We start from the raw sequence: 243,793 nt of genomic DNA on the forward strand, positions 1-243,793 counted from the left end.
ATGGTAAGATTCAGTCACCATCCCACCCTATTAGGAACAAATGCAAGAATGACTACAGTCAGAAAAAAATCTTTCCTGTACCCAGCCATACCAAAAAGCAGTGAGAGAGGCCAGGTCCCAGGGCAACAACCACCCTCCTCAAGTTATTTGTGGAGTACATACACAGTCAGAGCCTGAGCCAGGTTTGTTGGCCCAGGGCATCAGACAGTCAAACATGACATCTCCATCTAGGTCCACACAAGGCACAACACATGGAGTTGCTCAAGCTCAGCTCATAGGCAAGATCTCAGCTCAACACCCTCCCAGCAGCACTGGCCAGATCAACCCCAGATACTGAAATTCATACACAAAATGCTCAGGATGGCAAGGCTGAGCGTGATCCCTGCGAAGCCTATGTCTCAGTCACTAATACTCATCATTTTATTATGGGACAGGTTCTCCATTACTGATGTCCCATTCGCCATGTATATGCAGAGTTGGGCAAAACACTTCCCTCCTGGCTGCACACTGAGGTTTGCTCTTGCTTGCTCAGGTGTAAATAAGAGCAGAAGGGAAGAAGGACGGAGATCCAGCCCCTGGAGAAGAGGGAGGTAGGAGACCATCCCCCTTCACCACCTGGAAGTGAAATTCAGCTGCTTCCAGCAACATCAAGGGCTGTGTCTGCTAACAAGGTGGAGGTGAACTCATGGAGAGGCACTTCATTCAGAGCCAGACCAGAAGAAAGTCAAACAAGAAAAGGCAGCATGCTTGCCAGGCTTTCCTCCTGCACCCTGGCTAGTCAAGTGACTTACTATTCACTGAATATTTAACTAGTGCATCTAATATGAACTTTGCTTTATAAATGATAAATCAAGCAGCTTTTTTTTAAAGCTATACCTTGTTATAGTCTCTCCTCCAGCACTTTCATGGGCAGGAATAATTATTTAGTGCACACTGCATGTATAATGAATTTTCAGACATACTTGTTTGATCTATAGCCTTCGAAATAAAAATCCCATTAGTCTAACAAGCTCACTAATTATTTGCTGAGATCATTGAACCCATTCCAGTGAAGAAAGTTGCATAAAATTGAAAGTGAATGGAGAACAGTGCAATATGTTGTTTGACAAAGTACAACATTTTAAAATAGTGTTTCACATCATGTTGGAGTGGTAGGGGGAAGGGGGGGGGTAGAAAGAGCAGAGGGCTCGGGTCTGCTTCAGCTAGGACATAGCTCATTTACTGCTGTAGGGTGGAAGTTGAATTAAAATTAGGGAAGAAACATAGTTGACCAAATTTAGATATTAAACACTCAGATGTCTCCATCCAGCTTAGCCACTTAGAATCCTTTTGAAGGTTTCATGTTGGAAAAAAATATGCTCCTGCAGGACATGTATTGTCATCTGTTGCAGATATCTAAATCCAGGGAGGTGAATGGCACTACATAAAAAATTATTTCTCTGTCTCAGGACCAAAGGAAGCCGGTATAACTCCTGCGCACTGGAGACATACAAAGTTGGATGATGCAGAGCTCCCCTCTGTCTAACCTCACCTAGTCACCATGAGCTTCTAGGGGCTGTGGAGACAAACAGACCCCAAGAGCCACCCAGCCTAGCTGTCTTTAGATATCAACCTCCAAATTAGATCAGCTTCCCTCTAGGGTGACCATCTCTGTCCGGTGCCTCAGCCAAAAGTAAAAAAAAAAATTGCTTTAATGAGATGCCTCAACTTCAGATGGCCGGTAGTAGTGAGATGAATCCACCCATACACCAGAGGGATTTGTTAGCTGAGGGCAACAATGGCCCAAGTCCAAGGGAAAGATTCCCAGTGGAGTCTGCAGCTTGGAACAAGCTGGTACTGGGCATGGAGAAGATATGACCTCAGTTTGACAGCCTATGTCAAAGATGCTAGCATCAGTAAAACCCTCAACAAGTACTTTACTGTTAGCATTGCTGGGGGTTTAAATAAGGATTACATCCAAACCTTGCTCCCGCATACACTTCATAGCTCATGGATCAATACATTGAGGAAAGTATTAGAAAAGAGACCCAACACTGCTGCTTCTCCAATGGCAGAGATGGCTCCAGGGCTTTCATCAGACCTTTCTCTGCCACCCACGGTGGTTGAAAGGAGGAGGGAGCACCTGACTGTCTGTAAAGAATGAAAGTCAAAGCACAACTTAATTCTTGTTTGCTCTTGAAGGCTGTTGGGAGATGTTTTTTATGTGATTATAGAAGGGGCAGAGTTGTCTGCAGCAGCAGCAGCAGCAAAGGAAGGTAGCAATTAGCAAAAATGCCTTAACATAAATATGTACAACACTAGCATTTCTGATTTTCAAGCACCAAAAAAGGTGGTCTTTTACTGATGAAATATCCATGAAAAATACATATTAAACAGACCCTAAAAACAAAAATATTTTGTCCTATGGGATGGGATCAGCAGCAAAAGTGGACTTTCATAGACAGAAAGATGATGTGAAGTGATCTAACAGGATAACTGTAGCTCTAATGAGTTATGGTCTTGTGCATGAAGTGATGTATTTTGAGGGTTACTTGCACAGCTCCTTGCCGGTACCACAACAACCCCAGCACATACCTCCCAGATGCCAGTCCAGCCTTGAGGAGGAGCAGGGCTAGAAGGTACAGGTCCCTGCCCCAGCTCACCCAGCCTGCTTCCTTCTGCTTTTACCCCCAACACATCCCCTTACCCTCTGCTTTGTTGCCATCAAGTCTTCACCCTTGTTCATGTTTCTCACCCTGTCCCTCTGAGCAGGTCACAACTCTTTCCATTTTTCTTCTCCTTCAGCCTTGCCCTCTTTGCGAGCCTGAGAGAGACCATCTGCCTTCTTGCAGTCCTGACACACGGCACCCAACGGGAGCAGGTGTGATTGCAGGCTAGGTGTCCCCCAAGATCTGAGGTGGAACATGTTGAATTGCTCTGCCGGAAGAGACCACGCTCAAGTTCAGCCCGTGGAGGGGAAATGGGTGGGTGCAAAGCAAGATCAGCACAAATGGGCTCTTTGGAGACTGATGCAGTCCCTGCTCTCATTTTCCCAGTTAAGTGACCCTTCTGTTGGATTGATGCAGATGACCATGGTGCCAAGTGCTCAATCAGATAGGGTTATTTCAATTAAACCTCAAAAAACCCCAAACCCACATAGAGAAAAAAAAAAAAATTCTCCCCACAAGATCCACAATTGAATGTAGAACATGGGAGTATTAAAAACAACTGGGAACAAGAGAAAGGATATGAATGGGATAATTGAGCCATGAAAATGGAGTCTTAGCTTGTCACATTTAGTACTGTCTAGAGGACTCTGGAAATACTTTGCTCACTGAATCCCTTCATACATATCTAACAGTGCCTAAGCTTTAGAAACCTATCCAAACAAGGCCATGAGCCACTTCTGGTTAACTTCTAAGGTTTGTCAAGTACTCATCAGATACACAGCAGGATATTAATTAAGGGTTTGAACAGATGGGCATCTGCAGATCACATCTGATCAGGTTCAGAAACGAGTGCCCCTCACTCTTCCCAGGAGCTGCTAATTACCACCCATCAGCAGGAGATCACATGAAATGTGATCTGCACGGTGTGGGACGGCTCCCGGTGCAGATAACACAGGCGAGTAGGGCTTGCTGCATGGTTGTAGCAGGGTTGGAGCCCAGCTGCTCACCCAAGGAGGTACTTCCCAGCTGCAGCCAAGAAGTAGCAGCAGAAGGCACCAACCTCAGTCTGCCCAAACCCACCTGAGCAGCCTCTCTGTCTTTCTCAAGACCAACCAGCCATGTGTCAAGTGCTTTATCTGAGGGAGCAGTTAAGTTCGCTTTTCTACCCAGACTCCTGGGCTGTCTCTTACTGACCCCTTCAGCTGAAGGGTTCTTTCTGGGGTACATCCTGTCCAGCAGCATTACATCTCCCCACATCTCAGACACTTTGGGCCCAGCCTGATGCCATGTGACAAAACACCCCCTTGCATCAGCTTGGAAAGTCCTACAGGAATTCAGCTGTTTAAGTTGCCCAACACTTCCCAAAATGTGCGTGCTTGCACTTACCCATCTGCTTTTCTCCAGAGTGACACCTAGGTACCCACAGCAGAAGAACACCCACAGCAAAGCTGAGTTACACTCTCGCAGGGGAGCAGGCTCAGCTCTGTGGAAGTGAGCCCGGGGGCTGTCCCCTGCCCACTCTCTCCAGTTTGAGGAAGCGTCAGAGCCTGGCTCAGTGAGACATGACCCTGGCCAATACAGCTCAAAGACCTGCTGTCTAACAACTGTCCTGCCCTGCAGGAGACAACCCGGCAGGAGACTCCTTCCCTGGTGCTGGGGACACTGTCAACCAAGGAGAGGAAGCAGCTTTACCTGCTCACATGGCATGGTCCAAACATTGCTTGCTCTGGACCCAAATCAGCCCATGACTTTGCCCCTGTGGAAGCTGCAACTCACTTCTTCCTGTCCAAAATAGAAGCACTCTCTGACATTGCAGAGAAATGGTTTGCAGCCAACCCCATTTCACCAGAAATTGGCATTGGAAGACCCTCCGTGTGGGTATGGAGACCTCCCTACATCCAGGGCCTTCAGATCAAGGCTGACCAGTGTCCGGAAGGTCATGCAAACTTAAGTAGTCCAATGATACTGCATGGATAGTATTCTGGATTTTCATATTTTTTTCAATAAACCCTTTGGTTTGTGATAATATATCTGAAACTATGGCAGAACTTAGCAGCCTCATCTCAGCATTTAGGCCAAGCCCACCACAGAGTCGAAAGGGCTTGTGCTGTGCTCTCTGGGTTGTTTTTTTTTTTTTTTTTGTGGGGCCAATTCTGATCTTGGGTGGGCAATAGTAAATAAGGAGGTGTCCAACGGGAGTCACAGATCTGCATCACTGGCGAGGTGATGACAGGGCTCCCCTAAGAGCTCTCCTCAGAGACCAGAGTAAAGCCCAGGGCTTCGAGTAAATCTCCATGAAATTGAACCATCAAAAAGTGTTGAACCAAGGGCCTCCACATATTCATACACAGTCATGTGAAGGCAGTTCATGAAGCATGGCCCAGCAGTTGGAGCTGAGGGTCTGGTTGCCCTTCTTCAGTAGTTTGCCAGGTCACCTTTACAAAACCATATAGTCCATCCAGACACCAGTTGCCCTCTCAGCTGTGGAGAATATATGAAAAATACCCTTTATTCTGACAGTGGGCAGGGGACACTTCTACAAGCACTCACAGATTAAAGGACTCTGGAAGCAACAAGCATCTACTTCTGTCCACTACTGCTTTTCCACAGACACCATCTTGTTGAACACCAGCCCCAACACAGGTGTGGGCACATCTCTTGGGAACTTTTCTGCACCTCTCACAGCTCTCTGGTAGAAAGAGATCTGCAAATCTTCATCAGCAGGGACATACACACCAGTTGACCCACCACGCTTCATCTTCCTGAGCCACCCACCTCCCAGCCTGAATTTGAGGTACTTATTTCCAACATTTGCAGGAAACACAGCAGCTAATAATAGAGCAATGTAACTGTCTGCTTGTTAATTTGAGGTGACTAATAGGATCTTCATCAAAATATATCCCAGCAAATTCTAGTAATAGACTGAGACTGCAGGAACCTTGACCAGGATGAGCAGATGGTGAATTTCCTAGCCCAAAACTTTCAATATCACCTCTATGTCCCAAGAGGCCAAGTAACCCAATGAACATGCTCAGTGCAGGGAACATCTTGAAGATGCAGTTCCCAATGTTAGCCACAGAGACAACCTCAGGCTAAAATTCAGGACAGCTCCAAGCCACATTGTACAAGGCAGATGAGTGCTGCCCTCTACCAGCTTCATGGGAGGCTGCATTTTTTCATGTTTTCCGATAGACTAACAGCTCTTAGCAAAGAACAGCAACCCTGAGAACTCAATATCCCCCCAAAAAACAGCTCTGCAGAACAAGTTTGGTTTGTTACACAGATGGCAGCTATGTGCACATGTTCCCATTCTCAGACAGGTCCCAACCATCGTAAGCTTATCTTCTCCTGAGATGTTGGTAGCCTGACCTGAAGGAAAAGACTCCTTGGTTACACAGGTCTGGAGATGTCTCATCATCTTTTCTTTGTCCCATTGATTTAATAGGATTCAGGCTCGCAGCTGCCTCTGCAGCTCCTGGTCTGTACACTGACCACATTCCCCCCAGCTCAACAGCTACATCTCAGGAGCCAACTGAGACGTGATGAAACCCAGCGCTCAGGGAGCGCAAAGCCATGAGGCAACACGACCTTTGCAGCTCAGCAGATACTGACAGCTCTGCTCCCCTGTATGTTTGCATCCCTTGCCCAATACAAATGCTCAAGGGAAACTAATCAGGACAGATTAAGCCAACACACATACATGTTCACTTATGTCTGTCTGAGTTTGTCCGAGCAGACTCCCCAGTGGCAGCGTACAGAGAAGGACAGCAGGAAGGGATGTACCACAGTCGTGCCTGGCAGCTCCCCTGGTAGAGATGGTCCCAAGGAGGCTACAGCCCTTCACCAGACTGCAGTCAGCCTCTTCTTGCATTGGGTACCTCAAATCTGACCCAGCTCTGGTTTCACTAGCTCTCTTCATCCCTCCTAACACACCTCTGCTCTCTGTAGGCTTCAGGGAAGATCAGGGATGTGTCTAAACTTCAGCAAATCGTGGCTGCTAAATAAACCTTGAACACCACAGAGGCAGCCTGAACAGACCCCAAAGTCCAGCCACTCACACTCAGGTCTGCCTTGGCTCCAACTGGTGGCATGGTCCCTCCTTGGCACGCACCACCCTGATGCCCCTCAACCATCAATCCTACACAGAACATCAAGTTGCTGGTGTCAAAGATCTTTCCATGCCATTGCTAGAGGGAGGAAAAGCAGAAAAAAAACCAACCCCAAAACAAAAAAACCAAACCCCAAAACAAAACAAAAGCAACAAAAAAACCCCAAAATCCCACTCTCGTCATCCGGATTGGAAAAGGCAACCTGAGGAGGCCAAAGCAAGAGGTGAGCTCATGACTGAGGCTCAGGACATCCTTGTCCCCCATGATTGCTCTGGAGACCTGTTGAGTTTTGAAAAGGAGACTGAAAGAGGCTTAATTTTGTGCTTTCATTACCTCTACGGCACCAGCTTTTAATGGATCAGCTCTTGGGCTGGGTGAGGGCTCTGCACACCCAGAAGAGCAGCAGGTACCCTGGGTGCCAAGGCCAAAGACAAACAGAAAACAAGCAGAGGGTACCTCCCTCCAGCACCGCTCTACAGAGCTCCTTTCCCTTCCTGCACCCACCCATCCCACACAGGCGGGCAAGACAAACAATCCCTGCTGAAATACGTTTCTAAGTTCAAAAGGGCTCAAAGATTGATGTGTCCCCTGGACCAGACAGCTGGCAGGAGGGGAAAAAATTATTAAAAAAAATAATAAATATCAATCACTCCACAAATTATACTCCGATATGTCCTTCAGGCATGAAGGTCCCCTGCTTGCCACCGTATTCTCTTTCTTTAGGGCATGCACGGATTACAGCAGCTGAGTGTGCATTTAGGAGGACCCTGCCCATGACAGCCACAAAGCCCTGGCAGGGCATCGCCACAGGGTGCCCTGGCAGGGACGGGAGCTGGGGGCTCGCACACTCAGCATCACAGAGCAGGTCTCTGCAGCCCCTCCGACAGGGTCCGGCTCAGCAGCACCGCTCAGGAGCAAAGGTGGACCGAGAAGCACTAAAGAAATCGCTGCCCGTGCTGCCAGCCTCCTCCCTGCCTGCAGAGGATGCATTTCCTCTCAGCCTGTCAGTTACGGGTTTTTCCCTTCAGTTGTCATTCATTCTCTCCAGCTGAATCTTGACGCTCATGTCTGTATTTGATCACTCAGCTGAGTGTCATGTTAGATGCCGTGAATGAAAAATCAAAGCTTTTCTAGTGTTCCAGGGCTGTCTGCAAACACCTCACGTAGACCAGCCTGTAATTACAAGCGGGTGCCTGGCACAGCACACTCCAGCCTAGGTTACAAAACAAGCTCTGTTATTACCTCACCTTTTCACATACAGGTAACTTTCCCAGCTATTCGCTATGTAAAGGTGAAACTTTCTATATTTTCTGTCTGCCTGAACTTCTTGAGAGGGAAAAGGGTTTGAAGAACATTTTGTCATTTTTTGAGTGATGGGAGAGCAGTTGAAAGATGCTTTTCCCAGTGGTTTAACAAGAAAATAACCATGGACACACTTTTCAGAACTGGTATAAAGCAAAAAAGCAAAAGTTTGAAACTTTAAACTGGTTCAGTCACCAGGCTGTGGAACAACATAATGCTTGTAAATCAGACGAACAAATGAAAGGTCATTTCTGAGCAGGAGCAGCAGAGATCTGCTATATCTATCCTTTCAGTCAGCTGTGTGATGGTTTTCTTTGCTTCTTTTTGTAGAGAAGCCAAATGAAGTCCTCTTCCTCTCCCCCTCGCTCCACTGGCATCACTGGAAAGTCTTTCCATACCCCTGTTGCTGGGGCGTTTTGAAGAAGAGGCTGCTAGGAAGCAGTGAAGTCCCAAGCCTGTCAAGCACCAGACCTTCAATCAGAAAGTTGAAGGAAAAACAAACCCATCTGCCTTCCCTCTGTTACTCACTGGCCTGATTTAAAAGGTGATGGAGCTAAAAGGGAAGATACCGAAGGTCTGCCCCTATAGACTTTGCCACACTTGACCCTGCAGGCCTGACACCCTGGTCTTGGTGATTCGTTGCTCATAGTGTCCCACCAACACCGTGCCAAAGAGTGTGCTGGCACAGCTTTGTCAGGGGCAAAACCAACCTGAGGGAGCTGCAAAGTGGGAGCCTGGGAAAGGAAGGACTATAGCCTCAGACCCGTGTTATGCAAAACACTGCAAAAGCTGCTGTAAAGACCAATAATCCCCCTCTTCACTGTCCCCAGACTCCAATACATCAGATGCCTTTGAGGAATTGCACTCTCCAAAAGCACACGTGTCTATTTTCTGTAGCCATGACCTGGACAAAGGACACTACTCATCCCCAACCCGTCATTTCTGGCAAGAAGCAGGCCAAGGCAGCCCCGACATATCAGAGGAAGTTAAGAAGTTGGGGATCAGGTATCAGAGCAGGAGAATGTAGCTTCGCCCACCTCACCTGGGGACTCTCACCGCCTGTGGAGCTGCTCAGCATCTCTGCTTGGAGGGCACTTGAACTACACAGGGTGCGATTTGTGTTGGTACAGCCTCCAATATCAGCCAGAACTTTTTCATTGGTTTCAATAAAGCAGATTTACCCCTTAACCCATCACTAATATGTCTGTTTCTTGTAGCCAGATGAATAATGAACAAATATAAATCACAAAGAATTTATCTGATAATGGCAAGGAGAGAAAAAGATGAATAATTTATTTAATGGATATTATTCTTCCATCCATAGAGCCAGCCAAGTAATGAAAACATTTATTCACAAATCACTCTGTTGACAGTTGAAAACTTTGTACAATAAGTTATTCATAAATATGATTTGACTCTCAAACTATATAGCTGACCTTGGAGAGGGAGAAGAAGTGTTAGTGCTGCACCTACCTTGTGCCTACCATCTCTGGGTAGGAAAGATCATCTACCATCTTTGAACTACAGAAAACAGGACCTTTACTCACAAGACAGCCCCAGAATTGGACGGTCACGTACCACATGGCAACACTTGGAGGCCCAGCCTGAGCCTGTAGTCCCCAAAGGTCCTTGCTGAGAGCAGGCACCAGGCACTTTGTCAGTTGGCAGCACAGCTGAGGTTCTCCAGATCTGCGCTCCGGCAGAGAGACCTCCCAGGCACCACAGTTACTCTCCTGTCTGTGGAGATCACTGCTCCCTGATGCATCAGAGAGGCTTCCAGCAAATCCCAGTAAAAAAAATCAATAAAACGTGGCATGCTACTTTCTGATGAAGGCAAGCAGATGCTCTTCACACCAGCCCTGCTCTGTTCCAAAGAGTGAAGGAGCACCCACTCCTCCATAAATAAACCACTAGAAAGGCCTAAAACTAGCATATTTTTTTTTCCCTGTCAGAGGACATTCAGCTGCCTTTCCAAACTTTGTGCATGGTTTATTCCATTATCAGAACTACTGCCTCCACCCTGTCTTGCAACTTTCAGATTGATTAAATATGGACCCAAATGGGTCCATATCCCCTCTAAATAACATGAACAAAATTCAAGCAAGGTTATAGCTGCCACAGATGAAAATATGATATTTATGTCCCCCTGAATTCCAGTCACTATTTTATGAGCTCAACTCCTCTAAAGGGGGTCACAAATCTACATGAAGTCCCCAAGCGCAGGGTTGTGCTTTTGGATCCTCTAAGATATTTAAAATTGCATGAAGATGGACTGCTCCCTGTTGACCATCCATATACAGAGGAACAGAAACACACATTATTCCAACATGACTACAGGATAAATTGCCATCTGCTTTCAAGCAGAAGAGGAAGAATTTCTATGTCCAGACCTCTGGAGCTGGTGAACCAGAAAACTTGTCATGGTTCAATTAATCTCACAAAAAGTATCAAAATCACGATTGCTTCTCTGAAAGAGATGCAAACTATCCATTCCCCTTTGGTGAATGAAACTGGGCTGGTAATCATGTTAAACCAGGTTGCTTATGAGGTTTTAGTGCTTCTGGGGAACTACAATGAGAACAACTCTGGGCATATGGCATTTGCAAGGATCTCTCCTCCCAGCTGAGATCGCTATTGCAGAGGACATGGAAATGAGAATTAAAATAAAAGTTCATGGAGGCTGAACAGATGGCTGCCATTTCTTTGCAACAAAGACCCCGAAGTACACCTATGTTTTGGGAGTGAAAGGTGGAAGGGAGTAGAGCAGCCTGGGATGACTTAGGACATGGGGCTGGGCTGGACTTGACCTCACAGACCTTCACACCACTTCCCTGCAAAAGCTCAATAGTCACTAAAAGCAGAAGTGTCCACAGGTGAGAAACTGCTCTTCACCCTTGTCTCCACCTGCAGCAGGGCAGGATCTGAGCAGCAGGACCTCAGCCAAACCCAGCCACAGGCAACCAGACAAAAACCCTGGTGGCTTCTACTAACCAGCACCCAAAGGGAGGTAAGTCACACAGTGGGACTGTCCCCAACCCTGCTCAGAGCTAGGCACCAGAGAGCCACCCACTTCCACCCCAAAGAGCAGCTCCCTTGTCTCCCACCCTTGGCCAGGGCATCTCCCCTATTAAACGTTTCACCAGCTGACACTTTCCCATGAAAGTTTTCAGTGGCCCACAGCAACAGCCAAATATTATCAATGTTTCATGCAAAAAATAACAAACAGTTGGAAATTTATGACCTTGAACCTTACCTGGAAGCAGAGCCTGAGATGAAACACAAGTGAAGACCACACAAACACAGCTCTACAATTAAGCTTGGTTCATCAATACACAGGCTCGGCCACACAGGCACAACCAGACAGAACCTTACCAGAAGAGTCATCTTCCCCATTCGAAATGAAGCAGTCTCTTTTTTGGGGGCTTTTCCAGGGGCTCTAGTCTCACTTGTAAATGACTTTTTAAGTAAAACCCTTCCTGTGAACATGCCTGCCTGGAAAGCAGGGTCTCACTGAGTACCCAAGAACTTCAGAAATGTCGAAAAGCGCCACCATGACCACTCACCGCATGCATTTTCATTCCTTTTCCCTTAGTTACCAGGACCAGTATTTCCTATTAGCTACCATTAAACCTTCACAAGCATCTAGGAAGCCAGAGATTTAAGGAGAATTTGAACTACCTGAACCTGCTAGCAAGTTTTATTTAAAGAAACAGTGAAATTTCTATGCTTAAGTAAATTCCCCCAGATTCATTTTTTACTGTTTTTCCCCACTACTTCTAGGTATTTCCATATTGTTGTAACTGAAGTGAGCCCCCCCTTCATTCAATTTTAATCTGCGATCTGCAAAACCTCTTCAGCAGCCATGACTGCTCCCACACCCATTTTACTCAGAAAGACAGACGTCGTCTTGGCAGACACAGCTGATGCCAGCAGCAGGTGAGCTGAGGGCAAGATCTACCAGCACTGCCCTGTCCCAAGACCGAGGAGAACAGCATGCTCTGACATGGGGCTGACCAAAGAGATGGTTGTTGGTGGAATAAAGAAGTGGGGGCTGGCATTTTAGAAAGCATTTCTGGCCCAGAAGGTGGTCCTTGACTCATCCAGCATCGTTTCACCATGACAGTGGGATAAGATAAGATCAGTTAATGGAGCAGGCGGGCAGCAAGAGCTCCTGCGGTGAAGGCACTGGCCCAGCCTCACCCCCTGCGAGTGCAAAGAGCTAACACTGACCTTGCTGAGTCCCAGCTGGTCAAGTGGGAACGGCTGTACGTTCCCAGAAAAGAAGGCTCAGATAAATCCAGATGAGTCAAACATCTTCACATCCTCCACTGATTCTTGCTAAAGTGAAAAAAAGATAGTTGCCTTACTGTACCTGCAAAACTATTTCCACATTTTTGGGCTTTTTCTTTGCAGAGAGCAAAACCAGCAAGCAGGCATCAGATGAGATCAGCCTAAACCATCCTGGGGGCTTTGCCAGGATGAACAGGGTGGCCACCGATGTCCCCGTGCAGGTCACCCTGTGTCCAGCCACCTTCCTCCGCTGGGCTGCGAGCGGGCAGGCGGGTGGCTGAGGGCAGCCAGCTATCCTGTAGCTCCATCTCGTGTGCTGCACTTGTGTGCTGCACCGGTTTTATTCCTGTCTCCACATTTTGGGAAGCCCTGGCTCCTGGAGTCCTGGGATTCGTGGAGACTCGTCCTTTACAATTCTCAGAATTGGTATGTTTTCAGTTGTTGCCGCTGCAGACGACATCATAAAAACACATTTGAGGTGTGAATTTTCAGAGAGAAAGTAAAAGGACAGTGAGCCTCTATTTTTTTAAATCCTCTCGTTGTTTTTTCACTTGAAAGTACTTGGCACTGCCCGCACTGCAAAAGCTCGCGCTGCTCACTGGTGCTGCAACCTCCACCTCTGTAAGTGTAGAGCAGAGCCAGGCATCAGGGCATGGCTGCCTGAAACACAGCTCTGATTTTCAAAATGATTCAGAGTTTCCAGGTCTCAGCACCTGGCCAGTTGTTTTCAAAAACATCCACCATGCCGGAGGGGCTGAGGACTGTAAGAAAAACACGGTTTCTGCTTAAACAACCTCTTGCTGTGAGCTGTCAGCAAACAGGGAGCTGGCAACATGAGCACGACAGAGCTGTGAGCTCCTGGGTTTGCTTTAACCATCAGTACTGAAAGGGGAAAGGGAGAGGAGAGGAGAGGAGAGGAGAGGAGAGGAGAGGAGAGGAGAGGAGAGGAGAGGAGAGGAGAGGAGAGGAGAGGAGAGGAGAGGAGAGGAGCCGAGCCTTTTGGGGAAAAGAGCAACATCAATTTCCAAAGGAATGAAGGAAAAAGCAGGATGTGATCCTTCTCGCTGCTTTTTCCCAAAATGCACTCCACTTGGCGCAGAGAACAAGTATCTCTGTCCCCATTACTCCACACGAACCCGTCTCCAGAAGATCCTCTGCTGTCCATGCCCACCCCACCAGCCATGGACCCCAGCCTCTCCTCCTCCCGCAGCACTGCTCCTCGGGGAAGCTAAGTAAGGCTTTGTGCATGGTACGACATTTTTTAACCACACCCAATATTCAAGGAGTTTCAACAGCAAATATGTCTTTTTCTGTTCAGCCACTTCCCTCAGCCACAGCAGCGACAGCCTAATTGCTTCGCTGGGCTGACGAACAACTAGTTTATTTGTCACCTGCCTTAGTGCCGGTTCACAGCCTGGCAGTTCAGCGGCACGGGTGGGCTTGGGCTCCCCCTTGCACTGTGAGGGAGGGGAACTTTAAACGAAGGGAGATGTATAAATACTTAACTAAAGACATGAATGATTAACAGAAATAATTGTTTTTATTTGTCCACAGCAATTGCCAAGATGCATTATAGAAGGCTACAAATGATTTCCAGCTATTAACAGACGAGGCGTCGGCGTTAAATGAAGGTCACGGAGTGATTTATAGAACGTGCTACAACACATTTGATCAATCTTTTATTAAATACCTCTGCAGTACTTTTGACTGCTAACTCCTCATCAAACACGTGCTTCACGCAGCTTACAACCGCTCGGCTTTTCCAAGCTGTCTGCTCCGGTCTCTCAGCCCAGCCGCTGCGTGGAGAAAGGGAAATGGCTGTGCAGAAACAGGTTACACACTCCCGAGGCCGGTGCTCCAGAGCGTTAGAGCAGCCCCAAGGCCGCCCAGCTGGATGCAGCCCAGCGGCTGCCGATGCTGCCGCATCCCAGCAATCAGCTTCTCCCAGCCCGCGGGAGCTGCTGCCTGCTCTGCCGCCTGCCTGCTCTCCTGCCACGCCAGGACCGCGCACCAGGGATGCAGGCAGCATAAACACCACGGTTTGACTGATGAGGCAAAACCTGTGGCCAAAACGTGGGGTTTTGCCGTGGCTTACAGCAAGCAGTGGGACTTCCCGCGATGCACAGCTCCTGCGGGACAAATACCGGGGAAACTCCATGCTGCCGGGCTTGAGTGTTCAAAAACTCTCAAAAAGAAATCACAGAGCAAACGTGCTTCTTCCCTGGAATAAAGCAATTGTGATATTCCATGCTGGCTCCAGGGCCGGGTGCTGCCCCGTGGGGATGTGCTCCAGCTGGCCACAGCCCCCCCGTCCCAGGGGCGAAGGACTCGTGCATCTTTGTGGGGGCCCATGAGCTGCTGTTTTAATTTGGCCTTGAGTCCCATATGTCTTAGAAAAAAAAAAAAAAAAACCTCTTAAAACAACTTCCGTAAATACTTTTATTCCGAGGATGTTCTGACTTGAATGCATCTGATCCATGTCCCTGCTATAAATGACCCTTTTACAACGCAGACCGAGCAGCCAAAGGAAAGCAGAGTTGTTTTCTCCCTGCTATCACAATCAAGTTGTTTGGTATAAAATGTGGCTTAAAAGTGAATCCATAATGTTCCTGGCAATGCAAGGAAACTGCTATTACCAGGAGTAAAATGTAGGTAGTAACTCTGTGGGTTTTTCTCCACTGAAACTGTAATTAATGTGGATCCTGTGTACTAAGTGCAGGGAGAATTACGGTCTTCACAGCAGTTAAAATGCATCTCATTAGCACTGAAACTACTGTATCGTCAAAATGCATTATGTTCAGCGAGGAAAAATTGTGTAATTGAATTCCCACCAAAGCACAGTTCATCTGCATCAAATGGCATTGTGCTCATCGTGGAGCTCATTTCGGCTGCTGCTGGAAATGAGGATTAATTAGGGTACCTGCTCGTTATTTGAGGGAGCGCATAGACGCGCCGTGGTCAGGTGGGGGGCTGCAGCGAGAGGCTGCGTGCCCAAACCTCGGCCAGGCAGAGAGGGGCTGCAAAGGTTCGGCCACTCCTGCAGTCAGCTCGTCCTGTTAGCAAGATGCATTAGATGCTCAAACATTTTTTTTGTCAATGCAGCAAATGCTGGTGAAAAAAGGCCGACAATTCAAATGAAGGCACCCCTTTGCTGCATAAATACTTCAGTAATAATTAATAAATGATTTATGCAATCGCTTTTGAATTATTCTAGGCTGGATTGGTACGAGTGGCAGTGATCTCTATAAATCATTTCACGTACAGCATCTAACAAGCACGCTGCAAGAGGTGCAAACACACAAGCTAATAAATTCTCCGAAGCCATACATGCGGGGCTCTTCACCTCGTTCAAGAATAACTCATTGATCTGCAGCATTTTAATGGGTAAATTATTATATTTAAATAAATACACTGAAAACTTCCAAAGACAGTACAATGCTAGGGAGAGAGTGGGAGCAGACAGGAGACACGCAGACAGCAGCAGGGACGTTTCAGAGTCCGAACACTTCTGCTTGCACTCAATAGTCTTTCAGTCAGAAGAGCGAGGAGCTAACCTGCCTCTTTACTGCATCACCTCCTGGCCGTGAGTCCCGGCACTGGGGTGTGGATGGGTAGCAAGAGATGATTAAATGCATTTTATATCATTAGCATATATTTTCCCTTTTTTTTTTTCAGTCACGTGTACATACAATAATACACAGGTCTCCTGCATCTCACCAGCACAACAGCCAAGCTGCGAAAACCAGCCTGCAAACCAGAAAAACAGAGTTATTTTTGGGCAGAGGCGTTTCAGGGCAAAGTGGCACATGGGGAAGGAGCTCACCCCATCCACCACTGGGCTGCAGCAGTTCACTCCAGGGATGATCTTATTTCAGGTTCGCCCATGGCTCAGCACCCCAGACCCCGAGTCTCATGGTCCCCGCAGTGCAAGTGAGAGCAGATCAGTCCCTGAACACCTCCAACCCCCCAGCAGCCCCTTTGGACCTTGCTTTGGGCTGTAGGAGAGGCCGTGGGAGCAATCCATCAACTTCAGCCTTTGCCAAACCAGAGGCTGCTGAAGTATCATTTTAAGCTGCCACTTGGGTGAATTTTACGTACTGGAGGTGCGAGGGATGCTGCGCTCCGGCTCCCCGAACACGTCCCACCGCTCCTGGGCTCTTGTTTTGCTCACCAGTGCCTCGGTCCCCTCCAATGTGGCCAGGCACGTCCCGTTACTTCTATTCTTCAAATCCTATTATTCAGATCTAACAAGGAAATAATTTAAATTAAGGAAATTAAAAATTTATTTGCATTTGAATTTTAAGTAGGTGTTAATTTGAAGGCACTGAAAGCAGCCCTCCGGCGGCGTCAGGATCCGTTCGTGTCAGGAGGAGCAGGGGATGGGGGATGGAGGAGGGGAAGAGCCCGCTCCATCACCGGGGGACAGCCGTGCTTGTGCAGAGCAGGGACCCGGTCCCTGGGGAGCAGGGGCAGCGCTGGCAGAGGTGGTACGGTGCCAGCCCAGCTCCAGGCCCTCGGCCAGGCGGCAGCGATCCTCTCCAGCCTGAACGCAGCCCCCGAACCATCTGTCCAACCTCCCTGCCTAACGCTACAGGACTTATTTGCCTTTCAGCCCCCAGCAGACCTCTGCCAGACAAACTGCCGTAATGCAGCAATTGCCAAGAAGTTTTCCGATGATGCTGAGCAGGACACGACTGTTGATGTGACAGTGGCATGGGCTGGGTGAGACCCTTCCTGCTATGGCAGACGATTGCCTCACCCCCACCTGGCCATTGCCCTGATTTGAAATGGGATGCACTCAATAAATATTAAGGCTGCTCACAGCTCCCAGGTCTACCTGACAGCAGGAGATGGCTTTCACAAGGTGAGAAAAGGGTCTCCAAGATCCTGTTGACCTGCACAGCATCAGTGCGGTGAGCGCTTTCAACTCACCCGTCTCCTTCCAGCTCCTGTTCACACGCAGTTGGGGCACTAAGCAGGTACCACTCTCCTGGTGAAGCCCGATATGCAGCCAGTTATCAGGATTTCCCAGTGTGGAAGTGCCCACCAGCAACAGGCAAAGCAAAGCCCCAGCTAAGGAGGTCTCCTGCTAATTGCATTTTCTGGGAAAAGCAGCAAAAAAAAAGGTGTTGGAAAATCCTTCAGAAGAGCCCTGAAGCCATGAGGCTGCAAGGAGGGATGAGCACGTTCCTGAGCTGGCCTAGGTCCCCGTGGGCTGCGGTGGCCTCTCGGGTCCCCTGTGTGGGCAGCTCTGGAGGGCTGACGACAACCTGGAGATGCCAGGTCCTGGTTCCACTTCCACCTTCTGTTGCTGCTGGTCTCCAGCACCACAAGACTCTCCACCACCAGCTTCCTGGGGCTTCCACAGGTGCCATGAACCAGCAGGCAGCTCAGGTGAATGACGATGCCACAGGGAGATGGCTTTTGGCCAAAATGGAGGATGTGCTTCTTGTTTCATCTCTTACAGCAAAGGCAGCCCAGAGAACAGCGCGATGTAAGGCTCGGTTTAATGCACCTGGATAACGGTCCTATTGAAAACAGCAGCTAATTAGTTAAGTAATACCCAGTGTTATTAATTCTGCAGCTCTGCCATCATCAATGTATTTGTAATAATAGTGTTTCCTCTTTAATAACATTAATCATAATGGATTTACTGAGAAATTAAGGGGGAAGGGATATTATCTCCCTTGGGAGCACCATTTGACAGCAGCTCTACTTACTGTGCAGATTTTTATTGGTTTAATTCTTAATGTCTTGCTCATTAATCTGCTTTCTAACACCCCCTCGCAAACACTCCTCCATGAGTGGAAACCACAAGATGGTGAATGCAGCCCCCCCAGGCGCAGCCAGGCAAGGGGGGTCCAAGCAGAGCAGCCCCAGAGAACCCCACCGAGTCCTTACAGAGGGTCAGCACAGCCACCGGCATTTTCTCACGGTGTGCGAGGGCAGGAGTGCACGGTGCTGCCCTGCCTCGATGGGCGATGTCTGCTTCTGGGTAATGTCCGCTTCTGGGCAACATCCGCTTCTGGGCAACATCCACTTCTCCAGCCAATTTGCTCATTCCCAGCTGCATGCTCAAAAGCATTTCCAGGGGAGCAAGAAATATTCATCATCTCTTCCCAACATTTATACCACGCATGGAAAGGTTTTAGTGAAACCTGTTTTCCCATAGCCCCTTCTCCTCCCAGCAGGCTCCTGGCTCAGTACACCTGCACCAGACCAAGCTGCAGACCAACAGCAGCTTCTCGGAGCCGGGGAATCAAGTGAGACACCACCAGGGACCCGTGCTCAGCTCACGGATGCCCAGGCAGGGCACCGAGCTCGGCCACGCCGGCACAGGAGCACCCACGCATCCCCATGCACCACGTCGGTCATGGTCACGTCCCCATGGGAAACCTCAGCAGCTCAGTCCCACCACCCTCCCTAGTGTTCACCCGTGATCAGTGCATTAAGCTTTCACCAGAAGCTCCTTTCCGATAAAAATTAAAGCCTGATTTATCTGCTAAAAATCAGATGATCTGATAAAAATTAAAGCCTGATAAAAATTAAAGCCTGAAGTCTACAGCGATCCAGCTCAGGATTTTTACTAAAAGCGCAGCTTTCCTTGATTAGTTTATGGCTGTGCATAAAGATGATGAGATTTTTAATGCAGCCTGCATTAAACTCCTTCCATGACGTGCCCAGGAGAGCAGCGATGCCATGGCGGCTGTCCACCCGCCAGGAAGAAAACGTGCAGGAGGCAGGAAGCGCAGCACGGAACAGAAAGCCCCGCGATGCTGCAGCAGCCGGGTCAGCGCTCCTCCGGGCTGCCCTTCCGAACCGGCACAGCCGCCTCGGGGAGCGCTCGGTGCTGGTGTCCCCAGCACAGGCAGCTGGCTGTCCCCCGCGGTGGCCTCTGAGGGAACACGGGGGTTTCACAGCTGTAAGAACAGGGATTTGTTGTCCCTGTCCTTCGCTCCTTGCAAAGGACCCAGAGATGCCTGGTTCATTTTTTCACCCCAGGTTCTCAATACACAAACACTTTTTTTTTTCTTCTCCTTATTCTTTGCCACTTTAACATTTTTTCATTTTATTTTTGCCCCTTTAATTTGCAGCAGTGACTTTCTGACAGTGGAGGAAGCTGAAAAGTCATCCCCTGTGCCCTGGATGAACTCTGGGAGAGTCGCCGACTTCAGACGATGCCCGAGCTCCCTCCTGGGCTCTGCGCTTTCCAAAGCTGCGAGCCTGTTTTCCCTCTCTCTTCATGTTTGCCATGTTTTGCTTCTAATTTGTTAAGCATGAGTTGCAGCCTGTGTAATTACATTTGTCTTAATTAGTATGTATTACCGCACACCACCGCGCTGAAGAGACTTTTCTTCTGCGGCCAGCTCCTCGCCACGGCTGTAACCCCACGTTTCCGTAACCGTGAGCCCAGGCTGCTGAAATAACGCAGCCCATTGCCGTCGGGCTGCTGGCAGCGAGTTGATTAAATACAGAAGCGCTTTTTGCGCGCGTGCCCGTAAATAAGTTATAATGTTAGTGCAAAGCAGGTTGCCCTTATTACTGTTTTATCCTGGTTTTTTGGACCTCGTCAGGAGCGAGCAGCGATGCTTTTTTGGGGTGCGGGAGCAAGGGGGGGTGTCACAGGGAGGGACACCTGGAAAGGTGGGGTCTTGGGCAGGTTGAAGGGAGCCTTTACAGGTATTTAAGGTGAAGATTTCAACCGAGACCTTACAGTCAGAATGTAAAGCTGGAGATGAAGCCCCAATTGCAGGGTCAGCTCTTCTGCTGAGAAGCCACCATGGATTGTGGACTGGGGGGTGGAGAGCCAGGGGTGAAGTGTGGAGTAAGATAATTAAATGAGCAGAGATCAGGAAGATTAGTGGTAATACCCAGCATTTTGCCAAGCAACGCCGTGGGACTTGAAAAAGATTAAATTATATTACAAGTGTTTCAAGACATGTGCCGTGGATAAGCAATGAGAGAACCGATCCATCTTAATCAGGGGGACAGGACACGAGGCTGGAGGGGAAATACCGGGGCTGAGACAGCGCCTGCCCCTGCGTCCCGCTGAGGGGCCTGATCCACCCCACACTGCGGGTGAGCAGGGTGTAAAAGCGCTTGGATACAGAAAGGAAATGAATGCCGTGTCCAGGTCAAACCGCAGATGCCATTTGTCCCCAGCTCTTTTGGATGTCGAACAGGTTAATCTGGGTCCCGGGTTATGATGAATACCACGTGGAAGAGCGTGATTCTCCATCAGGACCGGGGGGTGGCAAGGATGCAGCACGTGGAGTGCAGACGGGGTGCGGGGAAGAGCGCAATTTGATTCAAACTGAGCTTATTTTCAGCCCCAGAGCTACTTACTGAGTTTTGAATTTCCAAGGCAGCTGGCTTTGGGGCTGAGCACTGGAGTTCTGCTGTTAAAAATGAACTGCCAGGCGCTGCCAACAAGTCACTGACTTTATGAAGTCATTAACCAGTCGATTGAAATCAGCTTTCTCTTCCACTGCCATCCTCCTGCCAGGCGCCCGTCCATCCATCACTCCCGGCTCTGCACATCCATCTCGGTGCCCCAGCACCGTTCCCTTGGGTCTGCGCTGCAGCAGGATTTGGGTAGGGTGAAGATGCTGTGGATGATGTAGGTGAGAAATTCAGTTGCCTGGCTGCATAAAAAGCACAATTTTTGATGGAGATGGGCCACTTTAGCACTCGTGACGCTGACCAATGTAAAGCACTGGCTGGGGTCTCGTGGGGTTCAGGTTGGAGCACTGCGGTCCCCCAAATCTACTGCCCAGGGGACAAAACCACAGCCAGGTCCCAAAGAGGGGACAGGTATGTTTGGGCGCAGGTCCTGCCCCGGTGCAGCCCCCGTGTAGCCACGCGGCTGCGAAGGCAGCTCCACGTGCGGCACGGTGGCCTTCGGTGGCAGTGGGACATGCTGGCCCAGAGCGACAGCAGCGTGGGACGGGAGAGCACACCCAGAGTAGGGAGGTGGCAAACACTCACCTGCACCGGGCAGAGAGCCCGCGGGTGACACCGCAGCAGCCACCCTGGGAAAGAAAGTCCCTGTTCTTGGAGCTTTGCTGAGGCACCCTGGGGACCAGCTGTGCCAGGGGACCCAGGGGACCCCAGCTTTGCCGGAGCACCCCGCAGTCCCCGGCTTCCCCACGACACGCAGCAGACTGCAGATTTCCAGTGAGCAGAGCTGGGGCCGGTCTTTCCCATTCAAGTGCTGGGATTGTACCTCCACGATTCAAGCACTGGCCCAGCTCTGCCCGTGGGGTGCAGCCTGTTGGGGTGCAGAGCGATCCCCAAAAAGGACTCCACCACTCATGGCACCCCCAGGGCCCCAGGGACAAGTAGCACAGTCTGAACGCTGTTTTGCTATGAGCTTCGCTGAGCCAGAGATCAGCTCAGCACGAACACCGAGCACGCATTGCCACCTCCATGGGCAAGAAGAAAGAGAAGACCTTCCCCCTGCCCTGGCCAAATCCTTTGGCTCAAGTTCAAGGCAACAGACTTGAGCCAGTTCATGCCCACGATGTCTCTCTGCTGACCAAGCCCCAGAGCTGCACCAAGGACCATCCCCAGCTCCTCACCAGCCACTGCAGGAGCGATGGGGACCCTGACAGGATGCGTCCAAGAGAAACTGCAGCGCTCGCTGGGTCTTTATCCCAATGTACCCATCACTCTCCCTGACCCAGAATTGGTTTTTGATGGATTGGTAAAACAAAAGCACCCCAAACCTTCAAAGCAATAACGCGAGCTGTGGCGCTGAGAAGGAGCTGATTTAGCACCTCCCGGCCTCGCTGAGAGATGGCTTGCGGGGGGAGAATAAACTGCAGGTGAGTGATGAAAGCGGTGGGTGCAGGAAGATTTGTCACGCTTTCCGATAGTGAACACTAGAAACTGTCCCGGCAGGAATATCAAAGCAAAACTCTCCCCGCTTGCCCACCTGAGCGATGCTTCCTCGTGTCGTGCTTCGCCACCGCGCTGCTCAGCCCCAGCCAGGCTCCAGCGCGGGGACACGGTCCCCAGCCCGGGTGTCCCTCCTGGCCTGGCGTGTGTGAGCTGCAGCTCGTCCCCGCGTGCCGGCTCTCCTGCGGTCACCTGCAGGCAGATCTTTGGTTCAGCACCATAACCGTGTCCTCGGAAATGTTACACAGGGAAGTTTTCCTTTTGGATGTGCCTGGAGGATTCGGTAGAAGGGTCAGAGCCCCTGGGCGCAGGGGGATGCCCCCACAGCCACCCGGTCCTGACGGCCTGGGGCTGGGCAGACACGTGGGAAGAAGCATCCCTGGTCCCCAAAACACGCTCCCAGCACACTGCGTGTGCACACACAGCCTCTTTGCTCTCCCATCCTTTTGCTCTTCCAATTTAACTTTGTGCTTGTGTCCCTTGACTCCTGTCCAGGGGATATAGATGGTACCGCTGCAAATTTGCACTGCAAATGAAATAAAGTTCTCCGGTACTGTACCAATAGGATTATATGAGATTTGTCAATATTTGCTCAGGATTGAGGTGAAACTGAACTGAGTGAGGCTAAGAAATTATGGCAGATATTGGATTGTGAAGTGCCGTTGATAGCCCACGGTGGCAGCTACTGAGGCATCACCAGCTGTTAAACTGAAAAAGCTCTTTTTTTTTCTTTTTCTCCCCCTTCTTTGTATTTTTACTTTAGGTAAATTGATCGTGAATTACACATTGTACAGCCACAGAGCCGACCAGTGCAGAAAACCAGAAACCTATAATATGCTCAGCAGGGTGAGCTAATCCGCACGCGTGCGTCATACTAACAAAGGGAAAAGCAACAGGCGGAACCGAGGGTGCCACAGGCTGCAGCTCGTGCACCCCATCCTGCACCCCGACAGCTGGGTGCGGGGCCCCGCGCAGCCCCAGGCAGCTCCCTGCTGCGCCCCGCCAGCCCCCCCCGGCACCGACCTCTGCATCTCAGTCCCACCCAGCTCCATAACCTGCCTCTCAAGCAGCACAGAAAGAGTCTGATGAGCCAGGAAAGCAGCAAGTGAGAACCACAGATTTAAAATTTAAACCCTAAATTTGCCCTGGTGGAGGAAAACTTACTGGAAACATCTGTCACAGCTGCTCCACACAGCTTTTAACCGCTGGTTTCAAGATGCTCCGGCTGACCCTGTGCAAGGGAGGAGAGCTGGCAGCCCCCCGCAGCGGGAGGAGGCTGAGCCGGCTCAGGTCCTTCCTGGGGAAGGACACCCCCGCACAGCGCGCTCGGGCTGACACCGGGACTGGGCTTCGCTGACGTTGTCCCCCGTGGTGCCAGCACCCGAGAGGACGGGGTTTAGGGACGCAGTGAGTGGGAATGGCAGAGCACAGCTGGAGGGAACCCACAAAATCCAGTTTCCATGAAAAAGGGGAAAACGGAGCCTCTGCGCAGAGGCTGGCTGGCATTTACAGCCCCCAGAGACCCCAGCCCCCCCGGCTGCGGCGGTGGCAGAGGGAGTCCCGGGGTCGAACCTGCGCTGAGCAGCTGGGCTGTAACGCCGAGAAGTTCCCAGAGACCCCAACCGCGCTGTCGGTCTCCCTGACGGTCCCTCTCTACTGCACTGCAGCAGCCACCCGCATCCCTCAGCCACCCCCATGCCCCCCCCCCCCAGCTGACACCGGCTCTTGCAGCTCACTCAAACGCCAGCGCTTTGAAATGCCAGGAAGCTCCTTTGCAGCTGACATTTCAGCAGCACCCGGCACGGCTGCTGCAGGGCGCCCCGAGGATGAGGCAAATGCTGCCTCGCCTCCAGGCGAAGGGGGGCTGTGAAGGCTGGGGGGCCCAGCGCACAGCTCCCCTGGGGCAGCTGGCATTGCACAAACCCCGATTTCCAGCGCTGCTCTCCTCCCGACCCGCCGGCCTGCTGCCCCCGGGGTCGCTTTTCTCTCCAGGTCCAGGTCCCGCTGTGGGCAGAGCATCCCTGAGCCCCCACGGCATAACCGGGTGAGCAGGGACATCCAGGCAGCCATGGGAGCCTCCTGCATGGGCAACCTGGCCAAGCAGCCGGTGGTGACGCCAAACACGGTCACAGGTTTGGTGTTACAAGGGGCCGAGTCTCTGGAGCTCTGAATGACATGGTCAGAGCTGTGGAACAGCGGGAGCAGCCCTTCGTGTTCATCAATGGACACTCAAAATCAGAGTGGCAGCCACACTGCTGCCTCCCACCTCGCCTCCAGCCCCCGCAGTGCTTGGGCACCCCCAGGATGCACCCCCGGGATGCACCCCCAGACCTCTCCCGCAACCTCGCCGGAGGCCTGGCTGCCCCATGGGGGCACCCATGGGTGCTCCTTCCCCCAGCCCTGCACGTGCCAGCACAGGGCACCAGGACAGCTGGGGTGAAGGAGAGCTGCTGCCACCCCCCCAGAGCTGGCCCCAACCCCCATCCTAGCTCTGCGGGATGTGGAGCTTCCCAAAAAGCCCCCCGTGATGTGGTGGCCCTGGGGCCACCTGGGGCCACCTGCCCCCCAGCAGCCTTGGCCCCACGGCCAAGGGCACTGATGAGCCCATCATCACACTCGGACTCAGCGCCCACCAGCCACCCGCTGGATATCACTTTTGCACAACATGATGACAGTTACCCAAAACATTTTTGTAAATAATTAGCAAAAAATTAATGCAAAAGTCAGATTTAATTATCATATCATACCCAGCGTAAATTAGAGAGCAGTGACAGATGGCTCTGCCCCCCCTCCCCACACCACACATCCTCTCACAAGCACCTCCTCGGTCCTTGGGACACGTGTCAGCATGTTCTGCTGGGAACACGTGTCCCACCGCAGAGCTTTAGCGCTTGCTCCCCGGCTCGTGCCTGCAGGCAGCAGGCTGTTAAGGCAAAGGTTGGGAAAAAAAAACGTCCTGGATGCTCCTGCTCTCCTCGCACGCAGGGTTATGGGTGTGAAACCCTGCTTCCACACACATCTGACCTGGGGCTGGCAGGTTCTGCGTCCTCCCCGTGCCCAGCAATGCCAGCAGGCCCCCATGAAAGTCATCACAAGTGTTTGTCGTGCAGCTCTGCAGTCAGCGAGGAGCAGAGCCGGGCAAGGACAAGGACAGACACGTGCTGTTGCTGTTCATGGGACTCTCAGACCTGGCAGAAGAGCTATTTGGGACAACAGACAGAAAAAAATGGTTACGTGTCTCACAAGGCTGCAGAAACCTCAGCCCAGCCGCGGCCATCAGCTCTGCAATCCCTCCTACCCCCCCATTGCACACAACAGCCCCAGGGCTGGGACACCTTGAAGATGCCCAGAGGGAACGGCTCCATCACTGCAACGGCTCCTCAGGGACATGCAGCAGAAACGCTCCCTCCATTTTTGGGGATGCTCAGCACAGCATTTACTGCTTCCAACACTCCACCGGAGCCAGCACAAGGTGATTTATCCCTCCCATGCCAAGCAAAGCCTTCCTGTTCCAGCGATGCCGCCAGGTCCAGCATCCCAACGCCGCCGAGAGCTCAGTCCCACCGTTCCAGACCCGTCACCTGGGGCATGCAGCTGCCAGAGTAAAAGTGTCACAGAAGTGTCCCATTACTGTTGGGGTTCACATTCACTGCTTAAAATTGTTCATTTGCATCTGTAATAGCTCCACTCACAGCACTTAAAGCAACATGCCGTCAAGAAAATTTCCCACTTTCTCACCTTCCAGCAGAGGCGAAGGAGAGAACGGTCTGGGAGCGTTAACTAACGGCAATGCCAGGGACACGAGAGGGACGCGCTGCCGCTCAGGATACCGACGTGGCACAAGACGTCCCTGTCTGAAGATGGTGGCTGTGCTTCCCGAGAGCCTGTCCCCACAGGCCTGCTGCTCTGCGCCTCAGTTTCCCCACCTATAAACCAGTTTAACCACTGGTGCTGACAAGCCCGATCCCCCCCGTGCCATCGAACATCAGCTGATGGCTTTCTTACCAGAAGCGTGAGAGCCACAACCCAGCCCCGAGCCCACGCGAGGTGAAAGCTGGGCAGATACGTAAGGCACGCTGCGGCACGGCACAGGCGGCTTCGTGCAGCCTCCGGCTCACGAGTGCAAGGAGGGATGGGAGAGGCTCCCTGCATCCCCAGATCGCAGCCGGATCCACCCCACTCGGAATGAACCTGCCCAGGATTTATTCCACGGACCACAGTTTGCACCACGGTCTCTTTATAGCCCTCCTACCTTCAGGGGGGCATAAATTGTACTGCCGTTGCCAGCATGGGAGGGAAAAGCCTTGGACTGCACCTTCCCTGCAATAAATAAGCACGTTTTACATTTTATCTCCACGTCAATGTTGGTAGGATAGAGCTGAGACCCGACCCTCCCCGGCAGGGGCGAGCAGAAGAGCCGGGAGAGGCTGTGCCAAACCCCGGAGCGCCCGGCATCACCCCGGCAGCCTGGGGAGGGACAGGAGAGCTGCTCCAGCGGGTTCGGACACAGAGCCCGAGCATGGCTCTGCGAAGGAGGGACTTCATTGCTCAGAGCTTCACAAGTGGCTCTCGTGCCTTGGAGGTGATGAAGCCAACGGGGGAAGGACAGGAGGAGGAATGTGGACACCCTTGGCCAAGTCCCCAAAAGCCACCAGCCCTGGCCAGGAGAAGCTCCAGAGGAGACCAGAGAGACTTCAGACCAGTGGCCATCAGCCAACAGCCCTGTTCAAACAGGAATGGGGTAGGTGGTGGTGACATCTCCCACCTGCAGCTGATCCTGCTTGTCCATTCAGCATGGCAGGGGCTGAGCACAGTGGTGGGGATCTGCCCCAAGCTTTGCTCCCAAATGGCCCAGGAAGAGGGTTCCGGACAGTTCGCCCCAGCTATTTTCATAGAATCATAGAATCTTTAAGGTTGGGAAAGGCCTCTAAGATCATCAAGTCCAACCGTCAACCCAACACCACCATGTCTACTTAACCATGTCCCAAAGTGCCACGTCTACGTGTTTTTTTGAATACCTCCAGGGCTGGTGACTCCACCACCTCTCTGGGCAGCCTGTTCCAATGCCGGCCACTCTTTTGGTGAAGAAATCCTCCTAATATCCAATCTAAACCTCCCCTGACACAACTTGAGACCATTTCCTCTTGTCCTTTCACTAGTTACTTGGGAGGAGAGACCAACACCCACCTGGCTACAACCTCCTTCCAGGTAGTTGTAGAGAGCGATGAGGTCTCCCCTGAACCTCCTCCAGGCTAAGCAGCAAGCAGTCTTCTGACTCCAGCCCTGAACGTCAGGGCCAGTAACACTCTTTCTCCATAACTGATACTGGAGGGGGTGTACCCATAATAATGAAGATGGGGTATTTCTCATTTATGACAAAACCAGCCTCCTTATTCTGATCTTTTTTGGAAGAACAAGGCAAACTTCTTCCCTGGAAGCCAAACAAGTGCGATCTTGGAAAATGCAGAGCAGGAGCCCAGGCAGGGCTCCCTGGGTTTGGGGACAGGGCTGTGCTTATAGCAGCCTTAGGAGCAGCAGCTTTCCTGGAGGGTGAAATAAAGGATGTAGAGAGCTGATCCGCTGAGCTGATCCGTGTTTCTGCAGGGAACGGCCGTGGGATGAGTGCCACTGCGGCGGCCGGAGCAGCATCGCTCTCTAGCTGCAGGCGTGGATCACCTCCTCCTCTGCTCAGCACTTCAGCTGGCTACAGGCTTTCCCCAGCTCTTGTTCTGTTAATAGAGACTAAAGAGTCCATCACATACTGCTGCTTCGTGAAACAACAGAGCAAGGCAAAGCAAGGACGCCGAAGCGTCAGTGGTGTCTGGGAAGGTGCTGGTTCTCCGGCTGGTGCCCAGGAGCTGTGGGGCAGGAGAACAGAGCCCAGCACCCAGGAGCTGCGGCTGGCCCTGCATGGAGGGGGTGGTGGTTGTGCTGCCAGAAAGTTACCGGTCCCGTAGAAGAAGGTGTTTGTGCTCCCTGAACCCAATGCTGCTGTCACACATTACCTCTGTCACCTCCGGAGGTGGCCAGAGCAGGAAAACACAAGTCGCTTTTCCAGCACACCTTGGTGGGAGAGACGGGGATCGGTGGTGCCGCAGAGGACACGGTGGTCCATGCAGAGCGAGGGACAGTCAGCGAGCTGTGGGTGCAGAGCTACTTGAAAAAGAGCTTTTGACTTTTTTTGCAGGATCTGATGCATCCCTGCGTGGCCAAGCTGCCACGTTACTGCCCAGCAGCTGAGCCACGAGAGCACACCACGCAACCATCCGGGCACTCTGAGATTTCTCTGGTTATTGTAATGATTTTCTAGTGTCTCAGTCCCTACTTTCAGCCTATTACACTCAGCTGCTGCTTTTTAGGGTCTTTTGTGCAAAAGCGCGTGCTTTTCTGTGCTCCGCACCACGTGCACGTAGTGGAACCCCACTACATTTTGCCACTTGTAATCAGATTTTCCCCTCCCCCTACCACATTCACAAGAGACCAAGCTCCCACCAGCCCCATGCACGTCCCACCCGCGTGAGCACGAGCGCTCCTCGCCAGCCCGGATGGCACCGGCAGCATTTGTCGGTGCCTGCTGGAAGGATGCTCTTGTCTCTACCGATGATACAGGCGCACAAACCCGTTTAGGACGCCCACAGCCTCGCGAAGCCAAAGACAACGTTCCTCCTGAGGGTTCGAAGAGTGGTGTGAGTGCTTCTCCTCTTGCCTCCCGAATGCTCTGCCTTGCCCTCAGGGCAACAGGCCAGCAAAGCCCAAGCCTTGGTCCTTGAGAGTAGTCAAAATGCTCAGCATCATCCAGGATTAGACCCACCCTGATTTGGGACACCCTGATCCCACAGCTGCTCCCCCAGAGGCAGCTCCCAGCCATCACCTCCACCTCTCACCGGTGGGACAGGGAGGTGCTGGGCAGTCGTGAGCTGCCTGCCCCGGCAAGAAGGTGCCCTCCTGCCTCCTCCTACCTCCTCCTGACTGCTCAGGAAACATCACCAGGGATGATCCAGGTCCCGGCATCTGTCTCCTTCCCCCTCCCGCGCTGGACCAGCTCTGGTTTAACACCTGCCGAACTGCAGAGAGATGGAAATCCATCACGGCATTGCCCTCTGCTGGTAATCCCTCCCGGATAAACCTCTCCCCAAAACACCCTGGGGAGCAACTCCTCTGCCTCTGGCTGCTCGGCTGGGCACCCACGGCATCCCCAGGGCCAAATCCCAGCGGCACCACTGGCTGTGGCTGGCGGGACTGGGCGAGGAAGATCTTCCTCCGAGGCTCGGCTGCAGGCTCCAGCAGGCGGCTGCACACCCAGGAGAGCAGCCGAGTGACTGGGCAAGGGGACTGGAGCCTTTCAGGGGCCAGCTTCACCCGTGGGGAAACGTGGAGCTGAAAATTAAAGTGGGGAAAAATGGGTTCCATTATCAGTTGACAGCCATCAACCCTGACACAGAATTAAACTATTGGTCTCTATTTTACAGAAGTTTAATGCGGTTCAGGCAAGACAGAAATTACTTTGTGGTTGCAGACCTCATTGGGACATGCTTTCCGGAGCAGGGGGGATGCCTGGCTGACGGGCCACCGCTGCTTTTGGGCCCGGGGTCACCCTGGCCGGGTGTCCTCAGCAGCATCACCAGCCCCGTCACCTCCTGCCCCCCGGGAGCAGGCAGCCGCTGGCAGAGCACCACGCAGCCGGGCCCCGCTGCTCAGGGCGAGCAGCTTCGTGCCCACATCACGACCCATCGCAGAGGGATGGAGCCCGCAGCAGCACCCTGTGTCCTGCTCCCAGGCAGCACCCAGCAAATGGGTTAGTGCCTCCCCAAATCTCAAGGGAAGAGCCAGGAAGGGTGGGCAGGAGCCCCTGCCGTGTCCACCAGCTGTGCCAGTGGCCCCGGGCAGGAAGGCGGAAAGCAGCAGCCGCACAGTGCGTGGCGGTCCCAGCACGTCTGTCCAGAAATGCAGTTTTGCCTCCAAGCGTTCAAGCAGGATATTGCACGGACGGCGTTAGCTGGTCTCATCCTCCTGCACGCCACAGTACAGCCGGCAAATTGTGTTTGCGTGGTCCCTGCAGCAGGCTGGATCGACATGGAGAAGGGGGATGTGCACACATACACGCGTGTGTGTGTGTGTGTGCACGTGTGTGTGCGAGAACAGCAGAGAACATGGAACAATCGAGGGCAGCAGGACAAGCTTTTTGGTTGTGCCTCTGTGCCCCACTGGTGCCCGGGACATTTGGGATCCTCAGACTGGGGTGCTGCCCACCCAGTACCCAAAAAGCCCTAGAAGGCTCAGTTCCACCTAACCCAAACCCATCTCCTCCCTTGTGCTCAAGGTGAGTCCCTGGGAGCGGCTGCCCCTGGCCAGGGAGGAGAGCTGCGAAGGTGGCTGATTTTAGAGAACTCACTGTGGATGGGGAAGATCCGTCCGAGCCGTTTGGCCCTGCGTGTCGTGTCCCTCCTCTCTGCTGGCCACGGTCTGGACCCCTCTGCAAAGCCTCCTCACATCATGTGCATGGAGCCCGTCACAGAGGATGATGGGGAACTCACCCTGTTAGCACAGCAGGTAACGAGAACAGGAGCACGAGTACAGGTAAATAGCTAAAGGGCAGGAGAAACCCAAGCACAGCAGAAGGGTGACATGCGCTGGGCAGAACGGCAGCCCGAGCTGGCCCAGACCCAGCTGGATCCGGCTAACCATGCCACCTTCACACGCATGGGACAGCCAACAAGGGATGCTCTTGGCCACAGCTCCGAGATGCCATGTAGGAAGATGTCACCGGGTTCCCATGGCGCAGACAAGACGAGGGGAAACCTCTGAAAATGCCCTAAAACATGGTCTCCAAATCCTGCCAGATGACCAGCTCAGGAGATGTCCAGCAGAGCTGAAACGCCTGGAGCAGGGGAGGGAGGGATGGTGACGGGCTGCTGAGAGCCACAAGATCTGGAAAGCATCACTTTGATTTAATGGACCTTGATGTTTGAAAATTAAGTCAAGAGAGCTCTTTTATTTGCCACAGGGCTGAGCATAAGCCGAACGCGAGCAGGATTTAGAGGGGGAAGAGCTTTCCAGATGAGCAGAGCGCAATTTTGTCATAAGAACCAAAATAATGATAAAAATAACTAGCAGGGGAAAAAGGGAACGTTGAGCGCAGCATACAAATGTTGAACTCCAGATCCTCTCAGCAGAGCCATAATAAAAGGGTTTAACCTATTATATCGATTAGCGGTATTACACCTCTTGAGTGAGAAGAAACTCATTCTTACAGGCAGGCTAATTTCATAAATACGCTGCATTCAGAGGCTTCAATAAGCTGATCGGTTTTAATGGAAGAGTTGAGATTTAAATATACGTCTGCAAAGGGATTAGAGGGAGTTGCAACTCAAGATGAAGTCACATTGCCATAGTAACCCAACAGGCTGTCACACGCTGGGGGTACCCGCGGAGGTGTGGAGAAGCCCACGGTGCTGCAGCATCCCCAGGGGAGGGACCCTGTGGCAGCGAAGGGGCTGTCCAGCCCACTCTGCTTTTTGGGTGCCCCATGCTGTTAAATACTCACCTGGCACCAGCGGTGTGCAGGATGACAGCGGTGGCCTCAGGACCCCCCACAGGGGTCGTGCCTGGGAATGGAGGAGCTGCAGCATCACAGGAGCACATCTGATGGGTTTCCATGATGGGGTTTAACAGGGGACACAGGCAGGGTAGGTCCAAGCTAGAGAAGAGGAGGAGGAGGAGAAGGAAGAAAGGAGAAGCACAAGCAGCTTAGCTCAGGCTACCAGCCCCAGAGCCAGGCTGGCCAGAGGACAGCGGTTCTTTAGTGCCAAAACACACAGTCACAGCCCCAACCTCCCCACAGCAAGGGAGGCAAGGGCTCCCAGATCTAGCAGAGACACAGCCCAGCGCACCCTGCAGCACCCACATCAGCTGCTACTGAGGGGCCCAGCCTGGTGGCACCCATCCATCCATCCGTCCGTCCATCCTGTGGCACCCACATCAGCTGTTCCCGAGGGGCCCAGCCTGGTGGCACCCATCTGTCCTGCAAGAAAGCCCAGCAGTGAGACACACACCAGGTCCAGAGCTTGAGGGTCAGTTCAGCGTTGGGAAAACCAGAGGCAGAAGCGACCACACAGTAACTCGCATCAGACAACGGGGAGGTAAAGAGCCGGGGAGCTGTAACGTGTTGCTGTGAGAGCGGGAAGCAGGGTTAATTCAGCAGTGGAACGAGGTCAGCTGTCCCCAGATCAGGACTGGGTCCCAGGGGGAGGCAGGAGCTGTAGGGGCACAGGTAAGATGCCAGGGGAAGGGGGAGAGTGACAGAGGTGGGTGGCAGCCAGCATTTCAGACAGGGAAAAGGAAATCCCCAGAGCAAGCATGGCAGCTGATTTATGCCATTAAGTGACAGCCACAAGCTTTCACTCCTAAATGAAATGCCATGCCCCGCACGCGTGGTAGAGTGCAGCAGCTCCTGAAGAAAGCTGGGAAAGCATTCCTGCTCCCTCCCATCGCAGCACCTACAACCATGGCCGAGATGGCACCTCGGCCCCTTTGAAAAAAGCCTCCTGCTTCCCACCACTTCCATGTCCACCTTCCCGAGGTGAGGACTCGGGTTCTCCCGGCCTGTAGGGAGCAGTCACATCTCCATCCGCCCCTGAAGCAACCACGCTAACAAACTGCCACCCCAGGGACTCGGGTTCAGCCTTGCCCACACTGTGAAAGCAAACTACAGCCACGTGCAGGCACTGGACTGCTGACCGCCGCTCGCTGCCTGCAGGCACAGCTGGGTTCTGGCACAATCCCAGGAACCAGCTCCCAAACCTTCTTTCCCCAGAGCGATAAGCCCCTCTCCACTGCTGCAGACCCCACTGGCACGGACGGTGGCCGTGCAGAGCAGGGACCTCCCCAGAGACAGCTTTGACAGTCAACATGCAGCAATTCATCCATGCTGGATGTGAAACGCTCAAATTGATTGTGGAGAGGACAAACAGCTCTTCCTTCTCTCAGCACTGGAGCCATTCTCCTCCCTGACACCAAGTACATTTAGCCCCAAGCAGTAAGAGCAGACGTACGAACACAGGAACAGTGGTGGCACGTCCGGCAGCAAAGCCTTTGGTCTGCAGGAGGTCAGCAACACAGCACTCGCTCCTGGGCAGCGCTTCCCTGCAGGCGAAGCAAAGACAAGGGTCTGATGACTTTTTCTGGAGAAGTCACACTTTCCCCTCAAACACTTCAAGCACCAAAAAGTAGATTATACATTCTAGTGAGCATCTTGCTCCCCGCTGCAGCCCAAGATGGTTCCTGGTGTGCTATGTACCCAGCTGCCCCCGCACTGATTTGCTCCTACGGCACCCGGACGTATGTGCAAGGCCAACCGCTCTCCAGCCAGCTCTCATCGCTCACGCCTGGCAAGTCCCACAAAGCACCTCCCCAGAGCCCATTACTAACATGCATTAATTAACAACCAAACTTACTAACGACTCATCAGTTAAGCAACTGGAGAGTGATTTACCACCAGCAGCCAATGAAGCCGCTCTGATTTCCTGCCTATTTAACATTACGCTGAAGGTTCCTGCAGTTAGATGTCTGCATCTTAAAACAGTCCCAGAAAGAAGGTCTGGTGCAGAGACGACCAGGAAAGGCACACAGAAAAGCCATTTATACATCTGGAAAGGTAAAGATCCAGCGACGCCGCAGATCGATTTCACATAAAGCAGTATTGGGCCGAGCTATGGATTTCCATTATTCCTGGGAGGGAACAGCGCCCGTACAACACAAGTGCTCTCCAGCCCTTCAGCACCCACCACGCAGCGACATCATTCCTGACTCCCCCAACCCAAACACACAGCATAAATCCAAAATGCTTCCCTGCTGCTCCTGGGGAAGGTGGTGCGCTTCCCCACGGTCAAAGTACAAATGCAATGTCCTGGTTTCCCCACCTGCACAGCAGTGATGACAGCCGTCCCCTCTGCCAAAGGCTGAAAGTGCTGTAAGGGGAAAGCAGTACTGAGGGCCATCAGCCCAGAATACATTCTCGCCCTGCTTTAAATGTGGCCGTCTCGTACACGCACACAACATCGATAATGCTTTTCATCTTCCCTATAGGAAAAAAACAAGGATTAACCATAGACTGAAAATACATGGATCCCAGTTTTCTGCTTGCTTCCTTTAACACAACAGTAGCTGCAAATTAAGCTCCCCGATGAGGGCAAGTTAATTGAGAAGAGTTTCCTAGCAGGACCTGACTCCCTTTCCTAGGACAGGGAAATCCCGGGCAGTGAGTGCACAGCTACAAAAAGCCTGCTGGCAGCTGATCGCTGCTTCCTTTTACACTGCATCTTGGTGTTCCTTACAGGTAAGTTCTGCCCACAGAAGGAGTCCGAGCAAGGCAGAGAAATGTTTTACTCTAAGCATTTCAGCTATTCACTGATATTACGCAATATATAAAGGAATTCAGTGATATTCAAAGCAGAAAGGTGATCGGTCCTCAGACATACTAATAAATTGAAGGATTAAGAAACCACCCCATCATTTATTAAAATAATCAAGAAAAATAGGTTGTAAGAAATAAGGTTGTCCTAGCCGTCTGGCCCAAAGTAAACAGGAATCATGACACACATTATTGCATTTCCTTCTTGCTGTGCAGACTAGCTTCTTCCTTTAGTCACAGCAATTGGCTAAATGAACAGGAAAGAAAACATAACACAGGAAACAGCTGGGTTGCCAGGTGGTGCCTCTGTCACTCAGTTTCTGATCTTCTACATCAGTAACCTTTGAACCATTAACAGTGCTGATGGGATTTCTTTTCCCTCTCCCAGCTACACCTGAACACTTCTATTAAGGCACTTCACTGCTCTTGAGGTGCTCGCCCCTAACTCCTATAATACTACTGCTTTGAAATGCATTTATTAGCACAGTGCACAACAGGTATCATTTCTATGACAAAAAATATAAAGCTGAGGCTCCCAGCTCTGTCCCTAAACCTGTTGCTTCTGCTATTAATTCAGCTTTGATTTCTCCTAAGTGTGGGGATTTTGACACGGTGGACTAGAATATTATTATAGTACGAAAACAGCTATAGCAGCCCTATGGCAATTTTCCTCAGCTAAGACTGTATTTTTTATACAGCTAAGCTATAGTCACACAACCACAGTTCAGCTAGCTTTAAAGAGCGTATGTCACTCGCGTAGAAAGAGGCCAAACCGCACATAAGTTATAGTCGGATGACTTAAACATCACAAAAAAATTGACAACAACAGCCACAGATGAAAATTAATCAAGATATTTAATACAGTGCAATCCATAGTAGTTTCTTAATTAAAATAATTGTGTGCATGTATCTGAATGGGTTATCAATTATCACAAAAAAGCAATAAACATTGTAGTGCTATGTAGAAAAATGTACAACTGAAATTTAAATCTTCCCTACTTCCAAGATAGCATTTGTCAATTGCAAATCATTCTCACCAATTAAAATGGGAATAGTGACTACATCGTTGCGGTGACAAACACAAGGCTGGCCACACATCAGTCGAGGGATATAAATATAACTTGCAAAGAACTAAAAACCTAAAGCATTCTTGCACCTAAACACAATAAGAAGCCGATGGTGGCTCACGACTTTTCCTGGTTTTAAATGCCTTACAAGACTTCTAGACACACTAAAACTGACTTAAAATTACAGAGTGTTTTTCAGCTTATTTCAATTCAATATGGCCCAAACTTTTGAAGATGAAGATCCAGCAGTGGCAGTAGCACAGTCCAAAAGCTGAATGTTTGATTTTGCAAATACCTTTTTACAGAAATTCAACCGCATAAACTGCAGGCAATTCCCCCTGCTCCCCTTTCTTTCCTTTGTGCAGACCATGCTATGCAAAAAACAGCAATGCAGTTCCCACTGCTTTGGGTTAAAATTAAAGATAAAGACATTTTGCTTATGCTTTCTCCTCAACACAACACATTTGCACCCAGAATAGGAAATCAAAGTCTTTTTCCAGCCAGTTACTGCTGTGATTACATGGTTCCTGCCCAAGCTTCCAGCTCTTTCATGTCATCATCCTCTTCTTCCTCTTTCTTCTTGGCTGCAAAATATTAAAAGAAAACAAATGAGTGGGAATCTTGACAGAACCCTGCCTTGATTCTTTGCAGGAGAGAAGCCTCTGGGCCGCTGACCTAACCAATAAATGAAGCACCAAATGCCAGCAGAGGAAAACAAATACACAAGACCTTTTTGAAGTAAAAGGTGCCTTCTGAAAGAGCCAGACTGGGCTGAACTTCCTGATATTACCACTTTAAGTGGAAAGAGACAACAGCTCACACAGGAAGAACAAATGCAAACATGCATGAAGGTTAAGACATGTACACCAGCGGTGAGTATCGTTTCCCATAATCACCAAGCCTCCACGCAGAAGACCCTGTGTTTTCAGCTTCTTGTCCGACATCTCCAGTATTACAGCCTCTCCTCTACAAAAAGAATACATTCCTTATTCCATCATTAAGTCCTCAAAGTGCCACAAATGAGGCTACTGCGTTTTCATCTAGCTAGGTACAGGATTTGGAGACCTGTAACTCCTGTGTCAGTTCAAGCTCTTCAAGTGCTCCTCCCCTCCTCTCCCCTCCAGCTCACTAGTAGCTGGTTGGAATGAACGTTAAGCAGCAGTCTACGTGCTGCCCTGCTGTCATCTGTGGTCCTTCCAGGGGAGCAAACGCTGCTGTTTATCATGACATGACAAGTCCCGTTTCTGGAGATGAAAACCATTAACTCAGCAAAAAAGCTTTAACCCAGAAACAGCTGCAATAATTTTGGAAAATAGCAAAAAAAGATGTCATTTCCTCAGATGGTGTTTTTGTGTCAAAAGGGGAAAAAAAAAAAAGTCAAATAATTCATACTCGAAATGGTTTGTGTCATTCCAAATGAAACATTTACATAAGAGAAAACTGAGTCGACTTTAAGCCAAACTCAAGACCTATCATTTGTACAAGTTTGGAATTTGTTTTCCTAAATTAAGCTCTTCCGGTCTCCGTTAAACAAAAACAGCTTTAGCCTGAATTTCTTCTGACATCAATTCAGCTGACAGGCAACAGCAAAAAATTTCTCATTCAGACTGATTAAGTCAAAATCCAGACAGCTCCTGAGAACTGGAAAAGCCAGAAAGCTCACACTCATTTTCCATTCAATGAATAAAAAGGAGGTAATAAGAGTCAACTCTACTGCAGCAGACACATCACTTATTTCCAAAAGACACATTAAGTATGTACCTGCATTGTTAGGTAAAGTAGTCCCTTTGAAAGTCCAACTCATGATTACCAGAAGTAAACTTTTAATCCCAGTGTATATTAAGTCAATTTTAAGTGAAAGACAATTTAGGTTAAAAAACCCAAACAACCCACAACCAAAACCCACACAAAATCCCCACCCACCACCACCCCAGCATACCAAGGTTTCGACCTTGGAGGCAGTTTTATTTAAGTAAAAAGTAGCATGCCATTTAAATACATCAATGGAATTCTAATTTCCATCCAAAACCAGCTTAGCATAAATCCTATAAAACACTAAGTTGTATACTCATAGTTTTTACTACAAAAAATATTCATAATTTTTATTATTATTTTAGGAATTAGTATGTCTACATAAGTCTTATGCTGTTTAGTTATTTAAATATGTGCACAATTACAATGCCTCTTACTCATGCCCAGTCACTTCTACCTGATACAATGCAAAAAGTATATTTGGGTTCAAGTCAGTGTGTTTTAATGTCCATACCCAAAGAACAAACCTCACTAAACCAGCTAGCAAATAAAAAGGTAATGCAGATGTTTATTTAAACTATTTCTCCCACTGTTGGATCTGAATCTAGATAAAGTCTCAGATATGAGATATTCTGATATCACTCGCTCCCCTCTCATCAACACTTGTCAGCAATTCTGCCTAGTAAAACAAAACACACAACTAATTACATCAAAAGAACTATAATGCACAAGGAGCAAACTTCATAGCATGCCACCTAAAGCAGAACCTTGTTGCTTGGCAGTGTCTGCTGCTCCCCAGGTCCTTTTAAGCCTGGAGAGGCAGCAAGATAATTATAGATACACTGACCCATTGGGACAATTTTCATTCTCTGGTTTTTTGGACTTTTTTTCCGCCTAAGTAAGCACATGAAATAGAGCTGCAAAGTCTACAACTTATTCATAATACATTAAGGCAGATTCAGCAAACTAGACCAGTACAGGTTCACATCCCGTTAATGCATGCCAGAGGTATTCCAACTCAACTATATTTCATGAGGTATCATTTCTAGTTCGTACAAGAGTGATCAGTTCAGATTTAACAGCAGCTTTGAAGCATCTGTGTAAATACGAACTCTTCTTGCCTGTTCTCCACGTAAAATCATCACACTAACTAGAATTTTCTAGATATGTATGTACTCTAAGACTGGAATGACCCTAAGTTTGGTGCTGTCCGGTGTGAGTACCTGCAAACCTCGGAGGCGGCAAGAGCTGTCCCCAAAGAGGGGAGTCTGAGGTGAGTTCCTCCCGAAAGCCAGAAAAGCGGGGATCAAATTAAAACACAAAGCAGCAGCAAGAAAGCACGGTTCAATGTGAGTATCTGAACCAGCCTGGGACTAATTCCAAGAGCTAATTTAGTCTCGATTCCCCCTTGTCAAGATTCATTCCCTGCTGGGCCAGCAGCAACTGGTAGAAGGCTTCCTTTCTCCACGTCCCCAGACTACCCTGAGTGTCATCCACGCTGTAGATAAACTGGTAGCACGAGAATAGCTAAAAGCTGTTCCTGTGATAATAGCTATTAATTTTCGTGGTTCTTATGAAAGGCAGGCTACCCCCACGGAAAAACGGTACTAGATGTAATTTGTGATTCATGAAGCAATATCAAGAAAATGTCTGCGTTGCCTGCAGCTAGATCTCTCAAATCTGAGGAGCTTGCAGTTAAAACAGCATACATTTTAACAACCCAAGATGTTTCTGGTAAAGGTCCATACATACCTGGCTTTGACGGTATTGATATTGAGGGCACATTTGGTAGTGGTACTGTCTCGGGACCACTTATTTCCAGCAAGTTTTTGTCTAGTTCTTCTTGTTCTAGTTCCTCTAGTTCTGCCATGAGTTCATCCTAGATTTTTAAAGGAGGAAAAAAAAAGTCGTATTTATTATTAAGTAGATTTAGCTGGTCATATTATTACAGAAAATAACTTAAACACGTAAGATCAGAGCAAACTGAGGAGATGCAGAGTCTGAATCTCCATGTGAATTCCTGTACATGGTCTCTTGGAAGGTGAGGAGGGTGGGGAAAGCAATGAAGAGAAGAAATCTAAGCCCAAACATTTTCAGATTAGCCATCCAGAGCACTCTCAGCATAAAGTCAGGGTTCCAACTGCTGTATGCACTGGTAGGAACAGCTAGTAACAAGTTCTAGGAGAGATTTTATATCCTAGTACTACACCTAGACACATGCAATATGCAGATCTTAAAAGAAAGATCTCGTATGAGTCACCATCCCTGAAGGTATTTAAAAGATGTGTAGACATGGCGCTTAGTGACGTGGTTTAGTTGTGGACTTGGTGGCATTACGTTAACGGTTGGACTTAATGATCTTAAGGGTCTTGTCCAACCTAAATGATTCTATGATATAAACAGAAGCAAATTTAACGCATACCTCATCAAATTCTTCCCCAAATCCTACTGGTTTCGAGATGGCTGTTGAAATCTCATCTGCCAGCTCTTGCTGTTCTGCAATGTCCTGCATTAATTCATCTACTTTATCAATATCCCTGTAAAGGAAAGGAAAGAACTCAATATAATCACTTTCCCAATCAGCGCTTAAGACTGCATTTATTAGGTTTTGTAGAAATGCCACACCACGGTGACATTTTACAAGGTCCTTTCCCAAAATACACTTTGCATGCAAGTCTGAATTTTATCCCCCCAGTCTCGACAAAATTATGCATCTATTTTTTTACTTTTCTCTAAAAGCTCAGCTCACAGCCATTATATAGACAGACTTCATAGAAGAGGCTTTGTTCTGCATTACTGGTATTAATAACAATTTGCTCTGTTCCCTGATCCAGCATTATTACATTACATCTACAATATTTTCTTTTGGAGCAAGTACAACATTCCCATAATGCAGTTTACCCTTAATTACTGCTACATACACAAACTCAATTGCACAGAAACAAGTTTAAGTCTCCTCTTGAGGCTTAAAATTGTTGCTGCTACTAGGTGGATCTGTAACTGGTGCACCCTCCCATTTGCTTTAGACTACACTGGTGCTAGCCTTCTGTTGGGCAAAGGCAGCAGCTTTATGCCGTATGAAACGGTGTCAAACAGAGAAAGCACTGATACTTGCACATTTTGTTCAATATGAAAGTACATCTAGTATTTTAGTTTAAGTTATAGCCCTTTAAAAGAAGACTTTGCTACTCAAGCTCTACCTTTAGTTATGAAACACCTGGCATTTAGCAGATCAAACAAGTGACAAACTAAAGGTCCTATGGAAAGATGCAGAAGGGAGTAACTTACATGTTGTCATGAGCAGCTTTCATAGCTTTAGCAGCATAACCCATATTCTTAAGCACTTCAGTGTTAGTGTTGGCATTCTCAAGGGCTTCCCTCTGAAATTCAATTGTTGATAACGTGCCATCTATCTGTGCAAGCTGCTTCTCGTACCTCTTCTTACGCTTCAGGGCCTGAAGGGCAGCTGACCAACAAAGAAAAGAGTAGGATTTGTGAGATTTATGTCCCAAACAGCCATTCACATTCTGTACCAAATGCCACTCAGTACAGAGCAACGTTTAACACCTATCGTTTGTCATCTACTTTTCTTCCTAAACCGAGTTGCCTAGCCCTTTTGTTTGCCTCCTCCAACAAAATTATTTAAAAGTGGCCAGATGCCTGCTGTCCATCCCTTGCCACATGAAGGAAGCAAGCAAGAAGCAACTCAAGGATTGGTAGTCCAGTCACTCGTAACACACCACAAACCAGAGACTATGCTACAACCAGCAGGCTTCAATATGCGAGGTGATTCCCTTAAAAACATCTTTGCTCACCATCACCCCCAACACATCAGGGCACAGTTGTTGGTGTAGCACCTGCTGGGAGGAGAAACTTGTTCAAATACAAAGACAAATGTTTCTTCAGCTTTGTACTTAATGTTGTGAAATACACATTTGTACGTAGAGAGAAATATCTATACATAAACTTTGTGCCTGTTTCATATTACTCCTACTACAAGGTACTGTCCACACAACAGCCTCTACTGATAGACATGAGAAGAGAGATGCCATTGCTTGAATTGGTTTGAGCAATTTGCTGTTCATAAGCACTTCTCCAATGCCTGCTCATTGCAAGGGGAGCCCAACTATGACAGCACCAACACAGAGGTCCACACCCACAGGGAGCGTGGGAGGACTGGTCCAACTCGCTGCACTGCCAGGCTTCTCCAGCTCCTTCTGCAAGGCTCTGCTCCACCCCACCCAGATAGGTATGCATTCAACGGGTGAACACAGTCAACAGCTAGCTCTTCCCAAGACACCCGGACACACAACGGACCGCTGCACCATGAGCACAAACTAAATTTATATAAAATCTTGCCTGTATGAAGCTAAAAGTTTGGTAGGAGCTGCAGTGGGGGCAAGACCTACCAAGCCTGAGCGCTGCCTGCTGATGAACAAACACCAAGTATCACATGGAGTAAGACACAAGTACAGCTTCCCTTCACGGTATTTCTACCTCCCCTCTTGATATGAACAGACTTTGCTGCGTGAGTGTCTTGGTCATGTTATACACCAATCTACTTCAAAAACTCAGCTCGGACACAAGCTGCTGTCCTAACAGCCTTGTTCTTGGTTTCTGAGCTCGGCCACATGCACGCTGCATTTCTTCAGTGCTCTAATCTCTGTGAAATTCATAGCAGGAAACAGTTAACATGATACAGGATCAGCTCTGCTAAAAATCAACGCGCTGGACCTCCCAACAGATCAGTCAGTGCACCAGGAACGGTGGCACATAAAGGCTTTAAATCTTTAAGATGTTATTTCAAACCTTTGTGTCCTTGTTTACGATTCCACAGAAGATTGGGGGGGGGGGGGATGATGTGGCAGACAAGGAGTAGGAAATCCCGTCAGGAGACAGCTTCCCTTATCTCCCCTACTAGAGAGATGACAACTTTGTGACATGATGAGTATATTCCTGCAACAAACGCAAAATAGCTCCTCTCATAAAAGTGGATTAAGCCTGCAGACACCCTGCATATTTTGTCAGATGCCATCTTGAGAAGCTTGACAGTCCTTCAAGGTAACATCCTGGCATCCAGAAACCCTACATATACCTTCAGTTCTACAATTGGTTAGGAATATGCTGTATTTGATTACTTTCAAATTACACTAATGTATTAGAGAATAAAAAAGTACTTTGTGAAGTTAGAGCTAAGCTTGTCGAACACACAAAGTAGCACAGGCTGATTTAGAAGTGATCAAAACCATGAAAGCACAGGTCACCTCGACTGTTCCAACACAAGCCAAAGACCCAAACCAAGCCCCTTCGCTGATTTTCACTCCAACAACCAGTGAATCTCCCCACTATTTTGGGGCCAGTCCAACATCCTTTTGCATCGACAGCAGCTTTTCGCTTGACAGGAATGGGAACAGGACCAGGTTTTCGTGTAACACAAAGGACAATGTTTGCTCTGCAGAATCAAGCACAACACAAATATCACCTGAAACATTCCAGCTTTATGCCAGATCATAAAGCGATGAGCAACATGACTGGTACATTTAGTCTGGTTAATTTTGTGCTAATGGTCTAATTAAGGGTATATGAAGTTACCTTACTTGGAAAGATAAAATAGTTAATAGACTGTGTTTATATATAACGACAGATGCTGAGAAAGTGTCAGACAGTGATAGGACATTCTTTATTGAGGATTTTGTGCATCACAGAGAATTACTGGCAAAACCAGAGATTTTATAACCATTATACAAACCCAAGGAAAGTACTACAATTTACGTACAGTTCTCCACTATAGCTTTCTCTGACAAAAACTATGGGTTAGCTACATTTCACGCTTGTGGATTTTTTAAAACAAGCTGCTCAAACGCCAAACATTGCAAGGATCATTGCAAGAGAGCTTGTGATGAGCAGCGTGTATCAGGACTGTTGGGTAACCCTACCCCTCCTGTTCCCACGCATGCCAGTTCAGAGCACCAGAACTGTGCTCCCCAGCCTTCACTGTTTTGTAAATCCCTTCCTTAATTTCTCACTTGTCTGTATGCATCAAGGCTCTTGCTTTTACACAGCACATAATCTTTTAGCTTGCAGACCTGAACAGGGATTCCCCCCCCGACACCTGGAAGATGCACACATCTCCCCCCCGGGTGCGGGCTGCAGCTCTGCCACCTGCCCAGTTGCTGCTGACCCTCCTCAAGCTCCTGCTGTCTCTCAGCCAAGCACCGACCACGCTCAGATCTGCTACAGTCAGAAACTTGGCACGCAGACCCCTGCCTAGAACAGAAATATAACCATGCTCATTTTAAAACTTGCCTTTAAAGTAAAAACTTAAAATGGATTTGTGGTATTTTCTAGAAATGTTTCCAAATTCTTCAGACCAAATGTGGCTAAGGAAGATGAAGATATATTTTCCCCTCTCCTTCATAAGGCCAATGCAAGGACAAAGCTTCCCGTGGCCACAGTGCCCACCTGTACCTACCTGAAGACCAACTAGTAGAAATGCCTGTTTCAGTAGCCTAAAAGGAGCACAGACCAATACACAGCCCCAGCAACAAACACAGGGCCGTGCATAAAGCTTCTGTGCCTGGACAGTTCAGCATAAATATTTAACACAGGCCAATTAACATCAAAGTGATAAATGAGTTTCTGCAATGAAGAAAATCTTAAACAAGAAACTGAAATTTCTTGCAGCTAGAAGCACTGAGGAATGTAACACAAGGTATTCAGTGCCTCAAATCAGATGATCGCAACTTCCTGCAATTTATTTTCATGTGTGTTTCCTTGCTTAAGTATCTTTTAATGTAAAGTACTTGCTTATAAGATTTTATTAAGCTGAAAAATAAGAAAATACCAAGTTAATTTAGGTCACTCGCATTCATTTCACCCTGCAAGTTTTGGCAATTCATTTCCCATATTCCTCCCCCCTACCTCAGGAAGAGGATTTGAACTCTACATTCAGGATTCTCCTTGTTGCAATTAGCAGCGGAGACCTTGCACAGTGCTCCTTTCACGGATGCTCCCAGGCATCCGGACACAAACGCAACTCGGAGCACGATGCTCTGTACCATGTTCCCGCCTGCCTGCCCTCTACAGAGGGCGGTGGAGGCTGCTAGGGTCTGGTGCAGACCTTTCTAACCAGTATCCATCTCTGCTACAAAAACAGATCATTTCTCTGCATCTAATTTTATAAAAAGGTTAATAAAAATGCATTTTATTTCAAGAGAAATATTAAAATCATGTTTGTCTGTTTAAGACCATTACGGTTAAGTTGCTGTTCCCAACTTAACTCCTCTATCAGGACCGATTTTCCAATTTTCAGATATTTCTGGAGGAGCACACCACGTCAATACCCACGGCTCAGAGCTTAGAAGGAACTTCTAGAGTAAGGGTCCATTTGGAGGCAAAAATGAGAGCCAACTCGCTCCAACCTCTGCACAGGGGCAGAGGGACTTACCCAACCGTGCACAGGCAAGGGGAAGAGCCTCAAACTCCTGCTTGAAATGCAGGACCAGCAACAGTTGTTGTTAGCACAAATAATGGGTCTGCAAATTTTCCATATGTTGCTATAATATTTTATAGTGCAGTGCTATCTGATGGACGTGTAGATCTGAGAGGGTGTTTCTACTTTATCTCCGCTCTATTTAGGTGTCGATTTCTGAGAAGTGATTAGCAGTTGTGCTGCTTTTTTCCTGCAAAAGAGTCTTTACTATCTGCATAAATGTCTACTGAAATCTTATGTACTGCCACAGTAATACATTTTTATTAAATTTTCATTGAAGTCAAAGCTATAAATACTTAATCTGAAGGGAATGACATTGTCTTTCTTTAAAAAAAAAAATCAGTTTCCAAAATTTGAAATAAATATGAAAAAGAGACAGTAGGCTAGAAATACATCCTCTAGCATTATGCACATGCAAGACATTTATGTGCATTTGAAGTCAACGTGTAACAGAACCCATCTCTGCTCTTCACAAAGACTGCTATCACATTAGGCAGCCATGGAAGAGGCAGTCCTCAGGACCCACACCCCTAATTATGACTTTACTGCTTCCAAGATAGTAATTACATAGGCAAGCAATGTCATTTAATACCCAGCTTTAATTGCTGTTGAACTGCTTCAGCAGGACCTGCAACCATATATTAAGTTTAAAGCATTTATTCTCTAACATAGCCAGACAGACTTCACTCACACCCCAGAACCTGTTGCTAGAGTGATCACCAGCACAGTTTTCTAGAAACGGCTAACACAGAAGTTTTCCAACAGTGTGATAATTTCCTTATCTTAGAGTAAAATGCTATATGAGATTACAAGATCACTGGACTAGACTCTCACAGCAGCTTCTGCAAAGTGCCTGATATTCCTAGAATCCCAGACTGGTTTGGGCTGAAAGGGACCTCACAGCCCACCCAGTCCCACCCCTGCCATGGGCAGGGACACCCTCCACCAGCCCAGGTTGCCCAAAGCCCCATCCAACCTGGCCTTGACACTTCCAAGCAGTGGCAGCGTTTTAGAGGCTCGAAACAAGTAAGAGCCGATGCTTGCTCTCACCATGTTGTGGCTGTGTATTTCTTACGGAAATAGCTGCCTTTACACATAATAAAGCACAGAAAGATCCTTACTACATTCTCTACGTGTTGCTAATTACTTAAGCACAGCTTTTAAGTCCGGTGCATTGCAGACAGTGAGTAGGGAGCAAGGCGCAGCTCTCGCAGGATCACTCGGCATGGTGTTACTCTTGCACAGAGCTGAAGGAAACCCTCTGTATAAAAACCTCCTCAGCTCCTAGGCACCAACTTGCAACGAAGGACACCAGAACAGGTACAGGAAAACAACAGGCGGTGTCCCTGACCAGCACTCACTGTCCCATGAGCAGCCTTCCCTCAGTGAGAAGTGACTTTCCACTGAAGTCGCTCAATAACACCAGAAGTTTCTCCTCCCAGAGCATCTTGCCTTTGGGTGGGGGTTCACTTACTCTTGAAATCTCTCTGTTACACATAAAAACTGTAGTACCAGTTCAAATCACTAGCTGGTTTAGTAGGGGATTTTTGTCCTGGGCTGCCACCCTCTCCCTTTTTTCTGCACCCCCCCTTTTTTTTTTAGCTCAAACGTCCTATAGGTTGCACATGAGGAAAAGACAGTAGTTGCTGAACCATTTTACAAGAACAAACTGACAGATTACCCTCCTGACCTGCTAAACAGCCACAGATCAGAAAAAGCGATGCAAGAAAACTGTTGGTATACTTAGAATTTACTATTAAAAAAAAAGTTTAACATTTAAGATACCCTTCACTTAATGAATCAATGCAGACCCAATGATAGGAAAAATATTTGATCATTACATGGGAAGTTAGCTTTCACAAGACAACAGCAAGAACCTGCCAATAAACACCTAGTATTTTAGACAACCTTTCCAACCTGTACCTTATCCTTAACAGGCACAGTGTGTGTTTTAACTTGTAAGTCCAACGTGCATGATGAATTACATGCACTTAAAATATCCTCTAAAAAAAGTAACAGCAGATAACAAAACTTAAGTTGTACTTTATTTGAATTTTAGTAAAGTTTTCAGCAGAATACATAAAATATGCACTAGGGAAAAAGCAGTTTTGTATATATGCTATTACAATTAAATTAAAGGTAATACATTTAAAACTAAGTGGGTTGCTCCCATCATCCATTAGGAGACAGTGAGCAGACTCAGAATGATCTTCTCCATATGACATTTTGATATATTCATTGTCTTTATTATCAGCTATGACTGCGATGTTGAAGCCAATTTTTATTCATAAAGATTTTACCACAGAACTCTGACCAGTAAAAATTGATAGAAATAGTTTATGACCTCTTTGCCGCTGGCAACGTAATATAAAATGACTCAGTGTTAATAAGCATCAGCTTCTAATCTCTGCAGTTCCTTTTTACACAGAAATTCTCACCAGAAAACATCAGCTTCCAGAAAGGAGGGCAAGTCCAGTAAAACAGCAGCCAAGTCAAAAGCTGTTAGATCTGGATTGTCTGCTTCAATTACTTGAAGGTAAAAACATGTATAAGAGTACATTTAAAGAAATTTTTACAGCGTTTTTAAGGACTCAAACTTTTTAATGCATGAAAAGCTATTCCTTCCTCTTTTTTTTTTTTTGGTGGTGGTGGTATGTGTGTTTGTTGTCGGCGGTTTTTTTATTTACTTACAGTTTTCAATTGATGAACTGCAAAATACTATTTTTAATTTCCTATTGATTTGAATTTCTGTGAGAGCCCCCTGCTAGAAACTCCAGCAGAAGTTTTATACTTACCATTCGACCACGGTGAATAACAAGAAGCCAAGGGTTTCATTATTATGCCTACCATGGCAGCACCCCACCCTCCAACACAACTGACAAGCCGAAATTCGTGTTATGGTTTTATATAAGAAAATTATTATTATTAACAGAGCTGTTGTAAGTCTTAACATTTTCCTTGCAATATTTACAGCAGTTTGTTAGTGAAATAAGAAAAACGTTCACTGCGATAAGAAGTTAGCAGGATAATGAAAATACAATTTTATTACGTAGTACCGTATTCAGAGTGGAAAAATTGACTATGAACATGTCAGTGATCTCATTAAAAATCAACAGCTCTCCTGCAAATAAGTACTGCTTATACAATTGTAGGACAAGTAGTGTTAATGGGTTATTTATGCATACAGCAATTCTACTGAATTAATGTTTTTAAATATCAGTAGTAGAAAAGTATAGATTAGTAGATAAAAACCAAGGAAGAACTCAAGACCTTTTTTCCTACATACTTGCAACTCCAAGTTTTGCTAGCAAAAACACGTCTCAACTTGAGAGGAGCAGGAGAACCAGTTACTTCAAAGAGCACTGGGAAAAACCAGGAACATAATTCAAGAGTTTCACTGAATTCCAAGCCACACTTATATCAAGGTCCACGCGTTTGTGCACCCAGGGAATTTGTCCCGACTGGGGGCTCATGACACACACGCTTCCTGCCTATCCAACTTCTGCCTCTGCAAAAATCGGCTAAAAACCACACTGATACCTAAATTAGAAAGGCTTCTCATCCAGAGGAAGACACATGGGTTAATAGCTCTGATTACTCGAACTGAGGGGAAAAAATAACTTAATCTCACATCTAATTCTTACATTCTCTCTGGCGAACGAGAAAAGCAATGGCAGCAGCAGAGATACCACTGCAGGAGGACATCAGCTGTATTAATATGGGATGAAAAAGTTCCACAGTAGCCTCAAAAATAATGTATACCACGTCAGCCACGCCAAAACAAATAGTGCAAGATAGCTGCAGAGGAGCTTCCCAGGAGGGGGTCTCATGGCCCCTCAAGCAGAAAGCCCAGACACTAGGGATGATTGAGATAATCAATTTAATAGTGGGTGACTGTCTTGCACATTCTATTGTGTATCCATCCATAAGTTGCTCAACAGAAAGAACAGTCATTATTATTTTTGCTGTTTCTGAAAATACCATGCCATCTTCCTGGCGCTTGCCTCAGCAGCAAATTTAATCACGAACAACATCCTCGACGTCCTTGAAATGGGACAAACAAGAGGCACCAGCAGGTGTAAGAAGTAATCGGCTGCCTTGCCTGCAGTAGAGTCCTAGAGCAGAGTAGCTTAATCTTAGGTAGCAACTGCTCATGTCTCATTCTATTGAGAATTAGCAAACTGCCTACAATATCTCAAAAAAAATTCCTAAGAAGCAAAAAGGTAATTTAAAGCAACTCACAAATAGCCTCCAATGCGACAAGCAGATAAAAAGGTACATATAAATCCCACCAGTCTTACCAAACTTCTTTCACACCACTGAATTTAGCCGTGAATAAATATCTTTCTGCAGGGATTTGCTAGCTCAAGAAACTGTTAACCAGCAGAAGAGCGTTCGTGAAGGTTCAAACCAAGCCCAGTGTAAAAGCATCCAAGGAATATCTTGCTACAACAGACCTGCAGCACACACCAAGGAAGGCTCATACCAGACAAGGTGAGCCTGACAAGATGCACACGCTGGTGTCTCTTAGAACCATAGAATGGTTTGGGTTGGAAGGGACCTCAAAGCCCATCTAGTTCTAATCTCCCTGCCATGGGCAGGGACACCCTCCACCAGCCCAGGTTGCCCAAAGCCCCATCCAACCTGGCCTTGAACACTGCCAGGGAGCCAGGGGCAGCCACAGCTTCTCTGGGCAACCTGTGCTGCTGTCTCACCACCCTCTTAATTCTCTATTCAGGCTCTTAGAGGTCGGATCTTTTCAGGGTGTTTTGAAAACCTTTCAGGGTATTTCCAAAACCACGTAACTACTCTAGATAAAACAGCTAGAGAGCACCCTTGTCCTGCAAGTTTCTGCCAGAGCAGTTTTGTTTTGCTGCTGTCTCCTGTTCTGGAAATACTTCCTACCCATCCTGTACTCTAGCAGGGCCTTGCCCACATCCTGCACATTAGTGATATTTCTCTACATGAAAAGAAACGTCAAGACTTTCAGAGACAGTAACATACAGGCCTCCTATAAGGGACTGAAGAGGAAGAAAGCAAGCATGGCTGCTAAGCGGATACATAAGCATATTCCTAACTGGTTGCCCATTAAATACCCAGCTACACTGAGCCAAGTTGATGGCACGGCACAAAATGTCAGAGGTCCGAAAAGTCACGTTTGACTTTAAGCATTGTGGTGTGACAGTGGTTGGGAGAGAGAGGTAGCCAAGCATGGTTAAAAATAAATTCACATCAACTCTAAGGCTCATACAGTGCAAAGCAGCATGATTTCCTTTCCCATGAGGATCACCTTCTGAGATCTAGGATGTCTAGAGGATATATGCAGGTCTAAAAGTCACTTTATGCTGAATGTCTGAAGTCATTATCACACATTTCCCCCCTGTGTCAGGGCCTTATGTCTCCAGCATGGCCACCAGAGAGCAGCTCCCAAGTGCTTGTGGCAGCCTCCTGTGCTTTTAGCAGGGAATCGTGAGCACAGTTCAGCCTTGGTCCTCTGCTTATCTTTCTGTATCTGTCTACTAAACTTCTAATAAAGTTCCCAAACCCTATCCTCAAAGGAAGGCAACTATTTCCAGCTCAGAGATGAAGCAATGGATTACAACTACTCCAATAAAGCATCCAAACCCAGACAAAGAATACAAGAAGGTTTCTGTCCTATCTGTATTTAAAACACAAGATTACAACTTCCTCTTAAACAAAGCAGTGCCAGAACATTTAGTCTACTGTGCAAGACTAAAAATATAAACACTCCTGGTCTAAAAAAAAAATAAAAAAAAAATCTATGAATACAAAGGCAAAAAACCCAAAAGATAAAGAAGCATCCTGTACAGCAGCAATCAGAGCTTTGATACATGCAATACCCAAACAATACACTAACCACCACCTTCACACTGCTCAGAGCTCTGATCAGCATCGACTTGACCTTTGCACCAGCAATTGTTGACGTTGTTCCACATCCCACAGCCAAGACCCACGGCAGATATACTTGAAGCATAACGTACTTCCTTGTCACGCTCCCTTATTACGAATTACTCACAAGCAGTCATTTTCATACAGACTGCAGAAAGGGTGTTTCCGAAGGTCAGAATCCATGATTACAGTGCTATTTATTACTGAAACAGCAAGTAACTCGCTCAGGCCGAAAGTTTCAGATGGAAACATACTGCACTTGCGATGTAGAACCAGCAAGCTGAGTAACCTCCTCCTGGCCGGCCTGCTTCAGGCAACAGTGGTGGACAGTCCAGAGAGTGAGCAAGCCTTCGGCCTTCAAAGTTGATTCCCCTGCCCCTTGAACATCAAGACAGTGATCCTCTGGTCAATAATCCTCTGTAAAATAAACTTCAGGTGAGTCTGGGGCAGTTTTGTCCAAAAAAAGGCAAAAAATGCCAACTACAGTGACGTTTGAAGCCCAAATAAGAAAATCAGGAAAGACAGATCCCAATTACAAAGTAGCAGCCAACGGTTTGTTCCACCCAGGAGCTAGAACAAGCCTAAGAAACGCCAGACCAGCCAAGATCATCTAGACATCAAACGGTTACATTAAATCTGATCCACCCTCTGGAAGCAAAGCAAATACCCTATTTCCCAATTTTCAGTGTTTCCCTTCTTGTGGTCCTGCATGTCACTGGATAATGGCAGGGGATTGCAAGGCATCTCCAAAACTCATTTACCCAAAATACATTTCTTCTTTCCAAATAAAACTTGATACTTTCTAAGGTTGCTGGGGTAAGTTATCCTGCCTTATCCTTTAAAACTGCCCAATAACTTTGCTGTTAAAAATCTGTGCCTTATTTCACATTAGAATTTTCTAAGTATATAAAAGGAGGTAATTATTCAGAATTCAACAAATGTTTAAACTTTTAGGGTGAGAAAAGTATGTTTCTTAAGGACTCTATGGGATTCTCACACCCCGCAAATGCTCTTTATGGGTTTTCTTCTTTATTTTGTGATTGCTGAAGATAGCTTTTTAAAGGAAATCCCAGTGAAAAACTATAATCTTCCTGTGAATCCCTGCCAGAAATGCATCAGGTAGAGGTTCAGCTCCACAAGAATAGAAGTAGCTCTCCTTAAGTATCTCAGAATGTTATTTTCTCACAGGGAAAAAACCCAAACACGCGAATTCCCTATGCTTAACAATATTTTTGTGATTAAGTCACAAAACTCAGAAGATCCTACCCTTAAGTGGCCCATTTCAAGGCCTTCTCTTCCTGGGGAAAGAAAGAATTGGCTGCCTGGGTAATCCATCATGCATCTTACAGCTTTGGGCAATTATTATTAGAATGTTGCCAAGTCTAAGAATTTAGTTGAGGCTGTCATAATATTTAGCATTTCTCTTAACATCTCATCTGGTGAAGTTATGCTATTTTGAGATGTGAAAATTTAAACTTTTTTCATGAAAGCTCAGATTCCAACGCTAACAACTAAGGGGAAAAAGTTGAAAACCCAAACCTTTAGCAGCCCAGAAGTTATAAAGCAAATAAAACAAGCCATATTCATTAAAAAAAAAGAAGTTTGTACTTCTCGAATCACCCCCTCAACACTTAACTGGCAACACAACACTGCAGTTAGTCTCGAGGCCAGAACCAAATTGCATTTTTTAATGGCAATCTCAGACTCCAAGGCAGTGATCAGGTCCAGGAGCCAGGTTTAGCAGTAAGCATTGTTACTGCTGCCCTCACATCACAAATTGATGGTGCTGCCAGGGAAGCACCTACCAGAAGAGGCTTTCTACCACTCTGTTTTCTCCCAGGACGTTGCACATGCTGAGCCCACCACAATGATACTGTCAAGACATTTTATTAAGGTACCTTCAGGGGAGATGTAACGACTGCGCACAGTTCCTAGTTAGCCCACTATGAAGTTTGCTTTATATCAACTTGGTTTATTTCACAACTAACAAAAATCACCTGCAAATTTCTGAAAATCATTGGTTGATGTTCCTGTCACCCTGGCATTTATGTTTCTTTTCAGTTCCACTATATCAGAACCACCTCTGTGCAGTCACCTGGAAGTAAACATGACATCCTTAAGCCTGAGTAAGCTTCTGCCAAGCCATGAAGAGCAATACAATCTGCGTATCTGGAACACTTAACACACCACCACAGTAGTGAAACAGCCAGCATGGCTGATCACAGCCTGATCAGAAAAAGGAACTCCAAAAAGACAGGTTTTACAGCGAAAGACATTGCAAGTCTTTGCATGCACAGAGTAACCTGCAACAGGTATCCAAATGAGCTCAAGATGCAGCTACATGGCCAAATTCACTAACAGGCACTATCAGGTTAACCTCAAGGGGTTTGTGCCAGCAGGATGGTGACCACGTTATCAAGTCTCTTGGTTTACCTTGTGCCTAAACTAACTCTTGATTCAACACGTCAGACCTGCTGGATGAGGGACTAGAGGACAGAGACCTGTTAATCTTGTATTCTGTTTTGAAGCAATTGCTGTCTGAAAAGTAGCTGCAGTGGAAGGTGGTACTATCTGGTTATTGCTCCAGGTATGATCCTGCAAGTGGGTTTAGCACAGTCCAGGATGGACCATCAGTTGTACCAACACACTTGCTGACTCGGCTCCCTTTATCTGGGGAAGGGTAAGGAGCCGGGGAAGCAGCTGACTGCAGAGGCATAGGTTGGTGCAGAAGCTCAGAAATGGGAAGGGAGCAGTCATGAAGGTCTGTACTGAGCTCAGCCCTCGCTTGCTGCACACAGGGATCACCATGCACGTCCCAGTGGGTGCAAGAGAGACGGCTATCCTGGTTATTTGGACAACCCCAAACTTCCATCGTTCGCTGCCAATCAGTTGAGAGTTGCAAGACAACAGCGGTCTGTATAATTACCTTATACTTGTATTAGCTCCTTTAAAAATGGTTACTGGCAAGGCTTCATTGAAACAATGAACCCAGAGGAAGCCATAGCAGACCTTTTCCAACTGGGCTTCCAACTGCAAGAAAATTACGGGCAGAACTATGAGTGCCTTTGCCCCAGCCAGGTACTGAGCTTCACAGAGGGGAAACCTCTGCTCTCCCGTGTTACCCACCAGCAGATCACTGTGGCCATTTCACTGCCCTCAGTACTGGCCACAAGGAAGGTCCACAGTGCCCCCACATTCCTCACCTGCAACCTGGCCCCATCCTTGGGAGCAGACTTGCCTGCATCTGCCAACATCTTCAGTAATTGTAACACTGCTTCTGCTCAAAGACTCAACCAGGATGATTACAAGCAGAACTAACCTCCTTATCAGCTACGTGCTGCGGCATCAGGTTGTCTGAGGGAAAGGCAAAGGTCTATCAACATCTGATGTGTAGCCTATTTAGGATTCTCCAACTGCATCCTTTTTGTTTCAGGCACTTTGTGCCGGGAGTTCATTTGCTGGATGCCTGGCTGCAAACTTCACAAAAGCACGTTAAAGCATGCAAGCTGCTCCAACTTTTAGTTTTGCAAAAATCATCCATTTTTAAATGGTCTGAGTAAACAGCAAGAATTTACTTCACACCCCACCACCTCCCACACACACACTCTTTCAGAGCCTTGCTCACTGCAGAAGGTCAGGCCACATCCTCCCCACTCATACCACATCCCATGCAAAGTCTCTTGAACAAGCAGCAAGTACTGCCCCAAAAACAACAAAGGGAATGTTAAAAACTTTGGGGTTGGTTTTGTTTTTTTTTTTTTCCAAAACAGATGGAGATTTCACAGGCAAGAGCAAAAAAGCTGCCAAAATCATCACAGTGGTCTTTTCCCAGCTAGACTCAGTGAGTACCAGCAGCCAGTGCAGCCCCAGCCTGCCACTGCTCCCAGCAGGTACAAGCACCCGGGAGCAATGCAGAGCACGGCGTGCAGGCAGGAGCCCCACTGTGTGCGGGCAGGAGAGGCTGGGCTACCGGAAAAGGAGACAGAGGGGCACATGGGCATGCACACCTGAGGTACACCTTTTGCAAGGGTGTCCACTCAGTCCAGTGGTATGGGCAACATGGTCTGCATGAGCACTACAAGAGTTTAGAGGTGGTGGTACCCTCCTAATGTAGGTCATTCATGAATGCCAAAGAGCAATGGCTAAACAGTTTGGGCAACAAAAAAAAAAAATCCTTTTCCTGGACAGCACTGGCTGCAGACTCCTCTTGATGTGACACTGTCCCTCCCTTCACCGTGTTTAATTTATGTCCTGCTCAGCAATGAAGCACGGCCATGTCCTTCACCATCACTTCAGGCCTGGAAGCACCAAGATTTGCCACGTAAGGAGTAGCGACCACTTTTAATTCCAGGCCCCAATGCAGCACTTTCTTACGCTGACCTGTCTGCTGAGCAGCACTGTAGATTGCACCATGGACCGTAGCTGAGCGCACAGCACCTGGCCATCCCCAGCATCCCAGGAGGTCCAGCTGGGATCCTGCTGCATGGACCAGATGATGTTCAAGTATGAGCACATGGTTCTTACCAGAATCCAGACAGAACGGGCTCCATGTTCTCTAATCAAAGGCAAAACTGAGTGTAAACCTTGGCAGCAGGGAATATTCCCACCTCCCACCATGCGCTTCAGCTGTGCTGCTCAAGGAGAAGAAAGTGTCTGGAGACGGCCACCGCACACGGCCAAAGGGCAAGAACAGACTGACAGAGAGGCCTGAAGGACACAAGCACGAAGACTCACAACATCCTGGTCCAGACAAACATTGCACAACTCAGCACAAATTCTGCTAGTGAGAAACAAGCTGGCAGTTTTCTAACAAGACTGAGAAAGCAGAAGAGGGTTAAACCAAATTAGTAATTTGCATCACCTGAAAATTACAGTTTTGAACTAGCACTAGGAGCCCTTTAAGCAGGATTCAGTAACTAGGGCTCAAGCTTAATGAGGTAATAGAATCCAAACGTCAAATACATTTGGGGAGAAAAAGTAATAAAACCAGTGTCAGTGTCTGCAAACATGCCAGGTTTTCCTTCTGCACGGCTTGACAGAGAACAGGCACAGAGAACAGATGTATTGCATCAGAGTTACCAAAATGCCTCTGGCAGAACCACAGTGCTTTTTGTTTTTTAAAAGGTGTTTGTGAATCCCCCCATCCCTCCCAAATTGCTCTATGCTACAGCAACCGGCCTCAAAAATCCTTTGTTAAATATAGGTAGGGTAGAATTGCAAACGAAAAGCATCCTTTTGGTTTTAAGCACCTATTTAAAAAGACTAATTACAATACTTTTTCCAAGTTAATGCTCAACTCATGCCAGCACTGCTATCAGTACCCTTGCACTGACACAGCGGTATACAGTTAAGCACCTGGAACTCAAAGATGCATTTTACATACACTATGACTTAAAACAGAAAAGGCAGACTGAAGTACTACAAGAAGGGCTGGATGGTGTTTGGTGTAGGACTCCTGCTTCCCCTACATCAGCATTTTATGATTAATGGAAACAAAACCAGGTTCACGTTATTTGGTTCTGGGAGCAGAGATCACTTCTCTTGCCAAATGTCAAGCAGAACCTTAAAAACACGTTTGCAAGCAATGCATTAATGTCCAAGACCTTACATACATGGCCACAGGTCATCCAAGTCTTTGCCCGTACCCAAGCCTGAGGTTGCAGCTTTCGCTTCCTTGAATTACAGATCATTGCAACATTTTTGAACCACTGAAACTTCTCAATAAAAATGTCCACGCCATCATGCAGCCATGCTTCCATTTTCTAATTAACAATCAGCTAGCCCCCTTGCTGGGAGAGCACACGTCACCCTCAGATTTTATCACCCTCAGATTTTATCACTAGTAATACCTCTAAGCTGTCCAAGCAGGGGACTGTTGCCAGGCGAGGCAGAATTGCCCTCCTCCTTCCAGTCGCATTCCTGACTCTGTCTCCTGCCAGCTCTAGCATTTGTGCGGGTAAGTGCAGAAAACAACTTTTTTTTTTTTTTCTTTTTTAAGAGTTAGGTTTTGGCTGGATCAGCAAACTAATCCAACTCATGCACTGCCCACACAAACGCTAACACCAGCACAAGAGGACAGGCAGGACAAGGCTCTGCGGCTTCTGGCAGCCACATTACGCGAGACCACAGGTGCCAGTTCCACAGCCACACCACCAGCAGTACGTCTCAGCCAGGTTACGGAGCTGCTGCTGAAAGGGGCAAGTCTGTCTCCTCTCCAGTGCCAGACACAATAACCCTCCAGCAACAGGCAAATCAGTTCAGCAGACTGATGTAACAGATTAAAAAAAAAAAAAAAGGTAAGTGGATGGTAAACAGTTAATTTTCCATCAGATCGGCCAGCTGATCTGACCTAGCTGTGGCAGCACTGTGATCTATTGTGAGCCAGAAGTGGGCATAAAATCACTAATTTTGGCTTCAGCCTACACCCAACTTTCTTGTTTGTTGGGTTTTTTTATGTGTGGGGTGGAGGCACAGGAGTGTTCTCTTTCCAGGAAAAGCCTGAATTATACAGCAGGAACCTAGCAGTGGTTTTACATCCATTTTGTATACTCAGTCACTGGTGCTGAAAAAATTATTTACCATGAAAGAGAAACTTTGACATCAGAGAAAAAAAACCCACTAGCTAACAGAAATTAGAGTTGATAGAAAAACCCATTAAATGTCAGACTCCTGCTAAAGCCTGAATATATTTACTGCATATTAGCTCGACGTTAGCTTTTCACCCATTCCAGTATATGTGGAGCTAGTGTTCATTAATGAAAGGGTAAAATCCAGTGGCAGGCAGGAACATAACTGCATTGATTCACCCTAGATCTAAACTCTAGAGTGGATGACTTACAAAAGCAGCACCCTAGCAGAGTGTCAGGTTTCTCTCCCTACTGTAATTTTCACACCGAGACATAACTTGAGCTTTGAGTTTCCATCGGAAACAGATTCTGGAGTCGTTATACCCAAGATCAAGGAATTAACCCGTTGCTTCTTTGTGCGTGCATGCTATTTCTCTGGCAGCTTGGCTTTGTGCAACCAGGTAACAGCCACAAGGAAAGGAATAAAACTGGAGCAGCAGTGATTAACATCAGCCTGAGCTATCCTGAAACCAAATACTGAGCACCAGAACTTCATAACCCTTGGCAAGATCTAGCAGTTTGGTTTGTTTCATGAAGTTTGTGTGCCTGATAAAATACCCCAGATTTGATGACACAACGCCATACTGACAAACTGGAGCGGAATAAAAGGACGCAGCAGCACAGTACTTCCATCAAGCTCACAGCTGCATTCTTCTTTTGTTAAAGCAAAATTTATTTTCAGGACAGATTTTAAATCCAGTAAGATACTAGCTGACTGGTGTTCAAACTACGCTGTACTACTGCAACTGCCATTAACTTCACTGAGAGGAGTAAGTCCACTACTCATGAGCAAAAGCAAAAGTGCTGAAGAGCTTCTGGAGGGGAAAAAAAAAAAAGAAAAAAATGAAAACAACAGAACACATGCTGTTTGCAAAAGAATAGGCTGAACATCTCCATAAGACAACACAAAACACAAGTATAACCCACTTTCTGGAATATTAACTTGCATCTTTTCAAGAAACCCTTCTAAAGATGATTGATCTTCTCCTCAGCAGTTTTTCATCCCATGGACAAAAAAATTACATGCATATTAAAGACACAACTGGTGGTCTCCCTCACACGCTGTAGAAGCGGCATAGGTGCCTTTGCACCAACCGAACACTTGAAGGCTGTTGCCCTCTCCCTCCCCCAGGCCCTATTTTGAAATTGTGGACTAATGAGAAGGAATTAGTAAAGTGAAAGAAAAAAAAATTCTACTTATAAAAATTACTCTAGTTCCTTCAGAAGGCATGGTGATCACAAAATTGCCACATCTGTGCAGCCAGAAAAGCACAGAAAGACCCTGAATAAAGGAACTTTTATTAAAAGTTGAAAGCCTCCCATGCTAAGAAACAACACAGACTGAGGATAGTTATACCAGATAGTTAACTTCAAAATTTCATGAAAAGTTGTCTGGTTATACAGCCTAGATATCCTAAATGCAGATTGTGACAAATATACATGTAAAATAAGTTCATAAATTAATAAAAACCTGCATGTGCTCAGGGCACGCACAAGAACCAAAAGGCCTATAAGTTTCTGCGCTTTCGTTAGACTCCAGAAGTGCTGCAGGAATTAGTCAATGAGCCTTTAGAAACCCCGCTCACTTGGCACCCGAACAATCACACAGTGTGCTGGAGAGCAGAGAACGTTTCCTTTTGTTACCCCAAGTGTGCCAGACGCCCATCTTTCCTCTGAGAAAACAAAAATATCATTCTGGGTTTTCCAAGGGTGGCTTTAAGCTTTCAGGTAAGCTCCCTGCCCCGCTGCTGCAGAGACGTATATTCTTCTGCCGCCTTTACCACAGCAGCTTCCATTAACGTCAGCACGACTGTCCAGCTGAGCTTTACACATATGCACCATCCACAGTACTCTTCTCTCTAAATAGCAGCGATATACAGAAATCCCCAGAGTAAAATGCTTAAGTCTAATGCTTAAGAACTAAGCTTAAGGATTCTTAAAGTTGTATTTTTTAAAAGTTGGTCCAACAGTTTAAAAGAAAAAAATCCCTAGTTAATTAGCTTTTGCTCGGTTTTACTTAAAACATCCAACTATATCAAAGTATTTCCATTAAAAAGACAGATTTTCACATATAAAACCAACATTCTTTTGTTTTCACTTAAATTATGGCTTTTAGTGACTTTGCATCAAAACTACCTAATTTTTAGATTATAAACCAGCCTGAAGTCAGAGGGGGAAAAATCCAAACAGCAGCATATAAAAAAAATGCAGTTTGTTTGAGCTCAGCTGATGGCTGACATCTTGCACCCAGAATAAAGGAGTCTGTCCTGAGGGGAACTTACGTCCCAGCAAGCTAGCAGATAACCAGCTGTCTTTCCTAGCAGCCCAGTAATAAAAGTTGGCCTCTTAGTTTCAGAAGTCCTCTGGAAGAAAGAGTGTTTGTTTTCCACCAGAAAACCATCCCTAGCCCTTCTCCTTTTCAAACTCCTTAATTACTCGCCAGGATCCCGTCCTTCCGCGAGACCTCGATTAGCCTGACCCAGAACTCCGCTACTGAATGGGCAGGTTTTTCTCCTTCCTCCACCTCTGAAGAAATTTAATCCCTCCGCTACCCAAAGCGCTCCAGAGCACACTGATGGGCTGCATGCAGGGAGAGAGATGGTGTTACAGAAGAGAAAGACAAATCCCTGAATGACCAGCAGCAGAAAGAGAAGTTTAGAAGTTAAATAGGAACAGCGTAAGACAGAGGATGCAGAAACTGCAGAAGGGGAAGGCTAGAAAGGAATGTATTTTAGTTCTCCTTTTAAGCTCATTACCAAACTAGGCCAAAAACTGCACAAGAAACTCAAGACTTCTTAAAACTGTTGCATAAGTTTGATTTAGAAACTAGCTTAGTAAGCCTGAAGTCAGGCTCTGCTGAGGTCCTTCAGAAGACACCAGAGGCAGCAAGTGAGGCCTCTGCCCCGCTGCCTACAAACCCAGCAAGCACGCGGGAGCTTGCTCCATTCGCACTATCACTCAAACATGGTGCAAAGCGAGAAGCCCTGATGTAGCACACTGTTCTGAAGTTTGAAAGAAGGCTTAAAATGCTGACTAAAGTAGTGCTTTGAAGGAGAAATTGTTATTGCTAATTACTGTAAATTAACCCTTGCTACTTGGCCAACAGTTGTGTATTAGCAGCTCTCGGTGCCACAGAGCTGCACCTCCTGCTTCAAACTCTACCATTCTGCTGTAACTCAGCACAAAATGGGCAACGTCAACGCAAAAATCTAAATATTCTTCCCTGAAAACGCTGCTTTTAATGACTGTTGTAAAACAAGCAAGAAGCTCATCAGAGCACCAAAATACGTAAGCTGACAACCCACTTCTTATCTTTAGGCTGACAGACCATTACTGCGTATCAAGCACTGCTTGCAAATACACGTCTAGACCTCCCCAAGAAGGCCGAGTTCCACCTGCTGAACACCAATTTCTAATACCTGTTTATAAGCCACCTATAACTTTAGCATATCCTGACAACAATAAAACTTTACTTAACTAAATCCTCAAATAAAGCTAGGTTTTGGTAGTGAGTTTTGTTTGTTAGAAGAAAAAACTACACCACAGTAAAGCAAGGCCTCGTTCCACGCTGGTGCACTGATTTTCCAGCAACACTCCAGCTTCTGCATTGGAATATTTTCCCAACCTCTCCCTAAAGCAATGCGCACACAGAACAGAAAGCGAACCTCGCACCCAAGAGCCGAGTAACAGCGTGACATCGCTATCACGCGGGAGTGACGCGGCACCCACGTTAGACAGCTCCACAAGATAAAGGCTGCCCTTCCCGGGTGGGGGACAGCCTGCTCCGGTATAAACCTCGCTGGGGAAAGGCAGCAGGCCCTGGAGAGGGGGCTGCCGCTATAAAATAAAGGCAGTAAGCTACAAAATACAGCTACACGTACATGTCTGTGCTATACACACAGCACAACCAGCACCTCAACGGGCCGCCCCGGCCCTCCCCGCTCCCGGGCAGCCGGGCCCGGCCGACCTGTTGCCGGGGAAAGGGGCGGCCCGGCCCAGCCTCTCCCGGCCCGGCCGCTCACCGCGCTTGTTCTTGGTGCCGTGCTTGCGGGCGGCCGCCAGCTCCTGCTCGATCTTCTTCTCCAGGAACTCCTGCTTCTTGCTGAGCATCTCCTCCGTGTCGCGGAGCCGCTGGATCGCCTCCTGTGGGGACGGGCCCTTCCCGGCGCCCTTCCCGCCGGTGCCCGTCCCGAACAGCTTCCCCAGGAGCCCCGACATGGCTGCGCCGGGCCGGGCCGGGCCGCCGAGGCCGCGGTGTGAGGCGAGGGCGGCGAGGACGGCCGTAGAGCACCGGTACCCGCTCTCCTCACTCCGTGCCCCCTTCACAGACAGACAGACAGACCGACCGACCGACCGACCGACCGGGCCGTCGCCGCCGCTCGCTCGCCGGACTCCCCACACCCCGCCCGCCTCAGCCCGCCGCCCCGCCTCGCCTCCGCCCGCCGCCCCCGCGCCGCATACGGCTCCCAGTGTGCCCCACGGCGCCGCGCCGGGCCGGCAGGTGGTGGCCGCTCGCGAGGGCTGCTGGGAGATGTAGTCGCGGCCGGAGCGAGGCGCGGGGCACGACGGGAAGGGCCGTCTCCCGAGAACCTGGAAGCGGCGTCATGGGGTGCGCTGACGTCAGGGGTTCGGTGACATCAGCGGGACGGTGGTTCGGGGAGAGGGAGGAGGCGGCGCCATGGCCGTGCCGTGCCGTCCCTCAGCGCCGCGGCTGGGCTCCCTCCGGCCCGAGCGGTGCGGAGGCGGTGGCTGGGGAGAACACGGGAGCCCCCCTGCGGGAAGGCGCCGCCCTGGGCCGCGGCCTGCTGGGCCTGGCCGGGCCGGGCCGGGCGGGGGAGGGAGGGGGGAGGAGCCGCCGCCTCTGCCTCTGCCTCCCCCACCGGCCTTCCCAGAGCTCCGCCCGGGACGGGCTCCCGGCCCACGGGGGCAGCGGGCCGCGTGTGCTGGGTGTTGCGGGGAAACGCGGAAGGAGCGCGAATAGGTGGGGAAGGCGGAGCTGAAGCGGCGGTTGAGGGCCGGGACGAGGCTCAGGCAGGTGGCAGGGCACGCAGGGCCAGAGGACGTGAACGTGGCAGCTTTGCCCTCTGGCCATCGCGCCGCCGGGGCCCGGAGCGGAGCCGGGAACGGGCCTCCTGTCCCCGCCGAGTCCCGGGAAGTGACCTCCTCCTCTCGTGCATCCCGCGCAGCAGTAACGTCACACTGCTGTCGGGTACGACCCGTAACGCACCGCTCCCACCCTGCCGCTTGCGTGCAGCCCGCTAAGGTCGAGGGAACGCGTGGCGACATTTCTTTTTTTAAACTTCCCTTTCTCAACTTGCCAACTTTGCAAAATCAAGTATTTCAATCTAGACTCATGGTTGTTTAATTGGTGGTGACTAATTGCGAGGTCCTTACTTCCTGGACACTTACTTGGATCACGCATTCTGATTTGTAGAGGCAGTACGGACATAATTCCGTGCTGTATGAGCACAGTGCCTACGTACAGAGCCCAAAGTCCAACAAAGAAATCGAGTCTTAAGCGTCTCAGCCTGGGACCAGCCTTTACTGGATACTTTTGACTTTTGTTTCTTTGTGCTTGGCCTCTGTCACCTGTACAAGTTACAAACATCCCCCTCTTGGCTCGCACTGGTGGTGTGAAAACAAGTTAGTTAATAACAGACTCCTCAACAATAGTAGTGTTTACTGCTGGAAATCATCCAAGAAAATTAATCATTTCTTTTGAGCAGGGTTGGACTAGTTAGTGCTCTGTAAAACCAGCCGGGACAGACACCAAATGGCAAAGAGGAAAAACGGCCCAAATGACTGATTATTGGGCAAGAGAGCCTTTTCACACCCGCAGCGAGTGGGAAGCAGCACCGCACTGGGAAACACAATTACACACGGCCTCCTCACGTACAAGGTGGGAGTTTAGTGACAAAGCTGTGTAATGGATCCTGCCTCATTCTACCTTATTAACATTGTAATGGCAGATAAGGAAGAAAGACCAAAAAAACAACCACAAGACAAATCCAGAGAGGCTTACAGAAACCACTCCCAGAGCAGAAAAGCCCCCCCCCCAGCTGATGACATCAGATGCTGGAAGAGTACAAGGGGAGGTAGAACTTCTCTTACTCTCACACAAGCATCCACTGTCAGAAGTGGAGCCTGAGCACCACGGACCTTTGTTCTGGTCCAGTATTGGCTCCAGTTCTCCCAGGGGATGGCTCTGGCCCTGGAATATTCCAGGGAACTTCCAAAAAATGCCAAGATGTTTCTGACAGTGGTTTTTGTAAAGAAAACGATTGTACCTAGGGCACAGGATGGAACCAGTCCTGTGGAAAGGTGCTCAGCGTAGCCAGTGGAAACCAGGTGCCAGCATCTCAGACTGGCTGGCCTGTGCGCAGGGCTGGTGGAAAGTGGGGGCCAGAAAGGAAGGGCCAGGCCTCCAGACGGTGCCTCCGAGCTGAAGGAGTGCTGCACCCACACATCTTCATCTCAAAATAGACCCGACTGCAGCGCCACAGCAAGTGCCAGAGACCACATAATGACACCGTACAGTGCGGGTACAGAGGGGAGGAACATAGGAAAAGTATATTTAGCAAACTATTTCCTGATACTCTTCCCCTCCTGTGAGGGCTAAGCATTTTAAACAAACGTGGGCAGATAAACTCTGCCCTTCAAAGCAGACAAGACATTTCACAGAAGCACAGAAACACGTTAGGAAGGGCCATCTGGAAGTCTCTGGCCCAGCCACCCCCTCCCAAGCACATCCACTCAGAGCAGGATGCTCTGTTGAATTTGGTACCGAGTTCTCATGGCCGCCCTGCAGCCTCCTTCCTCTGGCCACCTTCTTGGCAGAAATTTCTTTGTATTGAGTCAGAAGTTGCCACATTCCAACACGTCCCTGTTGCCTCTGGTCCCATCCCTGTGCCCCTCTGAAGAGTCAGGCTTCACCTTCTCCGCCCCTGCCTGTTCGGCAGCTGCAGGCAGCAGCAAGACCTCTCCTTGACCTCTCCTAAAGCCTTGAATACCCCCCATTCCCCCAGCACCCCCTTGTAAGCCCTGCGCTCCATTTCCTAACACCCACCAACAGCAGGAGGCACAGAAGCATCACAAAAAACGTGAAATGGGCAAGAAGTGTGTTAGGAAAGTGAGTGAGCAAAGCGAACTGGTGGCGGGACCCACCCTGACAGGAACCGTGTGACAGTCCTCCAGGGGTGACAGCGTAACCCATCACGACACTAGGTGCAGTCTGGGGGCGCATGCCACCAGGAGGAGATACCACGATGGGCTTGGCAACAGCACGATGTCTCTGTAAGCTGCTATTTTTAAGATTTGAGCAAAATTCACTGCAAGGAGGCAGGAAGAGCACTTTGAGGTCAAGTGATGGGCTGGAGCTTGGGCAGGCTGCAGGCAGGCATCGGCATCAGGCTGGTCAGACCAGTAATGCTGGTTCCAACCATTTCCCAGACAGCAAGGCAGAGTTTCGGCACCCAGGACTGACCGAACCTGCACTCTGCTCTGCACCACCCCTGGAAACAGGCTAGAAATGCAGAACTTTGCAACTACAGACAACACAGCAGCTCGTCACACAAATTTACCAGGTAAGGCTCAGCTCGGCTGGCCTACACAGGGAGCAGAAAGCAAGCACGGCGGAGCAGAGCACCCTCCTTTACCAGCAATGCATAATGGTGATTCTCAGTTCCTGGGGTCGGTGCTCCCGTGCTGGCTGTGGGACTCCTACTTGAGGAATCAGAGAAACCAAGCAGACAACAGAAATTGTCCCAGTCACACGGGACCTTCTAACACAGCAAATGCCCACCTGCCAGCGACCCTCTGAATCATAGAATCCCAGCCTGGTTTGGGTGGGAAGGGACCTCACAGCCCATCCAGTTCTAATCTCCCTGCCATGGGCAGGGACACCCTCCACCAGCCCAGGGTGCCCAAAGCCCCATCCAACCTGGCCTTGAACACTGCCAGGGAGCCAGGGGCAGCCACAGCTTCTCTGGGCAACCGGTGCCAGGGCCTCAGCACCCTCACAGGGAAGAATTTCTGCCTCACATCTAATCTAAATTTACCCTCTTTTAGTTTAAACCCATTACCCCTTGTCCTATTGAAACTACCAGCTGGCCCATAGGACTGAGCTAAGGGAACACGCGGGCTGGGAAGCGGCTGATGGAAGTGCATAGAAGTACCCTGCAGCAACTAGTCCTGAGCTGATCCTGGAAAACTGGCTCATAGACATACTAGAGGTTTCCTGTGTGACCCTGGAGAGGTCACTTCACCCAGGCCTTAGCTTCCCTTGCCGTACACAGAAGGTGTCACATTTAACCGTCACAAGGATTGACTCATTGATGTCTAAGGCACTTAGAGATCCTTGGATATGGAAAAAAAACATGAAAAGAACAAACACTGTGGAGGGAATACCAACCAGAGAGAAAAGCCAACACACGCGCATGCTCCCACCCACCGACTCCACAGAGCACACAAGGCCCATGGTGTTTATAACACATGTAGTACAGACAAGGTCATCTTTCTACTGGTAAAGACAGAGAGGAGAAAGATACCAGAGATAAGTCTATCAGGGTATTTCTGAACAGTGTTCCCAAAGGATCTCATGATGAACTTGCTTCCACTAGGAAGGATCAATTGTTTGCTCTCGGAAAGGCCACCCAAATACTGGGCAATACAGCTTTTAGGCCAGAAAAACCACAGATGGGACAGGCTGTGATTTGCAAAGCCACCTGATTTCAGCAGCTCTGTTTGTTGCAAGTTTGCATGCTCCTTCTTCTTACCCTGATTCAGGGATCTTAGTCCTTCTTGCCCTAGGCTGACCAGTGACACAGAGGGACAAGAAATAATGGAGCCATTCTCTTCAGTGCCTTGTAGCCGTCGGTGGCTTCCAAGCAGTCCTCTGCCCAAAGATGGGAAGAACAAGTGGAGATGAAAGCCATTCTCTCCCATATCCATCTACCTCCCCACAAGAGCTTTGGTCTTTTTCACTGGGATAAATTTCAGCACCAAGTCTGACAGCCCCCGCAGCAGCCCTCAGCCACACAGTGGCTCTACCATTATCACTCTGTCGTTTGGATGTAAACTGGGACAGCCAGCATGGTGCAGGGGCCGTCCGAGGCAGCCTGCAGTTCTGCCAGGGCCAAATTGGACGCAATGCTGTTGGGCTGCCCAGGAACGACAAGGTCTGAGTCAGCAGCTCCCGACCCACCAACCACGATGGACAGGACTGCATCCGACTCCTGGAACGGTTCTTTGTTAGGGCCGCCTTCGGGGGGGCTTTCCCCGGCAGCACCGTCCTTCAGCTCTGCCAGACCCAGCGGGTTGGGGAGGGAAAGGCCCGCCTTGCGCCCCCGCGCCACCCGCTTCTTCTGGGGCTTCCTGAGCTGCAGGTCTTTGTCCTTGGGTGAGCCCAGCCGGCACTTGTGGTCCTTCATGTACTTGTGGCGCGTGAAGCCTTTGCTGCAGGTGGGGCAGCGGTATTTGTAGTTGCCGGTGTGTGAGCGCTGATGCTCTATCATGTGAGCTCGTCGGCTGAAAGACTTGTTACAGTACTGGCACTTGTGGATCTTCATCCCTGCAGAGAGCATCGGAGGAGAGAGAGCTCAGTTAGAGACCCTGCATCCTAATGCAGATTGTCAGGAAAATCTGCACCGCATCGAGGGAGTGCATGACAGCTTCATCTCGTCTTCCAAGGAGATGGCCCCTGATAAAAGGGAGGAGACATTGTGCCAGGCAAATTTGTGGTCAGAAAAGGCTAAGTGGCTACACCTTGAATGTCTGTGTTTCTGAAGGGCTAAAACAATAATTCTTGCCTCAAATAAGAGGATTAAAATATCACCAGAAAAAAAAATGTCAAGAAATGGTGATGAAAATACAAAACGATCTTAAACTGTTTTGGTTTTTTTTTTTAGTGTATTTGTTAAGTAAAAGAATTTTCACTTTTTTTCCCTCCCAAGTATGGGAATGTACAGTCTGAAACAAACCACCCATTGCACTGTCAGCACAGTCCCATCTGATCACATTCTGCAGGGCTTTGGACATGTTTTACCCCAAGAGACAAAAGTCAGAATGTTCCCTAGGACATGGGAATAAATTATTTGTCTTTATTAGGAGTGGGAGCATCATTTTTGGGACACAAAAGGGAATCAAATCCCAAGAGATCTCCTTTTGAATGTGAGATGGTACTGGGGAGGAGCAGACAGAGCACTCTGGATATTTGTTTGATAGCAAACACAATGAGTAATCCAGCTCGGCTCCCGCGCCTTGCCAGCAGGCCCTGCTACAGATTTACATTGCCTTCGAAAACAGACCAATGCTTAGAGCTGTAAACACAAGCTCACTTAAACAGGCCTGCAGCAACAGAGAGAAAAAAATCTAAAGCTAATAAATGATATTAGGAATTTAGGTCTATATCTGGGAAACACTGTACCACATGCAGCGGAAAATTCTCCCACAAGAAACTACACAGTAGCTGTGTTAGCTGAGCAGTGGGTGGAGGCACACCGCAGGGGAAGCACCTGTAAGGAACATCTTGACCTTCTGGGGGGATAAAGCAGAAACACTTTCACAGTTTGCTCTCTCATTTCTTGGACTTACTCCTTCTGTAACATGCTTCTGCAGCACCACAGCGAATCCCAGCCACTTCATTCCCAACCACGGGCAGCATGGGCAGAGCTGCACTTACCCGAATGGGACAGTATATGAGCCTTCAGCTTGTCAGGTCTGTTGAACTCTTTATTGCAGCCCGTGTGGCTTCTGTAACAACAACAAATGCTGGTGAGCGGCACAAATCAACTGAGGATCGATGTATAAACAGCTCCTGGACCATAAAGAGATCCACGACCCTTCTCCTTAGCAGCACCCAGATGGGTGCCTCGGTGCAGCTTCAGGAGGAGCTCCACTGTTTCAGCCCGTCTGGAGAGGGGCAAGAAATAAACAGGCTGCTACAGGGGTGCGTGGCTTCTGCTAGACTACACGTGGTGTGTGTCTCGCTAGGAATGCTCCTAAAAGCAGCAGGTTCAAGGTCCCAGCTGGAGACAGAAATACTTCAGAAGGAGCTACAAGGTGGTTGGAACAGGGAGAAGCCAGTCAGCGCTAGCTCCCTCAGAAGGCCCATGCTGTGCCTTGGAGTTGGAAATGCACCTTATAAACTTGGGTTTCTCTGGCTCGTACATTAGCTCCTACGTTGCCAAGTGCTTTTTGAGACACGGCAGTTGGGGAAAGCCCACCGATTCAGGCAGCCCTGTGCTTTGTGGTCAAATACTACTTCTCTTCCCCAGTACTCCCCAGGTGCTACACTCCCAAACCTCCCATGAAGGCAGGCATTATTTTACAGGGCTTGATCAACTGAGATGAAATGTGACCCCACAGAAAGTCAATGACAAAGAACTGGGACTTCTGGGTTCCCGGTTCAACAGCACACAGCATTCCTGCCTCCCCAAGAAGCAGAGGATTGGTAGATGCCATGCATGTACCCTAGGGTACCCGCAGGAGACATTCCTTCCATCCCAAACCCCATCAAGACATGCCACCATGATGGAGACACACTACGTACGAGAAGGGACATTTATATTTCTTAAAAGGCTCATGGATCAGCATATGTCGTTTGAGTTTGTCTTTCCGATTGAAAGCTGCATCACACACTGAGCACTTAAAGGGCTTTTCACCTGGATAAAAAAAGAGACCAAGAGTCAGGGAGAGTCCAGTCACACAGGGCTGCTCTAGTCACACACAGAATTCACTCTGGCAGCAGCGCCACCCTCTGCTTCTCTATAAACTTCCCCAAGGTTCCCTACCCCACCTGATGGGTAAATGGGTGGATACAATCCACACTGTGCACTGCTCCTGCTCTCCAGGGCCAGCTTCCTTAGCTTCTGCAACCACAGGCAGTAGGGAACCCACTTCTGCGTCCTACTTCTAACTGGCGCGGTACTGGGCATGAGGCTGAACCAAAACCATGCATTTCCTAAACCCCATGTTACTACAAATGACTCGTGCAGTCAACTCTGGTACTCTGGTTATCAGGAAAATAGCCATGGCATTCCTGGGGGCAGCAAGGACTGTGATCATAGAATCATAGAATGGTTTGGGTTGGAAGGGACCTTAAAGATCACCTAGTTCCAACCCCCCTGCTGCGGGCAGGGACACCCTCCACTAGACCACATTGCCCAAAGCCTCATGATACGGAGATGGTGAGCACTGTGGTGCCGGGGGAGCCCGTACCTGAGTGGATGTGGGCGTGCAGCTTGAGGTAGTGTTCCCGCCGAAAGAACTTCTTGCAGATCTGGCATTTGAACTTGCTGCCCCCACCATGCGTGGGGATGTGGCGGCGCAGGTACCTCTCGCAGGGGAACACCTGTTAACACACAAAAACAAGGCTAAGAGCCAGCAGCACACAAGGGACATCACGGAGCCGGGGAGGGGGGAGGTGTGGCCTGTATAGAAAGCACAAGAAGCTCATGGTGACTGCTTTCTTGGAAAGGATGCACCGAGGAAACCTTTAGTTTGCATAAGGAAAATATGGATAGAGCTTTAAAAAAAAAAAAAAAAACCAAAAAACAAAACCCCCCCAAACTCTCTTATCCTTAAGAAACATATAAGCTGAAACCTTGCTGCTAGATTTTGTAACACCATACTGCTGAGGACCAGCACCCTAGATGGATGCCCCATCTCCCACCAGAACCAGCAGGATGGGCTGGGCAAGGACCCCCAGTAGTTACCACCTTCCCACAGTGTTCAGTTTGTGTTTCCCGATCATTTGTTACCAAGGGTTCCCATTCATGGTCTTTATAGAGCCAGGATGAAAGGTTCCTTTGGCTAACGGGGATACTGGCAATACCCAAGTGAATTCCTAATGAGGATGCTGCAAGCACACATCTGAGGGGAGCACAGGTACCTGTGCTCTCACAGCTCCAGAAAACTGTAATATTAGTAAGAATACCAACAGAAGTAAAAAATACTGCTGCAAATAATGGGCTTTGACACCCCTATGCTACATGCTGAAAGTCCGACCCAGGCTCAGAAGGGCATCTGTCACCCGGTGGGGGAAGTGGAGAGAAGACAGGTAAAGAAAGATGGGTTACTAACCATGGCAGGAGAGCGTTTCCCCTTCCTGAGCTACCTCAGTACAGAGTGGTCACTCCTTTGAGATTGTCCCTGCCCCCACTGCAGGATTTTCATTTCCTTTGCTATAAACAGAGGAGCAAGGGTCCAAATTTTAGTCTGGATTTCAAAAAATAATTTATTAGAATTCCAATCCCACAAAATTCTGCCCCTCAAACCTCCTCAGGGGCTGTGCTGAAGAGAGTTACTTCCAGCCAAAACCTACCCAGGCATCGTTCCAGTCCCAGTCACATCACTCAGGTTTCTCTTTGCCAAGGACACAGAGCACTCATCCAAAAGAGAGGAACGAGGGGGAACCCAGAGACTTCTGTTGTGACAGATGAGCTCCACAGGGCTTTTCATGCCCAACCTTCCAGCCATAGGTAGCCAGGCACGGCGGGTCAAAGGCACTGCTGCCGCTCTGAGACTTCCCAAAACGAGCCTCGCTCCTCCTCATACGCTTGATTTTAAGAAATAAGGACAGCAGCCCAGAGCAAGCAGTCCTGTGCTGTCATGGGAATAAGGGAGCTCCCCTGACAAATTCTGTTCAGCAAACGGGACCCGGAAGAAAAGCCAGCACTGCAGGGAGGGACATGCTTGGCGTGAGAGGTCAGAGAGCTGGAGGCCAGGGGTGCAATCGCCTCTGTCTCTCTGAAAAGCACCTCGTGAGCCTGCCAGTCCGTACTGAGGTAGGAAGGGAGAGGAAAGGGAGCCAAGGGCTCCCAGCCCCTCAGAGCCCTAGCTATGTGTCGAAGACCGGCTGAGGCAGCGGTCACCCACCCACCTTCTGGCAGTGAGGGCAGGGAAAGTTGTGCGTTGCTGTCTGCAGATGGTGCTCCAGGGCTTCCGGGGTGGAGTACTTATTTACACACTTCACACATCTGAATGCAGAGAGAAAGGACAGAGCCTGTGAACAAGGCTACCACCAGCAAACCCCGCAGCGCAGGCAGATCCCAGGCAGGACTGCCCAGCCCATTCACCAGCCACCTTCCAGGTTGATTTTTGGTAGGGTCAGTTTGGTACAGACAGTAACACCACCACCCAGGTGCTCTGAAAGCTCAGCAACCCACATAGCCAGATCACACTCACACTTAGCATCCTTCGTGAGAGGGAGATGCTGGAAAACTGGGTAGAGAAGCCTTTAAATTGCTAGTGCTCTTCCACACAGAGTCCTGTGAGAGCACCCAGACCTGAGCACATATTCCACATTGCTTCCTCATGGAGACATGCCCTAACGACTTCACCTTATTAAAACACATCCTTCCATCTTGATTGCACAAAGACAGCAGCTCCCAGCGAAGGAGCTGAGAGGGGGGTGACAGCATAAGAGCACTGTTACCCATGGCTGGGGCAGCGACAAGGCAACGCACTTCTATGTGGGGTCTCCGGTGTCTAACAAAGTTGCCACCTCTCCAAAACCACCTGGGCCCTCTCCACCTAACTCACCTGTTCTCACATATCCTGGCAGTATTTCTGCCAGAGACCTCTGCCAAAGCTGACTGATAACGGGCAATGGGGACATGCATCATCAACAGCGAACACAGAGGCACTCACAGCGTGTATTTGCTGTGAAAGCCTTTTTCCTTACATCAGACTAAAACCTCCTCAAGCACAAGCAGGGCTCTGATCTCAGAGATCCCCACTAGCAAGCTCTAGGATGAAGCTCTGCAGCGCAAGGGTAAGTAGAAATCATGGTCTATGTAAGAAGTAGATGTTTATTCCATGAAGCTCCTAGGTGAGTTCAGTATCTTCTGGGCTTCCTACTCTTCCTCTATGTCTCTACAGGCATTTCAAAAGCTTCAGAGAGCTCTTCATGGAACTCCTCACCCTTTCCCTCTACACTAGCAAAGAGGCTTTCTCAGGTAATAGACCCTTTCGCAGCAAAGGGATAGATCTTTTCTGAGCACAGCTGCTACCACCCGTGCTCCCTTTGCTGCAGGTGTTTAAGAATCACAGAAAACAGGCTGGGAAGGGGCTTCCCTGGGTCTCTGACCCAGCCTAGCACAGGTTCAGCTGCGCCCATCTTGCTCTTGATTGGTGATAAGAGGACTTGCAGTGATGGGATGTTCCCACATATCTGATCCCAGCCTTTCACTGTCTTTCCAAAAGGCTCCTTGCATTCAAAATGCGCTGCCCTAGCAGCCCGGTGGAGGGGCCCCCACCCAAAAGAACTGCAGCTGCTGAACACGCACCCCCTCTTCCCTCTAACGTCCCCACCGCTCTCAGCCAAACACGCTCTGCACCCACTCACTCCTACAAGCCTTGTGAGCACCGATTGCTACTGTACTTGTACACGGCCACGTCCTTCTTGGGGCTGTGCTGGGGCAGCAGGCTGTGGGAGTACTGGTGGACACCCAGCTCGTACAGGGAGGGGAAGTCCTTGCTGCAGAGGTGGCAGCGATAACTCAGCTCCTCCTGATGGCTCTTGATGTGCTCAAGGAAGGACTCCAGCTTCTGGAAGGTCTGAGCGCAGGTCTTCACCACGCATTTGTACACCTGGGAGAAGAAGGGAGAGCGACTGGAGTGGCACACCATGGAAACAACCAGGGAAAATCCTCTGCCAACAGGCAGCATGGCCTTCCTCTTTGGAAATCATTGCCATGGGTCATTTACAGAACGGGACCTCTGCCTCTTCACCCACTGTGCTGGAGAACAGCTGAGCTGATGTTATGAACAAAGCAGCACTGTGGTTCCCAGAGCATCCCACCACACCCACAGGCATATTAGCACTCAGTCAGGGCACAGCAGCGAAACCCTGCCCTGCACAGGACACAACGTGGTGGTAAAACCTCCCCTTCCTCTGCTGCCTCCCTCAGAGTAAAGGTCTTTAAAGAACAGTGCGGAGCAACTGCAAAATGCAGCTAACAGCTCCAGGTGAAGACAACAGCAGAACCTGCTGGGAGCCAAATGTTCTGCAAACACAGATTGTCAGGGCACTCCCCTAAGAAAGGAGGGTGGGAGAAAGAGGTGTTGGTGTGAGCACCTGAAACCACTGGACTGCGTGAGACCACAACACCCCAGCAGTGACCGTCCCACAACCTGAGAGCTGCCACCTACACCGAAAACTTTCAACTTTGCGTCTTTGCTGCTTCTCTAGTCACCCAAACCTGCTCGGCTGGTGGAGCAGGGAGCAAGGTGGAGGCAGCGGAGCTTTTCAAAGCCACCCAGACCCCACAACTGCAACCCAGACACGCAGAGAGCCGAGCTGCATGGGAAGCGCTGGCAGCTTTACAGAGCAAGAGACTCAGGACAGACCCTATATGAAGCCCATCCCAATCCCACCACCGACACAGGGCACCCTCTGTCTCTACCTGTTCATTCTTGTGCTGTGTCATGTGTGATTTGAGCTGGAAATAGGTGTTGAATTTGCTGGGACAGAACTGGCACTGGTAAGAGCTATCGATCAAGACAACCTGCTTGGCTTCCAGTTTGCCCGCCTCACTCTCGTCCAAGGGGCTCAGGTCTTGGGGTGGTGGTACAGGGTTTCTTGTGGGCTGAGCCAAACCTGGAGAAAGGGAGAAAGTCACAGGCTGCCATGAGACAGCTCTGAAAGCTGCTCTGCAAACACCATGCGGCTGAGACACACCAGGCCTGGCTCTGGGTCCAGGTTCTTCCTTCCTTTCAAAGACAGATTCTTTAGATCAGATGAATCTCACTCTCTAACAGGGTAGTTTTAAATTTGTCTACAGATTATTATGGGCTCTGACTACTCTGTCTTCCTCTCCTTAACCAATTCTTTTTTTCCAGGGACATAATTGTGCTCTGTGGAACAGTCAGCACAACAGGCCTCCACCAGCGAGCCAGAGCCACATTTACTCCCAGGAGACCAGAGGTAAGATCCAACCAGTAGCTCACAGTCCATGATGTCTGCAGAGGGCAGCTCCAGTGGGGCCTTGTCCTAGGCTTGACATTGTCACTGTGTTCCCTCCCCTCCTACTAGGACTGAAGCCACCAGCAGAAAGGGTTTGCCAGCAAGGAGCTCTCCTCTGCCTCAAGTATTTTCAGTTGGTCGCTGGGGTCAAACCCAGCCCAGGCATGACTTGCACATTGCAAACAAGCCAGAGCACTGGGCTATGCTAAACCACCGGCTTGTCTGGCCACTGGACCAGAGCTGTCACGTGTGGCTCATGCACTGCCAAAGCTGCACCTGCCAGGGCAGGAGAAGGGAGAAGACACCTCGCCCTGTCCGCACACACACATACTGGCACAGTTTGGAGCCACTGTCTCCACCAGCACCTGAATCCACTGCAGCTGGGGGTACCCAAGGATGCACCTGCCAGCTGGAGTCAAGCAAACGCGTCTCGTTTCTCTAGAGTGTGCTGCTAAACCCCACGGAAAGAATGCAAATAGCACACACAGCTCCTGCCTCCCCTCCCTCCCTGCGTGGAGTGTGGGGACGTGCAGACTCCTCGCATCACTGCTCTGCCCCCAGCACGTGCCATCCCCAGGGCAGCAAACCTGTGTTCTCCTCGTCCTCTGGCTGGTTGGGGTTCAAGGCCATGACCTGCACTGTGATGGAGTTGCGGGAGATGGTGCATCCCAGCCCTGGAGGCCACACTTTATGGGTTTGCATGTGCTTCTTCACATTGGACTTCTGGGCAAAGGCTCGGCCACACACGATGCACTGGAAGGGCTTCTCACCTGTGTGACTGAAGGCAGAAGGCACCGTATCAGCAGCCGGCAGGGAGGAGGCAGCCCCCAGGCATGGACCGTGGTGGGGTGGCTGCTGCGGGACTGCATGAAGTACTCTGCTTGGCAGATCAGCACCTGGACCAGCCAAACAAGGGCTTTGAGACCTGATTAACTGGAGTAAGTGGATTGTGAGAGGCTTGGGGAAAGAGGCCTGGTGCACAGACAAAATGCTTGCCATCTGGGGATGACAGGGGATCAAAGGAAGAAGCGGGAGAGGAAGAGAGCTCTGCAGCAACATCAGGGCATTCGCTGTTGGGGTCTCCACACAGACCATGGGGACCCCGTCTCTTTCTCAGGGGCACAACTCTTTTCTTCCCTGTCACTCCTCTCTCTCCTGCACACATGTGGCTTCTAGCTTGCAACCCCCTATCTCCCTGAATTTGCTCTCCCCTGTCCACAGCAGAATGGTCCTTCTACCCTGCCCTTCCGCTGCAGGAGAAAGAGCGGACTCTAACACATAGAGTATGTCATGTGAAGAGTCCAGGCTGGGAAGGGGAGCAAAAGCACCACTTGCTCATTCTCATCTGCCCTGAGTCTGGCAGACTCTGCTGGGGGAAACTCTGAAGATTTCAACTGCCTCCTGCCAGAGAAGAGCTCTCTTGTAAGAGCTCTCTATACAGACACTGAGCTTGGCTTACGGTTCGCTAACACCAGCAAACGTGAAAGCTGCAGCTTGCTAGGGAGGGAGAGTGGAGGAAAGGGCAGAGGCAAGCAGTGGAGATGCTGCTGCTCCAGTGATCAGGTGACAACAGGTTTGGCTTTCAAGGTCTCATGAGCGAGGAAAACAAGTCTCCAGTCCCAGCCCATAATCAGCAAGAAGATTACATCCGTGAGGCAGCCTTCACCTCAGCCACTGAGGAGGTGTCCTGGAGTGTGTGGGGGGGTGAAGGATCACCACCCAGTGCAGCACAGATTCTGGGACGTGACAAACGCAAGGTCTACTGGACTGCACAGTCTCCCTCAGTGGGCCTGTGCCCACCTCCACCCCAGCCACTTCGCTGTGTCTGGGCCACCAGCACCGTTACCTTCTGATGTGCTGCTGCAGGTCGAAGTTCTTGGTAAAGGCCTTTTCGCAGTACGTGCACTTCAGCTTGGGGGACTTGGGTTTGCCTGAAAGAGCACGAGCACACATAGGAATGAGACCGTGTGGCACAGCCCCATGCCACCTGCACCACAAGGCCCTCAGCCCAAGACATATCTCTTCAGGAGCAAGAAGAAAGGGCTTACGAAAGGATAAGATCTGCCTGGCCAGATCAAGGAGAGTTTATGAGCACAAGGATGTATTTAACATAGCCTGAGCTAACTCTAGAAGTACTGAGGAGACTAGTAGTGGAGGGGGTAGGGCATCCCCTTCAGGCATTAACTGCTCCAGGGACCCTTCCGGATGCCTACTTTAAAGGCATGTTGGGCACTGGGAAAAGACACGGGATTAACGAGAGGAAGGGCCCCAGTTCTGTCTCTCTCCTATGAACTCATCAAGGTCAGCCATCAGCCAGAGCACATGCATATTTCTCCCATCCAGATCAGTTAGTCACATCTTCTATCCACTATGATGGGGTATAAACCAATGGAAAACAGCAAAACCGTGGGCTGCTCTAGGAAAATCTGGACTGACAGCTGCAGCCTGCACGATCGTTCACACTTCTGCAAATAATGTTAAAGCCTAGCATCTGTATGGTTGTAACTCCAGAGGCCCAACCTTCCTGGGGAGGAAGGCCTCGTGGCTTTCCTCCACCTCACGCCAGGGACCTCCCTCATCACTCAGCTAGGCGTGCGTGCATCACACCAGCAACAGGCAGGCTTGGCCAGCGGAGGATCTGTCACTGCTCTGTCCTGTAACACAGCATGCTCTGTCCTGCCTCACCTGGAGACAGGCGTGTTTGTTCACAGGTGTGAAATGTGCGGCAGGGACAGGTCTGCTGAGCCCTGGGAAGAGTCTTCAGGGCCAGGCCACATCCAGCCCACTGGCCTTGTGGCTGGGCAGTCGTCCTTGGGTTAAACTGGATCAAGCTCTAACACCTTACTCTGCAGGATCTCCCCATTTCAGGTGTGATCCAATAAGCACGTAGCTGCAGAGGCTTAGCTCAAGCTCACCCATGCAGTATCACAATGACAGTCCTTCATGTGCGCTCAGAGGTGACAGACAAGAAGCACGTCCACGCTTTCACCTGCTCTTGATAGCTTCATGCAGAACATCATGTTCCTCCTCCAGAGCTGCACGCGCAGCCAGTGCCACCCCACTGTGCCTGGAGAGCCCATGCCTCGACAGAACGAGCATGGCAGCCTACAGGTTAGTGCAGGGCAAATGCTGTAAGGACACTTACCTTCCTGCAGCCCGCTCTCGTTTTTGCAGCGCCGACTTTTGGCAGCAGAGGTGGAATCAAAACCAACCACACCACCTCCTCCTGTGCTGGTCAGAGGTGTGGGAGTGCTGGTGCTCTTGGACTTGAACCCCTGCTTCCCAGGGCTGTACACAGGAGGAGAAGGGTACACGGGACTTTCCACACACTGGCTTGGTACCTGCAAGAGTGCAATTCATCAGTGGAAACAGGTTCGCTACACAGAATTAGACTGTGCCCCAACCTCCATCTCTAGCAACACTTGCCATACGAGGCTATTAGTCTCACTGAGTTTTCTGCCTCCTGCCAAACTGGATCAGATTTCTGGTTCAACAGTCCAACAGTGTCTCTCTAGCTAAAACTAACACCCTGCACAGTGTGAAACTCTCCTGCTGAACATCACAAAGTATCCAGCAGTTACTACAGCAGGAACAGGACAGCAAAGAAACACTCTGAGGGAGCCATCCAGTCCCTCATCTACATCTTATTGCCTAGAAGAGTTTCTTATCCCTCCAGAGGAGGTTACCAGAACGATCATCGCTGACCCTGTGGGTTCACACCAGCCCTAAAGGCAGGGATCTTCAGGCCCTGCTGCCTGCCCTGACAGGACTGCAGAAGGGAAGGAAAGCACGAGAAAACTGCAGGTGGCAAAGTACAGCTGTTTACGTCAGCACCAATATTAGAAAAGGATGCTTAGAGAAAAAGACAGAGGCATCAGTTGGGGGTGATACGGCTTGAGGGCGTTTCTGCTGCCCACCCTGATAACACAGAGCACCGCGCATCCAACATCCCCGTCTGTTTCTGACCACAGGCATTTCCAGATCAGATGCCAGCTACAAAGATAAGGCAGACAAACCTCTGACGCACCCAGTAGTTTCTGTTGCAAATGGCAATGCTAACGTGGAGGCTACTGACAGCTGATCCACCAGTAAATCCACCCCTGCCTTGTCAATCTCACTGATATTGAGACTGAATTCTCCCCTCCACTTATGCCTGCAGTGCGCAGGGTGCTGCTCTGCACCCCTCTGGGAGGTGTGCCCCTCACCTTAGCTCCCTCTCGCTCCCAACACCTGCAGGTATCTCTGAGGGATACCTTTGACCGCATCAGCCATTCAGGTCTCCTAAGCCTGTGCCAGCCAAGTCCTCGGTCCCTCTTAACTGTTTCTCTTGTTCTCAGAACCCCCATCATCTTGCTGACACCCTTCTGTTCAGTACGTTCTCCGAGAGGAAATAATCATCGTCAAATAACCTAACCCATCTTCCCAGACTCTAATTCCACATTTCTAGTCCAGGCAACTCCCGAGCAGCCTGGCTTGCTAGAAGAGGCCCAGGAGGGCAGAGCCCTGTGGACAGCCCCTGGCCTTACCTCCATGGGCGGGTAGGGCTGCATCCCCAGCGTCTGGATCTCCACCGTGCTGTTTGCTGCCATAGCAGTGGGCGCACTGTACACTTCAACCACCCCGCTGCCGCCAGCGCTGGGTGGCCCCGGAGCCCCCATGCTCGGAGGGGGAGGCGGCGGAGGCTGAGGAGGGGGTGGCGGCGGGGGAGGCGGAGGTGGGGGGGGCTGGGAGAGGTAGCCAGCCCCAGCGTGCATACTCAAGCTGCTCTAAAACCAGAACAGGGAGAGACAGACAGACAAGATGTTGAAAATGCAGCAGCAATGAGTTGGAGAGGCTGCTCCCTCACACACACTCCCAATCCCAATTCAAAACAGCACCTGCAGGAACAGCAACGATGTCTTGACACAATGCAGCACTGTCCAACTGCCAGGTTGGACCAGACTGTGCTGGCTTGCAGAGGGTTGGCAGGACCTGCCAGTAGACATTGTTGCCTCCTCTAAAATCCAAGTGCTCAAGCCCCACTGTTTGTTTTTTTTTTCCTTTTTGCTTTATTTTTAAAGCTTTTAATCCTTCTGGCTACAAAGAACATTTTCAGAGCATGGCCAGCCCCGGGGAGAGCCCAAAACAACCATCCCAGGAGGAGAGGGATCCATGGAGCAAACTGACAAGGGATCTGGAAGCCAACCGTTATACGGGGGCTCAACAAAAAGGTGGAGAGACCATGTTACAAAGATTTGGGTATCCAGCAACAAGGACACCAGGAGAGAGCAGGTCCTGGAGCTATCCTGTCATTTATCCATCACTCCTTCCCGAGCCTGGCTGTCACGTTGGGAAGGTGCCCAGGATTCAGCATCGAAGCACATCTCTAGAATCTGATCGATCGACAGGACCCTCCTGCTGCGCAAGCACGGCCCCATGCAGTGGGATGCCCTGGGCCCACACATGCCCCTTACCTGCGCTGGGGGCTGCACCGTTGGCATGGGCTGGTCCAAGGATGTAAAAGCAGACATGGCTGACATCAGCACCTCATCGCTAACTAAGATGTTCCCCTGCACCAGGGTCTGGATCAAAGGCGATGGGGGAACGGTGATGTACGTAGAAATTTGCTGGAAGAAAAAAAGATGCATTATTGACCAGCAACAGGACAAAACAACTAACAAAAAATGATTACTCTGCTTTTTACTGAACCTCAAATTCTGCTTTCACAGCCTCTGGTGAGCCACAGTAATTATCTACAGCTTCCTGCTGAGTCCATGGTAGTTTCTAGCCATAACAATAAAGCAGCTCCAGAAATGTTCTTCAGAAAAGGAGGTTAAAAAAAAAAAAAATCCACAGTGGCTCAGAAAAGTGGCCACTGGCTACAATTCAAATCAGGGGTTATTAAACAATATCTGCAGGACAAACTGGTTGCGGCCAAGTTCAGGCCTTTCCTGGGTGCTTCCCCCAGCTAGGAAAGGTGGAGAACTGAGGGAGACTGCTCTGGCTGCAGATGGTGAACGTCAGGCTCATCTCTTCAGAGTGGAGTGGGATTACAGGAGGGAAGGGAAGCTGTCCCATTTTCCAGGTGGAAACAACCCGTGTTTGCAGCCCTGGGCAGCACCATCCACTGGCACTACATTAACTTGAAAAAGCAGTTGGTTTGAAAGCACTTCAGAAACCACCATGGTTGCAGGCACAGTACATGCCATTCACAAGAGACTTGCTCCCGAGAAGTCTGTTGGGAAGGAGTTACTCTAGAGAGAATATTCCCTCAATGCTTGTCACATAACATTACGTGGGCTTACCTGCAGGAGGCTGAGAAGAGGGATGCAGGGATGAAGCTGCCAGACATTGCCCTCCTCTTCTGCCCACAAGCCAGACCATGGCCCAGGGGACAACAAGAGCCATTCCACCCTGAGCACCACACAGCGTGCACCCAGACATGTGGCCGGCGCGCGAGGCTGTGACACTGGGGCTCTTCAGTAGGGCTAAAGTCTGGCTGTAGCACAGATACGATAGGAAACCCCTCCGGTCCTGAAACAAGGGCTATCAGACACTCATGCTGGAGGACACATCACTGCAGGGGACCAGGCAGCTTTAACCATGAGGTCAAAAGCCAACAGGACCACAACTGAGCGTCCCAGCAGAGAGGTCAGTCACAAGGCACCACTGGATCTAAAAGCATCACCCCAGATGTCCCCCCACTCCCAAAACCATAGCGACAGAGCAGTAGAGCCTCTGCCCACAGCACGGTACCTGCCGGCTGGCACTCGGGGCCTGCTGCACTGATGTGATGGAGGGGGTGTACACACTGTTGGTGGCCAGTGAGACCGTGGAGAGGGAAGGGGCATTTCCCTGGCACTGCTCTCTCTTGTGGGTCATGAAGGCAGGCAGTGAGTTGAACTGCTTCTTACACTTCCCACAGAGGAACACGTCTTCATCATCTGCAATTAAGAGGACCAGATCACTGCTCCAGGCTTTCTTCTGCATTCCCCAGTGCTACACCTAACAACCACAGCCGTAGGAAAACAGACACCTTTTGGATCTTGGCACCTCAAGGCCATCATCATCAGGAGAGATCAGCTGAAAGGGCCAAACCGTCCCTCCTCCCCAATCCCAAGCTCTCCCTAAAGCCAACTGACGTGATAGAGCCCATCTCAACCCTGCTCCCGTATACGTAACCCATCATCTCCCTGGGAAAAACTGAATCCCGCTGTCTGTCTTCTCATCCCAAAGACACGAACAACCAACCCAGCCTTGCTCCTGGAGCACTTCAGTGCTTTTAGTCAAAACAGCTTCTTCCAAAGCACCCGTGTTGTGTCGGCTGAGGCAGATTTTATTCCGCAGGTTGCACAAATGAAAGATCAGGGCACAGAGTCAATGGCAGCTTGTGTTCAAAAGCCACCCCCCCACAAGACTGTTAGTCTTTGGTGCCTATGCTTGACGTTAGAAGCAGAAAGAAGACCCAGTAACCCAGTTACCGTGTCCTCAATGAAATTTGCAGTATTAGCAAACCACACAGGCATGCACCATTTTGCACTTGAGCCAGCCAGACTCACAAGGCTGCGCCTCCTGCCCAATTCACTGCCTGAAGCAGAACATTTTTGGGGATGCAGACTGTAACCCCTCCAGGGGGTAACTCTATCCACCCAGCAAGTCCTGGTCAAGTGCTATGAGTTTTCACGTGCACATGAACGACCAGTTCCCATATTCATTCACACAGATTAGATAATGACTGGAGTTGTTGCACATCCCCAGAGGATAAGGAATGGCTCATTAAATAAAAAATGTGAAGAGAAACAAACACTAGTGGCAGGGAAAGCAGCTGCTCCCTCCCTTCATGCCTTGATTGGGAACACACGGTCAAGTCTATTGTCATGACCATCTCCAAAAGCATCTCTGCCTGCTCAGGCACTTGTCTCCTCCTTCCTGCTCTGCCTAGTCCTGCTGAGGACTCACAACACCCGTAGCAGCACCCTACATGTACAGCTGCTCTGCTGTCTGTTCCAGTAGTCCTGAGTGCATGCTGTAGTAAGAGATCTGCAGCCCCCCTGCCCCTCTTCCCTGTCTCCTGGTGCTGCCGGGACTCACCCATCGACTGGATGGCGGCGGTGGAGTTGACATTCTGAGCAGATGGATCCGTCACACCTCCCTGACCATCCAGTAAGGACTGCACAGCCAGCACCGTCTGATTATCCATTCCTGAAAGGAGACACAAGCACGGATAGTAAACTGAGCCCAGCTTGAACATGGAGTACTCGGCCGCCGGGAGCTCGCTCACGAGTCGTGGAGGGAAGTGGCTCACTGGCTGCTGCTGTCTTCTCCTGCAGAGTCACTCTCCCCTCATCATCCCCCTCTACTCCACAGCATTAACTATCAGCTACAGCAACACTCCCACTTGTCTCCTTTGATAGAAGAAGAAAAGGGAAGAAGGGCAAGGAAAGCCAAAAGAGGGCTTGTTTTCAGGCATTTGCTGCAGAGAGGAAGGATGCTTACAAACAGAGGGTACGAAAGGAGCTAAAAAGTAGATACTTGGGATGTAATGGGCCAGACGAGGCAGCAGCCTGGGTGGATCTCCCTGGGGACCCAGCGTGATACAGCACAGACAAGCACTGAGCTCACCAAAGACAAAATCCTTGGTGTGCAGCAACTCTGTCTCAGCAGCAGGGTTAGAAATGCCTCCCTGTTGTCAAGACCAGCGTTCCTGGATCTGATCAGACACAGGGCTGTGAACTACAGGAGGATTTACATATAGCTTTAAGAAGGTAATATTAAGCATGGCTTCCTCAGAAAGATGCTTTGGGGGGGATCTGCTCAAACACCAGCCGCCACCCCGGTATTGGGGCACGTGGGAGAGCGGGGCCACGGCTCCCCCACTCCCAGGACTGTGCTCCTCCACGGGCTCCTCTCAAGCAAGAGCTGCCGGTCGCTCTCTCTCACTTCCATTTCCCTCAGGACTCCATGAAGGCACACACACACAGAGCGCCAGATTTGTTGTCAGGATCGGCTCACTTGCTTTGGCACAAATATTTTTCACTGCAGCTAAAATGTTCTAAAATATTCCAGATAAATGCAGGAGATGGGGACTGCCTGTCCAGGGAGACAACCTGGCCAGCAGCGCACGGCCGGCGGATCAAGCCCGACACACTCTTTCTTTTTAGAAATCAGATGTAAAGACACATAGAACAATCTGATTATGGAAAAAAATAGCAAAAAGGGATGATTTTTATGCACCACTCCTCCCTACCATTCCTTTATGACAAGGAACTCACAAATAAAACAAATGGCATGCCAGGGTTGTATGTTTTACCTTGTGGATTAAGGGAGAAAAAAAAGGTGAGGAGTTCCTAGGTTGCTTCTCACTTTTCTTCAAGATCTTTTCAAAACAAAACTGTAAAGCTCTGAACTCAGAATTATGTGCCACAGTAAAAAGAAAACCTATCGGTCTGATCATTTCCGAGCCGTGAGGCAAGGACAGTTCCTGACATGAGCTCGCTTGGCAAACAGCACCAGGAAGGACAGCGAAACGCCGTAACAGATCACAGCATAAAGGAACAGCGCAGCAGAAGCCACCACCTCATCTTCCCATTGCAAGTTCCTCTTGTCACTTTAAAATTTCCCCTGGACAACTGGGACGTTACCTTCCCTACAGGGAACACCCATATAATCCATGGCATTTTAAAGTCACTTTAAATACTCACTTCTCCTGCATCTCCAGTATGAAGCAAGTAACACTAAGACTCCGTGAACACCTTTTTCATTGTTCACCTTTCACCAAGAAGAAGTCGCAAACGCTGCACGTGCCCTTGGGGGAGAGGAGAGCACTGCTCTCCAGCTGCTGGGGAGCTGAGGGCACGAGCAGCTGCTGGAAAGCAGCAGATCACACCACTTCACACACTACCATAAAATTACCACCGTGCCTATGGGAACCCTTTCACATAAATCACACGGAGGCCCAGCAAAGCTGCAGGTCCAGTTCTGCAAGCCTTCGCTCGCACAGAGGGCTGCAACCAGCCCTGTAGGACAACCCTGCTGACAGAACGCTGCTGGAGCACTCCTGGGTGGATCTTCTCATACCGACTGAAGCCTTGATTTAAACTATACATCCTCTTCTACAAATAACCTCCTGGTCAACTGCAAAGGCAGCACTGCAGGCTCTTGTTGGCACATCCCAACCAGAGAGTGAAACGGAGCAGCCGTTCTTCAGCAGAATTAAGCTAGCAGGACACAAAAGAAAAAGGGGGATCAAAAATTCAGGTTTAGTATATTATGGGGATAATTAAGAACAGCTTGCATCAAAAATGCACTGGACGACCCACTGGACAATCAGGTTTCCTTCTGACACGCAGCCAGATCTTCCAAGTGAAAAAGCCAGATGATTGCCTCGATCCCACTAGCAGGAAGAAGCTTGAGGAGAGGCCAAGACCTGAAAACAGATGACAACAATGCAGCAGCATTGCAGGTGTTGCATTCAGCCTTCTTCTGGAGAAAAGTGGCCCAGGACAACAAAAATATGTTGCTCTTCATTCATTTGGCAATTCACGCAAACGCTCGCAGAGTCTCTGCAGTTTCACAAGGTAAATGCGCAACGTCACACTTGACGCAGAGGGAAATCACCAAGTTCAAGGTTTAGTAACCCATGAAGACAAGCAGGCAGAGTTACTTGGTTACTCGGATGCTGTTCACGGCCTTCCACAGACTCCAGGAGAAAGCTTTGGATCGATCCTACACTGATTACAGCCAGCACTAGCCTGCAGGATGTTTTTCACAGTCACGAAACCTTTAAAAAAAAAAAAAGAAAAAAAAAAGAAAAAAGAGCCATCTCTTCTCTCCCGGCAGCAGCAGGCTTTCCCCAGAACCAAGGCGATTTGGAGAAGCCAGGATAAAAGTACAGGACTACTGATTTGTGCTTTCTTTTTCCCTTTCAAATTTCCCTCAGTTTAGAGAGGGAACCAACTGTCTGTTTCACCCAGGTGCTACTTTTCCCTCACACCCTCAATTTCACGCATTGAGTCTTTTTTTCTGCCAAGACGAGCACCAGGTGCTTCAGTGACGGGTGAAGATGCACCTCTGCCCCACAGCACCTGCTGAGGACACGACTGCTCTCAGCACTGCACACCAATGCCAAGTCACCATCAACTTGTAATCAAATCAACAAGACAAAACAAACAAGCTCAGCTACTAAAAGGTGCCAATTATTGTGGGCTTTAAAAAAAAAAAAACCAAACACACTTTTTTTTTCTTCTTAATTTTCTAAAATGTTTTGCTCTCCTGAATTCTGCGAGGAGCTGATTGCAGAGAGGAAATAGGGAACCTGATTATACACAGAGCGCTGTCAAATGCACCACGTAACCTGACAAAATAGAGAGAAACATTTCTTCGCTCTTCTTTCTGCTGCTGCGATCGCAGGTGCTGTTTGCAAAGCACAGAGCAATGATCCCAACACAAGGCCTTTCAGTTAGTGGCGTCCCCCCACGTAAAGGAAAATATGTTTGTAATCCAATTCAGGAAATAAATGTCTTGTGAAACAGTTTTGCTCCAATTGGGCTGACCCTGAGCTCAGGGTCAGACTGCTGCAGCTTAGCATGTCTGAGAGTCCCGCTCAGACGGCACCTGCCTGTAACACAGTGTCCCAGTGGCGATGAACATGAGCACCACCCATTCCCCCGCACAGCGGACAGGAGCTGGGCACTACCCTGGCTGTGCCGTAGAGCACGGACCCCCCGCACCAACACACACACAGGGGCCAGCACCCACCCGGGGACCATCCCCCGGGCAGGCGGGGAGCAGGGCACATCAGCGGGACCGGCAGTGCGATCCCTGGGGTGCAGGGAGGATGGGGGGACCCCAGCACGCAGGATGTGAGGGTGCCCCGCTGCACGGCGGTGTCCCAGCGTGCTGGGGATGGGGAGCGATGGGAGGGTGAGGGGCCCGAGAGCGATGGGGGTGCCGGGGGTGCCCTGGGGACTGGTGGCCCCATTCACTGGGCACAGAGACGGGGGTGATGGGAGAGCCCCAATGCGCAGGGCACAGGGGCAGGGAGGGAACGGGGTGCCCCGGGCTGGCGGGGGGGGACGGCGCAGGGAGCCGATGGGGCGCCCCGTGGCACCGGGCTAACGGGGGCTGCCCGGTGCACAGAGATGGACGGTGCGGGGATGCCTCGACGCACAGGGCGGGGGTGGCAGGGGTGCGCAGGGAGCCGGGGACGGCGAGGCGAGCCCCGGGCTGCCGCCGGGGGATGCCCGGTGCGGTCCCGCCCCGCCCCCGCCGTGCGGGGCCGCTCGCGCCGCCCGCCTGCCCCGGCGCCGCGCCGGTGCGCGCTGCCGCCCGTGGGAAGAGGGGAGGCGGGAGGCGGGGGGGGGAGTGGAGGGGGAGCGGGGCGCGGCCCCGCGCTGCCGGGAGCCCCCCGCGCCGCGCCGGGCCAGGCCTCTCGGGGCGGCCCCGCCGCGGCCCCTCGTCCCGCGCGGCGGCGGCGCTGGGCGAAGGGGAGCGAGGAGAGGCGCATCCCCGCTGTCGGCCCGGCGCGGCGCGGCTGGGCCCGGCCCGGCAGCCCCGTTACCTTCCAGGGCCTCGAAGATCGCCTGCGCCATCTTGGAGCTGGGGCGGCCGCGACCCGCCAGCCGGAGCGGGCACCGGGAGCAGCGCCGCCGCCCGCCGCCAGGGGGCGCCCTCCGCCCGCGATGGGGCCCGGGGAGGGCGGGAGGGGGACGGGGACGGCCCGGGGCTGGCCCACTGCGCTGGGCAGCGACACCACGGCCTGTGCGGCCGGGCCTGGCGGGGGTCTCGCGTTTAACTTGGGCCGCGGCGGAGCGGCGCCTCTGGCAGCGCCTCGGGGGTCCGTGGAGGCCGGGCCCCGCCAAGAAGGGCAGGAACAGCCCGGCGGCCGCACCTGCCCCGCTCGGTCTCCCGCCGCGGCGCCTGCGAGGGCACGCGGAGCCCGAGCCCCCGCCCCGCGCCTCTGCCGCTGGAGGGCCGCGCCCCCGGAGCCATGACCCGCTCCAGGCCGGGCCGCCCCGCGGGGCCGACAGCGGCGAGCGCTGCCCGAGCACCGCCCTCAGCGGGAGGGGGTGAGGCGGGACGCTCCGCGGGCCCCCCATTGGCTGCAGGACAGACGTTCCCCACCTATGAGCGGTTAAGGTGGCGCCGTCTATTGGCCAAGAGCGTCGATGGACAGCTGAAGGGGCCTATGCGCATGGCGGAGCCCCGCCTCCGGAAGCGTGCGCTGCCGGCAGCCGAGGCCGGTCCCGGCGGGAGGTGCGCCATGGCCGGCGGTGGGGACGCGCTCCGCGCCCTGCTCCGCGCCGCCAACGCCCTCCTGCAGCAGCGCCGCTACCATGCCGCGCTCGCCGTCCTCAAGGGCTTCCGCAACGGGGCCGTGTGAGTGCAGCCGGTGCGGCCGAGGGGAGGGATGGGGCGCCGGGCCTGAGGAGGGGGGCGTGTGTGGTGGGGTGTCTCGGTTCCGTCGGGGCCCAGCCGCCCCGAGGGCCGCGGGGAGGCCGCCGTGTGCCCTCCTTGCCTGTAAGGAGGCCGGGGCTGTTGTGGTAGAGGTTCAGGAGAGGCGTTTCCGTGCCTCTCACCGATAAGAGGGTTTTAACCGGTTTTGGCGTCCCCTTTGGGCCTGGCTTATTGGGGTGCACATTCTCGTAAGCCTGTGGCCTGGGCTCCTTCTGGTTTGGGCGGCTGCTGCTGCTACTGGGCTGGCTTAAGAGTAAGATGTAGTTGCTTAAGTAGCATAATAGGAATACAATCATTTGACAGCATAATACAAAAAGTCTGAAACACCTATTCGCTTTTGCAGTTATGGAGCAAAAATTCGTGCCCCACATGCCCTGGTGATGACTTTCCTGTTCAAGAGTGGAAGGTACGAACCCTAGTTCTGTGTTTGTTACTGCTCAGAATGCTTTCATTCAAGTGTTCAATCTTTCATGTTTCCAGAGGGCTTAAAAAGCAGAAAGATATGTGAGCCATGGTCATAGCCCGTTGTTCTGATAGCTACGTGGGACAACTCGTATGCACACAAATATACATACCCGTTGGGTCAGCCACTTGTGCAATGGTTGATGAGAACCAGCGAGCAGAGGAGAAATTAGCAGATGCAAACTGCTGCGCTCTGCTCTCCATTCAAATATGGGAAGCCAAGCTGTAGCAGTGCACCTTGTGGCTCTCCCTGCTTATGCCAGAGGTTTGCACTTAGGCAAAAAATAAGAAACAATGAAAAAAATAAAAAGCTCCTTGACTATTCATAGAATTAGACAAAAGCACAGTCCACAGTCTAAGTAGAGATGTTGACTGTGTTCTGATGAGTGAGCCGGGGGTGAAGGGATTTCTCCTCCCTCACAAAGTTGATGTTCTGCGGGGTACCTGCGCTGTCAGTCTAGACGGGTAGGCCAGAGGGGCATAGTGTCCAGGCTGAGTCAGTGGTCCTGCCTTCTTGCTCTTCTAATTGTCTGTTTCTTTTCTTCAGTTTAAGAGAGAAATTGAAATCGATTGCTCAGGCTACGTACACTCATTCCCGGAACCTGGCGTATTTTGTGTTCACCTACAAGGGGCTGATGGCATTGCAGTCCCAACTACAGGGGAAAAAAATTCCATTTCATTCTTTCTTTGCAGCCTGCATTGGAGGTTGGCTAGTGTTCGGTGAGAACAATGCCATCAACAGCCAGGTAAATGCATTTGTTGAAAGTTTCCTTGACAAAAAAAAAACCCAACAGATGGATGACCGTGTGCCAGGAGTTGGTATAGCCTGGCATGTTTCTGGTGCTTCTTACAACGTACCGTTTCTCTTTTATTACATTTCTCTTTGCACAAGTTCTGGTTTTGGCTGCGCTGCACTCAAATTGTGTGCCTCTGTGAACGGTACGTGCAGTTTGAGGGCTAAAAGCCCAAGTTTACCTCCAGAGCTGCACTTGTATACCTAGGAGGGCAGGCAGTCACGCAATCCGAAGCTGTTGGGTTACCCCACCTGTCATCCCAGCTGTGGTAACTGCTGCGTGCGCTCCTAGTCTGCCCACTTGCAGGGCCAAACCCTGTAGCTTGGACGTTGAGTGTGGAGCACAATCAGTTACTGAGCTATGCTTAGCTAAACCGGTTAAACTGAAAAAGCAGCTTGGGGAAGTTTGGTTGTTAGCACTCAGTCACAGATTAATCAGTCAATAAAACAGACGCAGATTAATGAAAAGTGTTTTACTTATGCAATCCCCTGCAAGAGTGTACTTTCAGTCTGGTTTTAGGATGTGTCCAGACTACCGAGTTTGTATCAGCTCGGCAGGTTAGCAGGGCTGCTCCGTGACTTCTATCAGCAGCAGCATCTGAGGTAGCATTAACTGAGCAAAAATGAAAGTTGTGCAACTGCAAAGATATGTTGCATCAAGTGTAACTTGTTGATTACTAAATTAGAGCACCAGCAGAGAAGTAGGACTTTGAGGACATAGGGAAGGCACAAACATCTCCAGTTATAAAGACTGCTTGGTATGTGAACCTACAGCCTGTTTGCTGTGAAGTTGGGTGAATTGCTTCCACCCCTCTTGCCTAGCTGATTGCTTCTAAATCGTTTAACCTGCCTAGTGTATCTGCTCAGGTTATTTACCTAATGTTCTTTGGGTTTTCTCTTCGTGCAGATTATTATGTACCTGCTGTCTCGTATCCTGTTCGGCTTGTCTCGGCTGGCAGTGGAAAAGGGCTATGTCCCGCAGCCAAAGCAGGATCCCTTTCCACTTGTCGCTGCTCTGATATGGGGAACAGTTCTCTGGCTCTTTGAATACCACCGGCAAACCCTGCAGCCTTCTCTGCAGTCCTCCATGACCTACCTGTATGATGATAGTAACGTATGGCATGACATTTCTGACTTTCTCATTTATAACAAAAGGACAGACAGCAAGTAAAACACCTTTGAATGGGAACACCTTCCAGCAGCTAAGGGAAAAGGTGATTCTGTTGCTCTTGACTGATGATTTTTTTTAAATTAACATCTATCAAGTACTGTTGCTTCTTGTGTCCTGGCCAAAAATGCTCTGATTAGTCTTCTCTTGGCTTTGTTTAGAGCAAGTAAACACCCCACAGAAACTTGTTGCAGTCCTCAGTGAGAGTAAAATGCCTGGGGGGAATCTTGAGTTAGAATAAGTCTTTTTTTTAAAAGAGGCCTTATTTTCCCTAGAAGTATGTGGTTTTATTTTTTAAAGGAACTAAATATAAAATGACAGCCTGACAGTAAGTGGGGAGTACGTCTAATCATGAAAAAAAAAATGTTCTAGGGATTGTCTGAATGCTCACAAGACAGAAGCGTTTTTCTGTGCTGCTGTGCTCACCGTAGTGTGATGGGACTGAGGGACCTGCTCAGGTCTGAAAGCAGGGACATATTTTTCTTGATTTCTGTGGACAACTGGAAATCTTGTTTAAACTATTACAAGGACAGTTGTGTGCTCCTTAAGAGAGTTTCTCTGCAGTTTTCCCTCAGGGAGACAATAAGATGTTTGAGAATAAAACTGTTGAGATTGTCTGGTAGAAGCCTGGTAAATCAGGCTTGGAAGGAATATTTTTACTCTGTTTCTTTCATGCACTTGGGCTGAATCTGTCCCTCTGCAGAGTGCACTAATTAATACCCTGTAATTATTTTAAACTTATTTGTAAAGTTTTTAAAAGCTGCTTGAACTAAATACCAAAAACAGTTATGCAACTTAGACTCCTTTGAAAACAGGCTGAGGCACGTTGCATGCCCTCAGATATCATGCTGGGTACTGTATACATAGAAGCGAGCAACACTTTTAACAAGCACTTTTATTTTGGTGGAAGATAAGCACATGAGTTTCTCTTAGGTCCAGAATCTTGAATATACTGGTAGTCTATGTGGGCTTGTTGCTGAGCCAGGTTGAGGCCATGGATGAACATACAAGTGAATCTTACTCTTAAAAATACGTCGCTGAGCCCCAGGAATAGCGCAGCATGTGCTGGGCTTTAACAGAAGACTGTCTAGATAGCTGAGAGAGAACGAAAACTGGTTTAAAATTAATAAAATTAAACTGTTAATAGTGCAAAGCACTCACACTGTTGTATAACACTATGCCATTCACTTAATGATGTACATTAAAATAATTCCTGACACGCTGGTTTTATGTGGTGATATTCACAAGAGAGTCATTAAGTTCCCTGTGCTAACCGTTTCCTTTTGGCTTTGTTTGCTCTCCCTGTACCCATCTGCTTTTCCGTCTTGACCTGACTGCGTCATTTCATAATCCTACTGATGCTGCTCTTCAGCATCTCTTGCAGTCTCTTTACGCTCCAGGCTCCAGCAATTTCTCGTATTTAATAGTATGACAGAAGTGGTACGTTTAAGTTCAGGTAGCTTCTGAGTAGAAAAAAAATTATCAATTTTTTCTTAAGTCATTTTTCCTTGTCTTCCTAAGCTCTTTTATGACTGTTACCATATTCTGAGCGCTTCTTTGCTTTTCCACTCTCCATGTCAGCAAGAGGGAGAGTGAAATGTTCCCCTCCCCATAGTCTGCCTGGTGCTGTCATGTTTGGGATTGAACTGTGTCCTGAGTGGCTCAGGTGGAGCAGGAACAGTCTTCTGGCTCTTGAACTGAATCTAACGCCAAGTCTGACGCTGTTCATCTCTTACAGTGTAGAGATGGAAGCTGCTGCTTCATCCCATGCAAATCCATGACATACCCATCTTTGGTGCCCAAAAGACAAGATGCTGCTTTGCATTAATAACTGTCCAGGGTGCCTTCAGCTTTTAACTTCATCTGCTATTACAGTCTGTAATGAATACTTGAATTTGAATATCAATCACTATTTAATCAGATAGACCCCAGGAAAGCTGTAGAAGTTAGGAATTGGTTTTGTTTCTTTGTAGTTAAATATTTTGTTTGGTCTAGATAAGTGTAAAGATTCAAGTACAGAAAAAGTACTGAAGCTACAGGTGAGGTCTGATTTCTTCATAAACATCATGTCTTTATTTGTACCACTGCTGGATATCTGAAGCAGCACAAGTGCAGCATTCTTATTTTTATGTCAGAAGCCTCAATGTTGTTCCAAATAAGAATGTTAATATTCTGCTAATATTGCTGAATTCCTACAAGCTTTGATGGGATTTCAGAAAAGCCTTCCAGAACCTGACAGCCATGGCTCAAGAATTTCTCCCTAGAACTATTAGACTTGCAAATCCTTGCCCATGTATAATTATTGTAGCAAAAGGTGGTGCAGGCTCTTTGTGTGAGCCGTGTGTCTATAAGAAGTTTTTAAACTTTTTAATTTATAGCTGGCATTCCTTTCTCTGAGAAAGGCTTGTGATTCCCTTGGAGGTGAAATCATTTTCTTGTGGTAGTAGCTCTGCCACTGCAGCCATGTGGCTGCTTGTGCAGTGCTTCTCTGGCCTTGCGAGGGAGTAGTGACCTGTCCTGTCCGTAGTATCAGTCCTCTCTAGATGCCAAAAATGAGGCAATAGCAAGTTTTAGTATCAACCTGGCAGCAGCGGCCATCGGTCGTCCTTGGTTCAAAACGCCCTTTTTCTTTTGGGAATCTATCACCAGCCTCACTTTCAAAGCAAACCGTGCCTGAGCCTCCAACCATCTGTACTTCTGATCCAGGAACCAGCTGCCATCCCTGGAAGACAAACTGCAGCTCATCCCAGGAGCGGGTCCCGTATAGCAGCAGCCATTAGCCGGGCGTTTGCGGACGGTTGGTTTTCCTGCTGCGTTGGGGCAGGACGTTAAGCTGCAAGTCACTTCTTTCCCCAGGGAAGTAATTGGAACAGTTCTTTAACGGCATTAGCCCGCATTGCTGTTTCTGTGACCAGATAGCTGGGGATGAACCCCCTTATGCTCCTGAGGTGTTGGAACAATGCGGGCGTGTAGTAAGGAAGTGAACTAGAAGTAATTTGTCTGAGTCAGACTTTTCAGATACATAAGTTACACTCCCTGCACTCCCCCAGCGCATTGTGTGGGGAATTGAGTCCCCTGTTTGTGTTCCTTTTTTATTAGCATTAAAACCAGAAGAAATAAAGAGACAGTTGGGAAGCCACCTGCGAATCGGCCAAATGCTTAAGAATCACAAAGAAGTGCCATTTTCTCCCCCCAGCCCTGATCGGTTTTGAATTTAAAGATGAGCATGCTTTTGTTTGCCTACATCAACTTTATTTTACCTTGTTATTTCTTCCTCGGCACCTGACTGTGAGGTGCTGAGTGCCTCTACAGAGGAGCTGAGTGTCTCAATGCTTAGCTTGGTTTGTCAAAAATTAGGATTTCTGGATAAAACTGAAGTGTACATTTTAAAATGATACTTCTTCAGATTTTAAGCCTCTTTTAGAGGCAGTTTTAAAGGTTAATGAATCAAACTGATCAAAAAGTTTTCGGCAAGCCTTGAATAGCAGACTGACTATACTGAGCTATTAATCATTTATTTTATGAAGGAACAAAGCAACCTCAGGGTTATTTACTGCCGCTGCATGCTGCCCTAGCATACCCACTGTGCTTCATTTGTCTTTGGAGGACAGCTTGTATGCTAGTGCTGGCTCTCTGGATTGCTGCAGAACTGTTTCCGGGACAATTACATTATTTAACAAAGGTGAAAATTAAATGGGGTGCATGACATTTGGTTTAGGTGAGGTGTTCTGTACTGTGTTTGATCCTTTCAGTTGAGGGGAGGATATTTCTGAAAGAAAAACTTGCGCTGGTCCAATTAATGCCACAGAGGAGCGATTACGGAGGTTGCGGCTGCTGTGAGGTGTGAACCTATGTTCGCAACGTGTTGGCGTGCTTTGTCCCGGTCACCATCCGTGTGTCTGGGCAATAACCACCCCTGCTCTGGACAGCTGGGTCAGGAGGGAGAGGCTGCAGGAGAGCTTTAGTATTGGTGCTGTGAGACTTTCTTGCCCTGGTAGAGTAGTTCAAGCTCTGCTTTAAACCGAGCTGGGTGGAGTGTAGAAGAGCGGGGATGGTCTCTGGCTGCTGAAGTGTCCATGGGGACCCTCTGTGCATGTGAAGCTCTGCATCGAGACGGGAGCCATCCATGGCTGGTGCTAGTGAAATAACCAAAACCCCGTGCAGAAACCCTCACACAGGAGAAACCGCTGTGACTCAAACTCATTTTCACTGCATCAGCACAAATACGACCTTTGGATGATATCCCGAGCCACATGCTGCTTCCTATTTGTCAGGTTGCGTTTGTCTTCCTGGCTCATGCCAACCTGAGCAGAATGCGTTCGGTTTTCTGATGCTGGTTTTGAAATCCAGCAGATAAGGGAGGAGAGAAAATAAGGCGTAGTGCTATCCAGTGTAATGCCTGTCTGCCACTGTTAATATTTTAGGGGTGCTAATCTTGAATTTTCAACCTGTGTGTTCATACCAGATTGCTGGAGGAGGTAACTTTTTTTCTTTACTTAGCAGAATTTGCATCTGTCTCATTTCCTTATGAGACTGGTGATGAGGAGAGGGGAAAACAAATGCTCTATAATACAAGTATTATTATCTCTGCTTTTGGTATATATTTTGTGTTCATAATTGCTGTGTAAGCCAGGCCCTGATTTTCTGACAGCGTAGAATAAAGTTAAGAACATAAACTCAGGTAACTTGTAATTATCCTGATCAGAATGCTTGTAGGAATATCTCAGGTTTTGGTTTTAAAACATGGAAAAGAGGGGGCAGAGAGTGTAGAAGTAGCTCTGTCCACTATGAACTGACTTCTTGGGCAGTGTAGTACATCGATCCAAGACTTTCTGCCAAACCCATTTGCAGATTATTTCTGTATAATCAGTCTTTGAATATGGTAATATTGTGCTTTCTATAATCATAATAAAAAACTAGTTTTTTTGTCTTTTTTTACTGTCATCATTATTAAGCTAAAATATATAAAGCAATGCTTAATTATTCCATGTTACTAGTCCTATATGTAGAGAAGTCATGCACAGAGTGCACTTTTGGCATCGGTTGTGCTGTCGTGTTACCAGCGTGGAGGCAATAGCTGGTGCTGCTTTGACCACACCATCAGATTTAACTACTGCAGCACTGGCTAGCTCGGGTAAGGATCCTAGCTGCAACGGCAAACTGCGGTGGCTGTCATCCTTTTTATGTTTTTTTGGGGGGGGGTTTTTTTTTGGGTTTTTTTAAGCATTAACTTTCCTATAGAGTAGCTGTTTGGATCGCTTAGCGTGGCCGTATCTTCAAACCAAGTGAGTCAAACTGGGGAGGTTTGTAGCATATACAAACGCAGTGTAAATGGGAAAGCATGACCAGCTCTTGCATTGCAGCTAGCAAAGAGTCCATCTGTCCCACTGGGAATTCTTGGGGTGACACAGTTACAGGGCAGACTGCTCCTCAGTGCCTTGCAGTCCGCCAGGAACGCAGGCGAGTGGTTGCAGAGAGCGTGCAACTGTTCGAAGAGAAGTCAGCTGGAGGAAGCTCTGTCGGTGACTGCCCTGCTCGTGTGTGGAGTCCTGGCTTCAGTCTGTGCGCCTGGTCCTGGCCCAAATGCTCCTCTCTAGGGCAGACAGCCTGCAGCAGGACCATCTGCCAGAGCAGGGCGCAGGTACGAGGCACTGGACATGAGTCTGAACCAGCTTTGCCTGTTAGCTAAACGAAATAAGGACATACACAAATAGTTAGACAAAACAAGGATGTATATAGATGATTTTGCTGCCTCTTCCAGGTTGGGAGCTGCTGTAGAGGTAACAGCTGCAGTAGTGCAGATAAAGTGGCTCCTGTGTGAGGATCTCCCTATGGTGGTCTTGATCCCAAGCAGAAGAGGGTCCCTCTGCGAGGGGAGCGCTGAGTAGCTGTAAGACAAAACTTCCTGCTTTGTAGCTGCTGCAATACCAGAGTGTCCAGCCCAGGCCCAGGAGAAGCCAAATTACCACCTCCAAACTGATGTCTGTCCTATCTTAAAGCAGGGCTTTTTCCCCTCTCAAAGCATCGTGCTGTACCCGAGTCCTTCTTCTGTTCCAAGTGAAGCTCTGAGTGAGCTACAGGTTTGGCTCTGACACTTTACCTGCCTTTTGGGTTCACAGTGCCAATGACCTGCTGGGAAGTGAACTTGGACTGGCTACAGTTACTAAGTCCAGGCAAAAGCTAAAGCACAGAAGACAACGTCAAGGGGTTTAGTCCCAAATGTACCCCTTGATGAGACCCAGGCTATTTGCACAACGCACCGCTGTGCAAGGAGAGAAACCCTTCAGCCTCTCCATTCCTCCACAGGCCTTGAGTGAAGGAAGTCCAAAAGCCTTGTCAAACAGAGTGGCTTTGGGGCTGGGATTTGAGAGAAAACACCTAAATCAGTGATGTTCTGCTGCTGCAAGCGAGCTTTTGTTATTCTATTTGCGCTATCAGAAAATGGCTTCAGTTCCCATAGGAAAGAGGCGATGGCTAAGGTGACTGAGGTGGAGGGCAGTAAGGTCAGGAGAGCAGGACTACGGGGGCTCTGGGCTTTCCCCAGCTGCCTGTCCCCTCCGCAGGTGCTCTGGCTGCGAGAGCGTGCCACGCCGTCGGCTCGCCGTCATCTGAACCAAAGCACGACGCAGTCATTCCAGTGCGAGAGCTCAGTGCAGTCTGTACGGGAACTGCTGAAGGCAGGACACGCTGCGGCTGACAAGGACAGTAATTGTGCTTCTGGGACACCTACACGCTAAGGTTAACTGAGGACAGGGATGCAGGTTTGCCTCCTGCCAGCTCTCCTCCTGCCTGCTCCCACTGCCAGGAGATGATTTTGCAGTGTAGATACCTGCCCCGCTCCGGGCTTTTCCTTCAGCGCAGGGACCAGCAGACCCCTCGCCCCAGGCTGTCCCCAGGCGCAAGGCAGCCGAAACCCACCCGAACCCATTGACTGCTGCGGGGTAAATCCAGCCGGGGTACAAAGCGTATGAATAGCCTTCCTGATCCTCTCCGTGACCAAGTGGGGCCAGAGACAGGACTTTATCTTTGTGCAGCACCCACCAGACAGCTAATCTTGAGAGCACGTCTCTACTCCTTGGCAGGGCTGGTGAGGCTGGGAGGAGGCTGCAGCTGTGCGGGACACGGGATTCATCTGCTTTCCCTCACATGCATGCAAGAAAAGCCCCTGATCTTCCTTCTCCCACCAGCATTTGCCTTTCATTTATCTTCACAACCTCCCTTTTTCAGAGCTGCCAGCACCAAAAGCCTTGGAGAAGTTGCAGCACGGCGAGGCAGCATGGGGGAAAGGTGGGCAGAGCGCAGCCTGCTCCCCCTGAATAAGCTCCCATGTGAATTTGGGGGGGGGGGGGGGAACCCAGCCTTTGTGAGCAGAGCGGGAGCAGCTGGTGCAGCAGCTGTGTCCCAAACCCTGCCGTCACCCCAGGAAGCGCCTGGCCGAGGCTCCCCGGGGACGGGGAGAGCACTGCCAGCCATTCGCTCCCGCCCGGCTGTTGGGGTTGCCTTTTTCCCCCCTCCCCAGATGGAAGAAACATTAACTGTGTGCAAACATCTGGTCTAACTGTTGCTTATGCTTCACAGTAATGATGATACTGCAGTGCGAGGGCTCCGGAGAGCGGGGCCTTGAATATTAGAAGGGCCAAGTGTTAATTAACTGTATTAATTTCCTTTAAGCAAGGCAGCATTTCTGTTTGCTCTTTGCTGATGGAGAAATGAGGTTTGGAGAAGTGATATGATTGGTCACGGACACGCAGTATGTTACTGGTGTGTTTAAGGATGTAGTAGGGATCCAGGGAAATCACGTCACCGCTCCGTGCTGGCTGTCCTGCAGGGGAATTGCGGCCGCTGCCAAAGTATCCAGCATAAAATCCTTTAACGCCTGAAACCTGTTAGGCCAGCGCAGGGGACTGCGTGTCAGGATCTGCTCTGCAGCAGAGGAGTTAACTCATCGCTGCGAATGCCTCCTGCATCCCACGCACTGGTGGAAAAAACACCCCGTCTCCTGCATCCCAGGCAGGTCGGGGTTGGCAGCGGGGACGGAGCCAGCGCTGAGCCACAGCCCTGCCTGGCGGCAACAAGGGGCTGCGGGCCACCGTGCTCGACCACGGGGCCCCCCCTGGGACGCGTGTTGCACCTTGGGGGGGGGGGGTACAGAGGGGTTTTGGGTGCCTGGCTGAGACCCACGCTTTGCCCATGAGCTTCAACATCTGTGGGCCCTGGGAAAGACCTAGTCTTTAAAAGCAAGTTTTTTTATTAGAAGGATATATGTAATTTTTTTCCTTTTTAATTTTGCCTTCTCATGCAGCACGAGGGTTATCGGCATCCTGCACGCGGGAGATGCTGGTGGCAGGAGCCGCCCGTGCCGTGTCTTGTGGGTGGACTATCATCTCTCTCTGCTCCGGCTGCCACCCCCTCTGCCCGCACCGACCTGCCGCTGGAGATAGCTGCCAGCACGGTCAAGTGCAGAGTTTGCTTCCGGCAGAGCTGTTTCTCCGTGTCGCCCTGCAAGGGGTTATGAACTCGTGCTGAAGAAGCTGATCCACAGCTGTTTGGTGGTTGGAAACACAAAATGCCGTGAATCATCCGGCAACCGGACGGAGCAGGTTGCAGCGCCCAGTCTGCATGAGCTGGACCCCTCGGGCGGTATCAGCGCCCAAAGCCCCAAGACGCGCCCGACGGCCTCGTCCACGGCCTCGTCCACGGTCTCGGGACAGGTTCGCAAGAGGGGAGGTGGGACAAGAGCCCCAACACCGCCCGGAGAGCGCTGTCCCGCAGGGCAGCAGAGCTCCCGCCCGACGGTTGTTGCACCCCAGCACGGCTGCGCGCCCCTCCGTGCCCGCCGGCGTGCGTGCCCCTGCGGCGAGGGGATGCTGCGAGCCTGGACTGGGGTCACCGCCACCCCCGGGGCGGGGACACGTCCGGGGGCACCCCCCGAGCCCACCCTCTTCTCCACCGGTGTCTCAGCCGGCCCCACGGGCGGGCAGAGTCCGCGGGGGGGGGGGGATGAGGGGCGAGATGGACTTCGCTCGTGGGTGTGGGAGTGTGCCAGTGCCCTCCTCCTCCTCCTCCGCCATCCGGAGAGCAGCTGCGCCCGCAGCCGGAAGCCCGTCACCCCGACGGGGCAGGACGTGGAGGCCGGGGCACAGAGAGCCCTCCGTGCGTGACGGTGCTGCGTGGCCAGCTTTTCGCGAGGGAAAAGCTTAAGAAAGACCACGGGTGGGCAAAGCACGGCCCGGGAATGCCCCGGAGCGGGAACCCCGGCGGGGGAGGGGGTGTGGCGGCTGCCGCCGCTCCCCCGGCCCGGCCCCGCCCCCGCCGCGTCCCCGGGCCGCCCCCCGATTGGCCCCTACCTCGGCGCGGCGCCGCCGATTGGCCGCCTGTCAGCGCGTCCGGCGCCGCCGCCCGCGACCAATAGGCGAGCGGCACCGCCCGTCGCTTCGGCGGCGGCGACCAATGGAGCGGCGCCCACCAGCCCCCGCCGCCAATGGGCGGGCAGCGGGGAGGCTCGCGCCGCTTTCGCGGCAAAAAGGATTTGGCGCGCAAAGACGCGCGGGGCCGGCGCGCCGAACAATACGGCGGCGGGCGCGGAGCCGAGCGGAGCGGAGCGGCCCCGCGCCCGGCATGGGCCGCGCCCCTGCCCGCGCCCTGCCCGCCGCGCCGCCCGCCGCCCCGGCCCCGACGGCCATGTGAGCCATGGCGGCGGCGGCGGGCGGCGCGGCGGGGCTGGCGGCGCTGCTGGGCAGCGCCTCCCCGCACCTCCTCATCGTCTCCGCCGCCGAGGAGCCCGCGGGCGGCGGCCACCCCGACGCCGACCTCTTGCTTTTCGCCACGCCGCAGCCCGCCCGTCCCGGCGCCGCGCCGAGACGGCCCGCGCTGGGCCGCCCGCCGGTAACCCCCGGGACCGGGACGGGGAGGGGGGCGGCGCGGGAGCGCGGGGCTGCGGAGCCGGGGACCCGGCGGGCCCCTGCGATGCACCGGGCCCGTGCTACGTACCGGGCCGCACAATACTGGGCCGCGTCGAGCCGGGCTATATACCGGGCCGGGCTGTGCTGTGCCACGCCGCACTGTACTGCTCCGTGCCGTGCTCCGTGCCGTGCTCCGTGCCGTGCACCGTGCCGTGCTCCGTGCCACGCAGCACACCTGCCGAGCGCGGCCCTTGCCCAGCTGCCGCTCCGGAAGCCGCACGCCCGGGCTCTGGGCCGCGCTTTGCCTCCCCCCTCCTGCAGCCTGCGCCTGCTCTGGGGCGCTCCCCACAGCGTGGCGGGGCCCCCCGCGCCGGGACCAGCACCCCCGCCCCCCCGCTGGCGTGCATGGCAGCCGGGGAGCCGCTCCTGTCAACCCGTTCCTGCCGGGAGCGGGGGCTGCCGTACTGCGGTCCCTGGGGGGGTCCCTCGCAGCCGCCCCCGTCACCAGCGCTGTGGGGGGCAGTGGGTGGGTGCCCTGGGTGGCCGTCCCTCCGATGAGCCGCATCCCTTCGCAGGTGAAGAGGAAGCTGAACTTGGAGACGGATCACCAGTACATAGCAGAGAGCCTGCCGGTGGGCCGGGGCAGGGCCAGGAACCCCACTAAAGGTACCGGCCCCGCTCCCCCTGTCACCCCCCACCCCGGCCGGCCCAGCCTGGAGCAGCGGGTCCGGCAGCCCCGCTCTGCTGCCCACGCCCTGGGCTGCGCCTCTGGGCTCCTCCCTGGCAGCTTCTCCCCATCGCTTTGTGTTGGTTTGGAGAGGCTGTTCCTGGGGCTGGGCTGTGCCTGGCCGCTCTCTCCAGCCCGTGCTGCTGTCCCCTGAGCTGGTGGCACAGTTGTGCCTGACCATCTGCTGGGCACCACACCGGCTCCGTCCCTCGCTGTGGGATGGAGCTGTAGCCTCTGGCATGGTGTCAGTGCAGTGTCCCAGGTGGACTCTTCGTCATCTCCCCCCTGAGCCCTGCCTGGCACCTTGGTGTCACAACGACTGAGCACGGGTCTCAGAGCCCACGCCAGGTCCTGCAGCATCCTTCCCGTGGAGGATTTGGGGAGCTCACCCCATTGCCCTGAGAAAGCAGATGGGTTTCAGGGTGCCAGCTGTGGAGGGGTGTTTTGGGACTTCTCAGCTCCAGCGCTGGGTTTCCCTTGTGGCTAAATCATGCTTGTCTTCTGTGGCTGGCAGGGGCCAAGTCTCCTGGAGAGAAGTCTCGCTACGAAACCTCGCTGAACCTTACCACCAAGCGCTTCCTGGAGCTGCTGAGCCAGTCGCCTGACGGCGTGGTGGACCTCAACTGGGCGGCTGAGGTCCTGAAGGTGCAGAAGAGGCGCATCTACGACATCACCAATGTCCTGGAGGGCATCCAGCTCATCACCAAGAAGTCCAAGAACAACATCCAGTGGCTGTATGTCCCTGGGCCGGGCTCGTGGGGCTGTGGCTGGCTGTACCCCAGGATGGGGAGCTGCCTGGGCCGGGCTCAGGGTGGAACAGGGTCTTGCTGGGATGGAGAAGCTCAGAGCAGTGTCATCAGAGCATCTGCTGGGTGGTCGAGTGGTGACTTGCCATTCACGTGGGCCATGGCCCTGGGTGAGGGCAGTGCCCAACTGCAGGTGGTTCCTGAGAAGCATTGGCATCCCTGTGTTGTCCGCGAGTCCCCCTTGGGCTCCCTGAGCCAGCCTGGGGAGCAGGGGGCTGCGTCCGGGCTCAGGGAGGGGACCCCAGCGCTGTGCCCTACTGGGAAATCCCTGCAAGGCTGATTCCCTGGGTATGGGGTGGGATTTAGCCTGGCCCAGGTGGGACACTGCATGGGGACAGGGACAGCGTGGGGCAGAGGTAGCCTTGGGGTTTGGCTCCTGACAGCTGCGGTGCTCCCCAGGGGCAGCCAGGCCACTGTGGGGGCCCCTGGCCGGCACCGGCTGCTGGAGAAGGAGCTGCGGGAGCTGCAGGCGGCCGAGCGGCAGCTGGACGACCTCATCCAGACGTGCACGGTGCAGCTGCGCCTGCTCACCGAGGACCCCGCCAACCAGCAATATCCTTTGGTGTGGGGCTGGGATGGGGCTGGCTGGGTTGGGGGGCACGCTGTTGAGCCCCGAGGTGAGCCTAGCCATGTTGCAGGCAGGGTGTTTCGCTGCCTGCCCTGCTGCTGTGTGAAAGCATCCCCGTGTCTGCTCCTTGACCCGTCACACCGCAGCCTATGTGACCTGCCAGGATCTCCGCAGCATTGTGGACCCCTCGGAGCAAATGGTGATGGTTATCAAAGCCCCCCCGGAGACCCAGCTGCAGGTCTCAGACCCAGCGGAGGTGAGCTGGGGTCACCCTCTGCTCCCCATGTCTGCACGGCCCTCGGCAAAGTGCAGCCCAGGCTCCCTGGGCCTCCTTGTGCCTCCTCCTCTCACTCCTCTCCCCTTTCCCCAGGCTTTCCAGGTCTCTGTGCGAAGCACTCAGGGCCCCATCGATGTCTTCCTCTGCCCCGAGGACAGCTCGGGGGTCTGTAGCCCCGTCAAGAGCCCCTTCAAAGCCCCCGCAGAGGACTCGTCCCCCGGCCATTCGCAGCCCAGAGCCTCCCCGCTCCTGCATCCCGCCCAGGATGTGAACATGCCGCTGCTGCCTGGAGGGCAAGGTGGGCGGCCGGGGCTGGGGACAAGTTGGGGTAGGGGACGGGGTGCTGGCATGGTGGCTTTGGCTGGTGGCTCTCGCTGTGTTTGCAGCTGTGAGCCCTGCTGCTGTCAGCACAAGAAGGAGCCCGGGTGATGCTCGGGCACCTCAGCAAGGTGGGGAGGGGGCAAGGCAGGTTCTCCTGCATAGCCAAAAACTGCTTTTTGGGTTTTTTGGGGGCTTTTTGGCAAGTATTGTGGGATTTACGGCTGTTTCCCATCCCCGCAGAGACGCTGCTGCCAGGGACGAGCGTGCTGCCTGGCAAATGCCCGGTGGAGGAGGTGAGCCTCTCGCCGCTGGCCTCCATGGACGCCCTCCTGGAGCAGAGCAGGGAGGATTTTTCTGGTTTCCTGGCGGACGAGTTCATCAACCTGTCACCGCCACAGGCGCAGGACTACCACTTCGGCCTGGAGGAGGGTGAGGGCATCAGCGAGCTCTTTGACTGTGACTTTGGGGACTTCACGCCCTTGGACTTCTGAGGCTCTGCCCGGATGCTCGCAGGGCATCTACCAGGCAGGGGGGGCCCACGCCTGGGCTCCTGCCCTCGCAGGCAGGGCAGGCAGCCCCTCCGGCTGCAGCATCCACAGCTCCTCTCCCCGTCCGTTTTTGCAATATTTTCTTCTTATCCCTCCAGCCCCCCCAGCCCAGCAGGGGCCGGTGGCGTCCCCAGCTCCAGCCCAGCGAGGGGGATGCCAGGGTGGGGGTCCCCCCAAGATGGGACCCACTGCAGGGCCCTGATCACGGGGCAGGGGGGGCTGCCCAGGGCAGAGCCACTGCCTGCCCCCCTCCCCAGGTGCCCGTTACAGAGCTTTAAGCAGTCCTGTGTATAGATTTGATTAATTTATTATTGTCCCCTGGGGACAGTGTGTAATTTCCCGGTGGGGGGCTTCGGTGGAGGCTGTGCAGCAGAATGGGGGTGCCGAGAGGTTTCGTCACGCTGGGAAGGGGGTGGTGGAGATGTGGGGGGCACTGGGTCGAGGCTGTTTCCCCCTGTGTTGGGGGGGCTGCCCGCAGCCCAGCTGAGTGTCGGGTATTTATTTATTATTTATGGCGCGTGGGAGCTCTCCCGGGACGCGGGGGGGGGCAGGAGGGAGTGGAGGGACAGTGCTGGCCAAGGGGGGACATGGAGGGTCCCGCCGGGGACTCGCCGGCACGTCCTGGCTTTGCTCGTGGCCAAAACGGGGCTGCTGGCGAGGCCACCGCGGTGGCAGGGGGCTGCGGGAGGGGGGATGGGGCTGGCGACCCTGGGACCGTGTGTGTGTCCCCTCGGGGGGGGACACAGGGGTGTCCTGGGGGGTGCATCTCTGCGGGCGAGGACCTAACGCTGTCTCCAGGCTTTTTCTTCCCCTCCTGACGCAGACGTTCAGCCTTTCGGCTCATCTCCCCCTCTCTTGCCCACTGGGGCTGGGGGAGGTGGAGGGGAGGGGGTCCTGGTGCCCCCCGGGCCTGGGCTGGAGACGCACTTTCACTTTTACTGCCTTTTAACAAGCTTGTGTTCCTCTGAGCTTCGTAATTAATAAAGGTTTCTACTGACCCCTTCGGTGTAAGGCTGCGCTCGGGCGGCTGGGGGTGTTAGGGGTGGTGGGGGCTCCAACCTGAGAAACCAAGGGAGTTTTGGGTTATTTTGTGGGGGGTTTTTTCCATTTTGAACTTGAAATGCATGAGCAGGTATGTCACTGCCTGGGGCTGCAGGAAGTGCTTTGGTCCTTGGGGGGTTTATTCCCCCCGACACGTGTGGGGTGGGAGCTGGGGCTGCTCCTGCAGAGAGTCTGTTCCCAGGGGGACAGGACGATGGCTCGGGGGGAGGGGGGGTCACTTCTCCTTTTGGCAGCCCCTGGCCCCATCCAGCTCCCCCTCCTCTGCCTGCCCCTGGTTTTGGGGCCCTGTTTGCAGAGGGGTGCCCGTGGCTGCAGCTCCTGCATGGAGAGGAGGAAGGCAGCGTGGGGCCGATGTGAAACCAGCCCGTGCATCCACCACACCAGCGTTCCCAGTTACTTCCCAGCTTCCCCCGTTTGCCCCGGCACCTCTTGATCCTGCCCGAAGGCAGCTGCCAGCACCGGTTCACGGCCCAAAGTTCAAGGTCGCCATGTCACTGCTCCCTGGGGATGAGCTGGCTGCAGCCCTGATCCTGAGCGCCCCAACGCCCTCTGCAGCACACCGTCCCCTTTCTGGGGAGCGAGGGACATTGGGGACCCCCTGGGGAGGGATGCTCAGAGACTCCAGGGACCCCTGGCAGCCCGGAGCGGGCCCATGGGTGCCATGTCCCCTGTTCCAGCGGCAGGCAGGGACGTACCACTCCTGTCCCGTGTTTGTGTGCTCGCTCCCCTCGTTCTGCCCGGCCTCCCGTCTGCTTCTCCTTTAAACAGCTGGATAAATATTTCACCCCGGACCGCGTTGCATAAGCTCACCCTGCTCCCGCGCCAGCTTTTGTAGGGAATGGGAGCCCGGGTTCAGGCTGGGCTGCTGGCAGGTGCTGGGGTGGCACAGCGAGCCCATCACCCCTGCCTGGCCTCCCACCTCTGCCCTCGTGTCTCCATCCCCGCACCCAAGCGCAGTGCTCGGTTCCTCGTGCTGCCACAGGATTGTTCTTGCTGCAGGACACGCGTGGATAGCGGTGTGTAGGGTGGCTCAGCGCCGTCTGTGGTGCCAGCTCCCCCACCGTCCCCAGCCCAGCCCTCTTCCCTGCAGCCCCCCAGGACCGGCCGGGGCTCGGGAGCGGGGCTGTGGCGTGGAGGGGAGTGTGCCGTGCCGTGCCAAAACCCAGCGGCCAGGAGGGCAATGGCACACACAGCCTGTCTGTGCCCTGTGCTTGAGCGGGATGAGCCGGTGGCTGTCACGCTGTTGCCCCATCAAACGAGGTTTTTCAGGCAGTTAAACTGAACGAGCTCTCTGGCTGCTCCGGTCCGTGGGGCTCCTGGCCCACAGAGCCAGAGGCAGGAGACCAGGGTGGGTGGGCACGGCCCTGGTCCCCTGCCTGCTGCGTCCTTCTTTACAAGGTCAATGTTTGTCACCTGAGGTGACAGAGGTGCTGAAGCTGTCAGGATTTACCGCAGGGCGCTCAGCCGCACGCCAGTGCATCCTCATCCCCCCCTTAGCAAGATCCGGCCCTCCTTCTCCTCTCCCTCTTTTAGTTTCATTTTCACGGAGGGTGCTGGTGATCTGCGGTGCTGCCCGAAGGGCTGAGACCCCGGCGAGGGGAAAGTGGCTGCTGGCTTTCCCGGGAGCCAGCGGGCGCAGGGAGAGGACTCACGCCAACGTCCTGAGCTCTGCAGGGCTGTTCCCGCCAGCGATCTAATCCCCTGGTAGCAGCACAGCTTTTCCCTTTTCCCCTGAGCAAAGGCGGACCTCTCTGATGGCGTTCGCCATCACATTCGCCTGATGGGGAACCTCATGGGATGACGAGCCCTTGGGACTCCCTGTCCCCATGAAAGCAGCTCCCCCCCCCTCCCAGGAACAGGACCGCGTCCCCCAGAGCACCATAAAAATAACCTCTCTGCCTCCCAGGGGTGATTCGTGATGCAGCTGAAGGGCTTCCCTCCTGCTATTTTGAATCGCTGGAGAAAGAGCTGATGGCAGCTCGTGTAGGGGCTCTCGTTTCCGAAGAGCACGTGGCGGCTTTGGGAAGCGGCCCCAGGTGCTGCCGGGTTTTATGAGCTGTCTGCGCCAGGGATGCTTTTCTTTGTTGGGCAAAGCAGGCGCGGTGCAGGAGATGGGCACGCTGCACACATCCTGCGTGCCCCATGGGTCCTTGGCTCCTGTTCGCTCCCATCTCCCACTCCCTGGCAGCAACCCTGCAGGGACCGTGCCCGTCCAGCTCTGGGGGTGCCCGGTGCCGTCGGGCTGCGGTGGCGGCTCCATTGGCACCGGCAAACGCTGCGGCGGGCGGGTGGGCATCCACAGACTGAGCTGTGCCGGATGCGGACGTGGTGCTGAGCCCAGGCAGTCGTGGGGTCTCCCGTCCCCACACCGGGAGGTTTGGTGGCAGAGGAGTCAGGAGAGCCCGAGAGTGGGATGAGCTCTGGGACAGGCTGGCAGTGACTGGGCGCAGCATTAGATGCTGACACAGCATAAAGCTTGCCAGAATTGATACCTTTGATCTAATCGCCCTCAGAGAGCCCGGGCAGGTTTTGGGGTCTCTCTAGGTCCCTGCGGTACATCTGGCCCGGGATGCCGTGGTCCTGCCAGCGCTGCCAGCCGCCTGCCTCGCTTCTGCCTCCCACCCCCTGCTTCAATATTTCCATTTCTGAAAACCACCCGGGTTCCTTCCGCGAGGAAGTAGCTCGGGGAGGTGAAGCGCAGCATTGTTTATTCACGTGACGCCGGGAAGCGGGCGCTTCGTTTAATTCCTGCCTGGTTGTGCCCCCCCAACCTGGGGTGCAGAGCTGAGCCCTGGCATGTCCCCCCCAGCCGAGGCCGTGTCCCCCTTCCCTGCCGGTGGCTTTCGGGGCACGCTTTGGAAGCTTTGGAGGTGCCTGTGGAAGGAGCTGGGGGCACCTGCTGCCTCCTGCCACCGGCAGAAGTTCTGCCCCGGACTTCGCCCTCTTTCCAGCGGCTCCTTCCCACACTGAAACTCCTGCTGACCCCGAGGCGCCCCGACAGGGACCGAGCATGGATTTTAGCAACACGGGAGTGCGGAAAGGCCCCCCGCAGGGCTTTGCTTTGATCCACGGCAGAGCCCCGCCATCACCCTAGCCCCTTCCCATGCTCCCTGGCAAGGTGATCCTCCGTCCTCGCTGCCACAGGGCCTCCCCTGCCTGTTTCTGGAGTACCTGCCTCCATTTTAGTGTGATCTGATGATGGCCATGCTCGACAGCTCCAGCTCTTGGACCTCTTTCTGCCTCCCCGGGGCGGGGGACAGCCCTGTGCCGCGTGGGCTGTGGGTGCACGCGCCCCCCCGGAGCCCTTGGATACCCCCGCCAGGTCCCAGGTGCACTTTTTCCGCCTCTTTTCCCTTGCACACGCCCGGAGAAGCCGGGAGATGGTAAAAATAACTATGATGCATCCTTGCAACTGCTCCGGGCTCAGCTTGCAGCCGGTTTTCCTCGGGGGAGGAGGAGAACGAGTGAACTACACGTGCTGCGGCTCCGTCACGTTGGGCTAGGAAAGCGTCTTGGATTTGAGACCTGGGTTAAGAGAAGCCAAGCTCAGCGAAACGGGTTGGCCTCGAGAGGTCCATGTGAAGGGAGAGGTGGTGCAGATGGGGGCAAGCCTGGCTGGGATTTTGCATCCAAGCGAAACTGGTGCATGCCCCGTTCTGTAAGTAAAATCCTGGGATACTCCGAGAGGGATGGGACGAAGCCCACCACCCCAGGAAGGCACCGCACCATCTGTATCCCGCGTGCAGTCTGAAGCTCTGCCCAGGCATGGCTTAATCTAGTTTATTTATCTAATTATCTGTACGGACATGGATGTCCGTCCCATTCCTCTCTGCGTGCGCAGGCCTCCGGGTGCCTGTGCCGGGCAGGGATGGAGGCAGCTCCTGCCTCCTCCTCCTCCTCCCCAGCCAGCCTGTCCCCCCCTGCTGCAGCCCCCGCTTGGCGCAGGATGGGGGTGTCACATCTGCTGCTGGTACTGGGCACCCAGCGCCCCTGGTACGAGCCCCTCACGCCCGGCGTGCCGCGCCAGAGGGAAGCAGCACTGAGCAAAGGCTGCCTGGCACCGCGGGCACGGAGGAGCTGGCACCACCGGCAAGTCATCTGAAACCACTCCGGGTGGCAGGGGGAGCACCCCAGGGCCAGCCGCAACCACAGTGGGACCACCCATGGCCAAAACAGGCCACCCCAGGGCCAACCCGGGCAGCCAGGGCTACCTGTACCCATACTGACACCTCACACGGTCACAGTGTGACCAACCGGGGCAACCAGGGCTACCGTGGGGCCAACAGTGACCATCACCCATGGCCAAACTGGGACCAGCTGGGACCACACTGGGGCAACCAGGGCTACCCTGGGGCCAGCAGCATCCACACTGGGACCACCATTGCCGAACCGGGACCAACTAGGGCAACCTGGGCAACCTGGATCCGACAGCGACCACACTGGGACCACCCATGGCCAAACTGGGACCAAGTGGGGCAACTGGGGCTGCCCTGGGGCCAACAGGGACCTCACTGGGACCAAACCGGGACCAACTGGGGCAACCAGGGATGGTCACACCACCACAGTGTGACTGCCCAGGGCCGCACCGGGACCACCGTAGGCTGCATTGGAGGAAGCGGGAGCACAGTGGGGTGCACTGGATGCATGCGGGGCCAGCCCGGGGCAGCCCCACAGCCCACGGGGCCGCGGGAACGAGCGGCCACCGCCCCCGAGGCAGTGACCGCCGCCGCCCCGCCCCTCTCCCTTCCGCCAACGACAGGCGCGGCCCTGAGACGCCAATCACCGGCCGCGGCCAACCGGATCTCCGCTGGGGCGGGACCTCGGCGGAGGCAAAGTTGCCTGGCGGCTGCGGAGCCGCTCGGGTGAGTCCAGCTCCGCGTCGCGCTCCCTACGGCAGCGTACCGCGGGGCATCGCACCCTACCGCACCGCACCGCACCGCACCGCACCCTACGGCATCGTACCCTACGGCACCGCAGCGCTCCCTACGGCAGCGTACCGCGGGGCATCGCACCCTACGGCACCGCAGCGCCCGCACCCGGCGGGGCCATGATGGCGTGCGCCGAGCTGCTGGCCGTGTGCCTGCTCTCCGCCGACCGCGGCCCCGCGCCCCGCCGCCAGCCGCTCCCCATCTTCCACGACGTGAGTACCCCCAGCGAGCCCCTGTCCCACCCCCGGGGCTAGCACGGGCCAGGCGGGCCGCGGTGCCCCCTCCCGGGGAGCGGCGGCAGGGCTGCACATGTAGGTGTTGGGGTGAGGCCCTTTCCCGCCTTCCCTGGCTGAGGAGCCAAACCCAAGGGACGAGCAAGGGCCCTGCTGATGCTCTAGGCCTGAGGCTGTGAGTCAAGGCGTGGGGCATGATGTCTTAAATAATAGTGTTTTGTGCTTTTTCTGAATTATGGGCCTCTGAGTGGCTAGAAATAGCCCGCTCCTTATCAGGAGCTGGCTGTCGTGAGTCCTGGAGCGGGAGCTGTGTGCGTCTGGCAGGAAGGCTGCAGAAGGGCATCATGTAGCTGTTGAAAGCCATGGGATCCCACAGGCAGAGTGTGTCCGCTGCCCACTGCAGCCCCCGTCCCTGCCCGCTCCTAACAGTCGTGGAGGAAGATGCTCTGTGCAGGTTGGAGGTCGGCCGGGCATCCCGGCGGCTGTGGGTGGCTTGGGGGAGTTGAAGATGGGGATAGTGGCCGTCGTTGTTTTCACAAGACAGGTCCTGGCACTTCCCATCACACTGCGTCTCCTCAAGCCCCGTGGCGAGGGTGCTCCTGTCGAGAGGGAGCTGTGTGCCCTGGGGCCAAGGCTCTGAAGGGGGCAATGCTTCTCCCCCTGTGGCACCCAGCAGGGCGGGCAGGCAGCTGCACACCTGGCCATCTCCCGGGGCAAGTGTCACAGCCTGGGTCACAGCCCACCTCTACAGTTGGGGCACATTAGAGGTGTTCAACTCCCCTGCTCCTGGCCATCTTTCATGATCTGCACGGTGCCTGGGTCGGGTGGGCAGTGCCTGAATCTCCCTGGTGGGTCACCAGCCCTTGTGTTCCCCTGTGTCTGGCACCACTGGGGTCTAAGTCACCCTGTGGAGCCAAGACGTGTGAGTGGAGGTGCTGCCCCTGCCCTGCTGCAGGGACTGGGGAGTAGAAGGCAGGCGAGGGATGGTGTGGTACCTCAGCACCTGGACAGCCCAGCATGGTTCCAACTGTCATGTCTGGGTGGTGCCACCTCCAGTGTCCCTGCTCATCCCAGAGGAGGGGAGCCAGAGATCTCAGGCAGCGCTTTGGGAAGGTGAATGCCATGCCTGCTCTGGTCCTCTATCTAGGAGACCTCCCGGCATCACCAGGGAGCAGCTGGAAAACGCGTCTCACTGCCGCGGTGGTGCTGGCAGCTTCCAGCTGGGGGTCAGGGTCTCTCTCCTGCTGCGGGGGGATTTCAGACTGCAGGGCTCTCCAGCCAGCATCATTAACTGCACTAATTACTTGGCTGATGGAAGAAGGGCTGGAGGGGGGTTGGTGGTGACAGCTGTGTTCCAGCTCAGCTCCTCCGGGCACTTGCTGAGTCCCACATCTATCCCTCAGGGTGTCATTAAGGCAATTAAAATGGGAAGTGTTAACAGCACTAGCGGCTGTTTTCTGGGTTCTGGTGGCTTCCCTTCCTCTTCCCAGTGGCTTCCTTTGCTCCTGCCTCAGCTGCGGAGCTTGGCAGGGTGAGTTTAATATCTCCGATTTTGGGTCTGGGCAGTTGGCTGGTCTCCAGCTGCACCCCCAGGCTTGTCAGGGTGAGCTGCCTCCCACTGCAGTGGGGCAGGATCCCAGCCTGCCCCTTGGGCAGTGGGAAGGCAGGGCTGCCCACGACAGATACCGGGAGGCAGCCGGTGCTTCCCCTGGGACTGGAGCCGCCGTCTCCCTGCCCGCAGATCGCTTGCCTTCAGGGGAGGTGAGGAGGAGGAGGGCTTTGCCTGAGATGCTTTGCTGCAGGCACAGTACGAACTGCAGTGCTGCCATCGCAGTGGTTTCTCTGTGCAGACATCTCAAGCCTCTGGGAGATTCATCCCCCAGGCTGGTGCCTGGGGCTTGCTTACTCCCCTCTCGGTGTACAAAAGGTTCAGAAAAGCCGCTTGGACAGCACGCCGTTTATCGCGGTGCCTAGCCACAGCCCACATTAGCCTGCGGTGGGTTGATGAGCATGGTGTCCCCAGAGCAGCTGTCCCTTCCCCAACAGCCGGCGTGTCCCTGGCTGTGTGTCCAGCAGCTGCGGTTGCTTCTAGCCCTGCAGGCAGGCAGAAGCCCTATAACATCCCTCCTTCTCGGGGTGCGGGGCATTCATCCCCAAATAAATGCTGGTTCAGTGCTTCTTCCATCGGTCCCAGTCTGTCTGCTGCTGCAGGCACCAAGCGGGGCTGCGTCTGCTAGGACCCGAGCGCGGGAGCCGGGGGCTATGGGAAATGTCTCAGGCTTGAGGCAGTGTCCCTGTATTTCTGAGACTTCCGCCCCCTCCTGAGTGCCTGTAGGGTCCCTCCAGCAGCTGACACGGACCTGATCCCGTTCCCAGCCTGGCTTTGGATCACTTTTCCCTGGCTTTGTCCCAGGGCTGCTGTCTGCGCTCAGCTCTTGCACCGGGAGCAGTGCTTACCTGCCATTGCCGTGTGTGTGCCTGTGTCCCAGGGAGGGGTGGGTTGGGGGTCGCCCTGTGGAGTGTAGAAGCAGCTCTGCGCTATTTTTGCTTGGCTGCAGTTGGATCCTGCCTCACACATAGGAGCCATCGGTGTTTTCCGGTGCGTGCAGTGCTCACTCTGAGGCACCCCTCTGCGGCTGGGGTTGGCTGAGGACGGGCTCGCCGGAGGCAGTGAGGAGCCCCACCATCCCTGAGGGATGTGGAGCAGACGTGGCCTCGCCTCGCTGGGCTCTCGCAGCTCCGCTGCTTGCACCACGTTTATTTAATTTAAGCTTCAGGCAGCCGTCGTGTGTGCATTGGCAGTGCTTTTCTAATGCACTGCTGGAGCAGAGGATCCCATGTGTGAGGGAGAAGCATCAGCTCTGTTTGCTGAGGTTCATGCTGAATCCAGGATGGGCTCACCCCAAATTAGAGACCTTCTCAGCCCCATGAGGTCCTTCCCAAAATTGTGCTCTCCCTCTTAGCCCGCAGACATACCCTGCTGAGCAAGGCCAGCCTGTGACGGAAATGTTTGGCTTCACTTGAATCTGCATTTGTTAAGTTCCTGGACGACACTTGACTGTCTTTGGGATGAGCTAGCTGGCCTCAGTGACATTTGGAGTCCTAGAGATGTTGTTGCATGAGCCCTGTGTCCCTCTGATGACAGAGGGCTCTGCAGGATTAAGCTATTGCCTTGATGGAAAGCAGGGTGCCCGAGGCAGGGAGGCAGCAGGGTGGCAGAGGCACGTGGGACCTGCCTGCAGGCAGAGCTGCCCCTGCAGCCGGGGAGCCCCAGCATGAGTAACCCTGCAGCTGTAAACCCCTGATGCACAAGCAAACCCTTCAGCCTGGAGAAAGTATTGCTTTAAACCACAGAGAAATCCCCAGCGTATGGGAGCTGCGGATTCCTGTCTCGGCTCCAAAGTGCGTCCAGTGAGTCCGACGGGGCATTCAGAGAGCACCTGCCCTGCTTTCCTGCCAGGGAAGCAGCCTGGCCAGCTGGAAGCCCGTGTCCTGGAGGGGTGGTTACCTAACGCTGGTCGGCTCAGGGCAGCCTCCGTTCCCTGCAGCGGCTCGGGCCAGGAGGAGCTTGCCTTGCTCAGAAGAGCATCCTCCGAGGAGGTGCCCCTGCTCCTGGTTTCAGTCATGGGGAATGACCAGGGAGCTCCCTGCTGGGACCGGCATCAGAAAAGCCTCTGCCCAGTTGCAAGCCAGCCGATTCCTCAGGAATGAGCAGCGGAGGTTTCTCTGGGCAGGTGTTTCTTTATCTTAAAGTGATTTTTCAGGGACATTTCAGTGGCTAGATATAGGCTTGTGCCCTCAAAACGCACAGCAAAGCTGTGAGTGAGCGGTGCAGAAGGGAGCTGGGGGTGGAGGGGGCAGCTGGCAGCAACACGTCTTCCTGCGGCAGGGAGCAGAGCTGGTCCGGGGGCGGTTTTATCAGCGGTCTCCGCTTTGCAGGTGTGTGGAAAAGAGTATAACAAACTCGCTTTCCCCTTTTCCTGCCCTTTTTAATTTCTGATCTTTCTTCAGACGTTCAGATTTCTTCATCAACCAAGATGATTAAAAAGGATGTTTAAAAAGAAGAAGGTTGTTGTGCACACAGCTTTCTGTCATTGGCTCTGTTAGGATGTGCTGGCCAAAACCTCGTACTGTTTGGTCTGGCAAGTTGTTCCCAGGCTCCAGAAATGATGCTGTTCCTCACTGGAGTCAGCCCCAGACCTTCCGATAATTATTGGTGAAAGGAGCCAGGCAGGGATAAGAAGCCCCAGCTTTCTCCTGGGCCACAGGCAGAAACTTTGTGGTTGGGAATCTGGGTTGAGACCCTGAATTGGAGCAGCTCTCCAACTGTGCTCTGTGGCAGAATTAGTTACAGATTAATTAATTCATTAATTATTAATTACAGTGTGTGTGTGTGCACGCGTGTCGGGGTGTCGCAGGAAGGACTGTTGTGAAGGGTGGTTACAAAGTGCAGGACAAGCTGCTCCTCGGTGCAGATGGTTGAAGTGTCAGCAGTGATGCACAAAGTGCTCCCATTATGGAGTGGTTTTATGCTTAATGTTCTTTCGTTTAAAGGGTCTGAAAAATTAAACACTTTCCATCACAAGGGTGTAGCAAAGCCCTTTCTACTTCGGCTCCCTCTGTGCTCTCTAAAAGATGCTCAGTGTGAGTGCTGGGCTCGCTCGGGTGGCAGCGGCTGTGCCAAGAGCTTTGCACATTGGAGGTGAGAAATGGTTTTAATCGTTTGCAAAGGGGAATTTCCCTGGAGTGGCCTGTGCAGTGCTGGCCTGTGCAGCCCTGGCAGCCAGGGCTTTTCCGTGGCTCCCTGGGCTCCAGGAGGTGGTTTTCCCATGGTAGCAGTGCCCTGTGCTGCCTGGCTCACCGTTCAGCCGTGCTGCTCTCCTTCCTGCCTCACTAAACCCTGTTGTATTTTCTCTTGCAGATTTTCCGACGAGCTGACAAGAACGGTGAGTGCTTTGTTCCTGCTGCTGTGTCCCCCTCCCTACCCGGGTCTGGGTGAAGCGGCGCAGCCCGTCCCCGCTGGGAGGTTTGGCTGGAAGAGTGAAGGAGCATAAGGGCACGCAGCTCTCCGGCTGCAAGAAAAATGCTTTTCTGCTCCTCCTGGAGGAAAAGGCACTGGAGCAAATGGCCAGTCCAGGGGCTGGGGAAGTGGGCTCCCCCAATTCACTGTCCACGTGCCCTGCAGGACAGAGCGCCTTCCAAGCCCTTCTCCTGCCTGCATGCACATGATCTCTGCTCTGCGCTGCTAGCAATGAGAAGGGAAGGCAAGGCAAGCTGTGCAGCGGGCAGCCCAGGGGCCGTCAGGCTTCTGCTCTGTCCCTTGCAGGGCTGATTCAGTCTCTGTGCTCAGTCCAGGGTTTTACAGGTGCCCTCGGTTGGGTGGCCCTGTTCCTGGGTACCCACTGGCGACTTAGGCTCTGCTACCAGGTTTTTAATATGGCACCCATAAACCAAGAAGTCCAAAATCACAAGTTGTTTCTCTGAGCCTTCCACCTCCTCTTGGGCTCTTCTCCTTCATGGTAGCTTGCAGGCTTCAGGAGCTGCTTTTGTTGCAGATCAGAATGCAGCCCAGGAGCTGAAGTTCTCCACAGAGAGGGAGGAAAAAACCTCTTGAGATTTTCTTTCCAGAAAAACCTGATGCTGTCCTCACTGTAGTGTTTGTAATGAACTCTGTACTTGGACAGTCATCTGTGTCCGCCTGTGCTTCTGAAAACATTGCTGTCGGTCTTTTGGAAGGGGCTGAAATTCCCACCTGAAATTCCAGCAGCGGTGGCGCTGCTTGCCAGCACTCCTGGGTTTTTGATGGGGACTGGTGGGACATGCTTTCAGTGAGACACTGCTCTAATTATAATGCACAACACGCCCAACCGTCCCACGCTCCCGGTAGAGAGGCTGCTGGGAGGATCGCTGGGGTCTGTATGCTTCTTTCTGCAGATATATAATTATTCTTCCCTTTTATTTAAATGCAGATGATGGGAAGCTGTCATTTGAGGAGTTCAAGAACTATTTTGCTGATGGGATCCTGAGCTCGGAGGAGCTGTGGGAGTTATTCAGTGGCATTGACAGGCGTCATTCAGAGTAAGTACCGTGGTGGCACAGAGGAGACGAAGGAGAATATAAAACTGCTTGACTGTAGATGGAGGACATTTGGAGGCGGGTGCGATAAATAGTCAGGGTGAGATAAACCTACCTCTTGTGACACGCAGATGTTAAAACCCATTGAACACCAGCATTGGTGATGAGAGAAGCCAGACATTTTGAGAACAGTCGTTATCAGATTTACTGTAGTTCCTTAAAAGCAAGCATCCATTTAAAATTACATTATGTTAGTTTGAAAAATGTATTCCAGAAATATACAGCTCTATAGAGCAGGTTGTGTATCTGCAGGAGGAGCATGTGGTGGTGTGAGGACGATGTGCAGACTGTGCAAAGTTGCAGACTTTGCCACTGCTGACACAGGGAACCGCTTTTCACTTACGTAAGAGCTACTTTCCACTAGAAGTGGGCCTTACCAGTGTAACTGTGAATTTAGGACAGCTACTTTTAAAAAAAGAAACCCCCAAAGAACAGGAGAAGTAATTGCACTTAGCCCTGGACTCCTCTTGATTGGTGCTACCCAGAAGAATCTGTTGGGCTTGGCTGGGTTTCTCATCCCAGTCTTTCGGGGGTCCTCTTGCTGGGGTTCCTCTGCCCTGCCAGCTGTGAACAAGCGTGTTTTGGCTCTGGGAGAAACTGGCTGTTGATGAATTGTGTGTCTGAGCGTGTCCACGTGCAGAGGGGTGCTGCTGGGGGAGAAGGTGGCTGCAGCTGTCTCCCAGTCTCGGACGGCAGGCTCGGCTCGGGGTCATGCCACTTCCCTGGCACCCCAGGAAGCGTCTCCTGCGCCTCTCTGATGGCCTTGGCCAGGGCAGTGTCTGAGCAGATCCCTGCCAGGGAGAGGTAACTCGGAGCGGTCTTAGCTGCACACACTGGTTCCCAGGGCTTTGCAGGGAGACAGGGCAGTGGAACAGAGGGCCTGTGCCATGCTGAGATGCCAACAGCCACCGAATGCCACCGAGCCACTGGCAGCGGATACCCTGCAGTCCCTGGCTGCAAGTCCCCACATCATCCACCCAGGACTGGGGGAGTGGGGATGATTGACTCCTGCCGAGTATCGGGGCGGTGGGTTTACTGATGCTCCTGTTTAGTAATGGGGCAGAGAAGTGGGCTCGTGTGTGCAGCCCCTTGTGCTGCTTTCTTTTAAGCTTGGCTGCCCGTTGCTGCCTGTCCTGCCCGTTGGGCTTGTTAGATGTGCGCAGCAGGAGGTGTCTCCTGAAAGTACCTCTGTCCCTTTGGGCTGTGATCCCAAGGAGTTAGCAGTGAGCTGTTCCCTTTCCTCTGCAAGTGCTCCTTTCCTCTCCTTCTGTTTTGGGGTGACCTTGAAGTGTCCCCCCCCCATACAGTACTACTGGAAAACAGGGGTTGCAGAAAAGCAGAGAGTTTTAGCCTTGTGCTTAACTGAACAGTGAAGATCTCCTGGTTTACCATCGCTTTCAGGTTGGGCTTCTTCCATCTGTCCAGAGCAGATAAACAGGACTGACGGCAGGGCCCTGTGCGAGCGGGCTGTCTGAGAGCCATGCACGGCCCTGGCTGCCCAGTGCTTTCTATAACCCGTTACACGTAATGACGGTGCGGTAGCTATGACAACGTGGCAGTTGCAGCATTGAACTGGTGACATCTATTAGCAGGGCATGACCATTGGGTCTTTGATCTCTTTCTGTCATGAAAAGCGGAAAGGACCCTGCGGACAGAGCTGGTTTCCAAATTCCTGCGTTCAGTGACTTCAAGCAAGCGTAGGAGATGACATCGCTCCAGTCCTGTGAAGATCCCTCATTTCTGTAAGAGCAGAAGGGGAAGTCCAGCCCCAAGGCCATTGCAGGGGTAGTTCTTGTTGCTGACCCTGGTTGGGACATGGTCCCTGCCCATGTGCGCAGGGTCAGTGCAGGGGACAACTTCAGTGTGAGCGGGACGGCACGTGGGAGGTGGCAGCAGGGAACTGTACGTGATTTCTTCAGCTTCATCCCCAGCTCGTGGAGGAGGAGAAGGAGGTGGGACCTCCCAGAGAAGGAGCCTAGCGCTCAGCTTGTTGTCTGGTAAGAGGCATCCTGCCCCCTGCAAACAACGTGGGGCAGCACTGTGTCTGCCAGAGTACTCTGGTCCTGACCCAGAGCCTGCTGGGACGAGGGGCTTGGAGAGACAGGCCTGTCCCCAGGGAGGCATGACCCCGTCTATCCCCAGGGACTGCTTGCGCACCGCACAGTGGCAGGTAATGGAAATCAAGCAGCGTTCAGCGTGTTGGGCCTCGTAGAGGTCTCGGTGGCTCTGTGTGTAGAGCTGGACTTTCTGACATTTGTTTTTGGGGTGTGAAAGGGAATTTGCTCCTTTGTACGACCTCTGGTGTCTTCTAAGGGCTGTGCTGGTGCCCTGCTGTCCCCTCGATGGTGGGGCTGGACAGCCACTCTCCTCCGGGCTGCCTGCGTGCCTTGCACTTGCAGGAACATAATATTTTTGAGAGCTGGCTGAAATTTGCTGTCAGATTCAAGAGTTATTACCTGAGGTAATACTCAAAGTATTACAAAGCTGGAAAGCAACTACAAGCTCTACAAACATTATCTGGCGTGCTTCTTTCATGTCCCATAGCTTTTCCGATGATGGGAAAGTTTCATCCTTAATCCAGTGGGTGGATTTGGCCACAAAGGTGCTGTGTTCATCAGGCCAGGCTGAAACTTGTGTTTCTTTGTCAGTGCCAGCCTGACCCAAGGAGAGACACTAGCAGAGACCTTTATATGCAGGCACTCTCCATGTCTGGGTAACAGAGTGCTGCCCAGACACGTCCTGACCCTCACCCATCACCGCGAACCTGCAGCTGCTCCCCTGGCTCCCAAAGCTGACATCTGGGAAGCTGAGTATTTCAGAGGTCTCATACGTTACGTATTCTCCTTCCGGAGAGCCCATGACACTATACTCTCCTTTTCTCCCCATCCTTCCCATCTGATCTTTGCTCCACCTCCCATCCACCCGGGGCTCAGGTGGGATGCTGTGGCCTGTGCGTCAGGCACCTCTGTTGAGTTCGGTTCAGATTTTACATTTCCACACTAGGCTTTTTTTGTTCTGCATTTCTGAGAATTGTTCCTTTTTGGCTTTAAAATATTTCCTTGCTCTAAATCTTTGACATTTAAAAAATTATGTTGAAACCAAAGTAAACTCTTATTGCGATTTGGTACAACAGCTTGGTCCACCATTTCATTTAGCTTGTCAGAAAGCTCCACACCAGCTCTGGCACTGGCGCAGAACAGAAAGATTCATCTTCCTGGAAAAGCTCATTTTCATCCACTGAAACGTCTGGGTGAGAAGAAACAAATGTTTTTGAAGGGATCAAAAAGCTTCATTGCTGCAGAAGCATCTTGGGAGATACCCAGCGAGGTTTGCTCTTTGAGCAGCCGCGCGTCCATCTGCAGCCCAGCCAGGCAGGACGGCAGCAGACCCCAGGGTCTGGCGGGGACGACTTAATGGAGAGTCAGTTACAAAGGGCTTTGGACTGAACGCTGTGGTGTTGCGTAGGTTGCATGTGTACTGCTTTTTTCAGGGCACTGTGAAATCTGCCCAGGGAAGCATCGCATGGACCTCACGTGTCTTTGTCCTGCATCCGTTGGGAAAATTTAGAAAAATAACGTCTCCTTTGTGTGAGAGTGGTCAGATGGTGGTGGCAGGAACTGGGTACAAACTGCCCAGAGTTGTGTCTCTGACCTTGAGCCACAAGTGACGGAGGTGGGAGTGCTGACCTGGTGGTTTTTAAAAACTCTCAGTGGAAACAACCTCAGGTCTCTGGTTCTGTAGAAGGGACTTGTGTGAATTTTCCTCCCCTCTCTTTAGTCAGAGACTCAGAGCTGTAGCATCTGCCAGTCTCTGAATGATGGACAGTGACTGAAACACTCTGGGTCACACTGGAAAGGTTTGGAAACCAGATCTGTGATGGCAGCAGAGGTTCCCAACATGATAAATGATAAAAATAAAAAAATCCCATCTGCTTTGCTGAAGCTGATTGCTGTTTTCTTGCATAAATTCCAGGCACATTCTGACAAAATCCCAACAGCATAATGATGACAAGATCCTTCATCATCAGTTCAAGCTTAATTACAGTTAATCAGTGGTTTGAGCACAGTCAAAATACAGCTATGTGGAAATGTGGAGAGTCTCAGGATGAGTGCTGTGGAGGCAGAGGATGGCTCTTCTCTTGGAGTGGGAGAGGGGATGGCAGAGAGAGGAGCGGAGCAAAGCCTGCTGCCCTGTTGCAGCCCTGCAAAATGGGTGGGGATTTGATGTGCAGGTTCTTTATATAAGGTCTTCCTGGTTTCTGGTATGCAGTAGCTTCTGGTAACATGAAAATGGCACCATTGGTCCTGTGATATACTTGCTGTGCTCTGTCCTGCCCCTGACTATGCCCTGGGGGCTGCCGCAGGATGCAGAACATGGGAAGAGGTGGCCGTGCCGGGCTGATGGAGCAGGCTGCATTGGGAAGGGAGCACTGGACACTGGACAACTCCCAGAGGGCTGATTTTTGCCACAAGATCTTGGCAATTGGTTCAATGTTTAAATGTTCGGTACTTCAGTGATTGATTAGCTAACGTTTGGTTTTAAGCAGCAAGCAGACAAGATAGAGTTAATAATCTCTGGCCTCTCCTTAGAAGCCACAGGGTTGGTGTTGGTTGTAGCTCTTTGTCATACAGACGCCTGCTCGCTAGAGCCGAGGTGGGGAGCTGGGCGGTGGGTTCAGCTGGTGGCCCCTTCTTCCTGGTGAAACCAGTCCCAGCCCTAGGTTCTCACTGGGGACAGATGCAAATGCCTGAGTAACATACACAGTGAAACATCTAATGTGTATTTTGTTGTCTCATGTCCATATCCCCTCTTTTGTGATTTTTAGCCATCTCTGGATGGGAACCAGTGGCTGCAGTTATTACTCTGGGGCACGAGTCTAACAAGCAGTGCCGCGGATGCTGCAGTGCCAAGTCTCTTGTGGCAGTGCAGCAGCAGTGGCTCTGCAGGCTCCAGGCAGCTTTCAGAAATAAGTGGAAAAATTAAGGAGCAAGACATTTTTCCAATTTAAATTTGTACTTCAAACCCCAGTCACTCTAGCAGAGCTGTGGTTGGATGCATGGAGCTGCTCAGAGATGGGATCAGCAAAGTTTGATGGAGTGGAGTTGGCAGAAGAAGGGGCTGTGGTTTTGCTGATTATCTGTATTCTGTCTCAAGGGAAACACTATTTTTTTTTTTTATCCACTTTAAAAACTGTCTGCAGTGCCAGGACAGTATGCCAGAGCCCTGCCTTAATCAGCTCCTGCGGTAGGTGTTTAAAATAGATGAGCCAAATCACATCCTAAAACTGCCCGTCTCTGTTGCCTAAGGCGGCGGCTGATGCAATTAGCTAAACAGAGGGGTCTGCAGTCCCACTGCCGCGGGTCTGCAATGACATCTCACACCAAAGTATTTTCATGATTTGAAGCACTGCCTGTTACTAAAGTTCACTAAGTGGAAGCCCAGCAGAGACACAGAAACTAGTGTTTGGGGGAAAAGCTGTAGGAAGATGTTGCTTAAGTTATTACACCTGTTCCTGGCATGGTATTTTGGACACTTCACACACTCTCCTCTAATTTTACCTTGGGGTGATTTTGTCCCTTTGCCCTGTGAGCAGTGTTGGAGGGGGGACAGGGCGATGCGGCCGTGGTTTGACTTCCCCTGGGCAGTAGCGCTGCAGCCATCCTGATGCTTGGAGCCCAGTGAACTCCAGGTATCACCGGTTCCTCTGTGTGTGACAGCACTTAAACACTTAAAAACCTCTCTTTTGTGCTCTCTTCCACTTTCCCAATCAGGATTAAAAATGGTTGTAATCATTTGGGGGATTTTGAGACGGCAGAATTTCTTGAGCAGAGGCTGATTTGAATAAACGATATCCTGGGGTATTTCCCTGCAGGCTCTGCAGGTGATGCTGAGCATCGCAAGCAGTTCTGCTTCTGTGGCTTTGGCCACCTGAGCGGATCCGACAGCTTCATGTGAATCTACGCTTCTGCTTGACATCCTGTCCTGAAAACATGTGGCTGTTTCTGGCCATTTCCTCCTCCCTCTCTACCCAGGAGGGACCTGTCCAAGCCCTGCAGGGCTGCCAGCACTGATTCTCCAGTGCAGTGCTCTCTGTTTCTGAAAAGAGGTGGGGGACTCCCCCTACCTCCAGGTTTTTGGACCCAGATCCCTGCTTGAATGGCCTTCACGGCAGGAACAACCCCTCCTGTGGACCATGAAGCCATCCAGCCCCCTGCCCTGGGAGACTGAAGGCACCCCCACATGATCCAGGCTGTGAAGGCAGGGAAGCAGCCGGGGGCACCCGTGGGGCAGATGGGAAGGGAGGGGGCCTGGTGACATGCGGCAGCGATGATGGAGGACCGGGGCTGAGGTCAAGGGAGACACGGGGAGGGAGCCCTGGCTGAATGCTTTGCACCTTTGGGGGAAGAAGTTGGGTTGAAGAAGCAGCTTCTGGGGCTTGTCAGCTCCAGGGATCAGAAATGGGATTGCCAGCCCAGCTGGCCAGCCCAGGCATGCGGGGTGCTGCCTGCCTCCCCTGACCTCCATCCAGGCCCCATCCTGCTTTCACAGACACTTTCCAAGCACACTCCAGTTCCAGGAGATGTTGGTGGGGCAGCTTTGCATGCTCCTTCAGCCTCCAAAGCAGAGGTGATGCTCTGCAGCCCTGCCTGGGTGCTGCAGGTGCTGGGCATGGCTCCTGAGCTGCTGGCTCTAAATTTGTCCAGCTTTTTATTTTTCTAATGCAGCTTTTGAAAATGTGAGCAGTCAATCCACAGGGGGCTCAAGACAAGCTCTCAAGACCCTGCTCACCACAACTGTTTCTCCCGAATCAGCCCTGCCATCTAACAAGAGCTTGTTTTTCTGTTTCTTGCAGTAACGTGGACACAGAGAAATTGTGTGGTAAGTAGGGTGATAGTCCTGCCTCGGAGAGTTTCCTCTCTTGAGAGTCTGTGGGGGGGTCTTTGTGCACCTCTGACCTGCGCAGGACTGGGCAGTCAACTGACATTGACAGTCCCTGTGCCTGAATCCCAGCACAGAGGGCATCCGTACTTTTCCCAAGGGGAGGGGACATTTTGTCCCTGGGGATAGGAAAGGACTCTTCATTTCAGTCTGGGTGGGAGCATGACTCTGGAGGGGGATGCGAATAACCCCCTGCAGCGCTGGGCTGTGTGTGCAGCAGGTGCAGGGCAGGCAGAGATGGAGGCACGCAGGACGCTCACCATGGTCTTCTCTCCTGCTTCAGATTATTTCTCAGCATATCTTGGAGAATACAGGAACGTGCTTTCTGCCCTGGAAGCCCTCAACTCTGCAGTCCTGACAGCCATGGACAAAACCAAACTGGTAAGGACGGGACCGTGGGAGAGTGGTGGGGCAGGCGGAGCATAACAGAAGCCGTGGTGATCTTAGCTTCTTGCTTAGCATTAAACTTAGGTGTCAGAGGCAGCAAATGTGGTACCTGCCAGACCAACAGAGTTGCCTGTGCGTGCTTCGGTTGTCTCCATGCGTGGTGAGTGCTGCAGCAGCACAGCCTGCGTGCAGCATGCCTGAAGGAGGAGAAGCCGTGCTGGAGGATAAGGGTAGAGCTAGTGCTTTTGTGCTCTGGAGACGTTGTCTTCCTCATAGGGCTCTGGCAGCGGTAGTTTCAGCAGCTCCTTGCAGACCACTTGCAGGGTCCTGCCTGTGGACACTGTCTCTGGGAGCATTGCTGATAAACCGTGTGTTGTGTCTCTGAGCCAAAGCAAGGTCTTTTCCACAAAGCAGTGTGGTGCGAAATGGGGACTCCAGGTTCGAGCCTGCTCTGGACTGACCCCAGCAGCTTGTGCTCAGCACAGCCTGTGCTCACAGCAACAAGAATTTGCTGCCGGAGAGGGGGCAGGAGGGCTGCTTTGGGGAGCAGCGAGGCGCTCGGGAGAAGGGAGGAAATGGTGAAATTCATTGACTCCCAGCCTTGTGCTGAGTTCATCCCTGAGCTGAATGCTCTCCCTCTCCCTGCAGCTCGTACTGATGGGAGGCAGATTGGAGGCTGCTAATTAGGGCAAGCAGCCTCCTGCTTTGTGAGCCCCCCTGCCTCTGTGTCGGAGAGCAGAGGTCTGCAGTGCGCAGCGTCGTGGGCTAAATACAGATGTGAAAAAGCACTGACCAATACTGGAAGGGGCCCTCCTCGGAGACCAGCAGCCCCCTTTGCATCTGAAATGTATTAAATGGTTTAGCCGTGTGCTTGGGACTGATGCCATTTGACACCCGCGGGAAGGGCTGGCCCTTTCTTTCCCTTTGATGTGGTGGTCTGAAGCTTGGTAGGAAGCGGATGAAGGGCATCATCCACGTGCACGCTGTCCACTGACCTATTGATCGGACAGAGCAGCAAAGGGGGACCAGTCCCACTGTCAGCTCTGCGGAGTCATCGAAGTGGTGTTTGTGCCTCTGTAGTGTCAGTCACGATCTTGCCCTCTCTTTGAGTTTTTCTCAGATCCAGCCTCAGCAGAATCTCCCTGTATGCTGGGAAATTTAATGTCAGGAGAGGGAATCACTTGAAAATGCATTTTCTCTTTGGTTCAGCTGTCTGGCCCCCTTCTCAGTTATTAAATACAAGTCCAGAGGGAAAGAATGAAAAGAGACCTGTGCTTTATTTCAGTTCTTTTCTGCTTTGGGGTTTGTTTTTTTTTTTGGTAATGAATTTGTATATTCATGTATTTCTCCAAGGGACAGCACAATTACTGTCTGCTTCACAGTATTGGTATCATGCATTCATTCACTTAATAGTTTCTGGTGCCACAGGTGTTCCCTGGAAAAGAGGAGCAGGTTTTCCCTGTTGAAACAGATTTTTGTGGACTTGCTTTTCCATCCCTGTTTGGATCCTCCTGGAGCCAGGGCAGCCCGATGTTCACAGCGCTGCTCTCACCCAGGCGAGGTCTGCGCTGATCGGGTGCTCTGATCCCAGCCCTGAGCTCCTGGGTGCCCCGATGCAGATACTGACCCTCCCAGGAAGCCTCTCCCTGCGCTTCTCTGGCTCTGAGCCGGGGAGAGGGCAGGAGAGGGCAATGCTCCAACCCTGTGGTCAGGGCTTTCGCAGAACTGTGGGAAATCTGCTGCTGCTAGAGGCTGGCAGAGATGATAAATGCTGCATTCTCACCTGCTGTGACCTGAATATATTCCCACATTTGTATTTTCAGAATGGAACTCAATCTTGGATTGTTATGGGATTAGTGGGTTTATTAGGTTGGATTTTAGCCAAACTCACACCTCTCTGAGCTAGGGGAGGGGGTGGAGAACAGAGATTTTCCATATTACACACCTGTCCCTCATTTCTGTTGATTCAAGCACCTCTAACACCACCATGGCTGAGGACTGAGAGCCCCAGTTTGGCAGAGACACCACCCTCCTGGAAGAGTCGAATGAAACTTCATCCCAGGGAGCTGCTTTTGCTGGAGATGCAGCCGTGCTGTGTGCTGAGAAAACTGGAAGAGATCTGCCTGGTCCAATGGTCCTCTTCATAAAGCTCTGCTTCCAGAGCGGGGCTGTGGAGTCAACAGGTGTTGAAGGATCTGCAGTCCCTGCCCATTTTTCCCAGGCTGTATTTAAGAGAGCTTCGGGTGACTCCTGAGGAGGCAGTGATACCTGGGCTAGTTAGGAGAAGGGGATCTCTGACTTGAGCTGGGTCTCCCCATTTGAACCACAGCATCTTGTGGATAGGGCATGGTCCATCTCCAGTCATTCCTTACTTCTGCTGCCACAGGATTCCTCACCCTGCATCCTCCAGGTACTTACCCACAGCTGTAAATAGGCTCATGAAAAAACAAGCTTACTTTACGAGGAGGAGAACAGAGAGCATGGGCTGCTTTGTTAGCACAACAAAAGCAGAGCCTGGGAGGTGAGCTTGGCTTGGCCAGACCACAACAGGGCAATGAGCTACAGGGAGGAGAGAGAAGGGAAATAAGGAAACCAAAGCTCAGAGGCAATATGCCATGGCTCTGTGTTTGGCAGCTGTGGTTTGAAGCAGTGCCACCAAAAGCCTTTTTGGTATTGAGGATTCCCACCTCCGCGCGTGCCGTCGCGGTCACTGTGGGCCAGGGTACCTGGCGTGGATCAACGGCATGTCTCAGCAGCTGTCTCCTTGCTGCCAGGCTCCTTGATCTGCTGCCTGCTGTGCACGTTGTCGACTGCAGGATAAACACTGAGATAAAGCATGGGAAACGCAAGCTTGGTTTGTCCTTCTTGCTGTGTAAGTGTCTGCAGTTACTGTAGGAACTAGTGTATGTGTGGGCAGCAAACCTGCTTGTGGTTTTTTTTATGGATCTACAGGTTGGCAGGAGGAAACCAGATTAGGGGTTCCTATGCTCACATCCTTCCTCACTGGGTTGGTGGAAACATGGTAAGGAAAAGATGTCTTCTCAAGAAAAGCATGTTTTTCTCCAAATTCTGTCATGCCCACTTACATTTTTGAAATATAACTTGATAGCTATGCTGCAGTATGCTAATTAAAGCTTATCTTGTGGCTAAACTTTGCATTTGCAATATAATAGTGTCAGAGTAGAAGTGAACTATGGAAATACCTTGGGAAACAGTGATATTTCTCGCAGGGGACCTGTATGCATTCTCCAGTTTGCGGACACTGCAAACTAGCCCATAAATACCTCTCCAAGTCAGGCGCTTTTATTTCTCCTTTAGCAGGAATTATGTGATCATCTATTCCATTCTGTCCTGAGCTTAACTATCATCATAAGAAACTAATAAAACCTCTCAAAAGCAGAATTATTACAGCTGTTGGCAACTTTGGGATTTTCATCTGGGTCAATGGAGCTGAAATACCAGTCCACAACCAAAAAGCCTTGTCTGGTGCTTGCTAAGTTATTTCCTCCGTGACTCCTTTCCATGAATCTTTGCTATGAGCAGAAAATGCTGTGCTCAGTGAGACAGAGCACATTTTTATTGAGCCTCTATTTACAGAGGGGTTTGAACTGGGTGGTGCAACACCTGACAAGAGGTTTTTGGTTGTTTGTCCCAAAATGGGGAGTGCGAAGGTGGCCGGGCAGCTGAACTGAAGGGAAGGTGCATTTTTCAATTGATTCCCTCCCCTGGCATGAAATTTTCCAAGTCAATGCAGAAGGGTGAAACAGTATTTGGGGCTCTCTTGAGAGATGGTTCTTTCCATCCTTCTCTCTGGCGCGTTCCCCTGGGCGTGCCATGTTTGACGAGGCGAGAGACGGGAGGCAGCTGGCTCGTCATGCGCAGTGCTCGGCGAAATACTGATGTGTCCGCGTGGGATCCTGCTTTGCCCTTGCAAGGTGGGCTGGAACGTGCTGGGACCAGGAGGATGGGGAGCCCTCTGCACGGCGAGCTTCAGAGCCGAGTCCCCTCCCAGCACGGTGTGCCCTGGGCTGGTAGTTGGGTTTTGGGGGGTGGCACCCCAGGCTGGTGCCTGTGCCTGCATGTTTGGGGTGTAAGGACTGCAGTGAGGTGAGCTGCGGGGCTCAGGGCAGGCAGAACGTGCCCCCCGCAGCCCTGACATGATGTCGGTGGGAGCAGCTGCCTGCTCCTGCGGTAAAACTCCATGCACCGACATCATGTGCGGAGGACATCAGGATTAGGCCATCCTCAGGATGAAAGTTGAGAGGATGGGGAGTGCTGCGAGGCTGGCTTGACACCGGGGCTCCTCCCAGCACCTGCCCCTTTGAAGGGGAGCAATGTGCTTGGGGAGAAGCATCCGGCCTCCGTGCAAGGGGAAGCGTCCATATGCCAAGGCTGTGGGGGCCACAGCCGGCCCTGGCGGGGGGCTGCGGAGGATCCGTCGGGAATGGAGCACACCTCATTAAGTGGGACCACATGGCTGCGGAGGCTGCTTGCTGTGGGAAGTGTCCTCTGTACAGAAAGAGGGGTGACAGTATTTGGATTTGGACCAGCTCCTGAAATGAAATGGACTGTGCCCAGCCATGCAGTGGATGAATAATGTATCCTTTCCGCTGCGCCCCGGTGGGGACTCAGTCAATTAGTATTCTTCACCTTTCTTTCTTGGGCTTGTCCTGGGGAGGTCTGAGTGTCAGTTGTTCCCCTGTGAGCAGGGGATGTGTGTCTGGGCTGCGGGAGCTGAGCAAGCACAGAGGAGCAACACTGGCGGGGATTTCAGGGTCTGCACCCCTTGGGAGTGAGGAGATGAAGGAGTGGGCAGGGAGAGCAGCCGCATTCCTGCCTTGGGTCCCCAGCCCTGTGCCCTCCATCTTCTGGGGCTGTGGGGAGGGAAGGCCTGTGGGAGCAGGTGGAATGCTTGGCTGGGGAAAGCCCGGAGATGCAGAGCTGAGACTCAGCTTCCCATGGCTGCATCGGATCGGCTTTGCTGCCATCCTCTTCCTCTGGCAGAAAAACGAGATTCATTTTCAAGCACGGATGAAAACGCACTGGCAGCACGGCCGCGGGGTGGAGGGCTCTGGTCCCCTGGGTGGGGAGCGGCTGTGGCTGTCCTTGGCCCACACCAGCAGGAGCCCAGGGCAGTGCTCAGCAATTGAACATCCTTTCTGCTTACCTTCCCCTCCTGGCCAGCTGCAGCTGTGCCAGCACCCCCAGGCAGACACAGCTCTGGGACTGGGCTGGTGGCTTGGCTGCGGCACAGAGGAACCAGAAAACCATGTGGGGCTCAAGACGTTCCTGCTGCCCCCCCCTCCTCAACGGAGTTTTGACACCAGCATCGGTAGGGTTACGTTTGCATGCTTTTGTGCAGAGCTTCTGGAATTCAAGATCCTCAGTTCTGCCATGTGTTGGAGAGAACCACAGTAGGAATTGGAAATATTTGACCTGAGTAATGCAGTAGCATTGCAGGACTCTATTTTGGACATGAAAGAGGGAGTTCATGGTGCTGGGGATGTGAAGGTGGCCTGGCTCCTGGTCTGTGCTGCAGCCTTGGGGCACATGAGGACACCACGGGGAAGGCAGAGGTGACTCTGGTCCACTCTGTTCTCCTTGTCAAGGAAAGGCATTGACCTCTGCTGGTGGATGCTCCTGTGGAGCAACCAGGCCTCCTGCATCACATGGAGACTCCTTCCTTGACTTCCCACTGCCAGTCCTGTCTCTTGGTGCTCACAGCGATGTCCCGTGGTTTCTGTGTCTCTTGAGGAGCCAGGCACGGAGGCTGGCCATGGGGAAAGGAGTCTGCTATGGCAGCTGGGCAGTGCTTCCCAGCTGCCTCCCCCATGCAACCTCTGATCCTTTTTTAACTGTCTGCTAAGCTGAGTCACTTCACTAAAGCAGCAGCAAAGCCAGGTGAGTGCTTTTCTGCCCATTCAGTGAGCTGAATCGACTCCCTGAAGCACCAAATGACCTTTATACCAAAATTACAAAGAGCGAATTCAGTTTCCTGGTTTTCACCAGCTCCGTACCCAGTGCCGAGCTGCTTCAGTGCCAAGATCAGAAATCACCTCCCATAGTAAAGTTGTGGCAGTGCAGGCACTGTGTGGACCTTCTCCTCCTCAGCTCGTTCCTCCCACCCCTGTGGCTCCCTGCGGACCTCGGGCTCCTGCTGCACTGACTGCTGGAAGGAGATTTCCTGCCTGCTGGAGCATTCCCCTTCCCCATGCCGGCAGCTGCAGGCAGTGCATTCAGAAAGGACAGCTTTGCTGCAGGCACGCACGGCCTCCAGCCTGGAGCGTCAGGGCTTGGTTGGCAGCCGGCTGTACCCAGACAGTTGGCGATGCCTGCATTCTCAGCATGAGCTGTGGTTGTGGTGGCAGCCTGATCGGACACGTGCTTCTTAGAGTGGTGGGGGATAGGCACAGAAATAACTCGGAGTGTAAATGAAAAGCAATTTTCTTTTGGAGCATTTGAATTGACTTCGCACTCCTGCAGCAGCGCAGGAGCTGGTCCTTGGACACCACCGCTGCTGCAGCTCTGCCCGGAGCAAGGCTGTGTTTCAGAGACCCTCCTCCTGCAGCAGGAGCTGTGTCCTGCTGGTGGGATGCTTTCAATGCATGGTCATCATCTGCCTACTGGAATATCTCATGTACGTACTTGGCACCATGCTCCTGATACTGGTCCTTTGCCATCCATACATGCTGGAAGGATGTGAGTGATGCTGCCATCGAGCCCCCCACCCAGGCTGCTATGTCCCTCTCCGGGCTTGCCAGGACCTGAATCTGGCAGCCCATGCTGTGGAACAGGGTGTTCAACTCTAAGCACATCCTCTCGGGAAAGCCAGGAAACATCGAGGAGCCCCCTGACAGTGTGATGTTGCCCACCACGTCCCTCCTGGCATGGTCGGGTACCTTCTGGAGGCTCTGCAAGGCCAAGTGGTGGAGCCCTAGGGAGCTTTGGTGGAGTAGCTTTGGTTGGAAGAGCGGCTCCGGGCAGCAGAACCGTTCCTTGTCTAGGGTTATCCAGTGCCCATCAGGGGCTTGAAATCTGGCTGGATGATGGTAACCTTGGTCATGGAGGTCTCCTTCGTAGTCCGTGGAGACATAGCAGCATTGCTTCTTCAGCTGGATCACTGTCTTCTTCTTCAAGGCCTTCAGCACTGCGGGGTCATTGGGGCTCTCCATCAGCAGGCTGTGCAGGTAGCTGGAGAGGAAGCCACCAGCCACCCCGAGGCGGTAAGTGGCCTCCCTCCAGGTCTGGCCCAGGCAGATGGAGGTGACGTGGGACACTCCTGCCCCAGCCTCCACAGCCAGGCCAGTGACTCTGCCATAGGCGCAGAGGGAAAGGAACCCAGTGTTAGCCATGTGCAGGGCTGGCACCCCGAAGCTCTCGAAAAGCACCTCTGCCACCTTTTCCCTGCTGGTGGAAGGGCAAGACGGGGAGTCAGCCATGAGCACCGGCTGTTCCTCTGGAGGAGCTTTCAGGCCACAGGAGAAGAGGTGGCTCCACAGGTTTTCCATGCCATCCCAGTCCTCAATGATGCCGTGCTTGAGTGGGTAAGTCCTCGGTGCTACGCTGAAGCCTGCTGTGCTTTCAGCGGCGGTAGGATGCCACTGGGTCTCCCAAGTCGTGCCTGCGCTGCAGTGGTGCAGCGACATGGTCCTGAGCACAAACTTGGGCTTCTTCTGGCCAGCAAAGCCTGCCCGGGTGAAGCTGCTGCCGTTGTCTATGATGACTGCGGGCTTTGGCATGACTGGCACTGTGGAGGGACACCGGGGCGGGAGGAAGAGCCTTACCCTGCAGTGGAACAAGAGGAGTCTTGTGGGGGCAAACCAGGCAGAGGTACCTGCTCTGCAGGGGAGGCTGTGGCTCAGCCCCAGCGGAGGACAGCTGTGCCTGCTCTAGAAATGTCTGTCTCTGGGTGCGTGCCTCAGCCTTTCCTCCTCCTTGCTCCTTGCCTCGCTGAGCATCCCTCCATGGGTACCTTGTCTCCATCCCTGGGGGCCTGGAGATTTTCCCCAGCCCCTTGGGATGTCTGACAGTGCAAGGACAAAACTCCAGGTGGTTTTAAGGAAGCAAGTGAAAACTGGACAGGAAAGTAGAGTGGTTGGACCAGGCTGCAAGGAATGGTGCTGTCAGCAGAACCCATAGCACAGGGAAAGGAGCCATGCTCTGGGCTGTGGCTGTTCATTGCACCTGGATTTTTGCCCAAGAGGATCTGCAGCCACAGCTGGAAAGGAAGGAAGGAGTTTGGGGTGCCCATATGTGTGTCTAGGCACTTCCCCAGCTCTCCGTGCTTCTCAGACATGCTCCTGGGGCATGGCGTGCATCCTCACCCACTGTGTGGGTGCCCTCCAGGCCAGTTCGTCTTCTTGTCAGGACGCACAGTGACCCCTTCATTCTCCCCAGCGCTTCTTGCATGTCCCCTGGACCCACCTTTACATGCATCCAGCGCTAACGCCCGTGGTGCACACATTGCATGTCAGACCGGGGAGGAGGGTGGTGAGGAAAGGGCACGCAGCCCCATGTTCCTGCCAGACACCCCTCTGGACGGGCCAGGGCTCGTGGGGGCTGTCACTCATGCTTGGCAGGTGACATGGGGACGGGCTGTGGGGTGCGCAGGTGCACATTGCATATTCAGCAGGGATCTCTTCCCGTCAGAGCAGAGAGGCTTGGCGCTGTCTTCCCGGGGAGAGAGGGCATGAAACCAGCCCGCTGCCCTGTCCTGCCAGTGGTGGGATGCTCCCTGGAAGGGGCTGCCTGTGCCCGGGGGGCCGCTGCAGGCTCAGCCCCGCCAGCCTCGTCCCAAGAGCCCAGTGCAGGCAGAGCAGCATGTGAACCATTGGGTACTGCAAGGGATGCTCTGCCTGCCCCAGAGCGCTCCCCGAGCTGGGGGCTATGTCCTTTACCTTGCGGCTTGGGAGTGTCCATCTGCGGTCCTCCACGCTCCTGGGGCTGTGCATGCTGGGGCCAGGATGGGGGGTGTCCACTGTGCATTCCCTGTTGTGACCTCACAGGCACGCACCCAGAGGATGCTTTTGTCTTATAGTGTCATCATTTCATACAATAACTAAAAATTTGATTGGAATCCACCCCCTTGGGTTTATTTAAAAGCCAGCCCCTCCCAGATGTGGCTCTGCTCCCCCGTGCAGGGCCAGAGGCATCTGACAGATCCTCTCCCCTTCCCCGCAGAGGTACGAGACCTCCTCAAAGATGGAGCAGTTCCTGACCCGTTTTCTGCTGCGGGAAACCATGCACCAGCTGCAGTCCCTGCAGGCCTCGCTCGAGTGTGCTGTGGACACTGTGGAGGAGCAGGCGGGACGGGAGAGGTAATACGGTGGGACATCCCCACCATCGCTCGTGGGGGCTGCAGCACGGGGCGGGACTCATGGGTCCCCCTGGGAGGGACATCTGAGAGCAGGATCTGCCCTTTCCAAGCCCGCTGTGAAGCTGACCCATATAGCGAATGACTCCAACCCTTCCTTTTGCATTTTATTCTTTCAGAAAGGACATAAAGAAATCTGAGACTTTGGTTGGCCTGAGGTCAGGGAGACGATGTGGGCGCAGAGGACAGAAGAACGTCTGTCTGTCCCCAACGGACCCCTATTCTGGGATGCTAACGACAGGTATCTGCAGCTTGGCCACCCCTCGGGTTGGTGTCTCTGCTCTGCTGGAGCCTGGAGTGGGTGTGGGGGCAGCAGCATGGGACAGTGGGGGCTTGTCCGGGACGGAGCCTGGACCATCATACCCAGATGCCAGCTGGAGCTTCTGTGGGATGTTGTGTCTCTTGAGCAGTGGGAAAAGTTTCAGGAGAAAATCAAGTCCGTTTTTTTGTTTAAATCAGAGGTTTAGAAGCTTTTGTGGTTTTCTGGCTCTTGAGCAAGTTTTTGCAATGACAAAAGCAAGCTTTTTTTGGTGACGTCTCTCTGCCCTTCCCCGTGCAGGCGTTTGTGTCGAAGACAACAGCCAGTGGATGGCGCAGATCAATAGGCTCCAGCAGCTCATCGAGAAACTAGAGTGCAAGGTGTGTGGCGGAGGGAAGGTGGGCTGGGAACTGCCCTGCACCTCAGTGCTGGCCAGGTCGGTGCTGGGACCTCTCCCCGTGCCAGTGGCCCTGGTATTTGGTCCTGGCATCATTACAGAGCTGCACCCATTCACCAGACCCAGACTTGCAAAGCTGCTCATCCCTTGCTGTCTCCAAAGCCCTCCTTCTCCCCTCAGGTCTACTGACCCTCCCCTGTCTTCTCCATGGTCTGTGTGGATCTGACAAGCCAGTCTGGACCTACTGAGCCCCACAGATGTGCAGGTCACATCCCTGTTCTCCCCCAGGTTCCCAAAGGAACGTCCCCAGAGCAGTACCTGTCGTGCTGAGCTGGGCTGGGCTGTGGGTTACTGCCACGCTTTATCTTGTGGCAAATTTCTCCCAGTCACGATTTTTCCTGTGGTGTTACATGCAGAGCCCGTGCCTGGAGCCGCTGAAGGAGGAAGCGATGTGCAAAGGAAGAGACGCAGTAAGTCCCTGTCCTGCTGCTTGTTGTTCGCAGGTAACCCCGTAGTGTGCACAGATCCTCTCTCTTGCATACGCGTGTGCTCGCACAGCCCCTGTGCCCCGAGACTGGAGTGACCTGCGTGAGCTGCTGTCTTTGGTCTGGCGGGGGGTCTGCTGCCCCGTGATGTAGCAGGGTGGGAGTCAGAGCTGTGAGCTGGGCGTGGGCCCATCCACAGGACAAAGGCAGCTCCATCAGATCCATGAAAGCCCCAGGCAGTGCCCACGGGCAGCCCAGAGGAAGGCAACGCTCTGCTTGTGAGTGCCCAAATCCCCCGGGTTTGCTCTGAGCACCCACAGACCATGCAGAGCCCCAGCGGAGGGATCCCGAGGCCCCTTCCTGCTGGAGGAAGGACACAGGGAACTGTAGCAGCCCCAAAACAGGACCCCGCCACCAGGGGATGGAGCATCTCCTGTTGGTGCGGTTCTCATTGTAAAGGCAGCCTGCCCAGGTAGGAAGAAGCCACTTTATGCTGGCATTGTCCCCAGCATTGTGCTGCCAGCCCCTTCTTGCGGCTTCCCCTGCAGTGCTGCGCTTGGCACTGCCTCGTCCCGCAGCAGGGTGGGAGCAGGGAGGGCACAGATTAGTCCCTGATGCCGCCTGTCCACTGTCCCTTCACAGCATATCCTGGTGGCGAAGAGGCAGATCTCGGTGGCAACGAGCAGCATTGAGGAGTTTCGCCAGGCGTTCAGGTCCTACACGGAGGTCACCGCCGGGCAGAGCAGCTGCCTGCAGTAAGTGTGGAGGGTGGTGGGGCTGTTCATGGCATGGCCTGCCCAGAAACAGGGGCTTTTAACGCGGCACCCTTGGGGGAAAAAAGGGGTTTGTGTGCCAGTTGGCTCGGTGTGTGGAGGTTTGACCTCGCAGAGAGGACAGGACGGTGTCACAGCTGCAGCGGTGTCTCTGGCTGCCGTACTGTTCCACCTCCTGCCGCAGGTTCCCCCAGCAAGAACCACTTGTCGGCGTCTGGCAAGGACGAAGCTGGTTTTTATGCTAGCACAAGTGGCTGTGGCATGCATGTGTAAGAGAACGCATGTGGTCCTCCAGCACTGAAGGACTTGACAGTAATGGGGGAAAGTCAAGGGGAGCGCTCACGTCACAGCATCGCCTTAAGTGAAGTGTGTGTGGTGCTGGTGGGAAGCAGCCGTGAGCACCTGAAGCTAACCCCCGCATGAGACCAAGGCTCTGCCCCCCAGCACTGCCCCAGAGCTCCGAACAGAGCTGGGGACGGAGCCCAGGTCTGACTTCAGTGACGCACCACTGCCAGCGTGTCCCTGGAGATTGCACAGCTGCTCTTCGAGAGGCACTTTCCTTCTCCCACGGGAGATTTCAAGCCGCTTTCAGCGGGAAATGCTCGTGTTGTTCCCATTTAAAGTGTCATTTTTCAGCTCTTCACTTCCAACAGCACAAAATTGCATTTTCAGTCCACACAAAAGGAAGATATTTGTTTTGACACGTGTAGCAGAGAGAATGGTATTTTTTTCCTTTGGAATTGATGGGCTTTTCTGTCATGACAACTATTAGTGTAGGCAGCTGGATAGCATCGCATGGACAGGCTCCCCACATGAGCAGAAAGCTGGGGCAAAGCCCAGGGAGACTCCGCTGTCCTGGTTCACGCCAGGGAATTGCAAAGCGTGTTGTGGCCCTCGCACAGGGGGACGCAGCCCCTGAGCTGCCGGGTGACTCGCTCTGCTCTCCCCCCTTCAGGGCTTGGTCCCTTCCTGCAGCCCTTAGCAGCAGCTGGAGGAAATGTTCATCCTCAGCTGGAATGAATGATGCTGCTGCAGCTGAGTGCAGATGGTTCCCCAGGCCCTGCACCCCGAGCCTCGCTCTCTCACCTCCCTGCTGCTTCCCCCTCTGTCTTCCCATGGTCTGGAGAAAGCCCCAGCCTGTTCCTCTGGCAGGAGGGAGCGTGGGAAGCATTGCATGGTGGAACAGCGTCGCTTTGGGGGGCAGCAGGCTGTGGTTTCATGCTGTGATCTCAGGTCCTTGCTCTCATGCCTCAGTTTCTCTCTGCGTGAAGGGTGAGGGATGAGCACGTCTACTGCAAAGGGCTGGAAGGACGAGCTCCTTCGTTGGGCTGTGTGCTGCACTGCTAGGGACGTGCCAAGAAATACTGAATAAAACACTTAACACGCTGATTGCTGGGCACCAGTGAGGACCAGTTGAATAGCTGTAAAGCTCCTCTGCTGCCTGGCTGCAGGAACTGCGAAGCGTGACGGATTGGGGTTCGGGATCCCCTGGAGCTGTGTGCTGGGCCCGGCAGCCCCACGTTGTGGATGCATCCAGACTGCTCTTTGAAAGCCTCGGGGTGAGGCTCGCCTGCAGACCTGTGCCCCTCAGCCCCGGGCCTGGTGGGACCCACGTGGCTGCACCGTGCCGGCTTGCCAGGCCCCGTCTCAGGGTGGCTTTTGTCCCCGCAGCGTGTCTGCCTGCAAGCTGACAGATGAGGCCTGCTTCATCCTTTACGAGTTCTGGCAGGACGTGACTTCGTGGAGAAGGTTGGAGGCTTTCCTTGTGCGGGGCTGGGTCTGGATGCTCTGGGGTGGGGGGGCGAAGGGGGTTTCCTCTCGGGGCTCCACCAGGACCCCGCTGCTCCCCCTCCTTGCGCAGCCTGTCCTGCTGCCCACTGCTCAGCCCTGTCCCCCCCTGGGGCCGTTTGCAGCAGCAGGAGCTGAGCACCCTGATAAAGGCTTTGGGGAGCAGGGTGGGAGTGGACGTCCTGCTCTGGGTGGCGCAAAAGCAGTCCCATTCCCCCGTGCGTGGGCAGGGACCCCAGCGCACAGCCGCTCTGCTACAAGCGCACGCACGAGTCCTGCACCCTGCTGACCCTGCACACCGCTTTACAGCCACTTGCAGTCCAGCTGCAGCAAGACTTTCCAGCGGGCCATCATCAGCTTGCTGGAGTCCCCGGAGCTGCTGACCACCATGCTCTTCCCAGGTGAGGGGGGGGCCGTGGGACTGGCTTGGGGGGCTGCAGAACCCCCAGAGTGCCAGGCTCCTGCTCTGGGTGCTCTGCAGAGGGCAGGAGCAGTGCGGGGAACAGGTGCCTTGGCTCCCTCCAGAGCAGAAGATTGGCTTGTTTGTTTTCTGGGTTTTTTTGGTGTTTTTCAAACCAGAGTGAGACCCATTTCCCCGGCAGGTTTGGTTGTGTGTGCTGGCAGCTCTGTGGGGCCTCTGCCCTGCCTGGGGGCTGCTCTGCAGCCATGACAGCTGGGGGCACTCCCCGGGCAGCAGATGAGCTGAGCCCTGTCTCGAATACACCTGATGCCTTCCCCCCCCCCCCCCCCCCCCCCCCGCCCTGAGCCTGCTCTGCAAAGCACTGGCCCTCCTGGGCCTGTCCAGTGGTCACATCCAGGTTTACAGCTCAGCGGTGCTGAGGCACAGGAGGGACCAGCTCAGGGAAAAGGCACATTCCCCATGGTACCAAGAGAAATCTGGCCAAGATGTGAGGAACTGGGAGAGCCTGGTGACAGATAATACCAAATTAAGCCCCGGTTTGCTATCACTTTTGGGTCTTGTGCAAAATAACATGAAATGCAGATTAATTTGGATTATAACCCACGCTGGTGGTGCTCGTCCTGAGCTGCCAGTCCCACCAGCCACATTCCCAGTGCCCCCCTGCAGAAGTCACCCAGCTCTGGGCTGTGCCGTGGCCGCGCTCCCCGGGGCAGTGGGTGCTTCAGCGCCAGGTGCTGGGGCCCTGCAGAAAAGTCCCAGCTGCCCCTGAGCAGGGCCGGATCCCCCGTCCCTGCCACCCCAGATCCCCCTCCCCATTTAACACTGACGGCACATCCTGACCCCTTCCCTCTCTCCCCCAGCATCCTGGTGGATCATGAACAACAACTGACCCCGGATGCCGTCAGCACGCGGAAGGATGTGGAGCCCTCGGCACAGCCGTCGCCTTCCCTCGCGTTCGTCACCTTGTCCCTTGTTCCCTCCTGCGGTTGCGTGGGGGCTGCCTGCCCATTGTCCCTGGCAGTGTTTTACCCTTTTGCTCTTTTCATGTTAATTTATTTATTTATCCCCCCGCAGGACAAGTCTTTGTGCTGCCCAGGGGAGCGGGACATTCCCCGCGGTGCTCGTGGGAGCTGGGGGGGGGTGGCAGCCCAGCCCTTGGGGGAGCACTGCTCTGCTTCCTGCGTCCCTCAGCCCCTCTTGCGCCCCAGCTCCTCTTCCTCCCTGTGCTCCTCTTCCTCCGGGCTCTGACGACAGGCTGAGGTTCCACAGGGGGCTGAGACGAGTGGGGGGACATGGCTCTGGCCAACTGTGGCATCGCTACACCCGGCCCACCAGAGCCACCCTGGGCCAGCAGTGACTCTGCCCAGGGAGCTGGGTTGTGAATAGTGTTTTATGGGGGGTGGGGGGAGTACTTCTAGCAAGGTGTGCCAGATCCGTCCCTGGCCACACCACAGCCTGCGCAGCCATTGCAGTGGCTTTGACACTTGACTCTGCCCTCCCCCCCCAGCTGTGCCCATGGCTGTGTACACCCCCCAATAAACCACTGCACACCTCCTGGGGAAGGCGAGCGTGGCTCGTGGCTCCATTGCTTCATCCTGCGGCTTAGGTAACATATCCCAGAGTCAGCACCAGCATCAGTGCTGCCAGAAAAAGCTTATAGCTGAATTAACGGTGGCGGGGGGGGCATGAGGTGAGTGGCCCCCCCCCTTGGCTGCAGCGGATGAAGCCCACCCGGTCCGTGGGTCACTCCCTCAGGGTTGCTTTGTTGGTGTGGCAGAAGCAGATCTGCTGCTGAGCTGCTGTAAAACGCTGTGGCGAGCAGCCTGGAGCCAGCAGTACCGAGGGTGAGCGGGGCTGGGGAGGGAAAATGCCACCCTGCGCCCTACCTGTCCCTGACACCCGGTGGGGTTCACCTGGTTCACCCACACCTTCTGCCTGCACACACAACTCTTGCTTGCCAGGGTACCTGGCCCCACTCCCCTCCACTCTGTGCCCCAGCAGCATCCCCAGAAACATTAATTAATGTCACTGTTTCTGCCCCACTCTACAGGTGCAGTGGGTACAGCTCCATCCTGGGGCTGTGGGCATGTCCACTATGGTGTAACACCCCCCCCCCCCCCCCCCCCCAGTACCGTGGGGCCACAACGGGGTGGGAAGGCTGGGTGTTGCCCCAGCAGGAACTTCCCAGGGGGTCCCCAGGTTTGGGCTGCAAGGAGAGTGACCTGGTTCATGGGGGAGCAATCTGCAGAGGTTGGATCAGGAAACCTCTTCCTCAGAGGAGGGGGGATAGCAGCCACTGCCACCAGCTTGGAGGGGGGGGGGGGGGGGGGGGGGTGTGTAACAGCCAAACCCCAGCCCATGCTCAGGCAAACAGCAAATGCCCCCCGAACCCCCCCCCCCCCCCCCGACAGAGCCCAGAGCCTGACCCATTCCAATGGGGACCCATCTTCCCAGTGCCCAATTATTTACCTAATTACCGATAACTGCTAACTTCCCTGGCCAAAGCCACAATCTGCCGTGATCACGGGGCGGCAGAGGTGGCTCCAGCGCACTGCTGGGGCAGCTGCTCCCCCCCACGGGAACCAGACACGAGGGGACCAGGAAAGGGCCGGGGCCAGAGCTGTGCCGTGGGCAAGGGACGAGCTGTGCCGGGCACGGCCGGCGTGGGTGGGAGATGGGCACCAGGGCAGCCACACCTGGCAGAGCTGCACTGGGCACGGGCTTTCAGCTTTGGGCTTCCTGAGCTGCCGGCTCGGCTGGCTGCAGGGGACACCAGCAGCGTCCCCAGACTAGTGTGGGGTTTGGGCCCCAATTTCTTAACCCCTGGGGGGGTGTTTGCAGCAGCCTGGAGACCAAAATGGTCAGATTAGGCAAAGGTGGGTGCAGTGGGCATCCTCGAGTGGCTAGGACGATGCAGGGCTGGTGCTGCAAGCTGTCTGCAACGGCACCTGGCAGGCTGTTCTGTGCGCAAATTAAAAAATAAGAACATTTAAAAAGTTCAGAAATGAACACATTTAACCATGAACCCAAAGAAATCCAAAATTACTGGGTATAGGGCAGAACGCCAGCTCTGCCAGCACTGCTACCCCCAGGACCTGCAGCACCATCACCACGCAGGGCAGGCAGGGTCCATCCCTGCAGCTCCCCCCGCCCCAGCATTCCCGCAGAAACGCCGACCGGAGCAGCACAGCAACCCTCTGCTCCTTCTGAGAGGCAGGGGTGGCTGTATGATGAATATAGTCTTTTTATTGACTACTTTTGAGTAGAACAAACTAAATACATCTGTAACAGTTCGGGTTCCTTTATACAGGACATTAAATAAGTTATGCACAGGAATGAAGTAACAAATTTCTATTACAGAATTAAATGTCAAAAAAAATAGAAACCTCAACCCAATGTCATCCCATGTCTGAATTTCACATTTATCATTCCATGTTAAAAAAGAAAAAGAAGCAATCGTTCTAATCATGACTGTTAGTATTTCATTCATTTACACTGGAGTTAATTTTAGTACACGGCCATCAAAGTTGCATGAGAATTATGGAAGACAATCTATTTACAAGCATTTTTCTTCCAGCCCTGCCCTGCTCTTCGTTCTGCATCTGACCTCACGGCAGCTGCCCAGCGCTGACCCACAGCGTACGGTCAGGACTGCCCTGAGCACTGGGATGTCGCGACCGGACTTTATTTACCTGAGGCAGCTCCGAATCCGCGCGTGTCCCCTTACGGCAGGAGAGCCCCTCAGCCCCCCCCCACCTCCCAGAAGAGAACTGGGGGTGCACGGGCAGCCCCGGTGCTCCCACAAGCCCAAAGCCTTTGCTGCTCCTCCCCGCCCGACGCAGCAGGTTTTAAGCTTTGCTGCAGCAGCACGGGCAGAGCCGCTTCCCGGGGCCGTTGGGACGGGCGCAGCACGCGAGGCAGCACGGGGGCCGCTGCGGTTTGGGGCTGAGCCCACTGCCCCTCCTGGGGTAAAACCTGCGGGCTGGGTGACACCTTCCACGGGTCGCTGCGGCCTCACCACTGCTGCAGGTCAGGGAGAGCCGAGTGCCAGCCCGACCCAGGGCTCCAGCGGCTCAGCACCATCCTGCTCGGCTCCCAGGAGCCGTGTCCATGCAAAGGGCTCGGCCGCAGCCGGGAGCCCCAGCGCTGCCTCCTGGGGGACACAGGAGACCATCCTAGCTGCCACTCAAGAGCCGTCTTGAACACCAGGTGACTTTGTGGCTGGTTTTTGCCTAGTAAAAGCTGGCAGACACAGGAATCACCCGCTCTATCCCACGACAGCAGCTTCCAAAACAGCTTTCCCTAAGGGACAAAGCTGGTTCAGTGGCTCGCTCGTTTATCCCTGGGCAGCCAGCAGCCAGCCCCACTGCTGCAAACTCACTGACGATTCATTAGATCTCTATTATTCGCCTCCAACTGAAAAAGTGATCAAAAATAATTTGGGAATTACTCGCCTCATTGGGCTCCGGCTCAGCAGTCCTACAAAACCGGTCACGCAAACGTGGCTTTGCTGAATCGATGGTTTTCTGGAGCCTGTTTGTGCGCGACCTGGGAAATCGGTGCGGCTCCCAGAGGGCACGTGCCCATCCCGCCCCAGGGCTGCGCCTCTGCTGACCTCCACAAAGCATCCGAGCTGAGCCCCGCTGCTCCCTGAAACAGCCCTTCTCTGGGTCAGTGCCGATCGCAGGGTTTGGACTGCCCCAAGTCCTTCCTTCCACGCCGCAGCAGGGACGCTCTGAGCGATGGATCTCCCCAGGCTGACCACGGCCTCCCCGCAGGGCCTCGCTCTCTGAGCTGGCATTTTTGGGACGGTCTCCGAAGGCTGGAGGAGGTGGCGGCGGCTGCGCATCCCTGGGGAGCTCCGAGGAGAGGAGTGCAGCTGGCAGCCGAGCAGCACTGCAGGAACCCCGGGGGCTGGGGGACACACACCGTGTCCTGCATTTATTTTCATAGTTTGGCCAATGCACGTGGAGAGAGCAGACTATAAATAACCCATCGCAATCGCGTGAGGATCTGTGTGGTTAAAAACACCGGCAGTAACTCTCAAATCAACAACTTCCATGCAGTCAAAAAAACCCACTTTCTGCATAGCAAAATAACGGTACCCAGGTGGGAAGGGCAACAACCGCCCGCACCCAACCCAGCTTCGCTCTGCGCTTTCCCCCAGCAAAGGTCCCGCCCAGGGTAACATGCAACCGTCTGTCCCGTCGCAGACCGGGATCGAAGCCAGGCCATCCAGAAGTGAACAGCCGTACTCCCCCGGTACCGACATTTGGTTTAAAGCAGAGGAATCCTCTCCTCCCTCTCTGCAATCCTCAGCTGCCAACCCGCAGGCAGGAGAAGAGAAGAGGGCTCGGCTCTTGCCATTGCACTAGAGGACGAGATGTTCCTGCTGGGAAATCGGCTCCGGTCTGTTCACAGCAACAAGCGGCCAGCACAGCCACCTGAGACACTGCGGTCTGGGAGCAAGGAAAAAAAAGTAGATGCATATTGTGGCAGAAAGGTAGCTGAAGGAGGAGGTGGCTCAGACACCTCAGGAAAGGAGCTTGAGCACATCTAACCCGTGAGGACGGGGCTCAGCATCTCCCGCGTGCGCCGGCAGTGCTCTTCACTGAGTCCAGGTCCCCCCGAGCGAGTGCCTGGCCCGCTCCAGGTCCCGAACGCTGCTCCGGTACCCCCTGCAGAGCGATGGGCGGGCAGGCGCCGCGGGCAAGGCCGGCCTCAGTTCTTCACGAGCCACAAAAGAAAAAAGGCAGAATGAGATGGCAAAGCCCGAGTGTGAGCGCTCTGAGGAGGTGGCGCGATGTGTCAAATGTGCCAAGTGATACAAGTCGCTGTGGGATTTTTTTCGGCTTAAAAAAAAACAACCCAGAGAAACTAATCAAATGGACCGAACCAAAACTTCCCCTTTAGAGTCCGTTCGTATCTATTGCTGTCACGGATGCCGGGGTGGAGGACCGGGAGGTGGTCGCCGAAGTCTTGTCGAGGGCCGGGCTGGGCACGCCGTCGAGGCTCTTGGCAGCGGCTGCCGATCGGCCCATGGGCAGAGCCAGCGGCTTGCTCTGGCCGTGCAGGCCTTGGCCGCAGATTCGGTGGTGCCTCTCCCAGTCCTTGTGCTGGCAGAAGGAGCCGCAGTACCGGGCGATGTTGCAGCCGCTGCACGTCTCGCTGGCTTTGCGACCGCAGTTCCAGCAACTCTGCAAGACCAAAGATGCCGCGCTTTAAAATGGGTTTAGTTTCCAAGAGCTGCAGGACGGTGCTGACTCAACAGCTCTGGAGGGGACTGTTCATTCCCCTCTGGCCTAGATTTAGTAATATTAAATGAGGAATCCATTAATTCCTGCTATTTCACAGCCCTTTGCCAAGGGTACTAACCCCTACTCCTCTGCTCTGCCCCAAACTGCCTGCCAGACTGCACCGGTCACATCCTCTCCCCTAGAACCACCCAAACGCATAGAGGAAACAGCAGGCAAAGACTAAAAAACACACTTGCAGATGCTGCTATTTGGTCTTTTTATTTCCTGTTTTAATCAGCTCTATTTTGGTATCGCTCCCAGCCAAGTGCTCTCTGCAGGGATTACAGCATGCTGCACAGGCACCATTTGCTTTGCACCCTGCCTTAGCCGCACAAGAGGTCGGAGCAGGCTAATTTGGAAAAGAAAAAGCTCATTTGAAAGCCTCCCAGCCAGGTGGAAGCACTGCCAGAGCCCGAGCTTCAATCTGGAAGTGGAGCAAAGCCCCTCTGGCCGCTGGGAGAGGCGTCAGCTGGTGGGCTTACGGCGTGCCACTGCTTCCTTACGAGCGCGGGGGCAAGGGGCCAGCGCCGGGAGCTGCGGCTGCAGCTGCTCCGAGGAGGGGAGCAGGCGGATTAGCTTTCCTGCAGCTGGACTCGTGCGTTAGCAACCGCATACTGGGGAGGGCAAGTTCAGCTGCGGAAAAGCAGCCTCCGCCAGAGCCTGCCGGCCTCTAAACCCGCCTAACAGGGCGCCTTTCGCTGGCCGCCGCTTCTGCCACCACGAGCAAAAAGCTGTGAAAGCAGGAAAACGGGGTGGTGGGAGATGCTGACCTGTATTGCACAGCCCTGTTGTGGGGAAAGGCAGCGAGATTCCCCGCTCCCGGGGTCCGCACCGGAGCTGCCAGCTCCCAGCGATGATTTACGGGCAGCAAAGCGCAAAGCGAGCTGATGGGGAACGAGCAGCTCCAGAGCCAGCGCGTCCCCGAGGCTCCTCGGTCTCCTGAGAGAAGCAAAACTCGCGACGAAAAAAAAAACCCCTCACCAAAGCCTGCGGTGACTCTTGGAAAAGTGGGTCACTGCTTTACAGCTGTTTACACTTCAAGTGGTGTTTTTAAACCGTATTTCAAAGGTTACTTGGTGTGCCAGAATACGTGACAGCTTTTCAACGTGGCCTTTAGAGAAGAGCTCTGGGTGCTGGGGAGACGCAGCCCGCACTCACAGGGGGACACTGGGCTGCTCCCGAGGTCCCGCACTGCTCCCCGGGACGGCCGGAGGAGGAAGAGACTCCTCCGATATTCCCCTATGGAGAAATCATGACTTGTCTCATTTCTTCCGTGGCTCCCTGAGCAGTTCCACCCACTCCCAATCATGTGTTTACCGACTGGCGCATTCATCCTTCAGTGATTTGATCAGGCAACAGTACAGACGTACTTCCCTGTCATACCACCTAATATTTACATGGCTCCTGCCGTGCACCAGACCTTCCCGACCCCCGGTCAGCAGGGTGGACAGAAAGCCCCCAGGAGCAGGGAAACGGACTTGCTGCCCGCACCGTCCCAGGGAACATTAACTCCACGTTCCCATCGGATTCTTGCTCGGCAGAAACAAAGCCTCTGCCCTGGCATTCGTGCAGAGAAATTAAAACAAGGAGCAAACCACACACGGATGGGATATGTGGCGCAGGAATTAGCCACGCAATTCTCTTTGCCTAGTCCAGCTGACATCTCCAAAGCTTAACGAAGTGAGCTTCCAGTCAAGCAACAGTGAAGGTAATTAACGACTGAGGAGCAGAAAGAAATTCTCCAAGACACCCGTTCAGCTGGTACTGCTGGCTATGACAACCTGAGAGTCAGCCCTTCTTCTCCAACGTGCAAATGCCTTGTTAGGTGTAACGAGGCAGGGACAGCCGCCCCCCACCTCTCCCCATACGTGTGGCAGCGGCACAGCAAGAGGCGTGGGGCGCCTGTTTCGGGAGGTGAGGTGACCACACGCTGCCCAGGCCCGTGTTTCGGGAGGCAGCGAAACAAGAAGATTCAAGACAATGTATATGCAGCAGGCTGGTCTGCATGGTACAGACCATGGGGTAACGTACTTTCACCTGCAGCCTAGTCTACCCTGCGCTATTTTAAAGCCCACAAACAGCAATTCCTTTTCTGCACAGGTCAAGCACCCCTCAACAGCAGATTTCTGAGCTAAACAGAGAGCTGCATCCACCGGCATCCCCTTCCCTTTGCTTCCGCACCTCCCTCAATCCCAAGAAATCCCTAGGTGTTACACTGGGTCCAGCTCATGGTGCCCAGTGGTGCCGCAGACACCGTTTAGGCTCATTCCCCTGCCAGCAAAATCAAAAGCAAAAGGTTTTGTTTGGGTATTTTTTTTATGGTATCAGTGCATCCCTTTAGTTATGGATTGGAGAGAGAATGGAAAAGGGATGGGGGACCTGCAGGCTCCCAGTCACTGCTGGGCAGGACCTGGAGACTTTGTGAGTCTCTGAAAGTCCCGTCCTAGGATGTCCTCTGGCACCTTACCTCCGTAGACTCCTCCTGTTCATTTATCACTAAGAAAGCATCCTCAGTGGCCTGGCGCTTGGCGTCCGCAATGGTCTGTTCCATCCGAGCCCTCTCAGAGGCAATCATCTCAAACGCCTTCTGCTCGGCCTCCGCCACCGCTTTCTGCACCTCCGACATGGCCTGGCGCTTCACCTCGTTCACGGCTTCTTCTGGAAGAAAAGAGCAGCTTCACCCACCTGCCCGAGGAGCGGGGTGAGCCTCCGAGAGACAGCGAGGTGCAGCGGCACGTTCCCTGCGGGTCACGGTCAGCACCGGCACCACAACCGCTCCCAGGAGTGGCGAGCTTGGGCTCAGCCCCACGGCATCTCCACTGGCGTCGTACAGAAGGGGCAGAGCCCTTTGGAAAACCCAGGCCGGGGGAGCTGGTGGCCAGATGTGCACGTCCTGAGGTGCTCCTGCAGCTGGGCTTCTCCTGTTTCTGCAGAGTAAATCTGCAGCATCTGTGTTTACCTCAACCGATCCAGCAGAATCCCTCGCTGAGGTTACCAGCAAACACTTACCAGCTTTTTTCCATATCTCTTCAGTGACGTAGCCCGTTCCCGACCTGCTGCTGAACTCCCGCAACGAATCTGTTGGGATAAGGGACACGGGAAAGGTTGGAAAGCCTCCTCTCCCCGAGCTGCTGCCTCAGTGCCCAGCGGTACCTCGGTACATCGTGGGGCAGGGTAGAATTAACCAGCTAAAACTCGAAAGCAGAGGATTCCTACAGTTAAAGCCATCCATCAAACACTCGGATGTAAATTACAACATTTAATCAGTGCTTTGCATAATTTACGACACTGTATAACCCATTTCCATCTCCTGGTGCTCTATAACAACAGGCAATGCTTATAAATATATGCCATCAAACATCTGCACCGTCCAGCGACTTTGAGCATCAATCTATAGGAGTTTACATTAAATGCAGCACTTTCCACTCCCAGGGGCAATTCAAAGGCTTGCACTGATGGACAAACTGTCCTGCAAGACCTCCTATGGCGGGACGTGCATACGTTCCCCAGCACCCATAGGTGCAGAGAGCCTGCGTCACAGATGGGGACGGTCACGCGAGGACCTTACACCGACCGCAGTCACACAGGGAAGCTTTTTATGAGCCTCGTCCTGTGTTCTACCTGCATCCCTTTTTTTAAGGCTTCAGAGTAACTTTCTGAAGGGTCAAACCAAAAAGCGGTTCATGTCAAAGGCCAGCGGGAGACCTAAAGCGCTCCAGGAAGGCGGTGAGGTTATTTAAGCCTGCGGCACACCTGAGGATGCTTCTTGATGTTTAACTGCACCTTCTCACAACAACGGAGCTTGAAAATTAGCCCTAGGTCCCACAAGAGGAGAAAGCATCAACAACATTCCCAATATATATAAAAAAAATATTAAATTATATCACCTTTAACATGGGGCTGTATGTCTATTAGTCACGATATAATTAAATATAGAAGGGCTAAAGGCTGGCTGTGCGCATCAGGCCATCACGCACGCCCAGCCACCCCGGGGGCTCACCGCACGCTGCTCTGCAGTTACGGCTGGAGCCATGGGCACTTGGTTTCCAAGAACTCGGATTAATATATTCTATTTGAGTTCCTCCTTCTTGTGTATTTGTTATTGTTTTCCCAGAAAATACTCATTCTTGCTGTCTGGGAACTATCAAAACTTGTTCAATTGCAGCTAAATCTGGGCTGGGCTCTGTTTTGGATGGTTCTTTTTGATGTGCAGGAGGATTCACTCTATTTTGTATACAAACAAGTTGAATATATATCGAATTGAGATTTTTAGTTTGACATTTATTCTTATTGTTAGAAAACATCCATTTTTTATTATCGAATGATCAGGGTTTTTTTTTTCCCAGCATTTGATTTGCAGCGTATTTGTTTGGATGGAAATTAGAATTACTTCCAAATGCATAAAACCAGCATTTTAGACTTGTTTTTTGTATAGGGTCAAACCCCCTGAATACTGGAGGGGAAAACCAGTCAGCTTTTATAAAGTTAAGTTGACTCATGATACAAAAATAGAATGAATAACTCAGGTAGCAGCTCTTGCACTTATAGCAGTCTTCGGTATTTTTAGAATTAGTAGACCTTGACATTTAAAATCCTTTAGGCACGACGACTGGTAGGGGAAGAGGGGTGGAACCAACCACCTCTCCTGCATTTCCAGCCCCCGGTTTCTCAGCTTTGAATGAACTTGGCTCGGTTTGGTCAGCAAGTACGGCTCTGTGACAAGGGAGATGCTCTTCTCCTGGCACCAGCAGAAGGTGCTGCTGCTGCCCAGAGGTGCCTTCAGGCGCCAGCAAACGCAGCTTCCAGGAGCTTCCACGCATCCAATGACTTTTCTCTCGTCAAAGCTTTGCTAACAGTTATGCGCCGCTTAAGTATTTAATTTATATTATAATTTGAATATATTATCATCGCTTTATGCCTAATATAGCCTCGTCGTAATTAGCCGCCTACTTAAAAAGGTCCTGGCACGGCATGCCCACCCCTGGCTTACCGCTGCCGATGGAGTCGGAGCTGCTGGGGCTGTGCTGCCTGGAGATGAGCTCGCTGCCCGCCTTCCGCGGCTCGGCCGTCTCGCTGCATCGCCTCTTCCAGTAGTTGAGCTCTTCCCGATCGGCCTCCTGACAGCGCCGCAGCACGGCCATCGAGCGCCGGGTTTTCTCCACCATCTCCATGATGCAGTTCAGTGCCTGCAGGGAGGAATGCGTTTTCAGTCTTGCTGCCCACTCATGAGGTCACCTCCCGAATTTCTCGTTGGAGGTACCACAGGGACCATCCCAGGAAGACGCAACATGAGGTCATTTCACAGCAACAGGCTCTGAGCATGGTATTTCAGATGATGCAGTATTCAAACAGGCAGGGAAGTTGGGTCCTGCACCCACAGGTGTGGCAGTGATGCTGAGCAGCACCAGCTGGGGGGGAGGTGATCACACCTGCACCAAGGGGTTTTGGGCACCGAAGGAGGTTTAGGGGAAAACCCCACCACTTTGCCATGGGAATAGGGTGTCCAGGCAGGGCTGACTGTGATCCTGGCGCCAGCTCTCCATAACAACATCCCAACTCGCAAATATTCAGCTATGGGGCCTCTACTGCACTCCTTCCCCCCCGCCCAAAACATCAGCTTTAGAGCGTAAGCAAGCACGGGGTGTCTCTGCATTTGAAGCTGAATTTCAATCCCATCTCTTTGGGGGAAACTCTCCGGTGAAGTGCTGGGATGAGCAGCCTTGGTCAGAGGGAAAAACAGACTGCAGAGTCTGCCAGAAGTACCAGGTCTTGCTGTTGGTACCTAGCTGAGGCCCATAAAAGGCTGGCAGCCCAGGAAAATAAGTCTTTAAAAATAATGATGGGTTTACTCATTCTGTAAACTCCACGTCCTCGCTGCATGTAGCACATCTGCACGCTTGCTGGCCCAGTGCTGGCCTGGGCTGCAGCAGAAAAGACCCGTGTGGGGACAAGGCTGGGTTTGGGTGCTCAGGCAGCCAGGGCAGCACGTGGCCGTGCTCTGCAGAAGCTCCCCCGCTCCAGACACTTCGTCCAGAGTGATTTTGGCCTCCGCTGACTGTGGGCAAAGAAAACCTGCCAGGAAAGTGCTACTGCTCCTATCTGCCCTCCCCACCATCCACCTTCTTGTGGTGCTTGGTCCTCTACAAGCCACTAGGGAAGCCTGGATATGGTATCGACAACAAGAAAATAACAAATTGGAGCAGTTGGAGCATGGGGTTGCTGGATCCCACAGGGCTTCCCACACCTCCTGGCATTCCTTACGTGATCGAGATGCTTCCACTCGTCAGCCCACTCTCTCTCCGTTAAGCGGTGGTCCACCAGCTCGTCCTGGTATCCTCCATTCAAACCTGCAACAAGCCACAGCCAGAAGAGCGATTAGATGGACCAAGCGCTTTCAGTGCTGGAGAGGGAAGGCGGCCCCAAAGCAATAACAAAGAGCCGCATTTCCAGCTACATATAGCTGGGATTTTAACACATCTCAAGGAGGTGGCTCTACAGGGGCAATTCCATATCAGTGCTTTTAACCTTGTCTGTGTGACTGTCTCGGAAGTGCTACAATCCACTCACGGGTCTGGATCTGACCTGCCTGGGGAGCTGGCTCCACTATTACAAACCCAGAGGAGCTCAGAGCTTGTGATTCAGGCTGCCCTGTTGGAAACACCACTTGCACCTCCCGCACACCCCAGGGAGAAATGGGGCAGGGGGTCAGGCTCTGCTCTCCTGCTTTAGTGATCTTGGAAAGGTTCATTTCTATTTCCCTGCCCTCCACTTTTGCCTGCTGGGTTGGCTACACTCAACTCACACACCATGTCCTTCCTCCTCATCCTCAGTAGCTCCAGCCTTTACATGCATACAGGGAAATACAAACTCCCAATCCTTCTATTTTTAACCTCCCATGGCCAGTTGTCTTCTCCAAATTCCCTGCAAAATCTCTGCTGAGGATGTGCCCACCATCACATAGCTTGAGGCGCGAGCGGCCAAGCAAGGACCGATGCCGGAGCTCAGCTGCGGGACTTCACAGCTCCTACGACTAAAAGCCCTCCCAGGCTTTCTCACCAAGACTGCCGTGCCTGTCCCGAATCTCTCTGTGCTCCAACATCTTGCTGGGGTCCCTGTAGAGGTGGGAGGTCGCGATATCTTCCAAGGTGTAGTGCTGGAGGGGTGGCGGGGTGGGGTGGAACTGCCCCCCGGGGTTCATCAGGGGGATTGTCAGGGCAGGGCTGTGCCGGGGCGCGGGGCTGATGGTGCACACCCTCTTGGCTGGAGGCTCCGTCGGCAGCGGCTCCCTCTCAAAGCTGTTGTCTTCCCTTCTGCAACCACACCGGCAGACAGAGGTATTCATTAGCACTGCACAAATATACTCGGGAAGGGAAAGATGCAGATTTTGAAGCAGCAGAGTTTGGGCAGTGATGATTTTACCAGGGGACAAAAGCAGGGAGCTAAAACAAACATGCTCAACTTATAAACTAATCCATGAAATGACCCTGTCAAAGAAACAGTTCAAGATGCCCAAGTGTTGTGATTCATCTTTCTGAGCATGACCAAATTAAAATTTCACAGTTTTTATAAATTTGACGCATGCTCCACATAATTACATAACAACTTTTAACTTGGAATAAAAAGTGGCGAAAAATGAACCGCATCCTTCCCAGCCCTGACAGTGCCCCCGCTTGCCGCCCAGGGAGGCGAGAACCGCTCAGTTCTCCAGCTCAGGCTTTTCTGTGCTACCCAACAAGTCCCCCTGGGACAGAACCTGCCTGAAAGAGGCTCCCAGCCTGAATTCGCAGAGCAGGAGAAGCAATAAACGGCGTCTTATTAACAGCCAGAACAGTTGTTGGGAGTGATAAGATCCTACGGTTTAGCCCTGGACACTGCTCGAAGCTTTGACACAGCAGCAATGTTGAAACAAAAGTCACGACTTCAAGAACTTGGCAGAGCAATGAAAGCTGTTTTCACCTGTCCGGACTGTGCCTCTTCCCATTCCCGTTCACCTCGATCAGCAGCTCGGAGGAGTCAGCGGGGGACGTGGTGTTTGTGTTGAGCAGGATGTGTTCGTGTTGCGCCAGGTACTGGGAGGGCGTCTGCTTGGCAGCCCGGGCACAGTGCAGCAGCTCTCTCTGCAGCAGCGGGAGGTTGGCCTGGAAAACAAGCGTGGCTCTGGTTTACGCAGGCTGCGGGCAGGCATTTCCAGCCCTTCGCAGAAGGTTTGCTCTGCACACGTAATCCCTCAGGGCAATAACACCTACAGCCTGTGGCTCCCACTCAGGATCCACCAGCTCCTGGTGCCTGCACTGTCAGATTTACCTGTCTTTTCTCAAGAGCTGAGGATGACCTGACATCAGTGCGCCCAAAAAAACAAGCGCCACGGGAAGCGCTCTGTGCTTCCAGCACCTAACTACCCCAGACACGCTCCGTATGCCAACACTTCAAATATTCTAGATCTGAACATTTACAAATAAGATTATTGGATCAGAAGCTGCAGAACGGAGCTGGGTTTGTCTCCTTTATCCCTTACACACAAGCAGACATATGTGGCACTCGTTATCATGTTAGCTTTCCACAAGCCAGTCCCACATGGCCACCGCTACAGTCTGTGCAGTCTGTCTTGGACTTTAGCAAAACTGCCATGGTGCTTGAAACAAGCGCTTTCCCAGCAAGGACACACTGCCAAGTGGCACAGACCGGCACACAGAGCGTCAGCAAGCCCCACCAGCTCCCTGTCACCTTCAGAAAGGGGATCACAAACGGCCGTAGGGGGAAATTCGTCGCCTCTTGCAGCTTGCAGTGAAATTCCTCGATTGTCACTGTTGAGTTCTGAGAAAAGAAATGAAGAAATGAAATGACAATTTGTTCTTATTTTTAGATGCATGGGAAACAGCTCCAAATGAACAGAACTGGAAGGGAGACGGCATCTGCCACTACAGGACTGACAATGTTTGCATCAGATCCTGCCTAACGCAGCCAAAAAGACTCAGGCTAACGGGAGCAGAAATGCTGCACTAGGCAAGGGGTGAACGCCACGCACAGCCAGGTGCTCCCCAGCCCAGCATCCTCCCAGCTCCGGGGCCGGGAGGCAGAAACTGGCTCTGGGAGGCAGCAGGACCCAGCTGGCATCTCCGCACCCTGGCCAGGTGGCCTAGGGCAGGCTACGGGGAGCCAGACAGCGATTCCAGCTGCTCAGAGCTGCATGCCTTCCTCTCCTACTTCCTCCCCTTCAGCTCACCTCATATAATCCATTCACCATCCACAAAGTCTCCACCAGCCCACTGCTCACCCCACTGGCATGGGTCTCCCCTAACCCGACCCCGCATCCCCCGTGTTCTGGCTGGGCGCTCCCTGGGACAAGCAGCATTTGATAACCTGCACATATGAAGTTCATCCCTGCAGCAATTACTGCAATCAGCGGTGAGAACGACAGCCAGAGGAACCTGGACAGCTTAGCTAAGGTACCACCCTACACCCACAGAAATATGCACACCTTCCTTCAGCAGCAGCAGAAGCATTTTGCATCTGGTGCTCAAGCTCTGTGAAAGCCCCTGAGGCCATGGACAGACCCACGTTCTCTCTGCCCGCGCCAACCTTGGAAGCAGGAATGCTCCAGGCTGCCTGCAGTCTAGCTACCTTCGCTGCACGCTGAGCCTCAAAAGAAACCTGCCAAAAAGCGGAGGTCAGCTTGGGAGCAGCGCTGGGTGCAGCACTGGAGTGATGCTGGGCAGGCAGCATGGTGCTGTGCTCCAGGGTCTCAGTCCAGGGTATGGGCTTGCACAGGGCTCGCACAGCTTTTCTACCAGTCAGTTTGTACACCTGCTAATATTAGATACAGTTCTGCAGCAAGATCTGTTCATTTGGCTTTTGAAGGGCGTTTTCAGCTGTCCACAACTGCAAAAGGGCACGAGGGCACATACACACTGTGTGCACGCACACCGCCACCAACCCCAGCTCTTGCAAATCCGAGGGTGGGAATGCAGAAGAAGGGCAGAAGACGCGTAAAAGTTATTTACCAAGCCCTTTCCTGTAGCTGCACCTTCAGACTGTCACAAGACTCAATGCCTTTGGCAACACGGACAGGTATGCAATCAGCAAAGCAACAGCACGCCAGAAGCCCAGACCACCTGTTTTGCAACAGCAGCCTTCCCTTCCTCTGCAGACCTCGGCAATAGTTAACTTTGCAGCTGGTCTTGTTTAAAGATATGCAGCAGCAGCCCATAAAGAGGAAAAAAGCCCTTTAAATACATACTGTGTTCACCACTGCGTATCGTAAGTGAAATCTTTGAATCTCTACATGCTTGAGAGCAGAGAAGCACTCCCAGCTTTCTGGAGCGAGTCCCCGCTAGTGACAGGACCCGACCAGAACCCCTGGTTATTCCATTACACCTGGCTGCCTCGCCCAGCAAAGCAGCAATGAGTTTGAGCACGCTGAAGTCAGGGCAGCGCTAACGAAGTGGTGGCTGGAACTGGCGTTTCTTTGTATGAAAGCAGATCAGAGTTAAACTGATCCACGGTCAGGCAATCATAAATCTGCACAAGCAAGAGAACACTTCCCTAGTACAAAACTACAGGCTCCTCTGATTTGTGTGAAAAGTTTCATTTACGAGAGGAAATGGAGAAGCCCAGCATAGCCCATGGCACCAGACCTGTGGCCTTTAGAGCAAAGCTTAGTCCAAATCCTTCTAGGTTTCCTTAAGTTTAGCTGCACCTGAGCTCATGTGAAAGCCACCAGACAAACAGCTTTTTGTGACCCACCAGCGACAAGAAAAAAAGGTCAGCAAGTTTACCAGAAAGCATAAACATTACAGAGCCTTGCTCAGTCAACAGCTCTGCTTGTAAAGATGCAGACAGATAATATTGTGTAACGCGGGCAGGCGCTGGCTGCCAGGACCCCGTCACCCAAGCCGTCCGGCAAAAGCAAGGTGTCCTGGGCCGGTGCGTGGGGCTTACCACCAGCGCCAGGACGAGGGTCCGGACCTTCTCCCCGATCTCTGGTGAGATGTCGTTGCCAAACTGCTGCAGGGTAGTGAGGAAACGCTTCAGCTTGCTGAGCTGCCGGGCGCCGCACGTGGCTGGGAGCTGCTGGTTTGTCAGCGAGGAGGAGGAGGAGGAGGAAGGACCGTTGCTAAACCTCTGGGGTGGGGATGGTGCCCCGTTTAGCGTCGGGGGGGAATGGTTTATTCCGTTGGGCACTGCAAATGGGAGACAGAAGCGTTACCGAGTGTCAGATGGGCACGTCCCTGCAGTCTGGTGTTTAAGAGGATCCATCTTCCATCCATGAGCCTGCTGCTGATGGTTAGTCACCGCTAGCAAACAGGGCAAGAACCAGAAATGGGGCTGTGGCCAGAGCAGAGCCTGCGTGCCATGCTGGAGGGTACCCGGCTATGGAGCTGGTCATGGGCAAGGTGCGTGCCTTCTCCTTGATCTGCCCCTGAGCTCACGGGGATGCTCTGCAGCCACCAGCAAGTTTTCCCTACAGGATTGCTCAGGTGCAACTTACACCACAGCCAGTGACTTCCCTGGCATCTCTCTCCTCCGCCAGCCTCTGCTCAGCGAGCTTCATCTCCAGGGCCATCAAATGCCGCAGGATTAGGGCTCAGCAGAGCAGGCACACCTACGTTCACGTTTGAGGCAGCCCAGGAGGATGTCGGGTCAGGCTGGATAAAGCCGATGCCGCGGCAGACTGAGTCGTGCCGTACGCTCAGCCCGAGGAATCAAATGTGCTTCAGCTCAAAGTTTACAGCCCTCGGCAAGAATTACCGAGCAACGTTTTCTGGTCTGCGTCAGGCTGAAAATTACACCAGATGATCCAAGGATCCTTCCCAGCCCCGTCGTTTACAATAAGTTATTGGTGCTCATTACAGCCAGGGTCCCACTAGCAGATACCCCAGCTCAGGTGCCTCCACCCCACCCTGAGGACGGCTGACAGCATCCTGCCCCGCGCCCGCCTGATGCAGCTCCCTGGGGATTTACTGGGAGTTTCACAAACAGGGTTGTTTTTTCCAACCTGGTCCCATCTGCAACTTCGCCTCCAGTAAGCGGCAAGCATGTCGAAACAGACTGAAGGGCTGGAAGTTTGGGAACTCAACGAGGGATTAGAATAAATTGTTGACATACCCGCGCCGCCGTTGTGCAATCTAGAGCCCTGTCTGAAGAGCAGCTCTGCACTCGGGGCCTCAAGTCAATATAAATTTCAGAGTTGAAAAGTACATCATCGTAAATATAATTTTAGCTGATCCACTGGGTTATCCTTAAAAGCCCAGGCCCAAATCCCTTACAGATGCAAGCACTGAAGAGAAGGCCACAAACTATAAAAACCATTTCAAACGACGGCGTTCAGAGCAGAAGCACTGAAGCCACCGGGCAGAGCTGCCCCTTGCACGTGGGGCAGGGGAAGGTGCGTGCTGTGATGGAGCAGCAGCTTGCAAAAAAAGATGCCAAAAGTTCCGCTGCAGCTTCACAAGGTTTGTATCAAATCCTTATGACCCCAGTGAGGGTTTTTCCGAGAAGGCGGCAGGAGGTACTTGAACAGTTAAACCGCTCTGAGGCACGCCGGGGTCGGAGGCTGGAAAGGCTCCACGCACCTGGACCTGCCGTGGTGAGCATGGGAGGGAACTCGAGAAGATTAACCAGAGTCAGTTAAGATGCAAGGGAAAGATAAGGCTAAAGAGAGCATCAAAGGTGGTTCCTGCTAACCAGGGGGTGACAGGTTCTTCTGGGGCTTAATAAAGACGTGTCCTTTCACAGACAGAGAGATGATGAAATGAAGGTGAAGGCCAGGATTGAGAGGATGGAGGTGCAAAGCCAAAGCGAGTTCATGCCTTTCGTTATGGAGCAATGCAACCTGAAGAACTCCTGCCCACACCGGCTTCCCCAAAGCAGCAAAGGACCAGCGATGTCCTGCAGAGATGGCACGTACCTGCAGGGTTAGCTGCCATGGAGTACCAGCAAACACAGAGCTATGTGAAAGGCAAGGCTTCTGGTCATTACTCATAAGGAGCATTTATTTCATGATAAAAGTGATATAAATAGGAGGGGAAGCCGCCCAGAGAAGCTCCTCTCAAACAGCAAAGGACCGCCCAGCTCCACGGTCTCTGGCAGCCGCGACCGAGGCGCTTTACCCCCTTCTCTGTTCCACTTCCTCTTATTCTTTCACATGAAAGACCAGGGAGAGCAACGAGTTCTATTTATACCCCAGCAGAAGTAGGGGCTGTGTGACCCACGTGGGGCCAGGGGGCTGTGGGGGACCCTCAGGGAAGGCTGCCAAGGATGGGAGCGGTGGATGTTGATGGACTCGGGTGATGCCACGGCAGCGGAGCGAGCTGGGTCGGCTTGGGGCTGCCGTTAGACACAGCCCCCATAACCGCTCTCTGCATTTTTCGGCTTACCCTGCCTGACCCTCCTGCAAACGGCGTTACCGCAGGGCGGCTGGCAGTTATCTGATCCTGTGCATCACCAGGATCTGCTCCGCCACAGACCACAGAGCCGGGCTGGGACCTCTGTCTCCAGGTGAGAAGACAGTGAGTGAGGTGGCATACCGAGACTGGTGGGATTACAGCTGCAGGGAGAGGAGGATGCTAAATTCTTGGGAACACAAAAGTCATCTTCTAGGGCTGCTCTGTTAAATTCTGCCTTAGGTCCTCAATACTCGAAGGCTTTTCCTGTTTCTTCAACCCTTTTGTTACTGTTCTGCAGGCAGGCACAGCCTTCCTCCAGCGTGCTTCTCCTTGCCTGCCCAAACCATGGGCTCCTACGTGGCAGGGCACACACTCACTGACTCTGACAGACCCTTTGGGTGCAACTGAGAAGTAAAAAGCAAGAACCACGGGTTGCATCTCTCATCTCTCTTGGAAAGAAGCAATTAAGTCATCTGCAATCAGCAGATTCAGGCTCCTCGGCCCTTAACAGTGTGCCAAGCAACCTCACTGGAAAAATTAATTTCTGTCACTTTGCTAATGGTCTTTTTCTGCCTGAGCAAAAGGAGAACCATTAAAAACCCCTCAGCGCATAAAGATGGGGACAACGTGTCTGGCGGGATAACCTGGCGATTATCGCGCAATACATCAGTGTGCGTCCTGAAAGAGGGTGGATTGTAAATCTCTGAAATCCACTACCAGCGTGAAACTGCGAGATATCCCAGACACCACCACGGACAGCAAAGCAACGTAGAACCAGCTAGGGAGACGCTCCACGCAGGGAAAAGGGGTGAGGAGAGGCTGGAAAATACGTACATGCCATATGCAGGGGTCAGATAACTCCATGCCCAACAAAGTAAAGTAGCTTTGCTCCAGAATGATGCCTTTTTAATAGACATTAAATAGCTTAAATGTCAGCTAGGGGAAAAAAAAAGAGTCTGTGCTCTTTCCAGGCTGTGAGAAAAGGGTGTATGTCCACCTGGTCCGCAGAGTCACCTCTGTGCAACATCCTGCTAGAAGAAGTGGGTGCAGCTGTGCAGGGCCAGGGTTATAAAGCGAAGATGGAGAAAAGAGAAGCTGGATGGACAGCAAGGAATTTCTGAGGCTGGGAAATTAAAAAAAAAAAGGAAAACTTCCTAATCTCAGCTGCAGAAATGCTGTCTGCAAAGTGAGATACAGGAGAGTGGGAATTAGCTCCTCCAAAAGATACAGTGAAAAGCCTGGCTCTTGGCTTGTTTGAAGCTGACCTGATAAAAGACTTCAATTTCTTAAGGAGTTTACAGCAGAAATCAAGGCTACACCTGCAAGAAGGAGGACTCAAGGCAGTACCGGGAATAAGGCAGGAGCAGGTAGGGGGGTAAGGGAGGATTACAGACCCTGTTCTGCATCCTGCATACGTAGCAGAACAGCAGGAAAGCCCCAGTCCCCCTTCCTTACAGCCCTGCAGCTTGGCTAATGCTCGCCGTGCTGGCAAGCAGCCCTGGCCGTTGGCCGAGACATCCTCAGTGACTTCTACAAGCAGAACCTGTCCTCCTGGCTAAAGCTGCTCCCAGGGAAAAGCAGTGTTACTGGGGTCTTACGTGCAGTTGGGGTGAAGGACACCGGCCGGGGGCCACCGGAGTTCACAGGGGGCAGCGGCGGCATGTTGGGAGGAGAGGACCTGGACTGTATCTTCACTTCCACGGGCGATCCAGGCATCACTGGCACCCTCTTCTCACCAGCAACTGTACAGAGAGAAGGTGGTAACGCTTAGTGACAGTCACAGACAAACACTTCCCCGCCCAGCACGCAAAGTACAGTCGCAAGGGTAAAGATGGGGGTGTGGGGGGAAAGTCACACAAGGCTCCCACGCTGCTCTGCACGGCCCCGAACCACCACGGGGGAGAGGCATGGTGTGGCCCCGAGCAGGCAGGCACCCGGGGTGCAGCGGGTGTCCCGAGATGCTGCTGGGCAGGCTCAAGATGCCCATGTTCACCGTCCCAGCCTCTCAACCACATCTTCTCACCCCTCGTGCCCAAAGATGCTTCCTCAAAGTATTTCTGCTGGTTTGCTTTGCTTTTCCCGCTGCTCAAGATCCCCTCGGCACTCCCCAGGCACACCCACACGCACAGGGCGGCATTGGTGAGGGGTGCCGAGGCTTCACCCCCAGCCCTGTTCCCCAACCAGCAGAAACAGACTCTGAAGCGGCCACTTTGGCAAACGGCTCTCTGACCAGCTTTGCATGTTCGCTTTTTAAAAAAACCCTCACAAATTAAATGTTCCTGCACCCCCTCTCCCTTGCACCAGGGTGATCCTTGCTGCCCAGCGCAGCCTCCCCACGGCTGCAGCCACGCAGCCTTGCACACACCCCATGTCCACGGCGTCTGGCCCTGAGACGGCTTCTCCAGAAGAATTGCCAGCTCAGACCCATGCAACAGGCAACTTGGTTTTTGGGTGGGTGCTGGCCCGCTGTGCAGGGAGCATGGGTGCAACGTTGGTGGCAGCTGCGCCAGCAAGCAACCAAAATGGTCACAGAGCTGTAAAAATGAGCCGACGCCGGCTATTCACACCCTCTCTCCTGTGGGAAGTCTCCAGTATCTAATACAGCACCAGCTCACACCACAGCTTCTTTTTGAGCCTCTGAGGGTCCCTCCTGAGGAGCCACGCTCTGGCAGGACATCTCAGCTCAGCCCAACAGCGTGGCCATGCTTCTGGCTCCAGCGTGGCTGAAATCAGCCTCAAAAGGCATCCTCCAGGGGAAATGAGAAAAAAGGAGGAAATATGTGCTTATGCAAGCCTTACAGGGTTTGGGGCATTTTTTTCAGGGGTTTGGTTTTGGGTTTTTAAAAGCAGACAGCTCAGCAGACAAAGCCTAAGCATGTCCAACAGCGCAGCTCCCATGGGAGCCAACACAACGCCCCAGGGTGCTCCATGTCGCGCCACCGGCAGCTCCAGCACCCACCTGGCTGCGGAGCTCATGACCCCAGACAACGCAACATGAGGCGAATCGCCCCTCCGAGAACGTGGTCACCACTCCCTGCTCCTCGCCTCGCTCAATTAGCTCGCTAATGAGTTGTGACCGCGCTCCAGCACGTCCCCATGCAGGAACGCCGACGGGGTCCCAGCGCACCCATCTGCGCCCCGGCTCAGGGGGCGAGGGAGGTGCAGACACTCGTCTTTCACCTTGCTGCGGTGCAAGCAAGCCAGGCTTCGGACCAGTGAATTTTCTCTGACACTTACTGGCTTTTGGGGAGCAGAAAAGTCTGCTCTCAGGGCGGCAGCCAAGCTCGCCATTTCAGATGCCGGAGCTCACGCACGAGCGAGCATCGCTGCCTGGCGAGGCAGCCGAAGGGGGGTCCCGGGGCACCCCATTCAAGGAGGCACAGCTGAAAAACGACACGTGTACAGGGACTCTGCGCCACCTGGGATCTGTCCTGATGCCTCTTTAAGCTATAGAGGAAAGGTATTAAAGCGCACGCTGTAATCTAATCAAATTAGATTACAAACTAATTTGTAATCCACAGTTTTTAACAAATATCTACCAGCTTTAAGAAATCCAGCTTTCAAGTTCTGGCAAACCAATTAAATGCGCTATTCCCGTAAAGCAGAGAAGCATTGAATGGATGGCAAAATTTTATACTGAAATACAACTACAAAACCTGCTACTTCGCAACTCCTGACAACAAAAGTGCTGCTTTCAAGAGCAGAGGAGATGCGAACTGGCGCCCCAGCCCTTTGTGCCGCGGCTCCGTGAGCCACCAGCACCTGCTCTGCCACCACACACCGGGCACGAGCCAGGTCATTTATTTTCCTTGTGGCAAGTCATCGTTAATGCCAACAAGGTAACAAATGAAGTGGTTTTTTGGTTTTTTTGGGTTTTTTTGTTTTGTTTTTTTTTTTTCTGTTTGTAGGATGATTTGTTGAAGGGGGAGCAGAGATGAATACATGCTGAAAACTCATGTTTTCCTGCTGTTTCAGTGCAGCTGGAATAACTGAGGTGGTGAGGCTGGAATTGCTATAAAACCTGTGTCCATGATACTTCCATAGCAGAAAGTTTGTGTCTTTATTTATTTAAACCTGCTTTAAAAAAAAAAAAAAATTCTAGGTTTTGCTTTTATGAACAAAGTGGGGACCCACCGAATGCACTATTAATTTTAACATATAATAATCATACTAATATAATATTGCGAACTACTGTTCACATACGTGTGGTCCAATTTTCCTACGATTTAATACTGATGTGCAGACTCTCTCTCTTAAATCCACGCATGAATATGATGTTCAGCTGAACAATACACTGATGTAGGAACAGGACATCACTCATGCACACAGGTACCTATTCCAGCAGGCGAGTTTATTGGCAAGAGCAGGAAGAGAAACCCACTGCCTTTCCTCCCGCTCAAAATAAACACAGCAAAATAGTCAAAGAGCAGGATTCGTGCGTGAAGTCAGGGGCGTTTCTAGCACAAAAAGTCCGAGTTCACTCACCCAGGCAGGGAAGGGAAATGTTGCTAAACAACTCAAATTTTTCAATCAAAACAGCACTAGTTGTGCCTATGCACCACTCAGTGCCAGCTGCTTGATGGCCATCAGGGGACGGAAACGTGTTTGCTCAGAATACGGGAATAACTGCAAAACCGTGAGCTCATACACAAGAACCACGACCTGTTTGCACGTCGTCCAGGGACAGAGGCGTGAGATGTGGTTCACGCTCTTCTCTGCAAGCTCTCTGCCCACCTCTACGCCTGCCCAGCTGCAGGCAGGCCAAGCAGAGCATCGCATCGCTCCCTGCCTGCAGCTAGCCCCTTCCTACCGCACAGCCTGAACATCAACACGTTGCCACCCACCTGCCCCATTTGATCTTCTTCATCCCCTCCCTATGAAACCCTCTTCCCCAGGCGCATACGGACAGCCTGATATTGCCATGCTCTGGAGAGAAACAGAGCGTGAAACCAATCCTTAAGGTTTCTCCTCTTTCCTTCTAAAATGCTCCTAGGGCACATTAAGAAAGCAGAACTAATTTGGTTAATTTATAGGGTGAAAAAAAAGAGCCACATGGAATTTATAACCCCAAAATAAAACCAGCTACTGCTGGGCTACTGCATGAGACACCAAAACCAAAGCCCACGAGAAGCCAACATCTTCTTTTCCGAGCTCACTCTGACAGACAAGAAGCAAACAGGATCATTAAATTTAAAAGCTTCCTGGTAATGACCTGGGGCATCTATAAATGCAGATAAAAAACATCTTTCTAAACCTCCTCATTTTTAGCCTAAACACGTCCATTTAATGAGAATCATGTGAGCAAACCAGACTGCGTACAAGGACTTGAGTCAGCCTCGAGTTGACCCGGGTCTAAAAATGAGCCAGTGAGATGGTCCCTGGAGAAACGCCGCCTTCCCCGTCTCTTTCTTCCGCATTTCACTGTTCAGAAATATTTACTGGCTCACCAATGGCAACATTTCGGCACTGCCTCCAGATGCAGAGAGAAGATGCTGAGATGCTCCTCAAAATGCCTGCAAGTCACTTCAGTCATCTGAAATCATACTAGAGAGTCAAATGCCATAATAGATTTTCGGATGATGCTCCAAGAAGAACAATTCCTGTCAATGACTGAATACTCCAAGCGTCAGAGCAGGACATCTGCCTAAACTGGAAACACTGGGTTGTTTTCCTTCAAACACACCTCCTACCAAACCCTACCTGGACTTACAAACATTTACAGACATTATTTTTCAAGCTGTGCCTGCAGGACACAGACTGAACGTGTTTATGGCACAACACTTTTGCTGTCAAGGTGCCAAACATCGAAACTCTGCAGTGACACACGCTCACCTTTGCACCCAGGACCTGCAAAGGTTAACCAGGGAAAGAGGTGGAAGCGATGTGGCCACCCGACCCGGTGGGTCAGCGGCCTTCCCAGCCTGGAACACGCTGGAGTTTCACATGGGAAGATGATTCACTCTGAGTAAAACAAAACCCGATCACAGAGATGCTGTTTTAGTCTTGGCTTGAAGCAAGAATTTCATCTTCTCCAAAAGCCGATGAAGCCTGAAGACCAGATTTCGCAGCGACTGGAGTTACAGATTTCAGATGCTGCAAAGCTGCTGTCTGGGTAAGGACAGCTGTAGGCATGTACGGTATATGCTGCGTGCCCTATATATTCACATGTCCCATTTAAGGAGCCCAGGTGTGCAAGAGACTAGAAAGCCCCAGAGCTTTGAATACACCTGAAGCCCTTCATGCCTCTGCTCTCCAGCAACACGCCGAAAGGCCCTGGTTTTATTTGACTCTCCATGCCGTCGGTATGTACCGTATTTCCTTTGCTGCTCCAGTTCTCATCCTAGCAGAACAAATTGAAAAGGAGCCTAAGTTAAGATTAAGTGCAGCTGATGATCTGCCTTTCTGGAGAGAAGAAAGAGCTAAGTCAAACAGACAACAGGACAGCATGCCAGGAGAAAACCTGGGGTCTCGACTGGTCTTCAGAGAAGTCCCACTCCCGCGCTCCCCAGGGACCGAGGCTCCAGCTCTCTAACACAGCAGCACATAGAATCATAAAATATTAAGGTTGGAAAAGACATCCAAGATCATCAAGTCCAACCATCTTAGAGGGGACAATTTCAACACCCACTCGAGACAGATTTCATCGTATTCATTATCTTCAAAGAAGTCTTCCACCTATGGTGTTTAGTACAAAGAGTGTTTGTACTAGTGTTGCTGTGATGGGTAACCTCTGAAGAATGGCTAGCATTTACTTGTGTTGTAAACTGTATAAAGAAGCTGCTTTATTAATTTCTTCATGCCTGTGGGTTTGAGAAAAAGGAAAAGGCACAAGAAAAAAAAAACCTGACAAGTTAGGGAGTATCTCAAGTATAATGGAATTTAAATTAATCCTTAAATGCCTCTGGCCATTAGAGAATAAACTAAGTGATGAAAAAGAAATAAAACCACTGCATGAGGAAAACTGGATGTTACCATCCCTCAAAAAGCAAGATAAGAAACTGGAAAATAGAGTCAGGAATAACCCCAGGGGCAGACAGACGCAAATGGTCTCCTCCTCATCCATGTCCCAAAGTTCAAAATATAGTTCTGACAGATGGCAGAATAATGCCAGGATGGGAGATTTATATTTATTAACAAAAAACCGATCGTGAACCTGTCTCGCATCCTTGCTGGGGCCACAACTCCTGAGTTGTGTCTCCCGTACACGTGGTCACATTTCGAAGAGGTGACAGGCAGTTACGAAGTGCCCCAGGCTGGCGGTGCTCCACTCTGCAGGATGATGCTCAAGAGAAAGCCTTGATCTAGCTGCGATGGCAGAGCTGTGAGCTTGCCAAGACCAAGGGAAGAGGGAAAGAGCCATTGCTACAGTGCAGAAAACACGGATGTTTTATACAAATTTACACTGTAGCATCTGTGTGGGCTCAATTTAACACCATCCAACAACGTCTATGAGTGAGCACATGGAGTATGTCCAGGCTCTTAAACCCTGCAATCAGCTTCAGACAGTAAAGCCTTTCCTCCTCCCTCACGGGAAAGATTTAAAGTCTGTGGCTGGGTGTTTGAAGGGCACGTATAGCATGAACATTGATATCTTCAAGCCATTCTTCACGCAGGTGTAGGATTCCCCTTGATTCACTGTCGTAAGAGTAAGAAGGAAGGAGGAACCTGCCTGGCCTGGGAGTGATTTTGTAGATCCCATTTACGAATAAGCTGCACAGAGTCAGAACCGCTTCTCACAAACCTGTTTGCCAGACTTGAGCACTCCAGCTTTCTGTAGAAGTCAAAACATGAAACATATTGGAAGAAATAAGAGAAAACCACATTAAACACGAGACAGCACTGCATAACTGGCAGGTATGCACAGGTAAGGGTTTGCTTTTCCCTTCTGCGATTTGCAGGACATAGAGAGCAGACTCATGGTCAGACCTTGTCAACAAGGCTTTGACCACTAAGTGGTTAGATTGAAAGTCTGTAAATTAACAGCGATTTGGTTTTAGTTGATGTCTTTGTTCAAAAGACTGCGTACGAGGGTTTGCCCAGTGGTTCAGAGTCTCAGAAGTAAAAGCACGTAACGGTGTCGTACAGAAAGAAGAGGTTTAATCAGAGCAGATGTTTTCGACTTTCATCCAGAACAGGTATAATATGCTCATAACCTAAAAAGCCACTCCTCGCCCCAAAAAGTTAAGAGCTCAAAATTCATACCTGCCTCTTGAGAGCAAGGGACTGGAGAATCATCCCGGTAGCAGCAGCCCAGATTAAGTCTGGCAGCAGAAACTCTTTGGTCACCCAGGAGCTAGGTCCAAGCTTGTTCTGGAGCCAACGGACAGACGGACACCCCCAAAGGCGATTCAGCCCATCTCAAAACATGGCAGGGGAGATAAGCCACACTCCAGATGCACTTCTCTTTCCACTGGCCCTACCACCTCAGATGACCACTCAGACTAGAGGCATGAATTATAGATCGCCTACGAGTCAGCAAGACAAACCCTTCCTAGAACCTGAGGCTTGTTTCCTCACCATTTACATGGCTAAGAGTCTCCGGTTTAAGATAAAGCAATGCAAAGCTTGTCTAAATGGATAAAGAGACCATTGGAAAGAGGAAAGCAAAGGAAGGGAACATATCAGTGCCCTCTCTGCTGGCTGGCAGGTCCCTGCCTATGGTCTAGGAGAGCTGTTTTTAAGATAACTAATATATTGTCCTGGAAAAAAAGCCAGGGAAATGGCCCAAATCCATCCATTCCAGCCCAAACGCATCTCTGATGAAAAGGACATGCTGCAGTTGGCTTGCGTCGCAGGGTTCCCTGTTGATAGTCTGAATGCAAACGAGAGGCAGCATCAGTGTAACCTGACCTGATAATGTAAATAGGGTGAAATGAAATATGGTTCGCCACCTCCCCAGCTTTGGCGAATGTTTATTTTGAATAACATGCTTATCTGCTCCAACTGCTCACCATCTGTTTTCAGTCTCCACCAAGCTAATATTTTTCACATTTAGGAACTGAGAAATGGGAAGAATTACATTTAAATTTTATTAACATCTTTCCTCCGCTCTAAGGTTGCCTTTCCCTCCCCTTGACGGCTCTAAGCCATCTGTAGAGCACCTTTGCCATTCTCCAAGGCATGCAGATGAGAGGTTATCTACATGCAAAGCAAGAGTATCATTACTCAGACTTCCAGAAAATGCCGTTTACTGCTACTCCACTGCAATCCCTCCATCACCTGCTTCCAGACAGCTTTCCCCCAAGCTCAAACCAAAATCATGTCGTCGAGGAAAGAGCCAATACTTAATCTTTTTGCAGCATCACTGCATCAAAAAGCGATGGAGGGCGAAGGCTGAAGATAAGCATCAGAAACAAGGCAGCCTTAGGAAAAAAAAGATGATTGGGTTAGTCCCAGTTTGGTGGGGAGGGAGATGTTAAGAGGTTTGCAGTCAAGACTACATTTTATACAAATATTGGCATTTATTTGCATGTAGGGTGGTTTCCAGAGGTCTTCCCTTTGCTTGAGTCAATAAATGGTAATTTACAACCAGAACTGGAAGACACGAGTGTGTCACAAAGAGGTCAGCAGCAAACGTTGGTCAGCTGAGGTCCTTCTCCATCCTCCCTCCGCACCAAAGCACAGAGTTGGCTAAGATGATACTATAGCATCTGTTGCAGTTGGTAACTTATGTTACTGTATGGATACTTCCTCCAATAAATGCAATCAGCCTATTTTTACCCTGTTTAGCTTGATTTTATAGCACATCTAGGCTCCTGTGCTGTAAGATGCTGTGGGAGTGGAGAGGACTCGGCACCTCGCAGGAGAGCCTCGCATCACACAGGAGGGAGCTGCTGAGCCTGGGATAGGCATTTTATAAATCAAAAATAAACGCGTGTATCTCCATTGCCATCTATTCCTCTCCCACACACAGCTGTTTCACTTTAAATCTCAATTCAATGTGAAACTCAGATAGAAGAACTTGAAAGAGCAAAGTATGTTATCGCTCGCACCCAGTCCAGAAAGCAGTTAATAAGGGAAATAAGATTAATAATTTATTCCTGAAAGCAGACTGCAGATCTTTATCTGTCCTGCCCTTCAGTGATTTTTATAAAACCCTATTAATCTGCCTGACTCTACAAACTCATAGGTAGCACAGGCTGGATTTGACAGCAGGTCTCTTCTGCTGCGTTCCCACCCAACACCTGCCCTGCCCTTGCTTCAGCTGCAGACGACCCATCAGCACAAACCCACCTGCATGGCATCCCTGCCTCCTTAGCTCTGGTTTCCTCTTGGTCCACAGACTCATACCAGGGCCAGCGGTGCAAACCCATGGCTGCGGGATTCACCCCAGGAACTATCGCATCCAACAGACCCCAGCGTGGGGTGTATGTCAGGGCCCTCAAATTCTGGTTCTCTTGCTTCTACAAGGACACAAACCGCTTTGGTGTGGTACTCCCCATTCTCCCGTTCTCTTTTCCATGAAGGAGCAAGGGAATAGCTACTCAGAGCATGAAAGCTGCCCTAAAAACCACTTACACACAGCGCAGCAGCCACCTGGGAGCTGCTGCTGCTATTACCAACACGCCATATCAATTCCCTTCCCACGCTGCTAGTGCCCACGCAAATAAGTTTTGGGGAGCCAAGTCCATCTCTTGATGTCCCTGCCAACAGCTTTTGCTCATCGGCTGCCTCAAAGGGATGCAGTGAGCACCGTCGGGGAGCCCACAATGCCCCAGGACAAGGAACCCTCCCCATCCTCACCAGCAGCTTGCTCTGACCCCACTAGACACAGCTACCCCGAAGGGAGGGATATACTCCTGGAAAATATCCCAGCAGAATATATTCTGGAACTCAAAGCCTACAGAGCAGCCAGCATTTCAGTTTTAGGATGGGACGCGCTTTGGGGATCGGAGGGAGCGCTCCTCCCTCCCTAAAACCACCCCTCTGGCTGCTCAGACCTCCTTGGCTGGGTTATAACCTGGGACACGGGCAGGGCAGCTGTGTTCAAGCAAAGCCAGAGATGCTCGCTAATCATTTGATTAGTTAATTCTAAAGTATTTTGGTAATTTTGCATTAGTTCATTGTTCCATTTAAAATTACAGAATCAAGACTTTTTTTTTTTAAAATCACACACTCCTATTACAATATTAAGAAATATTTACTCCTCCGCGCTATTTACTTGTTAGGCTAAAGCACTCTGAATGAAAAATGAAAGCAGTTACAGATATCAAACAGGCAATTATCACAATCATGGAAAAATTAGTTCTTAAAAGTCTCAGCCTGCTGCACTGCTCTCCAAATCCTCTGACTCTGAGCGAAACGATGGTGGCAGGAGCAAACTTTCCAGATGGGAACATCTGTCTCTCATTTGCTGCAGGGAAGAAAACACCAGGAAGATTAACAGCTCCTGAGTCCGGTGGAGCCCAGACACAACACGTACAAAAGGGATATCGTTTAGAAAGAGACTTGGAGCAACAGCTCGGTACAAAAGACTTTTTTTCAAATTATTAGGTTTTGGGGCTTCCACATACAGAGAAGTGTTATGTCAGGAAAAAAAAGAGCTTGAGTTTCACTTACAGTAAATACTATGTATAGCAAAAGCAAGAATTGAGTTACCCATGTTATATGAATGATATACAGCACTTTTACCATCTCGGCTACTTTTAAAGACATATAAAGTCATTAAAAAAGTTGGCTTTAAAGGGTTACTCCCAAAAGGTCTGAAATTGCTCCCTGCCCAGAACAGCAAGGCCACGGATGGGGCGATTCATCCCTCTGGGGACCAGAGAGTAAACACCAAGTTTACTCCAGAGAGTAAAAAGTGACCCAATAACACGTGGGAAACTCGGGGCTGAAGGACACGCTAACCCAGCCTGCCCCAGCAATGCTAGCACCCAAAGTCCACTCCTCTTCATGGCGTTCTTTAACCTCTGCTGCAGCGGAGGGACCGCCTGTGCAAAGGCAGGCAGGTGGTGTGCCCAGGCTCCATCCTCTCCAGCCACCCGTGCACACACCATGCAGCAGCCCAAATCGAAGCGTTGGGCACTAACACAGATTCACAGACTGGTTGGGGTTGGAAGGGACCTCTAGAGATCATCTAGTCCAACCCCCCCTGCCAAAGCAGGATCACCCAGAGCAGGTTGCACAGGATGGCATCCAGGCGCATTTTGAACCTCTCCAGAGGAGGAGACTCCACAACCTCTCTGGGCAGCCTGTCCCAGTGCTCGGTAACCCTCAGAGGGAAGAAGTTTTTCCTCATGTTCAGATGGAACTTCCCGTGTTCCAGTTTGTGCCCCTTGTCCTGTCACTGGGCACCACTGAGAAGAGTCTGGCCCCTTCCTCTAGACATCCACCCTTTAGATATTGATAAGTATTGATGAGATCCCCTATCAGTCTTCTCCAGGCTAAACAGACCCAGCTCTCTCAGCCTTTCCTCATAAGAAAGAAGCTCCAGGTCCTTAATCATCTTTGTAGCTCTCCGCTGGACCCTCTCCAGTAGTTCCCTGTTTTTCTTGAACTGGGGAGCCCAGACCTGGACACAATATTCCATATGTGGCCTCACCAGGGCAGAGTAGAGGGGGAGGAGAACCTCCATCAACCTGCTGGCCACGCTCTTCTTAACGCTCACTTCTGCCACGGTTCAGCAGCACGGTGAATGTGCAAGATGTGCAAACCATCCTCTGCACTTCAACACCAAAGCCACCAGCTCTGCCACCGCTCCATACCCAGCGTCGGCGTATCATAGCTTTTCTCCCCATATTCAATGCTCCTCAGCAGCACTTTTTAATTGTGGAGCTACCCATTGTAGCAACTCATAAACCCTTCTTATTTCTAATTAGTGGCCCAGATCTTGAAGTCTATTCAATACCGACCAGTTTTAGCTGTTGTAAGCCCTCTCTGGAAGAGCCCCAGCCTGTCGTACAGGGTAACAACAACATTAAATGCAGTTAATTCTGAAACAGGACCCCAAGTGTTGAAAAAAGAAATCTTCAGAACGGATGGAACTGCCTTTAAAACTTTAGGCTTTTGCAAGCACTGATTTTAAACCAAAGTTGTGCTAAACTCTGCTGAGGTATAAAGAAAACAAAGTCACCACAAATCCCATGGGTTATAGAGAAGAACAACTGAGCACTGTAATTTTGGGGAGTGTAGATCTTTTTTTCTTCCTGCTTAGGCTAAATGCCGTAGAGTAAATAAAGCTGGAACCTTTGTACCTGTAAAATTTGGGTGATCCAAAAGGGAGGAAATGTAGTGAAACAAGCTCTAACTTTTGAAAGTGTTTTCCACCTTAACAGAGACTTCGAGACAGCCTTTAGGATGTGATTTTATCTAGCATTCATAAATCCTTTTAAAACTTGGATTGCTGTCCATTTAACAAGCAGCTCCACCCTTCTGCTCTCCAGATGAAACACACACACACACAGAGCTCCATTTTGTTACCTTCCTCTCCAACCCAGCAATATCAGAAAAGAGGCAGTAGGGCCCAGGGAGCCGTGTTTAATTGGCATCCTCTTATTACTAATTAGCTCCGAGGGGCTCTCCACAGCTCGTAATGGTCAATAGAAATGCATCCACTGATTTAAACGGGCTTCGGAGCAGCAGCAATGCTGGAGCAGACTCCTAGAAATGACCCCGCTGCAGCCGTGGTCCTCCCCATGGAGGAGCCAGCGCAAGGCCACCGCCACTGCAGCCCTCACTGGGCTTCTCCAGTCGCAGGTACGGGTCTGGAGGAGCCTCGGGAAAGTTGTCTCGCCCAGGGAAAGTGTTCCCGGAGGGTTTTGGCTGCTGCGCAGCTTCTCTGCAGCACAGCCTGCCCAAGAGCCTCTCGCCTGGATGCTGCGATTAGAGGTGTCCAAGCAGGCAAAACATCAGCAGCACTCGGTGCTTAAAATCCATCAGCAAGACCTCAACAGCGGAGATTTAAGTCAGAAATTCATCTCACTGTCGCTCAACAAACTCCACTTGAGAATCCGGGACCCTATGCCTCCTCAGCTGCCCCACTTTATTCCTTAACAAAACAGTTCAGAAAGGGGGAATCTGCAAAAAGCTCTTCAGCAGCAGCAGCAGCGCTGAGATTTTGCGGCGCCGTTCTGCTCGCAGTCGACTGAGCCGAAGAGCCGCCAGTGCCGCACACACAGCCAGGCCACAGATCCGACCCTGCGGCAGCGCTCCCCGGCGACGCAGCCCCCTTCTCCCTGCCGGGCCGCTGCAAAAAGCTCCGGCGTGCTCTGTGAGTCTGGCATTCCCATGGCTTCCCCAAGGGAGCCGCGTTTCCAACCCAAACCCCTTCCCAGGGGATTATTTGCCAGGTCCCGCAGCTTCCATGCTGTGAGCCTGCCTCATGCCTGGAAGCTGGGGAAAAAAGTGATGGGCTATTCTGCGATACCAGGCTGGTGACCCTTCTTTTTCATTGCCTGTTTTATATCCTAGCTCTTAGTTTCAGTAGGAAAAATAAAGTTTTGGAAGAAGAGGTAATTTTCTAGTCAATTCTGTAAGAAATTTAGCAGATATCGAGAAAAGTGCTGTTTCTGGGTCAGTGCAGCGAGCCCCTTTGCGCAGAGCCTTCCCACCATCGGTCCCTCTCTGCTCACTGCAGGATGAATCCTTGCCTGTTCAGGAGCAATTATTTAGGGAGTTTCCTTTGAGAAAAGCGTCCCATCAAGCAGGAGCCATTTCACTTCCTGGTGCATTTTTAACGCCCTGACTCCAAGCAGCTAAGCGATGGTGCGAAGCCTTGTGCCACAGCGCCAGGGGAGCTCAGATCCCAATGCTGCCGCTCCTGGGGCTTCGTGTCCTGCCCACCGCTGCGCCTCTGATCCCTGCTAGCTGCTGGGAACCACTTTGGTCACACGCAGCACCAGTTCCTACCAGGATGCGTACAGGTTGTTTTGTTTGTACAGAAGCTCCCAGAGATCGTTAGGAAGATCTTTCGGATCAATAGGTCTCAGGTAAAAAAATATCCCCGTGCCCCAGAGCTGAGGCTCCTGGCTGCAGACCGTCAGCTCAACACCCATCTGCTCTCCAGCACGCCATGGCGGAACTCCCAAGTGGCTCATAACCACAACGCTTCGGGGATCAAAACTGCAGGTTTTCTGCTGCCCTTCACAGCCCACATGACCCAGGAAGGGCGTGAAGAAACACCACGAGCAACTCCTGCAGTGGCCAGAGCTGGCGTGGGCTCTGCTGCCCAGGCAGCACCCTGCGGGGCAGTGGGAAGAGCACCCACACGTGACAAGCGACGGCACGGCCTGGGCTGGCAGAGAGCTGCTGACAGCAAGGTTTTCTCAAGTTTTGTGTTATCAGAGAACCCAGAAATGCTTCAACCCCAGCAGCAAGAAGAAAACACAAGCCTCCTTCAGGAGAGACAGCCCTTGCCTGTATAAGCCCGTCTTTTTACCTGAGCACCCCTGAGATGAGACTGCACCTTCAGAGTGATCCTGCCTCACCCGCCTCGCTGGCTGCGACAGACACGAGCATTGTCCGTGCCTTGGGCAAGTTCTCGGTCCTGCACTACTCCATCTGAACGGAGGGACATGTACAGACACACCTCATGTAAACATATAGCATACGTAAGGCAGAGCCATCCTGAGGCACCTCGGAAGTTCATACAGCACAGGGTAAAAGGGTAACTGCTTGAAAAGCATTAGAGGGGGAAATAGTCTCATTTAAAATAAATAGATTCAAAACCACCACAAATTTCCCTTAAAATCATCCAGTAGTTGAAGATTTAACAACTTTAAAATTGGTTAGGAAAGATGTACAGGAAGAGGTTTAAGTCAGAAGCTTTAAAACAACAACTTAAGAATACATCCCTCTTCCAGTCCTCCATCTTCCAAAGCCCTCCTGCTTGATGATTTGGTTCCCACCACTATAAATCAACCTAAAAAACCACCACTGACCCGAGAAAATAGCCAGTACCGAGCAAATCTGGATTTCTTAGAGCATCACGAATGCTGCTGTGCACGTGGGGATCTGAGGCTAATGCAAACTGGTCCGGCAGATCTGGTGTCTAAGGGGTGAGGGTATCCACTGAGTAGAAAATACTCAAACTCAGTAATACAGAAACTTAGATAAAAAAGTCTATGCATACGAGACGGACCCAAAGTACCAGTGCCAGCAGCACAAACACCACTACCAATAACTGGTAAATAATGCCACTTAAAAGAAGCAAAGCCATTTGTCAAAGAAGTCAGAAGATCTCAAGGTAGACCACCACATTTAATCCATAACAATCAATTAGACCACAGAGAGGCACAAATAATACCAAGGACACCCAAAGCTATTACCAAAAGCCTAAATTTAACAGAAAAACCAACCTGTTTGTAAAGTATAGAACAGGTAAGTATCCTGACTACCTGGAGAATGCAACAGTCCAGAAGCTTATAGTCAGAAGGGCCAGTTTAGGTGAAAACAATGGTCAATTCTGCAAAACCCAAACCAAACCAAAAATCCAGCCCAAAGGAAACCACCATGCAACTCTTACCACAAACCTAAAATGAAGCAGTCAAGGAAGGACACAGAAAAACAATCCCCCTTGGGTCCCTGAAGCCGTATCGTTTGCTCTCTTTTCCAAATATAAAGCAGAGTCCATCAGGGAGTCTCCTTCTCTGGATGGAGGCTGAAGAGCTGGAGCTCACCCACCACCAGCCAGCTCCAGGCTGAAGCTCCACCAAACTTCATCCGAAACTGGGCAAGTTGTCCAAGAAATCAAGGGGGAACTTGGAAAAGACTTGGGAGGTCTTTTTCATCCCCATTATTTACAACTTCCTAAAAGTGCCAAAGTCCAAACCAAGGACCACAAGCGTTCCTCACCCCACAACAGCTCTACTACTGCAGCCCTTGCACTGATGCTGACAGTGCTGCAGGCACTAACACCCATCTTGCTACCCCATCAATACCTAAAGTAGCCAAGACTTGCTAATCATGCCGTAAGTCACGCTGGCTCTCTTTAGAGAGTATGCCTCATTCACTTGGGCGCTAAGTACATTAACTGCTGCCCAGCTAATATTCACTCCCGATCAATGACACACATAGGAGCCCTGCCAAGATGACAATTCTGCCTCTTAAAAACACTCCTCACGTCACTACACAAATTGCTCTTCCCCTTCGCCTCAAACCCCATCAGCTTTCCACCATCCCATGGAGCTGGAAGCATGGGAGCAACACATTTAGGGATGGCTTTAGGAGGTGTTTGGGAGCCTGATGATGTAGATGGGCACCGCACACCTTTAGGAGCAGGGCTGCTGGTGCAGTGCTGGAGCACCACGAGCTGGCATCTCCTGTAGAGCCCAGGCACGGAGAGATGGGGGTGGACAGGAGAGCCATTAAAGCTCACTAATTCTTGGTCTCTTCAGGGAATGACCCCAGCAGAGATGGACACACAGCAGTAACTTTCTCTGCTGTGCCTCCTTCCACTCTCTCCCATGGGCAGCAGAGGTGGAGATTTTCCATGGATAACCTCTGGAGATTCAGTGATGCGCAGGGACCACAGAGTGAAGGTGTTGGCTCAGCTGCTGATGCACTTGCTTTCAAAGCATCACGCTGCAACACAGCACAGAAAAGACCTTCCAGCTCGTCATTCTTAGGGTTGTTCTAAACTAATTACTAGTAACCCGCATTAGCCTGCTCACCATCAACTGGAGCACAAGGGAAAGACAAAGATGATGTTCACAAAGAAGCGCAACCACCAAAATTGCAAACCCAGGGAACAGAGAGCCCACCCTGCAAGCAAAAACACCCCAGGAAAACCCCAAGTTTGTTTTAAACTGCTATTTTCCTCTCGCGGTCACAGCAAAGCCTGTGACACAGTGCCTATAAATTTCCTCTAATGATGCAGCAGCGAGGCAGAGATCCATCTGTGCTTGGGCACAGGTGAGACTTTTCACTATCATGTAAGTGCAGGCTGCCTTTCAATTACACTCACCAGCCCATTAGGCAAATTAGATTTGCATACGAGAGGATAACTAGAAAGTCAAGAAATAGGCCCTGAAGTAAAATACGTTTTATAACCTACATATCCCTGGGAAGATGTGGACAGTAAGTTTGCAATTTAACCCAGGACTGTGTTCGATGTTCACGTTCTCCAGGTTTCTGCTCTTAGCGCTGGCGTATTTTTGAGGACAGTCCCTCCACCATGCAGAACTGAAGCCAGACAAAGACATCTGCGTACCCTACATCCCCACCTCCCTAAAAACATGCCCATTTCTGTGGGGCTTTGCATCGTTTGCAGGTTCTGCCTTGTAGTATTCTTGATAGTAGATTAGAATATTACTGGCCCCAGAGAATTTAAACTGATTCCCCCTGGGTTTTAATAAATATACCACTAAACTACAGAGTTATTTCCAGCACCCTAAGGAGGTGCACCAGCACATGCTGCGCAGCGGCATGGGGTTGCACTGGTGTCCCATGTCACTGAGGACAGTTGTGTGGACTAAACCGTCCTGCTCAGGTGATCCTGAAGAATTAATCTGCCCACAAGTACTTTTTTTTTTTCCTGGTGAGTATATGCAAAACAGAGACAACCTAGCTCATCTCCCAGAATCCAGATGGCACTTGCAAACCTTGTCTGTGTATCAAATGTTGTTTTTTAGATCAAGTGTCCCTGGTTGACAACACAGAACTTCACGATGCTATCTTTAGAGAGGCTTCTCTGCAAAGAAACACCCTTTGAGCATACGTTACAGGGAATATGCTAATGTGGCAGGGTGTTTTCAGCGGACTCAGATGGATCTGTTTCAGGGAGCTCAGATACCCCAGAACAAGCTGAGCCTGGCTGAAGATGAAGGGTCATCCAGCTCCCCTTTTACCACCAAGCCCCTACAGAAAAGACATGTTAGCAAGTTAAGACTGCAGAGAAAGGTTAACATGCACTGCTGGAGAGATGCAGGGTGAGGTCAGGTCCACTGACACACAAGAATTATGCTTACCAAAAAACCCTACCACGTGAACTACAGTAGCTGAAACTCAACAGCAAAATCCAAGACTTCTCATTCCTTCGTTTCTCCTACAGGTTTAGAGATTCTTACCCTAGTTTCCTGTTCAGGAAAATGCAAGGGTGTGATAATAAACCAATGGTTTTCTTCCTCAAAGTCTTCATTTCCTCCTCCAGATTTCATGTAAAGATAAAAGCAGCACATGCAAAGTAACTTTTTTTTTTTTTAACTTAAACAGCCCTTTAATAGAAAACAAAACTCCACAAAACTTTCAGTTTCACACATTCCTGAGATGGCAATGTTACCCTCAACAAAAAAAAAATTACTAGTGATTATTAAAAATAACACCATCACCCCCAAAAATCCCCATCCTGAGCTGTTTTCTATGCTCCTCAGCTCCAAGAACAAGAAGCATTACCTGCATGTGAAAGAGCATGAAAAGCCCCTGACCTGTACACACTCCTGCCAAGCAGCAAAATGGCACTACAAAAGCTGGGAGAAGACAAAGGCAGCTGCAGAAACAGAGAAGGTTGTGATACAGCTCATCCCCAGGATCAGAAGGTGACACCAACAGCAGTGAGGTGGCTGAAATAACCCCTCGCGCCCACTGCTGAAAAGAACATTTCAGAACAGCGACATCAGGTAAAGCAGCTTCTTTTGAAAAAAGAAAGTGATCCAGGAGGTAGCTCCTTCCATATTGCAGGCGCTCACAGTAAACACCATATGGCCTGTTAATTTAATTAGGGAGAAGAAACCCCCTAAGTTTGAGATTTGACTTTGAAGGGTTTAAAACAAGTATGAGGAAAATCACTCAAGATACTCTATTAGGTTGTCTCGCTAGCTTCGTGCGTCCTCCTGACCTGATTTAGCTGGTGGCTCTCCCCAAACCATACTGCACCTCTAAGGGGCTGATTTTTTTTTATTATTATTATTTTTTTTTTTTAGAAGCCCACTACCAGATATGCACAACCTACACTGTTGCATGGCTGCTTCCCAGGAAGACCTGGGTGGTTCACGCCGGGCAGCCAAGCCAGGATGGGTCTGTATCACAAAGGAGTTAAGTGCAGTAGATAACCCGAGTGCTTCAGTTAAACCCATCTTCTCAGATGCCAACCAGAATTTTTATTTTAAATCCTTCACACGCACTGCATTGGCAGGTCTCACACATCAAGGCAGGATGGACCACAAGGTGGAGGTCAACCTGACAAATGCCAAAGAACCAACGCTGAGACACAAAGTCTCAGGACAAGTCCATTCCCCACCTATAAGTAAGCTTGCGCTTGTAATCTTGAGGTCAACTGACCAAGCCCCAGCCCTTCCCAAAGATTTCTGTATGTGAGTAAAGACTCACTGCACCATCTACTTCCAGACTAGCAAGAGAGACTGTGCCCAATAGGGTTGTGTTATCTGAGTAAGAAGTTATTCTTCGTTTTGGCCATGTCTTCCATGTTCTGCTTTGAGGAGAGAGGAGAACATCTAGGATCTTTTCTAGCTAGAGGTTTGCATACATATATCTGTACTGCAACAGGAGACTGTGGCACCACTGTTGTGCTGGAGCACCCTGCCAGGTCTCAGCATGAGCTGCCCAGGGCTGCCCAGTGCATTGCTGGCAGGGAACAAGGCAGATCCCATGGAAGTGGCTGCTGGGGCACCACCAAGAATGCAAAGACAAAACCCACTTAGTATCTATGCAAAAGCCTCACAAGCCATAATGGCTGAGGCTTACAGAGCTTTGATGGGCTTTCGTCTTCAAGAAGCCTGCTCAGGCCAGGCAGTAGCACATGATGCCTCAGCCATGGTGCTTTGAGGAACATCATCCCCCAGCGAGCTGCTCTGCCAGGAGCCACCAGCACAAACCCCATCAGCTGCAATGCAATGCTGCAGCATAACCACACTCCTTTCAGGAGGCCCAGCGCATCCTACGGGAAACCCAATGCTTCTCTACAGAGATACACACCCTGACCAACCTCCAGGCTTGGACAGGGCTTTGTCACCCAACATGCTCAGGCAGAAACACAGAGGACCTGCGCAGGGAAAGCTACACCTGATGCCTCCAGCACGGAGGTGAGCTGCCACTATCCTCCATTCCTGCCTGGAACAAAGTAGGTCAGGGCTGCGTGGGCTGGTCCCTGAGCACAGGACACGACCCGCCTGAACTCCTCGCTCCGTGCCTCTGCAGAACAGGTTCATTTTCAAGTCCTAGGTAGGGCAGCAAGAGATGCCTCCTTCCCTCTCTCCTGTTACTAACTGCAGTGCATTTCGCCTTGAGGCAAACCCAGGCTGCTCCAGGATCCCCAGAAGAGATTTCAGGGGTTTGGGGTTTTATGCAAACTGCTGCCCTGCAGATGAATTGTACCAGAGAAAATCACATTGTTCCTAGAATTGTGTAACCTCAATTGGTGCGTAGTTTCTCTTTGGCTCCTCTCAACAGTTGACTACACTCACAAATTAACAACCCACTTGTTCAATTATTTTTTCTTTTTCTACCCAGACTCAGGTTATGATCTGCATGTCTGTTTAATAGGTGTGCCACAGCGATATGCCAGAGACCAGAGTTTCCCATTTTCTAGTTAAAAAAAAAAAAAATCCAAATAACCAAACATCTAAAGCCCAGCAGACTTCTTCCTGCTAGCAAGAAAACCTCCTCTCAGGACACTGCAAAGATTTAATTTACTACCAATTGCCCTCTGGTTATTTTACATTTATGGGGTGGGGGCTGAAGAAAGGAAGAAGGCAGGGAGAGGGTGTAATTAGCTTTGCTTGTAAAATGTTCATCCCAGTTGTAATAGCGACTGGAGCCTATCGGGGGCTTAATAGATTTCAGGGTTTTGTTCCTTGTGAGTGCTGAAGTGTCTGTGTGGGGTGTGGGGAATAAAAAAGGGGAAAAAATATATTAAAAAAAAAATCAATAAGTGGATCCTACTTCTTGCCACAACCCCATATGGAAGTAATCAAGCACAAGGGTGGCAGCTGGGGCCAGTAACAGTCACCTGCAGTTGAGGGACGTGGGGGTTTCGGATGGGTTTTTAATGCTAATTTCCTGGAGAAACAATGAGGGAGCGGGCGCAGAGCGGCAGCCCAGGGCGGATGAATAGGGACCAGCCGGAACAATGGCTGCACCTGGTGCTGGGAGCAGCGGCACAGAGCCGGCACGCGGCAACAGCGCACGGCACATCTGTTCCCCGCACAATAACCCACTCCCCCTGACGCTCCACCAGCATCCTAAGTAATACCGGGTCTTTAAACATTCACAGCTTGCCGCGGAGCAACAGGTTTGAGCTGTTTCAGGGCTGCAGCATGCTCCTCCTCCTCCTCCCCTTGTTTGGGGCGAGCTCAATGATGGTTATCAATACTTTGCGGGCTTTCTTGGGTTGTTGGTGAAAGAGATGCCTTTCTTTGAAGGGGACGGCTACGCAGCATCCTACCGTCAGGTTTTGGCATCCTGTTGCTGGAAGGAAAACTGACTCTGGCTTTGTAGTTTCCACAGGACCAGACAGCAACTGAGTAGCAAATCTGCAACAGTCCTGGCTCTTCTAAATGGTGTCCTGGCCACCTGCGACTGTCGTCCTTCAATAGCACAAGTCCTGCCGTGGACACGAAAGACAGGAGTCCTGCAGCCAGGAGCGCGCCAAGGAAATTCAATACACATTATTCTAAAACCTTAAGCTTGGCTTATAAAAATGCCATTGTTCAACCCAATAAAAGACATGATAGTTACACTTTAAAATGCTTTGAAACCTCTGAAATCGCTATTGTCCTTTCGGACGTAAGCTGCCGACACACAAAGCGGCACTAAGGTCAAGGTCTTGCCTCAGAAAATTACTTGCAGACCCAGGAACTGAACCCAAGCTTCTAGATGCTCCGCTTCAACTGCGGGATCATCGCTTGCCAGTTCTTCCCAGCTTCTGCTCTTGCTCTAAACAAAGGTTTTTCCACCCATTCCCTGAATCCTGCATGAATTAAGACAGTCTCCATCATAAAAAAAAAAGTTGAACAGGCTCCCAGAGACCTGCAGTGATGCCGCCCCCAGGGACGGCTCTGGAGTGTCTGTCGAAACGCATTTCATACCTAGCTTCTAACAAGCAATCGGATATGGAAATAGTCACTAGATGCTAGGATAAAGGCAAGCTTACAATCTAGCCCAAACCAAGTACAGATAAACCAGCACTTATTATGGGAAAAAACCCAACAGGCAACAGATTATGACCGTCTCCTGTTCAGATTTAAGAACTAGCCAGCATTGCCTTAAATCAGCTACATATGCCCAAGTCCTCAAATGACTTTATTCAGCTATCCAGCTATACTATAAACATCGCACATGCACGTCAAATAAATCTTGTTTTTTGTCCAAATCCTAAAAAAAAACCAGAGCTGGAAAAAACAAGAGGCCACCTGGCTCGCCCGTCCCAGCAGATAACGATGGGAGAGCGCTGCCTCCTGCAAAATGCTGCTGGTGGTTACTGCCTTTATGGGTCAATTTGGGGACCAAAGAGCTGGCTGCTTCAAAAACTCAGCTCCTGAAGTCAAACCAAGCTCTTCCTCTCTTGCCTACTGTCTCCCAGTGATAACATCTACAAGCCAAAATCCACCATGAGAGATGTGTGACCAAGCCCTGTAAAGGAGCAGTAAAAAATAATTTGGGATTCCCACTTGATCCAACAGAAAAGGAGCATTAAGAAGTGAAACCCCGCTCTCTCGGGGACACTGGTCCTGTAAGACTAAGGGGAATAAAACAGAAGGAAAAAAAAAACAAACCCAAGAGCCTGACCCACAGTTCACGGGAGAAAAGCTCCCTTTGCTTTTGGCTTCAGTGGGTTTAAACGAGCCTCTGCAAAACCCAGCAGATGCAACTTGCAAAAATAGCAGCATCTTGGAAGTAAGCAGGGGCTGTGGCTCCAGTCCCCGGGCAGAGGAACCCGACTTGGCAGCACTGTTTTGGCCTTTTCACTATTAAATGGAGTTTCTGCTCTGTTCCTCAGGGCATTCCCTGTGTAATAGACTTCTCAGATTAACGATTTCTTTTCCTTGCCTTTAGCAATTCTGCTCCTTCCTCAGACCCTTCAAATCCTTCACTTGGCTTACTGCACTTTCCTGTTGGCAATATTTGCTCAAACTGCCTTTGCTTTAACCCTTTTACCTTGTTTCTTAACACTGGGGCCTCTCAGTTTTGCATTATTTGCAGATTTCTTTAACCAGTGGATGTGCTGGGGTAGGAATACCCAGCTGGGGAGGACCCACATTCATTTAGGTGAAGCCTAGATAGTCCCAAAAATCAGACTAAACATCTCCATATTAATAGTGAAAATCACATCATCCAGCAAACAATTCTGAAAAGAAAAAGGAAGAAAAAAATCTTCACTTGGATGTGCTACCCCATTTCTACAGAATTATAGAAACTGGCCACCAAGTTTCAAGCCACCCTCTTCTCCAAAATACAACCACCTCTCTGACCCAAGCACTTGGGTCGTCAGACACCCCAAATCCTTTCCAAAAATAAAGGAACCCGAGAAGAAAAGTTTTCCGCAGGGCTTGAGCAAGACACCAGCAAATTAGTTGTTTAATGGCCAAATCATGCTGCCTCGGTGCCGGCAAAACTTCCGTTTGCTTAATCAGAGCCCGACCTGCAAAGAGACCACAAGAGCAGATGCTCCAACATGCTGCACTGCATTCGTAAATTGGGGAAGTCTTTGGGAGAGCCGCAGCAGAGGAGCACGGCTCTTTGCTTTTAGATATCGTCACACTCTGTACAGCTTTGCTGGAGATTTTCTGGTTTTCATTCCTCCTTTGTGCTGGTGCACTTTGAGACGTTGGAGTCGCAGAGCATTAGGCAGCACACACTCCTCCTGCCTCCTCTCCAGGGACAGCGAGGGACACATAGGAGATGTTTGGCGTGTTCTGTAGAAGCAGGCTTATAATATATATTTTTAAAAAGCCTATACCCAAATGCTTGCATGCTGCAAGAGAAGGAAAACTTTGAGGTGGCACATGCAGTGGCCGAACCGGAGGAGCACGGAGCTGCAGCCCATGCAGCAGCGCAGCGCCCTGCCGGGGAGCCCGGCCAGGCTGCACCGCGCTCTCCCCGGGGAAACCCTGTCATTTGGCACGCTTAAAACTAACCCGGACAAAGCAACAGCAAAGCGCCCCAAAGGGAATCATCCTGCACCAGACAGCCTAACAAATATTCCTCTCTTTTTCCAGTTCGGCGGCAAGCGATCCACAGCCACATTTTAGCTCCCCAAACTTTGAGTGCTGATTTTGGTGCATCTCCCACGGCTGGGCAGGATTTTGCCGGCACACAAAATGGACTGCGAGTACCGTCACGCAGGAGCCAAGGGCTGGGGGGGGCGGCAGAAAAAGCCAGTAATATTTTGCAAAGCACGCACCCAGGGCAGCGGCTCAGCAAACGTGCAACAGAGGGATCTTTACAACAAGCTACTCCGGAGGGTTGGAGGAGCAATTTCAACTGCTAAACCTTCCCAAAAAAACAGGGGGAGGGGGGGAAGCACATGATTAAAAGACACATGCAGGATCAGAAGATTACAATGGAATAAAAGAAAATACAGCAGTCTGCAGCCCAACAGTGAAAATATATAGGGCAGGGAGGTCTGTTCCGGTATCATAAAATTGATCCAAGAGATTTAGATGCTGGTAGCATCAGTTGCTGCTCGAGGAGCGCAAAGACAAAAAGGGAGCAGCCTCTGCCACAATGCAGAGCAGCACTGAAAACACAGAGAAAATTAAGGAAATTTGGGAGCTGATGGAAGAAATCTGCCTCTGCGGATTTACACACACACACGCACACCCCCCCCGACTTCAATATCAGCATGCAGCAATGAGAGTAAGGCTAGGCACAGCGGAAAAACATGTTCTGCTAAAATACACAAAAACCTTCCTGCTTTTCCATTTCCCCAGAAAATGCTGAATCCCAGCCTTCTGCTCACAGGGGAGGGGGTGGGAATAAAAATAAGAAAAAAAATAAAATAAACCATTCCATAGCAACATAGAAAGAGCTCTAACGCAGCTCTCCTTAGAGAGAGTTTAGTATTTTTTCAGCTGCAGAATCCACGCATGCAGCCGGCTCCTCTATTGAAGTTTTCCCCCAGCAGAGCCACTGCAGTCGACCGGAGGCAGGCTGGGTGGCGAAGCGCTGCGGACGCCACCGCTCCCACCCTCTCCCTCTACCTGTGCTCAAGGTTGAGGCTCTCCCCAGACCGCCGGTGAAACCCACATCGCTCTTTAAGCTACTTGGCAGCATGGCAGGCGAGCATCCCCCCCCGAGCATCCCCCACCACCCCCAGATACACTGCGCCCTACCCAGTCCCGTTTAAAAACAGACCCATCTATTGCTTACCCTAAAGAGCAAGGTTGCAACGATCCAGCTGCTGTTGAATATACCTAGTTTCTTTGAAATATAAATAAAAGCGCTCTTCCTGCTCCTCTGCTCGTGATCTTCGAGCGCAGCCGGAGCCCAGCCTGCCTTCTCCTTTCATTAGCTGGACATGTGTCAGGTCCCGCACATCTGCGATTTCTCACTGCCTGGAGCCGCCTGTCCGATTCCAGGGAAACACAGATGGATCCCAGATGGGAAGGTCCTGCCAAACAGACCAGCTCTCCACCTTGCCAGAATACCCAGCTTAGAGGCACACACCCTCGGCTCCCTGCCTGCTCCCTGCCTGCGCCGCGCTGCTGCCAGGCTGCTCGCCAGCTGATGTCACCAAGCACACACCTACCAGCGCCTCGCAGCCGGGCTGACATTAACTTGTTAAATACACGTAATTTGTTTATGGCCGGCAATAACAGCGAGACAGCGGCGGGGCGGTGAGAGGAAAGGAGGGCTTCGCCGACACAGGCACCGTGGGTCGTTTCCACCGGAGCAACCCTCCCGAAATCAGCTCTGCCTTACACAGCGCCGGGTGTAAATCAGCCTTCAATTTTGAAATCTGGATAAGCTGTTGGGTAAACTAGCTAATTAATTTTCTGAAGGTTTCCTCATGCACGTAAATCTTCCCTGTAAATTCCCCTCCAAGCCCCAGCACCAGAGTTTGCAGCGCTGGAAAGCTGGCATGTGTTAGCAATTAGAAGCAACAACAAGATAACAAGATACTGATGTTGCAAGGGTACCAAACGAGGACTGGAAAATTCAAAGGAAGAGCAATTAAATGTGTAACATTACTCGGATCGAAGAGGAAGTGTTAAAGGAAAATGTAAATCCAGAATGTTTTATACGGGGAGTAAACTCCGCCAGGCATATCACAGCAGCATGGGAGGCTGGTAACAGAAACCCACTGGACACAACTACATTTGACCGTTTTTTCCCCCACCCTAACACACAGACGTGGCCACTCTGCCACTTACAAACCTCCCGGTAGTTTTGAATAGCCGCTCCCCGACGTGCGGCGTGGAACAACAGATACTAACTGGAGGCCCCTGACTAATCCCATCAGCCCAGCACCATTCACCGCAGGCCGGGCGCTGGGGAAACACGGATTTACGCACAGCATTCCTTGCCACGCAGACAGGCTACCCCGGCTGCCTGCAGTACTGCCCCGGAGAGGAGGCATCCACCGCTCCAGTTACTGCCCAAACCATCCTCCTCCACGCCATCCTCCTCCCAGCTCCCATAAAACCAACCGAAGAGAAGCAGCGACACTTGCATTTTGCTTGCAGACCATGCACAGGCACAATTTAAGATCTCAGGAGGGATTGAGCACTCCAGTCCCTCTTTCTCTGAGCTGAGCAGGTTCGGGGCTCGATATAATCCTTTCCAAATCTTTGCAGGACACACCATCTCTCCCTCCAGCTACTTTTTTGAGAACCAGAGACCTACGTACTTTGCCAGGACAGCAAAGTAAAAGCCTGCCACTGCCCAAGCTGCAGGACGCTTGTTTTTCAAAAGCCCAGAAATCACAAGCTGAATTCTCCACAGCTGGTGTAAGCGTGACGGGATATTTACTCACTCACAGACAGCAAAATGCTTCTTTTTATTAAATATCCAATACTTTGGTAAGCTACTGCTAACTGCCAAGCGATGTCCATAAAGGACTGCCCCATGGCATACCACCCAATCCTTCACCCCCAGCTTCTCTGCCTCTTCCTCCTAATTAGTTGAAGGTACCTCTACTTCCCCCTTTGGGAGGGGAAAACGCTGTAAAGGCAGGAGGAAAAAAAAAAAGTGCTTTAAAGGAAGTATTAAAAAGCATTCTGTGAGCAGGCACGGCATACATTCATGAAGACATGGGCCACGTTTTCCTCCCGCAGAGGATGGGCCCCCCAGCATAGGCAGGATGGTAACTGGGGGAGGCATTTGGGCAGGAGACGTTCAGCTGTTGTAGGAACCCATGAAGCTGCTGCAGCCTTGGCTGGGCGAGCACATTGCTCTGAGAAGGGCAGCCTGGCTGCAGACAGAGGGGGGCACAGATTTACAGCTACCATCCTACCTCCAAACCTCAATGAAGAGAAGCAATTTCACATGCTTCAGTTAAAAAAAAAAAAAGGTGAATCATAACCGAGTATCAGCACGCAGATACCTGGCGTGCCCTGTAAAGCGATGCTCGGGCAGCAAAGCGGGGTGGGAATGGGCGGACGCTGCAGGCAGATCCACCATCACCTCCCGGCACCCGCTTCTTTCTGCACCCCAGTTCCCGCTAGCAGGGCTGCTGGCGAGGCACATCAATAAAACATTTCATTTCAGAAAGTTTAGCTTGCTGGGGCTTCTGACACTTTTGATGAAGGTTGCGCAAAATACTAAAGCTCTCAATATTTCATAAGCCAAGATGGAAAAATCATCTCTAAATTACACAGACAATGAAGGGAGACAAGCAGCTCCATGAGCACCAGAATTAATAAAATTATTTTCCTATGGACTTGCATCTCATGATTTGCTCCCCGGTGCCTCGCGCTGTGAGGTCCCCAACAGGAGCCCTCCCCGGCTGGGGTCGTCCCGACAGCAGTGGCTGTCATGTGGATTCTCTGATGTCTTCTAAAGAGCGAGCTCATGTTGCAGCTTTGCCCCCAGTGGAGATGGTACCAGGCAGATGGCTGCAGCCCTAGGCTTAAGGCATTAAGCATCAGACGTGACTGGGCCCTGTCCAGACATCACCAAACCAGCCTGAAACCAGCCAGTGAATTCAAAAGCTCAGGCCACTCCAAGCATTTTAAGTATAGTTACGATGATTTGACCTTACAAACCTTTATGAAAACATATGTGCTCCTTGCCATGGTGTCCACAGGCCAACTTCTACCCAAACCCCAAAACCCTCGGGAAGGACATCCCCACTTCTGGCCGGGGTTGGGGCAGGAATATACCAGACCTCACGGCTCAGCCTCAGAGCAAGGAAGATGCATACGTGTTTTGGGCTCTCAAGGCATAAAAACTAAAGGTGAGGACATCTGGGAGCCCTGAGTAGAAGCCATTGCAAAGCCTCCTTTGGAAGGTTCGTGGATTGTACCTTAAACATGACCTGTGACCCAGCAGAGGCAGGTCCGTGGAGACGCAGGCAAGCATGTTGCCGGCAGCCGGTACCTCCGGCAGCACCGACGCGGCAGCTCCCGTTACCACAAAGCGAGCCAGGAGAAGTTATCACACACGCTCGGCCACCACCTTTGCAAACGGAGCAGGGGGAAGCAGAGGCAACACGCTAATAGAAAACACTGAGATACGTCATCTACTGACCTCAAGCAGCACCTGTACGTAACCAAGAGGCTAACCTGCTCCCCAAATATGCATTAAAACAGATTTTGTAACCCACACTTCGCCACTACAGTGGAAGGAAGGAGGATTGCAGGCAGCACGGGAGAAACCGCTTTTCCCAGCTCACCATCTTAATCTGCTCCTGCTTTCTTCTCATGGGAATGTTCCATGGAAAGAACGATGCAAAGTTTGAACACTGGGAGCTATTGATACCTGCTGCTAAGTGTGGTTTCTGAGGAAGGCGAGGAAATCTGAAGAATTTTTCCAGTTTCCAGTGGAATTTTTATGCCTATCACAGCACATTGCCACAGCAAGCAGAAGAGACCCGAACTACTTCTGATTTCTCTTCAATTCCATCCATATTTCATGATGCGCCACAGCTTTATATTTTTGCCTGCTGTGTTCTTACCTCGGAAAGAAGCTTCACTTATATTCACGGCAACCCTGGAAAGCCTTGCCTTTTTAAGCTGACCACTTTCCATCGCACAGAAAAATAAATCCAAACGTACCGAGACAGCCAAAGCCATTTATCAGGCTAAGTGGAAACCATAAATTCATGCTAACTGGAATCTGATGGAAACCAATTGGGATCCTCCTCCTCCTCCAAGCACAGGTCTGGCAGGAAAGTCAAACATTTTATTGCCTTCTTTATGCCTTACAAGTCAGCGGAGCCAAGAAGGGACTGCTCCCTTGAAGCGATGCTGGTGGGGTTGCAGGGGAGGCTCGCTGACTTGAGTTCAAACTCAGCAGACTGAGGCATGCACACACACCCCCCCCCCCCAAACGGGGATCAGACTTCTCCATTCCCAGCAAATTTATCACATTTAACAAACATCCTCTTTTCAATACATCCATTATTTAAATTAGCACATGGCAGATTATGTTAACAAGCTTAATTTGTCAAGTAAATCTAATCATATTGCCTCCTACTACACGAGTAGTGTTTGGCTTTTGTGCCATTTCAATACTGCCCAGAGAGAGGAAAAAACATATTAAAAGTTGGCCTTAAGTGAGCTGGCAGAATTTACACCCAGAACAACTATGATCAGACGTTGCGAAAAAACAGCAGAAGCAAAGGTGCAACAAGGAATTAAGCACAAGCTAAAGTTACTGAAACTTTACTTCTGGCCACTTATTTAGGCGGGGGGGGGTGGGGGTGGGGGGGTGGCTAAGCAAAAGCTGTTTTATTCCTGCTATAATGACAGCATATGTAAAGAAAAAACACCCGGGAACTGATATCCTATCCAAAAAATCCCCCCCAAAACAAACACACCAATTCCTAAATCTAACACCCTCGCTCTGATTAGAAATCCAAGCCTCTGTAGCTGTCACGGGTATTTAAACCAAACACAGAAATATGGAAAAAATGAGTAATCCTATTTGGAGAGAGTAAAACCCAGCCTGCAGCGGATTAAGTCTAGTCCAACAGCTCTGCAGCTTGACAATATTTTCCAGATCAATAGCAGTGCCGTTCGGTTCTATTACAGAGATTTGTTAAAATACATACGCCCACTCCCCTCCGACTGCAATTTTGGTAACCCTCATCTTTAACTGCCCAGCTCCCCAGGTGGGGGGATCAGGAGCGTTTCTGCTTTGGAAGCGGTGCTGACGGAGCTCTCTGCTGACCTGGGCACCTCCCTGCTATTTTAAAAAACCCAGTTACCTGCCTAAATCTGACATTTTTGCTCAAGTCCTTACAGGGCCATTCCCTTTAGTGTGTGTTTATGGTGCCGACAAGCTTTGCAGGCAGAAACCCTCCCCTTTTCAGGTGAGATGATGTGCTTTGAGAGCCGTGTCCTGGATCAGACACCTCGCTCTGGACTCCCAGCGCTCCCCACCACCTCCCCTGTGGAAGATCTTTAACAGTTAAGAAAGCACACATTAAAGCTTATCAAAGCAAGACTTGCCAGCATTTGTTCTTGTCCCATAAACGGCAGCATTAACAATCAAAAATATGAGCAATAAAATGCATGTGATGGATCCCTACAGCAGGGTCATTACGCCCCAGCTCGCTTCCTGCACCGGTGACTTCCCTCCTCCAAAGCAGGCTGTGGCTTTTCCCCCCCATAACAGCTTTTCTTTCTTTATCTCGGGCTCCTTTAACAGGATCCTTTCCCTCTTCATCCGCAACTTCCCTCCCCTCCAGGCCCTGGGATGGTGCTGTTGGGGCTCTAGTCCTTGCCTGGTGGTGACTCCCCATCTCACCGCCTAGCCACATCCTGGCATCCGACAGGCACCAAAGGAGGTTTATTTTCTCGGTAATTACTTGTCACTAACCTGGTAACCTTGATTTTTAAAAAAATAAATATCTAAATTTCTCACCCAAACCACACGATGGTTTAAGATGCTTTAAAAAAAAAAAAAAATCCTCAGCTGTTATGTTCGTTTTACCCAGTAAAACCACCAGTTCAGGATTTTAAGCACGGCTTTCCAGTAGCGTCCCAGTTTGTTGGCTCTGCAGGTTTAGCACTGAACAGGGCTCCTTCTCTTTCTACTTTGCCAAACGACAACAACAAAAATTATGTATTAAATGGGTTTTTTGGGGGACTTTTTATTTTGGGGGGTTAATTTTTTAATCATTTTTCTTTGCAAAGCCCATCCTTGCCAGCTCCTTCTCCTGCTGCCAGTTGGCATTTTGGACCTAGCAAATGGTGGGTTTGGGGAAAGAAAAGAAAAAAAAAAAAGGAACAACCCAGCGCAGCCCTTTGCGCCTGGCCCGGCATTCCAACTCTCCGCTCCCGGCTCCACCAAGTCTGATTTAGTAGCACTGCTGGGAGCTATTAGTTTACGAAAGAACCAGCACGCCCACCCAAGCGCAGACGACTGCGAGAGGCTCCTCTTACACCGCTGCCATGTGCCTTTCATTCTGCCCGGAGAAGTCGGAAAGGTTGCGGTTTTGCTTAGGGCGGGAAGCCAAGGCGAAACCAGCACGGCGGCGAGCGAGGAGAGCGTGGAGGTCAGGCTGAGAAGGGCTGGATTTCATCCACACCCCGGTGCTGCCGCATGAGAAAGTATTAATTAATGGGATGCTTATTAAGAGAGTTCAGCCTTCATCCAGATCTTCCTTTTACTCTGCCTGTTGCTCCTCATTTCCATCACCTGTAACCACTCCTCCTTCCTTTCTATATCCCTTTCCACTACCATGCTTTTAATCTCTTTTTTCACCTTATTTCTGCTTCCCTTCACTCTCTGCTTCCACCATCTCCCAGCCCTTTGCCTCTCTCCATCCCTTCCCTGAGAGCACAGAGAAGCCCCAGCATCCCCAATAGTTGATGCTGAAGATCAGCCCGGTCACACCCAACCATTATAAGCCCATGGTATCTGCCATGGGTGTCTGCTACCTGCCTCTGCTACCTCCCCAGAAATAAAGCATGCATCAGCCTCAAAAAAACACGCGGCCTGGGGAACCAGGAGGCTATTCTCCATGCGCTGCTTCCTCTTCTCCCAGGGAGCTCTGGAGATGCTTGTCTTGGTGCCGGGAGAAGGAAGGTAAAGCATATGGCCCACCAGCCACAGTTTCTCATTACATCGGCGTTAGAAGGCAGAGAGAGCAGCTGGCTGCTGCCTGGAGCCCCCAGCCCCCGGGGTGAGCCCCCCAGCCCCATGCAGGATGAGGCTCACGAGCTGCCGCTACGCAAATTGCAGAAGAGCAAAGTGTTAAGCGTAGAAGGGGAAAATCAACAAGTAGTGTGGCTTATGTGTCCCACCAGATATACTCTTGGAGACAGAAATAACAGCAAGATTAACTGACACGGGTAGTAACATGCAAAGTCTTCTAACAGCTGCCAGAATTTGGCCAGTTTATTATGCAAAAAGGCACATTTTGGATGTAGGATAAACTCCCCGAAACTGAAGATTAGTTCTGTGGTGGGAGAGGCAGAGAGAAATGAAAGGAGAAAACGGCCAATGAGGCATCATTTTAGTCATTAGGGTTTTGAGATTCTCCAAGTGGCTTCTATTAGGATTGCATCCGTATTTGGGTGCCTACAGAAAATGGGAAAAATAAAGGGAAAGATTCATTTCCAGAGGTGCAGAGCAACCTCTGGAACAGCAGAGGTTCCCTCCCATGCCTCTGCGATTCCACTGCCTCTGGGGTGCTTGGACATGGCTCAAGGAGGACCAGGCACAATGAACGAGGACCTGAAACTTTATTACCTTCATCTTCTGTCGGAAGCAGAGCCTATTTGCAAATTTACAGCTCGTGTCAACAGGAAGTTCATGTTTACAAGTTTCCAGGAAAAAAAGGCAGCATTCCTGTCCTAGGCGATAGCTCGGTGGGGATGCTGCCTCACATGGGAGTTCTCAGATTGGTATGCTAGACAGGAATGAGTTTTAGCCATGTAAAACATCCAGACAAAAAGATAAAGCTATGAAAAAAATTGAAGGCCAGAAGGAAAACAATAATTCAGCAATTTGGTGGAAAATACACAGCAAGACAGCATAGCCATGTCTGGAAAAATAGTTTTGTAGCATCTGGGATTCACACTTCAAAGAAACAGAAGAATTTTAAGAGGATGAAAAACTATATTCAGGCGCTAACATGAATTTTTCTCCTCCGGTCCAAATCCTTTGTCATTCCCATTACACTGTTCCTCCAAGGGTCAGCAGCCAAGCTCGGCCCACAGTCACACCGGGGTGGCCCCTTCCCTCCCAACAAGAGCACGCGTGGGACTGTCATGGTGTCCGGTGGTGCTACTGGATCCACCAGGACCTGCCAGGATCCATCCTCCCCCCACCCAAGCTCAACCCCAGATCAAGCCCCCTCCTCTCTGCAGCCACCAGCAACCAGAGGGGTTTGGGTGATGGTGAAACCACAGTCCATAACCAGAAAGTTTAGATAGTGGCAGCTTGCTTTCACCCCAAAGCAGTGCCATGCCAGCTGCAGAGCAGATCTCTGGCAGCGGTGCCACCTCGAAGCCTTCCCAAGAGGGAAACACAGAAAGCTGGTTTGCACAAAGGCACCAGCACCCCGTGCATCTCTGCAGGCGGCGTTAGTGCAGCAGCTGGTACACTGCAAATTCACACCCAAATTTCACAGCAACTTCTCCATGCAGAAAAGCCACATTCTCAGAGTAAAACTTCAAACGCTAAATCTCAAGCTGAGGACACCATTTATTGCCTTCAGCAACAGGCCTGGGCAGAAACAGCCTGGACTTAAAATCTTCCCCTTCCATATGGTTATTAAAAAAACCCCCAAACACAAACAAGAAACCCAACCCTCTTTCAAAAATTACACAAAACAAGGAGACATCAGGACAGCCAAAGGTCAAGCAGCCAGTGCTCTACCAGGATGCCAAAGAATCATATTCAAATCAGTAAATATTTGTTTAGACCATGTTGTACAGTTTAGTAAATACAATTACAGGGTGCCTAGGGCAGTTTCTGATCTCCTGAGCACTTTTTAGTCCCAGGCATAGTTTCTGTCTTGACAAATGGACATTTTCCAACAGAAGAATAATTCAATCAGAAGATTCTTCTGAAACAAACTCATTCAACAATACACAACAGGTACAGAAAATCAAGTCTCAAAAAAATACAGCTTGCTTCTCCCAGAGAAACAGCTGAAGAAAACCAGGCTGACAAAGCACACAACCCACCCACCATTAAAAACTTTCAGGACTTAACATGCAAAAGCTCAAGACCAACCCAGCTGAAGAGAAGGCCCATAATAGCTGGTGGCATCAGCTCCTTCCACCACCACCACGTCCGTACCTGACACTTTCGCTGTCGCTGCCCCCAGCACAGGTTTAGGGTGACCCACCTCACCACTCACTACCTGGGCGTTCGAGCCCTTTCTCTGTCAACCCACCAGCACTAACAACAGAATTCCCAACGGAGTCAGAGAGATGGGGAGGAGAGAGTCATGCAAAGAGCCTAAACCTCCTTTTTCCATTCTAAGTGCTTAGGAGGAAACACAACATTACCGAGGAGTTGCCTGCCTCATATCCAAGTGTTTTACAGCCAGGTGACACCATCCCTACACAAAAGGGCAGGAACCATCAGATCTCTTCTCACTGCTATGGGGGGGATCCGCTCACAAGCTCCCTGCAGCCACAGAGCGAGCAGAGCATGTGCTCAGCACCCTGCTCTGCTCCATGGACACCCAGCACCCCCTGCTTCTGTCTGCTCCCACAAACCTGGTAAGTAACGCGCTGAAAAAACACTTGAAAGGGTTCAAAGAGAAGATTTTTCAATAGTCTGAAACGAGCGTTTGGTGAAAGCAGCACATCAAAGAAGTCAGAGGTCTTCTACCCCTCTCACTGGACGTACATGTTCAGACAACTGCCAAGAGCTAGAAGTGAAACGTCTGCGTGTTGGGGGAAAGAGGAAGAGGCCAAAAATTACCTTCAATCCTAAACTCTGATTTACTAAACTTGAAACTGCAACAGCTGTCAAAATCTTGATTTTCTACACCATGAGTTTTTTATATATATATATATATAAACATCTCAAGAGAAAGAATAAGAAATAAACATCTTAATTTAAAAAAAAAATAATAAAAACCTGGAATGGGAGATGAAAAAGAGATGTTTGTCAGCAAAGCTTCTCCAAAGTGGGGCTGGATTTGATGGCGCAGGCAGTTAAAAGGCAGCATTCTGGAAATAGCTGATTTGATTTGGCTATGTTGCTACTGAGAAAAAAAACCAAAAAACCCAAAACGCAGCTCAAGAATACATTTACTTCCTCTTCGTTTCATTAATCCTACCCAGAGCCGTTACTGAGGTGAAGCCATGTTTATCGCAGGCGATTCTACTTCGGGGGGTTGCGCTCTGCCCAGGTGAAATACCAGGTTGTGGGGCTGCTCTTAACTTTTCCCAGCTGTGTTTTGCTGCCGGTCCTGAACGGCTCCACCTGTTTCTGCAGATGGAGCAGCTGCAGCTAAAGGCAAACACCTGGCCTGCCGCAGCCCTGCCCTGCGGTGCAGGGGAGATCACAGCTACAGCGGCTCCTGCCCTACTTAAGGCCGTATCGGTATTTGGATTATAAATGTTACATTCGTGGTTAATAACCTGGCTGCTCTGAGCCTAACCTGAAACGCTGCACGCTGAGTTTTGAGTTCAGCGTGACTCATTTACGTACGGCTAATGACCACAGTCAGCTTTCCACTCACCAGCCACCAAAAAAACTCTGAAGTGGGGTGGAAGCGATGAGTGACACACACACCACTAGCTGTAGACCACCATCGGATGCCCCAACAATCAATGAACCAGTTGCACCCCTCGCAGCAACCCAACCGGGGCTGCTGGTGGGACTCACCCAGCCTGGACCCCGCTGTGGCTTCTGCAGCGTCACTGCAGCTGGGCATAGCCGCCACGGTGGGTTCCTGGCAGCCAGGCTCGCAGGACGCTCTGCTCGGCGTAGGGGAAGGCAGACCACGCGTGGTGTTAGCTGCTCGCGTTTGACCTGATGCTCCAAGCTATAGCGCGAGTACTTTGAATTTTACTTCTCTGAAGGTCTAGAAAAATAATGACAACTACATACCCTCTAGGGAATGCCATTACGAGCACAGCAAGAGAAGTACTACAACTGTTTTCTGAGGGATTTTTACAGCAGCCATTTCAAATAACACGTCTCCAAGTTAATACTGCAGTCTGAGCAGGCTTCTAGTCCAGGAGTTCATTCTTCTTCTTGGAGACTTCTTACAACTAAACAGCAGTGTGATACATTTACCTGACTAGCAGTGCTGCTTCAGCATTTCTTTTCACCATTTTCCTTGTTCAGTGATGACAATATTTATATTAGGAACACAAGAATATGCAACTATGAGACTACAAACTGTAGAGACAGACAGTGCACTTAAAAAAACCCAAACAAAACCACTTCCCAATAGGCTCCGAATGTCTGGACACTACAGCATCAGCAAAAGAAGCTATCTGTTACTTAGCGGTGATTTTTAGATGAGTTGAACCTAATTCAGAATCGTACTCATACGAGAAAAAAAAAAAAATCCATGAGATGTAATAAACTTTTGGAAGAAAGGAGATAATTTGAAGGCAAAAATTAGATCTTACAAAGACAAACTGACAGGAGTTTTAGTTCAAGAAAGCCTGCAGGGTCAACCTGTATTGACTATAGAAGATCCTTGTGCAAGTTAAAAGGTTTTCCTTGTTTCAACATATGGAAAAGCTCCAAACTCACCGCCTAAGGTTCGCACCAATGACAGAGGCTGTTTAACACCAGAGATGGGACGTTCAAATGATAAGAAGTGCTGGAGGTGCAGCCCACTAAAATTCTTCCATGTGTTCTAGATTCCAATCCAATCAAACCAACATTTGTAAAAGCTCCTCTTGGGTCCCATTTCCAAACACCTGCACCCCTGCGTCTCCTGGGTACTCGGCCTCCCACTTGCCTCGGCCGCTTCACAGTACATCTCTGCAGGCAGAAGTTTCCTGTGAAAATGGAGCGTGGCTGTCTTCCTGACCCATGCAGAACAGCTAATCCCAGAGGCATAATCCTGATTTAATGAGGAAACAACAGGACCTTTGATAAAGCCTATAAATTTTATAAAAGCCCTACTAAAACATTCCTTAGTCTCTAGGACTGGATGACGGACCTCTAAAATGAATTTTGTATGCGCCTATCTCAAGCTGTGTAGCGTAACACAAGGCGGGGAGAGCAGACTGCTCGCTCTTGTTTGCAAGACACCGTAAAATCTGCAACAGCGCCGGAGGCAAATTTCCCATGCCAATTGACATCTGTGTGCCACCCCTTCAACAAAATGCCTCATCCTCTGCCCGCTGGAGGAGCCAAGAAGACACCACGATCTCCAGCCCATCCAGCTCCATCTCTCCAACTCATGGCACACCTCCTGCATGCCAAAGGTGGGACCCACCGTGGTAATGCTGACCTGTCCCCAAGAAAGTGGACCAAAACCACCAGCTGACTTCATACAGACCAGCTCTAAGACGGCAGGAACTTTGTCAAAGCCAACCTGGGCTGCAGCTGAGCTGGTGACTTCCAAGCTGAACCTTCAAGCCATTGCAAAACTGAGAATCAGTGCCAGGTTTTGCATAAAAAAAAACCATTAGATTTTAAAACAATTCCTTATTACAACTTAGGTGTAGAAATCCACTTTACATGGTACAAAAATCCTCAGACACTTGTTTTCTGACCTCACGAGACCTTGCTCCGGCACCAGTGAAGAACCCAATGAATTGACATTTCAACACTTTCTTTTACCCTCAAGTATAAACACACAATTGCTGAGAAAAAACAGTGATGCTCTGACCTGACACAACCAGTCGCGTTGAGGGATAATTCCTGTGCTGTATCAGTGACTGGAATTACCAGAGCTTTGCCAACAGCTTAATGAGATGGAAACTCACGCTCCCGCTGCCAGAATTTGTTTGTCGGGGTATAAACTATTTGGATGCCCTGAATATTTTGCTTCTGTGTTATAAAACAGGTGTGAAGAGGTGCATCTCCATTCACGGAGCCGCCGCTCGGAGAAGCACAGCCGTTTGGCCAGTACCGTTGGTGATGGATTGAAATTCCTGGCATGCTGTGTGTACACAGGCAGATCAGTCCAATGGCTCATCCTCACCTTGGTTGTTCCTGCTGATCCAGAGACTCACCCCAGGTTGGAGAAGCAGAGTCAGCAAAGAGAAGGCATGTGGTCACCTGAACAAGCCCATGCATGCCACTGCTTCTTGTCTCATCTGGGTTTTTTTTGCTTTTCTTTGGGGCTATCTGGAGAACTGGCATTGCCCTGGCCTTCAGACAGGGAAGACCAGCAACAGTTGTAGAAATCCTGCACAGAGGAGCAGAAAAAAGCAACTTGCTCAACATTCTGCTGAGGGAGGCTTCGTGAAGGGCAGAGTGGGGTGGCTGGTGTGTTTGGGGAGGCACTGAAGTACCACTGCAGCCCAGCACGGGGAGGTGCCCCTCCGGTGGCTGTTCCTAACAGGGCTTACTCACAGGTCACTGAGCATAGGAGGAAATATTCCTGAAATAACATCGGGCTTTCACTGAACGGGGCTCTCAGAGCCTGGATGGCAGCTGGGTCGCATCTGCCCAGAGTCCACCTGAAGCAAGACCAGCTCCGTGCAGTGCTGCCAGGTTCTCCAGGGCTTCCTGGGCCACCTTACAGCACCAAGAGCACTAGCAGCACAGTAAAACTGCAGCGCTGGTGGGAACGGAGGCAATCCTTATGGACACATGTAAAAGGGAAAGCGGAGATCCTATGCCAGCTGAACTACTGTGCGCAGTATCCGTGAGACCGAAGGCAAGAACTTCTGCACAGACCAGACCCTGGTCTCTGACCTTCAGAAGAGCCATCAGTTCTGACAGAGGGTCAAGGAAAACAGGAGATGTGGTAAACAATGTTTAGGAGTAGTGACTGAGTCTACAAATGTGATTTTTGCGAGCATATTTTACCATAAAAATATAACAAATGTCATTCCATTAACTTTGTATCAAACTTAGCTTTCTTCATTAAAGATACAAGGCTCAAAGGAAACTGCTGTAATTACTCAATGGGAAATTAAACCTGATGAACACACCAGCTGCAGTGACTGAAGACTTAATATTTAAATAAAACTGGTAGCAGGCAAATCAAGAAACATCTAAAAATTACCTGCCCAACAGTTTCTGTGCTCTGATTATTGTTTACCCATTCACATGCACAAAGATGTTTTATTTTTCCTCTTGCTAAAATCAATGCTACACAGGAGGAGGACAAGAAAAAAAAAAAAAAGGTTTGTTCTGTGAGACAAGTGTATTCAAGAAGAAAGGATGGACAAGCGCCTCTGAACATTTTCAGAGTACCGCAGTGCAAAACCAGCGCAAGGCCAAGCGGGAGCTGTTAGGTACGGGTGGCAGGGATGGCAACACTAAAATCAAAGTGGGCACAAGTCGCCTCCACTGCTCCCTGTGCAAGGTCCCCATCCATAGGCTTTCCAAAAGAGGGGTATCTGCTGCTGCCCAAGATTCCATCAAATTAACTTCTAGGTACTCAGTATACCTAGACACAGAGGGCTGAGCACACTTTCAGAGAGAAGAAATCATCCCCTGGGGAGAGAAAAGGCCCCGACCAATATATTCTCAAATGTGGAGACTCGCGTGGACTAAGAGTTGTAATCTAGATCTAGACCTTTTGTACCAGAGGAATAAATGATCAGCAGTAAATGGCGATAGACAATCCAACAAAAATTCAATTTTGCACGATGCTGACTTGCAGTCCCTGATACCCCATAGTCAGATTTACAAGCTCTGTGAACAAGCCACTGCCTGTATCTCTAAATTCTCACCTCTCCTTTCCATCTACAACTGTATAGGTGAAGGTTGGCTTGGCTGGAGAAAAGGATGCACAGATGACAGCAGAGACCAGGTTCAGGATATGCTCCTACCTCTGTGCTTCTCCATCCCACAGCCCTGAACCGTTTCAGCTCTGCGAAGGTCCCTGGCATGCTCTCCCAGATCTGCTAAACTAGTTTGATTTGTGATTGCCACAAATTTGCCATATTTTTTTTTCTGGAAACCATCCTCAAGATTGCTGCTGTTTCTCTCCACTTCTAAGCAGATCTCCTGGCAAAAAAATTCAGTCCTGGGAAGCGGATGGCTCCGCAATGAGGATATCAAGTTTAACACAACTTCCATCCACGAAGGAGGAGAAAAAGGGAGTAGGGAATGCACCGAAAGCTAGAAACCCGGATGCGTCAGCTTGCACGTGCACCCACCCATGGCACAAGCACTGATACACGCTCAAGTACGTGCCCAGGCTCAAACAGGAGGTAGGCGTTTAGGCTGACCCAAGTGACCTCAAGCTAGGCTTGAAGGTTTTTCAGTGCGATGGCTTAGGAGTGGGAATGCATCTCTGAAAGAACGTTCCTGAAGATGACAGCGTTTCTCAGCAGAACGTAAAGTACGGCTTGTATCGTTACCACGGGAAGGTGATCCATTAGCATCTGTAGTGCGAAGAGGGAAGCAAACAGCAGAAGGAAAGCAAAGCGCTAGAAAGAATTTCTGGCTAGAATTTGCTGCTTTAAATCTTCGTGTGAACATGGGCTGTGTGCTGCAGAACGCCACGCTCACATCGCAAAAGCAAAACGGGCAGAAGGCTTCCATCCAACTTGGATTTAATGGCAGAGAAGATAGATCCGCTCTTTGAGAAAAATCCCAATTGTTGATTTCTATTTTGTCTGGCGATAGAGCACAGTATTCCTCCTTCCTTCCTGCCAAAAGTGGTGGAAGTACGATGTACTTTAAAGTAATTACAGGAGCTCATCCCAGAAATGGCAGCATTTCAAACTAAGCAGGAGATGCAAAAGCGGGGAGTGGCTCCCTGATGAATGTTTAACCCGCCTTCAGACCTCAGGATGAAAAGATGCTCTCCGAAACAAACCATCACTGTTTGCTTCCAATACCTGTCCCATCCGTCTCCTTTTTGCCTGCCTAACCCTGCTAGCACCTCTGTGCAATGGCTGGCAAATCCAGGGCAGCATGGCCCCAACGCGGCAGCTGCAGCACAAGTTGCCTTCCTACAAAGATGCTCGGCTTGATACAGGCTTTTTTTTTTGTTGAACCAATGTCTCTCTGACTCCTCGGAAACAACTGGCTAACATTTGGCCGTGCCAACCTTGCACCCCCCTAAATACACAGCCTGGGTTTTGCAGTATGCCTGGAAGCGTTCAGTATTCTGATTATCGGTAGAACAGCCACAATTATCCAAATAAAACTATTACTATATTGGGCCTTAGATCATAAATAGAACTTAATGGATTTTATTACATCCCAGGAAGCGAGAGCTACAGAAGGAAAAGTATTGCTAAGAGTGCATTGCTACTACCTATCAATTTCTCCTAAACACTCAGCACTTAAGAAATACCCAAAGAAATACACTGCTCCCACAGCATAACTATTTCAAATTCCCCTCTGAGCTCTTCCCTTTTAGCCAACTCGCATGGTACGTTTTAGCAGCTGAAAATTAAAGGGTCACAATATTGAGCCTTCAGGTATCAAGTTCACAAAGGAAATAGCAGCTGACACAGAAAGGGTGCTGCTGAGCGCAGCGGTAATAATTCTGTTGCCTCGGAGTTGGAAGCAGCTCCCTTACACAAAGTTTGTTATTTAACTCAGCGAGAAATGAAAGAAAATGCCACAGCCATGGATTTATTCCTTACACAGCCTCTTTCAAATCATACTCCAAAACCAGAGCCACGCTAGCAGTGAGTCTTTGACTCAGGCTGCAGCATCCTCTTTACTCCAAATAACTCCCTCTCAAGTGCCCATGGATGCAGTGTTGGAGATAGCCTAAATAAGGGCTCCTTGGCCTTTGAGCCCATGCAAGCTCTTCTGCTGAATCCCGACCTCCAGAAACCTCCACGGGAGCCGAACACAGCTATATGCCTGGGATCCAACAGCAAGCAATGACAAATCCGGGATGTCCGACAGCCACCGGCCCAAGAAACCTCACAGAGAAGGGCAGGAACTAGGAGGGCTTCTGCGGGGCCACGGGAAACCAGCCAGAGCCGCCTGCTTCCCGTTTGCCCCTCCTCACATCATCCAGGAAAAGCCATCTTGCAACCCCTGGGGAATTCCCACCTGGCCCCGCTCTGCGGTGACAGCCCAGGCCTGCTGTTATCTCCCAAACAGATGCATTTATTCTCTTGAGAGCCTCCCACGTCTTATCTAGCTGGCAGTTTCCAAACGTCGATCGCCAAGTCCAGCTAAAACCACTTTAAGCTCTTTTAGGCAACTATTCCTGAAAGTGTTCCGGCTGAGGAGCGAGGAAGGCAGAACGGCAGCCCCGCAGCAGGGTCCCCCCCGTCGCCATCCTGCCGGGATGGGTATGGAAAACACCTCCCGCACCCGGCTCCGGTGCCGCTGTAAACAGGACCTGGCACGGGAACGGATGTACAGTTTACAAAGATCTCTTGCTTCAAGCAAATTTGCCTCTCAACACATGGCCAAACTCTCACGCAATAAATTAACTATTTGGCAGCCACCGAACTAGCGCTGGAGCCAAACCAATTAGGGTTTAATGTGATCCCAATTTCCTATTTCTGAGATGGGGGTCGGGGAGGGGGAGAGAGGAGGGGGAAGAAGAGGGAGGGAGAGCGAAGTAAATCCCCTCCTGGTTTATAAATCCTTGCCAATCATCCCAGATAAACCTGTCACCCACAGCTCTAAATCTGTATTTGCACTCGCGTGCTCCAAGGGACGCTATGGGAAAAGGCGCATTGGACGCAGCCAGCCTGACTCCTGACATGTGTTTTTCATACTTGGGAAATTCAATCATTTAAAAAATATTTACCAAGCTTTGTCTTTAATTAGAAAAACATGACGACGGATAAGGCAAGTTATTGTTTCTAAGCTAGAAATGTCAGAGATCCTAATGATGTCAGAAGATAAACCCCATTACCGACCCACGTACATGCTGCCAGGGCAGCAAATGTTTCGAGGGTTTTTTTCATCTCCCCTCAAAGTTCAGCGCTTTACAGTCACAATTCATCAGTGGCTTCTTGGCCCTCACCAAACCTAATCAGGGAGGAGGAGGAGGGAAGACTCCTGCCTGCAGATCTGCTAGACAGGGTGTTTTAATGCAAAAGAGCTTGCACGGCAGGGGAGGAACATGGGAGCCATTTGACTTCTTTGTGTTTTAACATCCTGACTACAGTACCTCCCCTGCACATGCAATTACCTGCCATCACCTAAGATAAGCAAATTAATCTCATCCGCACCTGGAAATGCCGCAGGCTGAGATATCCCCATCCTTTAAAAAAGTGTTAAATTAAGTTTCTGCCTAACCAAGACCCATCAAAGTGTTTGCTCCCAAGAATACAGCTACAAAATGTTGTCTTCCACAATACTAACGAAAGAAAAGAAAGCTGACCGTGCTTAGAGCCGACAACCACAAGTGTCCTGGAGCTCTGCCCACCCAGGACAACCTGCGACCATACAGACGTACCCCACGCTACAGTCCCTCTTCCATCTCAGTTTGTTCAAGCACCTCCAGTCAGATGCAAAGAGATTCCGCCAGCAGGATGCAGAACAACTTAGAAGTATAAAGCAAATATTTGTTGGCTAACAGACACAAAAGATTGCCAGGATGTACTGAGTTATTGAGTAAGCATTTGTGTGCTCACCACTCCTGATAAGGCGTCTGAAGAGTCCTTACCGGGCAGGCGGGCAACAGGAGGCTCCCCGGCTCGGCTCCCCAGCGCTGCCCAGCTGCTGTCCGCCACCAGCCCAGTCCCACCAGTGCCAGTGACTGCTCAACTCAACCATCCCTCACCAGTGTCTGGCCAGACCAGCCTCCTCCCACGTACACCAACCACATATACCCTCCCTGTTTTCTTTCTTTTAGGATTTTATACCTCCTTCTCCTCCTCCAGTTGCCTCCTGCCAGAAACAGAGTGATAAAATGCAGACACAAGCCAGGCAGGAGCATCCCAGGTGATATATTTGGAAGAACTTGCTGCTACAGCAACTGGGCGCGCTATTAGGAAGTGACAGATCAACTCCTAAGGGATCACAAGGAGTAAAAAATACGGATGTGTTTCGTTCGGGGAGAAGCTCGTATCGATGCTAACAAACAGGTGTGTCTATTGAGTCCACTCGGAGATGAGGAGCAATAACACTGCAAGCATTCACAAAGTATTTGTTCGATTATTTTATGATATCCGCAGAAAAAAAAATAGCTAATGCTAAACTTTCCACTCAAAACCATAGCTGTAATCAGAAAATTCTGTAATATTTCAAAAACCTTCAAAGTAACACCTATGAAACTAAAATCAAGACAACAGCATGCCACTTATCTTCTGAAAATATCCTTGTAACCCAAGGCTGAGGGCTATTATCAACTACTATCTCAAATACCAACATAAATCTACACTGGAGAAAATCCCTGCCTGAATAGTCTGATCCTTTAAATTATACCAAGACCTACAAAGCATGTCTTCAAGGAAAACATATGTGCAGATTTTGACCTCCAAGTGCAATCGCTAGGTAAGTTACTGCCTATAGAAGTTAGTGCTTCTCCCTCTAGAAGAACATGAAATGGAGCAAAGAATGTTTTAGCTGAACTGTAAGCTCAGAGTTGATGAACCTGGAGTGCACAAATACAGCCAAAACAACGTCCAGTGAGACCTTCGTAGCTGAACCAACCGTGGGTGTGCACACACGTGGGATGTGGCAGGGAGGGATGGGAAGGTGGCAGGGGCACAGGAGAAGTTTTCTGCCCCAGATGCTGGCTGGCAAGTGCCCTCAGGAAGGTGGTTTTCAGTCTGGAAGAGTTCCAGGTAAATCGCCTGTCTGGGTGTAAGCACTGCCTCCGGGAATTTCTACACCACAGGGGGAGAGGCAGATTCACTTCTCACCTTCTTGAGTTTTACAGCCACCTCCTTCTTCTGAAGTCAAAGAGTTTACCTCTGATTCTTGCCAGCAAAAGGGAAACCCGAGCAGTCTTTCTCCCCTCTCCAGTGGTTTACTGCAACATCCTGAGGTAGCTGCGAAGCCTTGGCAGCTCAGGCTGATGGAAACCACACTCAGCTCTCCACTCCACTCCAGTCCTGCTTTTAAGAGAGTCAACTACATGAGCGCTACCTGAAGGACATGCTCTTTTCTGTCCTCAGAGAAGCTGCAAATCAAAAAACTTTTTCTTTTCTCTGACTGCTTTAAAAAGTCCTTATATTTCACTCTCCTGAACACTGGTGCAAGGGAAGAGTAACACCTTAAGCCTTCTATTTTACAGCATATGAAAATCAAGACTAAGTCCCTGAAAGATCCATTTTAATTTCTGCCCACTGGAAATACCCATGTTCATAAGGGTCAGTATGCACCTTAAACTAAAATGGAACATCCCAAAGTTTCAAAGGAGTCCCACATTTCTCCTTTCTTTTCGGATCATTACTTTCACCACTTTTCTCTAACACATACCCAAAGAAATCAAGCAACCTCCTGACATTGCCAGTAACTGTATTTGTAATACAGCAGAAATCACTGGGCTGACAACCAAGGGAATGCATATAATTTGTGCTTATAAAAATTATAAGTCTGCAGCTGATTATTCACTTTCTCTAGCCCAAAGATAAAATCCAACAGTGTTCTTGGGTAAACACTAGGTCCAAGAACTAAGTGATGTCTTGTGCCAGCGTTCAGCCCATTCAATAACTGGCACTAACAGGACATCGTTACCTGCTTTATCTATAAAGCTGCCGAAGACTATAATGCATATTTATGTGCTTATCCTTATAAAACAGCTGTAAGGCTCACTGGGGTTATCATTAGCACTTCACCGATGGATGCTGAGCCACAGGCATATTAAAGCTGCATAAGTAACGATGCTTTAGCTGCCGCTGAGTCATCTGAAGCATCCCAGGTGCTTGTCACCCTCTCTTGCCAGGGGCTACGGCCTTGCTGTACCCCCTGACATAAGGTCAGTGCAATCGCTTCCTGACCCGGTTCTGTCAATGGTACCCAGATGAAAAGCCCTGCTCTCAGACATGGTTTAATAATGCAAAACTGAGCAGCTACATATACATTTATACACATTCCAGCCACAATCCAGAAAAGCATTCAAACAACTTGCCCGAGGTTGCAGGAATTGCCACAGCTGAGATGGGAGCTGGTTTTGTGTATCCACCCTCAAGCTACGGCTTTAGGCACGAGATTGCTGTCTCCTTTAGCTTCAGTTATTTTTAAGCAGCATTTCAAAAGCCTGTCTTTCCTCCCCGTGCTCAGTCTAAAAGAAACAGGGAATCTGACCAGTCTCTGCATACACCATCAGGCTGCACCAGGAGCATACTGGGTGGGATTTGTTTCATCTAACTCCCATTGCCAAAGCCTGAGCCAGCTATCCTGGGCTCTCCTTGCAGTCAATGAAACAGCCCAGGCACCTCGAGTGCGTAATTCATCTCATCCAGACAGAGGTGTCCAAGACTGGTGAGATGAATCACCCTTGGAAGCGCCTGTTCCTCCACTGCAACTGCAAAGGGAGCTTGGGGAAAGGAGATCAGGCACAGAGGGCTGACTTTTGGACAGCGAGGTTAAAGCAAATGATCTCACCGGAGATCATTCTGTGGGGCCTTTTCTTCAAGGCAAACGAAGAGCCCTCCCTGGCAGCAAGGTTAGGAGCCCGTCAGTCAGGTACCAGGACTCTGCTAACCCACATGGACGTTAACACGGCTTGCTCGCTGCTGTGCCCTCCTCCCGCCGCAGTTTCCACATTAGCATCACAGAATCTATCTTTACATTGCTTCCCTATGAGCAATCACATTTCATTTTAGAATTCCCTCATTTCCTCTGAGCTTTGGGATGTGCTTTTAACCACTATTCTCCCTTCACTGAACTGTGACTTATCAACAGTTGCCTCGAGGCCGTGATCCAGCCAAGTCTGTAAAGGGCCCATCCAGGCTGTCAGCCCTGCCATTGCCATCCCTTACCCACGGACATTGTGGTTCCGTCCAGCACCTCGCTCCTCAGCCCGGGATGGCTCACAGTCCATTCCGACTGTGGATAAACAAACGCTGTGCACACAAGCACACATGAGAAAAATGATCAGGAGGTTAATACGGTGAGAAGCACAGGCTAACCATCCACCCTGCTCCTTGGCAGCAGTTTCCCTGCTCTCCTGCCGACCTCATCACTCTCAGAGTGCAACTCTTCTGGAAACAAACCTCCTGTTTTGAGAAATTAATGAAAACCGAGCTCGAGTTAATCATTTTCCCAACCCCAAGTAGCAAAGGATGCTGCAACAGACGGGCTTCATGTACTCACACATGTGCCTGGTCGCTGCCCATCTGAGAGTACGTTATGGCTCTGGCCACCGCCAAACCCACCGGCCTGCTCCTGGCCAAGCAGGGGTGACCCGGGGGGCTGCAGGCAGCAGCCTGGCCACTGCCCGCCCTGCCCATCCAGCCTGGAAATTAAAAATAAACCCAGCGGGCCGCCCTGCGGGGCTGCTGCCGGGCTTGTTTTGCAGGTGGGGGTGCCGAGGCTGCTCCCAGCCCGGCTGCCTCACACTTGGAAGGCGATGAGCCGCATGCTGAGAAATACACACCAACCAAACCCGTATATTACACATTTTTATATATAAACGTATGCAGCTGGAAGAACCGAGCAGGGCGCAGCACCCGTCCCTGCACCCCCCGGCCGGGCAGGGCAGGGCAGGCCCGGGGAGGAGGCGGGACGCTGAGTCCGGTGGCGGGGCCGGCACCACCGCTGCACCCCGCTCCCCTCCTTCGGTCCCGCCGCTCCCCGCCACCCGAGGCCCGGCCAGGCCGAGGCGTCCCCGCCGCCGCCGCCGCCGCCTCCCAGCTCCGGCCCCGCTAGGCCCTTCGCTCCCGTCCGAGCGGCGCCGAGCGGGTCGGCGCCTTCCCGTCCCCCCTCCGCACCGCGGCTCTTACACTGGCAGCCGCCCGGGATCCCCACCATCGCCCGGCTCCTCGGCGCCTCCTCCCGCTCCCCGCCGCGGCCCCACCGGCCCTGCCCGGCCCGGCCTCTTCGCTGTGACGCTACCGGGGGCGCGGCCTACCCGGCCCGCCCCGGCAAGGCCGCGGGAGGCCCAGCCTGCTGCAGGTTAACGGAGAAGGAGGCTACTGGTTGGTCAGAGGCGACGCTTTATGTATGAATTTAATGATTAATTTTAGCCTAATTGTGGTTTATAGCCTCCCCAAAACCATCTCACCTTCTCCCCACCTCTACGATGAGGTCTCCCCGCTAACGTGGAGGTGTTCCAATACCCGAGGCCCCGGGTGCTGGGCTGCGGACAAAGTCCGCAGCCCAGCACCCGGGGCCTCGGGTATTGTAACCAAAGTGTCTGAGATGCCTCCTGGTACTTCCCACAGCCCAACTGCAGCCCCATACCTCAAGGGATGGTTTCCATTAGGTGGCCAGGTTGGCTTTGGAGGGCCATCAGGTCCTGGAGATGATGTTTCAAAAGTTGCCGGACAAGTGGGATGAAGAATCGTGGAGCGGTTTGATCCTTTTGGAGATCATCTAGTCCAACAGCAGGGATATCTTGTGCTAGATGAAGTTGCTCAAAGCCTCATCCAACCTTCGTGCGTCCACAACTTCTCAGGGCAACCGGTGTCTCACCACCCTCGTCGTAAAAACTTCCTTCCTTATATCCAGTCTAAACTGATCCTCTTTCAGTGTAAAACCACTGCCTCTTGTTCCGTCACTACACACCTTGGTAAAAAGAGGATCCACCTTTCTTACAAGCCTTTATCTATTGAAAGGCTGCAATAAGGAAGGATGGGGCTCTTCCCAGGAACCAGCTAACTCCATGGTCCTTCTTCTGTGGAAAGAAGGCAACCTGCAAAGCCTTGCTACAAGCTCGCATGGTTAGGTGTGACTTTGTTGGCCAGGGACCTTTGTGTGTCAGGAGATCTCCCATGGGCCTGCCTGGTCTCCCAGGACTTCTGCTTTTCCAAAGATGCCCCAGGGAGCCCAGCCACGGGAAAACACATTTAGATTTACATGGAAAAAAACCCCAGAGGTTAAGTGAAATGTCCACGTCAGAGCTGAGATGTGAGTGTTTTAACTCTGGCAAAGTCCAAAGCTTGAGTGCCGTTTACCTCTGGTAGGTACCTCAAAGCCCAGAAATGCCGGAGTTGGTGATCACGAGAGCTTCACCAAGAACCTGGGAGTCCTGCCCAGGGATTTTTGAGGCTGCAGCCTTGTGCTGACGTCCGATCGGCACCTGAAAACTAAGCACAACCCTGCTCGCATCCTGGAGGGATTTGCTATGATGGGTGTTCTCTAGGGAAACTGCAAGTAGGACAGCTGGGTCAGGGATTTCCCGAAAGACTTGAAAGTAGCTGTAGGAGGAAGATCGTGTGTCTGCAAATTGGGTTATAGCTGGGGTTTCTGTTCCCAGCAATAACATATATATGTGGTCCTGGAAGCGGGGCCAGGACCCAGTCTCCTGTCCTAGGTAGATGTCCTCAACACCACTTAGCAAGTTGTGCTAGTACCAGTGTGGCTCCTGATGCCCTGCTGTCTCTTGGCTCAGCCTTGGCAGAGCTCATCGCCAGTGAAGGAGAGCTCTTGGGGTGGAGCAGGAGATCCAAACTGGCAGCCCTAGGGCACTATCCATCCCCTCAAGTCACTGCCTGTATAATTGGCTCCTGGGAAAAAAGGGCACACAAGTCAGGGCTGCTGGTTCCCGGTAGGACCATGCTGCCAACAAACTGGGTGGTAGCTTCCCCAGTTCTGGGGTTGCTGGCCAGCAGCCTGGTGAAAGCCCAGCTACAGGTGAGCTGCGGTGCACCACAGCTTGGTCATGGTTAGCTCTAGATGCTCAGGAAGCCACAGGCTTGTTCTGAGTTTGCTGGCCAGGAACAGGCATCTCTTGGGCTCAGACCTCCTGTGATGGATCTGATCCAAATTTGCGCTAAAATGACAGGAGCATCCATCTAGTCCCATTGTCCTCATTTTAACTTTGTGGCTTTGCCTCCTCCCCTTGCGAGGCACCAGTGCTTCCCTGGACCAGCCTGTCAACCAGAGCCTGCATCCCCTGCGCAGCTCTTATCTCCTGCCACGCTGGTCTGCAGCTTGGCTCTGGCCTGTGTTTACCACCACGTCATTTCAGTGTCATCTACAGCCTCGCTGTGGCCAAACTCACGCTGGTGCAGCAGAAAGGTCTGTTGTGTGGGGTGCTGATAAGGGCTTTGTTTTAATTTAGCTGGTCTGCAAAGCCTGTGAAGCCTCTAGGAGAGCAGCAGGTTGGGCTCCATCAGATGTTTCACCAATGTGATGGGAGCAGCTCCCCAAGCCTTCTGGCTGTGCTCCCCAGCCTGGCATCTCCCCAAGGCTCACCTACTCCGAAGCCCTCCATGTGCCTGAGCACAGAGGAGGAGATGGGAAGAGCTGCACTGATGGCGTGGGGCCATTGCTGCCCGACTGTGTGTCCCATCCCTCCTGGGCACCATGACTTTGGGGGCACGTACCCTGGTATGAAGTGGCACTACTCAGGATGGGGAGGAGGCGAGGAGGGCTGGGACCACAAAGGAGAGTGTCAAGATGTGCTGGGGAAAGCTTAAAGGAGGAGCTGATGTATTTTCGTCTTCCTTTCTGCTCAACAGCTTTGGTGTTGCCCAAGGTAAAGCCATGGTGGGCACAGAGCAGCTCCATGACATGCGTTGCTGCTTTGTTTCGAAAGGTGAAAGAGCTCCTCCCCAAAGAGGAGAGGATTGTGCTAAATAACACTCATAATACCCGCGGAGTACCGGGAAAGGGTACATAGAGGGCTTGATCTTGCAGACCTCAGTGCCAGTGAAAGACATAGGAGCTCAGGACAGCAGCTTTGAGGACGTTTCCACAGTTATATGCAACTTCTCCACAGAAACAAGCTCATGTTTTAAACGTGGCCATCCTGCTGCTCCTCCAGCAAGTGTCTTCTACAGAGACGGAGAGGTGTGAGCAGAGCTCTCCGTGCTCTTCCTCAGATCTGGGATGAGCGGTGCCAAGGTTGTGGGCGAGACCTGGGGCATGGGCATGGTCCTGTCAGGAGGATGAGCTCCGAGACACGCTGCCGTAGCCTGCCCTGCGGGGACCACCCCTTCCCCACCTCCTGCCCCCCAGATTTTAAGCCATACAGTGAGCTGAGCTTGTCTCATGCTCTGGAGCTGGGGTATGGGTTGGGAAACATCAACAGCCGTCAAAGGAAGGGGCCAGTCGCCATTTTTGCTCGGTTGGTACATTGGTACACAGAGCAGAGTTTATTTGCTCTAAGAGAAAAAAACGCACCCAGCCTTTATAAGTATGGATTTATGTTCTGCGTCCAACCGAGCAACACCTGTTCGCTTAGCTGGTGTTTCTATATGCCCTTGAAATAGGCTTGTGTAGTAGAGAAGAAGCTCTACAGGCACACGGACTTTTTTTGGAACCCTTTTTTTTAACCATTTAAACACGATGTATTCAGGACAAGAGACAGAAGACTTGTCAGCCCAGTGCAGTATGTGGGCACATGCATCCTAGAGAGGTAGATATGTATCTCTAAATATATATACATATATCACACCCCACTGAGCATCCAGTTTGCAAACAGCATTTTTAGGACTATACATGTTATTAATCTATGGCCGATAAACCACAAAACCTCTTAAAATATTCACACACGCACTCTGCAACTCAGGAAACACACCCATCGTCTTGAAACATATGATCACATTTTGTTGCATATCAGACAAATAGTTAAGTCATGGATGGTGTTTTCCCGTGAACTACTTCTCTATTTGGTGCATGTGGGAATGGTGCTTGCCGTCTGAGCAGGTACTTGGTGTCTGCTCTGCTTGTTTGCTGGCATCCCGACCACAGCTTGTGCCACGCTGTGCGAGCTGTGCTCTGAAGACGCATTTTTTTATTTCTATTTGCTGTCCTGCCACATCCTCCTCCGTACCCGAGCACCGACATAAAGCACCCTTCTGGGTTTGATCCTCTGTCACTCACTGTGCTCCTTGCAGCTTCTGTCCCAGTTCCTGCAAAGGTCCTACCAAAAGAAACCTCCTTCATTGCATGGCCTTGAGTCCCCCTCTGAATAAAGCTTGTCCACCAACGTGACAAAGGTGGCTGCGGGTGGGAAGCTCAGTCTCTGGGATCAGGACTTCACAGCCTTGTTCCCGTTCTTCCAAAGTGTGAAGATCTGTGTGAGCCCCACCCCAAGGGAGGTCCTATACAGCAGGGTATGGACCAAGGTGCGTCACCAGAAGGTCTGAAATGCTTAGATATCCCTCCTAGACCCTGTCCCTGCAGCTGGTGAGGTAGCTGAGAGCAGTCAAAGGTTGTTATCATAGAATCCCAGACTGGTTTGGGTGGGAAGGGACCTCACAGCCCATCCAGTCCCACCCCTGCCATGGGCAGGGACACCCTCCAGCAGCCCAGGGTGCCCAAAGCCCCATCCAGCCTGGCCTTGAACACTGCCAGGGAGCCAGGGGCAGCCACAGCTTCTCTGGGCACCCTGTGCCAGGGCCTCAGCACCCTCATAGTAATCTTCTCTGCAGACCCGTGTTAAAAGGAGGGAGCAGGGTGGCTCCCAGGTGAGGGGAGGTCTCAGCTGGTGACCATGGTCCTGGGCTGGAACAAGCTCTCTTGAGCAAAGACATATGCCTATTCTTGCTCCCCATAGCTCAGCTCCTTCAGCCGCGTCCTACCTCTTCCTCATCCCTTCGCTGTCCTCTCCCACGTCCCACAACAGCTCAGTCCTCCCATTCCCTCTGCAGGGCAGGCAAATCTGGTGGCAAGGATTAACGGGTCTGATCAAAGAACAGCGAACACGAGAGGGAACGTTATTTGGAAATCTCTCATCTCACAGGCATGTGTAGCTCTAAAAATGCTGAAGAAAGAGTAATTACTGTCATAAAAACGAATGGGAAATGCGATAAAGGGCTTATCTCATGGGGCAGGTCGTGGCAGAGTAACCTGTCTGCTTCCTCCGCTGGGAACTGGTTTTCAAAACAAGACAAAACGGAAAGTTTAGTACAGGTATCACTAACACGGGCGAGAACTGAATGAAAGGAGAGCAGGGCTGATGGTGCCAGAAGAGGAGGTCTGGAGCTTGGTGGAGTTTCCCAAGGTCAGTCCTGGTGTCCGGTCAGTGTTTCTCCTGGCACGATGTGAGTGCACGACGGCAGGTCAGCATTGCCCGGAGAGGCAGGCATGCCTGGTGGGAGGAGGATGGGATCTCATCGAGCAAGAACTGCTGGAGGAGAGGAGGGGTGGGATGAGACCTGTTCACCAGGTGGAAGGCAGAGCACACAGTGGCTATCGAGGCCAGACAGGCAATAATTCTGTGATAAAATCTAGGGACATTATTTATCACGTAGGTCTCTCTTCAAACATGAATGTTTGAACCTGAGAGTGTCCAGCCCAGTTTAGAAACCATAATTCTGTCCCTGAAACCATCTCAGATCTTCCTCGCTTGTGTATTCAAGCTGATGGGTGCCTGCTGCAGCCATAAAGATGGTGATACTCTCTTGAATATCATATTTGGTTTTCAAAGGCCATCTGGCCACATTTCTTTATTCTTTGAGAAAGCAGTGACACCAGCAGTGCTGCATTCCCTCCAAAGTGCCCTGTGCTGGCAGAGTAAATGACCAGAGGGGTGGAAAAGAGACGTGTGAGCATTCGGTTGTCAGGGCCACGTACCAGGGATGCGCATCACTGCGACATCTCTCAGTTCTTCACTGGGATGAAGAAACTTGATGTTCAGGATCTCAGGAGACAGCAAGCAGGTCCTCTCCCATGTCATCTGCTCCTCCAGGTCACCGGCCAGCCGGACACTCGCATGCTTCTGCAGCTCAGGGTGCATGCAAACCGCCATGGCCTCTGCAGGGACAGCTCTCTGCCAGGGTCTACAGACCTGTATGCAGAGAGAGCTCAGTGCCAGGCAGGATCAGGCCAAGGTGATGCAAAGCCATCAGTCAAAGGCAAGTTGTCAGACCCTGCCTTTGCTGCGATGCCCAGCGAGAGCTGAGGAAAGCCCAGCCCCTGCACTGGTTTGGACTTGTCCGAGGATGATGCCTCCCAGGTTGTCTTGTTTTTGACTTCTGCCACGCTCCGGGGACTCACACACCAGCCAGCCCCAGGGACGTCAGAGCCGCACTGTGCATCCGTGCCATTCAGGATGCAAAACTGCTCAAACTTTCACCTTTTCAGTCTCAAACCACCCCCTGTTCTCACTTCAGAGCAGCACTCAGCTAAGCCCGTGCCTAGCCGCGCAGGCTGCCTGCCATCTGGCACAAGCAGGACCAAGCAGAGTTAAATAAATGTTAAATACACACTAATACCACGTGACAATGAGCAAAAGGCAATGACTTCAAGCTTGAAGAGTCTGGTTATGTAAACAGCATCCTGAAATTAATATTTACCTTTTAAAGCAAACAGATATTTGGGGTGTTTCTTAGTCTTTCTGCCTAGCAGATGCCAAGAACAACAGCTTGGTACTGCAGGGAATTGGCTTGACAGCTCAGGGGACAGTAAACTCCCCTCCAGCCTCCAGACTGTGAGGTCAGAGACGGTCCCTCTCTTTTCAGGCAGATAAATTCGCACAAGCACCAGATTAATCTTTGCTCAGGGGCTGCGACCTCTAATGAGGAGTGGGAGCTGCCTCGACGTCGCAGCCGGGCAGCGGGGATTCGAGCGGCAGATGGGCTGGAGGATGAAGGGTTTGGGGATGCTCAGAGCAGACCCTTGTCCAGAGGGGCTCAGGGGAGGCAGAAGGGCTGTCCCATGGTGGGCAACGCCGCTTGGGCGGCAGCATCGCCTCCAGCCTGGCCGCTGTGCTCCATTCCAGCCAGACCTGCACCCGTGGGGTAAATCCCATAATTTCTCTTGCTCTAAGGAGAGATTGTGTTGCAAATCGCAGCCAAAGCCCCCATCAGAGCACAGCCCCGGAGTGCCCATGGTTTCTGCTGCTCCTCCATGAAGAGCTCTCATGGCCATCCCCATCCTCGTGTCTGCACTCAGCCCTTCTCTGGGGTTTGCTACAGTGTTTTTATAATTTGTTTATCATTTTCCAGCAATAGGAGATGTGTTCCTGACACAGACACAAAGCAAAAGTCAGCTGCCACCCTGGAGGTGTTTGGGATCTCAGTAAATAGGAGATGAGTGGAGGGAGGGATAGGAGCCTGATTTCAGTTTTAACGAGATATTTTTTGCAGATGTCTGAAGCAGAAAGACCTTTAGGTGCATCTTGCAGCTCGCCGCTTCTGCCATCACCCACCGTTTGACTGTATTTCACTCCTCTGCTCCTAGCGCACCTCCTCGGCTTCATCCCTGGCACCGTGCTTTCAGCCTCATCCTCCCAGCTGGGGACGGCTCTTCCCGGTCAGCCGTGGTGCTCACCACCCCCCGCATCCCGCGTCTGGCTGTGGGTCCACTTGTCCCACCCAAGGGAGTTTTGGGCTGGCGTGGCCGTGCGGAGGTTACGCTCACAGCCACCACGCGCCCGTCCCAGCGCTCAGCTGGCTCCTGCCTTGGATTTTCAACTCCCCCCAGCAGATTCTCAGTGCATTTTTCAACCTCCCTTGCAAGGGGAGAGAAGAGGCACGAGGAGCCGGCAGGGCCAGGGATGCGTCCAGGCTCGGAGCGGAGCCGGGGATCCCGAATCCAGCCCTCCAGGACACACTGACCCCACGAGCATCAAGCCCCGCACGAGGGGACATGAGGCTGCCACCTCCTCCTCTCCCGCCGCACAGCTGGCGCTTGGGATGACAAAGTGACACCCGCTTTCGGAGGTCGTTACCTGCCAGGCACGGCAAAGTAAACCCATTAATGCCGGCAGCGCGTGGGTGGGAGCTGGGGCGGGCCGGGGCCGGGAGGATGTGGGTAGGCTCTATTACCCCTGTAAAATAAAAACCAACAACAACGCCGGATCGGCTGCGAGCGGGGCCCGTCCGTGGGCAATGGGGGGGTGATGGGGACTGATTAAACAGATGTCACCCCAAAAGTCTTGCCTGCAGAGCCAAGCTGAGCCATAGGATGCTCAGGTGCCAGTGAAGCGCTGCACCCATCCCAGGGTGCTCAGCATTTCCAGAGTGCTGGGAAAAATAGTGCGTTTGAGTAGGGATTCATGTTGAATACCTCTTTCTTTTGAAATCTAAACCTCTTTGCCTTTAAACTGCTGACAATGTATGTCGGGACTTGCAGTCGCGGTGATTTAAAATGTGATAGCGAGCAGTAAGCAATGCATCTGCGATGCCAAAGTTGAACGGGGAACCCACAGCTCATCGCAGGGGACCAGGGCTGGGTGATGTGAGGAATGAGCTTTGACATCAGGAAGGGCTGTTGGGCTACTTTCTGACTTCGCTTCCTTCAATTAGTTCGGTTTGCTGATGAGGTCAGCCAAAGTTGAGCTGGAGAAAGCGAGGGAGTTTTTCTGTTGAGTGATAACTTCAGTCTGAAGCTGGGACGATGCGATCGGGTCACCTGGAGGGCTGTGGGGACACGGGGACGGGGATGCGACAGCCGGGTCTTGGGGATGCCACCAGCCCTCCCGCTTCCTGGGCCAGGTCCAGCTCGGAGGGGGTCTCCAAAACACGCTCGCATCTCAGCGTCCCCTTACTCAGTACAACCAATTGGCTATGACATTTGGTGCATAGTAATCGAATGTCCATTTTCCCTAAATAGTGGTTGATATAAAAAAGACAAATCCTGAATCTCAGCTCTAAAAATGAATGAGTTACTTGCATGTTATATGAAAGCCTAGAAATCGAGGCTCTGAGTATGCAGACTCAAATAATCGGGCATGTTTTCAGAGCTGGGAGCAGGAGTCGGTCTTTCTTCGGGGAAATAACCACAGAGCTCGGTTAGGAGTGATGGTTTAGAACAAGTTTTCCTGCCAGCTGATTTCGATCACGTCCTGCCCTGCCCGTTTCCAGCTCGACGACGGAGTTTGTCTGAGGATTTGTGTGCCCTGGTGTTTCAAAGAAATATTTATATAATATATAAGAATAATATAAAAGAAATATTTATGTAAGTACATATATGTAACACACAAACATCAATAAATAGATAAAATATAAATATAGACAATAGATACAAGAAATATAAGAACATTTAATTATATTATGTACAGGAAGGTAGGAGCATTTCACGGCCACCGAGATGCCCTGCAGAGGGGCTCAGAGGGGCACGGCGGCTTGTGGATGCTCTGCCCGGCGCTTGGCACGTGCCGTGGCCCCAGCTCCAGTCCTGGCCGCCTTCCCGCGGAGCTCGCTTTCCTCGAAAGCCGTCCCTGCCGCCGGCCGGCCGGTCCCGAGGCGCCCCGCCACCAGAGATGCCATCAGCCTGAAGCTGAGCAGGGAGAACACCCAGCAGCGCCGGGACTCCTTCCATCCCGCGCCGGGGCCGCCGAGCCCAAAATAAGAGCTGCCGGAGCGACCAGCTGTGTTTGGGTTTGCGGGCGTGCGTGTGCGTGAGTGTGAAACGACACGTGGGTGTGCTCCTCCTCCCCTGCCACATCGCCTGGCTCTGCCCGGCCGCCGCTGCCGGCTGGTGGTGGTGGGGGGTGCTTAATCCAATTTGGTTGTGGCTTTTTTTTAAAATAAGTTTTGGGGGAAAAACCCCATAATCCAGGAATTAAAAATAGGCGTTACATCTGAGCCTTGAACACAGCCTTCTCTGCCAGCCGTCTCCTGCCTCGGTTGCCCCGGGCTGGGGCTCGTTGCCCTGGGCAATGTGGCATGGGGCAGGTTCTGCTGGAGCACAGGGGACGTTTCATCTGGGCAATGCCCTGTGCTAATTTGGATGAAAGTTCATTTTGGAAAAGACAAGGGAACAAGCATGTGACTTTTTTGTTCCAAACTCAGGCTTCGTTTTATGTGATAATCCGTAGAGCTGGAGATCAGCAGAAACTGAAATAATGAATTTCACTGTTATCAACTTTAAAAAAAAAATCCATTAAATGGCAGATTCTGAAATGTCATGATTTTTCCGGCTGTTCAGCACAAAAAACAATCTGGAAGTGTCAGCACCCGGGCCCCCATCAGCCCTGTGAGCCTGGACGGCTCCCGAGGCTTTGGCCAATCCCCGGCCGGGTCCCCGTTGGCTTTGGCGTCCTTAGAGAGACACCCGGCTGCACATCCCGCTTTTTGTGCGACGACATCAGCCTCGCCAGCATCTCCGAGCGGGGTCTGGGGCTCTGCCCAAAGTACCAGGAGGGCGAGGGGGGGTTTTTTGGGCAGTTTTGCTCATGGCTGGCCCACCCGGCCCCGGTCACCGATGCGGTACCTGCCCCAGGATCGTGCCTCTCCCAGCCGGAGCTGGCCCCACCGGCGGCACACGGTGCCCTGGGAGCAGCCAGCTCAAACGAGGAGCGGTGGGGTAGTGCACAGCCCGTATCAGCAATGATTTCCTGACAAACAGTGCGGCTCATTGTCTGTTCTCATTTATAAACTGCTCCACACCAGCCATCTGATATCCATTATTACAATTACAAACAACCCACAGTAACTCTCCAGCTGGTCAGCTCCATCCTAACAGCACTGCAGCCATTCAAGGATGCCATATGGTACCAGAGTTTCCAAAGCAGCATTGTCAATCAGCCTTATTAATTTCTGAGTTCATTTCTTTTCCTTTTAGGGATATATTTTTTTTTTCTTTCTTTCTATATAAGACAGAGACACTTCTCTGGCCTTAATTTGGAATATGCAGCTTGACAGAATAATTGAAACATCTACATCTACGAGGCAGCTGGCAGGGAAAGGAAGAGCCTGAACTCCGCGAGCAGCCCCCCGAGTAATGGTGCTCATGCAAGACCTCCAAGTGTCTCTTACCATATATACCACAGTGCATGCCACGAGAATATTAAAAACCCATTAGATCCGGAGTGCCGGACATGGCCGGCTTTTTTACTGCAGATGGAGGGTTGCTAATGGCCATTTTCCTTCGATCCCTTAGTCTCCTTTGAGCTATATTTATTTTTTCCCCAACATTTTGGAGCCTTCGGGTGGTATTATTGGAGACGGTCGCAGATGCTGAGATGCTGCCGGCTCTGCCGGTGCCTGTCCTGCAGTAAGCGGGCACCCGGGTGTCCCCCCAGGTGCTGCCCGACTGGGTGGACCCTCCCTTTGGGGTGATTTATGGGGAAAGAGCCACTTTTGTGCCGGGCTGCTCCCACGTGGCACCGTCGCAGTCGGCTGCATCATGTATCTGTCGCTGTGTCGTCGTGGCTAGTGGCGAGGCAAAGGGCTGCATCGAGCCCGAATGCGGGTGCCGGATGCGGCTGTTTCCAGCCCCATGAACACATCAAGTCATAGCGACCAGGCATTGCACCTTCTGCACTCACAGCAGCCAGCTGCAGGGCCCGGTGGGGTTTATTTTTCACTTTGCTTTTGTATTTTAAAGCAAAACCAGCGATCAGCAAGGGACGGTTTCTTTTATTGGCTCAAGGGGGCTGGATTTTGTGGTTCTGAATTGCTTGGCCCCAGTTAAAGCTCAACACCTGAGTGCCGGCAGGAGTCTCCTTCCCTGGGGTGGAGGTGGTGGGAGGAGCGGAGAGGGGACCTTTCTGGATGAGCCACCAGCAGCGTGGCACCCTCAAAGTGTCGCCGTGGAAATGTCTCAATAGACCTTTGGTCTCTCCCCAGTCGACTGTGTGGTGTTTACATGCCGGCCGTGTGTTGTGCAGAGCGCAGGGGAGCGTGTAAAACCTCTGCGTTCATCCTCCCTGTCGAGGGCAAAGAGCTCGGCAGGGCTGGAGCAATTTTGGGGGGGGGGGGGCAATCTACAGCCGCACAGACGGTGACACTGGAGCTGCGGCCACCGGAGGAGAACCCCCCCTGCCTGCCTGTCCCGCAGTCCCTGCAGACATTTCCCACATTGCTTTTAGCTCTCCGGAGGCAGGTCCCAGCCTTGGGGAGCCCAGCGAGGATCCAGCACCGAGCTACAGCCCAGCCCTGCCAGGGGCTTTGCTCACCCCGGCGCGGTGGCCGATGTCCACCTCCGGAGCCAAGCACTGGGACCGTGCCAGCTGCCTCGAGTAGTGTCTCTTCAATGGTGGGTGCTTGCTGGTGTGCAATATTCACTGCTTCACGTGCCTGCGCCCATGAAAAGTGTGGTTTGTGGTGCTCCTACCTCCACTGGCTCCTCGGCATGGGCTGGGACCTCCTTTCATGCGGTTATTCCTTACTGCCGTCGTTTTTGTCCTCTCCAGTGGACGTGCTTTGATGGGTACATTGAACTGGGTGGATTTTTTTTATTTCTTTCTGGGTATGATATCAAAAGACCATCTTCTGTTGCTGTTTTGTACTTGCTTGGCTCCCAGCACCGAGCCCTGGTCCCTGCAGCCGTGGTTTGGTGCCCAGCTCACACACCCATGGGGATGCTGCAGGACACGGGTGCCCTCCGGGTGGGCGTGGGGTGGCTTGTGTCCCCACGAGTGAGTTGCTGTCCTGGGTTTGGTGTCGTGCGTGACCTGATCTCACCCACTGCAGCTCAAGGTGTGGTGCTGTGATGTTGGGGCAGCAGCCTGAAGCCCCCCCGGTACCTGCGGGCTGTGGGGAGTGGGCTTACGTCACTGCTGAATTTTCATCTGGGTTTCCCCTGCCCCTCTGGCCCTCCTGGCGTGAGGATGAAAAAGGCTTCCCAGTCCTGCTCAGCACCAGAATTCACACCAGGTCTGTGCAATGCCTCGCCCTTTGAGTCCCTGCTCCCCTCCTCGGCTGGGTGCCCAGGGCTGTCCAGGACGGCCGGCGTCGGGTGCAGACCCCAGCGGCGATGGGCAGGACCCCTCCCCTCTCCCCATCCCATCGCCGCCCAGCACTGTCCCCCCCGTGCTGCCCGCAGCCCCCAGCAAAGCCGTTCCTCTCGCAGCCTCTCGCCGCAGGGCACACAGACCTCCCTTTGCCCGCTGGTTCCACCTTCTCTTTTGAGTTTCTGAACTTGTGACATTTTGCTTGATTTTCCCGTGTCTTGTCCCCTCTGGCTCTTGGTGAACCACCCCGCACCGGCCGCAGGAGGCTGCTCGCTTGTTCTGCACCTCTCTTGCTGTGGCCGCAGGGATGTCCGAGCCTCCATGGAGCAGCCCCTGCGCCTCCCCCTCCTGCTAATCTGGCACTAACGAGTTGGGCGTTGGAGCTGCGATAGCGCCGTGAGTCGGGCGTTTGCAGAGCCTGGCGTCGCGCAGCTCTATTGTTTCCCCAGATTCTCGATGACAATTGTTCAAAGGAGCCCTCGTGGCCGCGACATTTCTCGTGGGTTGGGAATGCGTCGTGAGAGTCTCCGGGATCTCACGTGGGTCCTTCCAGCCCACCACCGCAGGGCCAGATGCTGCAGGGCCGTGTGGCGGCCTTTGGCTGTCCCGCAGTAGAAAGCCGCTGCTCTTGGGTTTGTTTTCCTTTTTGCCCCTGATGCAATTTTGCAGTTACCTCATCGCGCCCTGAAGAGCGTCCAGTTGCTAAACCCATCCTCTTTCATGTCTCTGCCCAGCGCTGAGGCTCTGGGATCTGGACCATCGCTGTTGCTTTTGCTTGAGGGTTGTTTTTTTTTCCCCCACAATTTTTTTTTTGTGGGATTTTGCTGTTTTCTCAGCATTCTTCAATTATGATTTCACATACCTCCCGGAGCTGACTCACTGCTGACACCATCTTCTCTGTGTATCGGAAAGGATACTGGTCTTATTCCTTCCTCTGCCTACACAGTTCCTTCTTCTCCTCCAGTCCTTCCTGACAAGCATGGCTCGGTGTGTGCCATCGCTTCCTCGGGGACACCTCAGCACGAGGACGGTGCACACCTTGCTCCATGCAATGTGGCCATCGTGCTCTGGGTGAATCCTGGCGTCGCCTGCGGCCGTCTCTGCCGACGCTCCCAGGGCTCGGAGCACAGGCTGGGCAGGGCAAGCCCCCGCATTAGCACCCTTCCCGACACTGCGATTGCAATTTATGCTGAGATCGACAGAGGACAGAATATTTCCCTTTTTTTTCCCCAAGTTCTGGAGGCTGTTGGAGGAAAAAAAGTCTGCTCTGCCAGCTGCTCTGCCCCGGCGGCTGCTGCCTGGAACTGCCTGCACCAGGGATGGGGAGCGAAGCGGGCAAGCATCCATGCAGCATCCCCCGTGGCACGATGCCGAGGTCAGCATTTGCTCCAGAGCCTGGCCCGCACCAGCTTTCCAAGAAACTTTGGAGGAGGGGAAAAAAAAAAAAACCACCAACCTTATTTTTCATTTGCAGCTGGAGCGAGGCCAGATTTTGCAGCAGGACATTTTTCGGTGAAAATGGAGCTGTTGTCTTCTGGCCAGGACCCATTGAACGGCTCCTGCCTGGTCACCACCGTGGGATGGCAGAGCTGGGGCCGAGAGGGGACGGCCAAGGGGCGTTTTGGGGCTGAGCCCGCTCCCCGCCGAGTCCCCCAGCGAGGTGCTGCCGGAGGGGACCGGCTGCCTCTCCCGCGGGCTGCGATCACGACTTTGCTTTGAAAACTCTCCAGTGCTTTGTTCTCCCCCTGATACAATCCATTTGGAGCAAATGCAGTCTCGGAGCATCTTGCCAAGCCCGCAAGCTTTGGGGAGGCTGCTGCGAAGCATTAGCGGCAGATAAGGCCTCCTCGGGGATGGATGTCTGGCGAGGGAGGCGGCAGTGACAGTCTCTCGCCTCTTCTTACCCCTGGCCTGGGGACACCGCTGACCAGGCAGAGGAGCCTGCGGAGCCTCCGCCAGCCGGGGGATGCCAGCCTCCGCCTCGGCTCCTTTCCCCAAGGGGCTGCAGGGAAAGACCTGACCCTGCGCACCGCTCTTTGCATCTCATTGCCGCTGGTCCCCTGCCAGCCAGGCACCCTGGGGTGCCCCAGCATCCCCCAGCTCCCCGGGGAGCTCAGTGCAAGGGGCGAGGGCGTGTGGCTTGGTGGCAGTGGGCTTGGGATGGAGCCCCCGTGCTGGGGTCCTGGTCCTGAGCCCCAGCACTGCGGGACCCACGGCTGGACTCACCCCACCTGCAGCCATGAGTGCAGGAACTTTTCAAGCCCCTGGAGGCAAATTTTCCCCCCTGCCTTGTCCTGCCTGGTTCCTGTCCAGACATCGCTCCTGCCGCCCATCTCCGGAGGCGTGAGCTGGCCCGGTCTGCCCGCCTGACATCCCGGCTGGGTGCGCTGCCCTCGGCTGCCCCCTGCTCCCCCGGCCCCTCTGGCTCCCAGGCTCTGCGTTTCGATATGCAGCACCTGTAAGCAGCATTTACGTGCTGCATTTATGTTGTGCAGCATTTGCACACAGTGCTTACACCACGCAGCTGTGACGTGCAGCGTTTGCATGCAACATTTGTATGCAGCATTTACACGCAATATTTACATGCAATATTTTAATGCAACGTTTCCATGCGGTATTTATGCCACGGTGTTAGGAGAGGAGAAGAGAGATTTCCAGCCGGGCTCTGTGCAGGCAGGCAGGCAGTGTTGGAGGTGCAGGCAGTGTTGGAGGTGCAGGCAGGGATGCCCGTCCCTGCGCGGTGCCGACGGGGCAGTGGGTGAGCGGTGCGGGATGCAGGCTGTGCCCAGCCCAACGCCCCCACGGGGACCCGGGGCGCCCGGTGACAGTTGACGGAGGGGGAGCGGGGCAGGGCGCAGTGGGGGAGGTTAATGCCGTTATAAGCCGGGGCAGGGGGTCTCCAACAGACGAGGCCTCGCCGGCCAGATGGGGAGAATCGTCTGCCGTGCGCCGGGGCCACAAAGGAGGGTCCCCTGGTAGCAGCTGGTCCCAAGGCAGAGGTTAAGGAGACACGTGTCGGGGCAAAGCCCAAGGGTGGCAGACGCGGCCCCGGCCTTTGTCGGGGGTCACCTCCATCTGAGGGGGAGCAGGTGGGGCCGGAGGGGCGGCGGGACGGCTCCATCACGGCCCTGCCGGGCAGCGGCCGGCTGCGGGGGCACGGCATCGCCTGGGAGAGCTATTCACCGCCATGCTGCCTTTGTTGATCTTCCAGATAATGAATCTTTTTTTTTTTTCTTTTTTTTCCCCAGAAAGAATGGGAGCAGCCCCATGGCGGGAGATGCTGATGGGGGCTGCGGGATGCCCTGGCCCAGAGCAGGGGACAAGGCAGGGGACAACGAGAGGGTGAGTGGCTCGAGAGCAGGGGCAGGGGCAGGGTCCAGCCGAGCATCCTCCCAGGCTGACTTGGAGGATCCCGACAGGAACAAGCACAGGCACCCATCCTGCCCACACATTTCTGATACCATCGGACAAACTCCAGGTGATAATTCATCCCTGAGGTCGGGACCAGCCGGGCTGCAGCCCCATGGGCATCGCTGGCCCCAGGACCCACTGTGGGTGCCAGGATTTGGCGGGGGCACAGCCCTGCACCCCTCATCCAGCTTGGGCCAGCACTGCCCCCTCTGCTCCCCATCGCTGGCGATGAGGGGCTAATTTCAATTATCTTCTCCAGGCCATATGAGTTCTATTAATATCAAAGTAATGAGGTAATTACTGTGATTTGGAGGAACGGCTGGGGAATTGCTTGGGATAGGATTTCGCCAGCCAAGAGGGTAAATTAAAACCTCTCTTTGGAAAGGAGCAAAGGGCTGTTTCAGAGGTGAGCGGGGGCCAGCCTGGGACAGTGGGTGATGTTCAGGGTGTCCTTCCCCAGGGGGGCCACAACTGCTCCCCCTGGGTCCCCTCTCGTGCTGGTGGGGCCTTTTGGAATGCCCTAGGTGGGATGGGGAGCCTGCAGCAGGGGTGATGTCCCCCATCCCTTTGCCGCAACCCCTCCAGCCCCTGCACAATCCCCCTCAGGGCTCATGCCTGGAGCATCCACCCTGGAACGCAGATGGATCCCCCTGCTCAGCCTTCCCCTAGCCACGTGGGTTCAAGCTGCTGCCCTGATGCCAGGGTTAGAGAGCCCTTGAAAGTGGCACTGAGATGGGCAGCATACGTCCCGCTGCCAGCAGCAGCCCGGGGTTTGGGGCTGTGGCAGGTCCCCTCGAGGCACGTGGGGTCCGGCAGCCCAGGGAAGGACGAGGAGTGCTCACAGCCCCTGCCTGCCCCCCCAGCCCAAGGCGCTGGGGCTCTTCCAGGTCCAACACCCTTCCCTGACCGTCAAAAAGACCTGGCAAAGCTCCCAGCACCGATTCCACGGGGAGCCCTGGGCTCGCTTGAGGGACATGGGCCGGGGACCTGAAAAGACCAGTAGGAAGGGGGAAATAGCAGAGGCCACATATATATGTATACATCCTCCTATAAAACAAGCTCAAGCTACTTGTCAGGCTGAAAAAAGAGCTTTGCACAGGGCAGTGGATGGGGCCCACAGAAACGATGACCGCAAACAAAGGGAAGGGGCCCCTGCTGCATCCCCCCTGGCTGCGGGGTGCTGGGGGGATGCAAGCAGAGCCCGGCCCCAGCTGCAGCGGGGTCCCAGCCGGGAACCGGGGACGGTGCTGGGCCGAGGGAGGGCAGGAGGCAGAGCCAGGGGAGCGTGAGTGCAGCTAGGGGGTAAAAATAGCCCTTGTTGCGGAGCAGGAGAGTCACGGACGCCTGCCAAACAGGGGGGGAGCGTGAGGTGCCTCCCAGGTCCTCACGAAAGGAATTTGGTAAGGAGGGGGAGGGTGGGTTTTGGGGCCATGGTGCTGAGCAGAAAGCCAGGACCCTGCTGGACACCACCCCCAAACAACCCAGGCCGGGACTACCCAGAGCCCAGAATACCTGGGCAGCCAGAAGAGGTGAGAATCCCCCTCCAGCGCCCCCCCCCCCCAGCCCTATTTGCTCCTCTGGGCTGGGAGGGGGGTCAGGGCAGACGCTACAATTTGTGAGTTGAGCGCCGGGGTTCTCAGCTGGCTGCGAACCACCGCCTGCCCTCCTCCGGGTCCCAGGAGGGGGTCTGTGCCCCAGGCAGATGGGTGGGTTTGGGCAGAAGGTGCCGCAGCGCCCAGGGAGGGGGCTCCGGCCACCCCTGCCCCCGAGGGGCCCCGGCTGGCTGCAGAGCGGCTCTTTGCTGGCACCTGCTGTCAGCTCGGAACCCTGCAGCTGCCTTTTGCCACGGAGCGGTACTGAAACTCGGCCCGGAGCTGTTCCTGCCCCACGCCCGGGAAGGAGGAACGCTCCGTGGGAGGATGGGTCCGTCATCCACCCACAGCATCCGAAGGCCAGCGGTGCCCCGCGGGGACGTGGCCCTCGCAGGGAGGGTGAGCCCCCGGTAGAAGGATGTGCAGAACTCAAATACCTGATGCTGAAGGTGGCTTTCCAGCCAGGCCTGGGGGAACATCCCTCTGGGCTCATCAGTAGCTTTTTTTTTTCCGGGACACAAGGCTCTTCGCCCCCCTCCTGCCCCTCTGCGCTGTGCTTGGGACAGGAGGCTCGTCCTGCGGCATCCCCTGAGCCGGGGAACGAAACAACATCCATCAAGGTCTCCTCCCGCTCCAGACAACCTCGGTGCTGTCACGTTGACGGGCCATCGGAAAGAAATGACGGCAGCGGAAAGAAGTGACATTTATTGAAGCTCTATTTGTTGAGTTAAAAAAAGCCCGGGGGTTTGCGCCGGGACGCTGCCAGGTCCCTGTGCCGGGGGAGCCGGCATTTCCCATGGGCATCCCGGTGCGATGCAGAGCCAGGAGGGGACGGGGCTTTCAGCCTGCGGCTTTGCACAGGCACAGAGGCACTGGGAGGGGTGCGCGGGGGTTCCTGTCTGCAGGGCCACATCCAGAAGCCCTCTCCCTGCGTGGGACTGTGTTTGCTGGGAGGAGGGTTTTGCCTGCAAGTGTCTGTCTGTTTGTCACCTGCCCTGAAGTCGCAGCGTGCCCCAGGATTTTAGCAACCCCCCCTGGCAAACACGTGGGATGCTGCCAGGCTGGGGCAGCTGGGGAGCAGGGAAGGGTTTGATATCGCTAAATAAAGCACCCGGAGGTGGAACACCCTGGCAGGCAGCATTGCCTGGGCACGTGCTGCCTGGAGGGAAGATGCCGCCTGTGCCCACATCACCAGCGTTGACCAGCAGACAACATCTCTGAGCCCCTGTGCATTGCCTGTGCAGCGAGGAAACATGACAGCGATGTGCCCAGTGCTCCTTGCACGCCTGGTTTGAGCTACGACCTGCCCGCCCTCGCTCCGTGCCTCAGTTTCCCCAGGAGCTCTGGCTGCGAGGGGGATGCTGGTGCTGCAGATACCACAGCCACGGTGCCTGGCGACGTGCAATACAGCGGGTGGTCTCTCCAGCAGTGTAGCCCACCAACGCTGCAGTCCCCGGAGCAATTCTTTCCCAGTGCCTGGCAGGGAGGAAACACCATTTCCATTTGCAAGCTGCAAATTAACCAAAACACAGCGTGTTCTCCCTGTTCCCCATGGAAGGGGCCAGTGGGGTGAATCAGCCCAACCGAAACTGTAAATGGGACGGTAAAGTTTACAATCTGCAATTCATGTGCTGACTTTTATGATTAATTTATGTCCGTTAAGTTATCCTAGGGGCTGATTGAAGTCCCTGCTGCTGGTGCCGCTTGGTCTTAGAGCATCTGAGAGCCAGGAGCTACAGCAGGCAGTGAATTCTGGGCTTTAACGTGCGACAACGATAGCCTTTCCCAAAGCTATTTCAGCTCCTGGGTGCTGCTTTTTCCCATCCGGTCTCTTGTTCTTTGATAGAAACGATCCTGCCCTGATAACGTGAGATCTGCCACGTGGTAGTAAAAGTATTTTCACACCATGAGAACCCAGCTGACCGTGACCTTCTTACAGGGATCCAGTAAGAGAAGGGGCCAGACCGAGACAGAAGAAACTTTGCAGGGACTAATTATGTCCCAAAGCAAACAGAAAATGCTCGTAAGTTAAAGGACTCAGATTCCAGCAATTTTAAGGTCGGACAATGCCTTTTTGCTGCCTTTCCTACATAATAAAGGATGAATTCATTGGTTAAACGCATATTGCATAGCTAAATCTATTAATATCTATATTAAAACCAGATATATTAAACTATATATTAAAATCTATCTATCTATATGAAAATATATCTATATGAATAATTATCGATATAATAAAATCTATTTTGGTTCCTTTTCCATCCCCTGTGAGTTTTTCATGGGGCTCAGTCCTGCCGGGCAGGGTGGGTGCTGTGCTCCCCCCGCCCCCCATGAATTCCCAGGGGACACTGAGCAGAGCAGCTCTCCCCTGGTGCTGCGGGCTACGGATTGTCGGAGCATCCCGAGCACCGGCCGGCAGCCTGAGATGTTGTTACCTGGATCCCTGCAGCTCGGGAATGTTGTTCCAGGGACTGAACATGAGCTCTTAAGTTCTTTTATTTTGTTTCAGAAGGGATTAGTTTAATTAACGCAAGTAACAAAACATCTCACGGCACTCTATAAATAGACTGGTGGGCTCTGACACAGCTCCGGGCTATGCCAAGAAATGAGGCTAATAATAGCGGCTTAACGATGAAGTTCAGGGGACCGGAGAGATTATGCAGAGAAAAATGTCAGGACGGGCTTAACCCCGCGATGGAAATCAGCTGGGGAAGCAGCATCTGAACAGGTCGCTGAGAAAGTGCCACTGGAGGGCACGGCTCGGCGTGGGGGGCACGGAGCCCATCACCGCCCACACCACCAGGTCCTCCTGCTGGGGACCGTTCAGAGGATGGCTGGAGACCAGCGATGCTTTTTCCAGCTAAAAAGCAGCAATTTCCCCCGGGGCCGGGCTGAGGGGCCTGCCAGCACCCCCAGCCCCACGCTGCAGCCTCCCGTGCTCTCCGGCCCCTTCCCCTCCCACCGCTCCTGCTGCCAGGGAGAAATTCCCAGCTGGGCTTTTGTCACCGACGCACGCGTGTTTCTGCGGGAAGTTTCTATTTCTGTGAATAGCAATTTTTCAAGCAACTCCCCCCCCCCCCCCCGCCTGCTTCCCTTCAGCAGGAGCCCTGACGAACGCCGCTGGCATGCCTGGAAGCTGCGACTCACTCCCGCGTGCCAGCCCCAGCCAGAGCCTTCATCCTCCACCCTCCCACCCCGCAGTCCGTCCTGCAGCACCACAGCACGGGAATTACGGTCACAATATCTTGCAGAGGGTCAAATCGAGCCGGGACCACCCCATGCACTGGGCTGCCAGCCCTGGGACATGAAGGAATTCCTGGGAATTGAAGGAGCCTGAGTAAAAGCAGGCTTGAGAGCCTGAACAGGGGAGCAAAGCCTGCGGGAACGTCCCAAAAGCAGCAGCACCTTTGCCTGGGGGGCACCAGGACTCCCGAGAAAGTCCTGGAGTGCCCGACCTCCCCTGGCCACAGCTCTTGCCTGACCCAGCTGCGCAGAGGAGCTGGCAAATGATTTTTTACTTTGATTAAAGCCTGGAGCCAAGACCCCCAATGCTGCGCCAGTCTGCTGAGCCCTATTGCTTCCCTCCTGACATACCCCCTGCTCAACTCAGCCCCCCCATTTGGGACCTGGGTCTTAAGGGCACTTTGGGCTCCTGATGTGCATTAGAAGAAACCAACACCTGCAATATTTGCATTAGGTCTCCACCCCACATAAGTAATTGATTCAATTGCCAAAGGAATATTAATTGCTGAAGAAGGGGGGAGCTGGTGGTCCCACAGCCCGTGCAGCAGTGGTGGCCATGGGATGAGCTTTCTACCGTGACCCCAACGGCTTTAGGAGTCCCCGAGCACGGCTGGGCCAACAGGGCTGCTGTACCTGCAGCCCCCGTAGCTCCACTGCGTCCTGCTTCCCCCTGGCTCAGCGCCTTCGTGGAATGAAGCTCCTCTGCTAACAAAGCCCATCTGCACGGGCGCGGGGGGAGAGCTGGTGGGGATGGGGGGTGCAGCAAACATCGCTGCAAACTCGGAGCTCCCTCGGCCCCGGGACAGGCGCGTGGGTGACTCGGGGGATATAAATGAGTGGGTGGCACAAGGAAAGCGAGCCCTGTCTCCGCTCGAGGACGAAAAGACAAAATTGCCCTCTGCTGTACACAAACCAAGCGGCACGGACCCTGGATGGCCCCATGGGGTGTGCAGAGGACGAGATCATAGGGAAATACCTTTGGCTGGGTGGCGGGGCAGTGCAGAAGTGGTACAGCAAGCAGCACCGTCCTGCAAAGGCGAGGAGCCACTTCAGCCAAATCTTGGACTTTTTGGCAAAATCAGGAATATGCGAGCTGTCTGTTTTGTAAAGAAATAACCTTCAGGGTTTCTTCTGCTGCAACCTCAAGAAATTCCACAGCTGCTGCTGCGTGGGAGGGAGCCCGGGGAGCATTTTTCCCCTCTGTGCGTGGCCGATGCTCAGGGCTGGCTGCGGCCCCCGGCCGGGGAAGGGCTGTGCTGAGCAGCGCACGCTACAACACCCCTGCCCTGGGCAGCCAGAGCCCCTCGCTGTGTCCCCTTCCAGCCTGCAGTAAATGTTACTGAATTCGTATAAATCCTTGTGCTTTGCAGAGGCTCGGGGACCTCGGTAGCCCCATCCCGGAGGCCCCTGGAGCTGCCCAAAGCACTAGGAGTGCAAGGGGCGTGCATGGGGGATGCACCAAGAGGTATTTTCACTCCTAGAGGTATTTTCTACTCCTAATTGCTGCCTCTTGGCTGCAGAAAAAAATGTCAGTCTGCCAAAGAAAACAAAATATTGTTCCTGTTGTCAAGATCCAGGACGAGCAAGGGAAAAGCAACACAGACTCTTCTGAATGTCTGCAAACACCATCTCCCTCTGCCTCCCTCCTGTTTAATGCGCGCTGGGCAGTTCGGAGGTGCCTGCCCCGGGGTCACCACAAAGACACTGGCTACGGAGAAACTCCTTGGTCCAGGCCTGGATGAGGCAGCCCCTGCCCTGCTCCGTGAGCACACCGGCAGGGCACTGGGGGACCTCCAGCCCCTCTGAAGGGGCCAAAAGTGTTTTGGGAACCCGGTGCATGGCACAGAAACCCCTGCAATGCAGCACCCACCCCCGGGTCTGGCTGGCTGGGTCCCCCTGGGCAGGAGCAGGGTGCTCCCTGGGCTCCCCGAGCATCCCGCCCAGCCCTGCAGATTTATGCTCCAGGTCCTCAGCCCAGCGCTCGTGCTGGGCCGCCGGACCCCGCTCCCACGGGGCACCCCACGGGCCGGGGGGCTGTGACTGCTGGGGGGCTGTGGTTCTGGGGGGGGGTGGGCACTAGGGGCTGAGCCAGCCGCCCCCTACCCGGCTCCCGCCGCGACACAGCCCAGCGCGTCCAGGGCCAGACCCGGGACAAGCAACAGCGCACCGGGAGCCTGGGTCCCCCCTGTACCCCATCCCGGGACCGCCGGGGAGCATCAGGGACACGGGTCTGTGTGTGCCCCCCCGCACCGTACCGCAGCGGGCAGCCCCGGGGACGCGGGTCCCGCCCCCCGTGGCCCATGCCGGGCCGGAGCAGGGAGCCCCCGGCGGGGCGGTGCGCGGGGCGCGGAGCGGGGCGGCGGGAGCGGCGGGGGCGGCGCGGCAGGCGCGGAAGATGGCGGCGGGCAGGCGCGCCCCGCGCACCGGGCTGCTGGAGCTGCGCGGCCCCGGCGGGCAGTGGCTCCGCGTCCTCCTCACCCTGGCCGAGGACGTGCTGGGGGTGAGCCCGGCCGACGGCCCCGGTCCCGGTGAGGCACCGGCGGCGCAGCTGAACGGCGGCGAACCGGGCTCCGCCGTGCCCGAGGCGCTGGCCAACATCAGGCGCACGGTGCGCGTCGTCAAGCAGGATGTGGGGGGGCTCGGCATCAGCATCAAAGGTGAGGGCCGGGGCGGTGGGGGGGGATTCGGGCCGGGGGTTGGGGGGCGGGGGGGAAGGCACCGGGACCTGTTGCTGCCGCCTTTCCAGCAGCTCGCTCCCACGCTCGGAATAAAACCCCGCGGGGGGAGCGGGGCTGGGGCTGGGGGTTTCACAGCCCACGGCACTGCCCTAAGCCAGGGCAGGGCGGGGAAGGGGACGCGTGGCAATGACGGGACGTGAAACATCCCCAGCCCACGGAAAGAGCGGTGCTTTGGGGTGCAGCGGTGCCCGGCCAGCCCCTGCCCTGGCTGGAGCGGGGGTCCCCGGCGTCTGGGAGCTGGAGGGGGCGCCCACTGCCCCTTAGCACGCAGGGGTAGGGTGCTGTCTCGTGAGGCAGCGCAGGGTACCCGCTTACTCAAAAGCTGCCCTTTTGCTGCCAAAGCGGGGGCTCTGCCGGCGTGTCCTTGTCCCCTGCGTGCCCCCGTGCTGAGAAATGTCCCTGTTAAACTGTTGGCAAAAGGAAGGAAGCGATTGTAAACCCCTTGGAGATCTCCAGGCACGGAGAGCTGGGGCGTTAAACCACCGCTCTCCAGCTCGGAGATGCCCGCTCCCTGCGAGCTGAGCAGCGGGAACTCTCCCTGTCATAATCCGTGTTTTCCCTCCGTGACTCGCCTGAACTTCAGGCTGGAAAACTTCTTGGGGCAGGGATGGCGTTTCTGCCTGCCTTCGCTTTTCACGCGACTCCGAGTGAGTTGGAAACTCCGTGAAAGGAGGATTAAACAGGCAGCAAACAGGCAGGCAAAGGGCCATCGTGGTGCGTGGGCGAGAGGGTTGGTAACTCCGTGTGCGGGCAGGGCGGGCAGCGGGCTCAGCAGCCCCCGGCAGGGAGGCTCTCGCCTCCTGACGTGGCTTCTCCTCCCAACTTGGAGGGGACGTGGCCGCAGCCTCTGGCTCCCTCTGGAACTGGAGAGGTTTTGCCATGTGGATGTCCGGGTGCTGGGACTGGATCCGAATGGTGCTGCCAGCTGTGTCGGCGGGGTGCCGGAGCCTGCCAGCCCTTTTGGGGAAGCGTAAAGCCCCCTTCGTAATAACCCCTTGGCTGCCAGGTTATTGCTAGCTCTGTGGCTCTCTCAGGAATGGAGAAACGTCACTTGGTTCAGTTAAAACTTTATTTTTGCAGGGATGTGTGTGGAAACCAAGTAGTCGCCATCCAAACTGGGAGCTGTAAGCTGTTACAGGTGGTGGGGCAGCCCTGCCAGTGCCACCGCCGCTGCTGGGGGAGAGCATCGCTCCTCCTCACCCGGGATGCTCACGCTTCCCCATTAAAAAGCGTGCCAGCCGCGTTTCACCCGGGGATGCTTCACCGCAACCCGAGGATGCTTCACCGCAACCCGGGGTGCGGGTGGGGTGTCCTGCCTTGGGACGTGACGACGGGACGGGCACCATAGCTGCTGGGCTGGCCTTCCCCTGGCTGGCAGGACGGGGGGAGCCGAGCGGGCAGAGGCTCCTGGCCCCGGCAGGGGCTCTCGGTGCAGGCAGCTCTGGCGAGGAGCCGCTGCTGTAAGGACGGGCTGAGCAGCTCGGAGCAGCCCCCGCGGGGGCCTCTGACAGCTGATAACCAGAGCCCTCCGAGGGGCTTGGCAGGCGTCTGAGCGAGGAAATGCCTGTGGCACTGGCTGGGAGCAGCCCTGGGGTGGGTGGTGACAACAGGCTGGGCTCAACATCTCCCCCCAGGACCAGAGATCGTCTCTTGGAGGCTCTTCGGGACAGGCCGTCCTGGGGCGTAGGGCACGTCGGGGGCTGCCGATCCCCGGCTGCTCCTGCCCGGGCTGGGGCTTGGCAGTAGCTGCTGCACCCCTGCTCCCTGGCACCCCCGCAGCAACGCTGCTCGGATCTCCCTGCGGGTTCAAAAGTTAACGTGCAAATTGATCTCCTCAAGCTGCCAGGAGGTTTGAATAGCATCCTTTTAGGCTGGAGAACGGGGAGCAGCAGGTAAATAGGGCTACTGTGCAGAGAGGAGCAAACAGATGGATTGGTTCACTTCTCCCTGGCTCTTTTGCCTCTCCAAAAACATTCTGCTGTCTTATCTGTTTAGATCATAAAGTCCTCAGAGCAGGGATCATCGCTCAGCACACACAATTAAAAATGAAAATAAAGACATGCTTTCCTGCCAAAATTGATGGGGAGATGATCAGGGTACGTGTTCACTCTGTGAGGAAATCTGTGACCGCTCGGAGTGATTTTGGAGCATCTTCATCTGCTGTAAAGCCTCATGGTATTTTGGCTCCCGTGGTTGTTACGAGTGTGCCGTGGGCATCCGAGGAAAGGGGGCAGCGGGATGTCCCAGCATGGCACAGCTGAACGCTGGCAGAAAGGCTCAGCCTCACCGGGGCCGGCTGGTACCCGAGCATCCCCCTCCCCACTCGCTCCTCCATGTGCTCCAACAGCCACAACTGCTTCATTTCTCTTCTGTTTCAAGGTGGCCGAGAGAATAAAATGCCCATCTTGATCTCCAAGATATTTAAGGGGCTGGCAGCGGATCAGACCGAGGCACTGTACGTGGGGGACGCCATCCTCTCCGTCAACGGGACCGACCTGTCCGAGGCGACGCATGACGAGGCGGTGCAGGCATTGAAGAAGACGGGCAAGGAGGTGGTCTTGGAAGGTAGGAGATGAGGATGCGAGGGGGGAGGAGGGTCCTCCTGCTTCTGGGGGACCGTTCCCCATTTTTCCCGGCAATGTGCTGGGAGCATGTGGGTGGCACATCATCTGCATACACATTTGCATACTCTTTCAAATGGAAAACAACATGTGCAGACTGGTTTATCGGCTCATCCGGAGAGCTGGAGGTAACTGCCGGGATCTCCCTCCAGAGAGCGAGAAACGTGTGCCACCGCTCGATGCCCAGCGGCTCCGTCTCCCCGCTGCAGGACCGTGGGCAGGCAGCAGTGGGAGGTGTGGGAGGTGTGGGGCGGTTTATGGGGTTTGTGACTCTTCTATCATACGGTGTCACCCTGAGGTCTGCGGTTCCTGGGGCCGTGGAAAACTTTCTGCTTTTCCTGTGATTTTCATTTAAACCCACATCCTCGGCTGGAGCGGGGCTGTGCGGCTCTGCAGGCTTACGCCACTCAGGAGGGGGTACACCGGCACCCCGCTTCTTGCCGGGTGCCTTTTGGTTTGCTGGGGTGGATTTTGGGCAGGCAGGAGGAGCAGGCTGCCGGGTGCAGGCAGGGCAGCTGCGGGAGCACAGCTGCAGGGGCTGCCTCCTCGGGGGTGACCGCTAGCTGAACCCCAGCAGTGACCCCCCTGAGATCTGGCAGCTGAGGCTACAAACATCCCAGGGATCACAGCCCTCATCCTCCCAGTGGAGACTGAAGCCGGTCCCCTGGGAATGGGGTCCCCTGGGAATGGGCTCCCTCTGGACTGGTCAACCAGTCCCTGGGGTCTCCCAACCCCGTGGGGGCTGGCAGGCTGCGGGAGCCCCTCGAACCCCACTTTGGGGAGTGGGTGAGGGCTGGTGGGTTGGGACCATGGGAGGAGGGACCCTGCTTTTCTCCCGTTACACTTCATGTCTGCCAGGTTGGCTGGGCAGGGGTGAGCACCCAGGGTCTGTCCCCCAGGACGGGACCCTCCCCAGCCACCCCAGCTGACCAGGAGGCACCACAGACCCTTCCCGGTGCGGCTGCAGCGCTGCAGATCCCAAAGAGAGGTTTGATTTGGGGGCAGCACTCTGGGCTCTGCTTGGACAAAGAAGAGTTCTGTGTCTTCTGCTGCCAGCAACCGCCGTGGCTCTTGCTTTCCTGCGCCTTCCCCAGATTGTCTCAGCTCCAGATTTTCACTTTTAGCTTCGCTCAGCCCTTTCTGCTGTGGGTTCCTCCTCTCCTGGGAGCCGCAGGACCACGGTTCAGCCGGAGGAATGTGCTGCTCTGCACAGCTGCTGGGAGCAGATAGGGTTGTTGGTGGGGTTGCTTTTTTTTTTGCTTTTTTTTTTCCTGACCAAAGAGAAATACAAGAGCCTCTTTCTCTGGGAGTCTGCAAAATTCCTCCCTGTAGCCGCTGTTCTCGGACCACCCTCTCTCTGTTATTTTCTTTTCATCCTTTACTTTGGCGTGGGTTTCCTTTCTGCTAGAGGTCCTGCAGGAGGTGGAGATGAGCTGCCCTTTCAGTAGAGAACAACTTCTCTCCCTGGACCACCTCCTCCTCCTCCTCCTCCGTCCCCCTGGGAGCTGGGCGCTGCCAGGTTGCCCCCCCAGGAGGCAGCTGCAGGCAGGGCCTTTGCTGTAGCTCAGGTATGACCCGCTGGGCTTCTTAATTAATTAAAACTCCCAGCAGGTACCCTTGAACGGGGCTGGGCTGGCTCCTACCACGACACGCTGGAGGCTTTGCGATTAGTTTGTAGCTGATGCCGTCGGGCTGTCGTGGCGCGGTGTTGCTCAGGGGTGTTGCAGCCAACAGCCGGAGCGGGGCAGGGGTCTCTGGTGCTTGACATCGGGTACGCACACGGGGCATCTCCATCTCCTCCCCATGTTGGGTTTGCCGGCGCTGTGGAGGATGGCGGGGCTGGCACCGCGCCACGGTCCCTGTCAGGCTGTCGCTGCCCTGCGGGGGTGATGGCCCTGCCTCGGGACAGGGTGTCCCCTGCCTGACACCTGCCCCCCCGATGGCTGTCGGGGAGCTGGCTGGCCAAGCGTCCTGCCCCGGGAGGGCTGGGGGGCAGAGGGTGGCCTTAAAGTGCCTGAGGGGTGGCAGAGGGGGGGCTTCCCTGCTCCCTTCTCCTGCCTGGGCTCACTCCAGGGCTTGGTGAAAAGCGACACGATGGCCTTAACATCAAGCAGGCGCTTTCCGGTCCCCGTGCGCTGCCAGGGGCCACTCTGACTTCCCTTACGGTTACTGCATCCGTGGGTCGGGACGGTGAGTGGGGTGAGACTGTCCCCACAGTGGCAGAGCTGGGAGGTGACGTGTTTTAATCCAAATACCAGCAGTGGCCCCATGTGCCAGATCTCATCCCAGGCTGCTCAGCTTGGCTCCCGGGTGTCATTGCTGGCCGGGCGTGAGGACACGCAGATACCTCTCGGTGTGTCCTGCCAAGATTTTTTTTTTTGGATGTGCCAAACTATTCTCTTGATATTTGCAGGAGGAGTTTGACTATTTTTATATTACATTGTTAATTTGGGGAGAGATGCTGTCCCTTACCTTATTCCTCTCCTCCACCCCCTCCCTCTTTTTTTTTTTTTTTTTTTTGTTTTTTTCTGCATTGCTTGATATCCAGAGACCCTCCACAGCAGGGGAGAGGCTAATACACATCCTTCCATCCATCCTGGGAAGGGCTTTGGTGCCAGGAGTGATTTCCCTGGTGAGGTCCCTGTGCTGTACTGGCACGGGGAGAGAACTGGGAGCAGCGGGGAGGAGGAGCTGGGGCAGCGGTGGGCATCTCATCTCCGCGGCAGCCTGGGGCTCTCCAGCTGGGGGGCAGCTCCTGGGGCTGTCGCAGCTCTCCAGGACTCACTTGGCCAAGTCATAGCCTGGAAGCTTGAAATTCAGAAAAGCTAAGGGGTCCCGGGAGAGTGCGGCGCTGGGGATGCCTGGCTCCGGTGGGGTGGTTGTCCTAACTGTGGCAAGTCCAGGCAGTCGCAGAGGGTGGAGATGTGCATGGTGGAAATGTGAAACACTCACAAAACTGAAATAACACCCGATGCAGAGTGGAAGGGGTTTCGAGGGGAGGCAGGTGGTGGCAGCCGGGATTTGTGCAGTTCCCAGTTGCTGCCACCCTGTGGGGCTCAGAACGGCTTCAGGAGAGAAAGCCCTGAGGTGGTCTCCAGCCCTTTGTGGGACACTGACGTGAATGTCTTCTGGTGGATGTGATGGTCCTCGGGGTCTGAGCAGCTGGGCTTTGCCCTCGGCAATGCTGTGTGTGCTCTGTGGTTCAGATGTGGTAACAAACCCAAGCAGAAACGGAGGCTTTGGACCTGCCCCAGGGATGATGTGGAGAGATGGTGAGGGTCCACATCTTCCTACGTTCTCCACACCTCACTGCCCTGAAGCTTTGCTTTCCCTGGGCAGTTTTCTGGGGACATTTCAGCTCCCGTGGAAACTCCGAGAGTTGTCCCATGATGTCCCTAGGGTCACTCAGCCCATGGGTCACCGCTGGCCACACAGCATAGGGGAATATTTAACAAAGAGCTGGGGCATGGCATGTGGCACTGAGTGCTGGGACAGGGTCCCGGGGCAGGAGGGACAGCGGTGGCACCTCCAGCCTGCAGTGTCCCATGGTGTCTTCCTCCCTGGGGTAGAAGGGTTTGAGCTGAGGCAGCTGGAACCAGCAACTGCTGCTTTGTTTGTGCTTGGAGCTGGGGGCAGGGGACGGTCCCTGGGTGGGATGCTGGATGGGGCAGCTGTGGCAGCCTCTGCGTTGAGTGTTTTGGAAGCACATCACAGTGTCAGCTTGAAGCTTACAGGTTGTTTCAGGGTGTCTCTTTGGGATGTGTATTTGCTGATCCCGTTGATTTAACATGTTAATTGTCCATCGTTAGTCCTGAGGCAGAGAGGGACCAGCTGGAGATGGGCTTAGTGTGTCCTTAGGGGCAGTGCTGGATCTCCAGGACCTCTCTGGAAGCCTTCCTCATGTGATGGCCACCAGTACAGTTGGACCTTTTTGACTGGCCGTGCTGCATAGGTGCTTCTGGAAAGCTCTTGGTGGGGGAAACAGCGGGACCCATCCTAATCCTGACCGGCAATGCCGTCTTAAACCTCTCTACGTTGAATCCATGCTGTGGTCTCCAGGCTGAAGCAGAACGTGCAGGCACCGGGCTGGTGGCCCAAGCAGTGGGTGGGTGCTCTTGAGCCTGCTGCTGGGTGTCCGCGTGGCTGGGGCTGTGTTCCTGGCTAGAGGAGGGTTTGTGGCTCCTCGGCGAAGCTCTCTGGGGTCAGGAGCTTGGCTTTGGGCAGCGCTGAGCCACGAGGGCGTGCATGGGGCAAGTCGTGGTGACTCAGGGTTGAGGGCGCAGCAATGCTTGGTTCGGGCTTGTTCCCCATCCTTGGGAGGGACGGGCTGGTGGAGGGGGAGGATCTGTTACCCAAGAAGAAAAAACAAGGAATTTTGATGGTTTTGCCCCTTTCTGGAGTGTTGAGGAGAAAAATCCCCAACTGTAACAGAGACACAAGAGCAGGGCAGACCTAGGGCTTTCGGTTAAACATGTCCCCAGTGCAGCTCGCTGCAGAATTCGGGGTGCACGTGATGCTCCAGCAATGCCACATGCCACTGCTCACACGTGGCCTCCCCAGAGACTTTTGTTGTTCCCCCAAAACTTAAAGCGTTACTCAGTGCAAAACCCTGAGTAACTCTTTGTCCCCCCTCCTCCGTGCCGGACAAGCTCAGTGGGCCAGGCTGTCTCCCGGGGGAGCAGAGGGGCCATGCGGATTTGCCCAGCAGCCACGGGGAGGGCTCTTTGCCTGCTGGAGGTGGAGTGTTCCTGCCGAGTGATTTTTGGAGGGGTGCTGGCTAACAAGCAGAGGGCAGCCAGCCTGGGAGCCCCAGCACTGCAAGGTGTTAATTAAAAAAAAAAAATCCCCACCAAAACACCAGTACAAGAATTATAGTTACCAGTAGCAGAGATGATGCATAATATGGTCTGAGTTTGCTGTGATGAGATGAGTGTAATTAATTAATCCATTCAATACCAGGCGATTCCGCTGCAGTGAAAGGGCTGGCAGAAGCGTAAGTCAATCCACTATAAAGCCCGTGTCAGGAAAACTTCACGGCTTTGTTTTTGCTTTGCAGGGACAGGCAGGGGTCCAGCGGCCGCCGCTGCAGAGTGGGCTGGGGATGGCACTGGCACACTGTGTCCCCTGGCCGTGCCATGTGTCTCTGAAATGCAATGCAGCCTGCTGCTCTCGTCGGAGGAGACGGCAGCTCCTGTGGGACGCTGGCCCGGCCCTGGGTGCACAGCTCCCTGGGCAGCACCGCAGCCCCCATTGTGCCCTGGCTCCCTGTGCTGGCTCAGGATCCCCCCGTGCTGCCGGAGCCCGTGTCGGTGCTTTGTCACCAGCCTTAAATCCTCCTTAAATCCACGTGCCGGAGAGGCACGGGCACTGGCCGTTGCCTAATTCTCAGTGCCCGATCCTGGCCCGGGCACTGTTCCTCTCCTCTGCTCCATCGGGACGTGACCCCACCATCGCGCAGCTAATGCCGGTGACGTCCTCCGCGTGCCCAGGGAGCCACGGGCTGGTGCGGGGAGCTGCTCGGGTTTCAGCGGCTGAATGATATCTCTCTGAACTCCAATTAGTTCCCAGGCACCGGGATAATGGCTGGTCCCCGCTGCCAAGATTAATGACTCGGGGTAAAATCCAGCCCGGCTCAAATGCCTGTGGGAACGCGGTGGCTATTTATAACGGGAGGCACAGGGCACGAGGCTGGTGGCCCCACGCCGCCTCCTTGGACCCGGCCGCCGTGCGGGTAACCCAACCCACGTGCCGCAGCGGCGTCGCAGCCATTTATAGCTGCGTCCCGCTGGGGCCGGGCAGAGCGGGGCGCCCCACGGGGCTGTGCTTGCCCACCATGCCCCACCGCTGCTCGTGCCGGGATTTCAGGATTTAGAGGTTTTGGGGAGCTCGCTGGGATAGGAACGAAGGGGGAGATGGGGGGTGATGGGCAGGTGAAGGATGGGGGTGGTAGGCTCTGCACGCAGACTCTCTCCCGGTGGTAAAAAAAGTGTTTTTCTGGCACAAAATCAGGCTGCTGTGGCTTTGCTGCAGTGATGGAGCTGGTCCACCAACCAGCCGCCTGCAAGAGTCGGCTGCAAAGCCAAGCTCGTGTCCCCTCTCCTGCCACCCACACTGCTGACTTGGACCTGGAGTGAAACCAGCGGTGACGGCTGGAGACGTGGCAGCAGGCACGTGTCCCCAAGGGCCACCAAAGGGAAGCCCTTCCCCGGAGCCACCAGCCGGTCCCACCCTGCCCCCAGGGCAGGACCATGACTGGTCCCACTGGGCATCCCTCCCTGCTCAGCCCAAGCTTTTTTGGCTGGTGCAGCCATCCTAATTTTCAGGATGTAGCTGTGGGACCCCATCAATTCATGGTGACTTGCATCTCCCCCCTTCCCCTAAACCTCGGGAGCCGGCTGCCATCCCAGCGTGGCTCCGGGGGCTCTGGCTCCGGAGCCAGACTCGCTGGGGACTGAAAGCTGGTTTCTTGTCCTTGGTTTGCAGCTCATGGGGCAGGGCAATGCGAGCTGCGAGCACGCAGTTCAAGGCTTTTCCTGGGGCCAAGCCATGGTATTTGAGAGCTGTTGTTCCCAGTTGGCGGTGGGACCTGCTGTACCAGCACAGTTTGGACTGTGTAATTTTGGCCTGGGCCTCCTGCCCATTCCCCGCCCCCTGCCTCCATGTGCTGCCCCAGGGACCCGATCAGGCTTGGATCTGTGAACTGATCCGGGTTAAAGAAAAGAAAAAAGGGGGAAAAGGCCAGTTTTACCCCTCCCGGGGGCTCCCTGGGCTGGGATGGTGGGGCAGAGGCACTGGGAGGATCCTGGGTGTCATGTCACCCTCTGGTACAACCTCTCCCACCAGTGCCATCCCCTCCCCGCACCCACAGGGATGCTGGGCAGAGGACCTGCTGCAGAACCCGTGGCTGGGGGCTCCAGGGAGGTAGCAAGGAGGTACCAGCTCTGGTGCAGGGGGGTGCAAGGGGTCTCAGGGGGGCAGATGGGTGCTGATGGGTAGGATGAGGCTGCCACGGCCCGTGCGGTGCCCTCAGCCGGGTGCTCCCTCTCTTCCAGTGAAGTACATGAAGGAGATCTCACCCTACTTCAAGAACTCCTCTGCGGGGGCGACGGTCAGCTGGGACCCCTCTCCCGCCACCCTGCAGAAGCGATCATCCCCCCTCCTACCCCCTCGGGAGCTCCGGGAGGGCAGGACCGTGCCTCTGAAGATGTGCTACGTGTCCCGCAAGTGCCTCCCCGCCGACCCCGAGCACAGGTCAGGGCATGGTGCCGGGGGGTGGCCATGCCACCATGGTGCCCCGGGGCGCTGAGGGCTGGCGGGGACCCAGTGGGGCCTTGTCCCTGCAGGTACCTGGAGGTGTGCTCGGCGGACGGGCGCGTTGCCCTCTTCCTGCGGGCGAAGGATGAGGCCACGGCACAGTCGTGGCTCAGCGCCATCCAGGCCAACGCGGGCGCGCTGCTGCCGCGGGTGAAGGAGGAGCTGCGAGCCCAGCTGGTGGGCACCGGCACGGCGGCTGGACGGGACGTCAAGCACGTGGGCTGGCTGACCGAGCAGGTACCCCCATGCCCCTGCTGCCCCTCACCACCCTGCTGCCGGTGGCCCTGACCCCCTCCCCTTGCAGCTCCCCAGCGCCGGCACCAGGAACCTCTTGGCCGTCCTCACCGAGAAGGAGCTGCTGCTGTACGGCAGCCTCCCGCAGAGCCGCGACGCCCTGGGCAAGCCCGCGCACAGCTACCCCCTCATCGCCACCAGGTAGGGGCCACCGGCCCAGCGCCCTCCTGCCCGGTCCCGCGGGGGACAGGGTGGTGGCAGTGACGGGGTGATGGCAGGGGCTGGGGTCAGGGCAGGGCCCCAGGGGTGGCGGCAGAGTCGCGGGGGGGTGACGGGGCCCTGGGATGACGGCAGAGCAGTGGGGATGACGGCAGAGCCCGGGGGATGGTGGCGGTGGCAGGGGCGGTGGCAGGGCCGGGGGGGTTCAAGGCCGGGGGGGGAGGAGGCACCTCCGGAGGGGCCGGGGCGGGGGGGGATCCGCGGGGCTGCGGCGCCCCCTGCCGGCCCGGCCGCGCAGCCACCACCGCGGAGCGGGGCTGAGGCGCGGTGCGGTGCGGAGCGGTGCTGAGGCGCGGTGCGGTGCTGAGGCGCGGTGCGGCGCGGAGCGGTGCTGAGGCGCGGTGCGGTGCTGAGGCGCGGTGCGGCGCGGAGCGGTGCTGAGGCGCGGTGCGGTGCCCCAGGCTGGTGCACTCGGGGCCGGCCAAGGGCTCGGCGCTGTACGAGACGGAGCTGTCGTTCGCGCTGCGCACCGGCACCCGGCTGGGCGTGCAGACCCACCTCTTCAGCCTGGAGAGCCCCCGCGACCTGGCGCTGTGGACCCGCCTGCTGGTGGACGGCACCCACGGAGCCGCCGAGCTGGTCCAGGAGGTCTCGGCAGGTCAGGGGGGGTCCGGGGGGGGCCCGGGCGGCAGGGCGGGCGGCCGCCGTCTCACCTCTGTCCCCGTCCCCAGCCTGCACGTGGAAGGGGCAGGATTGCACCCTGTCCATCCACATCGACAAGGGCTTCACCATCTCCACCACCGAGCCCGGGCTCAGCAAGACCATCCTGCTCCAGCAGCCCTTCGAGAAGCTGCAGATGTCCTCGGATGATGGCACCAAGATGCTCTACCTGGACTTTGGTGGCCCAGAGGGAGAGATTGTGAGTTGGCTTTACCCTCGCCGCCCCCCACCCACGCTCCCACTGGCCCCGGGAGGAGAGGGGGGGCAGAGCACCGACCCTGCACGCAGCACCCATCCTGCCTGGCACGGGGGGGGGGGTGAGGCACGGCTCATGCACCCACCCCTGGCCGCACACAGCCCCCGCGGTGCACAGCCCTTCCCAGGGCCCCAGTAAGGCTGTGGTGGGGTTTGGGGGGCTCTGGGTGGTCCCTGCCCTCCCTGCCGCAAGCAGAAAGCTGGCTGCTCCAGGAATAACCCTCCCCATTGCAAACATCCCTCCGTTCCTTTCTTGCAGCAATTGGACCTTCACTCCTGCCCCAAAACCATTGTCTTCATCATCCACTCCTTCCTCTCGGCCAAGGTGACCCGGCTGGGGCTGCTGGCATGAAGAGGGAGCGGAGCACCGGGCAGAGCAGCCCCAGCCCCCGGCCGATCTATGCACCTCCCTCCAGGCCAAACCCAGCCCCAAGCCATCCCAAGGAGGCCAGAGCCCCTGCGGGGTCACGCCACCCCTGCCAAGGAAAAGCACCATCCGGCTGGGAAAAACAGCTCCCGGGGCGTTTGGGGGCAGCGGTGGGGTGAAATCCCTCTTGGATGGCAGCACCGGGACTTCTCCAGTCCCTTCTTCCCCTCCTTCCTCCCACTCCGACGCTCAGCGGTGGCTGGAGAAGCCCATTAGGAGCCCGCCGCGAGCGGCAACATGGTCGTCACCCCAGTGCCTTGTGAGATGATATTTTCTGTACGAAGAACCTGTTTGTATCGATGTTTTATATTTATATCGCCCAGTTAAAAATGCTGATGCGGCAGCTCTCGCCCGCCTGGCTTGGATGCCCTGGAGAGTCCCCAGGTCCTGCAGCACAAGGACGCGTGTCTGTCCCCCGGACAGACAGCCCGAGGGCTGGAGACCGGAACCAGCTACGTAGCGCTTGAGAGATGGGAACTGCGGATCAGCTCTATTTGCCAAATTTTTCCATGTTGTGCTGAATGATAGGAACCACTGTTCTTTGTCAGAGTTGGACGGTTCGCTTTATTTTGCTAACTCCTGGGACACTGTATTTCTCGGTTTAGGAGGGAGAGTTGTCAGGCGGCTGCTGGGAAATAACTTCTTTTATGAACCAAAAGATTCTGCATGAAAATGCCTTTCTTTGGGGGGGTCAAATAAACCTTGCAGATCACAACCAGCAGGAGCCAAGATCTGTCTCCTGGTTTCACTTGGAGAAGTAGAAAATCTATTTTGTGGGTGATACCTGGGCTGTGCCTGGGGGTGTTTTCTGTGGGGGGAAGGAAGGGTTTTGCTTGAAGGCTGTGGGACGTTGCTGTGAGCCGGTGGTGTTGGGCTGGGGGTGTCAGCAACCCTGGGGGGGTGCGGCCAGATTGGGACAAGAATTCTTTAAAAGCACCTGATGCTGCGGTGGGCATGGCAGAGCCTGCTGAGGGGACACGCTGACACCTGCGCCAGCTTCGGCAATCCCAGGTGGGTTTGAATACCCTGCGCTTCGTGCTTTGGGATGCTCAGTGGAGGGCGGGCATCGTTTCCAAACTCAGAAAAGTTGTGTATTTTGCTTTTCATTTTTTTTCCTTTCTCCAGTAAAAAGAGCTGCCTGGCTGGGCGGCCGCAGAGGTTTGAGTGGTGTTCCCTCCGCGTGCCACCCTTGCCGGAAAAGTCGGGCAGCGAAGGCAGCGCTCCTGGTCTGGTTATGGTGTCTGCGGGCTCCTGGCACGCGTGCGGCACAGCCGGTATTTACCGAGTGCTTCCCGGTGATGCAGCTTGTCCTTGCCGATGCCCGATGCGAAGCACCAAGGCTGTGTGTGGACACGGGTCCTCGAGGCGTCTCCGGGAGCTCGGTGAGAGCCATCAGCCACCGAACGGTCCCCTGTCTCCTCGGGGAAGGTGCTGCACTGGTGCTGGGAGCCATTGGCGTGGTTTAATGAGAGGTTTTACTTGCCGACGTGTTTCGACCGGGCTGTGAGATCTGCCAGCCTGGCACCCCGGGGGCAGCGGCTGCGGCACAGCTCTCGGCACAGCGTCTGCACCTGCACAGGGACACCGGGATGGGAAAGGGCTGCGTTCACGTTGCTGCACAGTGACAAATTCTGGGTTAAAAGTGACAAAATCTGGGTTAACCTCCTCGTTTTGTCCTGGCCCTCTAAGTGGGGAAGCCCAGAGTCTTCCAGGAAAGGCATTAGCCGAGGAGAAGGCAAACGCTCAGGCTGCAGGCTACTAATTAGCAGCAAAATCACACGATTTGTAATGAGGAAGTCATGCGTCCCGTTGCGCTGTACGGAGTTGTCCCTGGCGTGGCACTGATCAGAGCGGTGGGGTGTGTGGGCAGCATCCCGGGGGGGGCTGCAGCGGGCGCTCCCTGCGGAGCCCTGTTTGAGAGAGGGAATCCCCGTCCCCCCAGCCGGGCTGCGTGCCTGAAGTGCTGCTCCGTGGGTGCTTATTAACTTGGAGGTGAGGAGGTTTCTGCTCCGGTTAGAGCGTATCTCAACACACCACTGGGAAATTAATGATTTGCCTAATGAAGATGAGCTGGTCCTTAGAAGACAAGGGTGGGCACGTTACTGGGGCCGGGGGAAGGGTGTCCTTGGTGCCCCTGCGAAGGTGTGTGTCTTGGTGCAGGCGTTTTTGGGGGGGGGGATGTGGTTTGCCATGTGCAGAGCCGCTCCCAGGTGCAGGGCCCCCGATGTTGTCACAGCCTTTGGGGTGCAGGGGGAGAAGCAGGGCATAAGCTGCAAAAAATGGAAGGAAAGCAATAAAAACGCAAAGCAATAAGGGCAGTGGGGTGCATGTGGTTGGAGCGGGGAGAAGGCACAGGAACAGCTTATTTGGTGTGAAGAAATAGTTCTTTTGGGGCGCATAAGCACTCAGCTGTTCAGCTCTTGGTGGGACAGGGTGCTGGGGGGGGGGGCTCGAGGAGCCCATGGGGGTACGGCCTGTTCCTCCCCGCGCAGAGCCCCCTGGCTGGCAACAGTAATATTTTATGATGAACAAGCCCCTACTTTTTGTTGCACATAACTGTCAGATTTCCAGGAGACCTTGGAAAATGGATTTGCAAAAGAAAAAAGAAGAAAAAAAAAAGGAAAAAAGAGAAAAAAAAAGAAAAAAACCCCCGCATTACTAACTGTTAAATCAATACAACAAGTAATTTAGAAACAGATGGTGTATTTTTCTATGATCAAAAGCATGTCTGCACAAGGAAACACATTATTACTGCAATTTACCTTCCTCTTCCTGCCCTACAGCCATTACTCTTTGGGGTTCATTCCAATAAAAGAGGGAATCACTCCCAATCCAGAGCAGATTCCCTATTAATTTTATAGACCACAAACTGCCTTGACTTTACCAGCGCAGCTCAGGCAGACCGTCCCTCTCCGTGCCTGGGCTATGAAAGAAACGGCT

The 243,793-nt window shown here is 52.5% G+C and overlaps 9 protein-coding genes across 13 annotated transcripts; 4 read left to right on the top strand and 5 right to left on the bottom strand.

Moving 5' to 3' along the window:
- Positions 1–35,494: 35,494 nt before the first annotated feature.
- On the bottom strand, positions 35,495–61,965 carry CHMP4B (charged multivesicular body protein 4B). Its single transcript, XM_054845312.1, has 5 exons — positions 61,528–61,965; positions 40,766–40,943; positions 39,900–40,014; positions 39,230–39,356; positions 35,495–36,309 (listed from the first exon to the last, which is right to left on the bottom strand). The coding sequence occupies exons 1-5, from the start codon at positions 61,721–61,723 to the stop codon at positions 36,242–36,244; spliced, it is 684 nt and encodes a 227-aa protein (XP_054701287.1). The 5' UTR covers positions 61,724–61,965; the 3' UTR covers positions 35,495–36,241.
- Positions 61,966–65,978: 4,013 nt separating this feature from the next.
- On the bottom strand, positions 65,979–87,140 carry ZNF341 (zinc finger protein 341). Of its 3 annotated transcripts, XM_054845875.1 has the most exons (15): positions 87,010–87,140; positions 82,542–82,652; positions 81,207–81,394; positions 79,925–80,077; positions 78,998–79,237; positions 77,617–77,812; positions 76,318–76,402; positions 75,059–75,249; positions 73,912–74,105; positions 72,888–73,096; positions 71,385–71,481; positions 69,722–69,854; positions 69,054–69,165; positions 68,184–68,254; positions 65,979–67,073 (listed from the first exon to the last, which is right to left on the bottom strand). In XM_054845875.1, exons 1-15 carry the CDS (start codon positions 87,038–87,040, stop codon positions 66,559–66,561), a joined length of 2,526 nt encoding a protein of 841 aa, XP_054701850.1. In that variant the 5' UTR covers positions 87,041–87,140; the 3' UTR covers positions 65,979–66,558. The 3 variants fall into 3 exon arrangements, with proteins under 3 accessions (XP_054701850.1, XP_054701849.1, XP_054701851.1); XM_054845874.1 differs by lacking the exon at positions 87,010–87,140 and having other exon boundaries at positions 82,542–86,808; XM_054845876.1 differs by lacking the exons at positions 81,207–81,394; positions 82,542–82,652; positions 87,010–87,140 and adding an exon at positions 80,756–81,198.
- Positions 87,141–87,319: 179 nt separating this feature from the next.
- PXMP4 (peroxisomal membrane protein 4) lies at positions 87,320–91,547 on the top strand. Its single transcript, XM_054845885.1, has 4 exons — positions 87,320–87,827; positions 88,249–88,311; positions 88,915–89,113; positions 90,068–91,547. The coding sequence occupies exons 1-4, from the start codon at positions 87,439–87,441 to the stop codon at positions 90,329–90,331; spliced, it is 915 nt and encodes a 304-aa protein (XP_054701860.1). The 5' UTR covers positions 87,320–87,438; the 3' UTR covers positions 90,332–91,547.
- A 7,918-nt stretch (positions 91,548–99,465) lies between these two features.
- Positions 99,466–104,051, top strand: E2F1 (E2F transcription factor 1). Its single transcript, XM_054845879.1, has 7 exons — positions 99,466–100,213; positions 100,806–100,896; positions 101,472–101,691; positions 102,163–102,315; positions 102,473–102,587; positions 102,702–102,906; positions 103,170–104,051. The coding sequence occupies exons 1-7, from the start codon at positions 100,019–100,021 to the stop codon at positions 103,418–103,420; spliced, it is 1,230 nt and encodes a 409-aa protein (XP_054701854.1). The 5' UTR covers positions 99,466–100,018; the 3' UTR covers positions 103,421–104,051.
- Positions 104,052–109,364: 5,313 nt separating this feature from the next.
- On the top strand, positions 109,365–140,121 carry NECAB3 (N-terminal EF-hand calcium binding protein 3). Of its 2 annotated transcripts, XM_054845883.1 has the most exons (13): positions 109,365–109,679; positions 114,622–114,646; positions 115,670–115,778; positions 122,689–122,714; positions 123,058–123,155; positions 132,342–132,478; positions 132,654–132,775; positions 133,094–133,173; positions 133,607–133,660; positions 134,318–134,430; positions 136,120–136,197; positions 136,546–136,637; positions 137,518–140,121. In XM_054845883.1, exons 1-13 carry the CDS (start codon positions 109,587–109,589, stop codon positions 137,544–137,546), a joined length of 1,056 nt encoding a protein of 351 aa, XP_054701858.1. In that variant the 5' UTR covers positions 109,365–109,586; the 3' UTR covers positions 137,547–140,121. The 2 variants fall into 2 exon arrangements, with proteins under 2 accessions (XP_054701858.1, XP_054701859.1); XM_054845884.1 differs by lacking the exons at positions 109,365–109,679; positions 114,622–114,646; positions 115,670–115,778 and adding an exon at positions 117,579–117,832 and having other exon boundaries at positions 137,518–138,219.
- On the bottom strand, positions 129,492–131,214 carry ACTL10 (actin like 10). Its single transcript, XM_054845882.1, has one exon. The coding sequence runs from the start codon at positions 130,898–130,900 to the stop codon at positions 129,782–129,784; it is 1,119 nt and encodes a 372-aa protein (XP_054701857.1). The 5' UTR covers positions 130,901–131,214; the 3' UTR covers positions 129,492–129,781.
- CBFA2T2 (CBFA2/RUNX1 partner transcriptional co-repressor 2) lies at positions 139,886–205,382 on the bottom strand. Of its 2 annotated transcripts, none has more exons than XM_054845877.1 (11): positions 205,289–205,382; positions 157,937–158,080; positions 153,892–154,133; positions 151,678–151,767; positions 150,910–151,091; positions 150,010–150,263; positions 149,215–149,300; positions 147,944–148,139; positions 145,963–146,031; positions 145,421–145,611; positions 139,886–142,854 (listed from the first exon to the last, which is right to left on the bottom strand). In XM_054845877.1, exons 1-11 carry the CDS (start codon positions 205,314–205,316, stop codon positions 142,567–142,569), a joined length of 1,770 nt encoding a protein of 589 aa, XP_054701852.1. In that variant the 5' UTR covers positions 205,317–205,382; the 3' UTR covers positions 139,886–142,566. The 2 variants fall into 2 exon arrangements, with proteins under 2 accessions (XP_054701852.1, XP_054701853.1); XM_054845878.1 differs by lacking the exon at positions 205,289–205,382 and adding an exon at positions 182,604–182,985 and having other exon boundaries at positions 139,943–142,854.
- A 9,061-nt stretch (positions 205,383–214,443) lies between these two features.
- LOC129214354 (translation initiation factor IF-2-like) lies at positions 214,444–227,428 on the bottom strand. Its single transcript, XM_054845881.1, has 2 exons — positions 227,302–227,428; positions 214,444–224,558 (listed from the first exon to the last, which is right to left on the bottom strand). Exon 2 carries the CDS (start codon positions 223,696–223,698, stop codon positions 222,556–222,558), a length of 1,143 nt encoding a protein of 380 aa, XP_054701856.1. The 5' UTR covers positions 223,699–224,558; positions 227,302–227,428; the 3' UTR covers positions 214,444–222,555.
- Positions 227,429–228,676: 1,248 nt separating this feature from the next.
- Positions 228,677–241,571, top strand: SNTA1 (syntrophin alpha 1). The gene is made up of 8 exons (XM_054845827.1): positions 228,677–228,982; positions 231,443–231,628; positions 238,737–238,935; positions 239,028–239,235; positions 239,303–239,433; positions 239,913–240,109; positions 240,183–240,370; positions 240,686–241,571. The coding sequence occupies exons 1-8, from the start codon at positions 228,721–228,723 to the stop codon at positions 240,776–240,778; spliced, it is 1,464 nt and encodes a 487-aa protein (XP_054701802.1). The 5' UTR covers positions 228,677–228,720; the 3' UTR covers positions 240,779–241,571.
- Positions 241,572–243,793: the final 2,222 nt, after the last annotated feature.

The sequence above is a fragment of the Grus americana genome, chromosome 17 (assembly GCF_028858705.1).
Source record: "Grus americana isolate bGruAme1 chromosome 17, bGruAme1.mat, whole genome shotgun sequence".
Classification (NCBI taxonomy): Eukaryota; Metazoa; Chordata; class Aves; order Gruiformes; family Gruidae; genus Grus; species Grus americana.

Coding starts and splice junctions, on each gene's coding strand:
- CHMP4B (XM_054845312.1), bottom strand. CDS start 61,723: ATGTCGGGGCTCCTGGGGAAGCTGTTCGGGACGGGCACCGGCGGGAAG. Junction 40,015..40,765: donor AAAGCTGCTCATGACAACAT/GTAAGTTACTCC, acceptor TTTCCTTTACAG/GGATATTGATAAAGTAGATG. Junction 36,310..39,229: donor ATCAATACCGTCAAAGCCAG/GTATGTATGGAC, acceptor AATATTTTGCAG/CCAAGAAGAAAGAGGAAGAA.
- ZNF341 (XM_054845874.1), bottom strand. CDS start 82,701: ATGTTCAAGCTGGGCTCAGTTTACTATCCGTGCTTGTGTCTCCTTTCA. Junction 75,250..76,317: donor CTGCAGCAGCACATCAGAAG/GTAACGGTGCTG, acceptor TTCTGCCTTCAG/TCACACAGGTGAGAAGCCCT. Junction 74,106..75,058: donor AGAGGACGAGGAGAACACAG/GTTTGCTGCCCT, acceptor CCCTTTCTCCAG/GTTTGGCTCAGCCCACAAGA.
- PXMP4 (XM_054845885.1), top strand. CDS start 87,439: ATGACCCGCTCCAGGCCGGGCCGCCCCGCGGGGCCGACAGCGGCGAGC. Junction 88,312..88,914: donor TTCCTGTTCAAGAGTGGAAG/GTACGAACCCTA, acceptor TCTTTTCTTCAG/TTTAAGAGAGAAATTGAAAT. Junction 89,114..90,067: donor ACAATGCCATCAACAGCCAG/GTAAATGCATTT, acceptor CTCTTCGTGCAG/ATTATTATGTACCTGCTGTC.
- E2F1 (XM_054845879.1), top strand. CDS start 100,019: ATGGCGGCGGCGGCGGGCGGCGCGGCGGGGCTGGCGGCGCTGCTGGGC. Junction 100,214..100,805: donor CCGCGCTGGGCCGCCCGCCG/GTAACCCCCGGG, acceptor ATCCCTTCGCAG/GTGAAGAGGAAGCTGAACTT. Junction 100,897..101,471: donor GGCCAGGAACCCCACTAAAG/GTACCGGCCCCG, acceptor TGTGGCTGGCAG/GGGCCAAGTCTCCTGGAGAG.
- NECAB3 (XM_054845883.1), top strand. CDS start 109,587: ATGATGGCGTGCGCCGAGCTGCTGGCCGTGTGCCTGCTCTCCGCCGAC. Junction 134,431..136,119: donor GGGCAGAGCAGCTGCCTGCA/GTAAGTGTGGAG, acceptor TTGTCCCCGCAG/CGTGTCTGCCTGCAAGCTGA. Junction 136,638..137,517: donor GACCACCATGCTCTTCCCAG/GTGAGGGGGGGG, acceptor TCTCTCCCCCAG/CATCCTGGTGGATCATGAAC.
- ACTL10 (XM_054845882.1), bottom strand. CDS start 130,900: ATGCCAAAGCCCGCAGTCATCATAGACAACGGCAGCAGCTTCACCCGG.
- CBFA2T2 (XM_054845877.1), bottom strand. CDS start 205,316: ATGGTGGGGATCCCGGGCGGCTGCCAGT. Junction 158,081..205,288: donor GATCCCGGGCGGCTGCCAGT/GTAAGAGCCGCG, acceptor CTCTCTGTACAG/TTGCTGGTGAGAAGAGGGTG. Junction 150,264..150,909: donor AAGAGGCACAGTCCGGACAG/GTGAAAACAGCT, acceptor GTGTGGTTGCAG/AAGGGAAGACAACAGCTTTG.
- LOC129214354 (XM_054845881.1), bottom strand. CDS start 223,698: ATGGATGTTGTTTCGTTCCCCGGCTCAGGGGATGCCGCAGGACGAGCC.
- SNTA1 (XM_054845827.1), top strand. CDS start 228,721: ATGGCGGCGGGCAGGCGCGCCCCGCGCACCGGGCTGCTGGAGCTGCGC. Junction 238,936..239,027: donor CCCGCCGACCCCGAGCACAG/GTCAGGGCATGG, acceptor TTGTCCCTGCAG/GTACCTGGAGGTGTGCTCGG. Junction 240,110..240,182: donor GGTCCAGGAGGTCTCGGCAG/GTCAGGGGGGGT, acceptor CCCCGTCCCCAG/CCTGCACGTGGAAGGGGCAG.